General features: G+C 41.0%; 12 protein-coding genes and 1 long non-coding RNA gene across 25 annotated transcripts; 8 read left to right on the top strand and 5 right to left on the bottom strand.

The window, feature by feature from the left end:
- Positions 1-1,036: 1,036 nt before the first annotated feature.
- On the top strand, positions 1,037-7,387 carry LOC110979099 (monocarboxylate transporter 12-like). 2 transcript variants are annotated; one of them, XM_022234634.2, is made up of 5 exons: positions 1,037-1,320; positions 4,586-4,846; positions 5,095-5,235; positions 5,474-6,358; positions 6,916-7,387. In XM_022234634.2, exons 2-5 carry the CDS (start codon positions 4,645-4,647, stop codon positions 7,065-7,067), a joined length of 1,380 nt encoding a protein of 459 aa, XP_022090326.2. In that variant the 5' UTR covers positions 1,037-1,320; positions 4,586-4,644; the 3' UTR covers positions 7,068-7,387. The 2 variants fall into 2 exon arrangements, with proteins under 2 accessions (XP_022090326.2, XP_022090325.2); XM_022234633.2 differs by lacking the exon at positions 1,037-1,320 and having other exon boundaries at positions 3,940-4,846.
- A 961-nt stretch (positions 7,388-8,348) lies between these two features.
- On the bottom strand, positions 8,349-14,552 carry traip (TRAF interacting protein). Of its 5 annotated transcripts, none has more exons than XM_022234812.2 (11): positions 14,443-14,552; positions 13,740-13,917; positions 13,202-13,331; positions 12,710-12,877; positions 11,953-12,047; positions 11,464-11,577; positions 11,116-11,203; positions 10,752-10,933; positions 10,054-10,267; positions 9,264-9,401; positions 8,349-8,820 (listed from the first exon to the last, which is right to left on the bottom strand). In XM_022234812.2, exons 2-11 carry the CDS (start codon positions 13,832-13,834, stop codon positions 8,698-8,700), a joined length of 1,347 nt encoding a protein of 448 aa, XP_022090504.2. In that variant the 5' UTR covers positions 13,835-13,917; positions 14,443-14,552; the 3' UTR covers positions 8,349-8,697. The 5 variants fall into 5 exon arrangements, with proteins under 5 accessions (XP_022090504.2, XP_022090505.2, XP_087003605.1 ...); XM_022234813.2 differs by having other exon boundaries at positions 14,452-14,546; XM_087147479.1 differs by having other exon boundaries at positions 14,462-14,531.
- A 2,691-nt stretch (positions 14,553-17,243) lies between these two features.
- On the top strand, positions 17,244-23,438 carry LOC147796519 (uncharacterized). The gene is made up of 2 exons (XM_087147291.1): positions 17,244-19,510; positions 20,561-23,438. Exons 1-2 carry the CDS (start codon positions 17,249-17,251, stop codon positions 20,885-20,887), a joined length of 2,589 nt encoding a protein of 862 aa, XP_087003417.1. The 5' UTR covers positions 17,244-17,248; the 3' UTR covers positions 20,888-23,438.
- A 625-nt stretch (positions 23,439-24,063) lies between these two features.
- Positions 24,064-29,776, bottom strand: LOC110979024 (uncharacterized). Its single transcript, XM_022234467.2, has 5 exons — positions 29,489-29,776; positions 27,863-27,953; positions 27,522-27,587; positions 26,918-27,010; positions 24,064-25,871 (listed from the first exon to the last, which is right to left on the bottom strand). The coding sequence occupies exons 1-5, from the start codon at positions 29,585-29,587 to the stop codon at positions 25,669-25,671; spliced, it is 552 nt and encodes a 183-aa protein (XP_022090159.2). The 5' UTR covers positions 29,588-29,776; the 3' UTR covers positions 24,064-25,668.
- Positions 29,777-32,139: 2,363 nt separating this feature from the next.
- Positions 32,140-50,645, top strand: LOC110979023 (uncharacterized). 2 transcript variants are annotated; one of them, XM_022234464.2, is made up of 14 exons: positions 32,140-32,329; positions 35,670-35,732; positions 37,845-37,983; positions 39,205-39,297; positions 39,621-39,723; positions 42,831-43,011; positions 43,824-44,348; positions 44,726-44,910; positions 45,536-45,574; positions 46,491-46,586; positions 46,718-46,819; positions 47,227-47,319; positions 47,496-47,652; positions 48,251-50,645. In XM_022234464.2, exons 1-14 carry the CDS (start codon positions 32,254-32,256, stop codon positions 48,349-48,351), a joined length of 1,953 nt encoding a protein of 650 aa, XP_022090156.2. In that variant the 5' UTR covers positions 32,140-32,253; the 3' UTR covers positions 48,352-50,645. The 2 variants fall into 2 exon arrangements, with proteins under 2 accessions (XP_022090156.2, XP_022090157.2); XM_022234465.2 differs by lacking the exon at positions 45,536-45,574.
- A 1,373-nt stretch (positions 50,646-52,018) lies between these two features.
- On the top strand, positions 52,019-139,262 carry LOC110978973 (high affinity cGMP-specific 3',5'-cyclic phosphodiesterase 9A-like). Of its 2 annotated transcripts, none has more exons than XM_022234371.2 (13): positions 52,019-52,248; positions 89,196-89,345; positions 98,422-98,461; positions 111,900-112,002; positions 113,120-113,259; positions 113,832-113,973; positions 115,616-115,711; positions 125,997-126,119; positions 128,519-128,611; positions 129,160-129,330; positions 130,558-130,662; positions 131,391-131,537; positions 132,734-139,262. In XM_022234371.2, exons 1-13 carry the CDS (start codon positions 52,161-52,163, stop codon positions 133,022-133,024), a joined length of 1,689 nt encoding a protein of 562 aa, XP_022090063.1. In that variant the 5' UTR covers positions 52,019-52,160; the 3' UTR covers positions 133,025-139,262. The 2 variants fall into 2 exon arrangements, with proteins under 2 accessions (XP_022090063.1, XP_022090062.1); XM_022234370.2 differs by having other exon boundaries at positions 98,413-98,461.
- A 753-nt stretch (positions 139,263-140,015) lies between these two features.
- Positions 140,016-148,541, top strand: LOC110979195 (uncharacterized). Of its 4 annotated transcripts, XM_022234792.2 has the most exons (12): positions 140,021-140,112; positions 140,275-140,429; positions 141,129-141,482; positions 141,939-142,065; positions 142,470-142,575; positions 142,913-143,109; positions 143,219-143,305; positions 144,001-144,143; positions 144,740-144,767; positions 145,296-145,508; positions 145,998-146,249; positions 146,565-148,541. In XM_022234792.2, the coding sequence occupies exons 3-12, from the start codon at positions 141,277-141,279 to the stop codon at positions 146,835-146,837; spliced, it is 1,632 nt and encodes a 543-aa protein (XP_022090484.2). In that variant the 5' UTR covers positions 140,021-140,112; positions 140,275-140,429; positions 141,129-141,276; the 3' UTR covers positions 146,838-148,541. The 4 variants fall into 4 exon arrangements, with proteins under 4 accessions (XP_087003674.1, XP_022090485.2, XP_022090486.2 ...); XM_087147548.1 differs by having other exon boundaries at positions 140,016-140,429; positions 146,046-146,249; XM_022234793.2 differs by having other exon boundaries at positions 140,017-140,429; positions 142,931-143,109.
- Positions 148,542-148,631: 90 nt separating this feature from the next.
- LOC147796517 (uncharacterized) lies at positions 148,632-225,265 on the top strand. Its single transcript, XR_015427963.1, has 3 exons — positions 148,632-149,022; positions 155,579-155,864; positions 225,178-225,265. It is a non-coding gene; the product is annotated as an uncharacterized LOC147796517 (long non-coding RNA).
- On the bottom strand, positions 149,920-160,892 carry lekr1 (leucine, glutamate and lysine rich 1). Its single transcript, XM_022234310.2, has 15 exons — positions 160,780-160,892; positions 158,701-158,883; positions 158,326-158,459; positions 157,788-157,907; positions 157,397-157,572; positions 157,108-157,293; positions 156,326-156,407; positions 155,653-155,770; positions 155,200-155,363; positions 154,432-154,525; positions 153,837-153,923; positions 153,620-153,697; positions 153,202-153,367; positions 151,932-152,065; positions 149,920-151,137 (listed from the first exon to the last, which is right to left on the bottom strand). The coding sequence occupies exons 2-15, from the start codon at positions 158,851-158,853 to the stop codon at positions 150,751-150,753; spliced, it is 2,079 nt and encodes a 692-aa protein (XP_022090002.2). The 5' UTR covers positions 158,854-158,883; positions 160,780-160,892; the 3' UTR covers positions 149,920-150,750.
- Positions 161,069-197,497, top strand: LOC110978947 (uncharacterized). 3 transcript variants are annotated; one of them, XM_022234308.2, is made up of 11 exons: positions 161,069-161,491; positions 168,648-168,728; positions 169,502-169,579; positions 172,635-172,781; positions 177,750-177,965; positions 182,132-182,431; positions 185,123-185,152; positions 186,707-187,923; positions 191,481-191,594; positions 194,328-194,502; positions 194,698-197,497. In XM_022234308.2, exons 1-11 carry the CDS (start codon positions 161,192-161,194, stop codon positions 194,905-194,907), a joined length of 2,868 nt encoding a protein of 955 aa, XP_022090000.2. In that variant the 5' UTR covers positions 161,069-161,191; the 3' UTR covers positions 194,908-197,497. The 3 variants fall into 3 exon arrangements, with proteins under 3 accessions (XP_022090000.2, XP_022090001.2, XP_087003274.1); XM_022234309.2 differs by lacking the exon at positions 185,123-185,152; XM_087147148.1 differs by lacking the exons at positions 161,069-161,491; positions 168,648-168,728; positions 169,502-169,579 and adding an exon at positions 171,005-171,098.
- On the top strand, positions 200,028-205,360 carry LOC147796518 (uncharacterized). The gene has a single exon (XM_087147553.1). The coding sequence runs from the start codon at positions 200,407-200,409 to the stop codon at positions 203,956-203,958; it is 3,552 nt and encodes a 1,183-aa protein (XP_087003679.1). The 5' UTR covers positions 200,028-200,406; the 3' UTR covers positions 203,959-205,360.
- LOC110979021 (allatostatin-A receptor-like) lies at positions 205,871-219,099 on the bottom strand. The gene is made up of 3 exons (XM_022234463.2): positions 218,687-219,099; positions 207,972-208,264; positions 205,871-207,018 (listed from the first exon to the last, which is right to left on the bottom strand). Exons 1-3 carry the CDS (start codon positions 218,877-218,879, stop codon positions 206,323-206,325), a joined length of 1,182 nt encoding a protein of 393 aa, XP_022090155.2. The 5' UTR covers positions 218,880-219,099; the 3' UTR covers positions 205,871-206,322.
- On the bottom strand, positions 221,471-233,870 carry LOC110979114 (somatostatin receptor type 5-like). The gene is made up of 3 exons (XM_022234656.2): positions 233,556-233,870; positions 226,025-226,317; positions 221,471-225,354 (listed from the first exon to the last, which is right to left on the bottom strand). Exons 1-3 carry the CDS (start codon positions 233,737-233,739, stop codon positions 224,620-224,622), a joined length of 1,212 nt encoding a protein of 403 aa, XP_022090348.2. The 5' UTR covers positions 233,740-233,870; the 3' UTR covers positions 221,471-224,619.
- Between the last annotated feature and the right edge of the window lie 224 nt (positions 233,871-234,094).

Here is a 234,094-nt window from a genome sequence, read left to right as displayed (position 1 = left end):
CTCACTGTGTTTTTCCATTTCACGTACAGGCGCCCTCTACGATGCTTTCCAAACTTTTATGGTGCCATTTTTGATCTTCGCGAGCTTTTTCTTCGTGGGATTTCTGGCAATGCTGTTAACCCCTTTTCTTCAGAGGATCGAGCCAGGTGTCTCGAAGGAAACTGATCTACCAATTTGAGGGCAATCTTTCAACATGATGGTATCACCCCACCTCTCCGCCCTAATACATTGAACTATAGCTACTTGCTTAATGAAAGAGGCTTCAATGAGCGATCGTGTTAATGATGTTTTTCCCTACTTTGACTGTAATGAACCAGTTCGGTATAGAGTACAAACGAACGGAGTACGCGCTTGTCGGTTCCCACGCTGGTTCTCGGGCTTAAATGCATTTTACACATTGATTTTGCACCCATACTTGTGCGTGTGACGTACTCACTTCGGTACTCTATTTCAAAAAAAGCAATGTCATTTGTGAACAAAGCATACGCGCCAGTTCGCGTAGGGGTGCATTCCACCAAATGCTTGTATTTCTGCGCGCGAGCTCATCATATTTTGTGATCCCACGGAGTTTTTACAATAAGACATGCCATAATGAGGAGGCATCATAGAAATATTTCTTTAAATCTCGAATCTAGGACAGATAGTCTCCAGTTCACGGTATTTCTTTCACAAAAAGCCTGAAATTGCGGACCTATTTTGGATAGAGACGGGCGGTTACATTCAGAAATGAGCGCTTAGTTTTATTGCTATTTTGGGAGTATCTTTGTTCAAAGGCGGATAAAGAAAATTTCGTTGCTAACCCCCACGAAATTGAAACGAAAAGTGATCTTCTGGCCATAATCATGAATTTCAAGTGGAAAAAAAGGAGGCTAAGCTCTTCACGAGAGTCAACAGGCGGCGCTGTTTCGGTCCGATTTTGCAATGTTTTCTATGGGCGCGTATTTGGTGTAGTGCAATCGTAGGGCCGCGAACTACCTCGAACGCGCTGTTGGAATATCGAACTGCCTCATTTACACGTGACCTCAACTTTTGATAAGTAAAGGGCAAGTTCATAAATCCCTCATGTAAGTGTATACGTGTGATAACAAGTACGTGACAGTCATGAGCCGGCTGTAAAAGAGGGACGCTGCTCCGTGGGGTCTGTGCGATTCGGGCAAATCGACATTTCGTTACGTTCACTCGAGAAGTGCCACTTCTGGAGCTGAGTACACCTTCCCCTCCGGATCAGAAGATACGACTTACGTTAGACAACAGAAGCAGGAAAGTACTGTGTTTTATTGTGTTGACACAGGGTACCAAGAGTACCAAGGAACTGCTTGGGTAAGGAAGCTTGTACAGAAGCACAATCTCGTCAACATTTCATGTGCAGGCAGCATGTCGATTTGTAAGAAAAACTAGACTCCGAGACAGTCACACAAGTTTTGCTTATTGTAAAGGCCAGAAGAATACTTTTCAGTGCTAACTGACTATGTTGAAAGAAGTGCCCTCAATTGCGTCCAGAATTTAGAAAAGGGGAATAAAAGCTAGTGATTGTCCACCGTGGTCAGTGTTTTAACTGTGACCATAGACACATTGAGTGCCCTCTCCAGAAAAGGAGCCCCTCCCCCCGCATAATGTAGTTTGGTATCACTTAATAAAACTTTAACTCCCAATTTCAAGAAGTGGGTGGCTATTTTCTACTACTAGACTAGACTTAATGCTTCATATGGCAAACATATCCAGTCAATAATGAAAAATAATTTATGTTTTTGGAAAAGCAGAGACCATCAGGATTGTAACCTGCCGAAGTTACCCCGGTTGACAGTACCCCAGTTACGCCACTGTGGTCATATAGGCTTGAACCAATGGGTGACATCGAATTTTAAAAATTTAAATAGAATTGTAAAAAAATAACTGATAAATTCATCACTCAATCAACGACGAAAGTCTTCTTAGAAATCACCTTTTCCATTTATTGTTTATTGGTAACGGCTTCTGCCTTTGTGCATTAAGCTCATGCAACTTTAATTTTGTGAAGGTGCGGTCATGAGTGCGAAGAGGGGAACAAGTAATTCTTCAGTTACGTTGCCAATGGCGATTTTACTCAATAAATGCAATGTCGGGGGTCCTGACTGTCGTCTGTCAGATAATTTGGTCGCTAAATGTCACATCAAGGGGCCTTGCAAACCGTTTCGCCATTTGAACCTGTTTTGTTGCGGGACTATGGATTTTGCTAAATGCCGTTCAAAGTACTACATCTTTATCTGATTGCAAATTGAAGTAATATGGAAGGGCCTAAATAATTGGGCAAGAGGACGCTCTTTCCATGCTCTCTCCGTGAAGAAGGGGTAAGTTGTAATGTGCACTACGTGTACTGTGCATACACCCCTGAAAAAAAAAATCGTCGACCGAACCCCTCCCCCAATGTTTTAATGCGTGGGCAACAATATAATTATTTTTGGTCTTATCAAACAATCGTGTTCGTTTGTGAAAACGGAAAATCTGAGCTAATTCATTTTTCAGGCCTATCTCTCGTGTTTTTTCCATTAAGGTACAGGAGCTTCCACGCTTTGTTGATTACAGTGTTGTCTGTACTTTTGTACCCTGTAAACGAGGGCTATTTTTGGTAGAGGGAGTGGACCTTATCATACATCATGTCAATCGAAGTTCAAGAGGGATACAAATTGACATTTTTTTGGTGGTCATGGGTTGATTCCCGCAAATAATGTATAAATTGTGAAATAATTTTGATATTATTTACGCATTCAGGGGGTTAACGTATAGCTTGGTTGCATGATTGTATAAATGCAGAAGATAGTAGCAGAGATAGAGGTAAGTATCGGATGAAGCAGAGATAGAGGTAAGTATCGAATGAAGCAGAGATAGAGGTAAGTATCGAATGAAGCAGAGATAGAGGTAAGTATCGGATGAAGCAGAGATAGAGGTAAGTATCGGATGAAGCAGAAATAGAGGTAAGCATCGGATGAAGCAGAGATAGAGGTAAGTATCGGATGAAGCAGAGATAGAGGTAAGTATCGGATGAAGCAGAGATAGAGGTAAGTATCGGATGAAGCAGAAATAGAGGTAAGCATCGGATGAAGCAGAGATAGAGGTAAGTATCGAATGAAGCAGAGATAGAGGTAAGTATCGGATGAAGCAGAGATAGAGGTAAGTATCGGATGAAGCAGAAATAGAGGTAAGTATCGGATGAAGCAGAGATAGAGGTAAGCATGGGATGAAGTAGAGATAGAGGTAAGTATCGGATGAAGCAGAGATAGAGGTAAGTATCGGATGAAGCAGAAATAGAGGTAAGCATCGGATGAAGCAGAGATAGAGGTAAGTATCGGATGAAGCAGAGATAGAGGTAAGTATCGGATGAAGCAGAAATAGAGGTAAGCATCGGATGAAGCAGAGATAGAGGTAAGTATCGGATGAAGCAGAGATAGAGGTAAGTATCGGATGAAGCAGAGATAGAGGTAAGTATCGGATGAAGCAGAAATAGAGGTAAGCATCGGATGAAGCAGAGATAGAGGTAAGTATCGAATGAAGCAGAGATAGAGGTAAGTATCGAATGAAGCAGAAATAGAGGTAAGTATCGGATGAAGCAGAAATAGAGGTAAGTATCGGATGAAGCAGAAATAGAGGTAAGCATCGGATGAAGCAGAGATAGAGGTAAGTATCGGATGAAGCAGAGATAGAGGTAAGTATCGTATGAAGCAGGGATAGAGGTAAGCATCGGATGAAGCAGAAATAGAGGTAAGTATCGGATGAAGCAGAGATAGAGGTAAGTATCGGATGAAGCAGAAATAGAGGTAAGCATCGGATGAAGCAGAGATAGAGGTAAGTATCGGATGAAGCAGGGATAGAGGTAAGCATCGGATGAAGCAGAAATAGAGGTAAGTATCGGATGAAGCAGAGAAAGAGGTAAGTATCGGATGAAGCAGAAATAGAAGTAAGCATCGGAAGAAGCAGAGATAGAGGTAAGTATCGGATGAAGCAGAGATAGAGGTAAGTATCGAATGAAGCAGAAATAGAGGTAAGCATCGGATGAAGCAGAGATAGAGGTAAGTATCGGATGAAGCAGAGATAGAGGTAAGTATCGGATGAAGCGGAGACAGAGGTAAGTATCGGATGAAGCAGAGATAGAGGTAAGCATCGGAGGAAGCTTTGAGTGCTGAAATAGGTTCACTGGTAAGGAACAGAAACGCAAAAGGAACGGGGACAACAGATGCCTATTTGTTTAAAAATACATCGAAATTGCCCTCCTTTCCCACATCTTGAATGATTTGTCAGTTTCTCGCTGATAAATACTTTCCTCCCAACCACCCGCCATCCCTGAATAAAATGTCTCAGTGGCTACGTCCATGCGTATCTTCACTCAAACACTGACACGATGACATCAAGCCCCGTAGCATAACCCCGTAGCAGGTTTGCATACTAGATTACAAATTTTCGTCGATATTTACCCTGAAGATCTACATTTCCGTACACCTAAATTATGTGTTTTTTAATGGTATACCAACAGCAGAAAGACTCTGTTTTCGGACTCAGTGTATTCCCATTGAAGTGAAAATGAGATTGTTGTACTGTTTTTTGGTTAATCCAGCTCCCAGCAGACTGGTACTATCAGACCTAGGCCTATTATCGATACTAAGCGGCTTGGTTATGGCAAAGTGCTCTCATCTAACAGAATGTCATGGCAGGGGATTAGTGATCGTCTCAGCTTCCTTCGTCATTCATCTCCTCATCACTGCTATTACGCGATGCACCGGGGTACTCTTTTCGTCCTTCCAAAACGAGTTCCTGAGCACCGCAGCGCAGACAGGCGCCATCTCCAGCATCATGTCTGCATCTTCGTTTTTCGGTAGTGAGTAATTGCACTGATTCTGTGCTTGATCTGTGTAGTGTAGCTCCTCGCGTGGAGTACTCAGGCCAGCTACTCACCTGAGTCAGTAGTCTTGAATCTGGAGAAACACGACGCCTGTACATTGTAGGGGGCACAGTATAGTTAATGCACTTGTGCTCTGATTAAGTAATTCGAGTCAAGCTTTTGGCCGGAATGAAAAGTAATAAAAATGAAATTTCCCTATGAGTAATGCGACTGACTAATTGCAGGTACCCTTGGTGGTGTGTTGGAGAATCGCTTCGGGTGTCGCATCACAGCGTTTATCGGTGGTTTGCTCAACATCGCGGGAATGTTGGGTTGCGCTCTAACTAGAAACATCTATCAGATGTACGTGACGGGCGCTCTGGCAGGTAAAAAAAAAAGCCAAATCAGTGGACCTCGGTGTAAAAACTTGAATCAAAGTCATTTTAACAAAACCAACCCTGACATTATTTTTGGCAGTTACAGTCCCAATTGAATTTTGAATTAGTGGGTGGTCATTATTGTAATGTACAAGTGCGTGTATTTCACGGTCTTCAGGCAAATTTCATTGGTAGTAAGTTAAGCGAATATTGCTAAGTTTTTATATACTACTTTCCCATGCTGTAGGACTTGGTAACGGGATATCTTATGTATCTGCTGTGGTTATAGTCGCTCAGTATTTCAAGAAGTATTATTCCATAGCGGCGTCGTTCATGACTACAGGAGACAGTGTAGGAATTATGATGTTTGGTCCATTGATGCATCTCTTACTGAGTACGTACGGTTGGCGAGGAACGTTGGTGGTAACTTGCGCCATCACGGCCAACATCTGCGTTGCAGGGGCAGTCTGCCGTCCCAATAGGCAATCAAGTTTGTACCGGGGTCGTAACTTCAGAGATGGGTATCGTTCCACGAATGAGTCTAGCAATGGTGATGAGGAGCAAGATTTGACGGTTCAAGCCAACGAAACACGAAGGGATTCCTCAGAGAGAAGGGCTGATACATGGAATTCATTCCGCTTTGCCGGTATTATGTCCAGAATAGCAGAGATGCTTCGGCTGAACATACTTTGGCAAAGTTATCGTTTTTCCATGTTTTGCTTCACACAATGTGCCTACATCATCTCTCTTGGATGTTACCTCATTTATTTGGTGCCTCGCGCAACGACGTCCGGTGTTCCTGACGAAAAGGCTGCCCTTCTCTTAAGCGTGATTGGAATTGGTGGGTTAGTGGGCCGCCCTTTCTGTGGAGTTATCAACCGCAAGGTACCTTCGGTTATTATTTATGATGCGTCCATCCTTACTGGAGGCTGTGCCGTCTTGATGGCCCAGTTTGGCACATACGGACACTTCGTGGCCTCAGCCGCTGTGTTTGGACTGGCAGTAGGTTTTCAACGTACCATATCACCTGTTCTGATCCGTGAATATGTCGGCACAGATAATTTGGGATCAGCGGTGGGATTGTACAGCGGGTTTGGAGGTGTTGCTGACTTAATTGGCCCAATTTTAGCAGGTTGGTCGCCACAGTCTCTTAGAATACTTTTAACGTTACATGTACATGTATATTGAAGTGCCTATCTTGAAACGATCGAACATAGAATCAGAGCTTGAGTGATGATGTGAAAACGCTTAATTGTGATGTGAAATTTGACCACTTGCCACGAGTCAAAGCTATTTTTCCGGTTTGTTATATATACATTTATTTTTATCTATCAGACACCGCCTGTTGCCAAAACCATACCTGGCACATAGTTCCATAGTTCCAATTCCAAGTGCACTTATGGTTCTTGTATGCATGACGTACCATAAATAGAAACAGTTTAAACTGAATGGAGGTTGTGGTTTGGCAAATGCCAATACGGGCGATTCACAATAGTGCACCACCAAGAGTTTGCAACTCGTTGACCAATCACAATGCGCAAAATCTGTCGACCCTCTCAAAACGCGCATTGGGTCGACAGATGGGTCATCGCGTTGCAAACTCTTGCAGGTGCATGATTTTGAATCGCCCGTATTCTAAATTTTCGTCGAAACTTATTGACAGGTCTTTGTTTTTTTTTTTTCATCCAGGCGCCCTCTACGATGCCATCGAAAGCTATTCTGTTTTGTTCTACTTTTTCGCGGGGATTTTCTTCACTGGATTTGTTGGCATGCTTTTCACACCCCTCCTCAAGAGAATTGAGCCCGGTGTCAGGACAAAGGGGAACGCAACAAATATCTAGAAGGGCACCACAGCAATCACAGGAACCGTGCATGTCATCAAGACGCTAACGAACTGTAAGAATTAAGTTTACACGCTTTATACAGTGCGCAGTTTTACGTTTGGGTAATGGAGGATGGACTTCTTCTTCTTTCGAGAATGTTTCTGTGGAACAATGTACATGTACGTCAACTTTTGTAATCTTTTTTCTCTTGCTCATTGCATATTTACAGAAGAATATCTAGGACATGACTACAAAAAGTTTGACCCACTCTTTTGCTGGGGCGGATTACTGTTCCGTCCGGGTGAATACGGGCGATTCACAACTGTTCGCCTCCAAACGTTTGCAACGCGATGGCCAATCACAAAGTACGAAATCTGTCGACCCTTTCCAAACGGGTGGAGAGATTTCGCGCGTTGTGATTGGCCAACGCTTTGTAAACTCTTGGAGCCGTACTACATGTATTGGGAATCGCCCGTATTAGGATGGCAAAAAGATTTTTTTTTTAAATTTATGTCCAACATACGCCTCCGTACATATTTAATAAGATGTATCATTATTTGATTTTAAAATAAGTTATCTTTTTGGTAAATATTTGTCTAAAAGATTACACGTACAGAATATTGAATGTTTTGAAAGATAACGTTAACTTTCAAAAGCCCTTTGACGGTGACGAAATACAATCAAAATATCAGGATGTCCTTTTTGTTTCCATTTTATGAAAGATAGGTCATTCTTTACACCTAACAGCACAAACAAGAAAGACAAGTACGCGCATACAGCGAGTAGCTTAAATATTCAAATACTAACATCAAAACAAAATTCTCTGACAATACATGTATTAGGCAGAAACGTATATAGTGATTGTGCGGAGATTACTGTGGTGTGTAATATTTCTTTCATCAAATGCCTTTTACCAACATTCATTTTAACCTGTTTATTTTCTGATCCTTAGAATTCTACGTAAAGAGAATTGAAAGGCTTTCGGGACGAATTGAAAAATTCCCCTCAGATGACGAGCGATTACGATCAGCTAGGAACTTATGATAAACTAGAGGCAAAATAATCGGAACGACACAAAGTTTACTAGTTATGTTAACCTGTGCAACAGGAATACTTTTCTAAGAAATGCTTGAATCCATCAAAGTCAAAGGGATGAAAGGCATGGGGTTGATCTTTCTCCTCATCTTTCAAAACCGTTCAACTTTTGGTTGTGAAGAACAAATTACTCTTACACTGATCAAAAGATATTCATCCCGCTTGAAAAAATGAAGTATTTCCATAAATACATGTATTTGTTACAAAAAATCCCTGCAGATAGGTCCGTTTCAATTTGAATTTTTCCGGCGAAAGAAGTCATATTTTTCGGTTGCAAACATCCATGATGCCTACAGGACTTCCAAAGAACACCTTCAGTGTCATTACTTTGTGACTTCCTGGAGCCAATTTTCAGGGTGTCTGTAAGGTTTCCAGTGCAAAACTCATGAGGGTTCTCCTCTGGGGGAAAAAGTCACTTCCGTGTTTTTGATTTCACCCGGAAACTCCAAAGAATTCTCAGCTTCACTGGAAAATTCAATGCCTTGTTCTTGATTCCATCTGAACTTCCACAATGGAATCCCTTGCTGACGTGCCAATCATTAACAACAGTTCTTCATAAAAATTTGTCCAAAGTAGGCAGCTTGGGTAGCGATTTGCTCACACTTGGCCTCTTTGCAGCAGACTGTAGTCGTTTCTTCACCAGTTTGTTGACGCCGGATGGCTTAATGAATGATCCCTTTGAGCAGCAAGTTAAGGGTAACATCCATTACTTCTGGAATAAAGACTCTGGCTCATTGTCTGAAGCGCTGAGCTCGAGATCATGCACTTAGGCAGGACACTTGTGGCATGACTTTTCCCCAACTGAAGGGAAAATAAGTGAGTATGAGGGCAGGAATGGGTTTGTGATCAAAATTGCAGCATTCTCTGTCAGACATAACTGTTCTGGTATTTAGGGGCAGATCCATGACCTTTGAGGGTCAAAGTGCCAAGAATTCAGTAGTAAAGTAACACTAGAATCAATAAAAATTCAGCCACGTGGGCGGTTGGGGGGAACACAGCCAGCCCCCCTCTCCTCCTCTAAATCTATCATTGATATCAGTACTTCAAGAACAAAATACTCTGGTCACGTCTAACAAATGTCCCGGTCAATTAGGGTAAGGGTAAATGCAAAAAGGATACATGGCCACCAAGTCCATTGTAGCCATTGCGTAGATTACTCCCTGTGTCTTGCAAAGGTCGTCGATTGCCAAAGAGACCTGAGTTGGCCATAGCTGATACCACCCTGCTATCAGACTCCTCTGAGCTCTGGCTCTTGAACTGTCAAGTTTAATAAACGACAAATAAAACCTGGAGATTAACGTTTGCTGTAAGGTGAATGGGCGTGGCTTTTTCTCTTTTATCACTCACTCTCCAGGTCAATCATTCATCAATACAAACTAAGCAAAAGAGAGAGGAAAGGGTCAAATTAACTCCAGAAACTCTTACTGTTTTCTCGACTTAAGAATTCAACCCAATCCAGCTTACTGATGGACTAAATGGGTACTTTTTCCACAACGCATTCCTGGGTGCTACATGAGGCTTTGAAATTAGCAAGCCAAGAAGTTAAGCCTATGCACACACTCAATTGAAAAGTAACCAATAAGACATTTCAGACATGAGCAAAGTGGACATTTAGCAGAGTTGCTTTAGGTTTGTTCATGGAGATTTTGGGAGTTGGGGAACTGATTGATAAGATTGCCAATATGTGCCCCGAGCTGGACCAATAGAGGGCGCAATTTTCCTAGCAATGGAGGCTCCTTTGGTCAGAACTGTACTTTACTGGTTCACAAATGACTATGAAATGCACGCATAATGGTCGTGTAGCTACTAACAAAATGAACACTCCTGACCAACATGGCTCTTTTCATCCAATGAGGGGGTGCTTCTGCTTAAGGCGGATTGCTCCATATCCATATTGCTCCCTCTATACCTTCTTATTTTTGTGAGCCAGTGATGTCGTCTTCACGTAGGGTAGATCAAACTCGCGGCACTCTTTTTTAGCCAGTACGCTGGGGCTGGGTTCGCTGGCAAAGCTCGGTGTGCTTGGGTTGCCTGGAATTGGTGGGATGCTGTCATCAAGGTTAATATCCTTGCCATTCTCTGGTGTGCTGAGTTTGGGCGTCTTGAACTGGCACGGGGCGGGGCTAGGGGGGGAGGGTACAAGAAAATGATTTTCCCAGTGAAGCGCACCAGACCAAACCACAGTTGAATGAAAACTTAGAAGGGGATTCCTAGATGAATGTCACTGTTACAAACTAACTAAATCCAGCAAGCTGAAACTAGGCTGTGTCTGAATCTTATGGCAAGGGCTAGGTCTAGGACGTGGCTGGTTGCAAACACATAGATACATTCTTACAATAGACATAGCCATAGCTCTGGTAGCCCTTTTCAAACATGACTTCCAATCCATTACTAAGGCAGGTGCCATGCTTGCATGTAGGTCAATGCTCAATGCCTGTTTGTAGACAAACAGAAGGTGTGTATCTCACTATCACATGCTGTTTAGAAGCAACCTGTGTTCCAGTGCAGTGGTACCTGGTACATGCATATTTAAAAATGCTTGTATTTGAAGAGGGCCAGATTCGTGCAAGACCACTGTTTTGAGATGTCTCCTTGAAAGGTTCTCACCTCTCCATGATGAGCCTGGTGAGGGCGCTCTTGCTGGCTCCACCGGGAGAATCCACTGATGGCTGCAAGTTGGCCAGTCTGTTCTTTAGCGTCTGCTTCTCCTTCACGGCACACTGCAGATCCTCTTCTACACCCCTCAGCGCGCTGTGGGCATGTTCCAACTCTTGGCTCGTCTTCATGAGCTGCAGAAAAATAACCAATTTTGGGGGTGCTTTGCTTTGTTTACTTTGACTTCAAACAAACTTGGAGCTCAACTCACAAGAGGCAGCATGTGGCAAGTTATCTCCTCAATAGAGTTTTAGAAAAATATATTAAACTGCTCAAGCTGGACCTATGGTGGAGCTTTCGTCCATTTAGAACCTACGTTCTTTGTGCACACTGATAACTTCCTCTTCATTTCGTCTAGTTCCTCCTTCAACTGACTCCTTTTCAATTTGTTGTTTTCAAACTCCCTGCAAGACAGCAAACAAAAATCAATGGTGGGTAAGCACCTCGCTGATGTTAGATATTAGGTAATATTGATATATATTGAAAATATCAGATTTGGGGGAAATATCCAAAATATTGATATAAAAAACCGATATATCGGCATCGGCCAAAACACCATATCGGCGGTGCCTAATGGTGGGATTAGAGGCCTATTCCTCGGGGCACAAATCTCAAACATCTCCCTCCGTGTCAACCATGAAGTGCTAAAGAATGGGCTTCGTACCTCTTGAGCGTTACACAGTATGTTGCCAGCTCCTTGGCTGCCCTGGGTCCATCTCCGTACTCGCTGATTAGGGATTCAGTTGCCTCGGCATTGTCGGTAAGAACACGCTGAAGTCTGTGATAGGAATATCAAGAAGAGTACAAATTATGGCCTGGGGAAAATCGTCAATAGATCTAAAGATGTGAGGAACTCTGTGAAATGTGAGAGACACTTCTTGGAGAGAGTCTTGACAACAAAGGATCAGATCAGTCAAAAACCGGCAAAGACTAGAACCAAGAGTGGAACTCCCCATTCTAAAGCTAAGAAATGTTAAACCAAAACATGGAGCTTTGGTTTGGCGAGATAAATTCAGAACTTTTCAACATCTCTGTTTGGCACTCAAATTCTTGTCAAATCTAGCACAATCAGATGATAAACAAAGCCCCCCTGAATAGGGCTTAAGACAGTATAAAGGCACAAAAGCTTGGTTTATTTCTACAAGTCTCAAACCTTTCAAGAAGCTGAAGTTTTTCTCGGAGCCTCTTGCTTTCCTTCTTCGCCTGCTTTGCCTCATCTATCTGGTAGGAGAGAAGCGACAACTGCTTCTGTATTGTCAAAATTCAAAGAGATAAAACTCTTGTTAATCTTTACAAGAAAAAAACCAGGGGCTGACCTCTGCATTGCAACAGACTGGAATATACAACGACCTTGTTGTGTTAAAAATGACAATTTTGCTACAATCAGCCTCAGTATCTTTGGAATACTGGAAAACAGTGCAAATGAGTTTAAGTTTTAACAGGAAACATACAGTGGATATTCAACTCAACTTGTTCCTTTAAAATGCAAAGATAACAACAGATATCATGCTGCTATCATGTGGTGCATCTTACAATTTGCTCCAAGTGGAATCAGCTGACCTGGGTTTTGCATCCTTCAGTGCACTCCGTATTTGATCCAACTTAGCTAAGCAAGTCATAAGATCGCCAGAGCTACATCTGAGCAAAAAAGGCCTTCCAAAGAATCTTCTGTGACGCATATCACAACCTCACTTTTTTCACTGACACTAACAACACCAAAGTCCATTTCAGTAGGATGCCAATTCAGTGATACATTGAAACAAGAGCTCAGTTTACTGTCTAGTGTAAAGTAAAATGAAAGTACTTACCAAAAAAGGCTTAAAGATTCATTTTGTAGGATCTAGTCACATAAGAAGAAACTAACATGTCTGGCTGATCGGACAAGACATTACAATGACTGACTTCCTTACCTTCAGAGCGTCTGATGTAGTCTGTTCAGCTTGAAGATTGTGTAAGAGGTCTTTGACTTTCTTGTTCAGTCCTCGAATGGTACTGGAGTGACGTTCATTTTCCTCAGTGAGAGCCTGCTTTGTGGAATCACGTTTCTTCAGTTCAGCCTGTAAGGAACTCAGTTCATTCTACGAAGGAAAAGAAAAATCTACTGCTTCATCAAATTATGTGTTGGGCAAAGTATGAATTGAAAACCAGACAGAAGTACAAAGTGTCTGCCGCATGTTTCTTTTCTCAACAGCTGTGGAAAATTGAAGTCAAGATAGATACATATATTATGTAATCAGGGTAGGAACTTTACAAAGGCATCCCCTGATGCCTTGATGCCCACTGGAATGTTCCTAATATTCAAATGCTCTTTGTGAAAGAGAAATTGCTTGCCCCCTTCAACAATGAAATTCCTGCCCTGGTGTAGTTTTGTGAACTTGGACGACCCCACTGATTAAACTGACCTTTAGCTTGCTGGGGTCAACATCACTACTGTCGGATCCAGCCTCAAAAAACAGCCGTATGAGTGTCCTTCCTGAAGCCGTGTGTCGACACTGAGGGCATGTTTTAGAGCTGGATAACCATTTCTGTATACTTCAAAATGAGATAATCAAAGGAACTGTCACAAGGCACAACTTTAACACTAAAATCCACCTGAGCCTGGTGGCATGAATTCAACAATAAAGACCCACTCAAGGCCGAATGCCGTCTGTAGGCATGTGAGACATACTGCGTCAGAAGAACTCATGGAAGTAGTCATGATAGTGTGCTATACGCTATTGAGATGTCATGAAAAATCGAACCAATATGTTGATGGAATTGCAAAAAAACAGGCACTAGCCTACTAATGATCTCGATATCATGCCTAACAGAACTGTTGGAAATATTTTGGAGATTCGTGGGAGCATTTCAGCACCTCAGCCTAGCAACCATTATCTTAAGCTGATGTGGCTTTCACTTAAGTTACATTGCTGTTTGACAAACGTCTTTGACTCAACTTACCATTCCTCGTGGAAAGTGTGACCACAAGGACAAGCTGACACCACCACTCCCCCTTCGAAATGATCATGGCAAATAATACAACAAGCGTTTATCATCTTTGCCAATCATTCAGATGGGAGCCAATTCCGTGGCTCTTCTTCAATCAAGAGTCGAAAGGCTGATTAACAGACATCCAGATCTGGAAATGAAGCAGTTTTCAAAAGAGTTCCAACATGAAAAATTTTATTTTCATAATCTAGGCCTATGCCTTGCATGATTGGTTGTAAAAAAAATAATAACTACACAATAGTCAATAGACCTATTCTAGTAATAAGTACTAGTAAGTATTATTCTCTGTAGAAACACCTTTTCACGAGGTAAACTAATTTGGGAGGAAAATTTACTCAAACAATCATGAAACTTCGAAGTTTGTGAATATCTTCGTCCCAAATCAATAATGCAACACTCTGTCAGAAGAGGATGGCTTGAATTGGAGTATGAAATAAAATGGAAACAGATTAACGTTTTGAAGGTACACTTCTCCCGTAGGGTTGTGCGCAAAATGCATTGCTTGTATGTCATCCAAACCCACAATGCATTGCGAACGTCGAAAGGGTTTATTTTCTGATATCAGAAAACACAACTCATCACTCATAATTCATTACGAAAGTTCATTAAGAAATGAACCGGATGTACTGACAAAAAGAATTGTAGGCCCACTTACATGACTTACATGTACATACATATATGTAGGCCCATGGTAGGCCTAATGATGTACGGCATTCGTGACGCAATCAAATATGACGGTGACTTCAAATATGGCGCCGGTTGGACCGCCAGATGTTCCTCTGGCAACAGAGGGCGCTGTGAACGATAGCGCAGTAACAGGGATTTTGGGAGCCTTTGGAAAAATGTAGTCACCTAAATATTCACCCAAAATCAAATAAATATAGTGTTGAAGGTAGAAGTGTACTTTTATCCTTTTTAAAGGGTATACATGTATGTATATGTACCATCGGCCTAGGCCTACAACAAAGTGTTCCGCTGGCCCTATTCACAGCGCTTGGCACAGCACCAACTGCCGATGAGGTGTGGCCAGTTCCGTCTTTCAGACGAAATGTGGCCAGGTGTAGCCCTTTTGTAGCATGAAATAAATGACAGGAATTTTCCTGGCTTCTCTCCAAATATGTACACATAAATTCAGAAAAAAACATAATTAAAACTGGCCTATGCATCTCCCCCTCCCCTTTTTTTTTACTGAATTTCCACGAATAGAAGCAAAACCAAAATGTTGCCCCGTTCGGTAAAAGGGAAAAAGGATTCAGGACGTGGCATTTCAAACCAAAGGTTTCAAAATATATGTTTAAGAAATGGAAATGAGATTTTGGGTTTTTTACACACATGGAAATCTTAAGATTACAAGGGGTCCATCAAAATCATTTTTGTGTTCAAAATCCTCGCGTGAGGTCCATCATTAGGGCCGTTTGTGAGCTAATTGGTGTTTGTTAACTATGCTCCCTGGGGGTCTAATAAAACTGGGAGTGACACTAAAGCCGCACACTGTTATGAATAAGGTCGTTGGGACCTTAAAATTGCTTGTTTTTACGGTAACCTCGTGTCCTGGAAAAAATACAGAGACTTAAGGACCTACAAGTTGAAAGGTTGTCTTGTTTTTAAGCAGGATAATAACACCGAGTGCTCTTAATGGTGTCCTAAAGTCACTCGTTACGTTTGTCATGATCTGTAGAGGGGAGGTCACCCTCTCTAATTACCAATTAACTGCATCTCTCAGTCCCTAAACATGCAGGCCTCAAGGGTTATAGCGAAATAATTGCCACTCATTACATGTACGGTGCGGCCTGTGTCGCTTTGGAACAAAACCGTCATGATCTTGAGCGAGCTCTAGCAGAACACACCAATCTCAAGACGCAGCAGAGCTTTAGAGTACGGCTGGTGTAGCTTTCTGTTATACAGCGGACTCTTCGTAAAATTTTGTTCAAACATGGTACGACGAAGTTCTGCAGATCTACATACAGGGTTGCAGTCAGGGTTGATGTCTGCTTTGATTCCTATCCTGTGCTGTTTTGTGAAACCCGGTAAGGCTTTGTTTTTTTTCTGATTTCAAAGACAACAGCAACGGCGGTGGAACTGCAACGGGGGCAAGTGATGAGACCTCAGCCCATTATAGCCTGCAAGGCCTGGGGGAGGGCATGCCCTCAGTCAAAAAAGTAGAGGGCCACTGCCCCCACCCCCCGTTCCGCCGCCAGTGATCTCAAGCCGAATACCAAATTCACTTTCCACCTAAAGCCTGGTTCAAACTTCACGCGGAAGTGAATGCGAAGAGAATTTCATGACACTGCAGTTCGATTTTGAGGTGTGCCGTTTCCCTGACAAAATTCGCTTCGCATGCGCCTTCGACTGAAGTATAAACAGCCCTAAGCCTTACCAGGATCGTGATTGTTGGACTCCCAGATGAGATTTGAAGCTAAGTTTTCATGGTGCAGGTAGTAAATAGAGGTTTGCGGTAACACCATGGATATCTCTTTTGAGCACTCATGTGGGGTGTTCAAAACCAGTCTTGAAGACTGGAGATATATCCACGGTGCTACCGCAAACCTATCTCGTTACTTGTTGGAATCCTGTTTAGTTTTGGTGCGCCCAAGACAGCTGGCTGAAACATACCATGTCAGCAATACAAAGGTACTGCACGAAAAGATTATAGTTGTTAAAATCATACAGAAAGTCGATATTTGATGACAAGTGTCGGTTTAGAACTTTTCATGTAGTTTTAAAGAAACACGAACAAAGTATATTTCTTTTCGTCTGTCTTGTTATAAAATGAACCATGAAAGACCATGGAAGGACTATTGTTAATTACAGTTCTTATAATAAAATAACATTACAAATCCAAAGTCAATAGTTTACAATCCGCCCTGAGTTGAGGTGCACCCTCACCGGGTGAAGAAAGACAGACTGGTACGAAGTTTTCTGCATGCGTTCAGCACGCGCCCGAAGCCTGTATATCCAGACACATTCCAGAGTAAAATCGTTGCGCGTATTCAGCGTGCACAGCGTAAAATGCGCAGAAACTTGCCCGCCTATGCGGTGAATTCGCACTATTGATCGCCATTATGCCTTTATAATGGAGATAAATGTTTCGTACCAAAGGACTGTCAAGGTCAATTTCATTCAAAACACGCCCTCTTTTGTTCCCACTCGGAGCTGATAATGCCGGCTGTCAAGCATCTAGTGCGATTGTTAAATTTTTCCGGTTATAATTATATTATTTCTTCACTGCTTAAAAGTTGTTTTCTTCACAGTTTAAACTGCGTTGTTTTAGAGCTATCACAGATTCCACCAGGAAAATAATTTACTTTGATTAATTTTGGCAAGGAGCAAAATAGAAAATTTTTCTACAATGATCATGTCTGGTCCTAAGGCAGCTAACAATCAAGTAACATTATGCGTGGTCACACATCTCTAATACTTCTTTAACCTCATGTATTTTATTTTCAGTGGGGTCAGTTCCCATGCATGCCATAGAAGATCTTTGCCCGCTTTATGAACAGACTCATTGCGCATCGAATTGTGGTGATTACTTTCTTAACAACCTTGGGGTATATGAAGAAAGGAGAAATTGTTATTGTGACAATAACTGTGTCCTGTACGGTGACTGCTGCATCGATTATTTAAACCGCTGTACCAACGCCGCAAACCTCTCAACGAACCTCTACAATCTCTCGCCTCGTGTGGTTTGCGTTTCACCTTATGACCCAGGCAACGCCATCAAGTATCTTGCTGTTGGACGCTGCCCGCCAGAGTGGCCCATGGATGAAGTCAGACAAAACTGCGAAAACGAGACGTTAGCGCTTGCTCAAAGATTCCTGACACTCCCTGTAAACGGACCGAAGGATCTTGTCTTCAAGAACGTGTACTGCGCCCTCTGTCATCACATCACCGATCCCGCACCGTGGAATATCTTGCTGTGGAACTGTGAGCCAGCAGCAGGTGAAACCGCGCAAGTCAATAATGGTGGCGAGCCCAATTACGACACCTGCCGAGGCATAAAGACATTAACCCCCTTTTCAATGCTGACGAAACCACACCGCTGCTACGGAAATTTCATCAACAGTTGTCCTGAAACCTCAAATGTAACGCAAACGCAGGCCACGTTTTGTGGCAACTATACGTCTCTTCTTTTCAACATTTACAATGGTGAGTTGGGTGCAACATACCAAAATCAGCACTGTGCATTTTGCAACGGCGTGTCTTTACAGAAACTTACAGACGTAACTCACTTCACATGCATAGCCCCCGAAGAAAGACATTTAAACCCAGTGGTTTCATTCACACTCCTATTCGATTTTACCAGGAATTCGGTGCAGAGCCTGAAGACGCACGCTTTGTTTGGCTCCAGCCTCCCCGAGACGGTTGGCGAGTGCCGATCTTGGCAGCAATACGACCCGTTTACTGGCATATGCAGGAACTTGACCTGCCCCATTGATAGCGTGTTGCAGATGGGTCAATGTGTGGAGTCGAAAGCCCGAATAACCAACAAGTCATCGAGTGACTGCTTGCTTCAACTGCTGTCGTCATTCGAACTTGAAAATGTTTCAAGCTACTTTGAAGAAGATCTATTCGGCCAGGCCAGAATCTTCGTTGATTTGTCCGCAGAGACACACGCCCAAGGCGCGTTAGACCGAATCTCCAGGAACCTGACCCTCTCGTGCAGTGAAACAACGTCTTTGCTTCTAGTAGCTTCCTGGGCTGGTGGCAATGTATCTAGTCGGGGGTTGGTTTGTGACGGATTCACCAAGCCTGACGTGGACATCAGCCAGCTTGGTTTCGCTGATGATGCTTTCTACGTCAACATCAGTGGCTACGTATACACGCAGACTGAGTTTATTCACGTTTCAAAATATGAGATCATCAATGGGACACTCTCGGGGAATACGTTCTTGATTTTATGCGACCCTTTCATTGGGAAGGGCTGCCCAGTTCTCGCTTTCAACCGGAGTGAATTTGTCGTGTCTAGAGTCGGCACACAAGTCATCTTTACTCATAAGGCTTCCGGTAGCTCCTTCAATGAAAGTGATGTTTGGCAGCTACCAGACGACAGCCTTAAAGTATGCAATTTTCTTTCTGGTTCACACACAGTTGCTTATCCAACTTGGCTCACAACACTCTCGGATGTGAGTTTTGCCGGCACTGTTATATCACTGGTTGCCCTACTCGCTACGTTGATAACCTATTTGCGGTTCACAGTTTTGAGAAACCTACCCGGTTACATCGTCACGAATCTCGTTGTTGCTTTAATTTTGGCTCAGGTTGTTTTAGTGGCTGGCAATACCTCAATTCGCTGGTTGTGTGTGACACGAGGTGTTATGTTACACTTTGCCTGGCTGGCCGTCTTCATGTGGATGAGTATATTGGCGGGAAATTTGGCATATAGAATTCGTTCAGCGAGGCCTCCGGCCCTACAGATGGGCCACAGTTGGCACAAAGTCATTAGGCTCTGTTTTATGGGGTGGAGTTTTCCCGCTTTATTTGTGGCTGTCTGTTTCTCAGGGTCGCGGTTGGGTTTTTTCCGTCTCTCGTATGGTGGGAAGCAATGTTGGATTGTCGACCCTACTCATGCCTTGTTCGTGTTTGGTATCCCGCTGTCTGTTCTTCTTCTCATCAACTGTTTCTTTCAAGTCGTCATGATCTACACGGTGACTGGAAATCAGAGAAGGCTGGTTTCTGCCAGAGTAGCGACGGATGGAAAAGCCCATGTCGTACTCTGTATCAAGGTAAGAAAACTCGTTCATATATCAGGTGTCCGATAAAAGAAAGGCACATGTTTGCCTCCATCACAAGGAGTGAGGACAAAGGCAACTCTATCTTTTCCACTTTACTGGAACCTGCAGATAGTTTCAGTGTACAACTTCGCCTGTTATTTAACAAGTAATTTATTACTATTCTTGAAAAAAATAACTATTGTCTGTCTGAAACAGGATCCTCGTAAATTAGAGCCTATACCTTATTTATGCACTCTAGTCGTAGGCCCTGCTTGAGAACTAAGAAAAAGTTGACGGCGTAAGTATCGCGAGTTTGACAATTATCATTGCACAACATGTCGGTAACAGTATTCATATCCAACAATGAATGAGTTACGAGTAAAAAAACCTCACTTTGGGCACTTTAGTCCACGTCTGTGTCATTTTTCATACCAATAGTGCACTTTCTACGCATTTAAGTCTGGTTCCTAGACCAAAGGATCATGTCGAATTAGAGGACATGCAGGCTGTGACTTCAACCGGTATCGACGCACGTAGGCCTGTACTCAGGGAAAGTGGTTGCAGTTGTTATATCCAGTGGCTATCAAAGGTGCACGTGTGATATCAAGCCGTAGCCATAATTTGGGGCGCTGCCTTTGTGACAAGTGAACGGCTACTCGAACGTGACGAGCTATGCATGGACATAGTAGAGCGTTGATATTCCTCTTTTTCGATTTTGGACGGGATCAGTCCCCGGTTAGTGTGACCGGTCCCGTCTAAAACCGAAAAAGAGGAATTCCAACGCCCCACTTGCACATTTCTGCTTGGTTCCTAAAAGTCTGATCTTGCTCTTTCTTGGTGCTTTGTTTCACTAGTTTCAGCAATTACCTTTTGCTGATAGCTCGTCGATTTTCCCTGATAAACCGTGCACAGCTGATATTTTGTCCTTGTTCCGGGTCAAAATCGACCAGTGGTTGACAAAATGACCGGCACCTCGAACCTGCCCCATTGCACGTAAAAATAAATGTAGGTCCAATCCTTGATATTATTATTCTTCGATTTTATGAACATCCTCTTCCACAGCTGATGGTTGTGACTGGCGTGACCTGGTTCCTCTTCCTCGCGGCCAACTTGATTGACGCCGTCATTGTCTGGTATCTGGCCGTCTTCGTCAATTCCCTACAGGGCGTCTTCATCGGCGTAACGTTCCTGCTGAAGGAAAACGTGAGGGCGCTGTGGCGGCAGCAGTGGCTGGCGCTTCGCTCCTGGCGGTGCCAATGTCGTCGAAACATGGCAGATGACCAACAGCCGGGCACCGCGAACACCAGCCCCCAGCCGCTACCTTTGAGGGAGGTGCAACTTCCGTATTCGATCGCGAGAGCTGTAGAGGACAGCGGTTTGCCCAAGTAAAGATTTCTAGCATTAAAACTCAATTCTGAAGTCGTCGATGGTAGCTGAACTTAACTTATAAAAAGATCCTTCTAAGAACGAAGTTGAAGCAAGAGTTTCGAGCACTGCTGGTCTTTTCGTTCTGTGTGGGTCGTTAGGGTACTACATTGACTTGGATACCTTTTGTTGTGAACTTGTACAATGCCTATATCACTTAGGTCACTGTAAAACCTATGTGAGTAGCGTGTTAAAGAGCGTGTTGACGATGATGAAAATCTACCAAACACACGTAATCCCGAATCGTTAAACTACTTCACTTTTGTGTTCATTTCAGCGCGTTTGTATTCCTACCAGTCCTTAAAAGGATTGAAAGGTCAGCAACACCTACGATGGCCTTACTAAAAGCAAACTATAGTGAGGAAAAATTCAACGTGATTGGATGCTTTTAAAAATGAAACGTGGGTACCCTGTTGCACATCGTTGTTCGTTTTACCTTATACCTTTCACCTGTACGTAGACCTACGTAGATTATGACACCGACAGTTCAAATCGAACTAAGCTTTCATTGAGACGGTATGTTACATTAATTAGTGTTGTTTTAAATGTGACAGTATAAGTTGATACAATTGGTTGTTAAAAAAGCCAGGGGCTGAATGCGCCCCCGACATTTTCCGATATTGCCCTAGTGAATTTTTGAGGACTTTGAAAGTAAGTCTTTGCTGTCATTTTGACACCATTTTTGCAAACATGGAACATACTGTTCTCAGGAAAGCTGTATTTTTCCGAGACGGGCCAGCCCCAAAATTATGCTTTATCCACTGTAGTGTTCAATGCACGCGTACTGGTACGCAAGTAGCCATGAACTACACACTCGTAATGATTAGGAGTGTCTTTACATGCATGACAAATATTAAAAATCGACTGTGTGACTCGTATAGTGTGAAAGTGTAAATGTTGAATTTATAAAATCATGTAGTCAGATTACTCCCAAGTCTCCGTCAGTGATGGAGGTCGCGAGACTGGTCTTGAAACCACTTTTTGCTGGTCTCGGGAGCTGTGGTCTCGGTCTCGTTCCCTATGGTCTCGAGTCGAGACCGGCAATATGTAACATTTGACGATTGATTACTTTACTTTAATCTGTCATGTTTGTATTTTCTTCAGTACCGTAGATAAAAGGTGTTAATTTTATTCGCTTTTTTCGATATAGTTGATAGTTCAAACATTTGTTAGCCCGCTGATCCAGTCAACCTTGCTAATGAATTGTTACATGTATATGTCGTGGTTCGTTTGGACTGCATTTTGGAAAGTACATGTAAAGACGCCGTAATACCAGTCATGCAGAGAAAAGACGCGTATCCAGTTCAGGCGCGTTGGTGATTCTTTGCAACGTGCAGTTTGCACCAGAAAAAAAAGTTACGACTCATGAGGTTATCAACGTGAACTACATGCAGCCGCGAGCTGTAAGCGCGACATGACATGTAAATGCACATCTGTGAATCGCAAAACTGCAATCATGTCTAGCAAATCTGCTGTGATAAAGTTCGGGTGCAGAGACCACAAAGAGTATAGAAGGAATGGACAACACTGTGTGTGCATATTCTGTCACGGGATGAACGCGAATATCCAAACGATGTGGAACAAATTGTGCATTTTACTCGACATTTGAGTCGGGTACATAAAGCAAGTAGGCAAAATGTATGCAAACAAGGCCCGTGTTCCATAATTTTCCACTTAAAATTAGTCTATGGAAACAGTTTCATAAAGTGTGTATAGATGGATGGGGATTCCAAGAGGCAGTGCCTCGAGTGGGGGTCCCCAGTTTATACGAATAAACAAAGTTCCACAAAGACAACAACACACAAACAATTTATAAATAACACAACAAATATTAGATACAGCACATGCACACGATCCTTTCGGGGATTTGTCTAGCGTAGCCCACCCCTTCGTCGTATTCACTTGTATTTTTGTCATGTATGTGTTCTTAAAATTAATGAGGTTCTCCAAGTTGGCGATATTTTTGACCCCACACAATCTTCGTTTTAATTTGGGACAGTATTTTGGAGAAAAGGGAAATTTCCCCACCTGATTTTCCCGCAATGAATTCACGGAAAGATTTCCATATAACTCATAAGACTTGCACTTGACACCTTGTGTACAAACCCTAAGACACTGGTGTGGAAAATTTGAAGCGTCTTTATTGAAAATGATCGTATTTTTCTCACTGCTAACATTGACTTTAATGGCATGTAATTGATTCTAGGGACTGATTAGTTACTAAAGAGGAAAATAAGTGCAAGTCTTATATGGAAATCTTTCCGAATTCACAGTCTTTCCAGCTAGGCCCTACCACTGACTTTTGCCATTAGAGTGTATGATGAGACTCCATTTTCTGGCTGCTGATATAAAGTACCTCATTATTCCTCAAAAATCAAAATCTTGGTCAGAAAAGATGAAAATCTGGCTACCATCTTCAACTTTTACGTCTACATGTGCAATTCTATACAGGCCAATTCCAACTTCCACAACCGTTATAAAAAGTATTTAAATATTTTGAAAGAAATTAAGTCCTCTTTTTGTTAAAGAAAAAGAGAGACCAATAAAACCTGAAATTGCATCACCTCATAGATATACCTTTGCAGTCATAGCTGAAATCAAGGGGTGACTGCGAAGTTTAGAATCCAAGTTCTTATAACAGATGACACATCTACCTTCAACGTTTTACTTCCGACATGGAAGAATCATCATGAACCACATCGGGCAATACTGGGCGCAGATCAAAACTGATATTCCTGAAGCGTGACCACTTTTTGCTCAAGTGACATGTCACGTGTATATGTCAATTGTCAACACGGCTACTAGTCATTTTGTCTACGATCATCCTGAATAAAAGGTGACCACTTACAACTGCAATTTTGTGTCTCGTTTATTTATTTCTAGTCTTGTTTTTTCCTCGGTCTTGGACCACATCCGTCTCGGTCCACTTTGAAGGGGTTGGTCCACGTCTCGGAACTTCAGGCCTCTGTCTTGGTCTCGGATTGTCCGGTTTCGACTACAACACTGGTCTCCGTAGCCAAACAAATTCCATCACATTAGGAACAATAGTCGGGCCCGTGATTTTATGGTTACAAGGACAGATTAGGAAGGTAATGAATACGCATATTCAGCATTCAACAAATCTCAAACATGACAAGAAATTCTTGACACAAATGCATATGCAAGCAGTTGTCAATTTTTAATTGCGCAAACATGTAAACAAGCCCGAACACCGTCAGTAAAACACTACCAATACCTCTACGACCCGCAGTAATGGAAAAATTATTTCTCGATTTAAGCAAAGTGATGAACAAATACGTTTCACAATAGTGCGCCTCCAAGAGTTGGCAACGTATTGGCAAATTACAATGCGCGAAATCTGTCGACGCGTTTGGTAAGGGTCGACCACTGATCTTTAAACACTAGATAGGCAGCTCTGCTCTCCGAATTGAAGTGCCTGCAAGGCCATCTTAGGCTTTTCGATACAATGGTATTTTCCAAGTCACTGGCTTTAGCGCTGTGCATGAATACACTAAGTGAACTTGAGACTGAAGTTGGAGGCCATTGTATTGAATATCTGTATATGGCCGCGCGGTCACTTCAATTCACACATAGGCAGTTAATGCTGAGCAGCAGGGCCGACAGATTTCGCACGTTGTGATTGGCTAACGCGTTAAAAACGTTTGCAGGCGCTCTGTTGTGAATCGTCCGTATTACCAGACTTCAAATAATGACAGTGAACAATACATTTATGTAAAGAGCTGTATGCTTTTGAAGTGATGGTCGAGCTCGGGCGGCCAGTTCTTGATACGGGTTTCTTGTTCTCGCGCTCGAATGGCGGGAACACGACCCAAGAAAACTGTTCTCGGAACAGGATCGCGCACCACCTCCTTGTCAGGGTTTTACGGGAACACACAGAAAAACTCGTGAGATTTGATTGTTGATCAGCCGCAAAAATAGCAAGATGGCTTACAAAGTCGGAGACAATGGGAAGTTTTGCAACTTAACTTAGTAATAATTTTCCATCACACAGAAATGAATGTTCCTTTTTAAATAGAAAGAATTCGGACGCTGCCATTTTGCTTGTACGTGTAGTACTACTACGAGCGATAACTGTTCGTAAACACACGATCTGGAACAAGCCGCCCGAACTCGACCATAATTATCAAACTATTGCTAAACAAAGAGCGCCCTCAATAAAACCTCCTTGCGAGTTGTCTCTATAATGAGAGAGAGAGAAAGGAATCTTTGAATGCAACACTAAGGTGGCCTTTTGGTCAGTTAAAACTACAGATTTTTCCCCCCAAAAGATAGGACATAAATGTATAAATGTAGTCTGCGAGAAGGTAAACCTAGCAGTCTTTTTCTTAACCCAATGTTCACATTAATCTATTCGTTTGTCCTGATTGGTTCCGAACCAGTGTCACTAAGGCTTTGCCGACTCAGCGTCAAAAAGCTCTTCGCCTTCTGCCTACTGACTGTCCATTCAGTGAACTTATACATTGAAATTTTCATTAATTAAATAAAAGCCCAATTCCTACGATAGGTAGTTCAAGACCTTATCCCTCCATCTTAGCAAAAGCCAATTAAACCTGCAGAAAATAAGTAAAGTCAGTCCTGAAGCAACATTGTGGTCTCACCGACGCTATAATGCAATGCAATTTCTTTTCTTCAATCAGGTGGCGAGAGGCTAAAAAAGAATGGGACATTCCACGCAGAGTTTATATCTTCTACGTGATCTTAACCTCAAAAGTGTCAGTCCAACTTTAATTTTTAAAGCCAAATAACCCTCGAATCCAATTCACCTGCCTGGACCATTCTTCCTTTAAGACAAGGCAGAAGCCATCGACAGTGATATTGCCCTCATCGTCGACAGTGACATTGTCCACCTTAACATTGTAAGTCTCCCCGTCGACTTCGAAGTCCTCCGAGGTGTAAGGAAAGTATGTGCTCAGCAGAGCCACAGTAACTGTGAAAATATTGGGGAAATAACGCCTTTTAGGGGTGTGCAATAAATTCATTGCGAGGTTGCAGTATGGCTTCGAGTTCCCCTCGTTAAGAATGCCCTTGCAAGGGTGTAAATAGCTTTGAAAATACTACGAAAAAGCTAGTGTCGTATTAAAGTCTTACGGCGCATGGATTCTTTCCCCGGACACAACTAGCCAATTCATCCACCCGTAAGAATCTTCACCCCAACTAAGGTTTACAGAACCGGTACCGTTTTAAAATTCTGAAATTTTTCAATCCTGAATTTGAGAGAAAAACACCCAAAATGATTGTCATTGAGCGGTGCTCCTTCCCCAATGGATACAGCACTGGACGAAGCATTCTGGTGTCAGGTGAAGGTTCTGGTGAATTCACATTCATTATAATCCACGATCCACTTGCGATTACTGACTTACGATTACTGACTGTCAAGCCCAGTTCCCCGGCTTGCAGGATTTAATTCCCTTCTCAAACTTTAAAATGTCCCAGCGCACCCATACCTGTGCATACACGTGCAAGGCCTTTTACAATGCAAAGCGAGTTTATGCTTAGCCCTATATAATTGGCCCCTTAATTTATGTAACAAGTAGCAAATAGTAACAGTGAATTCATTAAACGATGCATGGTTTTTATTCAGGAAACTCTAAAGGAATAGTTTGAGCAAAAGATTTGGTGGGTTTTTACACCCACCCAATCCCACAGGTCTACTTAGCATTCTAAGTGGGGAATTTCCTTGGAAGAGTTGTGAAATTGGACTAGGGCATAAAAAGTTTTCCCCGCCTTATCTGGCTTCATTGAAGCGTGATTGAAGACGACTTCCTGAACTACGGTTGCACCTGACTTTAAGAATTTCGGCCTAACCTCAGTCTCAATGAATCTGAGTGCCGCTATTAAAACACCTTTAATTTGTTTTTCGAGGCTTGGGTCGAAAGGTTGAGTGCCGTAAATCTTTACATCTCTGGAGTTGCATTGTCAGTTTAAAATAAGGGAAGTTAAACATGACCACGTGAACCATTGAAAGAAGCTCACCGTTTGTCTTTTTGTCATCAAGCCTGCGAAGTATGTCCTCGTCGAACTGAAAGAGTAACTTGTCGCTGTTCCGATTGTACAATACAAGTCCATCTGTAAATTGAGGTGAAATTATACTCTAGGAGAGAAGTTTTATCATTGTTGAGAGAGTTTAAATGCTTCCAATACGCAAAACAGTTCGTTTGTTTGTTTTGGAGTTGAAACTGAGCTTCGGATTCTTTTGATCCAACTGTTGGCAATACAATCACATTAAAAGTTAAAAGCTTTGATGCAACTTCTACAGCGTTAGTTTAGTCATGGAGGAAGGTTTAGTTGAGGTGTGGCGGACAAAGCAGGAGGGCGCTATTTGAATTGGGTAATTTTTTGTGTGTTTGCCCCCAAATTTTGCCTGCCACTTCAAATAGCGCCCTCATGTTGTGTCATCCGAGCAAGTTTTGAAAAGGCTAATGAATTGGTCTTGAAAAAGTACAACTCTCAAATGGCTTTTCCCTTATACTAATCGGTATATTAGGCCAAAATTTGTCGGTTGATTCTTTGGTTCAACAGACATTTGAACGGTTTTATAAAACTTTACTTTCATAAAATACTGTGGCAAGTATCTTACATCCAGGGGGTGTATCTGTCACATAATAGCATTCTCCTATGCTGCAGATGGTCGCTTCGGGACAATCTGAAAAAAGAAGCAACATTTAAATGTTACACTGTGGTAATAGAGTTTGGATTTTTTATGGGTCACGAATAAAAGCAATCATAAGCGTAGTCTGGTGGGACTCGAACCCATGACTTCCTGGTTACTTTTGGCAAATGTCTGAACCACTTGACCACTGAGCGACTCAGTACAACACAGTTATGGCGGGGACGTTTCTCATCACCTCCATCTTCAACTCTATCCATGTTATTAACCCAAAGGAAAATTCCTCATGATATATGTATACATGTACTCACCTTTTTGCACCTCGCGTTTTTCTTCCGAAGCCAGAAGGCGTTCGAGCAACTGGTTCACCAGATCCAAATCCTCGCGTCGTTTGAGCGAATCCTGCCAGAGAGATGGCAACAAATGTTGGCTAAATTCGCTGGGCTGGTGTTACATTTCGGTCAGCTGGTATTTATAACTTGAGCAGCTTGCTATTGAAATGTAATTGATCTCATTGTTTGCGCAGGATGACATGTCAAAGGGCACATGCATATTCAGGAAGTCGAATAAGGAGGAGACTTTAATATCAAGATTGGGCCCTTCAATAACCCCCGGGATAACGACGTCATTATTTTGAAACATCACAAAATAATTTGTTTGTGTCTAACAAGTGGTTTTGTCTTTTTTTGTTAAAATATGGCAAACAAAATTGGAGATGTGAAAAAATAACTGTCCTGTGCCACAAGAAGGCGCCCGTTTATTTTATGAAGTCAACAATCTTCTAAGTTGCCAAGAATACGACTCGTAACATCTTAGTACCGGTATAGTGACGTCACGAAAGCGTGCATATAAAGGTTTATGTTAGACCAAGTTTTATTTTGGTTCGAGTGCACCTTTACTCTGTTACAACACAACACATTCAACAAAGCTGTCCTTGTAAACGACAAAGGAATGTGAACGCACAACAGACTCCATACCTTCAGATTACATTATGTTTGGATTGTTGAATCTTTTTTTTCTGTGTACAGCGTTAGTCATTGTATTCCTCATACCAAGCTTCAACTTGGGGGCGAGGGAGCGGCCGCACTGCTCAATTCGCTCTTCGCACGCTGCCACTATAGGCTAGGGGAAAGAGTTCCGCTACATGGACGGCATTTGACACCCCATGCACAAACACTATGAGACTAGTGTAAAAAGATTTTCCAAGTTAACGTCTTGTTTTTCCCTCATATATTGAACTTTTCTGGACATGGTTTTGCTTTCTGAAGGCTAATAGGTCACAATGGGGAAAAGGCTGATGCTTCCCGCCTCTTCCCGGAAAAAAGGCTGATGCTTCCCGCCTCTTCCCGGAAAACCAAAAGAAACAGAAAAACAAACAATGAAAGAAAGTGGTAAAATAAAAAATGAAAGGGAATTAAAAACACCAGTTTACTTGTTGATCTATTCCACAGATGGTGATTTATCAGTTTGGGAAAGAATGTTGTACCCTACCTATGCTTTTATTCTTATATCATCTCAACAAAAGCTTCAACAATACCCTCAGAGACATGTTGGATAAACAGAGAAGCAACAAACGACAGTCGTTCTGAAAAGTTAACACGATTTTCACTCCTCGCTGTGAATACCAAGACGAGAGCAAAGCTGGCGGACTTACTGCAACTTGTGCATGAACTTGAAAGCACGCAGAAAAAAAATTAAATAGCTACTTATACGGAGATAAGTAAGATTGGAAGCTTTGCAGGGTGGAAGTCACTTATGAGATCCAGGCTTGCAGGGAGGCCTACACCGTGGAATCAATCTCTGGCCCTCCTCAGGAAAGTGTAAAACGTCGAGTTAATACTCACCGCTTTTTTGAGAACCACACCTCTTCCAAAAGAGATTGATTCCACGGTGTACACGCAAGCCTTCATCTCAGCTTATACGGAGTGTTTCCATACCTTGAGATTCGTTTCATATCGACGGGTCTTCGGCCATGCGTGAGAAGCCTGGATGGCCACCATGCCAAGGACCAACAATATGGCTGCAAATCGGAACATCTTCAGCTTGATGAACTTGGAAAGCCTGACTGTCAGATCGCTAAGTTGTCTACGCTTATGCAACGTGTATAGCAGCAGTAGCTTTGTCAATGTCGTCTGGCTGTGGTCGGTTGACTGCGGATGGTTTTTTTATAGGCTGAACATTCTCAGTCAATTTGCATATTGAATGCCCTCAGTTCAATACGCTGGAATTGCTTACTGGATTTGTCACGTATCACCTCACAAGGAACAAGAAAATAAAAAAGAAAACTGTTTACCTTTTCCCTCTCTGTAAAATGGAATAGTCCAGCCAGATACGGGTATTGGTTTGAAGAAAAAACAAACAAAAGTGTGTGTAGTGTGTCAAGCACTAAGTGGGCGCAAGTAATTTCCACAACTTGAACATTTCTAATAGACTCCAAACTATGACTTGATAAGCAAGATTTTTGTGAACCCACACTTTGCCTCAATTTCACTTGGCCTGTTGCGAAATAAAATGAAGGGTTGTGCCTGATGTATTAAATGGAAAGCGAACGGAAAAGCAAACAACGATAAATCGTGTGCTTTATCGTTAGCTTTTCATTACAAAAAATCAGTTAAAATATTGCTTTACAGTTATTTTTCATCACAAGGAAAAAAGTTCGCATTTTCTGGTAGAGTTTTAACTGTAACAAAATATTTGTTGAAATAGGGCCTAAGCAAGGTGATTGTGGGTGTCACGACAGAGCCTAAGCAAGGTGATGGTAGGTGTCATAACAGAACCTAAGCAAGGTGGTGGTAGGTGTCATAACAGAGCCTAAGCAAGGTGATGGTAGGTGTCATAACAGAACCTAAGCAAGGTGGTGGTAGGTGTCATAACAGAGCCTAAGCAAGGTGATGGTAGGTGTCATAACAGAGCCTAAGCAAGGTGATGGTAGGTGTCATAACAGAACCTAAGCAAGGTGGTGGTAGGTGTCATAACAGATCCTAAGCAAGGTGATGGTAGATGTCATAACAGAGCCTAAGCAAGGTGATGGTAGGTGTCATAACAGAGCCTAAGCAAGGTGATGGTAGGTGTCATAACAGAGCCTCAGCAAGGTGATGGTAGATGTCATAACAGAGCCTAAGAAAGGTGATAGTAGATGTCATGATTCACTCTCCATGATTGCACAATCATGCATGACAAACAGCACCAAAAAGACAGTGGCAAATATTTTATTATTTTTTCAAGCATTTTGGTTTTAATCGAGTTGCTGACAACCGTGAGCACAAAAGCAATTTTTTTATTCAGAATATTCCTGAAAAATATATAATAAAGCTAACCAACGAACTTTAAGGACGCAGGATAAGCCCCGCCCGTACACCCTCTTTGACGATCACGAGCGTCGTCAGCAGGTTGGGGAGGTATGTGGCACAGCTGAGTAGTAGTACGGCCCCGGGTAAGTTGTCGTGTTTAGACCACACCTACTTTTACTGTAGGCCTATCCGGTTCGTAAGTGTGACGTCACTTCAGTTTAAACCACGCCTACTGCAAACGTGCACTGCGCATAGCGTAACATGCATGCACTGATTGCCGTTTACGTGGAATCATGGAACCAGAAGTTAACGCGCAACTTCAGCAATCGTGCAATGGGAGCCTGCAAATCATGGCGCGTCTGCCTTTGTGACGAAGTCACTTACTAACCGGATAACCCGATTGGACGCCATAAATGTGGCGGCATCGCACATTCTTCAGCTTGACGCGCGCGTGCATTTGGCAAATCACGACACCCTATTGGTCGAAGGGGCATATGTAACGCGGCCGTGCCACTATCCACGATATATTTACACACTAAAAATGTAACTACTGAAAAAACTGTTCAAATACCCCCTGAATACCTAAACAGGAGAGTGTTTTAAAATTAACATTCTAAATCATTTATTTAATACGTGTAAACAAGCCGTCGCCACCGCCGAGAGGGTAAAACAATTGTCAGCTAGCTCGCTGTTTAATAATACCAGCAATGTTTGCTGGTTATGCGTCACTTCACTTGTTTGCATTGTTTTGTCTGGTTTGGTTTTGTTTTTAAAATTGGTTGATTTTAATATGTTGTTTTTTGCTCCATGGGCTCGACCACCACGATACACTAAGAAGTTACAACAACCCTTGCTCGTGTCATTATTATTGACTAGTGCAGTCCTCATTCAGTTTTTAAAAGCCTCTCGCATAATAATGAGGCATATGGCAACATGTTTTTCTAAAAAATAGTCACGGCTCTAGCATTTTTTTATGACCAGCTGCAAATAGCTTTTAGCCCAGTTATGTGGCACAGCTGAGCCGAGTTATAGAAAGAGGGCAGTATTTATGAAATTCTAAATTTTACCGTTGATAATTCAACAATAATCAAAGCCTACTTTGTCTTTGAACAATCAGTTTGAGGTGGAGACAACAATCTTCACTCAGTAGCGTTTAAAAACTATTCCCTTCAATGGAGGGCGCTGTCTATCAACTCTGTACGGATTGAACTACTCGATCAAAAATGTAGTTGTATGACTAATGCGTTGAATATGGTGCGACTAGACTGTACATCTACATGACATTGTTCGTGTACGGGTGACCGATATGGTCCTACGCGCCCGGCCCCGGTCAACGCAATAGCTCCTCGGTGTTAATTTTTGCTCACTTTTGAAGCATCTCAAAACGGAAAGTGCTGTACTCTGAGAAGAAGATGGCGGCAAGTGTCGTAAGATCGGGAGTGGACGAAAATGGAGAGGTGACAGAGCCAAAAGGAAAAGTGAAAGAGAGTAAGTCCGTGTTGTCATCGGACATGTCGGATTGTCCATCTTGTCACAGTCTCAGTTTTTGCAATGCAAGATGGCATGCCATGGGCCATGGAGGGCCCTTTTATATCCTTTTATATACGGACATCCCTTGACATCCGGTGTACAAACCCCATGAGACTGGTCTGAAAAATTCGCAGTGTTTTCTAAGAATATGCTTCAACGTTTGCACTGCTAAAATTGCCTTTTTAAGGAAATGTTGTCACTTAAAACTACGCTACGGCAAGGGAAAATTATTCACGTCCATGTACACTGTATAAAACTACGCCTATTCTCCTTCCGTTGCTTTGGGTCCCAGACTATTTTATGTAATTAGGGCCTATGAAACAATCATTAGAAAGAGTTCCATATGCGGACACCACATGATACTATGTGTTTTCTAAGTAATGACTTGGTATTTTCCTGCCTAAACTAAACTTGGAAAGAGTTCCATATATGAACAACATTAAATTTCCATAAATTAACCATAGCCATAAGAAAAGTGATAACGTGTCCTAAAAAGTGAAATTCCGCTGAGAAAATGGAAGGAGTTTCATAGACAGATCCCAGTAATTTTATCTTACAGGGACCTATATGTACATGTATCAGCGGTCAGTAAGCAAAAACATGTCCAGATAAGTTCAGTTGAGGAAAAAAAAAACCAAGGCATTTACTTAGAAAACACTTAGAATTTTAAGACAAGTCTCGTAGGGTTTGTGCACAAGGGGCCAAGTGGTATCCATAAATGGAACTCTTTCTGAGAAAATTTTATTTAAGCATTTACATGTAGGCCCCACTTAGAAAACAGGTTTTTTCAGACAAGTCTCACTCTCATAGGTTTGTGCACAGGTTCAAGTGTTGCCCAGAACTCTTTCCTTGAGCTTTCTTGGACATGTTTTTGCTTTCTGATGGCTAACGGGTCACTCTACAGGAATAATTCCTGGGGTCCATGGATACATGTATATGGAACTCTTTACCGATCATCAAAAACTGATGGCTGTTATGGGTCACGGCAAAAATGCTGATTTAGCTTCGGGCATCTCAGAAAATGTTATCAAACTTGCATGTATTCAGGAACATAGACCTTTCATTTTTTTTTTTTTTTTGGTAATATTTTTGTTTGATGAGCACTGAATATTACACGGCCACTGAAACATGATTTTTCATACTCACCAAACAGCTGTCAATATCTACATGTAACAATTTCTACCTGTTACCATGGTTATCTCAGGTATATCAGTCGAGCTCCTTCCCAGTCCCATTGCTATGCAGCGACAATGGCAGCAAAGATAACTGCTCTTTCTACATGTGTGTGCAGTCTCCAATTTAATTGTAGGCTTATCTGTATCTAACGCAGTGTGCCCAGAACTGCATAAAAATTAAAAATGGACTGATGCATATTACATATTGCATGTTCATGTATTTGAACACGTAAATTGAAGTCACTTGCAACCGACTACCTGGCATGCGTTATTTGTTTTTTTCCCAATACATTATTTTCACGCCGTTGAAAGTGATCAGAGTGAAATTTTTGTCAAAATATGCAGGGATCAAAATTATGGCAGCTGACTGTACTATATGAGTAGCATTGCATGTTTGGACACGGAAGCTCACCATCACACGCATCTCTCTTGTGCACGTTTTTGCCACATGTTGCTCGCATTTGCAAGCAAATTAATATCTACATGTACACCTAGAGAGACCTGGTGTTTACACGCTTGTGTAGAATTGTACATTGCCGAGGTTTATGCAGTGGGATAATATCATTGTTGTTGATATTATTGATTGTCGACTGTTGGAACAGTGAGCTAGTGCGCGGAATAAATGCAGGAATTTTACATACAGGTGAAAATATCTCATTTTAGATACACAAATACTTGTAGGTAAACCGTCCTGTTATGTGCCCAATGGTATCAATGAAAGTAGAAAGTGGATGCGTTTGTTCGTGGAAAATTATGTTGAAACAGGAAAAAGGTGAAATTTTTGGAATGAAATCATTCAGTGTTTCCAGAGAGTGACATGTTTTAAATATTGCAGACTTGGGAGTTTTTAAGTGTAAAAATTTCTGAATTGGGCAATTTTAATGGTTGATCTTGTCTTCATCATAAGGTGGGCAGAATGGTCACACCAGTTTTTACCTTTAAAATTCTCCCTTGATGTACGTGTGATGGTGCTTTGTGATATCTGAACAAGGTCACTGAAAAAAAAGCTTGGAACTGAAAAAAACAACCTTGGGTATGGTATTGTGTTTGGCTGTTGGGTATAGAATTGTGTTGGTGTACATGTTCAAATGTACATGTACTGGGTTGGTACATGTACGGATATACATGTACATGTACATTGGTATACTTGTACGTGCACATCCATGTACATGTAGTTGACATGTTAAACCTACACAAGTTTATGTGTGCCCGTGTATGTGGAGATGTATGGGTGAACATCAGGGGTGTGGTTTGTCAGAATTTTTCCCGATTTCAGGATTTTTTCATCAAGATTTTCCTGACTTCAGGTTTTTTTCCAAGTTTTCCGCTATACACTTTTTACGTATGCATGTAAGAATTTATTATAGAACGTAAGAAATGGGTATTTGAAGGGTTGCCTTTCGGTAAACACAACCTCATACATGTTCCATAGACCTTACATGTACACTGCCCCTAGACCCTCAAAACATCTGGTGGTTATTTCGTGGATTTTTAATTTTCCTCCAATCTTGCCCCTGGCACATGTATACACTGTACATGTACATGTTTACGTTCCCAAAGTTGTTCATGATACACTTACAGTGCACATGCACATGTAGGTGTACATATGTGTACATTAATGTACATGTACATTTCAAATTCCTTAACTGAAGTGGTTTTTCTGTGTTGGCAAATTACCAGTTTATATGTACAGGAACCTGGTATTATCAAGAAATGATTGGGAACTGACAATTTTTGTGTATTTTTGTTGGCAGAATCTTATATTGACATTATTCTTATCAACGAGGTTTGACTTAAAGTCGTTCATGAAGGTGTGCCTGTTCACACAGGTCCATTCTCATTCTTGATGTCGTGTTGCCATTTGCTTTGAAAGTATTAAACATGGTTTCATTTTGTATGTTTATCGCTATGATGTACTGTACTTGCATCTAGGTATGTTGCCAAATAAACAAACTAGGTCAATTCATGCATTTTGCTCCAAAGGGGTCAAACTTTTAGACACTACATTTTCTTTATATTTCAGCGGACTTTGACTTCAAATGTTGGTTTTCCTTTCTGGGCCGGCATACACCGTACGTGCTTGTTCACTTTTGATAATCTGTATGTTTTCTGTTATGTTTCAGTCCAGAAAGAATGGTCCGTCTTCGAAGATGGTGCTCTAGCTTACAAACTCCAGGAGGAAGAGAGTAAGTGTTGATTGGTTTGGGCTGTGACAGGTGGCTTAGGAAAGGGAGAAAAGGAATGTATGAAACGTGAAATCAACCATTTTTGAAAAATACATGCTAGTCGTATCTTCTGACATCTGTCCCTTACATGTGCAGGTGCACAATATCCACTTGCTCCATTCAATAAACCCAAATGGCACCTGTTGTACAGTGTACGTTATCTCTTATCATTGGCCAGCATCATTTGGACTTCTTTCTTTCAACTTTTTTCAGCACCCCCATTTAACCCAATGTTAGGTACTGTTTTTATGTATTCCAGAATGGGCGCAGAAAAATTGTACCAGTGTTTGAAATCCCATAACTGCTTGTAGTTACATGAACATGATTTACTGATGTTCACATCTATACTCGGCATTGACGGACTCCCTGCTTGCAAAGGGCTTTTATGCAGTGACCTGCTCAAATACAGGTAGCAAATTACATACAACTTGTCTATCAGACACAAACCAGTTCAAATGGTGGTTTGGATGCGTTTCACCTGTTCTGCTCCTATATGTACTCTCTAAATGTAGAAAAGTAAAAAAAAAATGAGAAGAGTTCCATATGGACGCCAGTAATTATTCCCTACAGTAACTTATTAGACACTTGTCCAGCAAAGTTTAATTTTGGAGGGGAAAAACACTGAGAATATTCAGACTAGTCTCATAGGGTTGGTGCACAGGATGTCAAGTGGCATCCCTATATGGAACTCTTTAAAAAAAACATTCTTCAAAGAGTCTTATAAGGGGAACGGTTGTCAACTCTTCAAAATGAAGTTGGCATCTTTTTTGAGTGGTTTTTCACCCTTGACCAGAATGAAAACCACTCTGTAGGTGTGAAGTACTTGAAACCCAAACTTCATTTTTTTAAGAGCCGTATTCATAATGAGTGGTGTTTTCCACTCTTTTACATTGAATGAGTGCAGCAGCTTACCCGTACATGGATGTACACGGCTGCACATTTCTGTCATAATGTCCAACAGGACGGCCCTGCTTTTGTTGGGAAACTATTGAGGCATGAATGACGGGACTCGATAAATAGAAGTGGTTCTGATGCAGGAAACAGTCGGGGGGGGGGAGATTTTTGTTGAAACTGACATGGGCGTGTGTCAAACATACTGAGTTTAGCTCCACAATGTGGCGATGTTGCATCAGGTTTTGGGGAAGTGAGGGTTGGAAAATGTTTCTCGCTCGAAATCAGGAAATCTAGAAATTATAGATCGGTAGATCATGAGTTGTACATTGTTCATCCGCTGTGAGTGTATTCACAGTGGCATTTGCTTGACAGCATGAGTCATCCAAAGTCTATTAGCTAATTCAATATACATACCGTAAGAAGAATTGCAGCTTTCATTTTGCTTCCTTTTCTTTAGTCTGAAATCCCTCAGGCTACCTTCACTTTAAACTGAGTCTGATCTTTGCCCAACTTTAGTTTGTGCTGGATTAATGACATATTGTGACCTTTCTGTCTTCAAAGTGCCCGTATGACGCCAAGCCACATGTAAAGTGATTGTAATCTCTTCAATCTCATTTAGAAACAGTACATAATTTGGGGTTCTGAGTTATTCACATATCCTTTTGAAAGATGTTTAGATTCTCTGGCTAGCTGAATGTGTCAGTATTGTTAAGTCATTTGAGGTTCTGAAATGCAAGCTTTGATGTCATGCCGCTTAGCAGAAATTCTTTCAAAAGAATGCACACGTAGGTACAGCACCCATTCAAGGAAGAATTCCCAAATTGCCAGACATGGGGGAAAAACAGCTTTGTGGGTATCGTAGGGAAACCTTATTGTAAATGAGGAAATGGCAAGGCAGAGGCCAAAGCTGTTTAGGTTGAGCACACTGAAGATCTATTGTACTAACCAGCGTAAATGCCACACAGTGTGATGCACATACAGTATGTCTGTGCGAAGCTTTTGCAATGAGATTTTCTGTGTAGTGCAATACCTGTTCAATAGTAACTTGGAACTGGAGCAAAGCTAAGCAAGCAAGTATAGTTTTCTTAACTGACACAAATTGAACATTGCTTTTGACCCACTGATGTGCATGGAAAGTAAGGATACTTCAGAGGTAACTGCTGTTTTTGTCCGTTGCAGATGTCACACACTATTCGGGCAACATTAACAGACGGCGGACAGTCAGGTCAGACATCAAGGTGGCTAAAACAGCAGCCGACGAAGAAGCACTGCAGGCATTCAAAGAGGAACATGAAAAAGTTGAGAGAAACCGCCAGATGTAAGACCACCAAATTATTTAGTAGCACCTGAAGTTCCATAGTTTTGTGCACCTACATATTCATACTTGTGCCCCTGTTCAATACACCTCTGAGTCTTGTGCCTATGATTTCAAGGTCTTCCACTTCCGTACATGTAGGCCTCTGTATGAAACTTTTTTTCCATACACCTGCAGTTCCACACACCTCTGGTTCTTGTGCCTATGATTTCAAGATCTGCCAGTTCCATACATGTACATGTAGGTCACTATATGAAGCTATATTTCCATACACCTGCAGTTCCACACACCTCTGGTTCTTGTGCCTATGATTTCAAGATCTGCCAGTTCCATACATGTACATGTAGGTCACTATATGAAGCTATATTTCCATACACCTGCAGTTCCATACACCTCTGTTTCTTGTGCCTATGATTTCAAGGTCTGCCAGTTCCATACATGTACATGTAGGTCACTGCATGAAGCTATTTTTCCATACATGTACATATGTACACCTACAGTCAGGGTTGTCACCAGCCCAAATTTAGTGCTGGGTAATGATTTGGCGAAGCGCAGCAAGTGAACTCTCGCAGGTCATGGCCAGGGGTTGAGGGACCCTTTAAGAGCCCCTGGTGCAGTGCTGCATATAGGAACATCCATGAGAAATGTTTAGATTTTTAAAGAAATATTACCGACTCCGGGAATGAAATATGTGCCAGGTGGTCAGGCTCAAAATTACCTCAAATACCGGGCGGAGATTACGAGAGCTGGGCGGCCCCGCCCGCCGCCACCCGGCATAGCTACAACCCTGCCAACAGTGTATGATTCCATACATCCATAGGTCCACGCACCTGCAGTCCCCCAGACCATTGGTTCTGTGAAGCTGCAATATTTTAGCTCTTGACTTTTTTTCTACTGGGTGGTTTTGGTCCCCCGTTCCCTTTGTACATTGATGTTCATAGGCATACTCCTGATGTGGGTTCTTCTATATGGAAGTCTAACACTGGAGTATAAAGCCATTCTGCTAATGCATCGGGGCTGAGATAAAATTCCAAATCAACAAGTAAACTAAGGTCTAGTTCAATGATGGAATTCCCTTGTATCAGTATTGGAAAATATTGTGCAATTTAAACTTTTGTGACAAAAAAAAACAGCTGGTGGTATTTGAACTCCGAATGAACCATGTAGAAGTTTTTCCTCATTCTTTGATCTCTTTTTGTCAATTTTCTTCCCCAACCTTTGCAGTGAGATGGAAGATGCCCAGACAGCCAAAAAAATCCTCCAAGAAATGATGGAGGAAGAGAAGCAGAAGATGAGAGAGCAACGTCAACGAGAGAAGTAAATTTGTCCGTTCTCTGTGTGATATGAAACTTGCGAGAGGGGAATCTCTAGGTATCTCTGTTCCTACCAGACAAGCAAGAAAGTCACTCATCATGCACACGGACTCGTGTTCCTAAGAGCTTTGCTGGGTCGTTCGTAGCATGCACCTGCCACTGAGACTATTATCTAAAATATGTGGTCGAGAATTGCCCTTAATGTTTCTTCCACGTGTCTTTATTTGCATGCATATTTTGTGCTTCAATACTTATACATACTGTGTCTGAAGATGAACCTTGACCTCGGGTGAGCATTGATCAGTTGTGACCTTTGACTTTGCTCAGTGAGGAGAGGGACCAGGAGGCTGCCAAGGAGCTGTACCGACAAATGATGGAGGAAGAAAGACGACAGATGAAGCAACAGAGGCAGTATGAAGAGACAGATGAGGTAAGATTGATGGTTGACAAGTCTGTGGGGTCTGCAGAGAACACCGTCAGATTGTGTGCAATGGCTTAGCAGAGTAACCTGTCATTTCACACTGTTCCAGAGTTCTGCTGATTTGGGCCGTAGAAGAATCTGTAATCCGAGTATTTCAGCCAGGCCTGCTGCCTTGTAAAGAGAGCCCAGATTGTGCGGTGTTATGTAATTTTCTTTTGCTTCCGAAACTGGCCCAGTGTGTTGCTGGCGTCTTTTCAAATGCAGACCAGATTAGCATGCAGCGGTATTGTATTGCTCATTGCTCGAGCTCTGGAGTGCTTTTGTCCCAGGTTGTAATGGGCTCACGCTGAATGCTGCAAACAGTGGTATACTCTTTCAAAACAATGACGGATTACCTATGCTATAGACAACTGAGAAAATGTTGGTAATTCCCAGCAGCCCGGTCTTTTGTTCTGAGTACGGCCTTTTGTTACAAGGCCCAGCTCCTTTGTCTGATTTCGGGCACCCCAGCTGTGCGGATATAAAGCTAACGTCTCCGGTACCGGGCACCCCAATACGAAGTGGTTAAGAGGCTTTAACTACTGCCTCTCTGCAGAAATTCTACAGAACAACTTCTTTACTAAAGGGCAGCGTTGTAGTCAACACCTCTTATGACCATCACAAGACCTCCAGTCTGTCAAGTCACAAGCTATTCAAGTCTGCAACAAAAGCATTCCTTTGTCATTGTTCACCGTGTTCATACTTGTGGCTGGTACTTATGACTGGTACTTGTGACAGGTCTTATGACTGGTCTAGTCTTGTGACTTGTCTTTGTGTTTAGTCTTGTGCCTTGTCTTTGTGTCTAGTCTTGTGCCTTGTCTTTGTGTCTGGTCTTGTGACTTGTCTTTGTGTCTGGTCTTGTGACTTGTCTTTGTGTCTAGTCTTGTGACTTGTCTTTGTGTCTAGTCTTGTGACTTGTCTTTGTGTCTGGTCTTGTGACTTGTCTTTGTGTCTAGTCTTGTGACTTGTCTTTGTGTCTAGTCTTGTGACTTGTCTTTGTGTCTAGTCTTGTGACTTGTCTTTGTGTCTAGTCTTGTGACTTGTCCTGTGTCTGGTCTTGTGACTTGTCTTTGTGTCTAGTCTTGTGCCTTGTCTTTGTGTCTAGTCTTGTGACTTGTCTTTGTGTCTAGTCTTGTGCCTTGTCTTTGTGTCTAGTCTTGTGACTTGTCTTTGTGTCCAGTCTTGTGACTTGTCTTTGTGTCTAGTCTTGTGCCTTGTCTTTGTGTCTAGTCTTGTGACTTGTCTTTGTGTCTAGTCTTGTGACTTGTCCTGTGTCTAGTCTTGTGACTTGTCTTTGTGTCTAGTCTTGTGACTTGTCTTTGTGTCTAGTCTTGTGACTTGTCCTGTGTCTAGTCTTGTGACTTGTCTTTGTGTCTAGTCTTGTGACTTGTCTTTGTGTCTAGTCTTGTGACTTGTCTTTGTGTCCAGTTTTGTGACTTGTCCTGTGTCTAGTCTTGTGACTTGTCCTGTGTCTAGTCTTGTGACTTGTCTTTGTGTTTAGTCTTGTGACTTGTCTTTGTGTTTAGTCTTGTGACTTGTCTTTGTGTTTAGTCTTGTGACTTGTCTTTGTGTTTAGTCTTGTGACTTGTCTTTGTGTTTAGTCTTGTGACTTGTCTTTGTGTTTAGTCTTGTGACTTGTCCTGTGTCTAGTCTTGTGACTTGTCTTTGTGTTTAGTCTTGTGACTTGTCCTGTGTCTAGTCTTGTGACTTGTCCTGTGTCTAGTCTTGTGACTTGTCTTTGTGTTTAGTCTTGTGACATGTCTTTGTGTCTAGTCTTGTGACTTGTCTTTGTGTCTAGTCTTGTGACTTGTCCTGTGTCTAGTCTTGTGAATTGTCTTTGTGTCTAGTCTTGTGACTTGTCTTTGTGTCTAGTCTTGTGACTTGTCTTTGTGTCTAGTCTTGTGACTTGTCCTGTGTCTAGTCTTGTGACTTGTCTTTGTGTCTAGTCTTGTGACTTGTCCTGTGTCTAGTCTTGTGACTTGTCTTTGTGTCTGGTCTTGTGACTTGTCTTTGTGTCTAGTCTTGTGACTTGTCCTGTGTCTGGTCTTGTGACTTGTCTTTGTGTCTAGTCTTGTGACTTGTCCTGTGTCTAGTCTTGTGACTTGTCTTTGTGTCTAGTCTTGTGACTTGTCTTTGTGTCTAGTCTTGTGACTTGTCCTGTGTCTGGTCTTGTGACTTGTCTTTGTGTCTAGTCTTGTGACTTGTCCTGTGTCTAGTCTTGTGACTTGTCCTGTGTCTAGTCTTGTGACTTGTCTTTGTGTCTAGTCTTGTGACTTGTCTTTGTGTCTAGTCTTGTGACTTGTCCTGTGTCTAGTCTTGTGACTTGTCTTTGTGTCTAGTCTTGTGACTTGTCCTGTGTCTAGTCTTGTGACTTGTCTTTGTGTCTGGTCTTGTGACTTGTCTTTGTGTTTAGTCTTGTGACTTGTCTTTGTGTCTGGTCTTGTGACTTGTCTTTGTGTCTGGTCTTGTGACTTGTCTTTGTGTCTGGTCTTGTGACTTGTCCTGTGTCTAGTCTTGTGACTTGTCTTTGTGTCTAGTCTTGTGCCTTGTCTTTGTGTCTAGTCTTGTGACTTGTCTTTGTGTCTAGTCTTGTGACTTGTCTTTGTGTCTAGTCTTGTGACTTGTCTTTGTGTCTAGTCTTGTGACTTGTCTTTGTGTCTAGTCTTGTGACTTGTCTTTGTGTCTAGTCTTGTGACTTGTCTTTGTGTCTAGTCTTGTGACTTGTCTTTGTGTCCAGTCTTGTGCCTTGTCTTTGTGTCTGGTCTTGTGACTTGTCTTTGTGTTTAGTCTTGTGACTTGTCTTTGTGTCTAGTCTTGTGACTTGTCTTTGTGTCCAGTCTTGTGCCTTGTCTTTGTGTCTGGTCTTGTGACTTGTCTTTGTGTCTAGTCTTGTGACTTGTCTTTGTGTCTGGTCTTGTGACTTGTCTTTGTGTCTAGTCTTGTGACTTGTCTTTGTGTCTGGTTAGTGTTCTGCAGGAGGAGAAACACATTCTGTAGAGACCGCAGTGTCCTGACAAACTCTGCAGACTCTTTCACAAGACATTTCTGATGGAGAATGATTTTTTTTTTTTCTGCAGGAGCTTGCAGCTCGCCTCCAAGCTCATGAGGAGAGGAAACGGCAAATCTTGAGACAGAAGCAGCGCTCTTTGAACCAAGAGACGGAGGACGAACGCCTTGCCCGTCATCTTGCTCGGGAAGAGAAATTGAAAATTCAGCAGCAGCAGCAGCGAGCTCAGTACAACCCCAGAGATGACAGCAGTAAGTGGCCAAAATGAGCCAAATCTTTCAGTATTCAGAGTAAAGTGAATGAGAGTAGAAGAGTCACTCTTTAAATTTGGGGTCCACAAATTTGATGCCTTTGGCATCACTGAAAGTGACTTCCAACTATTTGTATTCGTGTGGCAGTTAATTTGCATTACTTTATCACTCTGGAACATTAAAAATGCATTCTAAATGGGGACTTGGAAAACTTGGACCTCAGATTTATAGAATGGCCTGTAAGGTAGTTGAGGTGAACAATTTTTTTGCTTGGCATCTACTAATCTTATCAGTTGATATAATCTCCAAGCCTAACTATGCACTCAGCCAAAAGCTGGAACCAAAAATCGAAAAACCAGAAACTGGAATTCAGAATGCAAAACTCTAAGTAAGGTTCACAGGGCCTGTTATTCTGCATGTGCATGCTTATGCATGCTTCTATCTTCATGTGCATATTCAGTTGCAAAATTAGCCCCACAGAGCCGTGCATCCATGGTTGAGCCTCATGACCTTACACCAGAACTTTGTTTAGTGTTATGAACCTTGATTTGCCAAAATAGCCCTTTCTGTTTGGCCTTTTTCCTTAAAAGTTGGCCGTTTTATTTTTACACCACCAATTAATAAAATTGAAAGCAGGTTCTTTTTTAATAATTTCTTCATCTCCAACTGTTCAAGCTTGGATGTTAAGCTTGGTAGAGGGATTGTTACCTTTCCTGTTTGAAGCTACTAACCCAAGCTGTTTGGGTTTACTTTTGTCTTGTGGCATTGCATGGATTTACCTCATCCACTAACCGCTTCCTAACTAAACCAAGCGCGCCGCCATCGAAGCAAGCCCAACAAGCAATCGGAGTCAAGGGCTCATAGAGAAGGTCCAGAGCAAACTTATCCTAGGGATCATGGGCACAAGCACAGATCAGCTGAGTCACCACTGAGAGACTGGCCTCAGGAATCCAAGAGGCATACTGATAAGCCGAGACCACCGGCTGACCCTTGGGAGTACCAAGACAAATTGAGACAGACGGAGCAAAGGCAAAGGCAAAGGCAGGCCGAGCCCGAGGAGGCTAGAGATGGACAGATGCCTTTGGAACCCCCAGAACGTAGGAGGAAACATAGGTCCCTAGAGTCAAGAGAACATCCCGACAAACCAAGAGCAGTCAACAGTTTGGAATACCCAGACAAATCTAGATCATTAAAGCATGGAGATGTGCGAGACGTTCAAAGGCCAGCAGAGACAGAGCAACATGGTGACCAGCAAGAGCCGCTGGAACCTCCTGAACGTAGAAAGAAGCACAGACGACCAGAGCACAGTGAGCCTAAAGATAAGCATGGGAAGAAAGGTACACGTTTACCAACCATCTTAGAAAGACCACTGTCTGATCTTCAAACTCTCTAACACATTCTACTTTTTATTATATGAATGCTTTTCCTCAAAGAAGCTACTAACTTTGCATGCTAGCTGGAGCAGGTTTGGTGGTGTCGCAACTCTAACACCCAACTTTGGTGAATAGAATGTTGTGTCAACTAACAAATGAGAGATAACTATGACTGACTTCTTGTGTTTTTAATAGAACTTTAAAAGTCAGAAATTTGTTTGTTTTGAATGTTTGGTAATGTGTTAACAGATGTTGATAAATAGTCACAAACACAGAATGCACATTGTGAAATCCATTGTGTAGCTGGAGCTTCTCCGTCATGTTATGATTCCACTCTGCAGACTACCTCATGCCAAATGTTGCTGGGCTCACGGTAGCAGTGGACGATGAACCATTGGCAGACCTACCCAAGAAGCATAAACCACGTCAGCTGCCGCGGCAGCAGAGCGCACCAGTCTATAGTGGACGTGGACAAAGCGACAGTGATGAGGAGACAGATGTCATCGCTAAAATCCAAGATGACGAGGTAGGGGAAAGGAACTTTTTCACTCTCCGGCTTTGTGTACATGTGTCTAATGAAAGCAGTACTTAGAATTTGAAGAATGGTAAAACACTTCAGATTGTCTCATGTGAAAGGTTTTGAAACATTTCTTTAGCTGTGTAGATTTGTGTTTTATTGTAGGGTTTTGTATGGTTGAAGGTCAGATGTTATGGATGGTTATGAGGAATTAAAAAGCACACAACCACCAACAGCTTACCTCAGGCATTTCAATCATACCCTTCTCTAAAAATGATGTCAATTTAGTAGAAATCATTTTGCAAGCTTGATAAAGACATTGAAGTAGTTATTTTTGTAATGACTATAATATGTTGACATGTTTTTTGTAATTTGTTCAGAGTAACTATGGCCACATTGCTGCTTTTTGGATATATTTATCATTTTTTTACAATTATGATCTTTGTATGAATTCATCTGTGAAGACTCGCTGTTCATTCCTTGGATGCTAAACCACTAGGTTCTCTGGTGATATTTTTTGTCCCTCAATTCCCTGAAGATTCCTCCAAAGATCTGACAATCTATGCAAATGAACTGTTTCAATCAGTGACGAATGAAACATCTTGGTTCCTTGATAATTTCTTTGGATATGTAGCATCATAGTACATGCACAACAAAAAGTGGAAAACAAAAGGTAATATATTCATTACAATGTAAACTTGGCTGGTGGTTCAGGGAAGTTGTTCTTGCATGATTCTTCCTCGGTGCTTATCGTTGTACCCTGAGAATTTGTGTTTTTTACTTGTTACTGAATCTAAATTATCCATTGCATGGCAATGCTTCTCTTTCAGGTTGGAGGTTTTTCATAGTTTTGTCTTCAGTCTGTTTTTCTGAACTTAAGCCCTTGCATAATTTGGCCTAGAAAGACATTTTCAGTACACTTGAGCACTGCTTTTTGCCCTGTCATGGAAAATATGCCAGCATCCCTACATTTTCCCACATCCCAATTGCTGTTATGAAGACCTGCTCACCATATTCAACGGTCATACATGTATATCCTCCATACTGTGGAGACATCTGCAACAACAGAATACCAGCTTCCGTGTGTTCAAGTCCAGCAGACAGTATGTTTGGGAGCTATCCAAAAAAATTAAGTGCAGCTGTTGACATTGAATTGCTGCTGTTGGCAAGGAATTGCACCTGTTGACAAGGAACTGCAGCTGTTGGCAAGGAATTGCAGCTGCTGACAAGGAATTGCAGCTGTTGGCAAGGAATGGCTGCTGTTGACAAGGAATGGCTGCTGTTGACAAGGAATTGCAGCTGTTGGCAAGGAATTGCAGCTGTTGGCAAGGAATTGCAGCTGCTGACAAGGAATTGCAGCTGTTGGCAAGGAATGGCTGCTGTTGACAAGGAATTGCAGCTGTTGGCAAGGAATGGCTGCTGTTGACAAGGAATTGCAGCTGTTGGCAAGGAACTGCAGCTGCTGACAAGGAACTGCAACTTTCCAACAGCTGGTCATATCATAGTCCCAGTCAAAGTTAATTGCGTCTGACTTGCCACGCTCAGTCATCTTTCCTCAGACTCATACTCAGTCTCACTCCTCTTCACAGGAACTTGCAAGGAGGCTACAGAGAGAAGAGATACAGAAGTCTAGAGCCCCGGCTCAACTCTCTGAACAACAACGGAAACAACTCATGCATGATCAGGTACAGACTATTCATTTGTCCTCCATGGAGTAGAGATTACGTGAATATTTTGTTACGGTCTTTCCTTTCTTTATGTATGAAAATCTGTACTTTCTGGCTTGTATTCCGAGTCTCTGATTAAATGTTGACAGAAAATTGCCATCAAGATGCAGCATGAAGAAGTGATGTTTTCCAAGAAGTCCACGTATGATAACTACATGGGGAAAGTCAAGGATGAGATTGCAGACCCTGATGTGAGTACTTCTGCTCTGTCATCTGATTCTGTTTGATTACATTAGACTTGGCTGTGTTGGGTTTGATTGGGCAGATTTTGGGTTTGAATGGGCTGGGTTAGGTTGGGTTGAGTTGGGTTGGGGAGGGTTGGGCTGGTTGGAGTTGAGTTGGGCTTGGCTGGGCTGGATTGCATTGGGTTGTAGTAGGTCAGGTTGGGTTAGGTTTTGTTAGATTGGCTTAGGCTGGGCTTTGCTTGCTTGGCTGGGTTGGGTCAAGTTGGGCTAGGCTGCATTGGGCTTGGCTGAGTTTGTATTGCTGGATTTGTTTGTCCTGGACTTGTTTGGGCAGAGTTTGGTTGGGCTGAGTTGAGCTAAATCTTTTGCTTATACCTCCGGTTTTAATTATTTTTCGGTTTCTGTTCTGCTAGCCCATGGTCCATGTCAGTCGCCAGAACAAAACAGCAGTTCCTGCGGATGCCAAGAATGCAAGGGGAGTGCAGCTGACTGATTACACAGCTGCGGTAAGGCAGATGATAGAGAACACAAATTTTGTTTGAGTTGCTCTTTGCTGTAACAGAGAATGCTCTTCTCAAACTAACCTCAGTTTGTTGCAGTCAGATCTTCATCCTATATGACGGAAATCATACTAACAATAGACAGGTGGTAATGCAGGCGTCTCGTCTTTCTGTGATTGTAGGAGGTTGCTCAGCAACGGCGTACCAGCGGGAGTGGCCAGTCAGGGATGGAGGGTAACATCATAGCCAGCATTGATCCAACCTTCAGTAAGCCAGATCCTGGTAATGTGGTCCTGATCAAGAAGAAATCAATTACCGAAGAGCCATCTCCACCCCCAGGTATGCAGCTCTGGAACCCAGTTTCTGGGAAAGCCATAGAAATACATGTAGTTAACGACACCCCAGAGGCATTTGCTATGCCACCACCCTCTGGTACATTTTCGTGTACACAAGTGACAGATTTGTGCGCATTTTGTTGAAAGTCGCTAGTACCTGCTGAGTGCTTTTTGGCATGTAAGACTCAACTGTGGTACATGTGCACCTTTATTTACAACTTTAGCCGTGTCCAAATCAACTGGCTGAGGCTGAGGGTAGCACCCATGTCTATGGGAAGTGGTTACAGCCTCTAGCTAGTGATTTCTATAAGTGCCTGTTGAATTGAATATGCAGCCACAGCTGCAACTTTCAAATGTAGCCACATGGAAATCTATGGTGAAGCGGCTACAGCCATTAACCTGTGACGTCCATAGGCTTACATATTATTTCTAGCCACAGCCGCAACATGTCCACAATCCAGCGTATGCTTAAACCCTGCCCTTACTGTGCTGTTCAGACAACCCAAGCAGAACCCCCCATCGTTGGTCGCACAGAAGTAACAGCATGGCATCTTCAAACTCTTATGATTGAATGCACCTGTTATTTTCGCTTCATTTTACAGATGGTGACGATGCCTTCAACCCCGTCCCAGGAACAAGGCGTAAGGACTCAAAGGATAAGGGAAAAAGAAGCAGCATTTTCTCCAAACTCAAGAAAAAGTAACAAGCGTCCGTCCTCCCCTGTACATTTTTCCAGTTATCCAAAATGAAAGTTTCATCAATTCACCAAATACGCAGAGTGTTTTCCCGGTTTTTTTTACATGAAATATAACCCAACGGTACAGGTGGAAGAATATATATAGGGATACACACCTGTGGATTGGCGAGGAGGTCACTTGTGCATGTCTGTGTGGCCTAAGGGACTGTAGGTGACGAGACGAGGGTCAAAGGTCAAGGGAAACTGGACATGCTTTTTGGTGCTCACAGGCCGGATATGAATGTGTGCAAGTGACCAAATATGGCAGTCCAGTTGTGTTTTATGACACACCTCTGCCCAAAAAAGTTACAGGAGAAACTGTTCAGGTTTTGATCGCCAAACTGTTTCCATTCAGCTGTTAGCTTGATTTATAAGCTATTCAACATGTTTGTAGTTTCCCTGTGTTCAGGCTGCTGTTTACCGTTCTCGTCACTTGAGGGCGCTGTAAACCGTGCCCAATCAGGCGGTGTTCTGTGGATAGTACACATGCTTGATGCCTTGGCACACGTCCAATTCACACTGATGCAAAGTTCATGCACTAGCCTATACTAGCTAACCCCATGTGACCATTTTTCAGCCAATCAGGATTAAAGAACCTGCAAGAGGTGTGTTATAATCACTTTCATGTTACTGATTTTGATATTGATATGTAACCCATGCTTACATTCTGTGATGGGAGATTCTTCAAGTCCATGATCCCAAACAACTGTATTCTGCAAAATGGCATTAAATGTCATTTTTCAGTCTTCGAAAGTCCTCAAAAGGTGGTGGAATTAATTACAATTAATTGCAAATAATTGGTTTTTGATTTTCCAGTTTTTGTTTTCTGAAGCATCATGCACAAAGAGGAAGTTGTATTAGATTGCAAGTACAAGATTTGAAGTCCTTTCACGAATTTGGCATATTTTGTAACAGTATATGTGTCACATACAGTAATTGGGCACATTTATTTAAATTAAATGCTTCGACAGTGAATACGCATTGCTGTGTGTCAGTTCTAATGCCATGTAAAATTGTCTTTCAAAACTGAGGTGATAAATGGAGTTCCCAGCTGGTCTGAGTCGACAGCAACAGTACAAACTACTTCAGTGCTAAAAAAGTTCCTGTCAAATTTTAATCATGCTCTTGTATTGTTAAAGTCAGGCTGAAACAACGGAATATGGACAATGAAGTTGTTCCCACTAATGCAAACCTTGCTGAACAAAAACATTTTGCACTGAATATTTCCTCTTTCGTATCGCTTCCGTGGTGTCTTTTATTTTTTAATTAGAATTTGTAAAGCATTCAGTTTTTTAGAAAAATGCATCTTGAAATTGCCAGTAATACTTATATATCTGTAGATACAGAAACTTATTTGTATATTAAATATTCACAGGGCAATATAATCTCTCTAGGAAATGTGTTTTACTATTTTACAGGAAATATACTTATGTTACAGAAGTGATCAGAGTTTGAAGAACTTTTGACGTTTCTTCCAGAGGTCTTTTTTTTTCTTGCTTTCATCTAAGTAATCTAGCAACATTAATCTCAATCTTTCACTTGACTTAGTTGAGAAACACTGGTCAGTTTCTATGAATTGAAGGTTTGGATCTTTGTAAATATGGGACGGCGGCTGATTTAATTCTGGAAAGTTGGGTTTTTGGGGGGGGATTTGATTTGGCATTCTCAACTGATTTGGACATGTTCATTTTGTATCTGCCTGATTTCTGTAAACCTTTATTTCTCACGAAGCTTGTTTCTTGAAAAGGCCGGAATGTTTACTTCTGCTTGTTATTTGGAGTTCTTTGTACAGTGAAGGAACCAAAGTAGCACAAAAGTGACTCATGTTTATCAGGTTAAGCAAATTAATCAGTAAAAGAGAGTTCTGGAGAATCTGAACGCTCATTTGCTTAAATCACAGTGTATCTAGTTTTGTATCAAGTGTTATCTTGCGCATAGACCAGTCAGTTGTTTGTTGATGTTAGAATGTTGAAGATGCAGAGGTGATGAAGGAAACCCAAGCAATTGGAGTTCTGAAATGGTGATAAGAAGCTGTTGCAATTTCTCAGAAGCATTATTGAGAAGTATAATGCACATTTCTTTTCAGATAGCTTATCTTGTATATATTTCCCAAGATTGGTTCAAGACTATAAATGGGCACACTCTCAAATGAATCAGAAATTGAGAAATGTTTCCCTTTGTAGTGTGAATGCTATGTTATTCCTCTTTTGTATTCTTTGTATGTATTTTTTTTTCTCGGAAATAAAATTATTTTCATCAAACATTCGTGGAATATGCTGTTGTTGTTATTTCAATTGTATGTTCCACAGTATTTTCGAGACTATTGACTATTCATTATTTATATGTTCACTCTGATGCCTGGTTCAAGTATCTAACGAGACTTTATTTGTCCACGGAAGATGCACATGCACCAACCACGTATCTTATTATTTTTTTAAATGCATGTATTGTTGATGCACTCGGGTAAGGAACCCTCGTCAACAAATACACTGCCGGCAATAAGCCTCGAATTAAAGAGCTTCAAGTTTCTACTAAGATTGCATTATTGCCCAAGACCACGACGTCCTAGCGCCCCCTTGTGGACGTTGTGGAAACCATCAATCGATTTTTCTTTTGGGCAAAGTTTTTTCATCAGATCAGTAACAAGATCGTGCAATTTGTTTCCAAAGTGTTACTGAGAGCAGCTTTAACAAAAGGTTCATGTAAATTGATTGCAGTTTTTTGCAAGGACTTCATGGGATTGGTGATAACTGCATAACCATTCTTTTGTGGCATCCTTTCAGCATCTCAAGGCCGCATTGTTGTCCTGTAAAGTGACCAATTGAATGACACACCTCAGAGAATCGATTTCTCCATCGGCAATAATCTGTCGTGGTGGGGTATGGGCACACAGGCTTAAAATGACTTAAAATTTCTCCAGATCCATTTCGGGATGAACATGGATGTGTGTTTGTTTGATTTCTAGAGTCAGGAAACAAAGTTGGTGCAGAAAAAGGAAATCCCCTCCAAGGACACATCCTTAACATTTCTTGCGTGGAAGATATTCAGTTATGAAAATTGTAGTTTCAAAATGCACTCAGCCACATGCAATTTGTACAGATGCTAACTCGGCCTTTTGCTGAGCGTAAAAATGTAGCGATCACACACAAGCATCCACAAAAAAACCAGCATCATCACCATGTAAGAAAATCTACCTTTATCGATTCATCTCTCAAGGACATAGATGGGTGTTCCTTCTTCCATGGTGTCAGTGTGCACCTGCCATCCGAGAGCTGGCAATCCAGCCCCCTGGCCCTCCCGTCCCCAAATCACCCCTATCCCTCCCCAACCTTCGAAAAATCTTTCCACCAATGTGCCATCATTTTTCTTGGTCTTTTTAGCCAACTATTAACCACACCATTTCAAGCCAATTACCTGAGTTCGTTATGAAATCAGCATGCGCGACATTTTCTGCCTGAACGCAGAAAACGAATCGTGATGACCAATCAATTATCAACCTGTTTTTTCATCACCTGAATAGATACAAAACTTAACGCCGGAGTTGTGTAATGCGCCCGAGTGGGCTCCTAATGGCGAAGATTTGTCCTACTTCCCTGCGTATCATTGGGCTTGTTTTGGGCGCTTACTTACGACTGAAACCATTAACTCTGCTAGTGTGCCGGGAGACCAGAACGTCAACTTTTTGGCTGTCCAAAAACCGACAATTCTGGCCTGTATTTCGTGGATTTTACGGCCGAGCTGGGGGTGGCGGAACCCAGCAAGATAGCCCAGGTATCATGTCGACCAAAGTGATCTATTTTCTGGTAGATGACAGGCCTGAACAAGCTGAATTTCGTTCCGATTTTCCAGCGGATGATATCAAAGGTGAGTGTCGACAGTGGTTGTTTACCGTGCCGTGTGTGTACGACCGGCGTGTTGTTTAGGAGCGTTAGGCACCCCGTGTTTGTTTCTCGCGTCGTTATCATCGCGGCTTTCCAGCTGAATAAGAATCGCAACAAAACTGCCGTTATTGAATCGCTGTTATTCCTTCTCCCCGTGGGGTATAGGATTTTTCTTTCATACCAACAGTAGAATCGGAAAATAGAATAAAAATTGATTAAAAATAAAATGAATTAACCGTAGAATTAGGAAAAACTTCCGTTATCTGGACATTACTTGACACCCTGCTGTGCACAAACTCTGAGTGGCATCAGACGCCAACTTGCCTGAATTTTGTACTTGTGTTACTGCAGTCTTCAGAACCTTCAGAAATGTAACCTGCGTGGAAACGCCTAGCTGGAGGGGCCAGGCTTACATGTACTGAACAAGCAGTTTGCAACACTGACTTCAGGAAATTCTTTACACACATAAATCATTTCTTACTAGTCACTGTTCTCAATTTGGGTCAGAGTAGAAGTTACACTTGTGCATGTACGTATACATGTACATATGTACTTATACTTATGTGAATATTATTTCTTTAAAAAGGTGAATGAATACTTATATCTGAGTTTTGAAAAGTTCGTTTACATAGAGCACTTTAGGCAAAATAAAAACAGGCTAAATGTTAGCATGGTAAGTTATGCTGCTTATGCAAGTCTGGCTTCAGAAATGTTGATTCACATGATTACATGTACCTCCGTTCTCAGGGACTTTAATGTCAGAAAACAGTAGTTGAAATTATTGGATTTATTCCTGGGCAAGAAATCAGCGTAACTTACAACCATTGATCGGCTCTGTTTTTCTAAATCGTATTCTTTGAAACTAAAGATCCTTTTTTCCCAGAGTTTCAAAGTTACACGTACATGTAGCCGCATGTTCACCTTGCAAGTGATGTGCTTTGCTATTTGCTGTGTTCTGGTCCGTTCATATAAAATGGAACACGTGACAGATTTTTTTCCCTGCCATGTTTTGATTGTATCCTAGCACCTGTAGGCTTAACCCGATTATAGCTTACAGTTTACGCATGTGAAGATAGTTCAAACATCGACAGCCAGTTGAGTGGTTGTTGGCACGACTAAAGAGAGTAGTTAGACTCAGAACCTGTCCTCGGCTGTCCCAAATTTGAGGATTTGTTAACACACATCTGGACAAATAATATTCAGTTCAACATGACCGGTTTCAGACTTTCAGTTCACAGGTAAGCTGTAAACGAGAATGAAAGTTTCACCATGCCGACATGTATTCATGGTTGAAGCAGACTTGCAAACAAATGATCCCATTGGGTAAATGCATAAATTCAACACCTGTTATCGTCTGCTGCACCTGCCAGTAAATTTGACATGAATGGGGCAGGCACTGTGTGGTTCGCCCACGGATTAGTTAGGTACATGTAGGCTGCCCCCATCAGTGGCTCCACCCAAAACCTTGGAAAGAGTTGCATATAGGGACAACACCTATGCACAAACCTACTGTATAAGAAAAAATATTGTTTTCTAAGTAAATGCTTTGGAATTTTCTTAGCTAAATTTCATTTTTTTAGGACATGTTACCGCTTTCACAGGGCTGTTATAACATTTTTAGGGCAAATTAGTCTTGTCCGTATTTGGAGCTCTTTCCAAGTCCTTTTTCAGTGTACAGTGTGCAGTAGTTCTGATAATTGAAATATTTGCCAGAATTTGACAATCCTTGTCCTTGAAGTTGTTCACCATTCCTTAAAAACTGCTCCCCGTTTGACAAGCAATTCCACCTTCTCTCTCCTGTTACTCCTCCTAGAGGACAGGGTCAATGTCCCCAGTATCATGGTAGTTGAGTTATTAAAACATCTGCATCAGCAAGACTGAAGTTGCAAAATCACCTCCTATGAGAAAAGGCCTGTGAAGCTTTTGTTCTCTCTTGCCGACACTCAAAGACCAGATTTGTAATGTTGCATACTGCATCCGGTTAGCCATATATTTAAACACCCTCTGAACCCTGCACCAGCTGTGTTCAAGCTGTTTGATCATTTTGCCGCCACAGAAGTGCAAAATGGAGAGGGAAAAGGCAAGATTTGTGTACAACCGTGTGTCCCTTTACTGTGTTGTTTTTGTGTCGGCCAGGATACATTGATCAAAAAATACAATGTTTACAGGGGTAGACAGGTGTACCTAACACTGCACGTCTGCAAGACTGATGTGGTCGGCATGGCGTAGAAGCTAAATGCTTCTCTGATCATGTTGAAAATACTCATGATGTTCACATGTACGTTTTGCAGACTTTGTGTGTGTAACTGTAACACATCTGGAAACATGAGCCAACAATCCCCAGAATGTGGACAATGATTGAATATTCATTTCATTTATTTGCCAGATAAAAGGGCATACAAAAATATGCAAATTGCATACATTACAAAATTACAAAATCTTGAAATAATATGAAAGGATGCACATGTACAGTATTTTCAGCTTGAAATATTCCTTAAGAAAATGAATAAAAGTATCAGCCTGAACCTAAGACGACCCAGAATTGCTTCTCTACCAAGTAAACCAAGCTACACAGGTTCTTCTCTGAAAGTTCATTGAATGCAAATCCCGTTGATTGAATTGAAAGCATCTGCGGTTTTTAATCAGCATTGTTCAATACACTCATTGTAAACACATTTGTACAAGTAAGCTGCCTTCACAGTAAGTTGCCGTGTTTCTTGTGACTGATTACTTCAGCATGGATGAACCAACTTGCATTATGCATCACCATATACCGGTCAATGCTTTAACAAAAACACAGATTTTCTGTTTACAGTGACATTCATAAATTCTGTCACAGGCTCCTAAACGTGAATTATCGAATGTTTACCTGGGAAGACCTGGGCATGTATTTGAGGTGCATGTCGTTTTATTACTGCAGTGTTTCCACTGATAGAGCCGCCCCTGTCTTCCCTCGCTGAAATTTACCAACATCTCTCACGGCTCCAGTTGACTGTTTACATGAGGCTGATGTAAAGCGCTGAATGTGAGATTGCTGGCTTTTCATCTCTCAAATGGACAAGATTTTCTGTATTTGTATAAAAAATAAGATAAGACAGAGGCTCATCTGAATTGATGGGAGATCTGTCAGAACGAACGTTGTGTCTGTCACGATCAAAATGTTTTTGGCCGACTGCGGTTGACAACGTGCAATATACATATATGCACCTGTACCTGCGTGACATTGCGTGTCATAATTGTCATTTGCTCCCACCATTTGTCATGTGTGCTTTGTGTACCTACATGTACACTTACATTTGCTTACTAGCTTCAGAATCTCAGAGAATCAAAAGCAGGGTTGCAGGGTAAGTAGGGCTGAACTCCAAAGACTGGAAATCTAATTTACCCTATCCCGCTAACTTGAGCAGTACTCACCCTCTAAAACACTGCACACATGAAAACTTGTGTTGATATTTTTCAGAGTAAAAAAGGCCCATCTTTGCAATTTGTGGGTATGCTGTTGAAGCAATACAAGCACTTTTTTATTATTTCACATTGTTTGTTAAGCTCAGTAACAGTACTCTGAGCAATTTTTACAGGACTGGAACATTGCGGTGTTTTTTAAATTTTTAAACTGTTTGCCCAGATGTTAAATGAATACATGTACAAAACCTTTCATATTTTGTGTAATATTAAACGCATGTAGTCCCTAGAGCAGTATAGTACTTAAAATAATGCAACCATCTTTCCCATACCAACTCACTTTACTCTTTTGAGTTTGATGTAAGTGGGTCATGAGCACTTGCCCCTCACAAGTATGGGTACTTCACCCAGATTATGGCTAGACAAGTTTATCAAGTCCGTAAATAGAAATGTTGCCGGCATTTGGTTGTTTTGATGTAGTGAGATTATGTACATTTTTAAGCCAGCATTTTTTACGCGCATCATGCACTCAGCATTTCTGTTGATTATTCTGTAAACTACATGCACCATTCTGGACTGTCAGTAATTCATTATTGGGATGAAACGGGAAGAGTCTGCCGTGTTGCTGTCAACTTGCATTGCCTTCACCGTTCCTGGCTGGCCGCTGGTACTGTGGCCAACGGGCAGGCTGAGCTGGCCCGGCTGGATCAGGTTACTGTTTGCTGCCATTAAGGCGCCACCAAGGAAGTGGAGGCCTCCATATACCACGTTCCTTCCGTGAAATGAATTCAAAAGCGTCAGGAAATGCCATTTTTGAAATGTACCGGTAATGTACATGTACCATGTGGGACCAAGCAAATTGCTAGTGATATTGTCATAGTCTTCTCAGATTTACGTCTTCTTAGATTTACACATTGAATTGAAATGGGTCAGGAAAATCCATTTTGAAATGTACTGGTAATGTGCCATTTGGGACCATGCAAATTGCCAATGACACGTGACTCAAATTAACACATCATGTACATGTGAAAGGAAGTTTTGGACAACCTTGTGTTGGGCTTTTCCATTGTTTGATAATGAGGGTCTGTATTCCGATCAGGAGACAAAAATGTGAAACAAATTTCACAAATGTTAAATTTATCCTGGCATTTATTGTAAACAGTGTCAAACAGGAGGATCACTGAAAGGACTGAGCAATTCTTGGGATTCTAACAAAAAGGCATTTATTAAATAAGGAACTTGCAACCATTTGAAATGTTGGGATCTATTGTAGTAGTCCTCTGTCTTGAACACTGGCAGTGTTTGCTATATACATGTACATGTAGGTACATGTACCTGCCCACGTACATGTACATGTACTTAGGCTCTCCCTGCTCCACTCCAATCATTTGTAAAACAGTGAAGATAAAAAGATGCAGACAAGCATGCTTCAAATGGATGCATTGTGAGGAACATACATGTACCATATAGTACCTGTACAGGTGCCGTATAAGGTGCCAGTTTAATAACATATTGGACTAATTACTGGGGATGAAATTCATAGCCAAGATTGGTCAGCCTGATGGATTGTGTGATTGCGAAGGACCTGTTGCAATCATCCTAGCAGGTGGCTTGGATTTAGCTGTAGGGAGTCTTGAGGTTTTTTAATTCGTTTGGCTGGATGTTCTCTTTGAAGCTCGCATGCTGTTTTTTGTTTGGTTGAAAATGTCAGGAGTTACAGTGAAAGGAGGTTTAAGTTCGCATCATGGCATGAGCGCACGTTAGGCAGCAGAATCAATATTTTATTTTTCCCTGACAGAGAAATTGTTTCACAAGGCAACAGCACGATGCAACATTGTGCTGTTTCATGGAAAGCAGCGTGGATTGGCTTACAATTGCAATCAATCAAGCAGTAGAAGATATGAAGATATGTGTTGCTAGGAAAATGTGCAGGGTGGCAGGGTCCATCACTGTGCAGAGTGTGTAAGCAACATACAAATGATGTGGCAAGGCATTCGGCATGATTACAATAGATATTGGCAAAAGACATTCACAAGGGTGGATTTCACTGGTAGTGACTGCTCCCCCCCAACCAATAAAAATATGTGTCTATTTCTCAGCTGAAATTGTTTGGGCTGTCTCACAAGTAACATTAATCAGCTAATGGGCAAAGAGCTTTAAATTTATGCCTTCCACTCTTAAACTGGTGCCACGGTGAGCACATCTTCAACGACTGGCCTTTTTTAAACTGTGCCATCTTTTGCATTCATGTTGGAGATGATGCACTTGCACGCATGCATGTGCACAGCACTATGGAGTCGGCAACATTCAGTGCCAGGAAGCCACTGAGTTGTTTGACCTTAGATTGCGGGGTCAAAGTCAGAGTAGAGAGGTCAAGGAAGTGGGTTGCCTTAAGTGGCTTACATAGCCAATAGTGGTATCTGGACATGCAAGACTATATCAGAACGGCATTACAGCATCAGTATTGCCTGTCTGTGTGTGTGGAGAATTTTTGAATTCGTCAACGGCAGACACTCTCCCAACTTGTCTCCCTGAGCTGAAGATTTGGCTAGAATATTGTAGGTTCCTCCAACAAAGTAACAGCAGGGCAAAGATTACCTCCCCCCCCCCCAAAAAAAAGGGGAAAAGGAGCGGGGTGTGTACTTAGACTGTGTTTGGGCAAGTGAGGTATTTTCAGCGTCTTTTTCCAGGATGTTGGTGATAAAATATTTCACCCCTCTGCTCTAGGGATTCTTCTTCTCTCTCTCGCTTTCAAACTGCCTGAAATGCTGTCAAAAATGTCTGCCTGCTGTAAGCCGAGGACTCAGCCTTGGTAACATGGCAGAATGACACTGTCCATCTCTGTGCAGAGGCAAGGTGAGTGGACCACAGAATCTTGGACTCCAAATGACTTCTTGTTTTGTGTGAGATTCAAGGCAAGAGGGATTGATGAGCCATTTTCATGTGCTGGTATCCCATCGACATTTGCTTGGTATCCTGTGGAATACTACACCGGTACATTGGGGTGTGCGTATAAAGAAAAACTCTGCGGTACGCAGAATATAATAAGAAGGTGGAGTCAGTGTGATTGTCAGTGCATCAAACAAACAAAAGAATGATACCTCCAGCTTGTTTGAAAACATTGAAACTGCAGAATGGCTGAAATGAAGCTTGGAAGCGGTGGAAGTGTACAGTGTTATCTCACACTTATTGTCACTCAAGGCCATCCGAGGCCAGGAGGAAGAAGAGAAAAGGTCTGCTTGGTCTGGATTCATTGCAGCTCGTGTCCTCTATCGTTAGAGCTGGGGGGGGGGGGAGATATTTCTACCAAGCAGTACAAACAGCCCAAGTGGCTCTTCTTCATTCCATCTTGACACCTTCTGCCGCAGACTGTCCGACACCGAATAATTCAAGAGTGGACTGCCTTACCTTGCCGTCAGTCATGTGCTGTCCTGTTTGTCTCTCTCTTTCTCAAAGTCATCATAGGTCAATCTCTCTCTAGCTCCCAGGTTCTTGAAAGGGGGGGGGAGGTCTCAGGTTAGTGTAATGGTACTCCCAGCGTTACTTACAAACACTGATGAATTAACTGCCCCAGGAAAGGTCTTATTAAGGGGCAGGCAATCCATCCAGCATCCCCTGTATTATAAGCAGTTCCATTGGCTGGTCGTGGCTGGGCCAGGCATCAGGAGTGTACTTGGTATTGATCCGCATCGTTAAGCATTGCCTCAACAGGTCCCACTCTGACTAGTAAAACTCAAGCACTCTTTGAATTTTTAACATCAAGGCCATTCAAATTGATAAAAAATGCAAACCCCATCTCGCTCCTCCATTTTAAGGAAAGATGACTTTCTGTGAGCTGGTCATTGTGAAATAGGCTTACCAGAGAATTTTGCCTCACCCTACCTCCCAGCAAGCAACAGGAGAGCTGAGAATGACATAATACACATAGAGTATATTGTAGCAAAAAAGATGTCAGTTTTCTCTGAGAAAAAAAATCAAGCGAATTTGAGTCAATGAGTCACAAGTGTTAGAGACTTCATTGAAATAAAACAGAGTCACTTTGTCAAACAGAAAGAGAGGATTTCATGACATTGGAGATGTCCTTAGACACCAAAGGTTCCAAACTTTGCACTGCACTTCAGTCAGCATATTTACAACTGATGCGGAACTGATTTGCTATCAGGCTGATTGTGGTTTGTTGCGTGCTGAATGGCAGGTCGTTATTAGTGTGGAATACACATGACTACAGTAGATTGTTGGCAGAAACGGTCGCTGTGTTGTTGCAGTTACCAGGCAATGACAGGCCAAAGGTTGCTGGGAAGTGTGTTGGTTAGTCCATGTTATTGTTGATAAACTAGCTCATTAGAGATACATGTATCACTCTTGGCTCCAATGAGTTTGTGTACTTACCACAATTTTGTTGATTTCCTCTTCCCCTCTGTTTAAATTTGCCCATTAATGGCGTAATCTTTTAATGGAATTAATCATATGGGGTAGATATAGTGTTTGGTTTTGAATCTGTTCTCTATTTCTTAGCAACTGTAAAATGGACCACAGTGGTTTCATTTTAAACAACGCAGGATTTTTGCTTAATGCTGATTCGCAATTCACAGGGACTTAAATGACTTTGATAAATCATCATTGAATTAGCAAAGCCCTGGATGTGGCACAGTCAAATGGGATATTGCTTGGGTTGTTTGTGACTGCATGCACTTGTAATATATGGGCCTATTAAATTTGCCATGTTGGGATAGATTAGGATCCATACATATCTATAGGTTGATTCTTAAACAGCAAAATGTGTTTCTTAAGAGGCCCCATTTTGGAAACAAGTAGAATCAACAGTCACAGATCTGATGTCAGAAATGTTTTCACAGGACTCTGACGATGCAATTTTGTAAACAATCTGGCTTAACCAATTTGATATCCTTTTACATGTATTTGCCTGCGTTTATTTTTGAAGAAGTTCTTGTGGCAAACAGCCAGAACTCCCAGAAAGATGTGTTCCAAGGGAGGACACACAGGTACGTGTCATGCACACGCCAACCAGCGTGCATCAAACGTGGTGTTTTGCTCGTCCTAGCATTGGAATTTGCAGAATGTGTTCCGGCGATATTTATATGTCGTGTGGCGTGTTGCCACTGAGTGGCAGAGGCACTGTATCCAATGTGTAGACCTATTTGGACGAATGAACGAAGTAATGTGACGGTATGTTGTCAACTCTCCTCCAGGCTGGAATGTGATGCAAATGGATTTGCGGCAAAGACCGACCAGCAAATTTACATGTACAGTCTACATGTCGATGACACTGATGGTTTTGCTTTTGACATTTAATGCATGGAGGAAACCGTGTTTTATAGCCAGTGGGAACGCATGTAAATGAACACACATTGTCGCTGTCACTTTCGTTTATTTTATACAGGCTGGAAGACCAGTTTAAATGGCACGCCAGAATAAAGGATTAAGCACAAGTACAAATGTCTCACCCAAGTATACCTGTGCTTCTCTGAAAGAAGATGTGCTGTAGTTAAGCATTGTACACGTACATGTACACCCATGTACACAATACCGACACGTACATGTACACCCATGTACACAATACCGACACGTACATGTACATGTACACTACACAATATACCATACATGTGCACAGGTACATTGTAGTAATGTACGCTTCCAAGGCCAACGATGATTAAAATGAAGAAATGTCCTTGTCTTGTGGAGTCTTAGGGTGGAAGGTACGTTGTACTTCAAATGAAAATTGGTGGTCTTACTTTGTAAATTATGCATAATTAATGCAGCAGGCCCAAACGTCTTTTTGTGGATCAATTACATGTAACAATTTTTAATGAGCATCTAGATTCTTGCATAATTCATGAGTGCAGTATGCCATGCAGTCGAACTCATCAGGCCTGCATTTCAGATGTAAAGAACTCATAACAGGATCTAATGCTGCCACATAAATGTTTAAATTAAAACTTTCAGCTGCATCTACAGTACACTGGTAGCGCAGGTACAGGCAACAGGTGCGCATGGGCACATTGTATGTGACAGATGTCCGCAGAACATGTTCAGTCACTTTCAAGGCAGGTGGACACTTTTGCCAGCTCTTAAAAACAAGAAGCTTGTTTGAAATTTGTCCCTCAAATTGTCTTTGCTTGGATGTTGGTTTCTTTTGTTGAATTCTAAGCCTGGACTCAGATCACGTGCTGGCGAAACATGCGCCAGTAGAGCCTTCACTGACTGAAATCATTCATCTACATGTACCTCAGCATTCCTGCAGGAAATTACGACCAGCCTTTACCTTCCCTGCCGACAGCCAAAGAAATAAATACTGGTATCACTGCCCAGTAATACAATCATTGACCTAGAAAAATATTCAACTCAAATTAAATGCATCCCATCCACGCTGCTTGTTGCCTGAAAAGCTCAGGGAAAATAAGAAGGGGTCAGGCAGTTTTGGCGGGTGAAATGTCATGCGGGTCCATTTCATTGTGTGTTCACAGAGGTGAAACAGAGTGGGTTGTGTCCACGCTTGTTGAAAAAATTGAAACCTATATTTGGTTTCTGTGTCAAGCTAGAACGTAGAAGTTCTTTTCAAGCATTTTTTTTTTTTGCAAGTGTATTTGCAGAAATGCTTGAGCCTTAAATTTGCTTGGCCTCTAAAGGCATTTTTTCGATGTCTTTAAACAAAAGCTGAGATCTTCCATTTGCAAAGATTTATTGAACATGCCATGTGGAAGGTCTGTGGAGGGTCTGTGGAATATCTGTGGAATATCTGTGATTTGCCAAGAAAGGAAAGAAAAAAAAAAGAAAAGAATCTTCGTCCAAAGTTTCAATCAGTGCTGCACATGTGTTAGTATTAGAGTCATGCAAATTCTCAAAATGATTAAACTGTATAAGTCACATGTCCTGCCAGTTTGAGTCAACAAATCGAATTGAGGAGTCATAAATCAACACCTGATTTAGCGTTCATCACAAGCAAGATAAAGTCATGAGACTCCCTATGAGACTGAAGTCAAGTTGCTGTGTTGTCACTTTGTGTTTAGTCAACTCATTCTGTCATCGATGTCCCCCAGGTGTGTCTGGAAACCCTGATGAGAGAGTAAATAACTAGAAATATGCTGTCCAAAAGTACCCCCCCTCCTTCAAAAAAATCCTGAAAAACACTGCTGAGAATCCAAAGAAACTAAAAGTCAGCATCTTGGTAATATCATCCACACAATGTCCCTAATCAGGAGCCATAGCCAAGGATTTAAAGGGGATCCATGTAAGGACCCTAGGATTAAGGACAATTCTCCTGTGGAGTTGATGAGAGGGATTAACTGCTCTGGGTTCCTCTGACTGCTCCTGTGAAAAACATGGAGGAGAGACAAGTAATCTGTTTGTTATTGGAGTCTCTAGGTCTCCTGACAGTTACTTGGTAATGACATGTACATGTACTAAATCTGTGCCACTTGCCTATTATCATGTTGATCATTTGGAAGGATAAGCCTTCCATTGCTTTGAGCTAGGAGGAGGAAATTTGCCACATTCAGTTTTTAATTGATGCTTTGTTCACGTTCATGCGAACCATGCAAGTGTTGTGCCTACAAAATGGAACCATAGACCATGGAACTGTGTAGTTCATTCAACCTACAGTCTGTTTCACTTTGGGCAGGTATCAATCCAGAAATTTATTGATGACCCATATTCCTTCCCAATTCTTAGGCATTTAGTGCTAACCGCTATATTGCGAGGGCACATTGCTTTATTTATTCAGTTGTGCGGTAGTTACGCGACTGGTAAGATGTTTAGTTTTCTGACATTTCTTTTTTTTTCTTGTGACCTCCTAACAAATTCACAACGGGATGGGTCACCAAAAAAGGGGCTGTGGTTGCCGTTTGGAACCTTAGAGCAAGGACATGTTTGAAGAATCAGCATTTACATTTGACTTGGAGTAATTAACAATGGCTATACCTGTAACTATCAGCCAAGGTTTTGGCGTGATCCTGAACATGAGAGCAAATTGACTGGAATTGTGGTTCCACCGAATTCTACCAGATGGCGGTTTCCTGATACAATAATGAGGAAGGAGTTCAAGTTTCTTTCACAATACCAAGTAGATAATATTCCATGGCAACTGATTTCACATTACTTTGGGGGTATAATTATGTAATGTACGGCTGTATATGGCTAAGGACCAGTGAAGTGTAATTATGTATTTTCTCTTGTATCCTAATGTATCTACTTGATAAGATCGTTCTTGGCATTCACCTCACAAGAAAGAAAACTGGAGCAGAGGGTTATTGAGTTGATCCAGTGGTAGCATGTGCCATGGCTAAGGTCTACAGTACAGCATTCTCTAGATACAAGTCAAATCATAGAGCTGTGGTCAGATTAAGCAAGACAACCTACTACACACCTGATTCAGTGATAGGTATCCGGCAGAGCTGATGAGGGATGTATGCCCTTCAGACTTCATTAGGTCAGCCTCTGTACTCCAGGAATGCCGCAAAGTCATCATGGTTCCTTGTAATTAACTTTACCACCTGGAATGTCCCAGTGTACCAAGTTCTTAAGATCTGCTTCAACAATTGAGTGAAGATGCTCATTAGATACATGAGAAGGTCGATTGACACTCATTGGTTTGAGAAGAGCAATTCTGGTGCAGTTGAATATTACCATGAATTGACAAAATTCAGTTTGGTATTACTTGATCAGAGTGATTTGATTAGAATTCTTCTTTTGCTGCCAAGCACAAAATATTGAAAGGAAAATGACAGATGGGGAAATGAGTTTTAATTGGATGTGTGTCTGGAACACCTGACTGAGAAACATGTATTCAATTTTGTGTAATCTTTTGAAGTGGAGGTACCGTATTCATCATTACTGTACCCTGCAACATCTTTTGCTGTTTGGAAGTTGCCCATGTTTCATCCTACATGTATTTGCCTTCACAAAAAACAACTCCCATAAAGACCTGAACCCATATAAGGAGATGATTAAAGCTTTCTTTTGGCTGAGCTCATTGATTGCAAAAAGTCTCTTTCCCCCAAGTCTGATCCAGACCACAAAGGAGCCATAAACATTCCTGGGATGGCCACTTTTATAGATGAAAATGCGCTTTAAACCTCCTAATATGCAATGACATGGATGACTGCTCAAGGATCAATACAGCTTCCTTATGTAGCGCCAAGTATGATGCACAGATAGGCCTTCAGGCTGCCACAAGATGGTGTTATGCTTGACTGGTTACATTGTATCTTGATCAAAACAATTTGCATGTAACTGTTACTGGACACTCAAAGTCTCTCTAGCAGAATGGATGTAAAACCCCTCATGACCAGGTAAAAAAACAGGTAAACTAAACAGTTGTTAGGCTGTGCAAAGAAGTAAATTGCTTTTCCAGTCAATCTGTGACAAGAATTATGGAGACATTTTTACAAGAAATCTTCGTTTTTTAGATTGAGTTGGGAGGAATTGCCTTCCCCTATGTCAACACTCTCATATCACCTACGCGAATCAGACAGACCTCGATCAAAGGTAATCCAGCTGAATCTGGCAGTCACTTTTTTTTTTGGTTTTTCCCTGTAATCTAAGACCGTCAAAACCTGGACAGAAAACAGAAATGAGGATGCTGTTATCAAGAATCAAGATTTGCTGATGGTTAATCCAAGATACTCAGGTGTGGCATGTACTTGTCTAGGAACAAAATAGCTAACCTAACAGCAACATGTAATAGAGTGAGCCATCACTGGACAAGCTAAAGCTACAAACAAACAAGCAAGTTATTTTTTTTGTTCCTGCCAGTAGAGAGGCTGAGATCAGATTGTGCGCACCATTATTAAATTCAACCTCCTGGGGAGAGTCTTTGCTGTTCTGGCTTGACCCAAACTGACTTGGGCTGGGCTGTCCTTGTTTGTTTTGATTGCTTAGGAGCCCAAAAGGGAAGAACTACAATGATGTTGGGGCATAGCCTTGTTAACGATGGCAGTGTGTACAACCGTAGAGCAAGGACCCACAGCTCAGGTGTCTGCACCTGTAGTTTTCGATTTTCTCCAGCAGCTTAAGATATACATTGTATGCAGCGTACTTTAAAATAGCAAGCGATTGTTGGGACATGAAAATATCTAGATAATCAAACTTGAGGTCCCCAAAACTTTTTCCACATTTTTGGATTTTTTTTCTCTGATATAAAATGCATTCTATCCCTCCTGTTCCCCTTATCAAGCCACACCCCCTACCCATGGTTCACCAATGTTTCTCCGTTCACATACCGGCAGATGACACGCCCAAGCGATATCAGCAGATTCTGTGCTCATTGAAGTGTATTGATTGCAAAGTGCATTCCTCTTCCCTCAAAGGTGGTAATCGCATGCACGCTGCATCAATCAGGACACCGGTGTAAATTATTAGGGTGCTCCACAGATTCATAAGATCTCAATAGGTTGTTTATCAGCTGGTCACAGTAAGCTATCCCAGTGCAGCATGTGTTTGCATTTTGGCTGCATCGGGGGAATTAAATCAAGTGACGACAGCAGTGTAGGAAAACAGAGAGACCAGCAGAGAGCCAGAGTTGGGTTAGGTCTTTCATTATACAAAATTGTTTGGCCATCCCAGGCCACGGTTGCACATGAGGCAATGTACATACACAGCACAAACATGGCCTTAAGTGATTTCAAGTTGTTTGAAACTTGAATTGAAGAGAGACACCGGTCGCGCCAATGAGCAGCGAACGATAGGATACAGTCTTTGGATCTCTTCACCATGGGACAGTGGAAGGATAATCTTTGTAGATCATTGAAGATCACTGTACTGGTACTTTCTGGGAGAATCATCAAAGCTACATGTAGTTGGGGGCATACCCTCCCGTGCATCTGCTATTTGAAAGACTTGAAATTCTCCAATAATCAGGCAACATCTTGCCCAGTTTACAAAAATTGCCAGCAAAGAACCTTAACATTTTAACTACACTCCCTTGATTTATTATTTACAAAAGAATATCAACCACCCTTCCCATTAAAGCACGGCTTTGTCAATTCCAACCTGGAAGTACAATGTATTGTGGGAGATGTGTTCTTGATCTACCCCTTGTATGTGTTCATTGTGTAGATGAGTCATAACTGCACAAATTACCCCAAGCATTAAGGTAGCGACACTGTTACAGAAAAGCTCCTGGGTCATAGTTTAGACTTTAGTGTAACACTGTTTTGGTAAAGGGATACTCAAGCCACGCCTTTGCACCCAAAGGGATCCTAAAAGTCATAAAAATGAGTGGCATTTAACTTGAGAAAGATTGATGAGTGCATTCATGCTGCATGGATGTAAATAATCAGTGAAGTATACAGATAGGCAGCCTATAGTCTGCCCTAGCATCAGTGTTTCATTTATGTAATGGGAGCTAGTGAGTGATTTCACGTCAACATGGTATGGAGGTTTCATTGATTAGGAGAAGAGTGCGGCTGTTAGAGCTGTTTCTGGACCTAATGGACCTAAGCATGATTCATGTATGTTATCCTGTCGAAAGGGATGCAGTGTTTTGCATAGCTTAAACACAGGTGTTCTTTATTGTTAATACGTAGGAACATGCAATGATGTGATGTGTCTGTGTACCACATAATTATGTAACATGCATAATCATGAACATGCATAATCATGAACATGCACTGCAATATGGCCTGTGGGTATATGTGTATGTATACATGTACGTGCGTATTTAGGGTGGTCTTTTGCTGATGGACAACCAATCAGAATCAAGCATTTAAGTTTGCATGAAGGACATTCCATGCTGCACAAGCAGGTGGATCTCATCACCTTGGCAAACTTTAATCATTCTCTCACTAGCTGTCCAGCGGGAAATCTGGTAATAGTTAAAAACCTGTCACTAGAATTCACACCTCCCAGTGTACAGTTCAATCATCACAGGCAGCCATTATGGGCTTGTGGACAGTTCAAACTAACCCATAGCAATAAAATGGGTCATAAAATACCAATCTTGAAGGGACTGTGTGTGCCTGCATTGGAGTGGATAAATGTACTGTAGACTATGCGCATATACAGTAAAGACATGACTAGAGTGAGCCAAGTGCATGCAACACACATTAATCTCAGCCCTCAATTGATGCAGAAGTCCCCAATCACTTTTCTAAACATGTCCGACCTTGCCAGGTATCGGCTTCATCCTCAGTCCATCAGCTTGCAACCTTAATCATTTGCCTTGCAATTTGAACTTGCTACAGTGTACATGTATATGCAGGGCATGAGGATAAAATGGGCCTTCTAAATTCTGGGCACGCTCACCATTTGCAGACACTCAAGTTGCCTGCTTTTTTATTGGTCATTTGGGGTAGAGTGTGCAATGTATGTGTGAACACACCAACTGCTTGAGGAAGGTGGGTTGGAGTGGATTTTTCTAAATGAAGTTATGGGTCAAGTACTTGTGTGACTGAGATTACTTTTTTTAATTCCTCAGATGTTGCTGTTACATTTAATTTGTTCATTTGTACACGTATGTTCTGCATAGAATAATACTTTTTGTCAAAAATTTGGTTTGTAAAAAAAATCAGAATCTCTGGTTATTTGAGATGAAGAATGTCTGGGCTGATAAATACAAAGGTCTACATCCAGAATAGATGTATGTACTTTGAAATTTGCCTTAAAAATACTAGTACATGTATACCCCTGGATCTCAGTGGTTGTCTTTTCTTCTTGTACAAGTTTATGAATGGATAGTGCGTCCTGCAACATTTTTTTTCACCCTTTGACAAGACAAATTATTTTGGTGCTGGTCTCAGCAATCAGTCAAAGCATTGCATGATGGGTGCATTATCTCGTACTTTATAGCATGCTGAATTCTTTAACGATAAGGACTCTGACTTACTATGAACAGCTCAATGTTTTACATGTACATGTACAGTGTGCACTCGTGCCTGAACTTCCAATAAACATCTGCGGAAGTTTGCTTCATGGCCTCTTATTAGTATTGCACTTTGCTAATCTGATAGATAGTGCAGATCTAGAGTACAGAAAGGGGGCATGACATCTTCCCCCCACCCTGTTGCCAAGATGTTGGAGTTTCCTTAACTAGACACCACTGTCAGCTGATCAGATAGAGCGATTCACAGCATGAAATTATGGTCTGACATCAGCCATTTTTCATCCACTTTTGGTATTTGTCAGACAAAATGCCCAAAGGAAATGTTGAGGTAAAAGTCCCCAAAGCAATCAGCGTTGTTACCCTGGTTTTTGTGCATGTGAAGACACATTTAAACCACCTGTAGGATAGTGTGTTCTCTTATGTGACCCTGATACATGTATGCAGGTCACAAGCTGATAATGGCAGAATGAAATTAATAGTACATGTGGTGGGTTCTAAGCATGGACCATTAGATAATGTTCATCTTTGGGGGTTCATTTTTCCTGAAATGAACCGCAGTGAATTATTTCCCTATGTCTTCTGAAATGAGGGAAGTCATGGCTGATACCTGGAACACTGATGACCGTGCCCACCTGTTAACTTAATTAGAGTTGATTAATTAAAGTCTCAAACATCAGCATTTTTGACGGGAGTTGACAGCCTTTTGAAATCGTAGCCAAATTAAAATTATCAGGAAGTAATAATTCCTTTGGTTATTTTGCACAAATTTGTATGTGGTGAACGGTGGTAATATTTATATATATTAAAACCATAATCACAAAATTAAAAAATATCTAAAAACATCTCTAACAAATAATCGGGTCCCAAAGTCGGCATTCACGAATGTCATTTGATTCTGTCACAAAATTGACTGCAACAAAACCAGCGAGTAAAATTAAGCTCAATGTACAACACAAGCTTTAATAAAAGTGCAAACAAGTACCCCAAATGACTGGAATGATCACATTTTCTTCAAGTAAGTTTCCGAAAATCACTGTCCAAAATACAATTGGTGGTGATTTTGGGGCATCTGTCAATATCTCACAATGGCATTGCAGAAACATTTAGCTGCATTGTGGGCTGTTTGACCTTTGACATCTCTCCCAGATAGCATGCCCTCTTTTTCATTCAATATTCATGAGCCACTCCACAGAATGGCGATGCTGTGGGATTTTTCTCTCCGCACTAAGGTTCTTCAAAAGAAAATCTGTCAATCTGAATGACGTTTGCAAAAAAATGATGTGCAAGACATAAAATACGATTCATGATAAAAATCTAATGCTCTGAGTTCGTAATTTTGATTTAATTTTGAGTGCGGATATCTCCCAAATTAGCAGCAAAATGAACATCCAGCATGGAATTTTCAAGCACTACAAGTGACAGCATTTTCGGTCTTGTCAAATGTCATGCATTTTCCTTCAAAAGTCTTGAACGTCATCCAAATTCTGTCCAATATGACATTTGTATTGTACTTGTTATACATTTTTGTGCAACCAAACTTAACGATTATCTTTGGTGGTTAAAAGGTATGAGACCTGGCAGATATGCTAGTTAAGTGGAAGAGAGCTAAACCTTTCTCATCATTTTCCGTAAATTTTGTGTTTTTTTCATGGCCCATATTTCTTTAAAGTTATTTCTCAGGGGCTGTAAAATACATCAGTTGAAAATATACTGAATTCTCCTTGTTGAGAGAAGTTTTGAAATCAAGCCATTTAGTGCAAACATTTTGAAGAAAACTTTAAATGAGGTCAACGCCATTTTATTTGCTCTGGTATCCAACCAAATGTACACAGTATGCCTATTTATCGCCAAATGATCACTTTTATAAATCTGAAGGCGCTAATATGTGTTTTAAATGACCAGAGTCAGTTTTAAGAAGTTTTGAAAAATGACCTATGGAGTTGCATTGTGGTCCATTTTATGGAGAACGTGCCATGTTCTATTACTACATCTTGTCCAACCACAGTTGACCTAATTTCATGCACTGTTGATCTACGCAGGGTTGAATTTCGTTTTAGATTCAACAATACATAGAGCAATTACTAGAGTGAATATGATTCACCCAGTATCTAAGTATGCTTCAATTTATTCCATCCATGTCACTGCATAAAAATCCATGCTGTGAAAAAAGCATACCTTAATTGTATTGTGAATTAAATGAGATCATTCTTGAAGTGAAATTAATCAAATGTGCTCCCGCTGGTTAATCATACAGGTACTGTCGGCAGCTTGGGCAAATTTGTGGCAGATTTATAATGAAACACCCTGTTGTTTTCTGATGTCGACATGTTCACATGCATCATATGATACGTGGGCATGTACAGCCATGCCACTGTTGATGAATGATTGATTGGAATTGAAGTGCGTGGGTCAACGATGAAAGTCCACAATTGTGGGCTGATTTGGGATCCAAACAAGAAAACCATCAAGATTACAATTGCAGACTGATTTCTTTGTGGTGTGTTTTTCTCTATTTGACAGTCACGATATGTGCGGTACGTGCAAAGCAGTGAAATACATTAGAAGCAATACAGTCGTCAGAACTTTTTCTAATTGCACAGTTCATCGGCAATGATGCAGTAACTTGATGAAGATGACCCTTAAGATGTCTTAATTTTGGATAAGCCAGGAGTTCCTCCTCTCATATATGTTGAATAAGATGACTTGTAGCTTCTCTGTTCCATGTTGGTATAGTGTAGGACACACTGAAGATGAATGATTGATAGAACTTAGTTTGTTTTTCTTTTCCTTTCTTTTTATTTACTTTCCTCTAAGATGATAAATCAGATGGGATCTGATTGGTTGCCATTTGCTTGTTTGTTTTTGCTTCTGGTCTTTGGATCCATTTATATATCTTCAGATTATACAAGTTCTTCATGCGGCATAATAAAACCAATGTTTAATGTTGCACTCACGGGAGAGGTGAGTTCACTGCTTTTTGCACAGTTACCCCTGAAAGCGATCCCGAAAAAAAATCAATTTTTATTAGCCTGTCCAGCACCTGCGCGTGATTTGGCTGCACGTCAGCCTCGGCACATCCCAAATACTTGTGATGTGAAAAGGATGTACTCTAGGGGTACCGACAACTCAGGCGAGGCAGGATGATTGCTGAGACTAAGGGGGGAGGAAAACCATCTGTAGACTGTCAGTTGCTGCCGATCTCAGGCCATTGGGGAGGACGGAGAGAGACCTGAATACCCAAGTTACTCCCGAGGCTCAATGGAGACTCACCAAGCGTGAAAGCCCCAGAATGGCAGTTGGCTTGCTACTGGCCTCGCCCGTCATTCCAGTTCACTTACAAGACACAGTAGCTGATCAGTGGGCTTGAATGCATTTAATAGTTTGTGTGCCATGCATGTTGGGGATCCATAAGAGGGGAGGGGCTATTTAAAGCAGGGGAGGAGAATTATACATGTAAGACTTTACAGTAGTCCTCTCAGATGATATTCCTGGTTATTATAGAATGTTATAAAGACCGATTTTTTCATATCAAACAATACGGGCGATTCATAGTAGTGCACCTCCGAGAGTTTGCAACGCATTGGCCAATCACAACGCTCAAAATCTGTGGACCCTTTCCAAACACGCATTGGGTTGACAGATTTCTCGCATTGTGATTGGCCAACGCGTTGCAATCTCTTGGAGGCGCACTGTTATGAAACACTTGTATTTCACCACATGAAAGTTTTCGGCCATTGAACGGCATTAATAATCCTCAAACCTCCTGCAAATTTTACTGGAAAACCCCTACCCCGTACCGTCCTTGTACCTGTTGCATCCAGCTCAAGTCAGATTCGTGAAATCATACAGCCTTTGTAGTACTGAATCCTGCAAATATTTCAGAGCTGGCATGTGGGTATGGTGAATGTATGACTCCTGTGGTTAATGTTTACAGTAAATGTTCATGCACCGGGTTTCATAATCTGCACGGCGTGAGTTGCCGCCGGCTGGTACAGTAGATGCATCATCACATATTGCAGGGAATCATTTGCATAGTTAAGGGTTCAGGTTCCTGGTATACATTGTGTATGGGGATTGGATTTCCACTAAGTGTTTCAAAGATGGAGTTGAAGAGCTTATTAAAAGTAGAGTTATTCCTAGCTGTCTAACCTTGGCCCTTATAACTGTGTATTCTGCCTCATTGAGCATGTGTGTGTGTGGTCATTCATCTCAAAGCCAAGTGAGTGGGGGTCAGACAAGAGGGCAATTTATTTCGTGAGAGGAGTTGACAACTCCCTTTGGTTTACGAGATGAGCAGAGCGTGAATAGGAGAGTTGATGGAGTGTCTCATCTTACTGACAAGAGACAAGGGGACGCAGCCCCAGCGAATGCCTGAGATGTGAAGTTCTCAGTTGATAAGTGTCAAGGGGAGCGTCCAATATGCCGTCCAATCAAACGCTTGGTCAGGTCCGAGTGCAGTGAAGTGCCGAGTTGTGAAATTCCTAGCTGCTTGGGTAATGGGTAGGTGAGTGTGTTGAACTCACGTCTTGGAGGCTTTCATAAAGCTACATGTAACTGCACACAGTGTACCTCTATGATAACATTGCCAAAGGTTAGAAAAAGTTCTTCACAGCAAAAAAAACACAAAATATCGGATAGTGTTACCGAGCAGATTTAATGTAGAGGGCGCTTTTTTGCCCAGCAGTGGCATCCTATGGAGCAGACAGATACACCATTTGTACTCGCTGTTTACCGTGTGGAGCAGCCATATCAGCAGAACACCTACATTTATCTTACATACCTTGTGTAGACATTCCTTTCTTTTCGTACAGTTAAGAAAACTCAGTGAAGATACTCGTTTTTCTTGATTTGGGAACAGGATTTTCAGCTGGCTTTTTGTACAAGGTTTCCTTTGACTATTCCTCTTCCTTTTACGACGATGACCCCTACCCCTAAATGCCTCTAAACTTCTTTTCCAGAGAAGGGGGAAATGTCCTGTGGACATGTGTAAGTCCACAGAATGTCTTCCCTTCCTGCATCGTGTGGACATCTTTTGTTCACAAGTCCGCACTAGGTATGTAAGGTTAGCGCACTAATTTAGAATCGTAGTGTGCCCATGATTGCTTGGCTTTCTGTGCCCCAACTGGTTTCACCAGCCTCATTTAAAGAAAACACTGTGCATATAGTGACTGTTCGTCTTGTTTGGTCAAAGGAGTATGTGGCGTAACAGTAAATTTGAAGAGAAGACTTAATCACTTACCAGACCAGCTCTTTGTCCGACTTTTGACAGATCTTTAACTATTGAGAAGTTCCCAGAAATCATCATTTGCCATGAAAACTTGGGGATAGGGGAAAGTACCTCATTTTAGGATTTCTTGATTGTTCGGTGGTGTTTCTTTTTGGGGGGGAGAGTGAGACAGTGAGGTAACTTTATAATAGGCCTGATATAGTAAAGCTTTGGTTCATCATGGGTATGCATGAAGGCAGAATTCTTCCTGAATGTTACCTGTGTATGGTTACTGTAAGAGCTTGTAAATGTCAAAAATGCATGTTATGCGAATCATTTGATTGTTCCGCTGTGCTCAGATTGCATTACAGTTCACCTACCTGTTCCTCAGGGTCCTGTTTCATTGGTCTGCTTGCTTCCTGTAATTCAAACGAGTCAAATGTCCTGTGTAATAAATCCCTGTCAGTGAACTCTCCACAATTTGAAATATGAAGCCTCTCAGTATTTGCGTTTGCTTCTGCCAATCTATTAATCTGCTCCCTTGATCTGTTAGAAATCTGTCAGAGTTTATTATCTCTCTGGTTTACATGCTCATAGTTCAATGTCGGAAAATCATTTCATGCTGGGAAAAATATGACCAGTACCAATTCTAGAGAAGAAATTATTAGGTGCCAGTTATAAATTAATCTGTTGTCTTTTTAAATTAATTAAATTATGTTTCTAAAATTAAGTGAAGTTATTGTATTACATTTCATGAAGTACACGTACTACTAATCCGCCCCGAGCTGAAGTGCACCCTCAAGTGGCAAAAGAAAGACAGGTGGTAGTAATTTTTCAAGCGGGTTCTTGCACGCATTCTGCGTGTACGCAAAGACCACACATTAAGGAATAAATTCATTACGTATACTCAGCGTGCTCTGCTTCAAACGTGCCATTATAAATGCACGCTTATGCGGTGAGTACATGTACCGAAAAAAAACGCCCTCTTTTGTTGCGCTCGGAGCGGATAAGGCCATACATTGTAGACCTACATGTGGAGCCTACCAAGAGGAGATTTTGTTCAGTTCATTGGATGAAAGGCATTGGGAGCTTCGCCACAAGATGTTTTGTCCCAATATTATTAATTGGTGTGCTGTTTTCTTTTTACAAATGCCTGAATTCACGTACAGAGAATAACGAGCAGCTGAAATGATTCCAGTCTGCCACGCAATAATGGGTATGAATCACTCCAGCAGATGCTTCCAAAAATGTACACTCTTTGGATCCATCTAAGAGTCAGATATTCACATCATGGATGATGAGCGAACCGGGAATTCTCCATCCAATGAGAATTGAAGGACACTACAGCGTAGCCCACTGGTAGAACATTTGGAATGAGAATGAATACATTGACCTAGTTTTTGCCTCGAGATCAAACCAAATGCGTAGGATCGAGGATCGGAGACTTGTACATGTACCTTTGTCCATGATTCTCAGTTGTTATTATAATCACCATCTGATGAAATTTCCAATAAAATGGAAGCTTGTTTTACAGTTGGGTAATAAGATATTTGTAATTTGAAGGGAAGAAGAGGTTGGATAATAAAGTTGCTGGGGAAAGGGAAGAGATTGTTATCACTTCTTTTTCGGCTGGGGAGGATTATTTTAGTCTTCATCTTTTCCATTCACCAAAGTGGTGTTATCATTTTAACTATGTATATCACAGACTTTGAAATAAACATTGGTGGAAAGAGTATGAGGACTAACCTTTTTATTTTTACAAGTGGCGATACATGTAAATACATAGGGTTGGAAAAAAAATGAGCCTATGCACTCGACTAGAAGTATGCTGGGATTGGTTTCCTATTTCAACGCAAGGCACACTGACCCACTTGTCAGGGAGAAAAGGAAACCCAGTGTCATATCTATCGCTTGAAATATTGGAGTGATTGTGTTATGCTTTAGCGGTGTTCTTTTCAGGCGTACATACTGTAAGCCTGTGTAAATTCCATCATCAAAGATATCATTTGTCTGGCATACTCTGCATACATGTATGAAAACTGAACTGGTCATTACAGCCAGCACACAGCAGTGATGTGAGGACGCATATTTTCTTTGTCATCTTCACTGTCTGCAGACTTCATTTGAAATACTACGGTGTGCCAGCAAAGCTGCATGTTTTGGTGTGACACACACGACATTTTGATTTGGCGTTGCATTCAGGTTGCGCTCATAAAAATTGATTCGGGACCGTTTGTAAGAATTTCACGTTTGCATTGCGGTGATTAAATTCCTCCTCCAAAGGAAGATGTGAAGTTCTGCAGTCCCTGCTCATTTCCTTTCGCTGTCGAAGAGGAACTGTTGTTGATTGATAGAAGGAGGGAGATGTTTTCCCTAGTGTGACTCTTCACCCTTATTTTGTAATGTGTCACACCATGTTAAAAATTAACGGATCCATCCCGCTCTGCTGAGTTATATTGCTCGCATTCACATGGACATGTACTTGTATGTTCCTCCATCAGGGTTAAGATTGCAATTAGCCTCTGCAAAATTAAATATTGATTAAACTGTGCACCTTTTCCAACTTCCAGGCTCAAGTATACCTTCTTTTATCACACTTTTCTAAAGTGATTCAGACTCCACTTTAATAGTGCACAAAGCATTCATGCAGACAATGATTGTTATGTGTTTTTTACCGGCAGGCTTATAATTTTGAACATTAAATATGCATGATATACCGTACTGTACGTGTGCATGCATGACACATTTCTCCAGTAGATATAATCCACCCAACATTAATCATTCCAGAAGTCATGTCTTGTGTATCATTTTGTATATTAAACTTGGAAGGATCATTACAGTTGACCTGATCCTCACACATGGCAATTGCAAATTCTCTAACTTTATTATCCGCTCCAAGCAGAACAAAACAGGGTGTTTTGGGGGGGTTTTTTTGGGTACTCACCACATAAGCGCACCTCGTGGCGCGCAAGTATAGGCGCGTTTGAGGCAGAGCATGCTGAGTATGCATAACTAATTTATTCCAGCAGGTATGGTCTTTGTGTACATGCAGAACGCTGCAAGAACCCGCTTGTAACCACCTGTATTTAGGGGTGCACTTCAGCTCGGGATGGATTATGGTTTGTGAAATCATTGAATTGTCCATAGTTTCCCAAGCCTTCTGCGGTCAAAACTTTACTTAATATAAGATGCTTTTCCACATTTTAATAACAACTCAGTGTCATTACATGGTACACGTCAAGTACATACTTTACATCAATCCAGGACAGTTTCAGGTGCGTATTATTACAACCCTCTTCCTCACAAGTCTCTTAAAATGCCTGATCTCCTTGTGTACTTTATTAGTAAACAAACAGGCCCCGATACCACATATTCCCCACTCATTCAGAGGGTTCTTATTGGGTTGTAAGTTGAATGGCAAGGTCAACACAGGGTCAGCGTACCTGCACAAGGTTCAGGAAGTTCAGTGAATACAGTCAGTTTGCAGAGCCTGTGTACACAATAGTACAGAACTGTACACAGTATTTGTGTACCTATATTTGATGGTACGTGACAAGTGCACTGTTGAGATAAATACATAAAAGGTATATGATGTTTGAAGTGTAGTGATTGTGCTTGGGGTTGTTTCAATTTTGTAGTGTTTTTATTCAGCAAGGATTTTGGTTTTGATAGTTTATTACGAGGCATCTTAAATTGTACCCTGAAACCATATTGAATTGTTTGATGAGAAGCGGGAGTTACTGCATGTGCACCATTTGGCTTGATAACATTCCATTTGCACTTATCTCCACTGATGTTGCTGCAACTTACGGAAGTCATGTGATCCATTTGTAAGTGTCAGCGGCATGAAATGCACTCTCTTGATCCTCCCAATTCTAAGTATCTGTTACCCTTTCTTTTCTCTCCCGTTTGCACTGAGAAAATATCGTCATCTTCGACCGTTGACTTTGCTTTGTGCAGACGGTGAAAATGAACCTACCGCGCCAGATAAGAAAAGAGCAAGTACAATTTGACAGGCCCAAATAGACCCGACCTCTTGTTAGCTGAGATGGGCCATGAAACGGGCACAAGGACAGCTTCGAGGAAGATTAAAAGAAAAAAGAAGATGAGCCCTGGATATTTAAGATGCGGTTACTATTGTCAGAAGGGGATCACCGTGGAGATGGATCGATGGAGACAAGGCCATCGGAGTATGGATTTCTGGTCTGGACGTGGATTCTTGAGCAGCTGAGGAGGGAGGCAATGGAAGCATTGCTAGAATAAGATGGAGAGGACACAGAAGATGAAGGTGATAGACTTCAAGAGGCTGTGAGGACAGGAGATGTGCTGGAATGTCCTCCACTGACGTGAAACCCTGGGCGAAAATGAGACATTTCCTGAACACAACCCCCAACCAACTGCCTTGAGGCTGTGATCAAGAATGGAAATATTCCTGATATCTTGAAACTGTTCACACTCTTCTGGAAGTTAAAGGGACTCACTTATCATGCGTGATGGTTCAGGTTTCCGCTGGCATTTTCTCATTGCACAAAAGTTGGCAGCATTCCTTAAAAGTTTGAGCCAATTACCAATTCAGTTTACTTTTTTAACTACCAAACAGAAACTAAACTTGCTCCATGTAGGGGGTTTCATTCTCTGAACTGCTACATGTAAATCTCCTTGTTTGTGTACACAAGTGAAACACCTAAATGAAGTGACTTAAAGCTGGTGGGGTTTTTCTCAGCATTTTTGAAGCAAGACAGTGAGTTGCATCTGCAAGTCAGCGTTCTCAATGGTGCCATCCACAGTGCATCCGGTTGGTTTCTTTTCCTCAGTCCACCCAAACATCTGATCAGAACTCCAAGCCTGAAGTTGATTGCCTGTCCTTTTTAGCCCCGTCCACGTTGTACCTGACCCCCCCTCCCCCCATGCAGACATGGGTCATATCCTACAGAGATTGTGTCTGACACTAGATGTCTCTCACTCTCTCCCCTTACTCTATCTGTGGGGCCTAGTAGCTGTTGGGGAATGAAGCACAATCAATAAGGCAACCATGTTGCAGCACGGATCGATGCCTTGAATTACGCCAGCTTGGCTGTCAACCATTCTGCCAATATTGTCCTTGGTCTGGACGAATATATGAATAAGTTTGGCATGGGTAATGAGCCTGATTAAGGAATAATGTATGGAAGAGGGAATAAACTGTGCAGGTGTATTTGTTAGATTGGCAAGAAGCTAGGAGGAAATTGGGGTAAAAAAAAAAGATAATTCATTTTTACTAAAGGGATTGTCTTGATTCTTGTAAGCAGAAATTATAGGAAGTTTGAAGTTTAAAGATATCCCGCATACCTGCGTGAGGACCAAAATATGAGACGTTCTTTGAATTGAAGGTAAAGTGCATGCTTTGTAGAATACTGACAAATTCCATTAAAACAATTCATCAAATTCAGCTTGATTTCTGAGACAGATTTAAACCAGTGATTTTAAATTTCAAACTGAGGTATCGCTGAGTTGACCCTGTTCATTGTCATCACTTAGATGTTTGAAAAATACCAACATCATTTTACAAGTGTGGCTTGGTTGAAACCAAAGCTTGGTATGTACACGTAATTCATGAGGCCACCAATTTTGTACAGAATCTGTACAATTTTTGATGGTGATGTAGCTGAATTGCTACAATTTTATCCGATGCGTGTAGCTAAATCAATGTCAGGAAAGTTCCTTGCCCCCCCTCCCCTATGGACATGTACATATCCCAGGGCTTGAATGCGTCTCCTTCCCCCAGAATGTTGTCCTGTAAAAGAAAACTTGGGAGCAGCTTTTCTGGGCTGTGTTGCATTCCTGACCACATCAGCCCATCCCAAAGGCCCAGCCGGCAGCTACAATTTCCCCTGAGTCCTCTCTCCCTGGACCCCCTTTGTGCAATTGATCAGCAGCAGGTGACTACTCAGTTCTCTATTCAAGGACCCATCTCATAACTCCCAGTCATTACGATGCCAGCTGAAAAGTTTGTTCAGCACCATCTTGATCAGAATGATTCCAGTTATCAGGTCTTTATTAGTGTGTGAATGGGTATGCAGGTGCCCAGGTGCTGTGTACATGTGTGTGTATGCTATTTTTTCTCCGATTCTGGGTTAAGACCAGAGGAGGGAGATGGACATTTCTGACACACCTCCATAGTTCGGCAGAAAATTAAGGACTTGGACCAAATAGCTCACACCTGCCAAGTGCAGAAATTTGATGGAACCTAAAACTCTTTGCCAGGAAAAAATGCTAACCAGTGTAAACTGGTGATTGTTGTTAAGCAACATTTTCAGCAAAGTATCTCCATGAACTTGTAGCCGTTTTCTCAAATGGAAGAATAACTGACTTGTCCTCTGTGACACAGTGTCCTAATTTCTTTAACCCCATGTACCAGTGTGTGCATGTGTACTCTTTGATTTCTTCCTTTGTTGTGTCTGAATTCAACAGTGACAAGCGAAGTACAGATTAACATGAAATAAAAGACCCCCCCTCGTCTGTGTTTTTCTTCCTTTCATTTTCCTCCATGGTCACTGATGTAGGTTTCGCCTCTTCACACACCTCAAGCAGTTGATGCTTCCTGGAGATGCAGTGTGAGATACTGTGCAGCAGTGCTGAGATTCGGGGCTTTAATTTACTCATAGCGGACCCGATAACGCCAAGGCACTTAAGTTGGGGGCTTTTCTGTTTGCTCAACAACGCCAGCGTTTCACACGAACCGCATTGCTGGTGCGAGTCACTCATGTGTAAATCATTTCTCACATGGAAATGTATCATAAAAGGTGGGACATCAGCGACGACAGTGGTGTTTATTAAAACTTGTTTGCTCAACGCTGTGAGGAGGATGGGCATAAGTATATCAGTGTTTTAAAAGCCCTCCTGCATGGCATTGTTTGTATACCTTAGGTCTTTGTGTACATTATGTAAAGTACATGCATCACAGAAATTAGGCGGTGGAAGATCTCTGTCCAGGTTGATCTTTGGATCATTTATTCTCTGCTCTTTGTTACACTTTGTACATTAACTTCTGCATCTTATGTTGACATGATCTGTGGGTGACAGTTACAAATGCTTATTCTAAGACTCAGAGAAATTTTGATGATCTTTCTCTTGCCATATAAATGTTGTACTTCTATGTTTTGCCAAGGAGCCTAAAATACAGTTTGGGGACTAATTATAATCTGCAACTTGACCTAAATACTGATTTGGGAATGCTATGGCAGGTGTTAATAAAAACAATCAGTTGCAAGCAAGTCCGTTGTTCATATCCACTTCAATATTTTGACACACAAATTGACCACTTCCCAGACTTAAAGTACTCCGACTTGTACTCATAATTAGAAGTACTCGTACTCGGAGGAACAGGTACTAGTACTTGAAAATAAGTTCTTGTACTCGGCTGGTAAAGTACTCAGACTTTCAGGTACTCGGAAATGTAAGTACTCGGCGGTACTCTGTACTCGGAAAAAGTGCTCAAGTATAGCACTGTCCTGTGTGCCATCAGTCTGTTGAATGCTCATCTCTGTTTTGTGAAGAAGAGAAGCCCACAGATCTGAAGGAAAATATCTTTTCTAATCTTCTGCATTTTTGAAGAAATGGAGAAAAGTGTTTCATTTTGCTGATTGACAGATATCTATACAGTTAATGAATTGCATTGATACGTTCCTCACTCTCAGCGCAAACTCTTATTTTGTGCTTGGAATGCTGAAAGCCTAAAGCCTAACAGTCGTTTGTTTCCCAGTCATGATCCATGTACACTTGTGCGTCGCTTAAAAGCAAAATCTATCCCAGACCAAAGTGTGTGATGTCTTAAAAAACAGTGAGCCCTTTTTGGATCCTTGATCCATGAACATCGATGAATCAGCTTGTGTTAATTGCTTGTCTCATTCCGCAACAAACGACCACCGATTTTCAAAGTGCTTTTGACCCAAAAGAAATGCAGATTTCACGCTCACATACCCGCATATCCATTCCCTTGTACATGTTCCCCCGCAGTGTTCCAACCAGAAGCAGCCTGTCAGTTACCCCTCTTGACACGCAGATCTCTAGCACAGCTCTACCCGCAGGGGGGGGGGAGAACCCAATGCTTGTATCAGGTTACATTACGCCAGTCTTGTTTACCACTTCGGATTTGGTTTTTTTTTTCCCCTTTTTTCTCTCCTGTAAAGTCAAAGATTTTTTGATTTTCAGGACAGATTTTGTAAGGGGCAGTTTTATTATTGCGTCTAACGGAAAGGCACGTATTCAGGTTATTAGTGCATATGCTTACCTTAGACTTGGGTGTTAGTCAAATACTCATGCACATGGACTAGTACTCGTAGCAATGACTCGAGTCCTGATGAGTAAATGACTCAATCAACTCAAGTCCCTCATCAGAAGACCCACCTCAAGTGAAAGTTAATAAGACTCGAGTTTCCAAAAAAAAAGGAAAATTCTTTGTGAAAAAGTTGTATTACAGTGCTAGATAATGTTCGTGTTGTGTGTTATTATCGTCAAAAGTAAGCAGTGGTGTGACCACATCATAAGAAAAAAATTGAAAAGTGACAAAAAATGACTTTTACTTTGATAGGATTGCTTATATTTGTTTATGAAAACAAATTGTTCCCTGTTTTTTCCCCATTATTTGCATCGTTAGCTTGCATGTTTCTGAGTTTTGATGTTGGCCTCAGGTTCTTGTGAACAGCATGAGAGATTTTGCATTTGTTGTGAAATACCTCAATATTATTTTTATGACTAAGTGAGTGATTTCTGTCTCAAGTACACTTTATTGAGATATTAATGCACATACATGTACATTACTTGTAATGACAGTAAAACTTCACATTTTATTTATTTTGAATTGGATTTGTGTATATGTTTGTATTTTGGTTTTGTATTTCTTCCACTGTTCCAAAAGAAGGTACACTGTACAATTGTATATGTACCTGTAGGCTTGCCCATCTTTTTGAAATTGATTCTATTTAGACCAGAGGAATGCTGTAATTGATTGACCCCGTAGTACTTACAGGTACTATCAGTGTGTGTGCTGTTCATTTGCATCGTCAGTCTGAAACTACAGTATGTTTGTGGGACCATTGTGCCCATGTTTAACTTCAGAATTGGTGCTTTTAGATTTCTTGAGCACTTTCATTAAAAAGTCCTAGATTTTTTTATCTGCCAGTTTAGAAGTCTCTGAGAATTAAAAGCAACGATGTTGTCAGTGACTGAAATTAAATCCAATCAAAGGTAGATTCATTACATTAAATTTTGTATCAATTGCAGTCACACGAATCAAAGCAATGGCGAAGCGAAATGGGAGAACAGGTGAAAAGTGGTGTACATTTACATGTACATGTATGTATGTTGTTGCTGGTCACCTAATGAGGTCAAAAATACATTGGCTGACAGTGTTTTGTATCGCAAAATGAATTACAAAGACATGTGTAGTCATCATTGCCTTTTAAAGCCGGTGTGTGGCCCGTTAGTCCCAGGTAGATGGCTCCATCATTGCATTGTCTGCCTCATCCAATTTACCTTTCCCTGCGTTTATTATCTCACATGCATATTAAATTACTACGTTGCCTCGCATCAGAGCACACGTGCGTATTGCGTGCCATTGGCAGTTTGCTCGTGTCGTGTAATAAAGTCCACTTAGCCCTCGCCTGACTGGCCAATTCTGAAGCGGCACTCGTAGTATTTGTTCACCAGCCTTCCCAGCTTGGCAATAAAACAAATTTTCTGTTGATCCAACCCATGCTATTTAAATAACGATAGTATGCCAAATGAGAAACCTCATTTAATGACGGTAAACACTCCTCGAGTGGCGGAGGAGAACGTTTGAGAAACAAACACAAGGATCTTGTGGAAGTTGTGAAGTGGGCTGGCGACGTTCCTTGTGTGAAGTTGTAGAAGCACTTGAGAGTGACACAAATGGCACTGCTTTACAGATCTCATTGGAAATTATTGGAAAATGGATCAGGTTTTTTGAGTTACACGTACTGTACATGGTCCTCACATGCCCTTAATGAGTGCTTTTTAAGTCACTACAAAGATGAATAGATGTACTGTACACGTACTGTGACAACTACCCAAATGGACGTTATGTACAGAAGGCCGTTCTGTAAGAATTCGTCAGTGAGTCAACTATAAGACAGACACATTGTACTTGCGTACATACATGCATACGGCAGCTGATGGATGTCGTGACTGCTTTATTTCTTGGCAGCATCATTCTGTGCACAGGCCCACAGGCAGTGCAGGTTTAAGGATGCGACCTGTTATTTGGAGCTCACGATGTCTGTGTCCGCAAGCAAGACTGTTTACCACAATAGGAGTGATGCTGGACATGGTGTTTCATTTAGTGTATGCCTCAAAGAGGCAACTTCAAAAAACTGTCAGTCACCCCCCCTACAGTTTTGTTGCATTTAATCTTCAATCATTCCTTGTTTACTCATGCACTGATAGGAATGGAGTACCACACGAATGCATTTGAAGCCTCAAGACTAATCTGTAACCGTAGATCATGGATCTTGAAAAGTGGGAAACCAACAAATTTCAAACTGCAGAGACGGGCTGAGTTGAATTTGTCGCTCAGATTGAAATGAATAGCCGCAGAAAGATTTTGTTATTTCCCCCAATTCTGTGAGGACAACTGCTGCTGGTTTTTCTTCTTTCCATGAATCACTTGCGCTGCTTTCCGTGAGCACCATCAAGGATATGGAAACTTACGTTTTGGATTCTTTCTCTTGGAGGTTTCTTTGGCACCTGAACTTTCCTCCATCTCAGTTCCAATTGACCTCATGTCTTACATGCATGTCTACAATTGTGTTGAGACTTCCATATATCATTTCTTTGTACATATAGGTCCTGAAACATAAGTGAGTACAAATCTAGCAAGCATGTATCCACAGACTCACTCCCTGTAGTACTTTTGTGGCATTATGTGAGCTACTTGCAGCATACATGTCCAAGCCTGTGTCACTGTCGCACCATTTCTTGCCCGTTAGCTAATTGAAATTTTCAGCGTATTGATTGCAGTTCTAGCATGCCGGGAGGCAGGCTGGCCTCTGAAACTGAACCAGGTCATGCCGTGTTTCTTTTCTGCTGTGGACATGCCGTAAGCCAAGCATGCCACGAAGGCACCCAGGCAGAGAGATGAGAATCTCTTATGCAAATATTAGTAGGTAGTATCCCGTTACCGTGTAAACAGGTTGAATGTGACGTGATTAAAAAGTAGCTCCACTGGCCATCCAGAATTCTTTACAAAATCCCTGTCCTCAAATTCCGATCAAATCTTGGTTATGACCAAAAATACTTGTGAACATGTTTGGGATTCTTTTTGATGAAATACAAAACTGTCAGATTTGCAAACTTACCGTAAATGTTTAAGGAAATGTGTACTGTGATACAGTAATTGGACACTACATGGGAGATAAGCAAGGCTTTTTCTTCCACCTCAACAGTAACAGTCAAAGACCCCCTAACAATCCAGTGAGAATGTTTTTAAAGATTTTGTAGAATTGAGGAAGGAAGCACCTAGCCATTATTTGACAGAGGGCTTGATTCCACTTGAAAGGTGAAGTACAAGATTGACTGATAGGAGTCTTGCCAAGTGGTAGATTGGGAAGTTGTCAGGATAGTTTCTATACAGGAATGGTACTTGTACATGTGGTTCAGATCCCACCGGATTGGTCAGTCAGCTCCTTGCTCATTCATAGATGTTTACGTTTCCTCAGAAGGAATTGATCTACTGTACAGTGTGCATGTAGTTCCTTTCTCTCTCTGCAACAGACATTTCTCTGACTGTTGTCCATTGATAACTCGGCCGTTCTGGCTTCATTGTGAATGTTTATGTCTAGGAACAAACCGTGATAAAGATTAAAGCATTGACATATGGATCTTGGCCTCTGGCTCATAGCAAGATGTATTAAAAAGAAATAAAAAAAATTTAAAAAATACACGTCAGTCGAGAAATGAAGCAATAAAACTGGAAATTCAATTGAGCCTTAGAAAAAGCAGTTTTAATCCAGAGGTGACCTTTGTATTGGAGGTTGGGCAAATTCTTCAAAACAAATAAAGAGGGAATCTTTTTAAGATGATATGAAAAAGAGGAAACAATAGGCAGACCGTAAGAAACACCAAATCATTTTTATATTCTGTAGCCTTGGAGGACAATGGCTGCGTCATCCTAGACAGATGACTGATTACTCTGAAATTAATATCCTGGCACCGAGTGTTCTTGCGGTAATTGCCTGCTACCCGGCAGGAAAAAAAAAAACCAACTATCCCGTCCAAAAAAGCAGAGATCCAAGGCTGCTAAAGAGCGAAAATATAAGATAATGGTAATTGCCATCTGTTTGTTGGTATTTTTTTTTTTTTCAGTGAAGATGATGACAAGCCCTTTTTTCATGTGTACATAACTCTTTGTTGTAACCAGAGGGGCCTAGGGAATTGGATTGTTGGTTATGTCGCTGACCTGATGTGTTATATTCTCAATCAACCTTGGAGGCCCAGCCTGATTTCTCTGAGGACAACAGCTTTGAATGATGTTCGAATGTTACGTGGTTTGTATGCCAGAGTCTTTGACAATTAAAAAACCTGGGGAATTAATTTAATTCTGGCCAAACCGATTGTGGTAAATTTACTTAACTGTGTTGGATAGTGGTTTGTGTTACAGAGTGACGGATGTACATGCAAGCGCAGGCCTACATGAATATGTAAACTGGTGAACACGGTTTAATCTGTCCACAAAAGTACACAAATGTACAGAAATTGACTTTAAACAGTTAAAAACAACATGAATCAATACCGGCAATTTGTTTATCTAATTAAATTTAAGCAATCATATTAACTGATCACAAATAAACAATTAACTGGATCGATGATAATAACCTTGTGTATACATGAAGTTGTACAGGTGCATGATGCCCCATTATATGCAATAAACCCTGTACCTTGACGTGCGCACAGCCATAACGTGGTAAATTGTCGCTGTTTCTGTTATATTTTCTACCACATTACATGCTTAAACATATCCCCAAATACCCACAGAAAACCCATAAGAACCAAATAAAGGAAAATTAAATAATGCATTGAATGGATTCCACTTAAGACTTTGTGATAACATGCAGTGAAACCAAATATGGCGACTCCCAAAGTGTGAGCCGAAATTTCTAGATAACGTGCTTCTTGAACAGTGCTCTCGATTGACAAACGCCACAAACAAATGAACAAATGAAGTATCAATAAAAAAAGCTTTCTGACTTTACGGTTGAATCTCCCCACAGGGGTGCAGAACATCTCTGGATCAGCTGATTTCTTAGTTGCATGTCTGCCTCAAGATCACGGTGATTCAGCTCATGTCCTTAGGCAAGATAGTTTACTCTTGAGATATATCAAAAAAGACTAGACTCTGATGGTTCAGTTAAAGTGTTTTCAAATTCCGCTGGTCTTGCTGCTTCAGCCAACATGTACCAGTCTGTCCATGGGCAAGGTAGTTTACACTTAATGATACCAATTCACATGTTTCAGTGATGATCTTTGCTCAGTGTTATACAGCAAACCAACATAGGCCTACTGCTTCAACACTTTACCTAAGCACGAGGCTGTGCTAGCTGTACAAATGAAATCCAAGATGATTTTTGTTATCTCTGTCAGTGACCCAGCACTAACAGATCTCTCTCATTTGCTGCTTTATTGGAAAACTGCACAAAATTCACTTGGGAAAAGTAAAGCTTTCCTGCTGTTACCCACAAATAACGCCCACTGGCACTTTTGATGAGGGTTGATAGCAGCAAGTGAACGTGTCGCTAAGCTCATGTATTTAATGCGCATCTGTAGATTAATCCATGTGCATCTTTGGCCGATTATCAGCCATCCCGTGGGCAGAGTGTCTGTCGCGCCAATCAGCCAATGACGTCAATGTCCACCGTATTTACCACTATTTCAGTCCGACTGGTAAACAGAGTAGTGTCATGTCAAACATATTCATAAACAAAAGGCGTCACGTCTCCCTCCACATCACGGAATAGACATGCTGACATGACTTTGGAGTTTGAAAGTATGTTAAGCACTGCTCAGCAAACTGTACACGTCTTTAACCCGGGCTCAGATTTACTTTTCTGCTCAGGGAAAATTTTATTACATCCCATGAAATCTGATGCTAAGCTGCTTTTGTTGCCTGTAAGCACAGACTATAATTTTGTACTGTTTTAGGCAGAAAATTTCCACTTCACGTCTCATAAGAGCGTCTTTATCAAAGATCGTATAGCGCCGCATAGCGGCGCGAGGTGGGGAACTTCACCACGAATACGCGTAAAATGTTGTTATCATATGGGCGCCATTCTGGGTGGACTACGACTGCGCAGTGCATGTTAATGCACAGGCGCAGGCGCCGCGACAGGTACGCACACACATGAACGTTCACACTCGAATGGCGCCTATGGTGATAACACCTTTATGGCTGAATTACCCATCTTGCGCCGCTTTGCGGCGCTATATACATGTAATCTTTGGTCTTTATCAGCATGATTGGAAACCCTTCAGGTTCAACTGGGATATGAAGTCCAAAAGTGTTAACAGACAGCCTAGTCTCTACTAGGAAGTGACTTATTGCCGCATGGCCAGAGCGATGTTGCAATTCCCTCGAACTTGACCCAGAGAGCTATACACAAGATAGTCGCTTATTTTGTTCTTTTTGTGCCTGTTTTACTGAAGAGTTCTGAGAGTCATGTGGGAGTGCAGGGTTCAAATGACACCAAAATCCTCTTGCCCACATGCTGCAGCAGTTGAAAAAAAAATCCCTGGTGTGTTGCATCATGGAGGAAGGAAAACTCTCTTAGCAACTGCAGAGCTAGTAAATTCCATTTTCAGTTTGCATCCTGTTTCAATTAATTTTGTTCCAAATTTTATCAAACCTTTACACATTGTTGTAAAAACGGTTTCACTTATTATCTGTCATGTAAAGAATGTCAGCTATGCATGTGAATGATGTACACATGTGCACATATGTACATGTAGCCCTACACTTTTCTGGCCAAAAGTTTTATTCTAATCACTGCGGGAATGTTTCCATAGTTATCTCAGAAAAGGCTTAGTTTATGAAATATTGATTATTTTCTCCTGTCATAAAATATGGCATTATAAAACTTGACCAAATTTACCTTCAATTGATTTGTTTGCATGTCAGGTGCCAGGTATTGATTCTGGCAAAAAGGAAGGTTATGTTTATTTCAAGGTATCTTCTCTAAACTTGGTCTGAGTATAGAGGGTTTGCATGCCTGCCATCTTGCAGGTCAGTGCTTGTGTTCCACAGTATACAACTATACATGTATGCCCTAAGGAATTTTCTCTCTGGAACAGAAGAAGAGCCGTGCAAGATGGATTCCTTACAAAGCATCAACAGAGTGTTTGTAATTTATTTTTTTTGGGGGGGGGTTATTTAAACATGACAATGTTGACAGCTTAACTGTTAGATTGTTCTGTTTTCTTTGATTTTTGCCCTCAGACTGTTTTCGAGCTGCAGCAGAGGCTGGACCGCATGACATCCTCAAACTCTACAACACCAAGGGTAACATAGTCAATATATCCCAGAAGTTGGATGAGAACACCCCCGACACACCCTACAAACTAGAGGTTGTCGCTTCGCAATTCACGGGTAAGATGTTTCAGCACAAGCTACACAGTTTGGATTGCGGTGGGAGGGGGGAGCCTGCTCTCAGGGTGGGGATGAGGGTTGTTGAGGCTTCTCATCCCCTCCTGTCACAACCTCCTTCACCTTACCAACCCTTCCCATCCAACCCACTCACCCTATCCCAGCATTCAGTGCACAATAGAGGCTTTGCGTGGTAGCCATCTTACCGGGCAGTTCTTTTCTTCTACAGGGAAACCTCCTTTATGGGTACACTGTGGAACAAAAGCACTGGCCTAAAAGATGGCAGCCATGCAAACTCTCTGTCCGCTATCCTACCACCCTCGTACCATACATGTAGCTCACCCTAGTCCACCCACTGTGTCCAACCACACCCTTGAACACCCAGCCATCTGTGCAGCTTAGCTCAATTTGTCCCCATCAATCATGCCAGCACTTGTTCCACAAGATGGCAAGGAGAGTAACGACCTACAAAATTGTAACTACTCATTGAGCAACTGAAGGAAAAATAGGTCAATTTATCAAAAAAAAGTCGACTGCCTTTAATACCCTGTCTAGATCAATTGATGAACTTCAAATTGGTCAACTGACAGAAATAAATGGACCACTTGTAACATGTCTGCTTTTTCTTTTCTTTCCATAACATCAGCTTCCGTTTTGTTATCTATGAAAGGAAGAGAAGATATTAATTAGACCTCTTTGTCATTCGGCAGCGGGGAAACAAGATCTTCATGTTATAGTCCAAGTGTCTGGTAGTGACATTTATTGTGACTGGCATTTATTTATTATTTCATCTTGTGGGTGCTTGGATTCCCTGTCTCACCAGCCGTGCTAGTAATCCAATAAATACAAATCAGGGAAAGGTCTGCTTGGGCACTCCAAATGTTCCAGCGTATTGGCTTGGATTTGCTTAAGGGATTTTAAGAATGGACTGTGAGTGAGCTATATAGGACAATGATTAGGAAGATGTGATTTGGAGAGTTTTTTAAAGGGTGCTCTCCGAAGTTGAGAAACCTCTTTGGTTCCCAAGTCCCTTATATGCGTGCATACCCCATGTACCCTAATGGGCATATTGGATATATATTCATATATCAAACAGTTGTCCAGTTTTTGTCTATCTTGTGCCAATTTGCCATCTGTGACTGCCACTCTATGTGCATCATGTATACGTACACATCCATCTCATGTCTCAACTCTGTTTCTCTCTCTGCATTTCCCTCTTTCTCTCTCTGGTCCTTGTATAACAGTCTTCAGTGTTGATGTAGCCTGTACTGAGAAAAAGGTCAGTTTATCTTTAACGTGAAAGGAATCAAAATCTAGAAAACTCCCAGCTGCTGCGTGTTTTTGCTTGTAATCAAAAGGGTTTCTGAAATAAAACCAACGTTTTATTTTCCAAAAAAATGAATAAGTTGTGACAGAAGAGTAGGTGCAAGATGAAGAGTTTGCTTCATCCCGTTGCAGTTTACTAATTTCTGTCTGTCACAACAAAGCTTAGCATTCCTTGAGTTTTACCAAGCAAGGTTTTCTTCCGTTCAGCAATACGAGATGAAATGAGGCCCATCTGGCTAGTTTGACCCCTCAAGAACCTTACCATATGGACTTCAGATATCTCCAGATCTATCAGTTCCTTCCTGTTATGAGAATGAATATGTCTGTTACTGCTGCAATGAAAACCTGGCATGTTGATTTATTGTATGATCCCCTGCGCATCTATTCCAAAGGTGAATATCGGTTTTAGCCTCATGTTCGTTTATCCCCCCTTCCTTCCATTGGCAATTTAAGTTCATTTCAGTACGTGTTCATGTACGTGTACACGCGTACACCCATACTTGACATTTCTGCATGGCTTTGCCGTACACTACTGTATAAATCTGGATCCATTCACACTGTGCTCGTACATTTAGGTTGAGGTCAATGCTATACACTGTACATGTACATTCAGACACGGGCTATATACCTCCGAAAATAGATTATATATGCAGTATTGTCATTTTTAGTCCGTGAAGCTTGTGTAGGATTAGTTACAATGTATTACTCCCTTGGAAATTTGTTTCATTGTATTTGTAAAGCAAGGATGGAACCTTCTATAGATTGAGGAATTGTAACCGTGTATCCGTGAATTATGAAAATATTGACATCTTCGTGAATGCTTTAATCATTTGTGACTGCACCGGTAAGTCAAAAAAGTGGACTCCAATCCATGGGTGTGTCAAGTTCCAGGCACTGATCTCATTTGCTGTGTTTTTGTAATAAGCCATTTGCTAGTTAAATTTGAATAACATATGGTGCACTGACACATAAACATAACGATTTGAATTCCCCAGACTAAATAAACTGTTGCTATACCTTGTGATTCGGGGCAAGCTTTCGCATAGCGACCACCATCTCTGGAATGGACTGGTTCCTTTGTTACCTTCTTATCCATTGAAAACAGTGCACAGGTGCAAGGCGTCTCGTATGTGACTAAGCAAAAGCTTGCCCCAAATCATGAGGTATAGCAACAGTGGTTTTAGTATGGAGAATTCAAATTGTTACATGTATGTTCATGTGAATTTAAAGAAGTAAGTGTACCAGATTTGGGTCAAAGTTAACTAGCAAATGGCTTAGTGAAAAGTCGGCTCTGGTTTTGTTATTCATTTCCCTGATGCCAGTACATGGACCCTCCGATCTGGATTTTTTGTTGAATGCCAGAGTTTTCCTTACAACCTGAGAGGACATGAGACCAAAAAATTTGCAGGGAAAAAGAAATTCATAACAAGGCATGTGAATTTAACTCACGACCTTTATTTCCATTCATGTACATGTATCTCCAGCGAATGAATTACTCAGATGGGTTTCAGTAAAGGCTTTCTGGCAACACAATCATGGCCGACGGTTTGCGATTGGTTTTTCCAAAGGGCAAATTTAGGAGATCCAGATGGAATAGAGGAACTCCGTACTTTGAAATGATATGCTAAAAATAATAAGTCGGAATTTGGAGCAATGTTGAGAGTTTACAAAATTCACTGTGGATTCGAGACTCTCTCCCAAGGTTTAGAGACAGTGGATTTTTTTACTAGCCTCGACCGTATCATGGTCACTTTCTCAAGTTCAGAAGAGTAGACGGGTTTCTTGGCATGACGCGCCTTCAACCAATTAACAGTCTTGTCAGGAAATTCCCTGGGGACGTGCCAACAACGGATTGCAAGAAAATGGCTTCTGTTCCTTCACAATCACAGCATGCAAACATGTCGTAAATCATGCATCTCTTCACTTCCGTTACCCGCAGGGAAGAAAAATGTGTTTGTCAAAGTTTTTTTTTTTTTTTGGGAGGCGTGGATGTCGGGGAGTATTGGACGAAATTATTCTCTCTTAAGGAACTCCCCAGTGTCCCGTGTTTATCATTTGAGCATGCTCCATTGAACCCAGCTTTTCAACAGATATTATCCGTTGGTGGATGCGGTTTGTCACCTCTCAGGTAATACTGAGCCATGTAGCCTACGTGTACAACACCCCCATGGTCAAACTGACAAAGTGAGGGAGAGAGAGAAACTCATCTCCCCTGAGATTCATAAAAGAGAGACATCATCCTGAGTCTCTGACAGGGAGTGGACGGCTGACACCTCTTCTCTTGGAAGTTGTGAGACCCAACACCCTGTTTCTCCCTTTGCTTCATCCAGGGGGAGTGAGTGTTGGGTGGAAGGTTGTCAGTAACATGATGAATTACCAAAGTAGGAATTAAAGGTGTACACTGTATGTAGGCCTCTACATACTGAATAGTGGTAATGTACGGCAAACTCGCTCGCATGTGGACATGATCTAGCAGTTTTATTTTGAAGATGTTGTTAGAATTGATGTAGGAGGCATGGGTTGGGATGAGTCATGTCGCCCTTCCTTTGAAACCAGTGTTAATTACGCTACTCAAAAAAGTTAAGGACCACTTTTTATTTTGTGTATACTTCTTTTATATGAGATATTTTAGTGCTGAAAATACCCCAATACAACTGTCCTGAATTGTTAAAATTTTTTATTCCAATGAGAATACCGTCTAGACCAAAAAAAAAAAAATTAAAGAACTAGACCCCACTCATTGCTTGGAAAAAAATTACAAGTCCAGAAGTGGTCCTTAACTTTCTTGAGGAATATATTTACATACCACCATATACATGTATTGGAAGAAAGTCAGTAACCTTGCATGAAATAACATCAAGTATGATGCATACAAATCTCACTGGAAAATGTATTCTGTGACATCTTAACTAGATCTTTTGAACAATTCTGAATTTGTCATTTGCGGCTGATTCTTTTTTGTTACATTATTTCGTTAAATATCTCAAATCTTTTCTTATTAATGATAATTTGTAGTGAAAGTTTGTTCAAATTTCACAAAGTTAAAAGATATTCCAAAAACATGTCCGTATAATCTGACCCACCTTTTTTAATAACAAAATACAACGAAGTGAATTGTGAAGTTTCTAACAGTCATCCAAGAACAGGATAGGATTTGTGACTATCACGTGCCATTTAAGTGTTTGAGGACTGCGCAAAATTTTTACAAGATGTTTTATGAAAGCATCTCTATTCTGTAATTTGTTCTCAAGAAGCTGTATAGCCAACAAGTTGTCATCCGCTGCCTGTGCCTAGTTGGCAGATATAACCACTTGATCAGCCAAGTTTCTGATCCTAGCTGACAGATATTCAATTTATGCCAACTCTGACAAACCAGAATAGGTGGAATCCTGGCCAAGTGGGCCAGAAAGACTTGGCAGAAACCTGTGCCAATGACGTTGATTTTTTTTTTAGGACATGTGCATTTGTACGTACATTGTAGGTACAAAATCTGTACTCATTTTAAAATGCCATTGAAAGGATGTTAACAGGGTGTGACAGAGGAAGGTCCCTCCTCTTATCAAACAACCATCACTGAAACATTGATGCCACGACCACTACAAGTCAAGTGCAGTTATCTTTTGATTGAAATGACTCATAAGGGAGAGTGGGTAAGATGTTACCCTTTACTTTATAAGCCAATAAAATTGAAAGTAAACGTAAAGAAAGCATGTGGAACCATAACCTTTTCTGCTATTGTGTGTTGTGGATGAGTAGTAAATTTGCAGGGAACTTTGCCATGCTAACAAGCAAATTGAGAATTTCAGATCACTGGTCTGGTTTTATGGGGAAAGAAGGGCTTAAGAAGAGCCTTCTTTATGGGATAAAATGGCCTCTCACATAGGCCGTTTTCCAATACTCAACTTGGGCTTTGTCTCCGAAACCAATCCCCTGATTGTGGGCCTGAAGCATTTAAATCAAATTGGATTACTGTAAGTTTTTGCTCTCTTGCATCTTCTTTGATGCTCTGTGGCACTATTAGACTAATTAGTGCGCTTACAGCTTCAAAGTCAGCTAGTAAAAAAAAAACAGTTGAAGCCTGAGACGGAGCCAAAGTTGAGTATTGGAAACGGCCATGTAGTGCTTAACAAAATGTTCTTTATTGAGTAGAAAAATCATTAAACTGTTGGCTTATTAAGACAAAAATTGCCAAACTAGGGCCTACTTGTAGACTCATAGAACATTTTAACTTTTAATGAACAATAATACACTCATAAGTACATGTAATATTGAAACCAGCCATTACCCAAACCTAGTTTTTTTTGTTACTAAATCCCAAAATTCCCCATTTTGTAGACTAATTTTTGATTGTTAATTATTTCTGTAGTTTTCTCAGAGGTTGATCAGTGTAGGGACACAGCTCTCTAAAATTTCAAACCGATGAAATAAAAGCCTGAACAGGGCTACAGTTTCTTGGATGCTCTCCATTGTGAATATCAGATTTGCTCATCAAATGCATTCCATTTGACCTCAGTAGGTTCTCATATACAAATATGCTGGATACAGGTTAAACCCTTTGCCTCTAGACTGTAGATAGAAAACAGTTAAGCTAACCCGTACAGCACAACATTAATTCCATTTAAATTGGCTTATTTCATAGAACCCTTAATATACCACCTATCCTGATTAAGATTACAGTGGGGAAAACCTCAAAGACATATGGTTGTCATACATGTATGACTAGACCTCTTATTGTGATCACACTTGTTCATATTGGCAGTGACATCATCTACTCTATTTATATAATTCGCTGTGATATCATGGAGCATTTTCACCCTATTTACACACCCATCTGGTATTTTATTTAATTTAATTCATTGTCTTTGCCAATTTATTTATTTTTTTTGTTAGCTGCTACCTTTTGGGAGGGGCAAGGTATAGGCTTAGGGGGAGTCAGCTATGGATGCATTTGTGTCATCCCTGAATGTACCATTTTACAAAAATTAACGCCCTGTACCTTGATCGCTGCCCTTTTTGCATGATTATCTAAATACAGTGCCATCAAGTCTAGATTGAATTTTGACAGTGTTTGGCATGTACAGTTGCTCTGTGTTTGCTCTCCCCTCATCTTTGACACGTCCGTTTTTGACAAAATTACTGGTCAGCTGGAGTGCTTGGCAAACATCGGTAGAGAGAAATGTGCCCAGAGGGTCAGCATATGAAGGAGGGTTTAATCAAGTCAGCAAGTCTTCATATTGGTATTTAGATCTGCCTGTAGAATTTAATCATTCTCGTTTTGACCAGAGCTAGAAAGTGCTGTACAAAGTGTTACTACCAAAGATCAAGAAACATTTTGTGTAGAGGTGGCGGGAAAACCACCGTGTCGAATGCCAGCTTGTGTTGGATTCAAACCTGGGCCACCTAGGGGGAAAGGAGATAAAAAAATCTTCCTACTGTATCCACTCTGTCATTACATTTAACTGTCTACTGACAGACTAATGAGGATCTCTCTTGGGTTTTGTTTTTGTTTTTTGTGGGTGATGACTGGAATTGTCAAGAGCCATGCTGGACAAACATTGAAGATTCACGGTACCTGTACATTTATGCTGGTGTAACAGTGGGGTTAGATGCTTCTTTCATTCTTCTGACAAAAACATTTCCCCTTCCTTGTTTTTGAGTCTCTGGTTGGACTGGCCTGGCCCTTGAAAGCTTTCAATCAGAGGCTATTTGGAACCTTAAACCCAAGTTTGTGCCCCTGTCATCCTTGATTTATGGAGTGGGAAATCGAACTTGCAGGGCAGACACATTTCAAACCAGTTGGCAGGTACTTCACAGCATCTGTCGCCGGTCAAAGCGAGGCCTCACTACAGATGTCACACACAAGAGATTCAAGGATTTGACTTTTCATCAGCACTTTTGTTGTTAATTCACGGTTTGCTTTAGCATGTTGATTGGGGATTCAACATGCTGATCCACTATTGCTCACCCACTGATGTAAGTTCAATCTACTTGAATAGAATCTACATACATTTTTTTCCGGAGGAAGAAGTTTGGGGATTAATTAAGCGTGATAATTTCCACTTGACACAGTCATTTGGAATTTACATATAAATGTACCCTGCAGTAGATATCAACATGCTCCTTGAATTCTTATCCGCAAATCAGCAAGATAATTTCTTTGAGAATACTGGCGATGTGGCTAGGCCTCAATTTTTGCACATACATGTAGGCTAGTAGTTAACATGTTGCTGCTTGATACTTGAACAAATTTTCAGTTGGTGTTCAACTCCGTTGATGAATTATTCAGCTCACTATTGGTTCCCTGAAACCTCATCCACAAATCACTGGATGAGGATCAATGTGTTCACTTTGGTGGACTAAATCACTTGTTGAGCTAATCCGCAAATTTATAGAATAACAAAATGAATATATTGAAATGAGCAATTTTTGTCAGATCAAACTTAAATACTTTGCAGCAGATTCTAATCTTCCTGTTCTGATTCTGTCCGGGTAATTCCCGAAATTAGGGGTCCTAAAGTGTGACATTTTCGTGTCCCTGTTACATCTGACCTTAGTTATTTGCATTAATTCTTTACTCTTGCAAATTACAAAATGTCTTCTGAGGTTACAAATTCATGTGTCAGATGTAACAGAAACATGAAAAAATGGAACCCTAATTTCTTCCTATGTTCTAGGTTAGATATGGCTCAGTTTCAAGAAGATTTATTTAAAAAAATAATTACACAATGAACATGTACAGTGTTGTACATGCACTTGTAGAGTACCTACACCAACGTACCCAAACTTATGCTTCATCTATGCATGCAGCATACCCCAGTATTCATCCTGATATTAAGAAACGCTCTGTTGAATTTAATATTGAACTGTGGAATATTGCCCAATATGTGCTGATGTCTGTTGACGACAACAATGCCAAGGCTATTCTAACTGGTTCCTCAGTTACTTGGTTGTCAAGTGCTTTCAAGTAGTTGAATAAATTAGAGTTTGAAGCAGATGTGGATTTAATACTTTTGCTGGTAACTTTTTTCCTGATTCTTTTGTGTACATTTGTTTATTGAAGGACATGATGGAAATGGATTGAAGGTTAATTCTTTGACATGGATATTGCTTGCAGGATTTTGGTATTGGATGAAAATATCTTGTAAGCCAGAGTGTCATTTAAAAATTGATGCTTTTCTTTTCTTTTTTAAGAAAAGCATGAAATATCACTGTGAAACTGGTTCCCGTCAGACATCTCAGAAATCAAATGCCATCAGTCAGAACTCAAAGTGAGATCTAAAAATCAGGATGCTGATCAGAAAGGGAATCACTACAGCACTGGTGGCAGAAGCTGGGGTGCCAGGGGGGCGACAGGTCCCTCCCCCCCCCACTTTTTTGACCTAAGGGTAATGCTATCCCCCCACTTTTGGAAGGTCTTGTAATGGCTGATGTTTGATGGTCTAATAAATGACCCCCCCCCCCACTTTGAAAATCTGTTGGGGTGTGCGCTGTTGTACAAAGTTCACTGACCTGAGAGTTCACTGGCCCAAATAGTTATTGGTTTGAGGGCCTTGGCTCCACATTTCAGGTGTTGAATTTCTCCCTGTAGAGACAGCAGGTTACCAACGTGTACAGTGTGAATTAAGTCACCGAATAAAGCTCAGTAAATTTGTGATCCTGCACTGATTTTAAGCACACCCACCCCTTGGGTATGTGCCATGTCATATCTCGTGTTTTATACAAAAAGTTCTTATTTTTCTTGCAGGAACTTTAGCTGAACAATTAGGCTTTGACATCCAAGACGTCGAAAATAGGTGAGTAGCTCAGGTTTTTTTACTTCCATACGTACAGTGTATAATATATGCCATCCAAATTTTAAGAAAATGTTATTTGTCTTAAAATTTGGAATGAAGACAAGTGAAGTTTGAGTGTGTGAGTGTATTTTGTCTTTGATAACAACCACAGTATAAAACATTTGTCACTGGTTGTACAAAGCCTGGTTCACAAAATGTCCTCCTCTGCAGAAGACATTCCCAATGAGTATTCATTTTTCACAAACATCAAGAACTCCACTAGTTTTTTATGCGTAATATTGTGCCACAATTACATCCCCTTTGTCTTATTCTGTTTGTGAGGATTCAAAATGTTTTCCTGTTCTTGTGCTACCATTCCTTGGCATCACCTGCTCACTCCCCAAGTCCTCTCCTCCTGCAACAATTTGAGATTGAGAAGTCAAAGGAGAAAAGTGAAAGAAATGAAAAGAAGAGATGCAGGATGAAAATCACCTCTGTACCGGAAAAAAACCTGACAATAAGCCATTTGTGAGTTAACTTTGAATAAAATCTGGTACACTGAGCTATCTGATTGCACATAAACATAATAATTTGAATTCCCCAGACTAAAGACAGTGTTGCTATACCTTGTGATTCGGGGCAAACTTTTGCATAGTGACCACCATCTCTGGGCTGGTTCCTTTGTGCCCTTCTTATCCATTGAGAACAGTGGATTGTTGCAAGGTGTCTCTTATGTAACTACATATAAACAAACGCTTGTCCAGAATCAGGAGATATAACATTGGTTTTGGTATGGAGAATTCTAATTGTTATGCTCACATGAATTTAAAGAACTCAGTGTACCAGATTTTATTCACATTTAACACACGAAAGGCTTATTGGCCCCCTCCCACTGTGAATGGTTTTCAGTTTGTAGCTGATGAGTACCGTACCCCTTCCCTCAGAAAATATTTGGAAAAAAGTGGCCTCCCACCTAAAAACAAAATCCTGGCGACACCCATGATACCATAGGCAAATGATCAGTAATGGAGTGATTATTCTCTTGGATAAAATTTTGTCGAAAGTTGACCATGACATTGAAAATTGGCCATTTTCAACCACTAAATGGTGCACTGCAACATAAACAGCTCCAAGTGGCCTGTGATCTTGCTGTTGTCTCCTGGTGATGTTGTGATGTTGTTAGACAAATTACCCTCAGCTTAAGTTGCCAGATATCTGCCGCTCACGCTGCGTTAGGTACTAATAAAATGACCGACAGATGTTCTGTGCTGGACATGTGTTCTTCTTCTCCGACTAGCCCCTCGACACCACACGTTGTGCTGACCTGCCAAACGTGCCAATTTGGTTGTTAGAATGTTTTCGATTAAACCAAGCTGTTTCGGCCCTCGGAGAGAACTCCTGTAGTTGTCACTGATGTTTTCAGTCTTGCCTGACCCAACCAAGACATGAACGCATTGATTATCAGTCTTGGTTCTGCAGTATTCCCTATTGCAAACCTTTATTTTGACTTTGGTGATCAGTTAGTACAGGCATGTTCTCAAGCTGTAATGCACTGTACGATGTTTGTACTATTATCTTAACAATATTTGGATCCATGACAGTGAGAGACTGGATATTCCGACTTGTTCTTCAGCATAGTGCACTTGCTCTATCTAAGTGGATATTTGTGCATGCTTGACGCAGCACCGGAGTAGTAACTGCTGGGCTTGAGAACTTGTCAAGGCAGAATTTCACTTTTCTCATATGAAGCTACAGTCTGTCCATTTTTCTCTATTTTCACAAGTGACAGAAATTATTTATGAAGTAAAGCATAGCCTTTGTAACTGATTAGGGACCTACATGTACATGTACTTTCTGAAAAAAAACCATGCCAGGCTTTTTCCCAATTTTTTAAAAAAGACCACAACTGAGCTGTGTCCTGATCTACATGTACCATGTAGTCCATGTATAAATGACGAGTGGCATGTAATGTCAGGAACAGGAAGCTTTTATGACATTACTGCGTCAGTGAGATTATTTGCAGTGCCCATGAAAGCCTCCAAGCTAAACTCTGAAGGATCCCAAAGTGGTGTTTACATCAGCTTTCCCCATCAATTACATGTATTTTACGAGGAGCTGTGATCAGTGGTTGTGCAACCAATTACGTGTACGTACATGCACCGTATAGTCCTCTAATAAGGAAGGGTTCTGAATCCTTGCACGGAGATTCCGGTTGACTAATTAATGATCTGGATTTAAATCTAATCTGGACAGGGGCATTCTGTCATTGGGCTGTTTTTTTCAAACTTAATTTCTTCTCTTTTTTCTTTTTTGTTTAGTTTTGTTTTTGTTTTGGAATGAGAGATGTTAATTAGCTTTTGAGGCACAGTGAGACATACACATGCATAATATACAAGTTTCACTTTGAAGGTGCCGAGTTTATCAAAATTTATCTTTCTTTCTCAAGTGAACGAACAGTATTATGTATTTCATTTTATAAAGTATATGTCCAAGGGTCGAAGGATATCTGCCCCTGTCCGTTACATGAAGTTGCATATTTGGAGATGGATTGGGTTTAAGAAAGTATTTACCATTGGATAAACTGAATTTCACTGTCTTCAATTATGAGTCCTCAGCAATGCACGCCTCCCAGTAATCTTGTTTTTTCTGTAATTCAATTGATCAGGCCCTGGCAAAACAGAAAAGTCACATGATAACTTAATTTCTTGCCAGGGTGTTATCTCTCATTCATTGTAAATTCCCTGGCCGAGATTATGCATTAAAGGGGCATGAGACAAGCCATGACATTGACATGTTCTCAGATTGATTCATGATTCTTTCTGTTCTGTTTGCTTGTTCTTGGCTACTTCCCGTGCCGAATCTTGTGAAGGGTGTGTTGAGGGTATCCTGGAGGAGTTTTTTGTGTGCTTCTTGGAGCTGTCTTTCACATTTTTTGGTTCAAACTGTGCACCTTGTTGATTTGTGTGAGTTTGTAAAATCAAATGTGTTTTTGTTTTTTTCTATCCATGCCTTCAATTATTTGGAAGATTTAAAACAATACTTTGTTGCTCATAAAAGTATTGGATTTTTGCTTGATAATTGCTTGGCTTGTCTAATAATTGCTTGCTTACTAAAAAGTAGGCAAGTTATGTTAATCAGAAGAAATGACGAGCTAACCGAAATTTATTGCAAAAAGCTAGGTTCAGTCCATTTTTCTTTTGCTGAATAAATTTCCCCAATCAGTACGATAACACCCGGACGCTCCTAGGAATATGTAGCTCCTAGGAATATGTAGCAACCATGGATGGCTAGTAATGTACCTTCATGTAGCCTGCGGAACACTACATCGACCCTTCTGCATTCATATAAGCTATCTGTCCAACCGACTGTCAGTGGGAATTGATTTTCGTGGTCCCTGGCATACTAATTAGCCTATCGGCGTCAGTTAAGACGGAGTTAAGCAAATAATTCTGAGTGGTGATTTCCTATAGGTGATACATAGGTGTGCGTACATGTACATGTATATGCACTGTCGGGGGTTTGCCCAGGCCTTGATCAATGCTGGTTGCCACGGGGACATGCGCCAGATCACATTTAGCTGAGGTGCTAACATGATTAACAGTGAAGACTGGCCCATTTGTGTTTTGCAGAACCTTGAAAAAATTTACCATTAAAATCATATTGAATGAGTGCAATCATGCCCTTCAAGTTCAAACCTTGGCCATCAATTGCATACATCTTGTTTCTTTTTTTTTTTTACCAGTTTTTTTACCAGTTTCCTATCAAAAAATATTTTCTAATTTCTACACGAACACAGACACGTGTACGGTGTACTTCAGGTACCTTAGAGTTTCAGCCCCTCTCTTAAAACAGATAGTCCAATTTAAAATTCCAGGAAAAAGAAAAATGCAGTGCCATGGTTGAGAGATATTACTGGAGTGCTGACTCATTGCCTACAGTGAAATGCAATGGGCGAATCAATGTTTGCCTACAATCATACAGATGGCTTAAAAATGAACTGATGTTGAACATAAGCTTTGTGTGTCTGCATTGGACCGTTTACTTCCTGCATCAGTGTGTTATCAACTTACTTTTACTCCATTGAAACAGTGTATTTCTGTACACAAATGTACATGTACATATCCGAGCTGCAGATGGTTTTTATGTTAGTGTTTTATATTGTTTTCAGCATGCCATATTTTATGTTTGACTGGACTCCTAAATTGTCTGTGGAGCCAACTGTCTCTGGCTATGGAGACTTTATAGCACTGAGGTTACTCCCAGTACGGTAGTACTGCTTTGTTCTGTGTTCAAATCGCAGCTTCAAATCCCATACACATGTAAAATGAAGATGCAAGTCCTGAACTGCTCGTAAATCGTGGATTTAAATTTGAGTTAACCTCCAGAAAGTGCTGAGAAGGGATTGGTGCATTTCATACCAAATCAAGTTCTCGGTGTGCATGCACCAAATAATGATTGGTTGAAGATGTAATGGTTGTGTAGGTGAAGATGCTAAGCCCACACAGCTCGGGAAAAGTCATGCCATTTGGTAAAAGAGGAACATTATGGACCCCCTGCTCTGTGTCTTCAGCTCTGCCTCATCCTCGCTCCCAGGGGCCCCCCAAAGAGCCACAGGATGCCACCCTTGAACCCAGACCCTGTGAAGGTCAGAGCGACCAGATTCTCTCCTGTGTGGGTCTTGACTCTCATAACCCCCCCCAACTGGCTCATGCTCTGTGGATGCCGAGAGGGGCTGGCTGGCTGGCATGTTGTGTGGTGGAGGGGGGGGTTGAAGAAAAAAAAAAAAGACCTCCAGCACAAGTGGATATGAATGCAATGGTGATAGGAGATGAGGGCTGTTGACTAGGTAGCTTGCACCTTGAAGAGGAGCTGAGGAATGTTTATGTAGGGTTTAGGGTTGCCGCACTGTTTTTTTTTTGCTGTTGAAATGAGTCCAGTTTATACATTGTACTTCAGTGCTGGAGGGGCTTGACTAAAGGAGTAGGACACGTGAATAAGCACTAGCAAGGAGGATTGCGATTGTGTCAAAAATGGGGTATTTTTTCTGTAAAATGATACTTAGGTGTGGATACTGAGTTTGCTTTTTAAAAGAAAAGTAAAAAAATGGCCAATGTGACTGAGATTGCTGACTTTGAAAGTTTGGATGCGCCATAAGATTGAAGCATTTTGGCCTTTGACAACATATTTTGTTTCAATTACTTCTTCTTTTTCTTTCTGTTTTCCTCCTCAGTTGTTTTTTGAGGGGGTTATTTTCTTCTGAGGTTTCTCTGGGGCTCTCAGAATGCCTTTAGCACACACTGCCAATGAATGCTGTCCAAATCAAGTGTGCCAAGGAACATTTGTAGAAATTTGCCTCAATATGATGCTGTGGTATATTACGTAATACAAAACCTGTTCCAAACCCTTTGCTGGCTACAGTGACCTAAGATACAAATCAGAAAAGTTGGAGGTCTGACGTTAGTGGTATACATCATGTATTAAAGACCATTGGCCAGAACTTGTCTTTTTTCTGTAATTGCTTCCAGAGTGCAGTTTGATCATGAAGGTTAATCACATCCCCCCCCCAAAGAAATTTCAGCCAGGAAAACATCTTTGCTAGCGTCATCCAGGACATGTGTTTAAATGTGCTACCTCAATGCTCCGGTCTTTCTATCCTTCCACCCCTTCACTTCAAAAAAGTTGACTCCACAAGCATGTTACCTGACCAAATTGCCATGTATTCCTCGCGTTATGTTGCAATTGCTAATCGCTCCAGGACCCTCCGACCTCCCGTTGAAATGCCAGGAACCAGACGTCTTCAGACGATGACAAGAACTTGTGAATGCTCCCGTGTTTGATGAGAGCTCTCAGTGTTGCCTCTCTGTGTTCCTGACAGTCGGGTCTGGTGCAAATTGATGTCCATGTATTTGTACCCGGGGCTGTAATTGGATCAAGAGAGATGATTGTAGGAACGTGTCATCTGTCCCATTCAAAGATCTCTCAGATTATGTGAGGCTGCATACTTAGGAATGCTAACTCAAAAACTAGTGAGCAAACAACCCAGATCCTGTTGATCTTGGTGTGTGATTAAATGAACTTTTGTATCAGTAACATTTAATCAGTGTTTATTTCCATGGAGTCAATAAAGAAGGAAGAAGCACTTTTCAAATTAACATACAAAGAATTAATTCAGTGAGTTATATGTCCAGTGGTGATGTGGTTGATATACATGGATAACTTGAAAAAGGAATGTAAGTTCCATTTCCAATGTTTTAAAGAAAGCTTGTCTTTGGGTTGATTCATACCAGTGGAAAAATAACGAGATAAGAAAAAGTGTGAATGGATCTCTCTTTGTTACACATCAGAATCCTTAATCTGAACAAATATTTTGTTTACTGAATAAATGACACAAGAAAAGTTGCTTCTTTTGATGTATCCCTCTGATGATATCCAGATGAGTACAGGTGTTAGGAGAGTGAAACATTGTTATTGACACATCCTGCTTTTCAAAAACTGTTCTGACAACTGACAACTCACTGTATGCGTTTACTTAGCCTCTGTACCCAGGTTTCCTTGGCATTAGCTATGGAAAATCATAAGAAGTGTGGGAAGATTGACAGGAACGGTGTCCAGAGGAGGAACGGTGTTTGTCATGCTTGGAAACCGGAGATTGTCGTTTCAACACCGTCTTTCTCTAAGCCCCAGATAGATCGAAGATTAGATGTCTCCTGCTTCTACAGTGCATGGCAACCAGATAACAGTGTACACGTACATGTGCGTATATGTATGTGCATCGGTAGGCTTCGCATGAGCAAGAAATTTAAGGAGCTGGTTTGACTAAGCCACAATCTTCCGTGTGTACATTCTCGATTGCACATGTCTTTTGCAGAGCATCCGTGAGCATTTTTTAAGCATTTGCTGGAGGTTAAAGGGACATGGAAAAACTGGACGCCAACTTTATAGAATAACTCGATGCAAATCTGCACTTTACTGGATTAGTGTGGTATGTGAATAAAGATTATGGCACTTAAATTTCTGACTAGGGAACTGTGAAAAATGAAGCTGAGCCTAACATTCTGCACACTGTGTGCTTTTCTAATGCACATTTTGGAGACACCACAGATAAGTGTGTTTATTTTACCCATCTCAGGGTTGGCATTTCTACCCAGAGCCCATCTCTTTAATTGGTATGGATTGCCGCGGGATCCCCATGATTCACAGCAAATGAAATTACGCCAGTTCTGGGATTCATTGTCCCTATCCTGATCCTGTGGGTCAGTTCAGGAAGGGGGGGTGGGTGATTGAAGACAAGGTTTGCATTTAGCACGACTGGTGATCAATTCTCCTGTCGGGGAATGGGATCGCTTGCGGCCATGTTGCATGGCAATTTGATCAGGGTTGCCATGGTAACGTCACATGCTGAAAGATGTTAAGTTGCCAGCTTGACAGAAATGCCATCGCCCTACATGTATAAACCTTTTTCTATAGCTGGAAAAAGGAGTCACTTTCTAAGGACTAGTATCATTTTTGGCTCGGAGACAGTTTGTCAGTATTTATTACAGGAAGTTGAGTTCAAGAACTCTTTTGAGAATGCATGTGGTGTGAAATACATCAACTTGTGTTTCCATGACAACAGTTGGATGATTTACATGCACATTAACTATCATGAGGAATCCATATTTGAAAGAACGCTAGCAATTTGTTACCTTGCAACGACATCCCATGGAGTTGACACGTATTACTTAGCGACAACCTCCTTACACTTGTTTCCTTATATTTGGACACGCTTACACGTATGGGACTCAGGTTGGCCTAGTTCTTCTATCATGGCCTTTCACCTCTGTGGCCGGGGTTCAATTCCTGACGGGGTCCACATGTGGATTTGGTTATCAGTCCTTACCTGATTCTGTGGGTTTTACCCTGAACATTCTTCTGGGGTTTTCCTCCCACCTCTAAAACTGTAACTGCTTCTCCCTATCTCTTATGGTTTCTTCAGGTTTATGAGCTCTGGGATGCTTTTGAGGAATCCTTGGTTTCATTAGCAGAAATACTTAAAGTGATAACAGAGAGTATGCGTGATTTGAATGTACATGTGCGTGGACCTGCAGCATGTTCTTGAGGGCACCAAGAGTGCTGCACACGCTGATAGCATCAAGTGTCAGCCCAGATTCTCTTGTCATCAGTGAGGGTGCACTTGAGCACAGGGATCAGTCCAGACAAAGTTGGGCACTGAATATAGCTCGGTCACTAGTCAGTTGCTACATACATGTACATGTACTGAACTGTTGTGTAAAATCTCATTGATAAGACTTGAAGGTTTGCATGGTGGAGATACATGTAGACTGAAGAGAGTAACACCATGTGGATAGATCTCCATCGGAAGAGGTGTAGTTCTGATAAGAACTGGTGAGTGTGAACTCCACGTTTCAACCGGTGTGTTCTGGTTGTCCTCAGGAGATCAGAACCATACCTCTTCCAAAAAGAGATCTCTCCACATGGTGTTACTATACTGCAAGCCTTTTTTCAGGAAAATCTCATTGTCATATTAATTTTGGCTGTTGGTCGGAGGTACATGGAGTCATAGTCAACAACATCTTGTACAGTTATTTTCTTATGAATGGTTCTGTGTGTATGGATAAATTAAATCGGCTCTTGATAACCAGCAGTGTCACCATGCCCCCTGGCCTGGTGACCAGATGGTCCAACCAGCCAACATTTGGAGGAGTTTAGTTGAACTGTTGAATTGACTAAAAGTTGTCACTCAAACTTGTCTCATGTTTAATTTCGATGCACCAAATGCCACGCCCATTTTTAAAAGTTTGTTTTAAATGATTAGCAGAACAGAGGGCTTTTGGTTGTCTTTTGGATGAGGAAAATGTAATCTGCATTGGCCTTGGTTTGATTCAGACACATAAAAGAGTGAAAATATTCATGTTTCATTCTGGTCTGTTCATGTACATGTGTATGTGCATCCTTACGAGAAAAGCCCATGTTTGCACCATTTATAGCCCTGTGCATCATGTACATTGTGTATATGTCCTGGTACCGTGAGTGCTGAATGATGACCGGTAATACCACAGATGGTACAGAACAGAATGGTGTTGCCAAGTCAATTTTATTTGTGCCACTGGCAAAATTTGGAGGCACGCAGAAATGCAACCAGTCCAGGAAGTTCTCCACAGGCGGTACATTTATCATCAAGGGAATTGTGTGGTGGAAGATTTGACATGGCAATATTAAATCATTCATAATCCTCTACGAGAGCAGTCTTTAAGATGTTCGTGATTAGCTAGAGGGAGAAACCGATGTAGAGCTTGCATGCTGGTAGATACATTCATGCTCATGGATATGGCGAGGCATGAAGTGGTGTCACTGCAAAGGCCTCAGTCATCTTGTGGGTAGCACCCAGCTGATGTTCCAGTGATGCAGCATCTTAGGAGATTGCTTAGCCTTGAAGATGTCTGCATGAGGATTGGCATTCCATCTCAGTGAGAGGATACATCCATCACCTTAATCACTTTCGGGACTCTGGGAAAGTGAGAGTAAATATCCAGCACACTGGTAGGGTGAGAAGGACTCAAGTATTGACTCAAGTCATAACATCTGATGAGTCTGCTATGGAGTCACTTTGTGACTCAGACTGGAGAACTCATGCTCTGCAGAGCAAGTGATGTTACTCTTTCACCGCTAGTTCCTATTTGAGAACTGACCTGACTGAATTTGTGTTGCAGTATTTTGCTCGTCATGCATGAATGATTGATTTTGGTCAAACTTTTAACATCAGTCAAAGGAGGTGTTGGAGTCAAGACCATCACAAGACCAGACACAAGTAACAGGATGAACAATAATAAAGGAATGCTTTTGTTGCAGTTCATTTGTATAGTTCACAGTGACTTGAATTCAGGCTAGAGGGAGGGCTTGGTGCTAAGGGACATGCGCGGCACCAAGATTGTGACTCTCTACAAAAACAAGGGTGACCGCAGTGACTGTAACAGTGACAGGGGTATCTCCCTACTCAACATTGTAGGCAAAGTCTTTGCAAGAGTCGTCTTGGCCCGGCTGCAGGTCCTGGTGGCGCGTGTCTACCCAGAGTCACAGTGCAGATTCAGGGCGGGCAGATCCACCATCGATATGGTTTTCTCCTTACAAGAACTGCAGGAGAAATGCCGCGAGCAGAGCTAGCTCCTCTACCTCGCCTTCATTGACCTAACAAAGGCATTTGACCTTGTCAGCAGGAGCGGGCTGTTCAGCATCCTGAAGAAGGTTGGCTGCCCTCCAAAACTGTTCGCCATCCCTGTGTCCTTTCCCTTGGACATGAAGAGCAGGGTGTGCTATAACGGAGTATCTTCGGAACCGTTCCCAATCAGATGTGGAGTTAAGCGGGGCTGTGTGCTCGCCCCTACGCTCTTCCTGATCTTTTTTTTCCACGCTCCTGTCCTACCCTTCCGCGACAACGGTGACGGTTGTATCTACACACGAGGACTGACGGGTGCCTTTTCAACCTTGCCAGACTCCAGGCGAAAACCAAGGTCAGGTGTGTTACCATCAGGGAGGCCCTTTTTGCTGACAACGCAGCCCTCAGGACCCATACCGAACCAGCTCTGCAGCGACTGGTGGACCGCCTGGTATACGCATGCAGGGAATTTGGCCTCACCATCAGCCTCAAGAAGACAGAGGTGATGGCCCAGGGCACTGACTCCCTTCCATCTGTCCACATCGAGGACTATGACCTGAACTCCGTCAGTCAGCTCCAGTACCTCGGCTCAACGATTTCCTCCAACTTATCGCTGGAGCCAGAGACCAACGCCAGAGTCGCCAAGGCAGCGGGGGGATGTCCAAGCTCCAAAAGAGGGTGTGGTCTAACAACAACCTGACCGACAACACCAAGATACAGAGCCTGCGTCCTCAGCACCCTGTTCTACTCAAGCAAGGCCTGGACAACATATGCTGCTCATTAGAGGAGGCTGAACAGCTTTCACCTTCACTGCCTTCAGCGTATCCTTGGCATCTACTGGCAAGAACGGATTTCCAACATCCAAGTGCTCGAGCGGGCAGGGCTGCCATCCATCTTTGCTCTCCTGACCCAGCGCTGCCTGCAGTGGCTCGGATATGTGCGCTGCATGGACGATGGCCGCATCCCAAAGGACCTGCTCTACGGTGAACTTGCAGATGGTGCTAGATCTTGTGGTCGCCCTGCCCTCCATTTTAAAGAAGATGTAAGCGTGACCTGAGAGGCGCTGGCATTGATATCAACATGTGGGAGGGACTCGCCGATGACTGCAGAGCCTGGAAGTCCGCTGTCCGTAGCAGAAGAGAGCAAAGTGCAAGTCAAACTCCATAGACCAAGCAGCCTCAGCCTTTGTCTGCCCAGCCTGCTCCAAAGACTGTCACTCCCGCATCAGCCTGCATAGTCACAGCAGATGATGCAGAACCCGGTATTGACCCATCAGCGTGCAGCCATCCTCTCTTGAGACGGAAGGAGGCCGAAGGAGGAAGGAAGGGTCTTATGTTGGTCCTGTGTGGTCTTAAGAAGGTCTGAGTGGTCTCAGACTGGTCAACAAGTATTACATCTGGTGATGTTCAAACATCTATAGGTACATATATCGTCTGGCATGACTAGTATGTTTACCACTTTATTCACTGATATTGTGTTACAGTTTACTCTAAACTTGCATGCAAGTGACTTGGCGAAAAAACTTGAGACTCTCTGATGGTAGTGAGAGGGCCTTGACACCTTGCAGTGTTCCTGAGCAGTTTCACTCAAGGGGAGGAGCCTTATTCCTCTCACAGTTTTATTAGCTTTTCTGGCAGGCCAAATAATTCCATCCCTTCCCCATTTCCATCAGATCTATATTAATTATTGACAGAGTACTGGATGAAGTCCCATATTTCCTGTCCTGAATTAGGGTTGCGATACTGCAAATCTCGGTTCATCTCTTGAGAGTTAGTGTGGCAGTCTTTATGGGTGTTGACATCAGCGCCTCTGCAGCTCCTTCCAAACCCCCAGTCCTCATTCTTGCTCTATGCGTACCTCTGCGTACATCCAAAGTGCCTGTAACAAGTAATCAATTTATATTGTGCTTTGAGTCAGTCAGGTGGTTAACATTCAGAGTCTTGTTATTGTTGGACTTTGCATTACCAAAGTGGTAAACGTACATTCACATATGTGGCCCACTCTGTGAAAACGAGTCTTGAGTCGCCAGAGCCACTGTTTGAGTTTTCGTTCGTTTTTGAAAGAGCAAATTGAGTTTTTCGTTTTGATGTATCACTCAATTTGGAATCCTGATGTAAGTGGATACTCCTTGGTGACAGATGCTGTGGGCTCCTATTGGTTTACACTGTGCCAAATTATTCTAAAGGACTCTCCAAAGGGGCTTTGGCGACTGAAGATTCATTTTCACAGAGTGGGTCACATATGTGTTTGATAAAACCTGGTAGATTTTGTGCCCTGTGTTATTTTCTTTGAACAGCTGTTAAAAATCAGTCAACCTGCATGAACGTGAGTTAAATAAAGTCACTCTGCATTCCGAACATGAATAAAAAGGTCTACGTGCACAGTAAGAAAAAAAAATCAAAGCGAATTGCTGAAACACAGGCAGGTGCATGTAGCGCACAATATTCAGTTTCACGTTGGCACGCACCACTCAACCACATGCCAGCCCCTGAAGATTGTTCCCGGAAAAAAAAATTGAAAAAGGAAACATGCAGCATTCTGCCTCTTGCTGGACAATTTAATTAATTGGGCCTGCAGCCCCTTCACCGCAGTGAGTTAAACACGGTATCCCTAGCAAACTACGTTCATCAATATCCTAGTTGTATTGGTTCTCAGTATGCCGTGTTCGTGATCGGACCTTCCTTGCTTCGTTTACACTTCTGACTCCCTTCTTATCTTGGCTCTCCTTTTTTTTTGCCTATTGACCTACTAAGATGCCTCCATATTGCATGCCATTAAGGAATCAGGAATTTTTAGTCTTTGAGAAATATTTCCATTTTGCCCTAGGGAGCCTCCGGATGTTTGCAAGAATTCTTTCTTATTAGGTCATGGCTACATATGTGTGAATGGTTTTTACATGAGGAATTTTTTTTTAAGAATCATTAATATCATCCTTTGAGGATCCTAGTCTGTAGCAAGGTTATGGGTGTCCATGAATAGTGTTCCTTCGTTATTGGCTTCCTGTCACCATTTTAATTGAATTCTTTCTTAATTCATTGTGATAAAACCCAAAACAACTGAACATGTCAAAGAAAACATTTAATGTTCAGGTCTAATGAAAGAGTATTGGGTTTGTTGATGTGTACAATTTGTTCCATCTGCATTGTCTTTGCCCAGTCTACCTACATGTAAGTCCTGGTGAATGTCTATCTCCTACCTTTTCCTTCACTCCTGTCATCTGACCCCCAACCTTGTCTTTTCTCTGACCCCTGACCCGTTCTTTGCACATGAAAATTCCATCCATTCTTTACTTTGTATGCCTCACAGATTAGAAACCTTAGAGAAGAAAATTGTCGTGGACAGCGGAGAGACACCAACTGTTGTCTACGAACTCAAGCACAAAGTAGAACACTTTAAGGAAAAGTTAGAAGTAAGTTATCAGAGTTTCTGTAGGCTTTTAATCATTGTTTTGGTTTTCCTTCTTTGCCCCTTGTATTTGACAAATCCTTCCTAAATCCCTGCAGAAATGTTCTCTTTTTTGATGTTTCTAGTGCAAAGTGGTTGTTGACAGTAATTTACAAACTCTAGGCCAGCTGTGGTTAATATATTTTTGGTAACTTGCTGCACTTAATTTTGTCAGAGACAATGGTGTTTTACTGTAGTCTCTTTTTTCTCTTTGGATCATGCAAACTCAGTAGATGTATAAATAGACAATAAAAACCACCAGGTATTTGAAAGTGCATGACTGTTCATTGTTGTTTTGTCGTGAATTGTTATGACTTATTCCACTTAGAGATTAATGTGCATATTTGAAAAGGGTAAATTTGCCTGATGGTGCCGTGTATGGGGACCGTGCATTATTCATGAAATTGAATGTCTGTGTGCTGGTCTAATGGATTGTAAAGTCAGTAGAAAATGGGCATTCTCCTTATATATGCACTCTCCTGGGAAGCAACAAGTTATTACATTGATGAGCTGACTTACGACAGAGATATTGTCTGCATTTGGATGTGTCATGTGGAATTGTTGTCTTAAAAAATTGATAATGAAGGTGGCACTGATGAATGTCATGTAACAAAATGTTGAAAATGGCAAAACTATCAAACTTGCTTCTAGAACAGATGGACAGAAAAGTAACATAAATCCTGTCAGTCCCAAAAGGTGACTAATTTCCATTCTTAAGGATGTTTTTAAATGGAATCTTTCATAGATATCATAACCAAAGGAAAAAAAAGAAACGAAAATGGTTGGGTACACAAAGCAAGTCACAAGATCTGTTTTTGGATGTTCAGTGACACAGTTCAATGACATAGAGTATGGAATACACCCTCAATAAATCCAACTCCTTTAAGAATGGGTCTCCAGAAAAAAAAAAATTTGAAAAAAACGGGGAAGGGTAAAGAGTGCGAAAAAAAGAAAGTGGGCAAAAATCAGCAATTTGCTTGATAAAACCCCAACATTGACCTCATCAATTTCTTCCCTCTAGTCAGTCTCAGTTGGAGTGTTAGCAATTATTTTTATTTTGTGTCAATTTTTGTTTGGACCAGAGTGTAGAACATTTAAGCTGGATGGGGCTTTTCAAAGAAGTAGTGGCTGAGTCCCAAAGCAGGCTTCCATTCTACAAGCAGAGACTAAGGAAAACAGAGGAAGAACAGAGGAGAGTGTGGGAGAAATTCAACAAAATCAAGTAAGAAATCACCTGGAAAAAAATGGAAACCTGTGATGCTGCGGTGACTGTGTCATGTCACTCCACTGCTGTTGACTTCCTGCTGCAAAGTTGGAAATGACTGGAAGCAAAACTGGCATGCAGCTGGTAGCCATGGTTACAAGTGACCTTGACTGGAATATGGATAAACCCTTGAAGCTAGATTGGGAGATAATCAGTTCCCACATTGCCCTATGATGGCAGTACACATGACCTCACATGACCTGTCACCCAGTATTTACACCACCAGTAAAGAAATTTACATAAGGCCCTTAGTCAACAATGGGACAACATATTGAGTAGAAATTGCTATATTTTCAAACTGAATCATACTAATCTGCACTTTGGTGCACTTTACATTGTGTCAATAGTTGGACAGAGTGAAAACTTGGTCCACTCCATTCTACCCCATTTTGTTCACTGCCAGGGTGGTTTGCAGTGTACTTTTGTTGTCATTGGAGAACTGAATTTATTGAAAAGAGGAAACAAACACACCTTGTGAACAGATATGAAATTGCAAAGATCTGATATTATTGGTGTTTTAACCCCCATAGGAATGTGCAGTTGACAGACGATGTCAGGGAGTATCTACGGAAGCCTACTTTTGACAATTGGCAGTGGGAGGATGCTGAGATGATGGTACTCCTGCAGCAAATGTACATAGATTTAGACTTCACTACTAAATTCAATATTGAGGTATGTATGTGCAAACCATCCTTGTTTGTCCTGTCCAAATGGGGCTCCCTAGGGCACTCCTTTTTTTTTACTCATGCGTATGGGGCTCCCTAGGGCTTTCCTTTTTTTTTGCTCATGCATAGTATCCTGCGGTAATCCCCTGATCATACTGTCTATAATGCTTCCAGGTTCCACAATACGAGCAGCAGCTCCATCGGCCAATCAGAATAGGACAATGGTGGAATGGTTTTGAAATGGGGTCAGCCCGTTGGAGGACAGCAGATGAGAGAACTAAAGTTTTTATGTTTACTCAGACATAGGGTCTAGGTTGAAGTATTTTGGACCTATTACAAGTGGAGGAGGGGGCATTCCCAAGTTGAGAAAGTGCCCCACTTTTACCCCTGCTCCACTTCCACTGACACATTCTTTGCTTCTTTTGCCTTGGCAATGTGGTTATGTCATCATAGGGCCTTATATCAGCTGAAGGAAACGTGGTCCTGCACATGGAATGAGTCTAAGAATCTTCAGACAACATTTCAATATGAGCTTTGACTATAACGACTATTTAGGTCGAAGAAAAAAAAACCACAAGCCCAGCTTTGCCGAGTGGATAGATATTTCAGAATTAAAGTGGATGATCTTGTGTCTTGAAGTCTGCACAGTTTCATTATCACAGACTTCAGAGGGAGAACTGATCATGCAGACAGCTAAGGGGCATTACTCAGAACCTCATGAGGTGGGCGTGGAAAGCTGGCGAACCCCAGGGAGAAAAAAATAAATGCATGATAGAGAGTTAATTTGACAGTTCCATCTGAATAAGTTCACTGTATTTCAAAAAAAAAAAGAGTGGGAAGGGATTGACGTTCAGTAGCAGATGTTTGTGCATGTCTGCCTCAGGAGCAGCGAGTGAAAACAACTCCAATGATTTCCTGTGGACTGCACTGCTCCTGTGACCGTGACTCAGGCTCTCGTCCCTGGAAAGTCCAGCCCCAGAGTCATGAAACAAAGACAAAGAAGGAGAGAAAATTTTGGCTTCTTTCTACCTCTGGAATGGGTGTCTACGTGAATTACCGGGGTTTGCTCTAGGAATGCCTGAGGCCTAGGAACTAAATCAGCACTTGACATATATATCTGCTGGATGCTGAACCCAGCCTGGTTTTTTTTTCAAACCCAAATTTTGGCACAACCTCCTTTTTGCGAGTCACTTAGGCAAAAGGAGTTTTGCCCGCAGTGAAAGATCAGAATCGCATTTAATAAGATTGCTTGTCGTCTGGGAATTCTTTCGGTTGAAGTGTCTTCAATTTGAAACTCCGTTATCTCTGTGCTTTCAAGAATGCCTGTTTCCAGCAACCTCAGGCTCCTGGAGAAGTATTTCATCTAAGTGGAAAGTGTTATTTTATGAGAAGTTGCCATTTTGATTAAAAAAAAGAGAAACATCAACCTTTTTGAAAGCTGACATGCATTGCCAAGTTTTGCGTTCATTTTTATGCTAGCAGAACCTACATGATCAAGTCAGAAACTCCTATTCAATTATGTAATTCCCCCTTCCAATCAACCACCATCATTCTTAGCAAAAATTGGAGTACATAAATGTACTGAATGAAAAGCCTTTCCCATATTTCTCCAGTAACACATTTCTCCCTCATTTTTCCCTTTTGTTCAGATGCCAGTATTACAAAACTTCCTCTTTGAGGTCTTCAGACACTATAACCACGTACCATTCCACAATTTCAAGCACTGCTTCTGTGTCTCACAAATGGTAAGATTTGATTAAATCAGATTTGATTTGATAATGAGAACCCCGGCCCCCTCTTAACGACACCTCCTCTGGAGGATCCTGGTGTGACCTTGTCCTAGTCCACCTGCTCACCGCCATGGCCAGTGTTATAGTCAGGACTATTTTCAGATTTTTCAAGACCTTATTTTTGGTCATTTTTTTTTCTTGTTCCTGTGGAAACCCTAAGGCTTCATTCATTCCTTCCCTCGAACTCAAAACAGCTTTGATTCAGTATATAATTCTGAGAGATGTAATCAGTCAAATAATGACGCTGTGCAGTATAATTATTAGGTCAAAGAATAGTGATGGGCATATTTCTGAATAAACATTCAACATGAAATATACATTTACCTGGTGAAATCCTACCCAGACCATTTCCTGACCCTGTCAGTACCCATTCAAGATTGCTTTTCAATTTTAAATATTGAAGTTTAACATCCTTAAACTTTAAACAATTCTATCTGCGCTTTCCTCGTCTATGTTGGACTTGATTGAGATCTGATACTTAGTTGTGTGAAGTCTTGGAACAAGACTAGTCATTATGTTGCTTTGAACTCGGCAAGATACCCTTTTGCTTGTCAAATAATGTGGTTACCAGACAAAGTGCCATCTGTGATTGGTTAGCGGCTTAGTAACGTTTAGCATACAAATTTTTACCAAGCAAAAATTTAAAAGCAAAATCATGGTCTATTTCTCATTGAAGTTCCTCAAATTTACTTACCTGAAGACGCAGATACATATTACTTACACAGAAATTAGCTAGTTAATTCTAATCAATGAGAACCTAATATACATGTACATCTTCACTTGTACTTGCAAGAACTGTTTTACTAAATACGAAAAAATGACTGATGTGGTTTGAGATGCCTGTGAAAGATCTTCAAAGCAACTGCAATTTTTTTTCCCTCCGTAGAGTCAGAAGAAAATTGCTTCTGTAGAAATCGTCTACAGCTGTCCACAAACGCCACGTGAACCCAAGTAATGAAATTTTCACGAGCCCTAATAATCAATTGCATTCCCAGCCACATCCTGAATAAACAGTGGGAAAATGGATTTTGTCTCGGGAAAAAAAAAGAGTAAAATAAACAGAAAAGCCTCTGTGTGGGTTTTTCTTTTGGTACTGAACTCTTAGATTTCCATCATTTGTCCTCAAAATGCTACAGTGATAAAAGTGTTTTTAAATGCGAGGCAACTATTAGATGGCCATCAATTGGTCAATTATTTATTCTTGGCCGGGACTGGGGACGTGTTTGAAGGAGTCGGACCAAGTGTTCTCTGTCTTGTGCAGTTCTCTGAAAAAATTCCCTGCAAAAATGCATAAATCATGGGCACTGGAGAGCTCTCTTGACAGATGAAGTATTAGGGGGGAATATCCGAGGCAAACTGTATGCTTCTATCAGCTATTAAACTATGCCGCTGTTTGCCTGCATCATTTCATTTTCCTCCTCATGGAAAAAAAAAGGTTACGGATGCGCAGACATTATATATATTTTTATATAGCTTTGTCCTTTTTTCAGCTTGTACATCATGTCAAAATTCAGGTACTCTGAGGAGATCGATGGTTATGTGAAATGGACAAAGTTCAATTCTTGTTGGGGAGGGATTTCAGACATTTCAGGTGGCTTTTCTGAGAAGGAACGACAATGTTTTGAATCCCTTCAAGCTAGGTCGGATGGTTTCATCCTGTCTTTTGATAATGGGTTTCAGTTCTGATTGCTCTGTCAATTTGCGATGATATTTCGGGAGGTCATATATCCTGGTCCATTAATGTTTGCCAGACTCACATTAAACATAATGCTGTTTGGAGTTCCAGTGGTCTTGGAAATGGTTGGTGAAAATGTCAGATGTTGTTGTATCCTCATCGCTGTTCCCTCTTTGTGCTGAGTTCTTCCTTACTATTTGATCGCCTGTAGAGAGAAGAAAGTCACCTGCTTGTTGTTCAGAATATTCATGAAGATTTGCAGATTCCTGTGTAGTCATTTTCTGACAATACATGTACCTGAAATCTCATGTCTACATGTTGTTAAAGTGCTGAGGAAAAGGCTTCAAACATTTCGACATCTGGGGTTTTGGAGGTAGATTGGCCACCCAGAAACCAGTATACAATGGATTTATCTCCTGAAAATCAACAATCAACAATCCACAACCAACTGGGCCAATTTCGGAAACACGCAAGGTCAAATTGTGTGTTTGTGTTGGGTTGATGACGTCATGGGGAGAAAGGCACAACGGGCATGCTTAAAGCATGCATGTAGATACATGTACATATAAACTGGCATTGTTCCAGCCCAAATGCATCAAAACAAGGAGTTTTGATGATGTGTAGAAAATGCACAGTATATATACATTAGTCTTTAAGGTGTAAAAACCTAAAATCTTATTCTTAGCTGGTCAAAAGAATTGGGAGATTTGTTCTGAAATGGAGTACGAGACACTGAAGGTGAAGAGGAGCATATTTTTTGTGGCGTGCTTGTGAGAGAGCACTTGTGTTCACATGCAGTTTGGTAACAGACTATTCATAGAATAACACGGTCAGCATAGGGTCAGTATCCAGACTTGAATCTTGGGCTGAATCAGGGGCTATCTTGTAATACGTGCGCACATGTGAGGCTTCTAGAAAAAGACAACAACCCCCATGCGGGTGTCTTTATTGCCGAGTCTACACTTTTCAATGTGTCGAAGAAAACGAGATAAACACACACAGGATTCTTCTCGTGAAAGTGAGTGGATTCAATTCCTATGAAAGTAATTATTTACTCGTCGATGAATGAGGATGACGGCAAGCAGCCTGGCAGTGTTGTGGGGATACTTTGGCGGTCCAAAACCTGGCGGTGGTCCAGCAGCACAGCACCGCCCTCACTGGCAGATACAACACGAGCAGACGGCAAGGCCTATGCATCACATTTCTCACTTCGGAGTGCTTTTGCAGACACTGGATGTTGTTGAAGCAGTCCTCAAAAATCCTTGGCATATTATTTTTGTCTGCAACAACCAAAGATGTTTAAAATCTACCATTAATGCACTGTCCAGGAAATGATCGATTCAACACGTTATTGCACGGAAACATTGAGACCAAGTCTCAGTGGACGAGATTCCTGTCTGAAACTACAAACTACGCTAGACCTGGGTATGTTTATTTTATGACAAAAACAGAACAAATCATGCATTTAAACTTGATGGATGGACCAATCAACATAGTGGACTAGCATCATGCAAGAACATTGCATTTTGAGCATGCCTCTACTATAAGACTAGCCTGAAAGATGCACACTGTTTATAACCGTATCTCTCATATGACATTTTTGGGGTCACCGGCATAATCATTAATACATAATGAGTGTTTCTAAACTCCACAAAAAAGGGACTCGCGGAAGCCCATTTTTTTGACATTTTTTCAGCCATAAATGGAAAAAGTGTTCAATTTTTTCATGTTAATTTCGAAAGATTGTCCTGCCACCTATTGTTTAAAGATTATAATTGGGGAAGGAAGGTTTTCATAGGATATTTGTATGATCAGGGACAAGCAGAGCCTTACCTCAAGATGGGACATGTCATGTAATTTTGTCTTTAGCACCAAAACTGTCCTTAGTTACGCTACTTCAATATATTAAATTTTACAGGAGATGCTTACGAGAGTTAGGAATAGACAAATTTAAATAACCTGCAACAATTTGGAGGAGGGGGTCGTTGTTATCGGTTTTGTGGTTTCTCCCACCCCAGATATTCCTCTGTCATGAATATGTTGGTAAGTGTAAGTGAGACATTGTTGCTGAGTTGATAAGTCGGTAGATACATGTAGCTTGCTTAAAATCCGTAAATCCTCTCGGGCAAGATGTGGAGCAGTCTTTGGTTGAACTTGGATGTTTTTCCATGTTACTTGTCTGGATATCATTTGTTCTAGCAGTGTCTTTCTCCACCTACACATTCATCTGATACTGTTCTGCAGTCTCCAAAGTACCTTACCGTCCATCATCTAGCTGACTACAAAATCATTTTCACCGGGTCAGACTCAAATGCCACTCCATATCCAATACAGTGAACTCGTTCCCGAATGCTGGACCCAAGTTGCAACGCCCCCATCATGATGTCATCAGTGGGGGTATTCTCCACAGTAGCCATGGCAACAGCTCCTCACTAGGAACTTCAGCCGCGAGGCAACTTTATACAGAACATGCCGTGTTCCCCAGTCCAGCTAGCTCCGTCCATTAAACCCATCTCCCCAGAGTGCCAGGATGGAGGGGGCTAACAAAGCAAGCCTTGCTGTATAATTTTGCCATTTTGGAGTGCTTTTGCCTGATCTGAGTTGTTTTCCATTGCCTACGCTTATTGAAAGAGTTGCATAGAACATACATGTACACGTAGGTTTGAAGATGCCTGCTCCTACATACGTAGATGTGTACAAGCTGAAAATGAGGAGATTCGTGCCCTGGAGACAAGTCAGACCACCAAGGAATCAACATGCATCCTCATGACTGTCTCCTCCTTCCCAGGGAAATTCAACTGAAATGGGGGTTTAATCAGCACCGAGGGTGGATAACCCTGTCACATAAGCAAGAAGTATCCGGGAACCCCTTTATGCATGCCGTATTGACACTCCATCCATACGCATTCTTTGCAGTGCAACCACCTCTCCTCCCTCCCATTTTCAAAGCGCTGTCTGCCCCTCCTCTTGACTTGCTAACTGTTGATCTTTGAACCAGACCATTCTACGTATCATAAGGCCCAGCGTAACAATTATTGAAAGGACCCTCATGGGGATTATGAGCTGGAAAAAGAGGTGTAAGAAATTTTACAAAATTGGCAGGAACATGCTTGAGACACTATATTTTGCCATGAAATCATGCACTGTCAGGCAGGACAGGGTCATTAGGCCAGCTGATGCAATACAAGTTGTGGGAAAGAATTCCCCAAATATCCTGCAACATGTACAATGAATCATGTGTAATTCCTAGCTTTGTAGTGTAGACGATTCCGACGACTTTAATTAGAAGCCATTACTGTGGAGCCATCCGATCCGTTGTGCATGCAGGTGGTTCCTTTGCATTACATTTCTCTTGGACCAATTTCACTTGGTAAAATGCACATGCATGCTCAAGTTAAGAACCGTGTTTGAGTGTGATGGCCCTGCAAGAATGGCGTCTTCTTGGATTTGTCTATACAACTTGATTCAGATCGGTGGTGAAAAGAATTCTTTTATAACGTAATGGATTATTGTATATTTGGCGTGAAATTTCACTTAAATCTGTGAGCAACTTTTTATTTGCAGAGTCACAGGTCAAAGAGTTTACAAAATGTCACAGTATTGATATAATACACACGTCACGTTTATGTAACACCGTGGCCATTTCAATCCACTGTCTTGTTGCTTGTGCTGTGATTTCAGTATACTCTGTTAAGCAGAAAATATAAGAAGCCAATAGTAGGTGATTTCACACTGGACACTATACTCTCCACTTGGACTCATTTCGCCTGCACCTAGGATATGATTAACCAGACTTTAAGACTTGGAATTCTGCCAAGCTTGAGCCTTCGTCAATTCTCAGTTCTAGTCGGAGTCATGTCTAATTGTTAGATTCTTTCTTTCCCTGCTTGGGTTGTTGTGTCACCCACAAGGCAACCGTCCTCTTCAATGCTAATTAAAAAGGCTTCCCTCCATTCCCACAATTAGCATGGTAATTACATTTTAAAAGTAATTAATATACGCGTGTAGCTATATGAACAGCTAATCAAAATAAGTATTAATTAAAGTGTCAATATTTATTAGTAATGATAAAAAGGTCTACATGTACATGTATCTAGGCCTGGGGCCAGTTTCATGGAGCTTGTTAAGAACAAAATTTGCTCAAGCATGAAAAAACCCTGCTCAAAAAACAAAGGTTACCAGCTCAAACTCTATCTGATTGTCACGCTAACCAAAAGACAGCTAAATACGGTCCCAAAACAATATACATGTACATCACATGGAGTTTTGGTTGGTTACCTGATTTATCAAGCAAGCTGAGGTTTTCTTGCGCTTAAGAAAATTTTGTGGTTAAGCAGCTCTATGAAATTAGCCTCTGGATACCAGATTATAATTTTGAAATAAAGCCAGATATATACAAAAGTGTCATCAGATCCCTTGTGTTGATATTGCCTGAGAAAGCTAGTTTAGATATAAAGGATGCTTTCATCTTGATTTATCTTGTTATGTTCTATGTGCAGCATTGATTCATTTCACTGCTTTTCAATCTCATGCTAGAAACCAACCTCTAGGATCTTCCTTGTGCCGTGTGGACAAAATTTATAAGCAACAGTAATGGGGTAGAAAGTAGATTCATCATGGGATCATGAATGTTTGTTCACAATGCCAGACAGATTGAATCAATTTTCAGGGATGGCTTAACATAATTGAAAGCAGTTGCATCAAATGGAAATGGACTGGCAAATCAAAAAAAAGTCTGAAAGCTGAGGCTTCTGAGCTACGCACAGACAGAATTATCTATCCAAAAGGAAAAGCAAAAGGGCTGAAGATTCCCAAACCTTTTCTTATTTTTCACCCAATCGAAAAATGGATTGAGTCTGATCATCAAGTCAATTGTGAAACATAAGCTATCTTTCCTTCCTTGTTTTTTAAAAAAATATTTCCCTTGGATATTCTGACAGTTTGGGTGCTAGTTCTTCAGCGTTCAGCATCAACATTTATTAGAACCTCTAGGGACTTGCCTGAACCATGATCGGCTCCTTAAGTTTCACCGGGGATGTGGCTATTTTGCAGGCATCTTGTTTTTCCATCTTCCATAGTCTGGAATTATTGATGAGCTGTGAGTGAATCCTGGAATCTTAAAGACTGGGTATCGTGTTCCTGATACTCTGTCTTGAAGCTACCACATTTTTTCAAAGTTTTTTTTTTCTTGAGTGACGGTGTTTTTCCTGGTAGAGTACTTTCTCTTTATTTCATTTTGCCGGAATGAGAGTGATTTCCAGCAGTTCTGAGGGTATTTTTGCACGCCACTTTTCAGATTATGACAGCTTGAATAATTTTCTGTGGTGTATTAAGTACTTACCAGTTTGTTTGTGGTCATAAATGTCTTTGACCTTCAAACATCCAACCCTAGGACCTAAATAGTTAGACCCAACTTCAGTCCCTAATTTAAGCCTTACCAATTGACATCTCGTCTATCAACTCCTCCAAGGTTAAATTAGTTGTCTCTTCAATGCATCATGGTCTTCAAATCCCATGATATACTAGCAGGCCCATTTGCTGTAACCATGGAGATGATGCACTTACAAAATAAGTATCCATTATGTATGATGTATAGAGAAATAGGACTAAATTTAATTATTGTTGGAGCTTTCACCAGTTTAAAAGATAACTGCATCTTAAAATCAAATAATGTTTGAGTCAAGGATTTTGAGTCTGTGTTGTCTTAAGGTCTGAGTCTGTGAAATGTGAGTCACCACACATATCATCTTGAATCTGCTTTCAATAAAAGCAACATGTCATCGTAAAGTCACTCCTCTCTGCTCTCTTATTTTACCTCGTAATTTTTCTCCCACATCGCCGAAGGAAAACAATTCTTTGGAGATAAGTTTTTCATCTTGTTGTGTGACGGGAGTAAATAGTTCCTTCTATTTTGGAAAAAAAACTCTTGCAGGAGATGAATATGTACTGCTTAGTTTGTTTTTCTGTGCACAGTTCCAAGTTGATTCCAAGTTGATTTTTATGCATAAGTTAATCACTCTTTGACTAGCCATTAAACCAATACACCTTGCCTTCCATTGTTGGCTTTTTTTTTCTCCCGTCCAATGCAAGAACAGAATGAGATTGATGTAGGTGTTATTCTGGGGAAAGTGGTTGATTTTCAGTTGTAGGGAAGCACTTTATGGGGTTGCAAATATTTAGTGATGTCAGGAACTGAGTGGGCATGATATGCAACTGAATGAACAATCACTAGCCAATTTTTTTATTGTCTTCCAATTCATTGGGAGCAGGTGTATTTGTCTGGGAGATCTATGTCCCTAATTAACTGATATTAATGTAAATTATTGGTGTAAGTGGGCAATGTAATGGACGTTTTGTCACTAGTGATTCAATTATATAGCAAAATTGCATTATTTGTCATGCTGAGGTGGTCCAGATTGCCTCAGCATTTTGCTTGGAATCTACAATGTAACTCAAAACCTGATGTATCGTAGAGTACCAGGTGTTCTTTGTGTAAAAGCAAAATCTATTTGTGACATTTTCTTGTTTCACAAAATGCGTTGCCTCGACATGCGGAAATGCTTAAATCCTTTGTCTCTGGCGTCGTATTTGAATAGGAATCCTGGTTTTTTGTGGGCTCAATTGTAGAGAAAATGACAGACCAGACCCCTCAATCCATAATTTTTTTTTTAAATCAAGATTAACCGTAGCATTGTTGATTGTTAGTTCGCAAGTGTCAATCTTTTTTGTGCTCAAATGCTTTTATCTGTTTTACTGATTTTTTTGTGAGTAGGTGGTTGGTGCAAACCATTTAGGGAATCAAATATTGTACATTTTATCCGTCCGCTTTTGAAATGTCAGAAGTCTATCCTAATGGAAAGCCAGCAAAGCCATTTTGATGTCCACAGAGAGTTGGAAAAAGTTGGGGAAAAAAAATTGCCCTTCTTTGTTTTTTTCTTCACTCTCTCCAATTGAGGTGTTTTTGATAAACAGTTGATTCTTTCTGTTCGTCTGATTCACTGACTTGATTAGTTTGGAGAAACAGGAATCAGAAATTTGAACAGACAAAATGAAAGTGAGACTTTCATAAGTAGTCAGGTGCGTCTTGCCCTTTCCTGTATATTGGTTTGTAAAATGGAGCAAATAACTAGACCTGAATTGCTTGAAGCGTATTAAAAAAAATTTGGAAAACAAAACTAATCACTGTCTGTACCAGGTCTCTTTAAAGTTTGCCGTCAGTTTCAGCAAGTAATTACCAAAATGGGAGCAAGAAACGGGGTCTGGGAACAGATGGGCATGTTAGCATTGATTATGTGCCAGAGCTGTTTGCCTAAAAGGTGTTAGATATCGCAGTGTTTGGAGATTAGCCTGGATTAGGTTTCTGCCCGTGCTCAGTCCCCCCACCCTTTCAGTTGTGGGAGATATTGTGCCACTGTCGCAAAACCTCAATATCAAGGGATGGAGCAGCTTAACCAACTTTTTGTCCACCTCAATGAACTCATCAACTTGAAAGGACGATTTCACGGGGGAGAAATGAGAGGTCAGTTTCAAAATGAGTCTTTGCCGATCGATACTAAGCTCACAGGCCCATTGCCTGACTAGAGACTGGGGGGGGGGGTTCGTCAAACCCTAAAGTGGAACTTTTGGCTCTGTGAACACGTATTTTTATACAAAGGCCTATCATAATGTGTTATGGTACAAGTTGCATGTTTGTCAGGAACTGATGGATGCATGTAAGACTTGTATACTTCTTTAGTTTTCAAAATTCACTCCGTGTTGTAAACTGGCCTTGTACATAGTTGCTCTTCACCTAACACCCTGAATCAGATGCTGGGTAACGAGCAAATGGTATAAACATTGTTATCAAAAATCTCGGAAAATTCCACAATGAATTTCAGAAGTTCTATAAAGTTGATAAATTCACTTACCTAACTAAAAATTGAAAAAAAAAATATTTGGGGGTGCAATATTTTAGGGGTTCATTTTGCACTTCTGAAAGAAAAATCAGAAAATCGGCCCAAATAAAATTTCCTCTTAACTTTGTAGAAGGTATGTGAAATTGACATTTATGAATCAGAATATTTGGGGTTTAATCTACATGTGTGCATTATAGTGACTTGTAGAGGAGGGAACTCCAGTACAAGATAACTGCACACTCATACAAGGGGCCTCCATTGATGGTAGACATCACAGTGCCTGTGATGAATGCAGCATTGTGACCTCAGATCAAATATTAGTGCTGCTGATTCATGAACGTTGAACAAATTTCAGCCAAAGCAGCTCGTTGAACTGGCCGCAATCTGCCTCAAGCAAAAGTACCCCCTCATTGGTTGAAAAGAGTCACGTTGGTTGGAAGTATTAATTTTGTTGCTGCCACGCGACCGTAACACATGCATTTCCTAGTTGTTCTTGAACCAGCAAAGTTCAGTTCCGACCAAAGAAGCTTCTGTTGCTAAGAAAATAGCGCCCTCTATTGGTCCAGCTCGAGGCCCATACCAATTCTTGCCCGGCATTTTGTACTGCCAATTAATTCTAATTCTAACAGAACAACTCTCTGCCTGCTTTTGTCTTTATCTCTGTTTGTAGATGTATGGCATGAACTGGCTCGCTGACCTGTGTCATTTAGTGGGAGAGCTTGAAGTGCTTATCATGGTGACGTCTGCAATCTGCCACGATTTAGACCATCCAGGATACAATAACGCTTATCAGGTAAAAAAAATTGACCAATCCATTAAGCCCCACCCCATTGTTTTCTGACCAATCACAGATTCGAGACACTTAAGTCTGACATGCACGCGAACGTATGACGTGCGCGACTGGAACCTGAAGTGTGGCATTGGAGAAGAGCATGTACTAAGTGCCCACGTGTGCAGTGGACGAGGCTTACTGGATCGATTTATTGTCAGAAAGTTTTCTTTTTGTCTTTCCATCCTGCTCATGTGCAAAAAATTGACGTCAGTCTGGGAAGTTAGTGTCGGTAATGTTGATCAAAGTTCATCAGGTACTTTGAATGAAATTTGAAATCAATCTATTATTATTCCTGGCCGGCAGGCTTCTACGACTGCAAACACTGAGAAAAAGGAGGGTTTTTCTGAATTCATTGACTTCTTGTATAGGAGTCTTAGATTCGTCAAGTACAGTTTTGGGTCTTCAGAATCGAGGGATATGTTTTCCAACTAAGGGCTAATACATGTAGGAAAACCTCCAATTAATCCAATGATACCCTTGTTTTGGGCCTTGTAGTAGAACTTATATCACCCCTTAAACCTTAAGACACACCTTGTTTAGGAGACATTTATTGCCTGCAAAACATGAAGTTAATCTCAGTAATAAAATGTTCAGTTGAGACAGAGTTGAATTGATATCTGAGAAGATTTTGTCGAGAAATTACCACTTTGCTTGCAATGTTTCTTTTGAGACGGTCATAGACATCTCCAAATCGAATTCCCGAAGCCAATCTGACGAGAGAAATCCCCAGCATGTCAAAATCTAACCACAGCTTTTTCCAGGAACTCAGAAGCATGTAGACAGTATTGATTTTCATCACCACAAGATTCCCTACGATTGGCATCAACCACCTTACTGAGCCACACAGTTCATTCTCTCTCGTCTGGATTAGCCGTTTGCCTCTGACGGTGTTTATCTTTATGTCCGATCTTTTGTTAACCGTCTCCCATATGCCAAGTTGAAACTGCCAGGCAGAAGGAATATTAAAGTGGTTACTGCCCTCACTTAAAGGAATAGGAGTACAATACTCAAAATGGTCTCTCTTGGCTGTTCAGACAGTTTTTCATCTCACTTCCTGATCTGTTTGCAGAATACTTAGACTGAGTTGGACTGTCCAGTTGATGATTGAGAATGTCTGTGTAGTGTTCATATTTATCATATATATTACCCTCTGTCAAAGAACATTTATCATGTCAAAATCAGAGGTTGACAGTTAAGCCAGTATTAAGAAAGAGGCTTTCTTGCCAAACGTAACATTTGAGAGATTGCTTGAAGATGGTCAAAAAATCTCCAGTCAATCAACTTTCTGTGGAAATATGGCCACTTTTCCCATGCTATTAAAGGGGAATATCAGGCCGAATTTTTCTTTCAACTGTCATGAAGAGCATTTATCAGAGAATATAAATTTCCTGATTTATACTTAAGCCCCCTGCCGAGTAATTACATAATAAAACAAAGCGTTCTCTTTTTACATGCTCATGAGCTCAGCCATATTGTTCAAAATTTGTGCCACATCTGGAATTTTTTAATGTCACATCAACACTTGTAGAACACACAATGTAATGTAGCGGTCGTGTACCCATAAGATTGCTATGGCGTTATGCATTATTGTTGTGGTACCAGCCTAAACATGTACATCAGCTGATTACGCACAGTGTACACTCACTTTTTCACGTACTTACTGTGTTCAGAAAAAATCCTTCGTAACGACGCTGTATGTGTTTTCTGAAAGAAAAAATTGTCGGCCCCACGTCAGGTTTCAGTTTCTTTACTCTAGATGTGTAACCCAGGAGGTCTGCCTGCCGATTTTCTTGGAAGGAGTCCCACTTGAAGTGGTCTTCACAGACTATGAACGCCTTGCTCAGTTCGAATAATTTAAAGTTGAATTGGGTATTTCTAATGTTGTGAAGCAATTTCTTGCAAATCTCTGGGCATTTCTTTGGATCCGGAATTACAAAAATACTCTGATTGTTTCCAGGGATTGGCTTATTGAAGCATCCAAATGACAAGTTGGCATTTTTTCACTTTCCGGAAACCTTTCACGCCTTTCCACGCGGCATGCATGTACAATAGTCAGGTCACGATTGGTGGTTCTTTGATTTTAGATATAATAGCAAGGGTGCAAGTCAGGGACCCAAGCTGTGTTCACTTGACGGTACTGAGCAGGCAATTGTGTGCAGCATGTGAAGGTTTAGACACCACATCATAATCCATGGATGTTGGACAACTTTGCGAAAACATGGCTGTGTTACACACATTAGATGTGCCGGGTAAAATTATAGCACAAAACGGCATTGTAAAACCTAAACATTTTAACATACTGATGGCAAAGTGTTGGATGGAGTTTCCTTTTACAGAAAACTTGTCCTATATCGTTCCAGGTGAATGCAAGAACAGAGCTCGCACTCAGGTATAATGACATCTCTCCTCTTGAAAATCACCACTGTTCAGTAGCATTTCAAATTTTGGAAAAGGTGAGTCCTCAAAGGAATCATTTTCTTTCTGTTATTTTTAATTATTGTACTTTCTCGTCCACACGTTATTTGTGGGAAGAGCATCCAGTCTGTTTAGCAACTTGTAAGAGAACATTTTGCAGGGATATGATTTTTTTAAGAAAATTTTGCGTGCAACGCCGTGCCTTGGAAAACTTTCAAGATTGGGCATACAAAGTCTGATCCATCCTCATTCACAGTGCCATCTTGGTAGGGATGTAGTCTCCACTGGCCACGCCATTCTACTTTCGGGGGGAGGGGACTGCCACCACTGCATCCAGCCTCTGTACAGTATCTTCATCTTAGGAGGGTTTTGGTCTCCGCAGTGGTCACATCTCTCCCCAGAGCCTCCTTTGTAGGGGTGTGGCCTCTGCAGTGCTTATGAATCCATAAAGCATCAAGTATTGGGGGGGGGGATTTAATGCAGTATATCTGACCATATGTGGTTCTCGGTGCTCCTCAGAAATTTGTGGTTACCGTCTCTTTTTATACAACGACATGAGCGCATCTTTCTCCTCTCTCTCTCGCAGCCTCATTGCAACATCTTCAAGAACATGGGCCACGAGAGATACAAACGGGTACGAGAAGGCATGATCAGCTGCATCCTAGCCACAGACATGGCCAAACATAATGAGATCCTCAACAAGTTTAAGGCCGTGGTGCCAGAGTTTGATTACTCCAATAAGGAACACTTGAACCTGGTAAGCTCTAATGCAACATAATGTAATCAGTTTCTGTCAAATTCATTTCAGCTAAGTACTGTCCATGCCCCCATATTTTGATTGCACATTGCCCTCATTAAGTTTAAACAATGCATAACCCTATTCAGGGCTTATTGCGGACTGGTCAATCACAGAACTTTACTGATAGAAGGTTACCAGTTAGATCTTGTGTAGTGTTTGCCATGCATGACTGGTTCCCAGATGATTTTAACCTAGTTCAAAATGTGACTGCATGATCATTTTCTGTACAGCTTTTGCCTCAAACTTCTCTTACTTCTGAAATTGATATCTGCAATTTTGGTGGTTGTCAGGCCTCTCCAGATTCATCACAGAAATTGCCGTCTAGTCCTGGGGCTAATTTCGGATATATTTCATGATTTAAACTGTCAACACTCATTTGTCTCGGTTCACGTGATAGGCCATGTTCAAAAGTTGTGGCTATGGCTTCAGATGACATTTGAATCTATGGAGAGCCACAGGGTAGCGGCTGAAACCACTTTCCATAAGTGTGTGCATTATTCATGGCAATAGCCAGATGATTTGGACGTGGTCGTACACATGAAGAGAGGTTTTGGAAGACACATTTGCAAAGGACACTTAGAACAAAACACCCAAAGCAGCCACGTCTCAAACGGAGAGTGCCTACTCAATTTAATTTCCTGCGGACCTTTATGGTTTGGATACGATGGCCTCAGCTGTTCAATTTACTAAGTGGTCGGCCGAGGCTCTTGGCACAACCAAAAACCAAGCGGCTGTGTCTTTGTTTGAACCTTTGGGTCAGGGGGTTTTAATTGCGCTGCATTAAAGGGACGAGCCACTCTCCAAGATTTGTTGGAGGTTTTAGAAAGCTCCTTCTGAGACAGGCGTGTAGCTGTTTTTGTTACTCTGGGCTTGTTGCCGATGACTGTGAATCACAAAGCCAAATTTGATTAAATGCAAATTTTTTAAATAACTAATCAGTGGATTTTTCTTTGCTCGTTCAGTTTAAAAAGGAAGTTGTTTAAAAGTCAGAGAAACTTGAATCTTACTGGAGGAGTGAACACTCGGCCATTTCACAACTTGCCCAATTTCATACTCATAAAAGATGTCTTTGGTCACAACCCCTATTCCAATATTTAACTCTGGAAATTGGTTGTGGCTTTACTTGACAGTTACTCCAACCTTCATCAACTTAACAATGTTGTCCATTTTACCGCCTTCTTGTAGTTAATGCAGATCTGTATTAAGGTTGCTGACATCTCCAATGAGGCCCGACCCATGGATGTATCTGATCCCTGGATCGACTGCTTACTTCAAGAGTTCTTTAATCAGGTACAAAACGGTAAAATATCTCGGAGACTTGTAGTTTTGTTTCTGCAGTCCTTTCATTATCAGTTTTAGTCTGTATACCAGACTGTGCATTTTGGAGGGCTTAACTTTCTTCATATCCTCTTGAGAAAGGACTCATCAGAGAAATATTGATGAAGTCAATGTTTGGGGTAAAAAAACTGCTGAAATTAAGGGGGGAGCAAGACAGCTGGGTTGGTTGGTGAGTAGACATGTTTTATTAGCTAGAGGGCGCTAAACACTAATCAGATCATTCCTCTAGATTTTATGAAACGATATCCGTTCAAGTATGAAACAATTTCTATTTCCACTGTAAATACTATGTCATCTTAAATGAGGGTAAGCTTTGATCAGTGTTGACACTGCTTTCCATGGAGGCCTTCACATTTACAACGTAAACTTACAAGCTTACAAGGGCTCTCGGGAAGCCACCAAACAGCCTACATCTGTAAATAGGAGAGAGTGAGAAGTAGTTGCAGTTTAAAGAGGTGGGAGGAAAACCCCAGAAGAATATTCTGGATAAAACCCATAGAATCAGGTAAGGACTGAAAACCCAATCCACATGTGGACTGAGCTGGGAATCGAACGCTGACTGCAGAGGTGGAAGGCGAGGAAAGAACCACTACACCAACCTGACTCCCCAAATGCTACACACCATCCATCCACAAACATGGCTTGGCTTATATCCTGTCATTTCTTCCATACCACCACAGAGCGATGTTGAAAAGCTTGAAGGCTTACCAGTGGCACCCTTCATGGACCGAGAGAAGGTGACCAAGCCCTCGTCACAAACCGGTTTCATCCGATTTGTGCTGCTTCCCCTCTTTGAAGCCCTTGGGGTGTTACTTCCCAAATTGGAGGTAGGTGGAACCGACAAATATGAAGCATTAGAGTTCTGTATGTATCCTTCCAACAAGGTATACTTCAAAACTTACCCTCCTTGAAACATATTCCATCTGCAGTTTTCTATTTAATTGTTACCTCTGTCATCCCAAACCCATCAAAAACTTATAAATCCACAAATATGTTCAAGTCAGATTTGGTAAATTTTGATGGTTTCAGGACTGTGGTTACTCATGTGCCATATCTTTGCATAAGGATTGATGTCCCAGTGTGAAGCAAAAAAAACCTGTTGTTGGGATACTTCACAGTGATGGCTTTTATAGATTCAGGACAGTTTCTAAAAAGATACCAGATGATACAGGATAAAAGGGGCTGTAAGTTCCATAACTCAAAGATTAGACGCAATTTTTTGTCCATTATGACACTCCCAAAGAAGTTCAGTTTTGACCAAGCATTCTGTTTAACTTCCATCTGTTTTTCAGAAAGCTAACAAAAGGTGTCCTGTGGATGACCTTTTCTCAAGCTATCACTTTTCTTCAGTTGAGTAATAAATGACAGTTTCTTCAGGCATGGTTACTGATGGACTTTGTCTGTCTTGTAACACTTAGCCTGTTTTTTTTTTTGGTGTGTTTTTAGCATACTGGTTTGATGGAATAGCCTTAGGGTTACTGTTGGTGGATTACAAAATTTATGAATCGGCAGATTCATTGGTGACAGTGTATCAGATTCGTCATCAACATTTTCATTCGGATCAAAAACAAACGGGTCAAACTGCAAATGGAGCTGGCTGTGCACAATATGTGTAACGTATTGTAAGGTTGTTGTATTTTCTTAAAAGTGGAAGTTTGAAACCATGAACACAGGTGTGAAAATTCAGCTTTTTAGCTGAATTCAGTTTTTTTTGTTAAGATGTTGACCCTCCATTTCAGCTTTTTTGTACACCTGCTGTTTATAAACGTAAGGGAACTTCCTACATTTCAGCTTTTTCTAAGTGGCCACTTACACCCGTGGATGAATGGTTATCAGTCTAGCCCAGGTTTCATTCAGAATTTGCCAAGAGAAAATTTAGCTTGTTTTCTGGTTAGAAATTTAATGAGGAGAATTCATGTCACTGTCATCAGTAAGGAAGCAGCTGAGTTGACGGGCCAAAGATTTAAGTTTGGAAAATTGAGATTGAAGAGGTATACAGTAAGAATCAGTTTTTGTCTTTCAGGAGCATATTATTGAGCCGGTGCGGAAGGCTCTAAACTACTACTCCGAGATGGCCAAGGCAATGGAGGAGGAGAAACGGAAAAAGTCTGAAAACGACAAGACAACGCGACAAGCTAACGGCGAGACGCCCAAGATCAATGCCACCAATGGTACCCCCACACCAGCCAGCAAGCTAAACGGTGACACCCCCTCTGCAGGGCTCAGCAATGCCACTGACAAAAAAGTAGTCCGAACAAATCTCACCATGTCAAAGGTCGGGGGGTCATCCAAGGTCAGAGGCAACCCAAAATGACACTGACTCCCATTTAACTTGTAAATTATACATATACATATATTATACATCAGAGACTTTCTAGCAGCGTCAGTTTGCTGATCCTCTTTGTATGAGTTTTATTTATGAGCAGCCGATAACTGCGAGTGAAGGAATGTAACAAACAAGGTGAGAGAGACAGTGAGAAATGGAGAGAGATGTGTAGTCACAGTGCAAGGCCACCACTTGTGTTCATGCAGTGTGTGCTAAATGATGTAACAGTGAGATTTGCCATTGGTACCAGCTGAGGTCAGATGACAGACACCATTTGCTCAGCAATTTTACGCGCCTAGAAAAAAAGATAGCAAAACGCCAGTCAAAAGCAATACACACCATGACTTTTTATAGCTGGTAACCAGCTTTTGCCGAGCAGCTGTGCTCTGTGCTGAACAAGTTTCTGAAATGGACCTAAACTGTCAGCCCCACTGACTAGGTCCGCTCCATTCTTGGTCTACCATTTCTTGTCATCTGAGAGTATGTTCATCTCAGATGTACCTGTTACGGTATGACATTACTTGGTATCTGATGAGTACACTGCTGTCAATTCTATTGCTGCGTTTTGTTTCCTAAAAGCTCAAAAGTTTGAAACACTGTACGTGTGGCTAAAACTGAAACTTTGACGCAGCTACTTTCATGTGAACAAGGAAATGACTTCATCTGCCAGTTTTAGACTTCAAACTTAATGTCAAATTAACTGCCATTCTCTATCTTGGCCGTTCCAACACCAGCAGAAACCTTAGTGACAACTTAGTACTGCCATTTATTTCACACTTGTTTGGTGCTGTATTAACAAAGTGTAAAATGTTCTGTGGATTTTCAGCTGCATTGAGTAAAATTTCTTCCTTGCAAACCAACTGATCTCACCCCAGGGGAACCAACAGCATGGAAATTCATCCTCTCACTCATGCTGGAAGAACAACGGCACTGTTTAGCCAATGCTGCAGAAAGAAGAAAGTGTGCTAAGTTACAAATTCATTTCATGCATAGTTGTCAAATTACAATGAATTACTATTGATTTGCAGTTACTTCCATTTTTAACCCCCTCGGATAAAGTCTTGGGCCTTGTCATTTAAAGATGCTTTGGTAGATTTTGAAATATAAAAACAAAGAATCTAATCTAAAAAAAATGGTTACAGGTTCCATTTTATGTTTCTTACATTTCAGATAAAACCAGTGTAGCACAAATTCTAAACAAATATTTGTATCACAGATTAAATTACTATGAAGTCAGGAATCAAAGGAAACCACCAGTCACATTGAAAAACAAGTCATTATTTTGGTGAAATCAGGTGGATTTGAAAGATGCTGAGATGAACTTGGCTGAGGTCTGTCTTGTGTCTGATGCACACAACTACAGATTCTGTTGCTGTTGAAAAAGTTGACACTGTTCATTTCCATGGCCAACTGGGTTTACATTGATAATCCACCCATTTGCTTTCCACCCATCAGTCCCTCAATCCCCCCCAGCCTGCCGTGTGTGTTACTCCATATTCTTTCCCAAATCATCCTCTCACTGCTTAGTTTTAAAGATTGATCAAGGTATAGGTAGGATGTAATGCAAGTACTAATAGATTAAATAGGGGGATAAGATTAATTGAGTCATTGTTACCCCTGACCATCATGCTTGTAACCACTCTTACCTTAACAATCAGCAGTTGATTTAAGTGTCATCATAATCTTTTTCTATAATCTGTACCTGGGATGTAATTTGATCCATGGTTATCAGTACTCCACTGTTGTCACCCCAGGGGAGAATAAGCAATTTTGTCGGTGTCTTGTTGAAAGACTGGACTTCATTATCTGTGCCTGGAGACTGATCATGTTTTCAGTTTCACATTGAAACCCAAGGCCCCCAAATAAACAAAACTTGTGGAGCCTGGATCAAGATAAAAGTGTTAAAATATCCAGATGAAAATGTGAGATGTGTATATATGTTACCATTTTTCACTTGGCTGAATGATCCTCTTTCCCGTTGGTTTCAAGGAAAGAGCCTCAGTTTGCCACACCACAAATAACTGTGCTGCAAGACAAATTGGTTTAGTTTCTCAGGAAAGCCTCGTGTTTAATTAATGTATTCCCGTCTCTTTTGTGTTTCTGCAATTCCTCCAAAAGATACCAATACCTTTGGGAGATTGTAAAGCCAACTATTTAGAGATTTTGCAAAGGTTTTTAAAACACGGGCCAATTTGAAAGGGTGATGTGTTATACCCTAACCACAATGAAAACTTACACTGTTCAAAGTTCAAGTTAATTATCAGGCTGAGATCGTTTTTGTTCTGAGTGCTGCAGATTAAGTGTCAGTGTACACTTCATTTTTGCAAACCTGACTCCACCAGCAACTAGCTTTGGAAATGCTAATAAGAAAAGAATGCATACGGCCTTTATTCTAACAATACATCAATGAGTGTGTATGTATGTTGTGAAAGGTTGAGAGTGAAATTAGGTATGCGAGAATGAACAGGTTGGTGAATAATGAGGAACCAGACGGAGAAGTATGGGTTAAATGCATAATGACCATTTGCATAGAATATAACTGCCCATGACCACATTTGACCCCGCAGAAATTTACTGAGCTGGTATACGGGCGATTCACAATAGTGCACCACCAAGAGTTTTCAACGCGTTGGCCAATCACAGCGTGTGAAATCTGTCGACCCAGTGCATGTCTAGAAAGGGTCAACAGATGTTTCACACTGTGATTGGTCAATGCATTGCAAACGCTTGGAGGCGCACTATTGTGAATCGCCTGTATTGTCAAACCTGTGGAAAATTCCCACAGAAAATCTCATGAGAATTCCACTGGATATTCCACTACGATCCGTTTGGCAAGTCCAGTGGAATGTCACAAATCTTACACTTTCTTGGCTCTCCTATTGAGTTCCCACCTTATTTGATTCCTATGGCTGAAAGTCAAATCACCATGGTAATTGCAGTGGTGTCAAGTCCCGCCGTGGAAACTATTTTGTTAGCACAGTGTGATTTGTAAAGAAAGGCTTGTGGTGATGAAAGTTGTTCTTAATTTATGAACATTTCTTCCAGATGAGTTACTTGATTAGTTCTTTTTTTTATAGAGCATAGCAGAGCTTTTGTTTATAACTCTGCCTAGGCCTAAACCCTGTTATATTTTAAAATAAGAAAAAAAATCAATGCCATTCGAGCGGTAAGTGATTTTTTCAAATGTTGAAATAATTTTTAACAAGAAAGCAAATAATTTAGTTTATTTATAAGTATGATGTGCATAGAGTTTGTGAAAAGTTGTAAATACTGTTAATAAGGAACCAATCAAAGAGATGTAAATGGTTCATTTTCCCCACAAATTTACCAACCAAGTCTGTGGTCTGTTTGCCCCCGGACAGCTGTTCAGAATGCACTTCACAATCCCTCCTAAGTTTATTCCGATTTCAACCGTGTCCGTTTCGATTTTACTACCTTCTTGGCGGTTCGCTTTTCACTGCCGATTCTCCTAGTGTTTCGCTGTTTCTGTATCCTTTATTTTCCTTTTAAATTTTACCTCCATTCAAAATAAAATAATGGAAGATCGTCGCTATTTGAAACTATAAAATTTAATACTTATAAAGTGTTGAGTTTAATTACCAAATGCGCACTGTGTTCCAATTTTTAAGGGAGTTTGCAATCGCTCTTATTTAAATATCGACCGTATTTTGCTCTTAATTCTAAAATGAGCCTTTCTCTCTCTGGAGAAATTATCAGCGAGACAGATTCCTGGAACAGTAACATACCTCATCGTGGACACTTACTTTCATTGCGCCGTATTGATGATAAGAATAAAATAAGCAGCTCCATGAACATATTGATTAGTTACACTCAGTGTAACTAAAATTTCTAATGTAACTTTATGTTGACGCATTAAAGTGAACATGGAACTGAACTACACTGCGTAGAATGGACACCACGTGGGTTGTTGCTACACTGTGATCTGTACAAAGAAAGAATTTGAAAATATACCATTCATGTTTCACTTTACGTCCATGATTTTTAAATGAAAGTAAAACAAAAAAAGTTTGATAGTCAGAAACCAGGTTTATCCAGAGCAGTTGAGGATTTCCAAGTAAGTTTGATAGTCAGAAACCAGGTTTATCCAGAGCAGTTGAGGATTTCCAAGTAATTGGTGCTTAAAGTGTGCTATGTTGGCGGAAGAGAGGAACCCATTATAATCCTTAAAATGTGATAGTAAGTCAAGGTGCCCCCTTGACTTACTATCACCTTGACCAACTTTTCTTGGAACTTGGAATTTAGGTGTAAACAGCTGAACTGTAAAGAACTATAACCGTAATCCCGATCGCCACTTTATTTTGTCTACGAAGTAAGGGTCTCAGAAAATTCAAGTAATTCGATTTGATATGTATTTCTTGATGAAGTAGCCAGGATACTGATGTTTTAAAATAAATTCAAAAGAAAAGAAATAGGTTATTTTTCAAGGGGTTGATGTGTTTGTATCTCTTAAGCTGCAACGTAACCTCTTTCATGAAGTGAGAGAGGGGAGAATTTAAAATGATCTTGTGTTTTATTTGCCCAGAATAACGAAACTCCTCAAAATTATACCGGTAAGCAATTTCTTCCCAGATTTCAGTACGCCAAACTTTCAACGTGGCAATAACAGTGATAGAGCAACGTATTGCCAATATTCGTTTCTGAGTCACAGAAAATGCTAGATTTTATTGTAATCTCTTTGTGGTATCTGTCGTGAATTTAACTTGACATGAAAAAGCAGCAGGGGCAACCATTTTCAGGCCTTGTACTTCAATCTTGTGTTTTTATTCCATTCGGTCATTTGATTGGGCGTCGGTTGCTAGGTACTAGCGAAATGACGAATGCACACGGTTTAAACGGGTAACTACTTTTTAGATTAGCATACCGTATTTTGTCGCATCTGTTTAACGAGTGAGCCACTTCTCGCCGATGAGGTCTAAATTTTATTGAGTTACGTTTAGTTCGCCGTTCTGCCCAATGTTCATATTTTCGGACATTGCTTATGCGTCTGTCGGATACGAATCTGTCCAGTGGGGAAGCAGGTTTTGGAGAGAACACGCCCCTTTTACATGAAACCTCTCCGCATGTCTTGCTTGATTAATGTGGTTAAAATAACTGACATTTATTGGTTATGATTGGTGGAAAAATGGCTCTGATGTTTTTCTGTAATGTGTAATAAACGTCAGATCAAATGAAAGTGATGTGACTAGTTTTTCTAGATGGTTCAGAGTGGTAATTTGATTCTTGGAATTTCATTTTAAAACATTTTGATGTGGAAGCGCAAAAGTTTAAATAGTTGCATATGTGAATATATTTATATTTATTAGAGGTGATTTTATAGGAGATAATGTAGGTTGAATGCGGAATGACATAATATGGACGTTTCGGTTGCAGTCTGCTTTCTCTGAATTTCAGAAATTGAAGAAAAAAAAGATAAATAGTTGTAGTCAACATTTTGTCAAATGTATGATAATGAAACTTATACTACCAAGTTTTTATCTTGAAAATTATTATCACTTTTGCCCTTATAAATTGTTCAATATTCCCAAAGTAACCCCCTAAATTATTGTTTATTTCTTAATAATTCCACCGGCTATATAAGGGAAATCCGTCGAAGTTTGGAGCTTGTTCGCTTCTCTTTGACGAAATGCAGATATCTTGAATGTGTTTGTTCCACAGCGAGGCAATTTGTCGCCCGTATAACTACATTTCTTGCCTGGTTTATGAACCAGTCTGTTTCATATGTATAGCTTGAAGTTCGTTCCTAACCAACTTAAGCCTGAAATTTTCATTATAAAATGAGTAAATTATGGTGAATGGTAGCTTTCTGTTCTCTTTGATTCTCCTTAACATAGGTGTTTGTATTTACTGGAAAGATGACCAGATTTGGCCGTACCATCGACATCCATTAATTTTCTGGCAGTTGCTTGAATATTCTATTATATACGCATTTAACCCAATTTTGTATTTAGAAAGTAAAAATCGTGGAAAAGGATTAAAAGTGGATTTTCGGGACGATCTTATTTGATAACTTCAATCACTGTGTAGAGTTTACTACAGTTACTTCCTGGAATCGTAAAAAAATAACATTTGAATACAGAACAAAGCTTTGTTAATATATCTGAAAAAAAGTTCTGGTAACCTTTTTTCTGGAAACGCCTAACTTATGTCTGTATAGAGAGTCCATTGAAAGATTGAAATAAATTCCTCAGAGAGATAGGAAAGAAAAGCCTGGCATTGAATACGTGCACTTTGTATGAGAACAGTAACATGACTGATAAAAGGAATGCATCTTTCGAGTCATGTCATTACGATGTATCTAAAGGTTCGGTCAATACGGGCGATTCACAATAGCGCGCCTCCAAGAGTTGGCAACGCGTTGACCAATCACAATACCCGAAATCTGTCAACCCTTTCCAAACGCGCGTTGCGTCGACGGATTTCGCGCATTGTGATTGGCGAACGCGTTACAAACTCTTGGAGGCGCGCCATTGTGAAACGCCCGTATTTAGCTGGAAGGCGCAGGTTAAGCCCATGACGTCACATATTGTCTATAAACTTGCAGCCTATCAGCATGGGGATACTCTGCCAGGGGCAACACGGGGAATAGAGTAACCTCAATGAAATTGCATGGCAGATAGACACCCCGGGGAGGTTTTTAATGAAGAAAATGACCAAATTATATAAAACGCCAATGATGTCCACGCAGAAAAAAAGTCACCAGTCTTTATAGGGCAGGGGTAAAGATCTGTAACCTCTCGTCTTTTGTATTATTTTTTTTTTTTTTACAAAAGAACTTCAGTGGATCACAGGAACGGAAGACCCCAAACTTTGAGTTCGCATAGATCATTGCGTTCGATGCATTCCAACAATTCGATGGCTATTGTGTTTCACGGTCGCTGCATGATTTATCGCGAGACCCACAGAGTGCAGTGCTGGCCCAATTTTGGCAATGCGTTCCCGGAAGGCAAAAAGGCCAGTGATACAAAGTGTGTGAAAAGCGGAGAGTAAAACTTCGAGTCGATTGCAGCGAAACACTCCCGGCAGACGTTTTTCGCGCGCTGTACCGGCTGGACTAGGTTAATCATTAACTTGTCTCAGTGGGAGTTCAGTGGGGCGAGTGCATAATCTTCCTGCATATATTAATGGCTGCCAAAATTCGGAATAAAAACTGATAACGTCTCATTTCTGGCGACCTTTAGACCCGTTGTTCAGTTCCACTTCTTGTGTATTTTTCACAGCCGCAAGTTGATCAACGTAAAATCCAACATGGCCGCTAACTGAAGTCAGCCGCCAAAAAGGAAAGAAGAAAATGCTGGCTGTGTTATTTATTGATTAGGTCGGCAGAAATAAACGCTGCAAGACACAAGTGATTTATCTGTGAACTGAAATTTTGGTAAGTCCAAATTATTTTTCGATCTGTCCTGCATTTAATTGTTTTAATGAAATGGGTTTCGCAGTTCATTTAGGTTTTTTCTGTTCAAAACCTGAAATACAAACTGCACGACGCGTCCGGGCTGCTGTAGGCGGTAATTGTTTTATTGCAGTTAGGCCCATTAGCATTTTGATTATTTAACGGTGTAACATCATTCTGTGTATATGTACGTGTGGTGTTTTTATACAGCAGGTGTATCTCGTTCTCGTCTGGAAACAGGTGAAAAGCATTTATGGAATTTATGGAAATATATTGGGCACTATAATGTGGTGGTGTTCTACGAGAAAGCTCTAGTTAAAAGAAAGATTGATTTTTTGCTGTGTTATTTAAATGCATACTGACCAATGTAAATGTTGACATTTATAAGTTCTTGTTTCCAGAAAGCCATTAGCAGTAATGGACACACCAAATAACGTAGATGTTTCCAGCAAAGTGTTTCCCACCATGTGTTATGTGACACAGACGACAATAGTGATTAAGGATGCCAGTTAATCACTTGGTTTGAGACTTAATGACTTTGGTTACTCTTAAGCTCTTGTAATGGACTTGTTTACAACAGTAGGTCTATCAACGATTCATGAGCACCCTGAAAAATAAAACATAAACCAGACATGCACACTAAATTATATTTTGTGGAATATTTTTATTTTCCATATCCAGTCTACAAGAAAAAGAGACAGAACTGCCTTTATCATCCATCAGCACCTCAAGTATGCACCAAGTGCAGAGGTGAGGCTTCAGACCGTACACTCCAACAGCCAGAGACTAGTTTCCCTGTCAAGAGACCAGCTCTACAGATCCTGAGAAGATGAATAATTTCACTGTCACCATAGCAACCACCATAGAGGTTGAGAATCAGACCACCCATGCCATGGTTACTGCCATGGAGAACTGCAGCGAGGGTTCTCAGATCGTCTGGTCTAGTCTTGGGATGTGTCTGAAGAGCCCCCTGCAATATGTGGCCTTCTGCTTTGCAATAGTTTCCCTCTGTTTCTGGCTGATCTCACACCTTTTGTAAGTGATTTATACCCTGGGGAAAGACCCAAATTGTCGCAAATCAATCATACAACCTTTGCCATTTTAAGTGTTAAGAAGCTGTGACACCCATGAGATCATAATTCATGATCATCAATGTACAAAAATTTTCCATAGTTCAAGTTTGTTTGCACAGTTTTGAAAACTGCACGTAAATCCATTATCCATTTTGTGCTGCTCCTTGTTTGTTTTGAATTTTGAAATTAGATTACATTTAAATTGGCTTATGTCACTAATTTGTATTTTAAGACATACAATCATGCCATTTTGTTGTTTTGTTTGTTGTTATGTTTCACGAGGTATGTGGAAGCATCTTCTTTTGTCTATCATTAATTTCTGAATACTAGAAAGAGATAAAAATCTGTTTGCCTTTGCTGGATAAAGCCACTTTCTGTTTAAATGATTCACTTGATTACTTCCTACCCTCTTTTACAGCTTGTTGAGGGCCAGGCACCTCCAGGGTAATGCAAGTCGAAGGCAGTTCTTCACACTGGTTCATATTTGCTCTGCCAACCTGTGCAATGTGGTCGGTGCTCGCCTGTCAGGACAGCTAGGAACACAGGTTGGTATGGAGTCCATTTATAGAACTTGATTCAAAATGGAACAGATGGTAATCTGCATCCCCGTCTGAAGTTGTTCACCCACTCTAGAGTTTCACAGACATTTTTCCTGATATGAAACCTTTAATTTAATCATAGCTAGGTTTTCAACCATTTTGGCACTGGTGCATTTCAATTGTATAGCTTTAGAGGACCGCATGTATTTGCCATAAGTGTTTTCTCAAGTTCTCTTGTTATTGCTGAAATTTGATTAAAATGTTTGTTTTTTTTTCGTTGCTTCAATTGAACAAAATTTACTTATTTGAATTTAACGATTAATTGTTGTCCTTCTTACAGTTTTTGATGCTTTGATGGCCCATTTCCCCAAGCTTACTTATTGTATGGGGATAATTTGGATTCTGTGCAGGTGTTGATTGCTGGCTATTTTGTTGGAGCTGACCTTGTCTTCTTTATTCATTACGTCTTCATCCGCTGCATAACTAAACCTCAGCAATCAGATGGAATTCCTTACAGTAAGTTCAATATGCTTATTTGTTTTATGTACTGTGAGTTTCAAGATGAAAATGTTGCCTGTCATAGTTCTACATTGTGCAAGATTTTACGATTTTACGATCAGTTTATTCTGAAAACTTAGCAAGTCTTTAGCTTTGAAGTTGTGCTCAGACAGTTATAAACTCATTTTGTAAACAGTTTTCCTATTAACACAAAATTATCATAATGAAATTGTTACATTATCTTGTACAGTTCTGCAGATTTGTTTAAAATCTCGTAAAATATTCTGACTAATTGATAAATACTAAACTGATTTACTGATGATATCATTGTTCACCTGCAACTACATGTACATAGCAATATACAACCCTACAGGTGAATGGAAGAGTCCTGACAGAGCAAGAGGCAAACAGAATGGTGACCGTACCCGTATCATGTGCCTACTCCTGGCATGGCTACCAGCTATGATCTACATGCCTCTAGCATCATCACCGTGGCAACCACGGAGGATGGAGAAATTTGGGCCTGGTAGAAAGCTTATGATGGTCTCCGAGGTAAAACTATACTGTTTTACTGCATTGTTTAAAACTGCTTCCTCTTACATGAGAGACTTTGTATGCTGAAGTGCAAGGAAGTCATTTATTCTGTCTTTTCGTGTTACAGAGCAGTCTTGACAACTTTGGATTCACTCTTGGTGTGTTTGCCATTGTAATTTATGGCCTGGCAAAGGTTCCCGTCGTCAAAGATGGGGTAAGTGTAGAGAAGCAGAAGAGAATTTGTGAAAAATTTAGTTGGGATGCACAGAGTGATAATGAAATCCTTAAAACTGGAAGCAACTGCCTTTTATAGAAAACAGGTTCTGGGACATCAAAAGCATGTTACCATCTAGAATCGTATGAATGTAATGTTAAAGGACTTAGGATCTTCTCTTCAACACTTCTGAAACAGCCCTGTTGCCAGCGTTTTTGCATGGGTGGGAGCACAGTGAGCAATAGATCATTTGATGCTCATGGTTTTTGCTTATGGGAGGATGGCAAGTTGGGGGGCAGGTGCTTACCTAGGGGCCCATGCCCAATGGCCCCTTCCCCCTTTGGGGAGTATCTCAGTACTAGATAGATTCAGAATCTTAGTGTAGGTTGCTGCATTGCCTATGTTATCTCTCCCACTGCTAAACCAACAGATCTTTGTAAAACCACTGAAATTATAATTTGTTATGGACTTCATCAAACACAAAAGGGAATTTGTTTCATTTTTGCCTCCAGTTTTAGATATCAAATTGAGAAGTGTTTGTTTATCCTGAATTACCATTTTGAAATATTCAACTCACAGCAAAACCTGGAAGAATTCAAATAGAGGACTGTAAATGTAGAAATTATGTTTGTATTTGCTGTCATTTGATTGACCAGTTGTTCAAATTAAGCAGACTTATTTTGATCATTTTACAGTTCCGACAAAGCGATTACCTGCTGCGCCATGCCCACGTTAACAATTTTGCCATTTTGGCCAACATCTGCTATGTACTCTCAATCATAATATATGATCAGGGACTTGACTTCTTGCTCAATGCATTGCCATGGTTACTCATTTGGTAAGTTGACTTCAATTTTCTGTTTTTAATTCAATCTGTCTTGAATTTTTGTAAATTGAAGACCATACATATTCATGAATAAGCATTTTGGTCAGCACGGAAGCATTATTAACCTCATTACAATGAAAAATGCACGTTTTAAAGTCCTGAAACAAATTTTTAAAGTCATGAAGCAAATTTTATTGTTTCTTTCATGATTTATGTTCAAAAGCCGCATCCTTTTAGAATGATCCCTGTTCACCACTTCCCAGGTTGTATTGTGTTACTAGGGTGTGATCCCCGGCTACCTGTTGTTTCAGGTTTAATGGCTTCTGGCTTGCGCTCCTCCAAACAAAGATATTGACAAATGGGAAGAGCCATAAACATAGGGCTGGATATTTAGCTCAGTTGGTAGAGCACTGGTATGGTATTCTGGAGATTGCAGGTTCAAATCCCACGCCAGTCAATTTTTTTGCTTATCTGTATAATCAGGTAATCAAGTTTTAAATGATGATACGTTTTGAAGGATGTTAAAATATGGAAGTTAGATATATTGCTTACATATTCATTAGTTCCTTTTGTAATGAATTACTAAAAATATTTCCTTTTTTTTCCAGTACGGTGTGCACACTTTTTGATGTAATAGTATCCTTTGCTAATTTGGAGTTTATGAGAACGTTTTGGCAGTCCTTTATCATTTTATGTTCACTTCTCGTCACACTGGAATATCTCTGTCATGGAGAAGATCATCCTCATGAATTCTTATCATTATCATTTTCATGGTCTCCAGCTTCCTTGGTTCTATCTCCATCATCAACATAAACTGGTAGTATTTTTATAATCAAAGTCACTCCATACCTTCCACCGTCATCTGCTTTACAACACATAATCCTACCAGCAATAGAAGGTTTTCATGTGACATAACATGATGGGCAGAGGCATATCAGGAAGTGTTCCATGTCCTTGGAGGTATGTGCATGTTGGAGTCTGTGTATTTCTATTGGCAAAATGTTGAGAGAATTCAAAGGCATGTGCATTTGCATGCATATTTGTGTAAATTGAATGCTGACCATCAAAAATCATGTGACTGAAAATCCTCTATAGCAGCAGACCAGTGGAATGATTCAAAATAAATACTGGGTACACTCCTTAACCAAGCGAACCAAACTCCAGGTTTTGTACCTCATAGCTCGCCAGCAGCGCCAGAGAATCAGAGAAGAGGCAGCACAGCGCTGGGAAGAAGGTCGCGACCCCAGCGTGAGGGCATACGAGGATGGAAGGGAAGATGGCAGTGAGTTGAACGATGATGGCGATGAAGGCTGGGTTCCCAAGCAGGAGCCAAGACTGGCTGCTATACATGAAGATGAAGAGGATGAAAGCGATGAAGTGGGTAGCTCTGCCTCTTGCCTCGCATTGTTTTTATTTGAAAACAGTTTTATACTTCAAATTAATAAAAAAGTTCCTTTAATGGCAAAGCTTGGGTTGGGTGTAGTACAGCTTCAACAGGCACGGAATAAAGATGTCTGAATAGAACAACATACCTTAAGCTCTTCTGTCCCAAAGAAGTAAATTAATTTAAAAGCTATTTATGCCTTACGTTTGTTTGAATAATCTTTCTAGATTGCTCATCTAAAACTCCAATTATAAATGCAAGAACTCATCATTTTCATTTTATTTGACAAAATTAAGCTTACCCTCATGAAGTTCTCCCATAAAATCAACAGGTTCACACAGTACAGCTTCAAACAGACACCTGTTTCAATTCTAAATTCAGACACCTGTTTCAATTCTAAATTCAGACACCTGTTTCAATTCTAAAGCCACCTGCAATATTGAAAGCAAAGTGCATGCTTCTGCTTGCCTTAATCTGTACAGAGTCTTATTCTGCGTCAACCGCATACTCCCCTTCTCCTTTTCAAAAAGCAGCCCCCACGCACCCAGGCCAACTTGAACCATTCAGGCAGAGGGGCAGGTCGTTACGATGAGATGCAAGGGGAGATTGATGTGGAGCGTACAGGTCAGAGGTCACCCATTCAGGCCTTGCCCCCACCTCCGCAGCATCCCCGAGGAGGGCGGAGACAGAAGGAGGTGTCTAAGACGATTGATAACTTCGGGGAGGATCTAGAAGTAAGAATCCCCTCCTTACCTATTTTTGGAGCCGGTTTTTATTTTTGCATCTGTTTACTTGAGAGCCCATTGGGAATAACAACCCTTTCATCCCCTCTTGTTACATCCCAGCACACCCATAGAAAAATATCTGATCCCATAGGTACAGAAAATTATCCTTTTTAGCAGTACAGTATTGGAGTACATATGTCTCTGCTATGGTATTATGTTTAACCGTAAGGAGCAGTGCAGTTTGATATTACATTGTGAAAATTGATGCTGCATTTCCGTAATGTGCAGTTTTGTTGATATGTGGATTACGGTCCTTTTTAACAGTGGGACCTGTCAGATATGTCTAAGACGTACAAAGAGGAAGATGAGATTGATGAGGAGGAAGATGAGGAAGACGAGGAAGTGATTTGGGATGAGGATCTCATCAGGAGAGAGGTTGAGGCAGAGCTGAGGCGTCGGGAGGGGCAGGGATCAGGGATGATGGACCCTCAGGGGGACAACCTCTCTGACATCTCGGTCCGATCGCTGGAGTTTGAAGATATCCCAGTGGATGAGGACTTGGAAGAGGGCATACAAGACGAGTGGTTTGAGAGTTAGTCTGGGGGAACCGTATTGAAATTTGAAATAGCTACAGGTGAATTACAAGGGGTAAGTTGTTGTTGAAAAGAGAATGTAAGGGAAGAGGTTGTGTCAAAATCCTACTAAAAGAAAGAGTACATTGTGTTGACCAGATGCAGTTCTACAACCACCTACAGTGATCACAACTTCATGCAAACTGCACTCTGACAAACTGTAGGGAGAGTCTCCCTCGTCAATACGCCCTAACTGGGCCTGGCTGGGCCTTGGTATCCCTTTCAGATTTCAGTCAAAGTTGCCTTGCCCCTTAAATAAAATAATGCTCCTTATTACATCCGGTCCACAATATTCTCTGAGTGTAGAATAAACCAAGTGCCAACCTACTCCATCTTGGCATCACCAATGTATCCCACCAAGTGTTAACTTTAACTCCTGCATTTTGGTCAAGAGAATAATACATTTTTCAGATATTTGGACGTGTACATAGGAGAAAGTCCAACTCGAAATGTGGACAATTAAAGATAGCGTTTTCGAATAGAAAGTTAATTAATAGTGATTTCTAATCAATTTAGAATAGTCGAATTATAATGATATTAAATTTAAGTATTTAAATAGCTTTATTAATCTAGAATGCTTCATTTGTATCCTTATGTTATGTAGTACTGTACTAAAACTTCTGTTTCATTTTGGATAAATTTTAGTGCAGTATTTGTTCTTTGCGTTTGAAAGGCTTCTCTGCTGCATTTAATTTACTTTAATAAGTATTCAGAATCAATTCAACAAATTTTCAGCCGTCACTGATAAATTCAACTGCTATTTATATTATTTTGATTTCTTTGCTCTAGTTTGATGTTACACAGTTTTGTAGTAGAAGCTATATTTAAATATTTAGTTATCAATCTTTACTACAAAACTTTAAAGACATTACCGCTTGCTTCATTTGCATTTAAACTTTTAGCTCAAAAACCTTACAATCCTGCATACTGCAGTATACTGTAATTTATCATTATAGTTAATAAATTCTGGAAACTCATATGCAAATGCCAACTTTATAGTGCTGACGAATGCAATAGTTTTCTCAGCACAGCAAAATATTGCTATCCAAAATGTGACGCATGGAGCATAATGCTGTTTACTGACATTCTCTTCTCGGCAACCCCTTGACATCACATTGGTCTTAGCTATTAATACAGAAGACTGATTCAGTTTTCAAAGTGATTCTGATTATAGAAGGTAAAACTTAAGGATTTTTGTATGGGTTTTAAAAATGGAAATGGCCGCTTTAGTAAAGGAAAGGAAAAGTGCATCCTCACCAGTGTTGGAAGCGAAAAAACACTTTTTATTTGTTAAATGTGCACCGCTGTGCCTTTGTTGCTCAAGTTGGGGTTAATCCATTTTCTGTCTTTAAGTATTCACCAATTCTCGATAATTGTTGGTTTTGTAAGTGTAAATTTACGGTAAATGTGTGTATGGTAATTGAAATAACTCATGAATTCATTAATAAAAAGATGATGGTAAAATTATACTGATTCGTCCTATTGTAAATACAAGATATATTTTATACTGTAAAATTTGTAGTGATAGATTGAAGAGCTTCCGTAAAATACTGTAAGTTTACGAAATAATGTTTTATAGATTTTCAAAAAATTATAGTACTGTAGTTCCGGTCACATTTGCATGACTGTAAATAACATACTTCACTAAATAAACTTTCAAGGACATGTCCCGTGCGTGTATTCTGTTGAATCCCTGAAATGTCGTCTGCTGGTCTTGTTTGCATAATTCTCCAATCGTAACGGCTATTGGTGGGTTTCCACCTGCGCGCACGCCTGGCGCTTTGTGATTGGTTGGAAGTAAAAGCGCTGATACGATTTCGGTGAATGAAACTATTGTATTGTGTGGCGGTACAGTGAGGATGTGTTCAAAGGAGAGTTCAGTTTTTCTGTACGTTTCGAATAGATATGCAGGAATTTACTGGCCCTGTTTAACCGCAACATAGACAACAAGAAACTCTTGCAAAAGTGTGAGACTGGAATGTTAAGCAAGAGCAGCCGTTGTTTACGCGTTGATCTCACAAATGAATTGGGAAACAGCTCGACCGGCGGCATTGCCAACATGGTCAAGCAACGAAGTCTACCGTGTGACTTCTGACGACTGGTGAATTTTCATGTCGATGGAACTCTTCCACAAAGCAGCATTAAAAAAGGTGAGTGCGTTTCGTTTGTTATCCCAGATGAACATGTAATGATGGTTCCCTCTGTGCACGTCTAGAGAGAAAAACAAGTTTTGGCTGTCGGAAGCAAAGTGGGGGACCGACTTACCAGCTTACCTGGTCTCTTGAACACTACCAATCGCCTGTTTTACGGGTATGCATGTCCAAATTTTAAAAAACAGGGGAGTACGTCTAGTAGAACCTACACCACAAATTAGGGTGTTGGTGCAACAGAAAATATGCTCTTTAAACGTATTTAAAATCTATAAGGCTTTTTTTCTGGCAGAGGAAGGGATGGTGTTTCCTAAAGAAGTTTTGCACAATATTCAATCTTGCGCTGAACAAAATTCCTGTTCTGGCGGCATGAGAGCGGTGTGCAAAGATTAGTTTGATAGTTAAGGCGAGTATGAAAGGTTGGTCAAATCGCATTATGAATTGGTGCTTTTTCGCGATAGAATTAGCATGGTTAGCAGTAGTAAATAAGCATTTTATTGCAAGCAAGTAAGCCGTGCTTTTGTTTTGTTTTTGAGATTAAGTATACCTTTTTCAGTTATGTCACGATCGTGCTGGACCAATGATGTGTTGTAATGGCAAAGATGCATAGTGTTAATGTTGTGATGGTCATCTACCTATTCAAGATAAACTAGTCACGCATGCAGCGTTCGCGCGTTTGAATGTGCCCTTAGGAATATATGCCATGTGTGGTATTATTCACATTTAGTCACGCGGGTAAAAAGGTCAGTACAAGGTGTTATCTGAAACACGTTTGTGTGATTATCATATTCGGTCGATATAACTGCTCTCTAAACTTCAACCGTGCAAAGAAAAGAGTACTTTCGCCCAGCCAGATTCTTCACTTTGCAAGCACAGGAATTGGGAACAAATGAAGACTTCAAGCTACCAGTAATTTTTTATTCAAAAGTAACATCAATGAAATCTTGCAAAAAGGACGAAGACATCAGATATCCATATGTACTTTACTTATATTACCCATCTCTTAAAAAAATATTTACATGATTAAACCAAAAACCTGTATATTATACAACTGAAAACTGTCAACTGGATGGACTTTTTCACTGAAATTGATTTTTTTTCATTCATCAGGAGGCACTGTCTAGAATTTGAAATTTTTTAAAAAGAATTTCTTACCAAAAAAAATTTTTTTAAAAGAATTTCTTACAAAAAAGATTTTTTTGTACAAGAAACTCGCTTACACAAAAATTGTTTATTCCAAGTTTGACAGCTAATTAAGCTGGTGAGCACCTTCTGTCTTAGAAGACCTTCCTCTTTAAAATTAAAATGTAATGTACAACAATGGAAAATGGGTGGTTTTAAAGAGTTTCCACATTTGATGGAATTACTTGTCTAACACCTAAATCACTTTTTGTTAAGCCAGAGGATTAAAAAAAAGCTTGAAAACCTTCAATACTACAATAACTGAGGTACACGTAATAGATGGATTGTTATATTGGACGAAATTTCTCATGGACTCATTTCCCAAGAATAACTATGTACCAATCTGGAACCATAGTTTAACTGAGATCCACCCAGCATAGCAAGATTAAGAAGAACAGAATAAATACTCAAGCAGCTCCCATTTGTGGCGACCCAGTCACAGCCATGTTCACGTCAAATTGATCCTTTTACATTGATTCTGACCTATCAAAATCTCTCTCTGAACACGTTGCACATTTTGAAAATCGTTGGCGCCTCTGATTCCTATCACCTCCTCCCAACCGCAGCTGCAATCCTTTGCCTACTGTCAGACATACTACCGTCCTTTGGCCGACCGGCCGGTGGTCTGGCCTGGCCCGAGTCAAACCCAATGTTGATGCTGCTCGACGCAATCTTACTAGGGGTTGCAGGACTTTGTCCAGGCACAAGTTTTTGACCTTGCCCAGATTGTATGGACCCTGTGCTGGACTTGCGCGTCACACTGAAACTTGGGTCCGACTTGTGCGACTTGGTGTTCGAGGAAGGTCGAGGGATACTGCTGAGGTTGCCATGACGCTGATAAGTTAAGAGCTGTTCTCTGGCTTCACTCAGGGCCTCAGTGAGCTCAAAACGCTCCTCGCATTCCTGACGGACAGTTTCTTGCAGAAAGAGTATCTGAAAATGGATCAAAGTCATTTGACAAAATAAAAGGTGAGGAGATACACACGTCAGACTGAGATATGCGATTCACTTCAAAATAAACTTCCCACAGGAAGAGAATCAACAGAAGGATTCAAACTAGATTACAAAGTACAAAAAAACACACAATGCTACCAAACCAACAGCATTTTGTGACCCACTCTGCTAAATGTGTATTCAGTTGTGCAATGCAAAAAGTTGTCATGGCCCATTTCATGTGCCAAGGGTGAAAATATTTGGAAATATTTTTGGGCCAACTGCTTGACCAAAAAGCCTCTGTTGCTAAGGAAAACCAACAGAGTGTCTAATTTAAGTTGAATGTTTCTGCTCGTTGTGTTTAAATGGCATTATCTCAAAAAGCATGCATGATACAATGAAATTATATGAATATGCAAATGGCAAAAAAATGTATAACTCCAAAACGCAAAATGCCAATGGAATGAATTATGTATCAAATGAAAGCTTAGGATGTGAGCAAGTTGATTATACATTCAACTCAAATTCAAAAAAAATGTGGCATAATACACCTTTTTGCAGAGCCGGTCAGAGCCTGAGATAAAAGCAAGTATGCTTCCAGACAATATGCTTCTCAGAAGTTATTGGCCTGTCAATCAAAAGTTATCGAATCATGCTCTCAAAGTCAATGTCACCGTGATCTATCTCTATCCAGGGCTGAAGTTGATTGACGCAAAGGTAAATAAATGAATGTCTATGATCAAAGGATAAAGACAGCAACAAAGACCTGACAATTACAGCAAGAATAACTGTACCTCTTCTTTAGACTGGGCCAATCTCTCCTTCAGCATTCCACTCTCCTCTCTGTTAGCCAGAAGGTCCTGTTCCGCTTCCCTCAGTTCAGCTTTCAGACTAGCGACCAGTTCATCACTCTCAGATCCTGCCGTGCCTAGGAAACAAAAGCGAAATATTTAATAAATGGCATCCATTATCGTAGCGTTGACACAGTGAGGTAGAGTGCATTAACCCTAACCCTCCTCAATCCTTCACCTGTTGGAGGCCTGAGGAGTGTTAGGGTTAATCTGAAGTATTCATGAATACAAAGGTATCAATAACTTGTTTACCCACAGAAAGAAATAGAAGTCTAATGCTGTTTTTTCCTTTTAATGTGTATTCCAAGAAAAACAGTGGCACGGAAAAATGACAGTTTTTAAGTTTAGCACATTTATTGGCTCCCAATTCAAGTTTCGATTTATTTTTGAATAAATTCTTGGTAGATTCTGTAGTCTGTGTAAAAAAAGGCTTATAATAAAGTCAGGAATTTTCTGCTTTCTGAAAGTCAAATTCTGCTTTCTTCCGCTTTCTAAATTTTGTGTACAAAAACTGTATGTGACTGTACGTATGTACTGTAGGCCTACATTTACCGTACATCTACAGGTATCTTTGGCATAATAATACACGTAAGGCCAACACACACCATGTCAATGTGATCTGTGACTGGTCCCCGTCCCTATTGATTTATTGATAAGCCATGAGACGTCTGGGCACTATGTAGGGAACAGGGACCAGCGTGATCTCCGCGGTGCGGAGCCTGAGGAAATCAATACCAAATTCTGTGATATCAAAAAGGAAAAACAGGAGGGGAAACGCTACCAAATGTTACTTTCAAAGTGAGTTAAACAGTGAAAATGAGTTGTCGTTCCTAATTTGAGTTCATATTTATTTGATTAATTGTGCAAAAACGATCAAAAATATGTATATGTATTTTATTTATTCATTTGTTTTTCAACGAGAATTGCATTTTCCGCTTTCTACCCCCAAATCCATGATTTTGCGGATTTTCCGCAAAGCGGAAAACTCTGGACTTTAGCTTATAAACACTGCCCCTAAATGCAATGTCCCCTCCCATCCTAGAGTTTTCACCCGTCATTGTGCTTAGTCTGGTCTCCAGAACATGTTACTTACTTAGTCTGTTCTCTAGAACATATTACTTACTTAGTCTGTTCTCTAGAACATATTACTTACTTAGTCTGTTCTCTAGAACATATTACTTACTTAGTCTGTTCTCTAGAACATATTACTTACTTAGTCTGTTCTCCAGATCCACAATGACCGATTTCAAACCGTCCACCTCCCTCCTTAATGATTCTTCACCAGTCGATGCCTGGATCTTGAGGGCTGACACTTGCTTTTCAAGCTGGCTGATCTCAGTTTTGTGCCTTGAGCCAAGACTGCGTAACTCAGTCTTGAACTGATCAAAAAAGGGCAGGAGAAACCTCATGAACAGCCTAGCATCAACCTTTGCCCAGTTCCGTCACTGACACCAACATACTAACTTTGTGTTCAGCAGTCTCATATCATCTGTTCACACTTAACTTTTGGCCTTTCCATTAAAAATGAAAAATTCTTGATATTAAAAATTGATGAACAGTTAGAATTGTTTTTTTTTTCTAATAACATGTTTGTGCAAAACACAAAGAATTAAGAAAAAACTTCACACTACCTTATTTTCTTTCTCCTGGTGTTCTGCTTTGTATTTTTCTGTCAGTTCCTGATGCCTTTGTTTCTCGATATCTAGCTCCTTAAAGCGATACAAACGAAAACAAGAGATAACTACAGTGAATGATGTGTGGAGAAGATTTCATTCCCAAGAAAAGTGAAAATTAAGTGTTCCAGAGTTTATATTCCAAGCCAAGGAATCTTCAATAATATATTCTTACTATTTGGAAGGCTTCTTTCATCTTTGCTTCCAACTCCTGTATTTCTTGAGAATGTCTCATTCTTTCCTTCTGCAACGTGTCATCCATCTGCACGTCAAGTAAACCAAAACAATGAATCAGTTCAGTATTCCAATAACGCATGTCCATACTGAAATAATAATAATAATAATGATGAATTATTTAAAAAACACTTTCCATGTCAATGACATCTCAAAGCGCTGTACAACAAAATGCAAAAATTAAATTAACTTTAAATAATTAAAACAAAGTATAGTTATAAAAGTTATAAAATTTAATTAAAAATTAAGCAATAAAAAAATAAACATTAAATTAAAATAATCATAAAACGAAGAAATTAAAACTAACATGTACAAGATAAGTAATAATCCTTAAATAAATGTGTTTTTAAGCGAGATTTAAAACTGAAGCGGGTTCGAGGTCATTCAAGAATAGAAGCACTCATGAGCAACTGTCTACCCCATCAGTGTACCCATACGCCACTTCACGAGCGCACTTTGTTCCCAAAAGACCTTGCTTTTTTGAAATACCGAACTATCTCCTTACATTCAAAAGTTCAGATACTGCCATCACAAACCTTGGATGGCCACTTTTCAGCATCGGTGAGTTTCTGCTTGAAGCTCTCTCGCAGTTGTTCAATGCGATTCTGATGAGAAGATATCATGAGTTCCCTGAGAGAAATAATTCAAAAATGGATGACAACGGACAAAGTAATCCGAAAATGGACAATGGATGACAACGGAAAAAATAATCCAAAACTGGACAATGGATGACAATGGACAAAGTAATCCAAAACTGGACAATGGATGAGAATGGACAAAATAATCCAAAACTGGACAATGGATGGCAGTGGACAAAATAATTCAAAAATGGACAGTGGATGAGAATGGACAAAATAATCCAAAAATGAGACAATAAACTGACCGTTGATGTGACCATGACAGAACAAGAATCCAACACCAGTGCCAAATTTTATGACACGTCTAAGCTCATTCTTTTCACGCCAACATGGCTAAGTGTAAAGCACAAGTGACCAAGGCGGTACAAGACTCCTTCACACAAGTTGCAGCTACTCGGTGACATTGTACCCTCTCTTGTCCACTCATGGAGTCCATAACCAGGGAACACTGCAGGTCACTTATCCCCTAATACATTACCAACATCATCAGTATCCCTCCCTCAGGTCATAAGGACAGTGATGTACAGACAATGGTCAGTCCTCGCAAACGAGGAATTCCAAGATGATGGAGTTGGTAGAAAGAGGTGTTAAAGTGCTCTAACTTGGATCCAAGTCTAATTTCTAGTATATAACACACAAGAGAGTCTTCATTGTAAGAACTTGAACCTCTCGGCTTTGAGTGCATTGCATTCCTCCTGGGTCCGCATTAAAGTCTGTCGGATCTGAACCGTCTCTCCCACGGACAGCGATGCTTGTCGTTGAATCTCTTCCTCAGCTCTCTCTCTATCCCTTACACGCTGCTCTAACTTACGGTAGTCAGCCAGCGCCGTCTGAAGCAACAATGCCATGGATTAAAAATATCAGCTCTGAGAAGTCTTACTACCAAAACTAAATTAAAAAAATTTGTCTCCACATTGAATATCAAGGTGGCATGAATGAAGAGATATTACGTGTAAGGTATGCGGTAATCTGCACCTGTGTTATGATGATGGGGTTTTATTCACACCCTAGATTAGCACGCTTTTCTTTGGTTTTTTTCATCCAGGAGAACAACCTGCAAAGCTCCATTGAATGAAGCACCTTCAATGAAGGCTCATCTTGAGACTCGACTGAACCCACCTGCAGCTCATTGCCCTTATGTTTCAGCTCATGTTGCAGCTTGGAAGATAATTGTTCAGAGATCTGGTCCCGTCTTCTCTGCAGGGTCTGCAAGTCTTCCACCTCCTGTGTCTTGCTCCTGCATCAGAGAGGAGGGTAGGTCAGAATTAGCATCCATTATCCAACAAAAAGGATCTGAAGACTCCATCAAGTGGGAAAACTTCCATATTTAGGTAAGTAATATGTTGTAGTTGACGTAGAACTTTTGTTTAATAAGCTGTACCATTTTGGGTCATTTAATAGTAGCACCTTAGAATTGCTAATGCCAAGGTAGCTTTAAGTTTGCAGCTTGTGTGGGCTCATGTATCATCTCATAATCTTGTTGCTTGCAGTTTAAAATGTTGTTCAACTTGCATTCGGGTCCGATTCTCACGTGTAGAAAGTCATACCTTTGAGGAGAATTCATCTTGTTAATTATCCTCACAGGAATGGAATATTTTTGAATATCGGGGGGTGTGAGAATTCAGCTTTTTAGCTGATTTCAGCCTTTTTGTTCAGATGGCGACCCTGAATTTCAACTTTTTTGTACACCTGATCCGTACAAAAGTAAGTTTAACTGGCCATTCACACCCGTTTGATAAATACAATGATAAAATAAAATCCTGGCAGGAAATCCAGTACTGACGAAACTTACTTAAGTAATCCCTTGAGTTCAGCTGCTTCCGATGACAACTTTCTTTGCTGTGTGGTAGCTGTATCTAATTCAGTTTGTAACCCTGTAAAATAAAAAGCACAGACAATGCCACAAATATTTTAACATAACTACAACTTAAATAACCAAAATCGAAGTGTTTAAAAATTTAAAAAATAGTTCGCAGTATCCACTGCTTCATCTGACTACGACCGGCCAGCCAACCCCGGCAAGCTCAGTGGTCGAGTGGTTAAGACGTCTGCACTAGTAAGCAGGAGCTCGTGGGTTCGAATCCCACCCGAGTAAGCTTGTGATTTTTTTCGCAAGCTCCCGGACAAGCACTGAGCATACAGTGTTTATTAATATATACCTTGGGTAGGGGCAAAACCCATTATGTTAAAGAAGATTTTGTTCTCGAATGGTTGCATAGTGCTCGCTCATGCTGTGTGACAAACGTATCACAACTCCTATGCCATTTAACATTTCTCACCATCTCCAAGATGTTTAGTTCTCACAATTCCCCCAGTGTGGTGTTAAAGCCATGAGTATCCCCTTAAAAATAAGGATTCCACAGATAATTCTGCCGATCCCGGTGTTGACACTCAATAGGCGCTGTTGTTTTAAGTGTACAATTTCTGAGGATAAGGACGAGTCCGAAAAGGGCTTCCCATGCTATGGCTACGTCTAATACGTCAGCGTGTCTCAGCGCATGTCTGCCTTGGAGTGAAGACCCAGACCTAGCTCTAGACAACAGATACAGATGCAGCCTACCACTGGCTACCTACTCTCCATTTGTAAGGTGAGCTGTGAATAATTCTCCTCCTTCAGCTTGAGTTGTCCTTCAACTTGAGTAAGTCTCTCCACCTCTGCTCGAGCAGTCCTCAGGTTTTTCTCCATCTCACCCTGTCTGTTCTGCCAAGACGTCCGGTCCTCTCCAAGTCTCGACACTTCATCTCTCAATCTCAATACTTCTACAAGGGAAAAATTAAAAGATGTTTATCGGGCACAAGATACTGAGTTTACTTCTAAAGAATATTTGTCGTACATATTTTGTAAAAGGAAACCTCAAGTTACCTTCAGCTTCTTGAGAGCAGACTGCCTTGACAACAAGACTCAGCTTATTGGATGATTCTCTAACTGTTTTCCCCATCTGATGTATGAAACTCTGGATGTTTTGCAGTTCTGATTTCTGTTGCTGAACCGAAGAATAAAAATTGGGTAATTTCATCTTCCAGATTTCTTGCTGCTTCCTGGATAATGAAATATATAAAATAAGGAAAAGGTTGAATATCTTAAAGTTTTGATCCCAGGCAATGGGTTCTTTGTCAGTAGCTACATATAGGGGAAGGTGCATTTCTGGCATTAAAATGATAACAGTACAAAATATCTACTGGTACCTATCTACTGGTACAAGTACCTGTCTACTAGTACCTATCTACCAGTACATGTACCTATCTACTAGTACCTAAGTTTGTCTGAGGTTCGCCCTGCTTCCTCTAGTCTGCTCTGAAGCGTCTTCTTGGATTCTGTTACCTCCTTCAGCTCACTGGCTTTACGTTCAACCTCTGCCATTAAACGTTGGATGCTGAAAAGGAATTTGAACAGTGAATTGCAAATAAATCTGGCACCGTGCTACTTGGATTCCATGCATGACCAAGAGAGGGGGCTCCTTTTAACACCACACTGTGACACACCACATGTGCATGCCTGCTAGCTTGCACCTGGAAGCAAGTATATCTATGTCATTCAACAAATCTGAAGTGTGTTCATGTGGGTGCCAGACAAGTGGTGACTATAAAATTTAAGCATCACCATAGCGTCTTGTTTGTAACCAACGAGAGGATGGTTGTGTTTTGAAGTCTTTAAATGTATATTTTAGTACTTTACTTTAGAATGCCATAAGAAAGATATTGTATCAAAAGCATTCTCGATAAAAGTTCAAACTACTATGGCAGTTATATATAAAAATATTACATAGCTCTATTATGGAATGATTCTCTCACGATAAATCCCTTTCTTGGATTGTGGAGAAAGCAGCATCTTTCTCTTTCCTGATTTTCTCCAAGTCTTCTCTGAGTTGCTGTTCTCGCTCTTCACTTCCTTCATAGCGTGCCAATTCCTCATGCACTTTCTTAAGCTATCAAAATATTGAAACAGATACATTTTACTTCGTCTACAAGAGGAAAACAATACTTTTATATGTTTACTAGCGAAGCTTGAGTAATTTTTATGTAGCTTCCTATGAACACACAAAATTGTGTGATACTTTGGTACCAATCATCAGAAAAGCTAATTCGGATGATCACCTAACTCCAACGGATAACTTTTTTCGAAACTGCAATGTAAACTGTAGTATACCTAGAGTACTTCTGACTTGCCTGATCTTCTAAAGCCTTCACTTCTCGATGGATCAGATAGCTAACACCACAGAACTGGCAGACAGTCTCATCTCTCTCCATCTTCCTTATCTCCTCTGGCAGAGGATGCTCTAGGGGAAGGCGCTCAATGACAGTCTCATTCTCGCTTTTCATCGTTGACTCTTGATTATGTTCAATTGTTATCTTTTGGGGAGAAAAATAAGTGAAATTAGGCTAGACTGGAAATAGGCTACATTACATTAGGCCTAAATGCTCTATCAAGCCTATCTGGTTAGTGATTTCATTATAGACACGGATGCACCATTGATTGCAGGCTCCCATTGGAGGGACACTAAAATTGCAAATTGATTTCCGGTTCTATGGTTTCACGTACCACTATGTGCAGTCGTGGCAGTGGGCATGATTTAAACTGAAGTGATGCCACACCTACGAACCAGATACATGTAATAAAAATAGGGGAAAACATTTTGGAAAGTCAAATCTTACTGAAACCCATCATTATAATTACGTAGCCTAGGTCTACCAGGAGACAAGTTTCCTTTCCACATCCAAGTCAACTGATCAACATACATTTCTTCAGCCCCATTATCCATGTCCACAAACTTTCCATATTTTTATTAGGTCTAAACTATAACCACATAGGTGTAATGGGCAAGAGAAAAGGCAACTCACTGATAGCAAAATTAGCAGCAAATCAAATCAAGCAATAAGATCAACAGATCGCGTAAAGATCGAGCAATCTCGCAAATCAACTGAACTGTGCCCAACATCTGGAAAGACTTCCATACATATAGGCGCCAGTAATTATTCCCTAAAGTGACCTGGGCCTATTAGCCATCAGAAAGCAAAAACTTGTCTAGGAAAGTTCAATTTAGGAGGGAAAAAACAAAGTTGTTTAGGCCTAGGCCTAGTACTTATGCACGGGGTGTCAAGTGGTGTGTGCATGCGGAACTCTTTCCCAACTTCCATAACCAACATGTCCATGCGAGTGCTCAGACAACACATGGCAGACTGCATACAGGCAGGCCAGGCCGGGGGCAGTTACAGTGGTGGTGCACTTATACCCACTGTATACTCAGTTCCTATATTATGCGGTAACTCTATTATCGCTGTATCAGAAATTTTGAATTTGACATTGCCAGTGAGTTCAAAATGGCAATATTTTCCCAGGTAATCAATAATTTATGGCCTGAGGATATGTTTTCTTGAAACAGAGAGAAAAATTCTGCATGTTTCTGTAAGCATAAAAAAATGAAATTTGCAATACCCACGTATTTACTATTCCTTCGGCAAAACACCAATTTAAGTAATAACAATAAGATGAATATCAAAAGTTATTGCTATATTGAAGATTGGGGTAAACAAGTTCTGGTGAAAAGAATGAAGTTATTCCTTTCTAGAATTAATAAGTGTAAGTTGAAGTAGTGCGATTGTTCCCACCTCGTTCCCTCAGTGTTTGGCATCTTTAAGGAGGAGACTGGAAAAATGAAGTTAGCCTAGGCCTAATTATAGGTAAAATGGAACATCATCACAAAATGACCTATTTTGTTTCCTCTGAAACAAAATTGTTGTTTTTTATCTTTATTTATTCACAAACAAAGTGCTTAAAGGCCATCGTAGAGCTATTTCTCGATACCGTGATAATTAATAGAGACTCGACCTCTGCTTGCATACGGTGCACACACAGATTTTTTGAGCTATCGTAGAGGAAAATTAATTGAACCACAAACAAAATTTTAGGAATCAAGTTAAAAAGTAAGAGTTAAATAACAGCAAGGATAGAATAATTCAGGAAGGTGCGCGAGCAATCTTTATTTCGATCGGGAAATGTGGTAACTACCGCTATAAATACTAGAGACATCGATACTAGTAAAATGATGTATCTCAGTCACGTTACATCATCATGTACATGCTATACCGCCCTGCGTCGTCGGTTCACGATCGCTCCGGATCCGATCCCTTGCATGCATTGCATTGGGGCAGTGGCACTGCCATTGGAGATCTCATTTCATAAGCTTGTTTTAGATCTGACAAAGCAGAGCACAAAAACTGATAAAATCACTAAGTATTCTGTGTTACCGTTAAAGTGTGACTTTAGGGCTAGACTCATTCCTGAAACGAAAATCCAGACAGTTTATCGGGTACAGGAGGCCGCCATTTTGAATCCAAGGAAGTTGTTTCATGACCTACTTTCACGTGCACCATTGTGAAAGTAACGTGTAGTATGCGGCATAAACGTGCTACAGGGCTTACGCGTTCTATCTGTAAGTATCATCTACAAGCTGTATATTATAAGATGAGGAGAGTGGGATTCCGGAAGTGACGTACGACAACAAAATCTGCCGTGCGGTTCGCATGTGTGCAGCGCATGCATACATATACATCGCACATAATGAGGCTACGCAACGTCGGTGGGGGCAGACAACAGGATGGTCGAACTTTGGTAGAACTTTGACTCCGAAATTTCCCCTTTTTACCATCTGTTTCCATCATGTACAACGGCAGAGGAAACAGAGTGGCCGCAGAGGATCAGGAAGAGAGAAGGCCTGTTTTATCCGGTAAAAAGAGATCCAGTTATTTAGACAAGAGAACCCGATTGTTGAGCGATGCTTCGAGTTCAAGCTCGCACAGTTCAGAGCCCGATCCAGACAGTATAGCGGGGATGAGACTACGGGGAAGCCTCGTGCCTTCACCGGGCGGCCCGCGCTCCGGCGCGCCGGGCGCTGGCGGACAAGACTGCGGCGATTTCGCCGACGAGTGGAGTACGAAGGGGGTGACTAAAGCATGTGAGGTGAGTATAGAATTCTCGTGATTACTTCAGATCATAGAGCAAGGACACTATATGATTGGATCTTTTGTTGTTGTTCAATTGGATCTTTATAAACTGTCGTCAGGTCGTGGATTGTAGGTAGTATTTTGTGAACAACTGTTACAGACGAATTCTAATTCATAATATGAATTCTAATTTTAATAATATATCTCCATGTGATGAATTATTTGTAGATAGCTTTTGTAAATAGTTTTTAGGCCTATGTTTTTACAATAAGTGGGAAAATATTTTGATTTTCAAATACAAACATTTAGAAGCCAACATATCATGTAATAGCTCTGCACATACAGGGTAAGTGAGGGAATTTTCAACCAGGAGGAGATTTTGACCAACTGCGTTCAAAAAGTTACACAGCTGGTTAATTTCTTGCTTTTCTTATGTGGTCCAGTACCCCCGCCTTTTCCGTACTGTAAGTTTCTTTGTTGACTTGAAGTTGAAGATTTTTTGCATTTGCTCACATGTTTACACATGAAGCTTCCATGCATTTTTAAAGTTAATCATGAAATACCTGTGTACTTGTGACACTTTTGGAAGTCACCAATACAAGTGCCCTTATTTGTTTAATCAGCCAAGTACATGTACATGCATAAAACTGCACCTGATATGTGTCAATTTTTAACCCCTCCCCCGGATATTGTAACACTGAACTCCTCCAAATGGTCCCATTGGACACATAGTTGCTAAATTTCACATAAACCTGTTTTTCCTTCGATCAAAGAAGAAACAAAAACTGCCAAGGTTCATGAATCAGGTGCCTCAGGGGAATCCCTTTTGTTATGATGGCAAGGCGTCCATGCATAGTCCATTGTGCAAGACATTCACACCCCAGTGAGCAACAACTATTATCAATTTTATAGTCAGCTGCTCAGCTGGCAAATTGAGAAATCTTTATTATAATACCCCAATGCATGCAGATCATGCATGACTTGCATTTGTAGTGCACAGACTGCTGGTGGACATAAAATCACCTTTTCCCTTGTATCCTGCTGTTTAAAAGAACACTTGTATTTCAAATTAACAGACTGAAATACTTGGAGATAAATACATGTATACAGAACTATTTTAATCATACATGTAGTTCACTATGTTTTTTTTCTTGCTTCCATAGCCACATGTACATGTATATACATGGGTAACTTGACTTGGTAACAAGCAAAATAATACTAAATTCTACCAGATGGGAACTGTGATCATTTGTGACATTTACAGCTATTTGCCATGATTCCGTTTTCCTTTTGTTTTCTGTCTGCAAGTAGTATTATACAGACATGTACATGTGCGTCTCATGCGTTTCTAAAAGCATCAGATCCTACAAATGTTTTAGTGACCACCTTCTGGTTGAATCCACTTTGTACTTTCTCCCTAACAAACATTTGAAAACAGGTGTGTTATTGTTTGGTGGTAAATGGTCACAAACCGGTAAAGTTACAGCTGGTATCTCGTAGCATTGAAAAGAGTACTCTTTTTTATGCATTTCATTTCCTGGATTGCACAGCCCGATAATCATGCACACTAGTTTTTTTTGTTATTCTTGTACTCGTGTATAATACACTCTATTGTGTAGCCCTTTGCTAAGTGATGGTATAACGTATTGAAATCCTGGACAAAGAGCAAATCCAGGATCAGTATGGACAGATGAATTGATGACGTCGATGGGCTGGTCAAGTGAATCCTCTTTGTGTGGGGACGTTTTTCTCAAGATGCTGATCTCCAGCTTTGCACAGTGCAACAACAGAGTTTTGAGGTTATGATGTTCACCTGCTTTTTCAGTTGCAAAAAAAGGAACGTGTATGTATAGTTTTTCCTCACTTAATTAACATGATGGTGGATTTGTGGAGGCTAGAAATCTGTTCAGATCGGTTGACCCCCCCATAAAAAGACTCATGCATTTATGGAGGTTGGCTGGATAATTGGTCAAACAGCATCCATGGAGGTTGATGTTTTACTCAAGGGAAGGATGTATTACGGTAATCAAACTCTCATATCCTGTTCAGTGCCAGTATTTGTTTGAAATTTTTTCTGTTCTTGCTCCCAGAATTTTTTCAGGAAAACAAACAAGATCATTTTTAAATCATGAAATTACCAGGTTTTTTTATTGTTCAAGTTTCGTCACTCACCCTACATGTATCTGTAATTTCTCTCAAGGTAAACTTATCTTAAAAGCATATTATGACAGACAAACATGTCTAAATATCAGGAAGTGATGAGAATTTTTTGTTCCTGTTATCAATACATTACAGGAACAAAGGGCTTTAATCTGGACATTGCCAAGTCCTTATGTAGCACCTAATGCAAAAGTGAAACAGTAACATTGTCGGTTAGGCTGAGCACATTGGAAGACAGTACATGTGTACACATACATGTACATGTATGTGTACCAGCACATGTTGAAACAACCCCCAAATGTTCACATCGCAGCTCTCGATCTTCCTGCAGCTCTTTGGACTGCCTTGCTGTCCGCCCTGAGCTAAAGTGCACCCTCACCGGCCAAACAAAAACAGATGGTGCTAAGTTTTCCAACCAGATTTTTGCACACATTCGGCGTTCACGCGAAGACCATATATTCCACACTAAACTCGTACTCAGGGTGATCCGTGTCAAATGCACATAAACTTGCATGCCTATGTGATGAGTACATACCAAAGGACTGTCAATTTCACTTCGAACACGCCCTCTTTTGTTCCTTCTCGGAGCGGATTATGAATATGATCTCGGTTGGCAGGGTGCATGGTTAATGGTTTCTATAAACATGTAGCCCTTGCTTGGCCCAGTGCAACATCTGTTAACGTATTATTTATTGTCTTCTTCATAATGCATTTAAAAGCAGGTGTCATTCCATCTGTATGCTGAGCAGTTCATTGCCAATTTTCAATTTACTTCTAACAAATAAATGGACCTGAACATGTTCTGTGGCTGTAAATGTTGCACACATCATGTGATGAAAAAACTTCCATGACACTTGTTTATGTTTGCATATTAATTTAAATGCTCCAAATGGAATTAAAGATTTAATCCAGTAAAATAAAAAAGTACTGATGCTGCTGGTACCGGTAATGTACATAACCTTGCATACATATTCATTTTCACGAGGTTTTGAAAATCTCAAGAAAATGGGGGTAGGAATACAATAAGCAACTGAGAAATATTCAAACAGCCAAAATTTGGGAATAAACTCACCAACGTCAGTGTGTGCATTTACACATGTAATTACCAATTCCGAAGACGTCAATCAGTGCAAATTAGGTTTGGTTTGGTTTGGTTTGTTTGTTAAGGTAGATGTACCTTAAAATCTAGAATGAACTAAAAGTCAAGAAATTCTCAGCACCAAAGAGCAGAAATCTGATAACTGCATGGACCGCAAAATCAAAAGTGGTAATTTTCCACCTGCCTGATATCCCAAGGGTCAAATCTTTGACGTGTACCCAAACTGTTGTTCGGGATATTCAGTTCAGTTCTTACATATTCTCATTAGATACTATCGTACCCCCTCCTGGAGTGAGAAATGGTTTAGGGTTTCAGTTTCCTATTCCGAAATGGGTGCAGTGAGTCATTTTGTTTCCATAAGTCCGGTTGTCAATGACCTCATGCAGTCATCGGATGGCCGGCACGGAGGAATTAGGAGGAAAGAGCAGAAATTGAGACAGGGTTTGAATGGGAGTATGCTGCTAGGGAAGTGTACATGCTGAGCATGCAGAGAGGTTTCATTCCGCGGACTGTATCACGTACAAAGTGATTTATGAAAGCTTTGCAAAATCATCACTAAATGCACAGTACATGGAGGCAAGAGTTGTGTTTGAAAAATCTCACCTCTGGGCGGCCCTTATTTCTTACTTCAGTTGTCTGTGATGCTACAGATTTAGTCTGGCTCAGAAAAAATATTAAGATAGGCTTAAGATGTGGGAAAAATTTACTTGTATGAATGGTTTAAAGCATCAAACAAATAAGAGAGAGAATGTGTATAATAATGACAGCGTTTATTTTTCAAGAAATGGGTTTTGATTTCATAAGATTGTTTCATAGAGTTGTTTATTTTGTCCAGTAATATACCTTTACATATAATTTACATACATGTAATTCCTGTACTCATTAGCTTTTATAAAAGATGAATGTGTAGAAATCATTACAAAAATCTGTTGGCTCTGGTAAGAGTTCAAACCCGACCTGTGAAGAAAGACTCTGAAGTAAGAAGGAAGATGAGGCAAGCTTCAGTTGCATTTCTTTGACCTCTTCTATATTTTCATTGCACGGCTGGACCATTTCAGTGAGTTCTTTGCTGGCAATTGTGAACCCAGTGTCTGATGTACCTCTATAAAGAGTCAGTAGCACTTTAATGACTAACTATTAAAGTAAAAGTCTTCATAAGCTTTCGTAGCTGCAATGAAGTAGCTGTAGCTACGAAAGCTTATGCAGAGTTTAGTCATTCAAGTGCTACTGATTCTTTATATTTGTATTCTACCTGACTGACACGGCTACCCACCCCTATATTCAGTGATGTACCTCTGTGACTCATGTCTGTAGGGAGCTACTGACAACAATGAGTGGTCATCCTTTTGTCCTTGTGTCACTGTAGCATAAAACAGTTCAAAAGTTGAAACTTTGTGGTACGTGTATCTACACTGTATGTTTGTTCCTTCCTCCATGGTGCATAGTATAAATTTATGCAAAGTACATACGGTCGGGTGCCTGGAAGAAGGGCATAAGTATGCCCTTTTGCTGGGAAGCATGATCACTGCAAAATACATGTAAACTTTTGTCGGCAAAAGGATGTATGTACCGGTATGCAACTGTTTTATTTTAATTAATTAACAATAAAGATTTCTTTGCAAAAAGTAAAAAAAAAATCCCAAGTCATTTAATAAGTTGTTCAAACACTGCTTTTTTTTACAGCCTGTGTTGATTTTGTAGTAAATTTTATCTGTTTTACTAAATAAAGAGAGTGTGGTTCTTACGCCCTTTTGTGGGGAATATTTTTTCTGCTGTGATCATGCTCCCCGGCAAAAGGGCGTAAACGCATACTTACGATCTTTTGCCAGACACCTGATGATGCACATGTAGCTTAAGATATTAACTCTTGTATGTATCGCTCTTGTCTAATTAGGGTCAGCACCTTGATACCAATACAGGCACACTTGTGTGCACATGTGCAGAAAGCATGCTTCCACAGTTACTGTATGTGCCCAGCTTGGTAGGCCGTGGCATTATGGGGAAGTTGTTTTATTGTTAGTCAAATGAGGACCGAGTTGTAGGGACTGTAGAGTGTGTTCATGACATGTTCATCTATCCCTTCCACTCCCCCTTCCATCGTCCCCCCACCCCTGAGAGAGGATCAGTCTGAATTTGGACCAGACACATTGCCATTTCATTGTCAAGTTCAAGTCTTGACATAACTTATTGCCAGAGGAAACACCTACTGTGTGTTTATGCAAATAGTGGTCGGTCATATATCCGTCACGCTGCTTCTGTTGTATCTGAATATACCCAATGATGTACATGTATACAGTACATACATTTCTACATGTAGTTCAGGCTTGTGCACCTGTATCTTGTGCACCTGTACGTCAGTCAGGATCAGCCATCATAAGCCATTTAATCTGTCTTCCAATTATCCTCACCCCCTGTGCATTAGGCCAAGGTGAAACTGAAGCAGGGAGCTTGCTCCCGGCAATCATTCTGTCCTCTAGGCTCTCCTGCCTGGCCCGCTGCCACTCTCTGAGATGATAGTGCATTGTGTATCCATAGAGCTGGGTTTGTAGCTCTATGGTGTATCTGACCTTGCAAATTATTAGTGTGGGCTCTCACAGAGAATTCACCTCTGCAGCCAAGCTTTGTGTATACCTGTACATGTACCTGTTGCCATGGAAATTAGGGCTATTAGAACTGCAGTTAATTTTGCTTGTTAGTCATCCCAATAATCAATGAAATTAGAAAAACACCGCAGACTGTACAAGGCTTTGTTTGGATTAAATGTGTGTGCAGAATAATGTACATTATTTATGTGTACAATTCGTATGTTGCTGTACGCACATCCTTTGGTCTGTGTGTACAGTACTGTACATGTACATGTAGGTACGCTGCTGGTACCTTAAAACCATGAAACCCATGTGACCAATTTTTTCCCCAATAATATGGTTTCTATTTTGGAACAAAATATGTACATGTAATCTTGTGCCAACATACATTTACAATGTACATGTACATAGTTCGGAAAGTTTACATTCTTTGGCTTAAATGTACAGAAAGCTGGTAGCTATACATTTTGGTTGTGGGAAAAATAATTATGTTTTTCCTTTTTTCCTTCCTGAATACATTACTGATTCCTTGGAGAGCCTCTTCAGAATCCAAACTCCTGAAATATCGTTTGACATCTGATGGGAGATCACACCAGTCAGCCGTTGTTCATATCAGAAAGCAGTTGGGGGCCTGATAGCTGAAATATTGCATTCATTGAGTCATTACGTTTTGCACTGTCAGGACAGAATTCAGCCATTCCATTGGATGCCTCATGTCTAGTCCTGTTACACCTAGAGATTTCACAGTTGGAGGCTGGGCCTGATCGCTATGAGTTATTGGGTCGAGCAAAGATCAGCAAAGGTCACAGTATTCCTCAGATATTTCCAGAAATTGAGAATGAATCCTTAAAAACAACATGATCATGAAAGTGCTGATTATGTTGATTGCTGTACCTTGAACAAAAATATTACTTGCATATCGAATGCATGTACATGTACTTTTCTTGTAGTTGTTAAATACCTTTAAGGGTAGAAAGTTTCAATTGTAAGGCAACATTTCAAAGGGCAAAACATGGTGTAATCATTCATAGACAAAAACTAAAATCTGGTACATGTAGTGTGTCAGATTGAAGTGACAGTGTGTAAATCTTGTGATTAACTTAGTGCTTATCATGTATGCGTAGTTGGGTACTAGGTGTAGTTTGTACTAAATTTACTGAATATGAACTCCTCAAGGACACTCTTTCATCGCCAATAATTGATGTATCCCGCAAATTTGTAATGCACAACACAGATGATGACAAGCTTTTAAAGTCATCGTGCATTCATATCCAAACAGGTGCATGTTTCAAGCAAAAACATCATTTTAACCTGTCATTTCATTACAGTATGTGGGATCTTTTTCGGTGGCGCATCTACAACCTAACAACAGAGCTGAGTTTGTTCGTCTTCAGCTTCAGTCCCTACAGGTACCTTGTTCGTTCAATGTCTGTCATGTTTGTCAGGTGTATTTATTGTAAGTAGGTCACATCCAGTGGCCTTCATACACCTGCATGTACTGACTACTCTGTTCTGTTTATTTTAAAAGGTCTGTTTATAAAGCAGTAAATAAACTGTACATGGCCAATACTGGATGTGTGACTATGGCACTTACACTGCGCAATTACACAGAATAGCAAATTACCCAGACATGCAGATTTACAAAATCTGCAATTCAGGCAAGATAGTTTTTTTAAGTGTTGGGAGATGTTTCACCTTTCAAGTGTAATTTTTTTGACATGTGGGTAATTCCAGAAATTAGGGGTCCATTTTTTTCGTTTCCCTGTCACATCTGATCTATTTGTGAGTTACACATTTTCTGATTTCCACGAGGGATGAATTAATGCAAATTACCTGCCAAACAAATAGTTATAGTTTGAAATCGATTCCGGTGATATTCCATGTCGAATAACAAAGGTCAGATGTAACAGGGACACAAAAATGTCACACTTTTGGATTCCTAATTTCTGGAATTACATGTACCATGTAGCAATGTGTCAGGCAAAGTAAACTTTACCTTGCTTCTGTGTTTCTGTGACTGAAGTCTGTGGTCTGTTTTATGCAGCTGTTCAATCTCAATTTGTTCAGTTGTCCATATTTTTCTCACTCCTTATATGTTTTAATTATTGTTTGCAGGTTTGTCTGTCCGTTGGTTGATTGGCTGTTTATCTGTGGTGAATGAATCCTGCCTTTTCTCTTACAGAATCCCAAGAAATCTCGGCCAGTGTCTCTCTTCATCTCGCTCTCAGGGATCAAAGTCTACGATCCAGAAAATCACCAGGTATATCCTTGGTTTATATCTTATCTTACAGAGGTAGTATAGTCTTGAACAACACACAAAGCCAAGAGATGTCCGTGTAATTACATTCATTTGAGGTAGTGCATGTCACTGTTTTCCCAAAGTAGTGATTTGCATACGTGTACATGTGCTAATTTAATGATCATATTCCATCTTTGACGAAAAATGGAGACCATGAACCCAAGGATCAGAGGACAAAGCAAAGCTAAGCGGCTCCCCCTCAGCTTTTTACGATTGTTCCTGTCACAGGAAACAGGTCCAGTGATGCTGGATGGAAAAACAGGTGTTTGGGAAAGGCAGCGTCGGTGACAGATCTTGTACCCAAGTCCAAAATTTTTCTGAGTCACCTGTCCTAGACACTCAGTCTTAAAAAAATTGACTGTTTACCCAAACAATACACATGGGTTCAAGTACGCGTACATACAGTACACATACACTATGGATGTAATTTGATAGTGTGTAGACAGATGTCATGCTCAGAAAGTCAGAAATGAATGCTTGGCTTGACTTTTTCTTGCCAGAGGTCCCCACCCTGTCCACTTGCCTGTGTGCTTTGCTGCCTGTTTTTACTTCAGTCACCGGGTAATTGTGGCCACTTGGATGTTATGGCCACTTACCCATTATGGCTACCAGTCTATTGTAGCCACCTGTCTGATTTGGCCACTTTCCTGTTGTGGCCACTTGCCCATTATGGCCACTGTGTGTAGCCATCTTCCTGTCTTGGCCACCCATCTATTGCAGTCATAGTGGCCATTGCAACCACCTGCCCATTGTGGTTGCCACCCCAACTTGTCATGGGGTTGTTTGTCTAGTGTTGTGGGTCTACCCACGGTCTAAGAGCCATCCAAAATGCAAAGCAGGAAGAAGACCATTTGCGGCCAAATTTGACATTTCGTGGGTGGATCCTTTTCACAGATGCTTCATTTGATAATTTGCGCAAAGCAATTGAAACCAAACTTTGGGAAACAAAAATAAAAAAATGACCCCATAAGTTATTCACAGACATTCACAAAAATCAACAGAACACTTTACCTTTTCGAAAGTGCCTCAGTGATATTGGAATTCTTTACGAATGCTTGTACATGTAGGTCACTGTTTAGGTTAAGGACTCCCTCCAAATACTTGACATGATTTTGACAACCAAATCCCTCAATCACAGTGTTTTCCCTGGTTCATTTTCAAGTTCTTGACTCTTCACACTTTGAACAAATTGTCACGAGTTGAAATTAAACGGAGTCACTTTAAAGACCTCTTGTAGACTGTATTTGTAGTTGAAAATACAGATGAGTGCGTAAGCAAAAATGTTAAATTATCAGTTCAAATAAACAAGTAGCTTTTACAAATACATGCAAATACTTTTTGAGATGCAAGTAGTTTGAGATTGATAGGGCTCAAAGTCCATTTATCAGACAAGTGCAAACTGTGAACAGGGTGTTTCATTTTCCATAACACCGTGTTGTAGAAATACGTGTACATGTACATAAATTATCTGGTGTCCCGGGTGAGTACAGAATGATTCCTTATAATTTCTCGGACATTATATGTTTTCAAAAGTACATTTTAAACCAATAAATTGCTCAGTATTAATGCTAGAGGTGTTCACTGCTACCAGTCACATTCAACTGCTTTGTGAAAACTGCAGAAAAATAAAGTACCGTCACTCTGCTACGTATGTTTTCCTGCAATGGACAGTCAAATTCCAAATGAAATGTGTTGTTCTCACTTCTATCGGTCCACTTCCTCAAAGCAACGTAAATTGTGCATCTGTGGTATTATCAAATATTTTATCCCAAACCACACGCTGTCAGCTACAGGAAATTGGTGCAGTACCTGTCAACACTCTCAGGCTGTAGATACATGTTTGTTGTTGGGAACCGAAACAAATCAAGGCTAATGTGTGTAGTTTCATTTAACAAGTGTACATTAATTGTTTCTGTGACACAGGGACTAGCATCGGTGTCTTACCGGTACACGTATTTGAAAACTGAGAAGTCTACGGCAGGGATCTGTGTTGCAAAAGCGTCATACATGTACTTAAATCTAATAAACTTTTCTATTTATTGGTGACATCAGACCCAATTGCCCGACTTGTCCCTTGATGCACCTTGCACCGTTTGCCAAAGGAAATTGTCTCTGTGATAAAAACAGAAGTTGTTCCTTTCCTGTATCATTTGGCTTGTGACAGTGTTTTGATAATGAATTGTCTTCCTGTGCTTATTTTTAGTTCCAGCTGTTTTAGCTTGCAGTGTGTTGCTCTTTGAAGTGAAAGAATAACTTGGAAACTCATAATTGAAGTCCATTAACCCTTTTACGCTGTTTAATCTAAAAGAACTCAACAACAAACAACTTTGCACTTGTAGCTGTCAAATTTAACAGAATCCAACACATGTACGTTTGCGTACTCTTTATTGTTGCCAAATCAATTTAAAAGGTCTAGGGTCAAAGGCAACATTCACACAGACAGAAAAAAAAAGGGTCCCACAAGGATGACCCGTGGTATTCTAATGATCACATGAAGTTAGCAAATGAACATTTACATGTAGCTAGCAGTCTTGCACCAGAGCCATGTGGAGCGAGAGTTGTGACATGAGTGTCACCATTGTTGGAAACAAACTAGCAGGTGCATGTGCCAGTGTACTTGGACGGTTGGTATACGTGAGCCATGCGCTGTGCTGTACACATAATGAACAGCCATTTTGTTTCCAAATATCTGAAGCTGGTGCTTCTCTATATACAGCTCCACCTTGCATTAGCAGCACAAGACATCGTCACGACGGCATGTACAGTAAGACTTAAACAATGTACTCTCTTGCAGCTGTCATCTTGAATTTCTGCCATGGCATGAGTGTTATCCACGGGAAATGTCAGATAGAAAGATGATATACTGATATATTGACTGAGGATATTAAACTATAACACTTGTTTTTTGACATACTAGCTCTACAGCTTTAACTCAGTTTGACATTATGCTCTCCAACTCCTTTGTTAGAGAACTTAAAGACAAGTTCAGTTATCCAGTTGTCTTGTTTGGTAACAGGTGACCCTTATGGCTCATGCTCTAAAGCGGATCTCTTACGCGACCTGTGACCCTGACTTCTGCCAGTTTGCCTTCCTCTCTCGTAACCCTAAAGGTCCTGTTGGAATCCAGTATTGTCACGTCTTCATCACACGTGAACCTAGCGAGGTATGTACCTGATATGATGAAATCGGATGGTTTTGTTACAGAGCAGGGGATTTACGTAAGACAAGTTTTCAATGTACATGTGATCAAAGTTTTTATATTGGCAGAAGTTGCTCTTTATCAACATGTATGTATTTGTGAAAAAAATTTTACAAGCTTAAATACTTGGGTGGGACTCAAACTTACCGTTGAGCAGAAGTCCTACCACTTTCTACTGAGCTTGCTGTTGGTGTCCTGAGGAAGGATGCAGCGGCCACAACAGCTGGTTGCTTGCTTAAGGGATAAAGGAGACTGGAATAACCGTAAGAGATCCCATCTGCAAGCGTCAAATAAATTAATATCTCCCCAATGCAAATTCATCTTTAGAAACATTGTTTGCGGTGCCCACCGCCACATCTGACTCGCACCAGCCAGCTGACCCCAGGAAGTTGGTTGAATGGTTAAGATGTCTGTACCACAAGGCAGGAGGTCGTGGGTTTGACTCCCACCCGAATCAAACTTCAGGGGTGTGATTTGTCCGATTTTTCAGGATTCCGGAAATCCGGAATTTCTGTGAGTCTTTCCGGATTTCCCTATTGTCAATGCTTTCAATATGTTACGCAAAGACTACAATATTTGGTGTGAAACTAAGCGAAAGACTTGCACAAGTTTAGGTGTCTAGCATGCGCTTTGGGTTGTTACTCCCCCTGGAAATGCGCCAGATACGTAGGTAATAGTACATTGAACGGAGGGGGTATCATTGTTAAAACATAGGGACCCAGGCCAGCGGTATGATCGTTGTGTGTATGTAAATGTACATGTACTGTACGTTCGCTGTGTGTGTACATGTGTGCACGGTACACGTGTTGTCGTTGCATTCACTGTGTACAACTTGCGTCCGTCTGCCATTTCGTTTCGTTCTCGTGGTGGTCTGAAGTCAGCGACGTCCATCAACAATGTCATACAAGGTAGTAGGTAGGGAAGGGGATCTGAATGTAGACAAAGGATTCAAGAATTCTTGGAAATTTTCCTGGCTGGAAACCGAGGTGGACAGAGAATTAACAAAGGAGAAATCGATATATTATCATGACTTTCTCGTAAAAATCGACAAATCTGGGTACTGCAAGTGTACGTGGTGTCACAAGTAATGCAGTACTCATCTGTATGAGACAGTTTTCAGGTTTAATTAATTGTGATAGAATTTTGTGGATCACTGATAACTGCATGTGTGTGTGTGTATTACACTTCTAGGTCCTTGATTGTCACCAATTATAGCTTACATGTATAATTGCAATTGAAGTGAATGAGGACAAGGGTTTTGTTGCAGTAAATGTTATAATTGTATCCTTCAAAGTAAGAACAGCTCTTGTGGTGGCTTACATGTAGTACCAGAATCTCCTCCTATAATCAAATAGATATGCCATGAATTGTAGGAAAGCTGTGGCAGACGCAACTTGTAAAACCCTCCGCCAAATGTTTCGTGGATTTTTCATTTTCCCCAAATCACACCCCTAAAGCTTGCATTTTTTTCACAAGCTCTTGGGTGTTCACACTTAGCATTCAATGTTTACAATATACATCGGGTAGGGCAAAAAAACCCAAATTAGACAACATCGTTAACCTCGTTAATAAGAGCACTGTTGATACAAGGTTCTGCTTGTAACAAGGACATTTTAGGTCCCAATCCCTTGCTAAAACCAAAGAGAAAGAGCGACACAAACAGAATCTGCTGTTTCATGCTTCGTGAAGCTGCAAAGCAGGGTTATGAGTAATGCTATGTAACTTTTTTCCAACTTCTGCATAGTTCAGTGTGCCAAACTTATCCAGTCATAGCAATCATGCCCTAGCTGACTTTGAGTCATATTTTCCCAAGATGGCTGTGTCGAGTCCTTTCTTGTTCCCAAGGTGAATGTGTACAAGTCTTTTTTCCTCAAGATGAAGGTTTTACGAGTTCCTTTTTTGAGTTAGTAAAGTGTTTTTGAGCAAGCACTTTGAGCCAACTTGAGACGCATGAATCAGTTACTAATGGATGCCCTCTGAAACTGCAGAATTTAGTCATTTACAAAGTTCTGTTGCCTTGGCAGAGTTTCCGTACAAAATGTCTCCATTCAAGATTTACATGTAGGCTTCTCATTTGGAGAACTTATCCTATTCCCTTTATGCACTGTGATGGGAGCACTGTTTTGGTACGTTTGGGCAAGTACTGCCAAATTTCTGCTCGTCTTCATAGGCTAAATGCTTCATTGTCATTAAACTTCAAGCTGCTCGTTCCCCTTCAAAAGCTGACGTGTTTTCAACAGGGGCCAGATTAGCATGCAACGGTGCTGTGTGGCTCATCGCTGCGGTGGTGGAGCGCTTTTGTCCCCAGTGGTAATCTGCTCACGCTAAATGCCCCAAATCATAGTATACTGTTTTAAAACAAGGCTGGATTGTCTCCACTTTTGAGAGTGAAAAAATGTTGGTAATTCCCAGCAGCCTGGTCTTTTGTTCCGAGTGTGGTCTTTTGTTACAAGGCCCTGTTCCCTTTGTTTGAGTGCGGAGACCCCGGCCACGCATATAAAGCATATGTATCCGGATCCAGAATCCCCGGCAGGGAGTAGTTAATGAGTTCGAGATGAAGCCAGCAGTGGAGATGAAGACAAGATTTGAAAAAGGCCTTAGTCTGCCTATTGTCAATGGCATAACAAGGCTTTCAGTAGAAATAGCCTGTAATCAAGGGTTTCATGTTTGCTGCAAAATGCCAAGCAATGAGTTGAAAAGTAGTCAATTCTGGACCCCATATGCCACTCACATCATTCTCTTATTCCCCCCCCCCTGTCCTGTCTCCAGGTCTCTCCGTCTGGGGAGACAGGGACAATTCCATGTAAGCAATGATTCATTTCCCCTAAGCCCCCTCCCCCCGTGACATTTCACTTGTCAACATGTAAAAAAAAAAAAAACCAACTGCAGATGAGTCGTGTAGGGTTTGACAGGCCGTCAATGTGAACATTCATACACTGTAAGTACACCCACACCTGTTTTTCATACAAAGTGTGGACGTTCTTTTGTTCTGTGGTTAAGGAAACTTGACAAAATGCTCCTTTTTCTCCCACTAGGATAACTCCACATTATTTTTTGATGATGATTTCCTGGACTATTCCTCTTCATTTTGCCACAGTTAACCTTGACCCCAAAATTCCCCTTGGACGTGTGCAAGTCCAAACAATGCCAACGCACCCTACATTATGTGGACTTCTTTTGTGCAGAGGTCCACACTATGTATGCTACGCCTGCATATGTACACCTGCACATTAACACCTGCCTGGTCCTTCAGGGAGAACTGTTTTTTGAAATCCACTGAATCTACCATGGTAAAATATAACAACAAAAGGAGAGAAATGCACACGGTTTAGTGACTCTGTAGTTAGATGTTTATAATATGCAGCAGGAAAGTTGCAGAATATTGGTTCTAAAAATTTAGTATCACAGGATTGGCCAACCCAAGCTCGCTAATCCGTCTCGAGGAGAAGCATCCTCGTCATCAGTTGAAAAGAGCCACGTTGGTCGGGAGTGTTGTTGGTAGTGGTGCGACCGTGACAAGTGCATTTTCTAGTTGTTCATAAATTAGCGAAGTTCAGTTCCAATCAAAGGAGCCTCAGTTGCTAAGACAAAAGTGCCCTCTTTGGGTTCAGCTTGAGGCCTTTTGCTCTTTGTATCATTTTATTGGCTTTGGTTCCTGCAAACTCTCATCTTCCTTAGCAACAACACATCTCATCCTCCCCTTAGCATCAATAGATATGGCAGAACACTGCTTGAGAACATTTGTCCTCGCGTGTCTCACCATAAACTGAATTACCATCTGAACAGTTCCACCTGCATCATTAAATATGAAAACATAGGACGAAGGTTCACCCCATTTTCTCTGTTTTCTCTGAATGACGCAATCTATATTCAGAAATCACATCTTGGCATGAACAGAAAAAAGCCCTTTTAAGCTTGTTATAGTTGCGCTCTGAAGACAAATGACACTGCATTCAATTTGGATGCTTCCATATTTATTTAAACAGATAAAATCAGCGAAATCATGTTTTCCTTTAATTTTTTTAATTGCAACCTCAAACAGGAATGTAAAGCATAATAATAACTTTGTGTCTTTTTAAAAATATGAATGGCCTTCATGTCAGGAGGTAACATAATAAAAAAATGACATTACCAGAGGAGATCAGACAGTCATACGTAACTTTTTACGACACTTTACATCACAGCCAAGATCTTGCGGCAACACTTTGTGGGCAGTGTACATTGCAGTGGTTTTGGGTCTGTTTTAGAAATCTTACAATTCTATTTTATCTTTCACCAATTGCAGAAAAGTAAACTGGTGGGCAAAAATGAACAGTACATATTCAGAGATTTCTGCAATATCTGAAAATACTGTAGATACAGTCAGCATTTCTCAATCACCCTTGCTTTTATTTTTATCCATGACCATATGGGCTGTGCTAGTTTAATTTGAGTTTATTTGCTCTTTGTCAAATGATACAAAAATCTTCAGCCTGAGACATCTACCATTTTTTCATAGTTAATGAACAACTGGTAATGACATTCATGCCGTGTATGGATTGCAAGTGAGCATTACAATTTTTCCACATCTTGTTACCATGGGTATCATGAACGATAAAGCCTACTGCAGTGAATTGGTTATTAGGGAGACAACATGGCCTTTCAGCAACTGGAAAGCTTATACATGTACCTGGAACAATAGCCTTTTCTTGGTCGGTCCATTCAAATGAGTTAGCTTTCCACTTTCAGTCAATTTTTTTTCTGTTTCTTTGAGTTCCAGATGTAGTGGTCTGTGAGGAATTTTCATAAACCATTGTTCTCTGACTTGAATTGATGTCTCCCAAAAGAACTGGATCAAACTGTCTGATTGTAAACAGCTTAACACCTGCTTTCTCAAGTACATGTACAGGTACCGGTAGTTTCAACCGTCTCATTCATCTTGTCTCGTTGCAGGCAGAAGAAATAAATGCCATCGTTGGCAAGGCCTTCAAGGTTGCCTACGCCAGCCTCCGCAGTAAGAAGCAATTTTTTGAGCTGATTGAGGAGCTCAATCGTGAGCAAGAGGAGTACTTTGCCCAGATTACTCATCAGCAGAATGTTGTCACTCGGGTTGGCAGCTGGATAGATGGGCGAGAGAGAGAACTCGTCGTTGGCCAAGGAAGAGTCTGGGTGGGTATTAAACATTCTTCTGTCTTGTTTTGTTGTGTTCTAGAAAGATGAAAGAGTCTTGTTCATGTCCTCGTTGGTGTCAATGGATTCAAGATTTGCAGTTTGGGAACTTGAGTGGAGTAGACATGTTGGGCACAGTTGGTCAATTGGCATGATCACTCGATCTTTGTGTAATCTATCAATCTTATTGCACAGTTTGCCAATAATTCCATCTTCAGCCAGTTGCCTTTTCTTTTTAATTTGCGGTTGTGGAAGATTATTTTGAAAATGGGAAGTCAAGTCGGAGATTTCTTACAGGATCAACTGATTTTGCAACACGATTGCACAGTCGTACTCATCGACTGATTGCACCCAACATACTCTCAGCCAGAAATATTCAGGAAGCAGATGAGGGGCGTGCTCACGTCGCCTTCCTCCCAGGTCTTCTCTAGGTCCAGGATGAAGGGGTCGGCGTAGCGGGACCACTCAACCCACATTTAGGAAGAAAAGAAAATTGTGACGTCATCCCCTTTGATACCAGGGCTGTTGAAATTGTCTGGGAGATGAAAGTGAGAAATTGGCAGGTGTACATGCATGTCCAAAGCAGAAGCACTTTGAGGGGACAGTTACTCTCTGGACACTGGACCAGATTGTCTGGACCTTGTTATATCTGTACGTGTTTGGTCCCCGTAATATCTGTCGTTAAACAGTCCTGTGTTGTTCAAAAAAAAGTTCAGGAATAAGAGTCTATTCACTTATACACATGTACATGTATGTCAACAGTGATCCACCGTTTTTGCAGTTTGGCCCAAAGGAATTTTTTTTTTCATTTGGCAGGGAAAAAAGGATCCGGGGAACGTTAGTCTTCAGTAAACATTGGTAATTTTAGGCCAAGAATCAAGCAAAGAAGAAAAGGAAATGTATGCTTGAGGGCATGGAAGCAACTTCAGATACAGTGAGTCTTGTGCTCAGTGTACACATGTATGATAGGCTTCCCCTGGTCAGTGTAAAGGAGGCCCTCTGTTGGCCAGCATTGTCCATGCAACCACTTCAACCACTGACTTCTTGAAAAAAGGAAAGAGCGCCCTCTTGTTCCCTTCTGAACCGATGTCTGCATTAATGCTTGGTGACTTCAGAAAGTTGGCTTTGGTGCTACATGTTTTAGTAAAGAACATGCATCATATGTACCATACCAGGGATCAGTGTTGTATTCGAGTCCATCACAAATCATGGCATCCTAAGCTCATTCACAAGCTATTCAAATGAGCTGGGACAAAAGCATTCTTTTGTCATTGATGACTATATTACTTATGACTGTTCTTGTGAAGGGACTTGTGACTGGACTTGTGAAGGGACTTGTGAAAGGACTTGTGAAGGGACTTGTGAAGGGACTTGTCAGAGGACTGGCAGTGAATTCAATTCCTACACTGCCAAGGATGCTTCTTTTAAATCTGTTTATTCTCACAAACTTGCTGAGTCGGGATCAAGTACTCTGGAAACCTAAACACCTGCTTAAATGAAAAAGGGTATGAGTACATACTTGTGCCTGATGTCATAATTGATTGGTTGTTGCACAAGTTCACCTTTAACTGCAACTTCATTGTGAAGTTGGCTGTAGTTTCTACACACATACTACTACTATAGACGGTATAAATCTCTTTCACCGGTAGCTTTAACATTTGACATACCGTGAGATATGTCTTAGACCTTATGTCCACTCTCAAAATAACAAATGGCAGTTTGACTGGAGAAAATGAAGTTGTAAAATCACATCCAGCGGCCATTTAAAGAGTCTTGTTCTGTTTACAGTGTGTATGTGTTGAAGGAGATGGTTGAAGAAAGTGTTAGAGAGGAAATGAAGCAAATGTAGAAAATAGCTGACATAGGCTTAGAAGAATGTTGTTTAGATAATGCATTGGTAGGAAAGAGGTTAGAGTTTCAATCCTGCTTCAGTTTAACACCGTTAATTCTTTACAGATGACAAATATAATCAATTCTACATACTTTTCACTTAGAATAAGTTTTAAAATGACTTCTTGCTTTACAGTTTTGAAGTTTTTTAAACACATGAATCCTATGAGCATGTTTCAGATTGACAAATGTTGAGGATCACTATTTTTCTTTTCTGTAAACACTTTCATATAGTGAAGTGTCCTGCTCCATTGTGCAGGAAAATAACAAATTACGCTCTTGTGTTCACTGGAAATCCCTCCTCAAGGTTTCTGTTCGGTGTGTGGCATCGCAAGGAAAAGCGTCGCCGCAAACAGGTGTAGTCTCATAAGACAAATTTTGGAGAAAGGTATGGTCTGGGCCTGTCAGTTTATGCAGGAAGACCACTGGCTGAACTGAAACCTAAGAGTATGTGCGGCAAATGCCGGGGTCTCTGTGTCACTCAGGGTGAGGAAGAACCTGTAATCATTACTTGTGGTGTTGCACACAACTGTAAAAAAGAGTTCCATGGATTCGGGTTGTTTTACTACCACACGTTGCACCAATTCAGGCCATGCAATGCAACACTTGATTTTTAGACATACACTGTACATCAACCTGTGTTTTTTCCACAACTCACAGCCTCTGCCTTACGGTCCCCTTACAAGCGCGCCAAAGTAACTGCAGCAACTAAGGTTGCTGAGAGACACAAGAACACCATTTCCTTCCCCTTGACTTCTGGAACCCTCGAGAAACACACAGCAATGATTTACCGTACATGGAGCCTATGATGTTATTTCTTCTTTACATTCAAAGGGCTATGAAATTTTCGAGTCAGATATTTCAGAGGTCTGATTTCTGTGAATCGTCTCCTGGCCCTTGCCCCTTAATGAGGTCAAATGAGGTCCTTCCTCGTGCTGGCCGTGATGCTGCAGTATCTTCACCGGGCAGGGTAGGGAGGGGCTATGTGGGTGTTCGCCGGGGATTTGGAAGGGCAAATACAGGATTTGGAGGGATTACCGGAGTGCAAATTAGAAGTAATTGCTTGTCAGTTCAATACAGGGGAGCCAAGGCACCGTTCTTTATTTTTTCACTCGGTCAGCTATACATCTGGAGGAGGGATGCAAATCTTACAGGACAGGATGAATTATAGCATACTTACATGTAACTCTCTCGACTTTTGCCCAATCAGAAAATCTAGTGCCAATGTCCGATAGCAACCCTCTTCATTGGTGAAATTAGCTAAGCCTGCTGAAGTTTATCAGACTACATACATTTATTTTGTATGTGTACAATTTTTCGTAGTTCCAAGTGATTATATACATGTACCAGTACACTTACCAAAATCTTGATATTTTGTGGAATATATACCTTTTGTCTTCAGCAAACTTTACAATGGGAAAAAAGTTGAATATATCTCAGAACTGTTAAATTGGTGTTGTTGATGTAAAAATGTAGAAAGTAATACTACAAAGCCAGGAAAAAATATGTATGGCAAATGGTCGTAGAATGGATTCAAATTCAAGACGGAGATCTTCAATTCCACCAAACTCATTCTGCATAAGCCAAAATGAGACAATGTACTGATTGTATTAGGCAACAAGTTGTGGTTTTGGGCTATACATTGGATTGATCAGTGCTCCATTCATGTTCATGAATCTTTCCTTCCCACTGAGCCCCACCCATAAGCCACGGCCCACGATCTCTTCCCCTCCACACCCCGCCAAACTTCTCTTCTTCTGAACACAGTCTCCGAAGTTCTTCATTGAACTGACGCACATGGGGCAGTTTCTGATTAACTTTTTAAGGGCGGGGATTCAATCGGGATAAATGGTGTCTATCAAAAAAGGAAACGGTACCCATCCCGGCTAGACAATTGACCTACAAACGGCAGACACCTTAAAGTTCGGCCGGTAATTTTGTTTTATTGTCTTAAAACCCCTGGAATTGGGTCTGGAGGGGATTTACAATGAAGTCCTGTTAAAGGTGTGTACACATGTTGAATTGGTTTTCAAACTTCCACTTTTGGATGGTTCTAACGGTTTCTAACGGTCTTATCAATCATGCTTTTGAATTTGATTTTTTGGGGCTGCTAGTTTTTTTGTTTTTTTTTATTTGATATTCAGAATGAGGTACTGTGAATTACATGTAGATATACGGAACCTTCTGCTATTAATAAGTTTAATGTAGTTATTAAAACAGTTTCATATCAGCACAGTTGCATTTGTTCTTTAGACGTTTGTCTTATTTCCACATAGGCCAAACAAGTAGCTGGGCGTAAACAACACAAGCAGCCCCACATTATTGCTGGTATAGATCCTGCCCTCCAAGTAACAACCCCACCTCCAAATCACTGCCGATCACCAGTAAACTTTTCTGCCTCAAGCCAAAGTCAGCGGCCTTCCAGTAGTCAAGCGCAGATGGGGGCATCGGCCTCCCGGAATGCCCGCATCAACAGTGCGGAATCTGGAGACTCGGCAGAGGAGTTTGAGTGGGTGACAGAGGAGGATATTGAGGAAGGAGAGGTACAGCCTTCAGCTCCCACCATGGAAGCAGAAGTGAGTATTAGCATTAATAGGTAGTTATAAAACCTCCAAACTCCTTTAAAGTCCATCAGAAGGCTTTGGGAGGTTTAAAAAGAAAACTGGAAAGTTTAGCAAAATTTTTACCTGAAGGGTGGGTAGATCCCAGGTACTTTTGTTTCATATGGGATTTGATATTCCTTGAAAACTTACGGCATTAATTACCCGGTACCAAGAACATACCGTGGTTTTGCTTTAATGGCTGGTGGATGTGGGAAGATTGCTTGGAAAATGCTGCAGCCTAAGATTCAGCATAGAAATTACAGTTCATTTGTATTGATTAGTACTGAAGTTTCCACATTATTCTGCAACATCCTTCTTTTTTCTTTAACATGGAGTGCCAAAAAGATACTAAAATACATCCTCGTAAAATGTACTTACCTATACCCCCTCTAACATTGAGTGGAGATGATGGATTGGGTTATCTTTGCTTTACAGTTTTTTCTATATTTGTAACCTGCTACTAAATGTCACCCCTTTCAAAAGGTTGTATTAAAGTGGTAATTGCTGCATGAAGCATGCTAACTTAAGATAACTTGAGCAGTTTTTCTCACAGGCTTGCAAAGCACTGGGCGTACTGTGCTGTGAATAACACCACCTCTTACAAAAAGACATACTTAATGTTAACACAAACTGCGTGGCAGAATTTTGAATTTGGTTTGAATTTGCGAGGTAAAAATCTGCTGTAATGCCTTCTTATTTTCTGGTTCAGGCTCTGAAACGTGCCCATAGTCTGTACACTTATATTCTGCTGGAGTGATCACGTTTCCTCAAAGCGTTACCGTACCATGTATGTCCATGAAAGGAAGTGAAGTTTCTGTTGGGAATTGCAAGATGGATGGAGTCATGTGACTCCGGGGACTACGTCACATTTCACAAGCTCAATTGAAAAAAGTTCCTGTTAGCATTTACTGCTGTTTACAAACAGGTTATTAACGTTGTCCCAAATTTCCCTGTGACCACAGAAAAGAGGAATTGGTGTTAGTAGTTTGGGAGACCGTTTAAAGTTTCTCTGGATTTGATTTTTCAAATGGCAGTAAAAATGATTTGAATTTATCCTTTTTTTTATATATTACTGAAAAGGTCTAAGATGCCAAAATGTCACTTCCTTTGTAGTTGTTGATTTCTTATGGGGAGAAATCTTCATCAGGGGCTTTTGGAAGGCAGCTGCTCTCTTATTCAGGCTTTGATTTTTTTTAGCTCAGTCTTTTTTGCATTACTGACTTCACATTTTAGTAGATGACAATATTAACGTATTCTTCAGAGTTGTTGCTCACATGTACGGGCAAGCGTTTGTCAGCCATCTTATTCTCCAAAGGACCTTTTATGAAAGATGGCCAAGTCCCTAGTGATACTTCATCATTCCAGATCACAGCGTCTGCTACGATACTGCCCCGAAAGTTTTGTGTTTCCATGGCGAGGTACCGTAATACAAAAAGGAACTGCAATCGTTTGGAGATATATCATGTCCCACTGCATCATGTCAGGCCTGGAACTCATTGTTCCGAGTTGCAACAGTCCCATCGGTTGTGTCTACTGGCGCTTTATTTTGAGTTCAGATCACCCCATCCCCACACAACATTGACATTTGCTGGCTGTTATCCCTATCCTGGGATTACTACTCTATTATTTCCTGTTCACCTGTTTTTTAAAATGTTATTTGGCCATCGTAATGTAGGCCATTGGCTTTGCATATCTGAAGTCATACAGGTGGGTTTTTTGGCGTTCCCTGGAACTGTCTCTTGGGTGACTTAAAGTGCCATTTTCCATGGCAACGACAAATTTGGATATTTGAAGTCAGGTTCTGGCAAAGCCTGAAGCACACTATTATTAAGTGAACACATTTCTTTCTCTTTGCGCAACTGTCTCAAGTGCACACAAAGTAGTCTCATCGAGGCTGAGGCTCAGTAGTCAGAAACAGCTAGTAAATAAAACTCCAACCCTACAAGATCTTCCAAAATCCACCAGGAATTTACGATGGCCAAAGTCCTGGTGGATCCACCAAGAATCCAACAGGAATTTTGAAGGATTTCGACATGACTAAGAATAGATCCAAAGTATTGTTATTTAAATTCTTTTGCCCTTTGAAAGCTAATTACAAAGTCCAGGCCATTGATTCCCTCCTCACTGAAAGAGTTTGAAGGATTTTAGAGGGTCCAAGCAGATATTCATGGAGAGTTAGGTTGAAAAAAAAGTAAACCATGGATCACAAGGAGTAACTCCAGAGACAGAAAGTTGAACCTGAACATTTGAAAAAGTAGCTTCATTTTTTTAGTTTTAAAATCTGCATACCTTGAAAAATCTTGTGCAAATGATGACATTTTTGAAATTGTGAAGTGAAATCATGATGCTGATTGAAATTATTTCTGAACATAAACAGTTAACAAGCTTGAAAAGAACAATCCTCTCTGCTACTGATTTTTGTACGTTATTGCAAAGCATCCTTCTGTCTTGATTTTACCTACTCCCATCTGAAACAAGGCCTCTCAGCTATGTCTTTAAAGGGTCAAGAGTTTGTGTCTTAGTCTTGGCTTCACAACAAAAGGAAGAGGTAACCAGGCCATCTGTTGCAATATCTGGAATGAATATTTATGACCTGTATGCAAATTGAGTATGCATACGTGGGTAAATATGCATACATGTACTTCTCTTATTGGTGCCCCACAGGATCTCAACAATAGGAAAAGGATGTCGCACGTAAGTCCGTAGTCTGTCACATGACCTTGCCTGTGCTCGAAGTGTAAACAAGGTTGAAGGCCGTGAATTAATGTGAACATGTGTGGAATATGTCTTTGCCTGCATGGACTTCAACAGTCATGTTACTGCTGAGCCTTTTTTGTAATTTTTTAACTGGTTTGGAGAAAAGATGAATGCATGTTGCATGATGTAGACCTGACTGTCACAGCTCATCAAAGACGTTACTCCTATCCAAGGCAGTGCAGCCCACATCTTTCACAGTAGGAGTAGATTGACAAGTTTATAGTCAGTCCCCAAAATACATCCATGTTGTCATGTGAAACAAGCGTGGTAACCCAGGATAGAAAGCTATTGTGAATGACCTTTTGAATATGCAAATTTATGAATAGCCAACAGTGCAACAGCTGAGAATGTAGAAGTGATCCCAATCCGTAACTGTTGCATGATACTGGACCCTTAGACAGCCTCCAATGGTACATGAGCCGGTCATTGGTCCAACCCACTGCTTATGAATTATTAAAGAGCTCATAGTATGAATATTCATTAGATGTCACCAGAGCTTGACAGCCCAGACAGCAGAAGTGATTTTCCAAATTGGTCAGCCCCCAAAGCATAACAAGAGCAGGATACAGGGCCTAATCGGCCTTCCTTCATTGCCAGGATACAGTCCGTTCCGTACCAATCCCACCCTAGGGGGGGTCCATTCTGACCAGAATTTCCAGCTCTTACACGGTCGGCAAGAGATCTGTAGTGTGTCTGCACATGCACACACACACTGCCTGGCTGTCGGCCTGCGAACAACGTTTTTGCGGTTTGTGTGACATCCTTGACACATGGACACGTGGAACTATTTGCCATTCGGCCTGTGCTGTGGCGGGGAGAGCATTCTTAGACGAGTAAGTTTTTAGAGGGGAAGGGGGGGGTTTCGACTACGTGAGTTGGGCCCCAAACAAGTGCGGGGGAAACATTTGGCTTGGCTGTTTATTGTGGCCTGTGCTTCCTTGTGAGGAGATGTTGTCAGTCGGTCTTCTAACAGCAAAAACTATACATTGCCTGTTTGTTGTGTGAGTGGTCTCGTGTTTTGATTTCCCTCCTTGCAGGAAACTACTTTATATATTACTGTGTCCTGCTTTCCCTGAAGCAGAGCTCAGCAACCTGCTACGTTTGCTCACATGATTTTGTCTTCTACAGTTTTGCGCAGGAAGATGACAGTATTGGTTGTGATTTGGAGTTTTTGTTTTAAGCATGGTTAATTCTGAAGGCAAAGCATTTGCCTGACATGCATGTAATGTGGCAGTCTGTGAATTGTTGAGTTTAATCTGTGAGCAGGTTTTTCTTCCATGCTGTATGTACCGGTATAGGCAACGCATAACAAGTGCATTTTTGATCATCTCAAATGGCATAAAAATCATTCAAATCAGTATTGACGAGCCCGTCCTTTGCTGAGTAGAGAGACTGGATTGCTGGTTATTGCCTTGATTTTGGCTCCATCATTTCCCACTTATTTATCATCTTCTCTTCCAGGATTAACACTACTTTTCTTTTTCCTGCTAGGTTGCTTTTAAGCAAACACAGCGAACAGTTGCTCTCCCTCCAGCCCCTTACTATGAGGTAGAGCCTTGTAACGAGTGGACTGCTCGTTCCATCGCCTTGCCCACGACTGGCTTCTCGATCATCCACGAGCAGAAGACGAAGCACCTTGTGCTACAGAAGGATCAGGCAGCAGCATCATCGTCTGGGAGCAGCATGGCACTTATCGAGACCCATCGAGCTCATACCCCGGGACAAATCCTCCTCCAGGACTCTACTGTGCCTCCTCCATTCACCTACAAACCCAACAAGGAGGAGGATGATTGCTATGGTTACGGCAATGGTTACTCTGAGAACAGACTAAGTGAGTACTCAGATCGAGACTCGTTTGATTATGACCGGAGCTATGCCATTTTGGAACAGTTTATTAACGCAACATGTGACATCTCGGGCGATTGGTTAGACCCCGATCTGAGACCATCTCCGGTTTCTAAGGAGCCCAGTGAAAGACCATTTGATGATGTGCAATCTGAAGGGAACTCCGAGCAACAGGACTCGGTATCCATTAACAACAACATTAAGAAACTCTCAGACGAAAGCAGTGTAAGTGCCCCGGACAGCGTCAACATACCACAACCAATACCACACAGGAGCATGCAACAAGGTGACTTATCCACCGATGATGTGCAAGGTCAAAGGTCATCTCCACCTATAAATAATCAAAGTCAGAGGTTAAGTAAACTTTCTTGTCAAGAGGATCAAGTAACTCATTTGAATGGTCAAGCTATGAATATTAATCAGAATGCAAATGAGGAGCCAGGCAGGGACAAACCCAAACCAACGCCGAGAAAAGCCAAGGCACCTGCTCCTCCAATCCCTGTAGACGCTGGTAAAGTGGGGCACGGGAAAGGTCCTGCTCCGCCCATACCCAGCGCCGATGTAAATCGGTTGGTAAATGTTGACGAATCAAGTGAGAAGAATAACCTCAAACGCTCGGCATCATCTGCATCTAGCAGTGGCGGGGAGGCAGTGAGTCGAGCTCTCGCCGCACCCAAATCGCTCGACATTGCCGGAGCAGCCGCGGTCAGTCAGAGGTTACTTAAAGGTCAGGCGTCCACCGCCAGTCAGAGATCAGGTGGAAGGTCACCGGGTCACGTGGGTCACAAGGTGGAGGTGGAGATTGGGAAATTTCGATGCAAGAAAGTGAGCAATAATGGTATTGCTCCACCGCTGCCACCAAGGTTTGTGCAGATACTTTTTACCATTTGTTTTTTCCTTTTCATGTTGCATGAATTTGTTGGTCTGTTTTTGTTGGTACATTCACGGCATTTGTAAAATACAAAAGTGTGGAACTTGCACAGGCAAGTTGTTTCAATCTCTGCGTTCAGTATGGGAAGGTTTACATAAAAATTGATTGGAAAACTTAAGGGAACAGGGGAGGAACGTGAACAGATACATGTATCTTTCAATCACTGCAGCAGCAAGTTTCCTATGCATTAACCTGGCTGGAATCCAGTGTATCAGGGTATCTGCTTCAAGTGGAAGCACCCCCTCATTGGTTGAAAAGAGCCATATTGGTTGGGAGTGTTCATTTTGTTGGTAGTAATGCAACCGTAGCACGGGCATTTCAAAGTTGTTCTTGAACTAGCGAAGTGCAGTTCAAACCAAAGGAGCCTCCGTTGCCAAGAAAATTGCACCCTCTATCGGTCCAGCTCGAGGCTCATATTAGTGGAAATCACGATAGCAGTCCTTAAAAGTTCTCACATGTTCAATGCCGAGTTCTTCTCTAACAACTTCAGCTGGAAATCCTTTCCTAAATCCATTTAGAAGCTCTTTCACAAGATCATTCACATGGATGAACAGTGACAACGATATATTGTCACAGTTCATTCTAGCAGCCTGTGACATGAATTTCATTCTGCAGACTTGGGTTAGACTTGCAGAGTTTGAAGGCTTTTGATGAACTGCTTTGGGCTGTTAGGACTCGTGATAGACTTGATTACAGCACTGAATGAGCCTCGAGCTGGACCAAGAGAGGGTGCAAGTTTCTTAGGTCAGAACTGAACTGCATCACTAACAATAAAATGAATACTCCTGACCAATGTTGCTTTTTGCAACCAATGAGGGGGTGCTTCTGCTCGAGGTGGATAGGGATAATTTTAGATGGACCAGATTGAAGGAAGGACTTGTGCTGAACTCTCCAATGGAACATTCTCCTTTCGGCACTATCCCCAGTTCAAGACCTTGTCATCATTATCTGGGCCCAACTTGGGTGATGGCAGATGAGTTTAGAGACACTGAACTTGAGGAGCCGAGCCAGGCCCATTTCCTGTATAGGAACACTGGGAATAGTAGACAATTGCCCTACATCCTTGTTTCCTCAGGATCATTATTGGTATGACCCAGACACAGTTTCCAAAGGCCTTCCTCAAGACGGCCAAAGCTGCCAAAATCAACTCCTTTAATCTGAGCAATTTCATCACTACATTCAAAGTCTCTGCGGCAAAAACCCAAGGGACTTTCTCCCCAGCTTTACATAAAAATGTCCGGTCACATGACTTGTTACATAAATGCGACAAACATTCTCTCACTCTGTTCATATCAACTTCAGCTAAAATTGACAGAAGTTTGAAGATTTAAATTGGATAATATAAAGTGTCTATTTTCGACTGCCAACGTGCATACATGTATATACATGTATACCATTTCATTCAAAAGCGACTTTGTTCTGGGCGTGTACAGTTCTTGGTTTATCTGGTTATTTTATTAAGACGTTTCATTGTGTATGAACTGTTCACATATAGTTGGGGCATAAAGTTTACTTACACTTGGTAGAAAAACAGTTTTCCTAAATTTTTCGTTGTTTGAAATAGTTTTGCCAACTTTTCTTTATGAGGTCAGACAAATTGTATCTCAACTTAATGTTAATAGTGTGTACTTCAATTGAAAATACTCGGAGACATTTGTTATGGTTTGAAATATTAATATTTCTGAATAATCATTTTGTGAAAATTTACCCCTTTATTATCGTTCAAAAACACTTCTGAAAGTGGTCCGCTGCGACTGTGAGATGTGACCCCCAAAAACTGCAAGTGGCACTAAATATTAGGGTTAGAGTATGTAAATTTTGTTTTTTGTAAATATAAATATGAATCAGACACCTGTTTATGTCTCTGGGTGTTTTCATTTGAGCCATTCACCGTGTACATTAAGTAGAGACCCATCTTGTCTGTCCTCATGAAAAGAAAAGTTTGTAGGAATGAGTGAAGTTGTGAAATCTGAGGAAAACATTTGTGGTCTTCTAGGTATGTAAACTTTTTGCCCCAGCTGTACATGTCATGTATTTCAGAAAATACTTGTATGTTTATGTCCACATGCAACCATTGAAGAGACCATGGCTAAGCTATCTCTTTCTTAAAGGTATTAGTCATTGATTCCACTGTAGTCATTAAAAGTGGCGTTCTCCTGCGAGTGGGTAACCTTTACAAATGTCTACCCTAGGTTTTAAAGATAATGATAAAGTTTTAACATCCCCACATTCATTACCTCAGAACCCTGGCCGTCTTGGTGTTTTAAACCCATCCAAGTATGATGTTGTGCTTGGCTGAGGGGTGTTTGTTTTAAAAGCTAATGGAATGGAAAGTTAAAAAAAAAACTATGGCAAAATCTGCTTTCTGTGCCCCCTCCGCAAACCAGAAATTTTCAATTTAATGCGGTGGACCACATACTTCCCAGTACGCTTAGAAATAGGTCAAGTTTGGATGCACACACCTGTTTTTTCTCCTCTTTTTATGGAGTGATTGAAAAGATCCACAGGAAATGATGTGTACATGTATGTGTGGCTAAGTTGTGTAGTATTTCACAAGACTATGTAGGTCAATCAAGATATTGCTCATTAGTGCAATTTACTCTTTGCAAAAGTTAAATTGAATTCATGTTTGGTCAACTATAAAAAGGTGTTTGTCATTGCCAAATGCCAAGTTATCATTTCAGAACAAATACAGCAATGTGGGATTCAGTTTATTAACTATCAAAACAGATTTTGAAAAAATGCAGAATTTGGTTTTTTTTTTTTTAGTAATACACTCAGGCTGCATCCGAATCTCTTGTCTAGAGCTAGGTCTAGGTCTTCGCTCCATTGGAAATGCGTGGAGATGCGTAGACAACAGACCTAGCCGTAGCTCTGGAAGCCCGTTTTGGACACGGTCTTAGTCTGCTGATTTTAAAATTGAAAGGAAATTTACCAAGAGTACCAGAATCTGCTGGTTGCTTTATTTGTGTACCTGCCACAGAATGATAACGCTAACATTTCGGCATGTCATCACATCCATGAGAATGCTAATTAAAGGTCACATTTTTCCAAACAGGATTCTCAGGCCCTGACATTTCCATTTCCTGTCACTGAACCCTAACCCCGTGTTTCCTCAGCTGCTTGCTGAAATTTGTCTTCAGCATTAATTTTAGGAAATGGTTGATTGGAACTGTAATTGGGCGCAAATGCAGTTTTGTGCCTTAAAAATCTCCCAAAATGAAAAATTAGAGTGAATGTTTTTATTGTAATGCAAGGTTAATGATAAAATGAAAGGTTTACATTTTGGGCTGTTAAATGGCAACTTTAAAAACTTAATTTTAGATAAATAATTGCTCTGAGATGGTTTAACTATGCATTATAAACATAACTTGGATTAAATTGCCTTTTTTGACGGATTTCTTTTTCTGTTATTGTTACACTTTATAGATTGCTGTAAAACATTTCTCGAGGCGTAATCAAGTTTATTTTGGCATGAATTCTTTATAGGTCAACATCCCTTGTGGAGAATGGAATGTCCCAAGATGGAAGCAGTGCCCATGGCAACCCTATTCAGTACAAAGATGTGACTGAAGCACCCTGGTTCAAAGCAGGAGTACCCAGGTACGTGAAGGTGTGGTCCGGGAAATTTATTATCCTGCACCTAGTAGCTTTTCCCACCTCCTTCCTGTCTGACTAGGTCACTAGCAGAGCCTTTGGGGGTCATGACCTCTTTGTAAAGGTGGCATAAGGATTTCATCAGCCTGAAGATGTAACTTGTGTGGTTTAAAGGTGCAACTTTAGCACCCTTTTGAAGCAGAAGCCATTAAAAATGCAACCTCTGTTGACTTTAAAGGAGCAGTCTAAACACTAAAAGACCCTCAAAAATGTACATGTAGGTTACATCACAGCCAGATGTTTAGTACCCTTTAAAAATACATCCTGGGCAGTTGAAACTTTGATTTTCATCTGTGCAACTTGAAGGTATAGTTTTAATACTCTGGGTTGCAACCTGGACACTTGAAGGACACAGTCTAATTCTTTAATTTTCAGCCTAATTAATAAGAAAGTGAAGTCACCTGGACATGCACTCTCAGACAGTTCATGAGTTGTGAAATCATTAGCATAAAGAGTAACCTTTCTCCTTTATGTCGTCTGTCCTTCTTTAAAGATTTGACATGGGCTGCTTTCCAAGCATGCCAATTTTGCAATTTGTTCATGTATGTTTAAACTTTGTAAAGATTTGGCAGACCCCTAAGAAATGGAGCGCTCTGTAGTGTGGATGCACACAGTGGTCGCCATCTCCTTTTTTCTCTGTTTGTAAATATTACCTATGTAGATATTATTCTTACCCAAAAATGTGGCAGTAATTTCATTCAACCAGACAGGCTTAATCCAGTTAGCACAACAAAAGGCATCATAAGATACACCCTCCTCTATCAGGAAGGCGGGTTAATTGACAGGAAACCCTTCCACAATGGCTGTCACCATTTCAATTCCTTTAAACTCCCTAATGCCAAGATGTTTCTCATGATTGCTGTTTAAGTTTAATCAAATCATTTGCAGATCCTCGAGGTAGTTTAGTGGCGGGGGACTTCTAAGCTCTGGCTGACAGCCAGGAAGGGTGAATATGACAGTTCTCTGATTAAAGAGGCTCCGCTTTCACACAGATATCAGCTAAAGGAACCACACTCTTTCCCAACTCCTAAAACTTAGCCCTTGTATGTATTTCTGCACTTTTTCTGAAACTTTGTAGGACTTCAAAACGTCAGATGAAAACTTTGCAAAGACAAGTTTTATAGAATGGAGCAGTTGGATAACAGCATAGCATACATTGTTTTTGCATAAGTACATGTACATTAATATTTGACCACCGCTTTTGTATCAGTTCCCCCCTTGAGCAGAAGGACCCCCTCATCAGTTGAAAAGAGCTCCGTTGGTCAGGAGTGTTCAGTTTGTCGGTAGCAATGGGTCCTCATTTCCTAGTCGTTCATGAACCAGCAAAGTTCAACTCCGACCAAAGGAGCCTCCGTTGCAAAAAAAATGGCCCTCTCTGTTGGTCGAGGTTCAAACAAATATCTTGTTTACAATAGCATCCAGTATAACGTCTCATTAATATTCAATATGCAAGTTTTTCGGTTGATGCAAATTCATTAGATATCCAGACACAATTTCTTGTGATGAATATTCAGAAGTGTACACCAACTATTCATTATAAATAGTCTCAGCGCAATACCCTTTCAAATAGGGCATGTTGGTTATTACCGGCCAGGGGATTTTGACTCTTTAATTTTCCATAAGTATGATATTTCCACTCTTAAAGACAAGCTAGGGGCTATCTAGGCCAAATAAATAGGTCATTGTTCTGATAACTGCCACACCCAGTTTCATGGATTATGACCTAGATCAGACGATACCCTGACTTGTCATGAGACTTGTCCTAGTCATGTGATGACTGTCTGGTCCATGACGATGCATGCAAGCTACCCCTTTTCAATACTGTTACAAGTCATTGTGTATCTTCCAATATTCCTGTGAACATATCTGCGCATTATTTTTGCAAGTGTTTTAATTTGTGCAGGGTGGGTTCAGGTTTGTTGGGTTTTGTCTGTGTTTTCCCAGCGCTTGACAATGTAGGTAAATTTGTGCAAAACAGTTTAAGATTTCCATTGTCTGCTGGAGTTGAATACACTCCGAAATTAATGCTTTACCTCTTTCTTTCAGGACAGCAAGTTCCTACACTACGGCGTTATACCTCCCCTTAATGTTATATCTTCTAATTTGTATACAAACACTATTATCTAATCCTGTTTAAGGCCGCATCCGAATCTCTTGTCTAGAGCTAGGTCTTTGCTCCATTGGAAATGTGTGGAGACGCGCAGACAAGAGACCTAGCCGTAGCTCTGGAAGCCCATTTCGGTCACGGCCTAACTCAACTTCTTTCAACTCCATCCTTTGATGCCTGAATACATACTCTAGTTTCATGTTTATAGTGTGTACATACACCTTACAAGTAAGATTTGAAGCTTTGCATGGTGGGAGTGTTAAACAAAAAGGTACACCATGTGGGGAATATCTCTTTTGTGAAGAGGTGTGGTTCTAAAAAGAACCAGTGAGAGCAGGTCTCGAGATTTCAGTACAACGTACAACTTAAGTTTCTGTGTGTTTGTTTTTGTATCATGTGCTTTGCTATGCACGGCACACCCTACACAAGATTTTGGGGGTTTTGGCCACCTCGTCTTGACTTGATTTTTCTCTCCAGTAGTCATTTGCATCTTTTGTGATTTAGAAATAAATGTTACTAAACATAGAAACAAAATAGGAAACAAAAGGTCTTTTTTTTTTTACTCTTTCTAGAGAGATCGCTGTTGAGATACTTCAACAGGAGGAACGTGGAGCGTTTATTGTCCGAGAGAGTAAAAGTCACCCAGGATGCTTTGCTCTCTCCATCAAGGTAGATGGAGATTTCAATGAGACTGGTATCGCCAATTACCTAGTAGTCCGTACCAAGAACGGTGGATACACCATCAAGGTGATTATATTTTAATGGCCAGTTGACAGCTGAGTAGTATTATATCTCCCTGTTATTAAACAGTTTGGCAACCTATATCTTGAGATGATGTAAAGGTTGGTGGTGCTAACTTCATTTATTGATGAGATGTCGATTGTCTTTGTCCTGAAGCATGTATGTTTGCTTAAAGGAATTTTAATTATTTTGTTTGGGCAGGGTTTTGGCCGAGACTTTGCTGATTTGCCAAGACTAGTCCATCATTATGCCCTGCACCAAGAGCAGCTGCCTTGCAAGTTGAATCTCTCCCGTTGCAATCCTCTCTTTCGACAAGATGAGGACGAGGGAGAGGAGGAAGGAGATGGAGACGGAGACTTGGATTACACCAGCAGGACAGACTACAAGCCGGTCATGGCCGGTATGAAGTAGAGCAAACTGGTCTGATCCAGTTCACAGCAAGAAAAGTCCACAAGAAAAGTATTTTGGAACTGGCTATGGTCAGCACGAAGGAGTGTAAACCAGTCAAATCAGGAGCAGTGATAGACGATTATGAGAGACTTGGATTTCATAGCAGGTGTGGTTGGTGTGATCATGAATGAAGTGGACAATCTGGTTCATGGATTGAAGGAAAATACAGCAGGGGCTAAAAGAGAAGAGGTGATATTCAAGTCAGGAATCCAAATGTGCTTAGAAGGATCATGAACTTCAAACCTGTTTTTTGGTGGTGAAAATTCTCTTGCTTAAACAGTTTTTTTGAGGAAACATGAAATCAAAGTAGATCTTTTTAAGTTGAACTCCTTTTCACCCATAACTGCTTCAAAGAAACTGATGAATCCTATTAATTTACTGTTTACGGTTTCTATTTAAGCAAAGTTTGTTTTTTTTTTTAAAAACCTGTATGCTGCTCTGCATTATGTGATTGGACAGTCATTTCCTTCAACTACGCAAGCTCCATCCAGTTTGCTGGTGTAAAACCGGTTTGAACCAGTTTGATTTCTGTAATAAATCAGTACCAAACAGAGTACTTGGATACCCATATAGACACTAGAAAGTGTCCTTTTCACGCCTGCATTATATAGCTGATGTCTGCAATTTTAATGTGTTTTTTTTTCTGTGTGCTATATGTATTTATTTTGAAAGAATCTGACAAGTATTGCCTCAAAGGTTACATGTTTTTATTACTGGTGTCCCATAGAGTGTTGCACATGGTTGGACTTTTGTGCAATTATTGGCCTTTTCGAACCCCACTTTGTCCATAAGTTGGAAGAACTGCTCATCAGATTCCCCGTGCCAATCAGTATTCTGCCTGTAAACTTCGAAAATAAGCCCTACTTGCCCTCTGAACAAAATTAGTCTTTTTGTATAATTCATCTGACCTCATGTAACACAGGAATGTTTTAATAAATTTGGAATTTTGTTCCTAAACGTGTTTCAAGACTTTTGGTGTCATCTGAAATCTACTACGTATACACTTTGATTTTGATCACATATTATGATCAGGGACCACACTATAATAACGGCCTGAAGGAGTCAGTCGGTAATTAGTGGCTAGTGCTTTGATTTTTCCCTTGCCATGTCGCTGGAAGGAGTCGTAGCCACAGACAATTTTGCCTCTATAGTACGTTGCCAAGTGAAGTGAGATGATGCATTGACGTCAGCCTTGAACCAAGTCTATCTTTATACCAGCTGGCAGTAGCTCGTCCCACATTTATCGTGTTGATAAACAGTTCTGTTTATCCGCACAGTTACAAATATTTCATAAATAGCGGTCCATTTATCATATGGAAGTGTTTGTTGTACAGCTCAGATCTGTATAGAAACATCAATTTAATATTCAAAATATACCGATAAATAATGGCTTTGATAAGAATGTTTACATTTGGCCTGTAGGCTCTTTATCGGATTTGGCCGTTCGTATTGTCATTGTTTTCAAAATAATTGCGATCAGGATTTCACTAATTTTAACATCTTGGTCTTTTACCGATACGAGAAAGTATCATGGGTTTAATCGAAGCTTAATCAAGGGCTGATCTAGAACTATTTTTTTTTCACAGGGGACTCTTTCAAAAATCTTTAATTCTTTTTTAAATCTAATTGTGCCGACCTTGCTCCACAGTGTTTGTGAGCAGTTCCAATCCCGTTCTTTTGTAGTCATGCACGGTTTCCTTTTCCAAAGATATAGCGAGATTTGACAAGCTTTAAGTTATCGCTGTACTTTTGCAGTATTTGTAGTTTTGTATTGCGTAATTTTGCTAATTTAAGAGGACTTTTCTGTCTGCAGATTTTTTATACGGAACCGTGGACCATTTATTATGAATTAGTATTGCTGGTATTTTCACAGCCCTACAGGTACTTTGTACTATGTTATAAATTGAGAGAGCTGAATTCCCCCCCCCAACGTCTGTGCAAATTACGGGATCGTTTGTGAAGTAATGAGGCACACGCTTCCCTTCTCATATACTTGTATCTCTTGGTCTTCATTTTAACTTACGTGTTTATTTCATGCATTAATGCCGAATTTTGCTTTGTATTTTTGGTGTGCCACGAAGTAAATGAACGATTTCAGTGTAACATTGGACACATTTTTGAAAGCCGGACTATAAGTGTTCTTACTGTACTTAATCAGTCTTTGGTTTGAGTTCGTTGCTTTTTTATTAACTAGTTATTTTAGTTAATGAAACGTTTTGTCTTTCTGAAACTGGTTGTTAAATTCTTTTGCCTCCGCATGAATTATTTGGCCTGTCAGGTTTTTTTCCCATTGAATTTTGTTTTGATTTTTTTTCAGTAGAGACGTACGTACGATCTTTTGCTATAAAGTGTTATGCATATTTGTTTATATTAATTGTAAGTAGTCATGTCAGCTTAAGTCTTGTAAATGAACCGTTATTTATTGCGCAGCCTTCTTGTCGATAACCACTGTTTATGCTGTGATAATGAGGCTTTCGTCTCTATCTGAAGTTTATATATTTGAGATCAGAATAAGTAATAAATTAGAACACAGTTAAAAAGTAATCGAAAATCCTGTCGTTACCTTTGGTGTCAAATTTGTCGAAGACGTGCTGGTTCATCCAGTAAGGTTTTGGGGGGCTTTGGGCTGCAAATCCTATTTGGCCTTGTATATTTCACTCACAAGGCAATGAAATGGTTTGACATATGAAATGAAATGTCATACATGTATTGCCTAACTGGGCAATATGCTTTGAACCTTGAAGCTTGATAGCCTTGGACTCGTGCCACACACGACAGCGAGGATGACTGCAGCTGGCTTGCTTCACACGGCACGACGCTTGGCGCAGCTATCTTAATACCATCAGAAAACCAGCTTGCTGTCCAGGAGGTGATATTGCCTTGGATTTATCTGGGCGCCTTTGCACGCATGCACTGGCCTGGGGACGACTCCTGGATGGTGCTGGTTGAATCATGAGGTCGCTGCGGGGTAGACTTTTGACTGTCGCCTCGCAGATTTCGTTAATTTAAAGCTTGTACTCGGTGCTTCGTCCGGAGGGGTTGTCGCGTTGCAAAACAGTAGGCACAAAAATGAGAGCGGGGTTTTCTGGAAGGTGGCACACTATGGCTTTGGTCGCAGTGTGATTTGGAAAAAGTGGGACATACCTTTGCTTTTTAAAATATTTAACAGACAATTCTTTGCACTTGTCAAAGTATCGGAGGTCTATGAGTTCAACGTAGGTCAGTGATCCAAACCTTTTCCTTTTGGGGTCTACTGTCCAAGTGCCTCTGGGAAAGGCTGTTTCGTTGCGTTACGAACCTTAAAATGGCTCTGTTAATAATAGACAAACAAAAAAGTAAGTATACCTTTTGGTTCATGAGGACTAGAGCAGTCAGCCATGTTCTTACAAATTGTTTGGACAAATACTTCATTAAAAGTTTGTCTTGGACTCCGTGAACTCTGCTTGATGACAACGACACAATTTGTTTCTAAGAAACGGTACAGAACAAAGTTTTGTTCTTTTCGATGATCGAATTATCTAAATTTGGCATGCACATCTCGAAAACGGAATCGGGGCAAATCGTGAGTGGAGATTATGGATGTTCATTCGCTCCGTGCGCTTGTTACGTTTAGAGCGATATCGATCAACCTAAATGAGCAGAATTTAATATTGGAATGCCAGCGTTGTTTGCGCCGCGGACAATCTATCACCCTCTAGGGATGAGCCCTCTTTCAAGTTGTTTGTTTTGCTGGCTCGTACTTATTATGGACTATGCTGTCTGATGAGAGAGGAGATTTGGAGACGAAACGAACTGCTGAACAAATACAGATAAAAACAACACAGTATCGGAGTCCGTAAAATTTTGGACGGCGGTATCGGGCCAGACGATGGATGAACCATAACGTCCTTTTTGTTTTTTTCTCAATCCGATTAACTTTTCGTGCGGAGAGCTGTTTTGCGAAGACCTGTTGTGTTTCCTAAAGATTGTTGCATATTCTTTTGTGGAAATTAACTATGGGAGTTAAACTGTCACCAATGTTTAGGGTAACATTGCAAAACATTCATTTTGCTCCATCGCTTCGATGTTGTTGGTGTTTGTACCACAATGGCAGACATATAGGAGTGGTAATTATTACCGCAATGCTTCATGAGCAACACACGTAGCCTTTTCCGCCCCTTCCACTTAGCTTGTGCGCACGCGCTAAAATTCGACAAGGTCGTGGTCACATTCTGTTGCTTGTTAAAATGGCGACGCCAGTCAGCAAACAACTATACCAAAATCCATTTGCGGAGATCTTCCGCATTGTGTAAAAGTTTGCTGAATTTATACCAGAGAAATATAATCAGGCTTCAGATTTCATTTTGTGATGGTTTCTTGTTAATTATAAGTAACAATTCGGAGAAAATGGGGTGAAAGATGTCTGTGTACGTTACATTTCCGTTTTTCCACACATGCTGCATAATCTTGGTAATTGAAAGAGTGTTTGAAAAGGATACCATGTTATGTATAAACTATTACAAATTGTCCCTCGTTAGTTTGATCAATTTCAACTTTGGTTCTCTGTCGATTGATGGTGGGTCATGATTTATGCGTGCACATGTGCGTGTACATGTACTCCAACAACGCACGTATTATACACACGCACTACTACGGACAAAAGATTATCGTGCAAGATCTTCAATTCACAATAACTTGAAAATACTGCCGTTGTTTTTATCAGGTCTCATTACACACGGCACTTTATTTCGTTTGTTTGGACAGACTGGAGAAGTGGTACAGAAACGGGAAAGACCATGGACGTGTTTACTTTCAGACATGATCGTGTCTTTAAAAACTCGCTTTTTCAGAATTTGTTTCAAATCTTGTGCCATTGGGTTCATTATAATACGGTGGCATAATGTTGTCTAATGCATTTTTTGTTATCAGGTTATCTCTGTGAACCTTATTTGTTTGTATTTTGTTTAAAATAAATTATGGTCTGCATCCGCGGGGGAAGTGTCGTAACGGTGTTCCACGTTGCCTGCCTCAAAATCCACACTGAGTAAAGTGATCGAGTATGCATTTCACTCTACTAAGTGGTGCATAAAGGCATGGGAGTGAACATACGTGAACAGCGCGCGGTTGAGAGTAGCTTTCCAATCGTATATTGACTTTCGTGGGCCGCTCCTACTTTTGAGGGAATGGGGTCGGCTTTGGATTATACACCCGTTTCTACACAAAATATACCACATTAATCATTTCTTCCGTCGTGAGCACTTACATATATATTTCAACATACACCAAAGTTAATGTTTTGGGGGTCTTTTGTGTGCATATAATCTAATTGATGCAATTTATCTGTAAACGACGACGAAGTAACCCTCGGTTAACAATGGAACAATCCAGTCGCTTATTGTAAGCCAAGATTATCACCCAGCTACCAGCTGTCAGCTTTCCACTGAAACCAGTATTATTGCAACTTTTATTTTCAGAGACATTATGTTCTTTTTTGTGAAGAAGCATTTTCAAATAGCTTGCCACATCAAGCAGATGTGTTTGAGGCTCACAATGGCGCGTTGTGGTGTAGCTTTCGTCGTCATCGCCTTTGTTATTTTGGCGCCAAATCTGTGCGGTGTTCTACAGAGAAACGGTAGCACTACCGCCCTCGTCTCCAGGAACGAAAATAGGTCCGTAAAACGCCGCTTTCTGACTGACCAGTCGCTGCCACAACCCGGGGCTGACATCCAAATTCCACTCTGCGGGCCTGAAGAGTCGTGCAAGGGAAGGTGCGGTAGTTTCGCCAACGACGCCCAAGCGTATCGCTGTTTCTGCGACCACCGCTGTCCTTTCTTCAAAGACTGCTGTATGGACTTCCTTGAACTGTGCTCTGAGAATGTCAGCAACGAAACCAACTTGAAGGAGCCAGTCCGACAAGGGCGAAGACCCACATCCCCTCCCTTTTCCACAGAGGAGGCTGGAAATTCGGAGGATCTCTCGAGCGCTTCCCTCCGATCGAAACTCAATTTCGACTGCATTGGAGTGGAAGAGTTCACTGATGGTATGGTCTGGATGAAATCCACCTGTGACCCGAGATGGACTGATTCTCGTATGGAGGAAATGTGTGCAGATGTCCACGGTGGCGACACCCTCGCTCGTTTACCCGTCCAAGGTAAGGACGGCTTTACCTACAGAAACATGTACTGTGCGCAGTGCAATTGGGTCATTGTCGATTTCATTTATTGGATTGGGCTCTCAGTATGCTATGAAGAACCACCCCCAGACTTCGGCACAAACATGGTGTCCCTGGCGAGCTACCTGAAATCGAACTGCAGAACCCTGGTGAACGAGCCAAGAGTCGAAGACGTGGCCAAGCCAAGGTTCTGTCTCCAGAACGTGGACTGGTGCAACCCGGATTTCGCTCAGGAGGTAGGCAGTGAGTTCTCGGAATTTCAGTCGCGATGCACACTGGAGTATCAAGGACTAGTCCGAAGAGAGAACGATACGGCTGATTCCACCATCTTTAAAAACCCATTCTGTGCCTTGTGCAACGGCGTCAAACGACATGAGATGTCCTGCGATGTGCCGGCTCTGTCCCGGTATACCTCGGATAATGTCAGTTACTATGATTACTTCACAGATGTGGATTCAGTCAACGTCAGGCACGTCAAAGCTAGCCACCCAATTCCTTCTTACCTCGTCATCACCAATTACAACTTAAGAAACAGCTCCAATGTAATGATTTTGAAAACGGATGGTTCTAATGAGTTGGTCCCAATTAATATCACGTGTCCTGGCACGGAAGTTTTCGACCCATACATCGGCAAGTGTCGAGTGACATACTGTGCCGCTGGTTACGCCATGAGTGCAAACAAGTGCGTCAAAGAACCACATCCAACAGTGGAAGACGTCACATTATGCTTTCTCAATACATCTATTCTGATGACTTTTACCATCACGGTGAAATTTACGTGGTTTGTCGACGAAAACGGAGACATCACAGACCCTGATGACTTCCTGCAGCCATTCCCAGGAAACAAGTCTGACGAGTTCAACTTTACCGATCCCGGGAGCGAAATCAAAATGAGAAGTTTCGTGGTCGGTAGAGGCAATGTAACCTGGGGCATTACGGAAATCCTCGAGTTTATAGGATTGTTGGACCAGGTTTCGGAGAACTCCACCCTGGATCACGCTTCCAAGTTTTGGCTGTCTGTACTGTCCTTCGAAGTGCAGGCCCTGCAGGTAAACGTGGCAGGATATGCCTTCAACGTCGATTCCAGTAATCTAGGGGATTTCATCACCTCCTTGAAAGGTAACACCAAGGAATTGGCGGGCTTTTTAGAGCAATGCCCGGACGGGGTGAAAAATGTGTATGGCAGGGACCAGCTGATAGTAACGGAGCAGTCCCAAGGCGACTGCTCAAGCGTGCGAATTAAGAACACCAGCATCTCTTACTACTGTTCTGGTTGGCTGTTTCTTGAGAGCGACAGCGCACTGGATGGTGACTTCACGACAGCTGTGGTCTGTGAGGATTACAAGACCGTGCTTGATCCGTCTTGTGTTCGGATACGTTACGACAAATCGGAGTACACCGTCGTAAACGGCACCGTGGTTTGTTCCAACGGCAAACGCTACGACCTTGGAGAGTACGAGGAAGCGGCAGACGGCGGGATCTTCACCTGTAGTGACTTTGACAATGTTATGGACACAAAGTTTGTGGTGCACTTTAATTTCACACAGGCACAGGATACTATCGCAATGGTCGGTGTTGGACTGAGTACCACTTGTCTCTCTGCCACTTTGATCACCTACGCACTGTTCAAAGAACTAAGAACTCTTCCTGGTATGAATTTGATGACGTTGGCGGTGATTCTCCTCATCAACGACTGGACATTCTTGTTCGGCTTATACGCTACTGACTACCGAACCACTTGCCAAGCTGTTGCCGTTTTCCTACACTTCGTCTGTCTTAGCCAGTTCTTCTGGGGGAACGTCATAGCGTACGACGTGTTTAAAACATTCGGTCGCAAACGCCTCACAAAGGTCAACCTGAACACCTCACAACGTAAACAGTACCTCCGTTACGCCCTCTATGCCTGGGGCATGCCGATCCTCATTGTTAGCACGTCCGTTGTTCTGGACTTGTGCGAGTGCACGTCTTTGGACGTGGACTATGGTATGTACTTCAGTTGCTGGATTTCGGACCCAATCGCGTATTCTGTCTTTTTTGGCTTCCCGATGCTGGTGACTAATGCAGCCAACCTCATCATGTTCGTCATGACGGTGTGCAACCTTCGTCGCTACCACCGTAAATCCGCTGTCATCTCCGGTAACGCACACTCGCAAAGTCACTTCGCGCTGTGCGCTAAGCTGGCCACGGTAATGGGGTTTGCCTGGAACCTCGCCTTCTTTGCTTCCATCCTCCACAACGCTGTCCTCTGGTACTTCTTTTTCGTCTTCTACTTCCTTCAGGGGTTCTTCATATTCCTGTCTTACATCTTCAACAGGCGAGTCTACCGCATGTACCTCAAGAGGTTCGGTCGCGACCGCCTCCCCAGTTCCACCTCAGCAGTACCGCCCAAGGAAAGATCGCGACCTCCCTCAGTAGCCTCACATATCCCAATCACCCCACAATCATCAAGGCCCTCTGTCTCCAGGAGCCCTTCTGTCGACCAAGACATCACGACCCGGCAAGGCGCCAACCAACTCTCTAACCTCGGCACCCCCCTCGACTCTCCCTGCATCAAGGTTTTCCGCCAAAGGTCGAACTCTTGCAATTGCTCCGTAGCTCATATTTCTGACACGAATAACTTTGACTCGGTTTGTGGAAGTGTCTCACCCGGAACAGGCCTTCTTCGCCGGGTGAGTTTCAGCGATGGCATCCGACACCTCAGGACCATCAGCGTCGATGGAGCCTCTTATAACATGAAAACGTCCGACACGTATCCACTCGAACTAGGTCAATTCGACAATAGCGCGTACTCGTCTTGTGACGACTACTCGAGCGATGATGATGACGTTTTCCAGCCAGCATATTACTACACACAGTGCTAACTCTTAAAATTTGTTAAATCGACTCAAACACTGCAAAAAAACCCTCTTTCTCGAATCGCCTGATGTGAGTGGAAGTTGTTAATACTCTCCATTACTCAAAAATCGTTAACTTGCGTCGTTTTTCTGTAAAATTTCTCCAGTTTCATCATGCTTTACGGTCTCTTTTCAATCTTACAATTTTGGTTCCACCTCAGCATTACTCCATCGAAAAGTTGCACAGTTTTCATTTTGCACTCTCAGGAAGAAAGATTGTTCCTGAGAGTAAGGGAGAAAATTTTTTATTACATAGTGGTGATTCTCGATCAAATTCGTGACTTTCTGTGTTATTGTTTTCTTTTACCAAAAATATACAGGTTTTTCATTGTTTTTATTTTTGCTTTCTATGGATTACACACATCTGGGTTAATTTTGATTTTACGTATCAAATTCATCAATCATAAACCCATAACATCAGGTGGCAGAAAAGTAGAAAAGTCGAAATTGCATGTTATTATTCTAATAGCAGAAAAGCAGATGGCCACTTTTCGTCCCCCATATCACTATGTTCGATGGTGCCATGACTGAGTCCACCTTCCGTAATTTTTGATGAAGTACATTCCCGAAATATATTGAAATTATTAATCAGTCATTACTAATCATGTGCAACTTTTATTCAGGGAGAGTTGGGAAGATATTTTTCAACACTTGTCTTTCAAGATAAAACATTCGGTTTGTTGCTTCAGATGCGAACTAGTATTGAGAGAATAAATATGTCCTTGCCAGTCTTAAACGTGCGTTTAAAACCGACTCAGGATAATGGACGCGGCTAATTATTACCATTGTCAGGTTCGTTCTCCTGAGCAAGGTCGTAAACGTTAGTTTAAGACTGGCCAAGCACATGTATATTCCCATTCATAAATACCTTTTTATTCAGAGAGTCAAAAGAAGTCAACATGTGATGGATTTCCAACGATTTTGTTTTAAAATTTTACTTTCATTTTCTCCAGCACCCGCCATCCATCTTATGGTATATTCCTTTGAAAGTTGTCCAATAGAATCCCCTTCAATAAACTTGGCGGGCGCGTGGCGCATCGCGTGCACACAGACTCCTGACCAATCAGACCCGATTAAACTGTTTCGTATCCATGTGCCAGCGCATGATTTACTCAGCGGGCAAAATCACTTCTCAGCAGGCGTTATCACTCACCTCTTCCTGATTGGCCGAAATACGGTCACGTGTGGTATTTAAGGGCGCGTTCGCGTGGTTACTCCTGTTAATACGAGCAGGATGCGTGTGCATTACACTCAGGTGCAGGTGCATACTCCCCCTCAAGCGAGAGCATACTCTCGCCGACCCTCAAGTCGTACTCCAACCGTTCGAGCGCTCAGGAGTATATTCGTGTTAACGCAAGTAGCTCGCTCGTACCTAGACATTGTGCTCGAATTTTAATAACCCTTACAGTAGTGTGCTCCACAAAATAGGTGCATTTTGCGTGTACAGTGCATTACAGTACTGAAGTTTACGTACAATTTTATGACTTGTAAATACTGCACAGTCTAACCTGTAATCAGTTTGGTAAAATACGTTGCAATAGTATGTACATATATTTGATTCTAATTTTAAAATATGGAATTTACCATTTAAATTGCACTTTCTTCCAATCAAAATCCGTAATTACGTACAAGGCAAAGTATTGATGAACTCTATATAATCAGTAAAACCCCGCTGTTTTGATCGCCTTCATTTTTGCTATTTTCTATTAGGTTCCATTAGCAGGTCAGAACGTCACTTTAAATATCTCATTTCTGCACAAAATGGCAAGCGACTGTAGGTGATTGAACTTTTTATAACAAGAGATTCGGCAAGAACAGCAACTTGCTGGCACTCCTGTCGAGGTCTGCTCTGCAACAAACACTGGAGGAATTTAAACCGAGAAAAATCTCCTCTCACATACCAACAGACTCGTTAATCTGAAAAACTGAAGGGTAATCAATTATTACCCAAACAGTGGCACTCATTGCCACGTTAATAACCAGTGACAAGTTCACAGTCGTCTTCATATTGTTATTTTTTTAACGTACACCGGCCCATCGCAACGATTTTAGCCTCGACCGAGCGATTAAACTTTTGTTGCTACTGTATAACCACAGCCTGTCTATATTTGTCAACGTAAGTGCCGTCATTTATTGCAGCACCCAAGTAATCAACAGCTTTGCAGGTGTTCAAATTAATATTTATCCTCGTAACGTACGCGTATTTTAGTGTTAACGTTGAACGATGTTTATAACTTAATTTTGACATGCAGGAATGAAAACTGTTTGTTGGTGCAAACTGTCTATTTAGGTTGACTAAATTTTAAATATAGGTTGCAAAAATTCAAGAAGCTACATATGTGTGTCACGTTCAGGATTTCTACGAAGGTTTGGAGGGATTTTGTCTTCCATATCAGGTCGTTTATTGTCGTCTTCCACGAATAAGTTAGCAACAATAACGGAAACTGTTGCTGGAGGAGGAACCTGTAACTCCTCGTCCTTGTTTCCTTTTGGTTGCTGGTCGTCTGCCGAGCTGTTGACGCCATCAGTTTGTGACGTATCGGCGCGGATCACAAGCCTGCAGCGTGTGATGCCCCGGCATGCTTTGCGAAAACTCGGATTGGTGAACGAGTACACAATGGGATTGAGACAGCTGTTGACGTAAGGAAGAAGCAGTCCCGCGTTTTTCACTTGTGGCGACAGTAGGTTCGGTGCGTACGGAGCCAGCACATTGTACGTAATCAGGATGATGTAACAAGCGACGTACACAACGAAAACTGTAAGGAGTGTCTTGGCAGTTTTCCAGTGCGAGTTGCGATGGGGAACCTGACCCATGCGGGCGCGAATGAACTTGTTGTTTTTCCACACGTGGAGGACAATTTGGACGTAGAGGGCAGCAGTGATGACAACCGGTAGGTAGAACAAGACGACATTAAGGTAGATGGCTTTAAAGTCCTTGAACCATTTGCCGAAGGGGGTAACCAGCTTGCAGGCAAAGGGGATCTTCCCTGGGTACGTCACAGCTTGGCCACTCCCACCAAAGATACTCTGGAGAGATAAAGAGAGACCAGTGACAAGTCAACGGTGTGCATCATTACATGATTTTTGTTCAACAGCGGTGCAACTACGGTACACATTTGAGACACCTGCACATAGCTTCTCTTTGTCTGGCATTATACGGGCGATTCACAATTATTCTCTTAGAGTTTGCAACGCATTGGCCAATCAGAACGTGCGAATGTGTCGACTCTTTCCAAACGCGCAAAATGGTCTGCGACAAAGTTATATGACCTTCGGCTCCCCTTGCAATTTATCACAATCTATCACACCTTTGACAGGATTATACTTTATAAGTCTGCTCAATTTGTACTGTTTGATAGGATCATGTTAAATACCAAATCAGACCCGATGGTGCTGTACACCAGCTGAAACTACACAAACATGAAACCTCAGGATTTACAGTTTATAGTGCTAGTTAATACTTCAAGAAAATTGAAGCAAATGACACCCGTCATACATCATACTTGAAATACATTTTCGAGTGTATATCAAATAATACAGAAATTGCTCTTGCAGACTAATGCACAAAAGTGCTTATAATGGCTTTTTTGCTAATGGCTGGTAACAGAAGGTCCTGTCTGCCGACACAGTACATAATGTTTTGTATCTGCCTGGAGCAGAAACACCCCTCATCGGTTGAACGAGTCATGTTGATCGGGGGTATTTATTTTGCTGGCACCCGGTGGCGTAGCTAGGGTTATTATGTCCAGGGGCACCTGGGGTTGCACACATTGTTTCAAGGGGCACCAAAAGACAACGAGCTGCAGCAGAGGTTGTTTATGGGGACGGCCCCCTCCCCGCAGTTACGTCACTGTTGGTATCGACGCGCCCGTAACGCCGCGTGCATTTCAAAGTCATCTGTGAACCAGCGAAGTGCAGTTCCGACACAAGTTGCTAAGAAAATTGCGCCTCTCTTGGTGAAGCTCGGGGCTCATACTCACCTGAAACATGAAAGCGGTTGGTACGGCAGCAGCAAGTGACATCACCCACAAAGTCCCGATGATGATTCGTGTTCTCTTGATAGTGAACCTGGTCCGAAAGGCCACTGGGTGGCGCACTGCGTAGAAGCGGTCCACTGCGATGGCCGTCATGGTCAGAACGGTGTTGTTGAAACCCACAAATCGAAAGAATCGATGGACGGAGCACTGCCAGTCGAACGCCCACAGGACTGGCCACGTGATTGGGAAGAATTCCGTAATGTGGAAAACCACCACGACTAGAGCCAAAATATCTCCTGTGTAAAGACAACTGTAAACATTTGATTTCATGACAATGAAAATATTATAAAGGCATTTCATTTTTTCAAGATGTGTTTTGTTTTTGTTTTTTTTGCGTTGGGGAGATGTTAATTATATATATAACGGATTTGCCCGTACCCAACGTATATTAATAAGCACTGTATGCTCAGTGCTTGTCCGAGAGCTTGCGAAAAAAAACCTCACAAGCTTACTCGGGTGGGACTCGAACCCACGACCTCCTGCTTACTAGTGCAGATGTCTTAACCACTCGACCACCGAGCTTGCCGGGGTCGGCTGGCCGGTCCGAGTCAAATGAAACAGCGGGTACCGCGAACTATTTTTCAAGATGTATTTTTTTTAACATCTCCCCAACGCAAAAAATACATCTTGAAAAATAGTTCGCGGTACCCGCTGCTTCATTTGACTCGGTGGTGATGTAATGTGTAATGACGCTATACACCCACAGTCCTTTGTCTTCTGAGTAAAGGGATTCTATTTATGATTACTTCTTCTTAGTGGGCTCGAATGACCGCGAGAATCTTGTGAAATAAATACGATTTTCAGCATCTCTTCGTTAATTGACCCCCTTCGGTTTTGCAGCGGATACTTAACGAAGTTCTTGATTTGCAAGGGCACTTGGGACCTCATTTGGAGTTCGCGTCATTTGTTTTAGTCACAGCGGGTAAAAATGAAAGTTCTCTTTCCCTTCTCCAAATATCAGCTTGGTGACTTACGTCATTCCTTACGAGGAAGTTTAATTAGGTCTACTAACGAACTTCCTGGCTAATAAGTGTGATTGTTCAACGGACATACGCCAACACGCGCGGATCCCAGTGCTTTAATTAATGGACTTTCGATTAGAAGGGAAAAGGCTGTAGGCAGCCACGAAATCTATGCCTGAAAAATCTTTAATATGCTCTGAATCTGAAAGCTTCATTTTGATTCATACTATTATATATTCAATGACAAGAGAAGAAAAACGTCACGATAAGAGTAGCTGAATTCTTTCGAACCGTGGTTTAAATGCCATTGCATTGTTAGTGATTATTTCTATTAAATCACAAGGAAAGGGCGGACGCTAACAAACCCTGCCGGCGCCAGCTACTTCAGAAAAACTATTACAATCTCAAGGATTGTTTGTCTTCTTTGCTAAGATATTTCTTATCAATTCTCTCTTCAGGTCAACCTCGTATTCTGAGAGTCAACTTGCTCTCATCCGACACAGATAGTCCCTTGCGTCTGAGTTTCCTGCCATAATTGATTTAGTAAAGAACTTAGGGACTCAGTGTGATTGAAATCCTAAGGTTATACAAACTACTACAGGCGTACAGATTTACTTCGCTTCATTTTGTTCTGTCTTTACACCAGCGAGGTTTCTAGTTATTTACATGGATGACCCGCTGTTCCAATACTAGACACTCAAAAGCGACCAGTCAACACAAAAACCTTGCTTTTTTATCTTTGCTTTCTGTTCGTAATACCCCTAGCCTTCAGCAGTACAGTTAAAATCTTTTAGTACAAGGTTGATTTCCAGCCAGTTTGCCAAAATCCTTAGCCTTTCTGTCAAGGATGGTTGTTCTGGCTTCAGGACCCTGATAAGTAAGATTTGAAGCTTTGCATGGGGGAAGTTACGTGAGATGTAGGCTTGTGGGTACACCGTGGAATCAATCTCTTTGGGAAGATGTGTGGTTCTGAGAAGAACCGTTGAGTGTTAACTCGATATTTGGGCCAGGATGCTCTACCCGTCCTCAGGAGAATGTGCCGGACTCGGGAGAAGAGCTAGGAAACCGGCAGGAACCGCGCTACCAGGCTCCAACAGCACCGTAATATAACCTTTATAACCCAGCTCTCCACTCCAGTCCGACACACTGTCCCGAGAACGGCCAAAGCATCCTGGCCAAAACGTCGAGTTAACACTCACCAGTTCTTCTAAGGACCACACCTCTTCCCAAAGAGATTGATTCCATAGTGTACCCACAAGCCTGTATCTAAGGACCCTGATGTAGATTGAGTTTTTCTAAATTTTGTGTTCGCTCATCTTCCACTCTGAAGTACCTTGACAATCTTGCAGGGCACCCATCCAGTCCTAAGATTTGTGTAAGCTACTGCACATAGCACTGATTGCTAAACGACGTTCTTAATAGCGCCTGCAAAATTTGTCTTGGCCAAAGATTAGACTGGATTTGTATTGATCTGTCTCCAGATTGCGCTGGAGACATGCGCTGGCCGCAAGTACAACCAAATAATGGTACCAGTAGAGGGCGCTTCATTCAAGAGAGACGAACTGTTCCGAAATCACCGACATAAAAAAACGTACTGCGGAAAGCACGTGCACGTTGTCAGTGGTTGACCCTTTAAAGAACATTCCAAAAAGCGCCGCTTTTTTGAGCAAGCAATACCACAAAAAAATGACAAGCGGTAACCTTTGAGAGCAGAAGAATACAGCAAGAGAGGAACTTTCCAAACGAAAAGGGTCACTTTATTTAACATTAAAAATATTTCCGTGAAGTGTGCTTGTCTGTAAGGCAGAAAGTGCTGAAGAGGTTCTTTACACTGCCGTTGAAATCGTCAAATAATGTAAGTGACGTGTGAAGACAGTGTACAGTTACTGTACATTTTATTTGTTACTGCGCAGTCAATTATCAAAGCGCAGTGCAATCGCTTGTAAATGTTTATTTGACAAAAGTGTCACCTGTTCCTCCTCACTGGGGACATAAGTCCTCTCGCCAATTTGTCTAGCTTCTCGTTTCCATGGTTGCCTTGCTGCAACCAGTGAATGTACTTAACGAGCCAATCTCGCATGATTGGCTACAAAGCAATAAATGTTGCCTTTTGCGGCTGCCACTCTAATTGCTTTTCGTTTCCAAAATCTCATGTCGCTTGTACGAGTGTTGAAATCGTGCATTTTGTTCTACGTATTTAATGATAAGTGTATGCATTTCTTTCATTCGATTTTCTGGTGGGGATTATTTTTGTCGAAGAGTAGGAGAACCCCTTTGTACATTAATTTTCGAGAGTCTTGTCTGGCAACCAGAGTAATATTCTCCCTGAGGCTATTCACCTGTTGTCCTGGCGTCCCAGACTTATCCCGTCTCCTTCCTTGGAAGGAGACATTTTCAACAAAAGCATAATGTCTATGTTTTAAGAGCCTTAAGTAGATAATTTTTTTCCAAATAGGCTCTTGAGGCTTTCAAACAAAAGGTGAATGACCCATGGCGGAACAGTATTCGTCGTTTTTCCTATGGTATGTGTATTCCTATCAAGCACTTTATACATGTATGACCCTTGCAGTCAATCTCCATTTCACTCGCGGTGGTTGATCAATAAATCAAAAGTAATCCAACACGAATAAAGGCGCTAATTGTAATGAATTGACCATGGAATCACGCTGAGCATGTCATCGAGTCTGCGATTTAATTGAGTTGGTGTTCTCTGAAATGCGGTCTCGGGAAATTTCATCCCACAGTAGACTAATAAGATTGCGGACTTCAAACATACCTCCGCTTCAATATTTTAATGACCTCCTCCCAGATGAATGCCGACAATTGTCTTTTATAAGTGTAGGATAAATGTCATCAATTTCGTAGGATGGATTTCATCAAAGATCTTTGACATCGATGTCACTTCAGAACATGTTTCAGATGCATAGAAAACGTTTGACACCTCTTTATGTTTAATATCAGCTAAAACTGCCTTTTTAAAACAATGCTTCCTTGTTTTCAGTTCCTGATGAATATTTTTACATTTGGCTAGCTGGAAGAGAAAGGTGCATTTTCAATTATTACATGGTTTCTGTTGGCTTTTACATTGGTAATGTATGAAATGCATCCTTCAAAACGTACAATCTGACATTGATGAATATCACGAGGATCTCATCTTAGCTGGTTGCCATTATATTGATGCAGATTGCTCTCCAATCAGCTCTGTCTACTCATCGTTGTCTGTGTCCTAAAATATGTCGCCCATAAAAAATTTCCACATCCTCCTGGTTATTGCCCTAAGTACAGTGCGTGAAACTGGTCTGCAATAAGTGCCTGAAATCCACTTATCGCTGTACTCTCTAACTGCTTTACCTTTTCATCAAGCATCTCCCCTTGTCACCATTATTCATCACTGGGTCTTTGTTATATCTTTTGGACATCACAGTCTGAATAAAGTTCAGCGGCATATCCCCAGCTTTCTGCTCGCTGTGTGCGGCTGAAACATTCTGGCGTGCAATTAAATTTCAATTAATTAAATACTTGTCTTCTTTGTGAAGGACTGTTTTTTTAAAAGCACGTGATATGTCTACCGATATTTAATACCATTTTCATGTCACTTTTGCGACAAGCGACAAACTATCAAGGTCTCTTGCCTTTTGAGAAAGTGCAGTTACATCGCTAGATATATCATAATTTTTAAATCTGGAATTAATGAACGTTGTACTTTGAGAAAATAAACGCCCTTTAAGAAACCTTTAACTCAGACATTTTTATATCCATTTCTCAGGACTATGAAAATATGAAGACACTCCTAACGAGACAAAAGCACTGGCGCGAATCAGCGATTAAGTGCAAGAGAAACGAGATACCTAGACACTGTGCTCGCTTGGGTTCACAGCATCTCCTCAACTACAGCGATCATACATAGACTTTCACGCCTCTGGCTTGGATGCAAATGCGCAAAATTCATCCAAGAGACATGAAATCGCCGCTCGAGTCGTTAGTCAGGCATGCATTACCCATAAGTTACCGTACCTCGTTCCCCCCGCCTCCGGAGTAACCAAGACATGCGACATCGACACTCACCATTTCAAGGGGCACATACCGCCCGTTAGCGTTCATACACAACCTGAAGCCTGAAGACTGCGTGTTCTTGAACTTTTATTATCAATAGGATTAAGACTAATGACACAGTCCAGAGCACTGACTTTATATTATATTCTTGACTACATAGATATTTGTTTCAATAATCTTAACATGTAGTTCATAATTAGGACTATAGAGCGATGCTCGAAGTTGAGCGGTCGCTAAAGTGGCTTATGGGACATTTGAGATATTTCAAGCTGCACAACGCATTGTAATACCCTTTTGTTCATAGCCGGTTTATGGTGAGTATTTGCGACTCCTTTTCCGTTTAATAGATGACAACCAGGTGTGGGGAAACGCACCAGCAGTAAACCGTTTAAGAATTTCCGATTGACCCAGCTTTATTTGTTGGTCACAATACACAGTAATATCAAGACCACCTCCATCTGACTTAGTCCTTTGGCACGTTTTTTGGCCTGAAAATTGCTATTAGGTTGTTATTCGATTTGTTTTATCGATCCCCGATAGCAGGTGTTTTACTGCATATACAGAATTTAGACTGCGTGGTTCTAGAGACGTTTGCTTCAACACTTAAGTTCCTCAGTGGGCGGACTGTTGGCAAATGTTTACTCAATGCACATACTTTCCACGTCGAGAGAGATGAAATTTATAATGAGGGGAGTTTTTTCCCCTGGCTGTATGCAATGCATTTTTATAGTTGTTTTGATTTCCCACGAGAACTCCCTAGTCTCCCCTTTCGTGTCCGACGGTTCCAAAATCAAGGTAAAGCAAAGACAAGACAAGCAAAAGTGCATGTCTTGCAAATATGCAAATTGCAAGCATGTTAAGTTGTTTACGAGAAACCCAACACTCAAGGTTGCTGTTTTTATGAATTTGCGCAGTAGGTTTCAGAAGAAAACTGTGAAGATGAAATAAAACAAAAAAAAGACTAATCAGCAGAGTTGAGAAATTTATAGCAGCGGTCTGATCTTTGACAAGACTTGGTCTGTCAACTGCTTTATCGTGTATCATGCACCACACACTTTCCAGGAATCGACTGGTAGGAACGGTTTACGAAGCAGAATTCGGGCCAAAAATATTGGAACATGTTTTTGCAAAACGGAATGCCTTTTTTTCAAAATCGAACGTGTTTTAAAAATCAAATGTATTTTTAACACGGATATCATTTTAAAAAGATTGGTTTTTCGTTCGTACGTACGTACCCACCTACCTACGTACCTACCTACCTACCTACCTACTGCATTCAACACGGAGACGAGTCTGCAGGCCCCAAAGGCAACGACCACAAAGGACAGCGGGAACCACAGTAGGAGTTTGCCTGCGCATGCGCGTGCCGAAAATAGCCGAATCGTCCAAAAAGGTTTGGAACTTCGGGCTGAACACCGTCAAAAAGATTGGATGTTTTTTATAAACGCGGATACTTTAGAAATTTTGATGCTTTGTCAATTCGGATGCTTTCTCGATTTGAATGAAATGAGATCTCGGGTAAAATGCGTGCGCCGAATGACAGCTTTACGTCGGGAAAAGTCTTCCAATTTTAAACATATTTTCGCAACAAACAATTTTATTCCAATCTTTAAAAATGTTTGGACTTTAAAAATTCTTTCCAATCTTGAGAAAATGCTGAATTTGTAAAATCTTACTCGAATTTTGAAAACCTGTTCACTCTTTACAAGTTTATTCCAATCTAGAAAATATGTTCCATCTACACAAATTCTTCAGCTCTTTAAAAATTCTTTAAAATGCAGTCCAAAAATAAAAAATACGATCTTCTTAAAATGATATTCGTTTTAAAAACACGTTCTATTTTGAAAAAAAAGGCATTCCGTTTTGCAAAACCATGTTCCAATCTTTTCGACCCGAGTTCTGCTTCGTAGTCATTAGAGAATCAAACGCTAGCCAATTGACGTAAGGCCGCGCTGCAGGGCAGTTACGGAACACTGTACTGGCTCATTAGGCCCGATTAAGGCTTCGTTCTTACCACTGAACAGTATATAGATGATTGGACTTTGCCCGTGCGGATGACATTCGAGTAATGAAATATTTCAGCTTGGTTTGCCTTTTGTTATCTAAATTTACAAATAAATCTTTCATAGTTCGGAAAGCGTCACGCTATAGCATCGTGTAGATAAGCTCGCCATGGCAAGGCTGTAATGACTGTGGTCGTTATTCCGGCCTCACGTAACATGGAGCTCCCCAACAATTCGTACTTGAATTCCTGGAGTTGTAAAACCAACGTCGTTGCATCCATGTCGATGGTTCATTTAAGCTCCATTTTGGATTAATTAATTAGAATTACTCCCACATCAGGTTCAGTCAGGTGCATGTGAATGGAAAAACAGCGCACTCGACCATAGCGTATTGATTGGCTCATTATAATCACGTGTAAGGTTCCCGCATAACCTAATCTCTTCATTTGATGTCTAATTAGAAAATGTACAATTCGTGGAATAATACCATTGTCGCTGTATAATTTGAAAAGGTACTTTTGTTATGCCACGTCGGAAGAGCAGACAATATCTCTTCAACAACTTAAAAATGGACCACCTGATCTTCCGAAGTGAAACCAAATCTTGAGATTTGCAATTCGTAATCAACCCCTGAACTTACATGTCCTACTTCAATGAAATTAAAAGTCTCGCATTTCGTCAGATTACTGAGAAGGACGCCGCCTGTAATGCCTGTAATAAAGCCAGTAATGATCGATCGTCTTCATGGAATTCCTTCAGCATCCACAGTGATAATTTTGCTGTCCAAAATGGATTGAACATTGGTTGTTTTTAGGGACTTGGAATTTTTCTAAAGAAAAAAAACCAAAATTGCTCCGCTGCCTAAATTGCCACGAAACGGCCGGTAACCCCATTCTAAATCAAAATTCAGGCAGAGCGACAACCTAAAACGCTTTAAATTTCTTTTTAGTTTGCTTTATGTGGAAATCTTTGTATAGATGATAGCTTTTCTAAACATGTACGCCAAATGGAATTATAAAGTTTATTACCACATTAATTTTCAGTAATAACGTTAATATTTTTGATGGACGTTATTGCTAATTTTATGTTTTAACTAAGTAGCCTGTGTGTTTTTTGCTAAGATCTCTAGGTTTTTTTCAGATTAATGAACTTAAAGATACTTTTTTGCCGCTATTGGGCAGTATTTATTGAATTTGTGTTACAAGTACGAAGTCGAGTAGACTGAGCCCTACAAATATTTCTTTTCTGTGCGCTTGTGTCAGCGTTAAAATGTGACTGTTAACTGCTACACCATCAGAAAAAAAATGGAGTTAGAAAATAAAGCGAAATTAATGTGTTGCACGATTTAAGTCTAGTTTGTGAAGTTTAGCTACTGTAAGAAAAGGGCAAAAGGTCATTCAATTTTCGTAAGTTCTGCTTGGAGATTGCAGAAGTGATGAACTGCAAAAATTAACTTTATATCCCCCAAGAAAAAGAAAATCGTGCATTCGGCGGTGCGAAGTTTTTAGTTCAGTGGGTTTGGATATAAGCAAGGGAAATTGTTTGATAGACTATCCGCCCCAAGCTGAAGTGCACCCCCAATCGGCGAAAAGAAAGACAGGTGGTTACAAGTGGGTTCTAGCAGGCGTTCTGCTTGTACGCAAAGACCATACAATGTACATGCCGGAGTAAATAAGTTATACATACTCAGCGTGCTCAGCATCAAATGCGCATACACTTGCGCGCCTCATGGCGCGCCTATGCGGTGAGTACCAAAAAGTACGCCGTCTCGGAGCGGATGACTGCTCAAAAGATGTTCTTCCGTAAACAGGAAGGGGAAGGGCGGAACGGGCTAGCGCTGGTTTCGTTTGTTTAAGTACTTTTTTCAGGAAAGAACTACAAAATGTTGCTTGGGGAAGCTGCCCTCAGTCCGTCTTTTTTCCACCCTTTAATTGCCACAAGTGTAAGTCCGACATTAGTTTTTTTTTCTCACATGTGACTGAGTATTTTAAGAAAGTCTTACAGTTTTTGGTTTTTTACAGTTGAACCATCGCAGGCGAGCGATTAACAGCCTCGGGTCCACCCTTTAAATCTAGGAAGGTCGGGCCCGTCGGTAGAGTGGTTAACCGTTCGTCTGGCCTTTCAATCCGTGTGAAAATCCCCTCTTAAAACAGCAGAATCGGAAGGATTGAGCCTTATCAGATATCTCAGTATCTCAACCATCGACCGTACATGACCTTCAACTATCTTTTGCGCCTGAGAACGAGCTGCCAAGACACCATGTCTTTGCGATGTACTGCCACAGGGTTTTATCGCCAGTGAAATCTCAGATATGATTTGCTGTATTTTTCAACTCACTGGTGACAATTTCAGCAATGAGTTATCTCCTTAAGCTTGAAGCCCCTTCGTCATGAGTCTTGACGTGAGACAAATTTCCGGTCTGAAGTATCAAATTTGGCCAAATGTCTGGATTCAATGAAAGAATAATAACAAGTTCGCTTCGAGACTTGGCTCAACTTTGCGGCTCGTGAGCACGGCTTTTTAAATATTCTCTTGTCGTTCTGTGTGATATACCATTTACTCTTAATGTCAATGATTATAGATGCACAAACATTGAAATTCTTGAGCAGCCTATTGAAAGTCCAATTGGTTCTGAATCAGTGGATAATTAAACTTTCCTTAACTTTCCAAAACTGCAAGTTTTTACCCCCACTTTTTTAAGCCGGCTACATTCAAAGCCCGTATACAGTTTTATATTGATACATAGCAGGATCAACTTTGAGACTGGATTCGACCTAAGATTTCAAAGTCGACGCAGAATCCCGGCGCCACGGTTTCTCGTTCGTGCATGCAAATAATTGGGGCATGCCATATTGTGGCGCAGGCAGTTTTTGAGTCCATCTTATGAAGGTCGAAGTTACAAAGGGATTCCTCTGACATATAATCCATTTGAAAATTGCATAAATTGGTTTGTTTTTTTAAATGGCAACTTGCCAGACTGAATAATTTCACAGGTTACAATGGAACCAATTCCGTCTTTCATCCAGGGAAGATTCTCCTTAATAATTAACTCTAGGAAGACATGCAATTTCTAATTTAGTGCCAGTGATCTCTGGGCTCCTGTCATCCACGTCATGTATGCCAACAACTGTCAGGTCTGCCGTATAAATATTGCACGTGGTTATAGTCCCCGGTTGATGGCACGTGTTAGCTGATCTAATATGTCAAATTTGCGCAAATATTCAAGAGTACTTTTTCCATGGCTATCTATATTAGTTCGTATAAAATAGGTATATGTAAAATCGTATTGAAGTTGGAGGATTTGAGACTGCTAGTGTTAATTAAAGTGCCACAGCTTTCCAGGTTTCTATTTAAAAAAATCATTATTGCTAAGTAAATTTTCTCTATGCACAGGACTATTCATGCGAGGGTCCTTTTCAGTGGTCTTAAAATATCTGTAATAATTGTTTATGATGTAAATAAATTTGCATACAACTATTTCACCCAAATGTAAAATCTTCTTTTTCTCTCCGTATATCAAAGCAAGCGTTCGGGATAATCAATTATGCAAAAGAATTCCAGTTCGCGTTGGGATAAGAGAAGTCCCATCTCCTATATCAGTGTGGTTATCAACTGCAAGAAAATCGTGCGCTGGACTTACCTGCGGCCAAACTGAGTATGTAAAGGGCAGCATTGGATTTCCTGTACTTAGGCTTACTGTAGACGGTCCACACCATGAAGTTGCCGGCGAATCCCAGCAGACACACCACGGTCAAGAGGGGTACCTCGTAACCGGGCTGATACCCGCTGCTACCCGCTACGTCCGGTTGGTACCACTCGGTTGCATTCGCCATGACAGGTAGGATAGAGTTTTTCTTCGTCGTGAAAGAAAATTGCAACTTTCACCCTCATCCAAGCAGAAAAGACAGTTGAAGAATTTTGAGATATGTATCACCTCTGGCATTCTTTTATACTCTGACGTAGTGAGTGATGTTGTCTCAGTTGTTATGGGTAAGTTCGAGCGACAACAATAGTTAATCGCTGTTCGACTGACATCTTCTGAACGATGGATGGTTTGGACCATCTTGTCGACCATTAGGAACCAGGCTAAGGGCATAGCACGGCTGGTTGTCGACGGGCCATTCATTTGTCAGCATGGAGGGAACCATTCACACTAATAGAATTATCCGAGATGTCAATGACCATGTAGGCTACACCGCAAGAGTTGCAGCAAACGGCCAATATTAATGTATGTGACGATGAGATTTTACCAGTTATAGTTCAACAAGGCAAATTCGAGCGGAAGTGCACTGAGCATGCCCAGTGTCAAAGTAACTGACTAGTAGTCAAACCACATAGTTTGCGCCCGAGCTTGCCGTATACGCTGCATCGCCATGGTGCTCGTCTTGTTTATGTGATGACGTCACATGTAGGGAGGCGGAGGCTTGACTTTATGTAGTTCTCGGATCAAAGACGAAGCCGGTTCATGGCGCACTTATTACTGGGTCTTTTTTCAAATAAACAAGACCATGGACATTAGGAAGTGGTTTCTGGTTTATGTCTCAGCTCCAACATTAATTCCCAGCTTTTTAACTCTTGCAATGAAGCGGGGAAAAAGCACAATCGCAAATAATTCTTGTCCAACCCAAAAAGTGACAGAGGGAATTAGAAATGACCATGCATTGAGCTGATGTTGTGTTTCATTCAATGAAGAGATAATTTACTAATTGAGTTCTAATAGGGCAGTGTTTGTACGATTTCAGGGGAAATGAAAAAATGAACGTCGAATGTTCCACTTTCCTTCTCCTCAATTGCTTTCTTTTATCGACGGGTTAACTTGATTGGTCCTGTAGGAGTTGCTGTTATTTTCTGTCTTGGTTGACATGCCGTTAGCTTGGTTGATGGAGATTGAATGCTAACCTATTAGATAGAGACTGCGTTCACGTTTGGGCGAAACTTGGTCAGGTGCATGTTACAATAATGAATCCACAGTAAAGGTAATTTTGTACCAACATGAAATCATATGTGTTGCTTGTTTTGGATTGGTCACTTTGCATGCTATCGAAATACTGGAAAATTTCATATGCCGGTGAAGACATCCCATCAGGCCGTGGTCTCTCCTGAACCACGAGGAAGTTACAGCCAAGCTTTCCGCTCTTCCTCCCTCAGAAGCCAAACCCTTCCTTCTTTTGGGACGATTAAAACAAAAATTGGGGGTGAAAAGGAAAAGAAAAAAGTCAATCTGGAGTGTGAAGGGAACCCCATCTCGGAGGAACTCAACTGACAATCTGCAGACGACCCAATCCACCATGGGATGAACATGAAGTCAGAGCTGTGAAGCAATATCAGGACCTTGACCGCTCGACGTTACCATGCCGAGGTCCATTGCTATGATCAAGTTGGATTTATCACAGTGTTGTGTGTTAGCGTTACGTCGATCTCTTTTGTGCCAGCATTGCACATAAAACGAAACAAAGGAGGAGTGAGTAGAAATGGATAACAAAAGATAAAGATAAAAATACATATTAAGTAGTGAGATTGGGGGGGGGGGTGCATTAGACTTCCCTAATGGCAATTCAATCTCAGATGAAAGCGTAGGTTTGAAAGATCTCTGCAATGTAATATTCTCGATTGACAACAGCCATCTCACGGTCACGCACAAATATGAAGTTTCTTTTAAATTGATCACGTAACAAAATAAGAAGAATACAAGCGTCTTTGAGTACGAATTAAAATAACACAAACTGATTGAGCTTTTCTTTCCCATCATACATCGCGTGAAAGGGCCAAGATAAAGTAGATGCACTCTCGGAAACTCTATAAGCTGCGGGGTATGGCCACAGCGCAGACAAAAGAGCATTCTGCATGGAAAATTATTTGGACAAAATCAAAAAGAATTCCTGAGTCAGCAGCAAATGTACAAAAACAGCCTGAAAGAAAACAGTAATTGAACTGCAGAATCTCTCGTGGACGGCAGACAAAAAAGCATCAAGAAACAAATACACGAGAAACAAAAATACGACCTTGACACTAAAGACAATGGCTCGGGAGTATTGATACAGAGAACCTTAAAGACAAATCGGGGAAAGATTACATTTTACGGAATGCCAAGAGTTAGTAAGAAAAGTCGGTACTGGGAAACAATAGATTATGCATTGTTGTTATTATTATTATTTATATGCGATTAAAACTAAATTACACAGGTTAACAGTGTACATAAAGTAAAACAAGGAAAACCAAAATTGCAAGACTGAACAAAGAATGACGTTTCCATGCTGTCTCAGAGGCCATGAATGATGATCATGAGCAGTTTTGCAGTTTACGTTTGACTCGAACTTATTTTAATCGTTTAATTCACCAGTAGAATACACATAAACTCCCAATCATCCGTCGGAGTCAAGCGAGAAACTCAGCTCTGCATTTTAGAGACTTGAATAGTGTTTCGGGTTTGTTGGGTTGTTGGGGTGTTTGTTTGTTTGTTTGTTTTTTATGTAGCGCCGATTTCTCAACCTTCTGGACAAGGGTCCGGATAGATAATGTTCCTATAATGTCCTCCGCAGCAACATGGAACTCTATGCTCACAGTCAATTACGGAGGTAATACTTCTCTCGTTGTCCTCGACTTTAATGAGCTTGTCTCATCTGAAACATCTTGTTAGTGCAGTAATTACCCCGGTGTTTCCTTTCGATAGTCATTACACTGCGCCCCGTTGAGAGAGATGACGACAAATTGATGTGATCACCTGCAAACCCTGTAGTACAGGCTTCTTATTGGTGCTTTGGACTTCCAGTGCGTTAGCTCCTTTATCTTGCACGTAACGAGCGTACGGCTGGGCCGATGCGTTAAAATTTTATAAGTCGAGGATTGTCACAGCTTTGGTTTGTTTGTTTAAAAATATTACACAACAGTCGTAAAATAGCTCCGACAGAATTACGAAATTTTAGTTCAATCACGGCTATATAACTACAAGAAAACAACTAGTACATATGATGTAGAGTGCCGTCACGATATCAACCAATGAAACTCAAAATAATCGCCATTTTTTGCCACCGGTCTGTGTTTCGGATATTTTCTGGCAAGATAAGTTGTTTGTGCAGCGATCCCACATCTTTTTGTGTTCAGTCTTTCAGGTGGATGACGAGATGAAAGAGAATTTTTAAGTTACAACGAATTAGACCGGTCACTGCTTCATGTCCCAATGGCACAAGAATCCATAGTTTCACATTTGATAGGAGGCCTAATGATATTTCTGAATGAAACTCAATGTAACGATTATAAAGCTGTGCCTATTCTGGCCACTACTTGGTAAATTTTACCACTCGAACTGGATTACAATCGGTGCCAGGTGGAGCACGCGGCTATTTAGTGTTAGACAACTACTTTTTATCAACTATTTCCTCCTCTCGCACTCCCAAAACTACCATCCACTTTGTAGAGAGTTTGTTGGGGAATTGGGATACATTCACAAGCTCCAAGTATGATCGTTAAATCACTGTGCAGCTAATTGGCCGTGATGTCTCGCAAACTTCCGACAGTTTTGCATACTTTGGACACCCCCAAGGCGAGCAAGTAGACGGGAAATAGACTTGATGGGCTTTCTCTTACCTAAAACAATCCCACCTCATGCACCTTATGTGACAACGATTCAAAAATCCAAATTAGCCTAGACGATGTGTTCGTATATCCTTCCCTAAAGGGGGGGGCGGAAATGATCTTCAACAGAACGATGTAACCTTCTGTTTGAACCTCGCGGACAGGTTGAACGTGACAATTATTAAAGGTGCAAGTATCACTGTCTTAATGGAAGTACGGGATCATTACCTTCTTAAATTGCTACAAGATATGGAATTTAAAATAACGACTAAAAGCTTTCGCTCCTTCAGCAAAGTCTTTTTTACTGTCAATAATTATGTAATAATCAGGGCTGGATATAGGCATAGTTTTTTTTAACATCCGCTTACATTTTTCTACTGGCTACTTTTCCCAACGTTAATTCCCAACTAATGATTAAAAAACTGTGATCAAGACAGTTATATGAATACTGTTTTATATTTCCGTTTCGGATGGTTTTGTTTTGCGACCATGCAGTACTCGATTATTTTACCATAGGTTTCGAGAGTTTCAAAGATACATGCCTGAAACATCGATACATTTTGAGTATGCATTTCAGTCAGTTCCCAATCACTAAACAACATTCTATTTCTTATCCGGTGCGTAAGTGAGTTCGTCAGAAAGGCAGACGCGCCCCGATTTGCAGGCTCCCATTGGATGATCGCTGAAGTTGCGCGTTAACTTCCGGTTCCACGGTTCCATGTAAACGGCGATCAATGCAGGCAACTCTATGTGCAGTGCATGTGCGGTGGGCGTGGTTTAAACTGAAGTGACGTCACACTCACGAACAGGATAACTGCAGCATTGATTATTATGTTTATTTTCCCGCCTTGGCGCATACGAAAAACAACATTTTTAGAGTACTCATTACGGTGCCTGGACAAAACCATATTGTTCCAAATACTAATCAAAAGATTTACCACTAAAACAATAAGTTCCAGATTGCCTGTTCACATTTGTGTTTCCACTTTGAGACCAATTTAAGATATTCCACGCACAGACCCAGAATACCTACAGATCGAGAACGGCGGGCGGATGTGTTTCATGTTTAGTCCGACTAAATAATGGTACCCACACCTTGATTTCTACACGTACTGTCCGTCTATGGGTAGTTCATGTCTGTGGTCCCACTGCCTGCTTTTTCGGTTCTTTTTTTCTGATGATAGCGCCTTCTCCCGGGTCTCTGTGTCCCTTCCAGTGTGTTCAATCGAGCCGAGGGCGTCTTTCAATTGATGCAAGCAAAGAGTTGCGGCATTTTCGGCTTGCACGATTTGCATTCATAAGCCACAATGTCTACATACGCTTTTACTCAAAAATATGTTGTCACGTCACCTCAAAGCACTCTTTAAATCTACATTAATTTGAAGATCGATAAGCACATGACTACGCACAACAGCTTACCATATTGGAAACGAAATGGCGTCATGCAACGCGTAATCCGCCCTGAGTTGAAGTGCATTCCCACCGGCGAAAGAAGGACAGATGATACGAAGTTTTCCAACAGGGAAAAGAGTTCTGCGTGCACGCAAAGACCATTATCCGCTCCTAGTGGAACACAAAAGGGCTTGTTCTTTTTGGTACTCATCGCATAAGCGCGCGTTTATAATCACTATGTCTCTAATCCGGTTCGTAAGTGTGACGTCACTTCAGTTTAAACCACGCCCTCTGCACATGCACTGCACATAGAGTTACATGCATTGATCGCCGTTTAGATGGAACCATGGAACCGGAAGTTAACGCGTGTTATACTGTACTTACTTCGGGATTTTAATGTGAATTCATTTTCTCTCGTAATTTATAACTGCCAGTTTATTGCGTTCCTTTGTACAAGGGTATAGTAGGCCTATATTTCAGCCAAAGCTTAACCTGAAGATTCGTGAGGGATGCGTTCCTTAATCTTTCCTGCCTTTCACTTTTGTGTGACCTTTCATATTTTGTAGCCTGCCTGTTTTGAAAACAATACAGATTTACTCGGAATCGAGGTTAGATATTTGTGTTGCAACACTGCCCAGTCGGGTTCTCTGGTTTCGAGTCGTTCACAAGTACACCGTTCCCCGTTTGGGTTTCCTTGACCACCGAAAAAGAACAGTCAGCTGAAATGACAGCCACTCTAATTTGTGTTGGAATGAGCGGTGGCTCAGCGCCTTTATCTTCAACCCTTTCGTTCACGTCCCCGCTGCTGCACGTCGTGCAATTCATCGCACTCCCCGCTTTTGTCGTCCCCGGGAAAAAGTGCGCCAGGGTAGAGCAGCAGAACGTCTCCCAGCACGTCTTACGGAAACTCGGATTGATAAAGGAATACACGATCGGATTCAGGCAGCTGTTTACGAAGGGCAGCAGCAGGCCCACGTTCTTGATTTGCGGGGGCAACAAGCCTGGAGCGAGAGGCGCGAGTAAATTGTAAGTGGCAAAGAGAATGTAGCAGGTGACGTACACCACGAAAACTGTCAAGAGCGTCTTGGCAGTTTTCCAGTGTGAGTTGCGATGAGGGGAGCGACCCATCTGCGAACTGACGAATTTATTGTTCTTCCACACGTGCAGCACGATGATGACATAGAGGGCAGCAGTGACGATAACCGGCACGTAAAACAAGACGACGTTCAAGTAGATAGGCTTGAATGTAACAAACCAATCACCGAAGGAGCTGAGAACGAGCTTGCAGGCAAACGATAGCTTCCCTGGGTACGTTTCAGCCTTGCCGTTTCCACCATATATGCTCTGAAGTGGAAAAGAGGTTGGTAGAGTGTTAACAATATTTCATCTAGGGTCAAAAGTTATTTTGGCTGTTTCCGTCATGAGTGGTTGCCTGAAATGAGCGTTTTCCAAACGAGTGGATTCGGCGTAGACCTCAGTTTCGCTGGTTACAGTCAGAGCTTGAACATGTGGTTTCGAACACTGCTGAACGCACCAGCAAAATCAATGTCTAAGCCGAATCCACTCGTTTCAAAAACGCTCGAAGAATGCGGACTTGGGTTCTGTCCGAATCAAGTATGTCGTGCTACGGCTGTGGTTTTGCCTCAGCCCTAGGGATTCTTGTGATTATAAATGGCATCTGTCATTTGGATTTCAAATTGCTCTCTTTCAATAAGAATTCTCTTGACAGTCATGACGTGATATGAAATGACAGAGGAGCTCAGAGTAAATATGAAACGAATTAGAAATATTTCAGCTCAAGGTTCTGCCCTTGAAAGTTTTTTCCTGTACACATTATGTATCAACATTTTATTTAACATGCTTTGTGAATGACGGACTGAATGAATTGACTAGTAATATAGAAAAGTTCAGAATTCAAACCAAAACAGCATGTAGTGGACAATTCACAGATAAATTTCATAAGCAGAGCCACTTGCCACTATCTTTAGAACTTAACTCAAGCTGTTACAGTTACCCGAAACATGACTGCAAACGGTGCAGACACGAGCAAAGTCACTACCCACAGAGCACCGACGACCATGCGCGTTCTCCTGACAGTGAAGCGCGTCTTGAAGGTTACTGGGTGGCGCACTGCGTAGAAGCGGTCCACTGCGATGGCCGTCATGGTCAGAACGGTGTTGTTGAAACCCACAAATCGAAAGAATCGATGGACAGAGCACTGCCAGTCGAACGCCCACAGGACTGGCCACGTGATTGGGAAGAATTCCGTAATGTGGAAAACCACCACGACTAGAGCCAAAATATCTCCTGGAGAGGAAGAAAGGTAATGGCCACTTAAATCATCAACTTAACGCTCTGTGGACTGTAGACAAGACATTTGCCATGATCTGCCGCCAGAAGGGGAGGATAATAAGACACAATGAGCCAGTTTGGTATTTAAAAAAACCAAGGTCATTTGGAAACAAAGCACGCGCGCGAGTCCTTTAAGGGCCACGCTGATTGGGTAGACCTCGCACGCGCGTCCGAATGACCTCGGACGCACTTCGTTTTGGGCATGCGCTGTCGGAATAGCGAACTGGTAGTCTGGATACCAGACCCAATGATTCTGACTACTCTACGATTCAAGGGTCCGGTATCACCCAATGTCCACGTGACCAAGACTGGAGGAATTCCTCCAGTTTTCCGGAAATAGCCGAATATTCCGAAGTCAGCCGTCTATACTCGGCATGTTCGGATGGCACCGTTGATGTTCGGATATTCCCGGCCGGGCAGGTAGGCTAGCTGTTGAACGTAAACTCCCATATCCTAATGGCAGCTATTGATCCTACAATATTTGACTTTACACTGAATCTAAGGTCTCCTCGGTATAATCTCCCCAGAGGAGAATCTAGGAAGAATCAGGGCCTGACGAGGACTTGTGACCCCTGACCCTTGGGTCGTATCTACTTATATCCGTGAGTGATGCCTGACCTGAGATTTCTTATCAAGAGTCGTCAGGGAATCTTTGGGCAGGGAACTAGACTACCCGACCTGGCTCAATTGGGTAGTGGGAGACGTGAAACACGTGTATGAAGCATGCTTGAAGGGACTACATTTCAAGAAGGCAACAAATTATGATCGTAATTACCGACAGTCACAATCGTATCTGATCAAATTAATGTTTATACTTGTCATTCTTTCAGTCTAATACTGATAATGTAAGACCGTCCAAATTGATGAATAGCTATTAAGTAATTTCTATCGCTTGCCGCATGCTGTGCTACGCCGACTGCGTCAAGACCTAGTCACTTTTTCCCTTTAACTGAAAAGTGACTGTACTGGCAGAATTATTTAAAAAAAAGCTTCACGTTTTTGCTGTTTGCCATTTTCGTATTGAATGTTGCACAACATAATTTCTTCAGACTGTTATTCTGGTACATGCTTCGTAAAAGAACCACTTGTAGTTTCGTATTCAGTCATTCAATTAGAGTAAGGCCTTGTGTTCGTGAACATAACGCAGTTTTGGCAGTACGATATTAACTCAGGAATCCCCTTTCCAGATACGTGCAACTTTTGAGAACACTTCGTTAGTTCTTGTCGCTCATTGATTTAATACTGGAGACGGCGATGCTGGTTGAATTTAGGGGAAAATTGGCGAAAAATTGAACAAACTTTCACCGCTTTCTTATTTGATCGCCCTTGTGCTTCGCCTTCCGAAAGTGCTAAATCGACAAGTGCCCCCAGTTAACAAAGTTAACTCTCTTGCCTTGCTTTCTCGAAGATGACACGTTCTTTGAGATGTTATTAAATTACGAGCAAGCTGTTCATCCTCCAGTCCGCCGCAGGGTGACCTACTCCCGATTGGACGATCCCTCTTGAGAAACACTTTTTTAGTACTCATTTCGTTGAAATATATCAAGCCCACGCCCAGAAGATATCGTGTGCCCTTTTTCTATTGTTGTCTTTCTAAACTGTTTCCACTCATGTTTCCGCAGTTCCCTTGCTGTCCAGTGGCTATCTGTTATAATAATTAATGATGCACCTTTTTATAAATCATAAAACTTTGGATCGGTATTTTATAATTATAAGAAAAAGCTTCACTCCTTTAGGGGCGTAGCAGCCGTTTTAAAGATGGGGGCTCACTTTACATACCCCCACCGTGCCATTTTGTGATCATTTTTAACATTTTAGCTCCTCGCAGACAAATATTGAGGATTAGAAAATATTGGAGGTGGGGCGATCGCAACCTCACCTTTTTAGGAGCGTGAAAGCCAAAGACCTAGGGAGTACTGGCCCCATTGAAGAAACTTTGTTTATCATTCATCCTTCAACATTCGAAATGATATGTGCATGGATTTTTAGTTATAGTTTAGTTTAGTTTATGTATTTCCATATTTTAAATGAAATATTCACATGAATTGAATATCGAAATAACAGAAATGATGTGAGGATTTCAGATAAGAAGCAAATGCTTGCACAAGATCTGATGTGAAGCCATTGCAAAGCCACCGTAGCTTTCATTAACAAAATGGGGGGGCTAGTACCTTCCTTAAAATGGATGCACTTAAAAATGCCCTACATTAGGCACAGACGTAGACTGATAAATTAGAAAAACTTTCATTAGCACTGGTGTCCTTTCTTTGACGGGCTTTTTTTATTACCATGGACACATAAACCCATGTACGACGTATATTACACAATAACAAAACATAATTATGGGCATTTCACGCAACAGTGAAAATGTATGTCTCCCACAACCGAGCTTATTGGTATTTCAATTCATAAACAAAACAATTCCAAAAATTAAAGTGGAAATTATAGTAACTGCCATATCCGAAAAACCATTTTCTGTAAAGACTTCACTTTGTTTACGATTTATGAAATTACACATTTGCGCACTAAATTTGGCACAGAAGTAAAATGACAAATTAGAATAACTTTCATTAGCACTTGTGTCCTTTCCTTTATGGTCTTTTTTATTTTTTGGACACATAAACCCATGTATGACGTATATTACTTAACAAATTATAATTGTGGGCAATTTTACGCAACATTGAAAAAACCGAGCTTACCTGTATTGGTATTTCAATTCATAAAAAAAAAAATCCAAAAATTACAGTGGAAGTTATAGTTACTGCCACTTCCAAAAAAAGAAGATTTTCTACAAAAACTTAACTTCGCTCCGACTTGATCCAAACCGACTTTACAGAATGTAGCCTACTGAAATTATGGAAATATCCTCATTTGATAATATCCTCATGTGGTTGCATTATTGCCAGCTGAATATCAATTTAAACAAGCTTGTGGGTGCTCCGGTGTAGAAGTCAGCCTCCAGTAGCCCTGCTAATGTAACATGCTGACTGACACAGGTTGCCAGTCCGTGTATCTTTTTGGATCTATTCAGAAACGGCAAGGGTCACATGGAATGTGCTCAAAGATTACTAGCTGTGATTCAAAGACTAAGCGGGGTTCATGGGCGTCGCGGGGGCGGGGCAAGCGCCCTCTCGCCCCCGGAGAAAAATTGAAAATAATAAAGGGGAAAGCAAAGGAAACGAACACGAGAGATCAAGGGGGCGAAAAATCACCAAGTCCTCGAAAAACTTCAAAAAGGACCCCTTGCGACTGTTAATTGTTTTTTTATTTTTGAGCTGATGAGTGCTTTGTCCCCCGGAAAGTTTTCATCTTTAAAAGAAGCGATACGTATGCTGATGTTCTCCAGTTTGTACAAGAATCAGATACTCCTGTACAGGCCAGAGGTTACCGGCAGTGTCAACGACAACACCAGCAGTACATGTATATCGATTTTTAAATGTACAAATGTTCGGGAAGAACGGAAGCGCCCTGCAGTTATTTTCACTCATAAAGGCGGCCTTACTCGGCGTTACAGGAGTCACTCGTACCTATCACGGTGCGTGTGGCTTTACAACTTCATTCGGTGGAGATTTGCTTATATTAAAAGGAATTTTAACTTTCCAGATTTTCAGAGAGTTGTCGGTTTCAAAGGCTTGGTTTCCCTTGAATGGTCGAGTTAAGCTCTGACAAGTCTTTCTGATGTTATTGCTTCTTATATACAAACATAAGGTTGGATCCAGAACGAAATGGGGGGGGGGGGCGTACTGGAGAGCCATAAAATTTAAAAAAAAATCAAGTAATCTTGTATGGTCTTTCGGAGGGGGAGGTTATATTCAGTAGGGCTTTTGGCATTGTTCTCGAAATGTAAGGAATATGATTGACCACAAACGCAATTCCTCTCATATTATTTACTTTTTTTTGGGGGGGGGAGGCAGGCAGGAAGGAGGAGGGAATAGTCCCCGTGGATCTGCACTTTGCACAACAGCTGATTGGTTGAAGTAACCTTGTGTTTGAAAATACCCATTTGATATCAATCATTTGAAATTTGAGTTAAACAATCCGTTGCAGATTAGGGTTAAAGGCTTCAGCTTATTTAGTTTGATTTACGGGTTTTCTCTGCAAAAAAAACCGAAGGAACTGCTCTGCCTTGTGAACTGCAGCTCAACTCTTTTAGGTGCATTATCTTTGTAGCTCTCGACCTTTTGAGTTAGAAATTATCCTCCTCTGGCCTAGCCATAGACTTACGCCATAAAATAGACAACAGATACAGAAGAAACAGATCCAAAGGGAAGCATCCATAAAATGGTTTAAATGGATGTCACGCCCCCCCCCAAGAAAAAGAGTTTACGGTAGTTAAAGTGGTCATAATATGGTACGGTGGGCACAGCTTTGTAAAAAGCGCCCCATTTGGTGAAAAGGCTACCACATCCCTCACAGCTTGAGCTCGAGAAGACATCTTAATTTTGTCGTTCTGTTATTGAAGAAGACAGGACAACTTGTACAAATCCCATTTCAAAAGTTCACGTGAGACGATTTTGGCTTTGTTGTCAGTAGATGGAGTGGTTTGTATTCATTCACTCGAATTTACCATCCCAAGTATAGGAGCGACTTGTTTCAAAGGTGAATTCAAAGATAAAAGTTCAGCCACGCTCGTCGTGTTTCCTGACAACCGATGAATACAAATCTATTGATTCTTTTACCACTTCGGAAGTCTGTCTGGCTTCTTAATAGCTATAAATCCAGAAAAATAGAAAAAAATCAGGAAAGCTTTTAAGATGGATTATTCACCCTTTTTTAAATGGACAAAATCTTCACATTTATTGGCTATCACGACAGAGCTTTGTACAAGAATAATACCCTCAAGAAATAATTGACTGAAAAATGCACAGGAAGGATACATCCAGAACTCTCTAGTAAAATGCCTCGTTTTCTTTGACAATTGTTTTTTCTTGTCAATCCAAGGTTTTAATCTTGGGTTGGCATACTACATTTTGATGGCGTCCAGATTTCATGTCTGTCACGGCGATAGTTTATGAAACTATTAGGTTTTCTTCCGAGCAATAGTCGGGACAAAGACTGAGATGTTATCAAGACTTTAAGACTAAAATGCCTTTGAAATTCTTTGGAATGCGTTTGATTCAGTCGGACTGAATTTACAAGCGAAGACTTGGACCTCTTTAATTTTGGACCCTCTATTCAGGAATGGTTTCAAATTCTTTACAGCGGTACGACCGCCTCGATGTTAGTAAACGTTTTTTTTTTCGGAATAGTTTAAGATAAAACGGGGTATCGTCAAGGAGACGGTTTGAGCCCTTATTTGTGTCCTTTTTGTGCTGAAATTATGGGTATGCTTGTTCGTAATGACAACATTCTTAAGAGTATTTCAGTAGAGGATAAAGAGTGTAGGCTTTCTCAGTATGCTGATGATACAGTATTCTTCTTAGATGGTACAGAACAGTCTTTTGAGAGAGCTTTTAAGATTTGGGGTGATTTGGTAATGTTTCTGGTCTCAGAGTGAATATAAATAATACAAATGCTGTGTGGATTGGTAGTAATTAGGGACGTCAGAAACACCTCTGTGAGCATACTCATATTCATTGGGTTGGCCCCGAGGATAGTCCTTGGCATTGATTTTACTCTCAATCTTGATAACATGACAATCATAAATTATAGTAGAGTGCTTGAAGCCACCGCTACTCTAATCGATCATTGGCCTCAGAGAAATGTAACGGTTCTTGGTCGAGTCACAGTTGTTAAATCACTTATCTTATTTACATTTATTTTTTTGATTTTGGTTCCTCCAGATCCGCCCGAGACATTATTAAGAGTTTAAATGCTATGCTGTATACATTTAGATGGAGGGGGTGGACAGATTTGCTAGAAATCAGATGATTCAAGATTATAATCATGGCGGTGTCAAGATGGTTGATTTAAGTTTATACATTGAAGTTCTTAAGTGTACGTGGATCCGTAGACTTGTTGAATAGCAACATTTCTATCTGGGTTTCTTTGTTTTATAAGATTAGTAATATTCAGAATGTGTTGTTTATTGAAGATGGTCATTTTAGCATCACGTATTTTCTTCAGCAGGTAAAGTATCCAAATCAGTTTTGGATTGACGTTTATAAAGCCTGGAGTCATTTTGTTCAATGTCATGCCTCATCTCAAGGGTAGGATGTGCTTGAAAATGTTTTGTGGTACAACCATAGAATTACAGTTGGCAATAACTGCATTTTTGGGCTAAAAAAGACTTTATTTCTTAAAGTGACTTGCTCGATAGTGAAGGTCACCTCTTAAGCCTAGATAGTTTATGCTAAAATATGACATCAGGACCAACTTTTTGGAAAAAATCTTTTCGTAGCACATTGTCACGGGTCAACTCTAATACATGTTTCCCCTTATTCCTTTTAATTTGCAGTTACTTATGCTGGACAAAAAGGGCTCTACTTGTCTGTATTATAGTCTTACCCCTGCAATTAAGGTTGTCTGTAGGTTCATTGATTGATGAGAAATGAAGCTGGCTTGTAAGTTTCCTCTCACTGAATGGTTGGAGTTATGCTGTTTGCCTTTTCTGTTAAGATGTGATACTAAATTGCGATGGTTTCAATGTAGACTTACTCACAGAATCTTGGCTGGTAACTCTTATTCCTTTTAAAATTGGTAAAAGAGATAATGACTTGTGTTCTTTTGTCAAGCTGAGAGTGAAACCTTGATACGTCTCTTTTGTACTTCTGAGTTTTAACCCTTTTTTGGAACCAGATCGGCGATTGGCTTAAAAATACTCTGAACATTGATATATTTTTGGATAACAAAACTATCCTTTTCGGAAGATTACTTAAAGGAAGATTACTTCCCGAAATCTCCAGTAAAATGCCTCGTTTTCTTTGATAATTGTTTTTTCTTGTCAATCGTAGGTATTAATCTTGGTTTGGCATACTACGTTTTGATGACAAAGAGTCAAACACCCAGATTACATGTCAGTCACGGCGATAGTTTATGAAACTATTAGGTTTTTCTTCCGATCAATAGTCAGGACAAAGACTAAGATGTTATGAAGACTTCTACGACGAAAAAGCCTTCGAAATTCTCTTCATTCCTCACAACAAATGTCCTTCAAAATTCTGAACAAAGGGAATGCCTGACATAAATTGCTTCTGTGTGACAGCGGGATCTTTGCAACTGCACGACTTTGTCTTGATTTAATTGGCACTCACCTGCCGCCAAACTGAGAATGTAGATAGCAGCATTGGACTTTCTGTACTTGGGCTTACTGTAGACCGTCCACACCATGGAGTTGCCGGTGAACCCCAGCAGACATACCACGGTCAAGAGGGGTACCTCGTAGCTGGATTGATACCCACTGCTTTCCTCTCGGTCGTGAGCCGAGGAATTCTCCATGAACAGTGAGTTCTTCTCTTGGACGGGGGTGTCTTTTGTGAAAAGAGGAGAAGTCCAACTTGAAGGTCCTCCACGAGTTCAGATTTAGCACTCTGCGGGTCTGGCTTCCACCATCTCGTTTTTATACTCGCCAGATCAGGTGATGCGGCATCTCTGATAAAGGTTGGCTCATCTTTCACCTGTCGTCTAATTATGTCCGTGACGTCGTGGGTTTGATATAGGTAGTTCTTAATGAGGAGTGTTCGCTTCTGCAATTTTGCCCCGATTTATTTGTGTAAACAGCAAGTTCATTTTCCTTATACCCAAGTGTCTATAATAATGTAGAGGATAATTATTTGAAAATTGCCTCTAAGTC

The sequence above is a fragment of the Acanthaster planci genome, linkage group LG16 (assembly GCF_054643075.1).
Source record: "Acanthaster planci isolate LZ-2023a linkage group LG16, COTS_SCS, whole genome shotgun sequence".
Lineage (NCBI taxonomy): Eukaryota > Metazoa > Echinodermata > Asteroidea > Valvatida > Acanthasteridae > Acanthaster > Acanthaster planci.
Note: the sequence above shows the minus strand (reverse complement) of the source record. Positions and strands in the feature narration are given on the sequence as shown.

What these genes read in the sequence shown, in the direction of transcription:
- LOC110979024 (XM_022234467.2), bottom strand. Translation starts at nt 29,587, where the DNA reads ATGTTCCGATTTGCAGCCATATTGTTGGTCCTTGGCATGGTGGCCATC. An exon ending in GATATGAAACGAATCTCAAG is followed by an intron (nt 27,954 to 29,488) that starts GTATGGAAACAC and finishes TCTCTCTGGCAG; the next exon opens with GATTCGCTCAAACGACGCGA. An exon ending in TGATGACAAAAAGACAAACG is followed by an intron (nt 25,872 to 26,917) that starts GTGAGCTTCTTT and finishes ATATTTTCACAG; the next exon opens with TTACTGTGGCTCTGCTGAGC.
- LOC110978947 (XM_022234308.2), top strand. Translation starts at nt 161,192, where the DNA reads ATGTACAACGGCAGAGGAAACAGAGTGGCCGCAGAGGATCAGGAAGAG. An exon ending in ACGATCCAGAAAATCACCAG is followed by an intron (nt 169,580 to 172,634) that starts GTATATCCTTGG and finishes GTTTGGTAACAG; the next exon opens with GTGACCCTTATGGCTCATGC. An exon ending in GCTCCACCGCTGCCACCAAG is followed by an intron (nt 187,924 to 191,480) that starts GTTTGTGCAGAT and finishes AATTCTTTATAG; the next exon opens with GTCAACATCCCTTGTGGAGA.
- LOC110979023 (XM_022234464.2), top strand. Translation starts at nt 32,254, where the DNA reads ATGGCGGCAAGTGTCGTAAGATCGGGAGTGGACGAAAATGGAGAGGTG. An exon ending in CAAACTCCAGGAGGAAGAGA is followed by an intron (nt 35,733 to 37,844) that starts GTAAGTGTTGAT and finishes TGTCCGTTGCAG; the next exon opens with ATGTCACACACTATTCGGGC. An exon ending in GAGCAACGTCAACGAGAGAA is followed by an intron (nt 39,298 to 39,620) that starts GTAAATTTGTCC and finishes GACTTTGCTCAG; the next exon opens with TGAGGAGAGGGACCAGGAGG.
- LOC147796518 (XM_087147553.1), top strand. Translation starts at nt 200,407, where the DNA reads ATGTTCTTTTTTGTGAAGAAGCATTTTCAAATAGCTTGCCACATCAAG.
- LOC110979114 (XM_022234656.2), bottom strand. Translation starts at nt 233,739, where the DNA reads ATGGAGAATTCCTCGGCTCACGACCGAGAGGAAAGCAGTGGGTATCAA. An exon ending in CATTCTCAGTTTGGCGGCAG is followed by an intron (nt 226,318 to 233,555) that starts GTGAGTGCCAAT and finishes CTTCCTCTCCAG; the next exon opens with GAGATATTTTGGCTCTAGTC. An exon ending in CGTTTGCAGTCATGTTTCGG is followed by an intron (nt 225,355 to 226,024) that starts GTAACTGTAACA and finishes TTTCCACTTCAG; the next exon opens with AGCATATATGGTGGAAACGG.
- LOC147796519 (XM_087147291.1), top strand. Translation starts at nt 17,249, where the DNA reads ATGCATGCCATAGAAGATCTTTGCCCGCTTTATGAACAGACTCATTGC. An exon ending in ATGTCGTACTCTGTATCAAG is followed by an intron (nt 19,511 to 20,560) that starts GTAAGAAAACTC and finishes CCTCTTCCACAG; the next exon opens with CTGATGGTTGTGACTGGCGT.
- LOC110978973 (XM_022234370.2), top strand. Translation starts at nt 52,161, where the DNA reads ATGTCGACCAAAGTGATCTATTTTCTGGTAGATGACAGGCCTGAACAA. An exon ending in TGTCGCTTCGCAATTCACGG is followed by an intron (nt 89,346 to 98,412) that starts GTAAGATGTTTC and finishes TTTTTCTTGCAG; the next exon opens with GAACTTTAGCTGAACAATTA. An exon ending in GAGAAATTCAACAAAATCAA is followed by an intron (nt 113,260 to 113,831) that starts GTAAGAAATCAC and finishes TAACCCCCATAG; the next exon opens with GAATGTGCAGTTGACAGACG.
- traip (XM_022234812.2), bottom strand. Translation starts at nt 13,834, where the DNA reads ATGATAAACGCTTGTTGTATTATTTGCCATGATCATTTCGAAGGGGGA. An exon ending in TACTGTGTAACGCTCAAGAG is followed by an intron (nt 11,204 to 11,463) that starts GTACGAAGCCCA and finishes GCTGTCTTGCAG; the next exon opens with GGAGTTTGAAAACAACAAAT. An exon ending in ACAATGGACTTGGTGGCCAT is followed by an intron (nt 8,821 to 9,263) that starts GTATCCTTTTTG and finishes TGCTGCTCAAAG; the next exon opens with GGATCATTCATTAAGCCATC.
- LOC110979195 (XM_022234792.2), top strand. Translation starts at nt 141,277, where the DNA reads ATGAATAATTTCACTGTCACCATAGCAACCACCATAGAGGTTGAGAAT. An exon ending in ATCAGATGGAATTCCTTACA is followed by an intron (nt 142,576 to 142,912) that starts GTAAGTTCAATA and finishes ACATGTACATAG; the next exon opens with CAATATACAACCCTACAGGT. An exon ending in TTGCCATGGTTACTCATTTG is followed by an intron (nt 144,144 to 144,739) that starts GTAAGTTGACTT and finishes TTTTTTTTCCAG; the next exon opens with TACGGTGTGCACACTTTTTG.
- lekr1 (XM_022234310.2), bottom strand. Translation starts at nt 158,853, where the DNA reads ATGAAAAGCGAGAATGAGACTGTCATTGAGCGCCTTCCCCTAGAGCAT. An exon ending in GCTCACCTTACAAATGGAGA is followed by an intron (nt 156,408 to 157,107) that starts GTAGGTAGCCAG and finishes TTTATTTTACAG; the next exon opens with GGTTACAAACTGAATTAGAT. An exon ending in TGAAAGAAGCCTTCCAAATA is followed by an intron (nt 153,698 to 153,836) that starts GTAAGAATATAT and finishes TATCGCTTTAAG; the next exon opens with GAGCTAGATATCGAGAAACA.
- LOC110979099 (XM_022234633.2), top strand. Translation starts at nt 4,552, where the DNA reads ATGAGATTGTTGTACTGTTTTTTGGTTAATCCAGCTCCCAGCAGACTG. An exon ending in TGCATCTTCGTTTTTCGGTA is followed by an intron (nt 4,847 to 5,094) that starts GTGAGTAATTGC and finishes GACTAATTGCAG; the next exon opens with GTACCCTTGGTGGTGTGTTG. An exon ending in CGTGACGGGCGCTCTGGCAG is followed by an intron (nt 5,236 to 5,473) that starts GTAAAAAAAAAA and finishes CCCATGCTGTAG; the next exon opens with GACTTGGTAACGGGATATCT.
- LOC110979021 (XM_022234463.2), bottom strand. Translation starts at nt 218,879, where the DNA reads ATGGCGAATGCAACCGAGTGGTACCAACCGGACGTAGCGGGTAGCAGC. An exon ending in CATACTCAGTTTGGCCGCAG is followed by an intron (nt 208,265 to 218,686) that starts GTAAGTCCAGCG and finishes GTCTTTACACAG; the next exon opens with GAGATATTTTGGCTCTAGTC. An exon ending in CAACCGCTTTCATGTTTCAG is followed by an intron (nt 207,019 to 207,971) that starts GTGAGTATGAGC and finishes TTATCTCTCCAG; the next exon opens with AGTATCTTTGGTGGGAGTGG.